Source organism: Suncus etruscus, chromosome 11 (assembly GCF_024139225.1).
Source record: "Suncus etruscus isolate mSunEtr1 chromosome 11, mSunEtr1.pri.cur, whole genome shotgun sequence".
Taxonomy (NCBI): Eukaryota; Metazoa; Chordata; class Mammalia; order Eulipotyphla; family Soricidae; genus Suncus; species Suncus etruscus.
Genome location: NC_064858.1, coordinates 99,859,153 through 100,147,510, shown reverse-complemented (window position 1 = coordinate 100,147,510; position 288,358 = coordinate 99,859,153). Strand labels below are relative to the sequence as shown.

Below are 288,358 nucleotides of genomic sequence, written 5' to 3'. Positions count from 1 at the left end.
AAAAATATTATGTATACACAAAATTAATACTATGGTTAAATCTTAATTAACTGCAATATCATTAGACAATTTTGATTTATTAAAAACCTTTTAGAAAGAGAAATTTGGAAACCTTGAGAAATTTTGTCCTCATTCTGATGACCACAATGAGCTCTCTGTGGGGGAGGGTTCCTTCCCCCTCAGGGCCTAGAAGCCTCTCGAATTCAAAGCGCAGATTTTTTTTTTTTCTTTGCTTTTTTCTGAGGCGAGGTTTTGACCTAGGAAAAAGCTGTTTTTTTTAAATTGCACATTTGTAATATGCTCACACATTGTCTTCAGACACACAATTTCAATGCACACTTAGACAAACTTTTAGATTCACACAGCACATAAATTGACAAAAATAAAGGTGAATTGCAGGAAAAAGATGAGATGAGAAAAATTGTGGGAAATTTTTGGACGTTTCCAAATTTTTCCCGCCAGATTTTTGCTGGCTATTAATAAAAAATTGTTTTAGGAAAAGATAAGATAAGGCCTTTTTAGAAGAAAATAGAAGAGTCGACTCTTAGTTAAAAAGGGAGGTTTTTCAAGAGCATGCTCTGCACCATCCTGACTGCAATATGGGATATGCAGACTCCAGGATCTTTAATACAGAAGCATGATACCAACAACAGAGACTATGTGAGGAATGGAGGTGTATTGCCACTACAGACGATGACTTGAATTGGACAAACTAGTTTGCCTGGAGCCTAGAGTCAGTCCTGTGCCAGGAAACTTCAGGGGTAGGGTCTCCTTGTATTTAGACCATAATTTGTCTTTCCATGTCCCTTATGTTTTGGTGGGCCTATGCAAACAAATGCCACTTTAATACCGTTTTTTACTAAGTTCCCTTGACGCTAATCCTTAAGAAAAATAACCCACTAAAACTTTTGAGGTTAACTTAAACTAGTAAGCATGTGCATGGAACTAGAGAAATGTACTTTGCCCTCAATGTTTAAGGAGTTACATAAGTCTAATGTCTTTAGATTATATTGTGTGCTGCTAAGAAATAGTATGTACTACAATTGGGGATTTGAGGGACAAAGTAATTGTATTGTACATGGGTTTAGTTTTGTTTTTCTTAATGTTCTTTGGCTGAAAGTTCAAGGCTGGGATATCTTCGATGGGAATACCGTGAATTTTGTTTATGGGTGATTGGGCTTCCACTGTAACTTTACCCTGTCCTCTTTCTTTGCATCTTTGTTGTCATAATTAAAATAAAAATAATAATAATAATAAAAGGGAGGTTTTTGAAGAGAAATAGAAAAAATTAAGTGCATTTGTTTACCTTTATAAATTTTTAATTGGCGAATTTCTACTTTTGTTGCATTAGCTATGATCTGCAACTTTTACTGATACACACATATTTATTATTATTTAAAGAAAACATTTGAGCAGAGACTTATGAAAAAATTTATGCATTAGATATGCAAAAATGTTATTAATCATGATTTATAGACAGTTTTAAGTACATCTCTTCCCCGTATAGTATACAATGAATGAGGTAGAATATAGGGCTGGAAATTTCCTTCGCTTACACCATTTTTCCAAGTTAGGATATCAGCACTTTTTAGAACACTTTTAGGCAATCCTAGACCCCTCAAAGGGAATGGAATGGGTTCCACTGCCCAAGAGTGGGGCCAGTCTTTTCCAGCGATGCAGGAAAAGTCTGCTCCGGTATCCACGTGGCCTAAAATATCTTTGTCCTGAATTCTTATAGATGTTACAAGTGGTTCTGAGGTGATCTCATATTTCTCAAACATTACAGGAGAACAAGACTCAGTAGCATGAGAAGATGCAGCATACAGATTGTTTTGTTCTAAAAACTTTTTTAACTTTATGCACAGGAGAAACAGTAGCCAAAGCTAATTTTGATTCATCTATAACTTGGTGTTTTCTGGGGGATTCTTTTGTTTTTAAGTTTAGAGATGCTATAGAAGGAACCGGCATATCAGCTGTTAAAGGTTTTGAGCCGTCCTTTGCTCTATCAAACCACTGATCGCTAGTTTTTCCTTTAAAATTTATATTGGTATTCTGCCTGGACTGCTGACCATGACTATATTTCATTTCTGCCCTGGTAGCTTGTACTGATTCTTTTTTATCATCAATTACCTCCATAACCTCTGTTCAAATTGTATAGATAAGATGTAGATGGGCATTAGGACCATACGTTTTATATACATTTTTGATATCCTGCTGTACTTGTAGCCAATCCTCCAAACATAGAGTACCCCTCTCAATAAACCAGAGGCTATAAGTTTCTAAGAATAGAATAAATTGCTGTATCTGCTGTGGAGATATGGCTGAACTCTTAGCTCTTAGAATATACTTTATAGTATCAGAAAGAATTGTTGCTTAGAATAATTTTGACCCATGTTCCCGTATACCTTCTCGCCTTAAAACCTGGTACTTTTCCAGGGGTTCCTAGGCAACCGGCGAGGTCCAATTCCATGGCCTGGAAATGAAAAAGAGAAGGAAAAGAAAGGATAGAAGGAAAGACAGAGATAGCTTACCTTTTCCGATATGGCCCCTCGTTGAAGCGCCAATTGCTGTGAGCCAAATTTTGTTTGCAGTCTACAGCACCTGCAAACAAATCCTTCGTGGAGTTCGGGAAAAATTCCACGGGAAAAGGTGGGCACTAGGAATGGCTAATGACGGAAAATATATTGTAGAAATGAAATGAAACCACGCAGATTGCATGGGGACTTCATTCAAGGAACGAAGACAAATTTATTTTTTAAGCTGGCAGCTTTTAAAGGTTAGAGGCAGGGAAGAGCCGGTGCAAATTCTAGACATCAAAGAGGCTGGGAAAAGAATGAAGGACTCTAGCTTAGATTAGCATATAAAAGAGCTGAAACTGAAGGTGAAAAAAGCAGCTAGTTTTGGGTTCGCTTTGCTTTGGGTAAAACAGAAGGAAAAAGTAATTATCGGGTGGAATGTGAGGAATGTATCAAAGTTTCGGGGGGGAAAAAGTGAAAATTACTTTATTTTGAGCTAAGTAATGAAAAAACCTGAATTTAGGCGCCAAGGTAGAAAAAAATTACAGGGAGCTATTAAGTGGGAGATCTTTTGGCGGGATTAGTACTGTCCTTTGTAGTAGGAAGAAATTACTAAGGCCTGATTTCTAATAAAGGTTTAAAATAAAGAGAGAGATAGTTACAGCCACATATTTAGAATTATTGCCAAACCCTCCACGCAAAGGGTCAAGTGATTTTGACTACTCTAAGCGGGCCTTTTTGGCAATTAATTCCTTTTCAGGAGGACACTACACTATTTGGTGTGTTCTTCTCCTAAGTGGGAATGTGGCAGCTGACCAATTGTCCCAACACCACTTTTTGAAGAGGCTTTCCTTGCTCTATTCTGCATATTTTGTCCTTTATCAAAAATTAATTAATATGTCTGGGGAACAGTCTCTGAATACTCAAGTCTACTCCTTTAATCTGAGGGTTTGTCTTTATTCCAATACCATGCTGTCTTACTGACTATTGCTTTGTAATACAATTTAAATTGGGGAAAAGGATGCCTCCCATCTTTTCCCTAAGGGTTACTTTAGCTATTTGTGGGTGTTTATTGTTCCAATCGAATTTCAGAAGTGTTTGATTCACTTATTTGAAGAATGTCATGGTAAATACCACCTTTATAATTTGATATTTTCCTCCCACCAAAGTCAACCTGTTGACTTCTTATTAATAAGACTTTACACACAAATCTCAATATAGTTATCACCTTATGTATCTGCCACTCTGCTAAATTATGCACTCAAAAATCATTGAAGACTATTAACTTAATTCTATAAATACTATCTAATGATAAAAGTCAATGAAACTAAATGGAATGAGGAGTCACAGGTTAGCTAGACAAAAATATATTTTATGACATGAGTTCATGTGTTAGACTGTCCACTGTTCATCAATAATTTTCAAAGGGGCATACTACTGGGAAAATAATTATATTTTAGACAAAGCAAATTAATGGGTATTAACTGATTTCAAAGCCCAAGGTGGATCATTGTTGAATAATTTATTAATTCTATAGCACAGAAATAATGGGGCTCATTCAAAGCTCAATTCCAAAGTCCCATAGTAATTTAATATTCTAGTAGAAGTGAAAATATGAATCATACTTTGGCTGGGAGGAAATTCTGAAGCAGCAACCTATAAGGATTACTTCAAAATGTCAGAAAGTGACTGACTGCCTAGGATCAGAGAGAGAGCTCAATAGACTGAGTGTATGACTTGCATGATGGAGGCCAGTTTAGATCCTCAGCACTCCAGTTTTGCACACCCCAGGATGGTGCATGATCCCCAGTGGGATTACACATGATCCCTATGGGAATTGCACATGATCCCCCAGGCAATACTGGGCTTAGCCCCTGCACAGAGCTACTGTTGCTCAAAATAAATAAATAAATAAATAAATAAATAAATAAATAAATAAATAAATAAATAAATAAATAACAGTGACAAAAAGTGAGACTAGCCACCTTTGTCAGGATAATACCTTCATCAAATATTTAGGGTCAAGTTAGTATCAACCACAAATAATAAGTCAACAGAGTTTGTGAGTAGGAATACAGAGGTTAGTTAAATTATTAATGCAGTTTTCACTTGTGATTTTTGTGTCTTTTGGTATCCTAATCGAAGGATATCAACTCTACATTTTGGGGGTCTTTTGTTTGTTTACTTGATTTTTGGTCCATGCCCAGTAGTACTCAGCACCAACTTTTTCCTCTGTACTCAGAGATCACCCCTGATGTGGCTCAGGGGACTGTATGAGATGCCAGTGATCAAACCCAGGTCAGCTGCAAGCAATGCAAGCTCCTCACCTGCTTACTATTGTTCTGGCCCCTCCAACTCTATTTTGAAGTCTTCTTGGTAGATGGCCAATCTTCCTTCCAATGAAGGGCTGCCCTTCACCGTTGAAAACATTTTTAATTTTAAGGATTCTAGGGAAAGAAATCTCTTTTCCCTTTGTGTCTCAAGTCTTAAAGTACTTCAAAATTGATTATTCTGATCATCTTAATCGTGGGGTCTAAGGATGTTTTTTTCAGTACCGTCTAACTGACAGCAAATTCTTGTATCTGCTCAATGTGGGCAAAGGCTGGCAGCTGAAGATGACACTATGAACCCTCCTTGTTTTCCAGAATGTGACACTGAAATCCAAGAAGCTTAGGCCAGCTGGAAGCAAACTGAGAGTCCTTTTTCTCACATGATACTTACTTTGCTCTCTTCCATTCTCCCCTTTCTTGAGTTCTAATATGATAGAGAGAGAACCCAAGACTGAACAGTAAGCATATCCATTTCCATAAATATCAGATCCATTTCTTTATTAGATAGCTCAGGTGGACAGAAGGAAAAAGTTCAATGTACAAGTTTGACTGCCAATTGTTAGTTTCTGTTGTTAGTGGAGATTTTTTTGTGGTGTCTTTATGATCTCCCAAATACGGACTCTTTTGTTTGTTTCTATCTGTGAAGGAGTTAGTTTCCACACAGTGACAGGTGGGTCCGTTCTCACCTTTCAGCCTTCTGTAGTTCTCTGCAGTTAGCCAGAAGCTTCGAGATTCTTTAGTGCTCTAGATTTATATGCTGAGAAAACCAAGATGTGTAAGATTCTTGTAGAACAAGAACTGACAGCCCCATTGGGTCTATTGTACCACACTAAAGTCTCCCCAAAAGAAAATAAAGTAGCAGTTGATGTAGTGAAATTATTTTCTCGTTCATTACTTCAATGAGATTAAGATTCACCTAAGACTAGCATAATAAAAACTACCAGTCACATACTTATGTTTAAATCAAGGACCTTATATCTCAGCTGCCTGACCTTAGAGAAATAGTTTAATGTCACAGAGTCTCCATAAATATGAAGCATTTATCTTCACTAAATTCAAAAATAAGCAAATGAGATCCTTTCTGTAAAATGCACAGTAGTGTTTGGCATCCATTCATCTATTTGATAAATATTTGTAGGAGACTTCCTAGGTGCCAGACAGTCCTGAATACTCCTGGAACTTACTCTATAAATATACTTGCATGTAAATGAGATTGAAGAAATATTATCTCTTTGCCCATTACCATCATTTTGCTCATCTTTGCGGTACTAGAAAGCAGTCACTGTACCGTAGTCTAGATTCCATTAGTAAGAAATATTATCAAGAGATTTGCCAACCATATAAAATCACATTGCTGCTGAGACTTTGTGAGTTTCTTCTCTTTCTTATGCTTCAGAAGTTGCCTTCCTCTGACATGTTCTCTCCTTTCTCCTAGTGTCAGTATGTATACCTACATCAGTGTGTAAGAGATGTCCTCAGAGCAAGGAAGTTACGGAGTGAACAAGAAAATCCCTTATTTCCAATCTATGAAAATGTGAATCCAGAATATCACAGAGGTAAGAGCATACTTCACGAATATACAGGTTCAATGACAAAGAATGGATCAGCCTAGAAAGCAAGAAATACCAACCACCCTTTCCATGTGAAATGCCCATCTTGCCCTGGGCCCAAAGGTTTGAAGAAAAGGCTCTCAGAGAGTAAAGAAACAGTGAAGAGAGGCAGATGGGGAAGAGATGACAACAGATGATCACTAATTTCATGTGAAACCTCATCTCTCTAAAAATGCCCCACTGTTAAGAAGAAAAGCTTAGGGGACCAGAGCCATTGCACAGAGGGTAGAGCATTTGCCCTGCATGCAGTTGACCCAGATTTTATCTCCAGCATCCCATATGGTCCCCCAAGCAATGGCAGGAATGACCCCTGAACACAGAGCCAAGAGTAAGCACTGATCACTGTTGGGTGTGGGCCCCCAACTATATGTACATATATATTGTTTATTATTAATAGTAGTATAGTACATACATATGCATATACATATATAAACAAACAATAATAAGCTAAATTTCTTTTTTATTTTGGTTTTTGGGTCACATCTGGCAGCGCTCAGAGGTTACTCCTGGCTCTATGCTCAGAAATCGCCCCCGGCAGGCACAGGGGACCATATGGGATGCCGGGATTCGAATCACCATCCTTCTGCATGAAAGGCAAACGCCTTACCTCCATGCTATCTCTCCAGCCCCAATAAGCTAAATTTTTTGTTGCAGTAAAGAGCATCTAATTTTTCTTCTTTTTTATATTTTTCAAATGTTCTAAAACAGGTGTGGAAATTAAAGGGAGGTAAAGAAAAGTTGGTCCATACCCAGCACTGCTTGGGAGTTACTGCCCAGCTCTATACTGAAGTGTTTCTTCCATCGGTGCTTGGATCAAATCTGGGTTTTTACATGCATCCCAGTCCTTTGAACTATCTCTCTTTATCCCAGTAGTAATATTTTCTAGGTTAAAAATATAGAAAAAAAAGTTGTATATATAAACTGTATAAAGCACTCCTTGTTCAAACAGTAATGACTTGAAACATGAAGGGCCCCCCAGGGCTTTCCCCACCATGAATTATTGTGATTTTGACTCAGGCTTTCATGAGGTGATAGCTAAGATGTTGGCTGGGTATCAGGTCACTAGATAGTCTGGCTAGAGAATTAAGGCAGGTGGGAAGTTGGGGATCCCCTCACATGCTACATCTTTTATCTCCATTTCTTTTTTATTTAGTTGCTTTGTGGGAATTTTTGTTGTTATGGTTGGTTGGTTGGTTGGTTGGTTGGTTGGTTGGTTTGGAAACACACCCAGCAGTGCTCAGGTCTTATTCCTGGCTCTGCACTCAAGGATTGCTCTTGGCAGGTACAGGGGACTGTATTGGATAGCAGGCATCAAACCTAGGTTGGCTGCATGCAAAGCAAAGCCCTACCCACTGCATTATCTCACTTCGATTCCTTTATTCTTTTTTTTTTCAATTGTGTGTGTGTGAGTGTGAGTGTGTGTGTGTGTGTGTGTGTGTGTGTGTGGTGTGTTTTGGCAAGGCAAGCACATAATCCCTATACTATCAATCTCTCTGACCCACTCTCCTCATTTCTAAACTATGTTCAGTTGTCAGTGACTCCTAACTTGCATTTTGCTCTTTACACCCCTCTTCCTGACAGGCTAGTCAGTGTGTTTCACAGTTAATCATCTGTAAAGCACAAATACATGAGGCAAGCTATTTAAAGGAATCCTTTTCTTATAGCATAACCCTTTTGTGTAGTAAATTATTACCCCCTAAGTTATAGTTATCTGTGTAGTAAATTAAAGTTGTTGCCTATCAGATTTGGGCTCTGGGAGATTTTAGATGTTCTTTTGTCTTGGCTTGTTTTAGAGTCTATTTTTAGAGTAATTCAGAGTGTATCTGCAAGAAGCTAACTATACTTCAGAAAATTGGAACCAACAAGCAGATTAACATTAAGATGAAGGTCTCGCGCTAGAAATAACTAGCGTCAAGCTGTAGGACCCTGAGTGAGACACTTCATTTCTGGAGTCATACTGGAGAGAATGAGTGCCAGATAGTAGAGAAGCTAAGGGGCTTGGTTTGTATGCAAGCTACACCAGTTCAATCCCTGGTACTACATAAGGTCCCCTAAATACTGCCAAGAGGGTTTCCTGAATCCAGGGCCACTATTATGTATAGCTCAAGTCCACGTCCCCCCAAATCTAGAAGCAGAAGGGGATAGACTAGACTCTCTGTCCCCCCCCCCCCTTTTTTTTTGTCTTTGGGCCACACTCGGCGGTACTCAGGGATTACTCCTGGCTGTCTGCTCAGAAATAGCTCCTGGCAGGCACGGGGGACCATATGGGACACCGGGATTCGAACCAACCACCTTTGGTCCTGGATTGGCTGCTTGCAAGGCAAACGCCGCTGTGCTATCTCTCCAGGCCCTCTCTTTGTCCCTCTTAATCTAAATCATCTATGCTTCTCAATGGAATGTCCAGGAGGTGAGAAGAGGAAGGCTATGAGCCCAAACCATATTCAGCCCTAGACATTTCCATTAGTCCTTATTTGTAATTGCCATCAAAAGAACAAATGATGATACATTTGTTAATATATACATTTAATGTATTGTAAATGATACAATTGATAAATCTGCCCCAGTTTCTAATTATAATATTCTTCCTTTCAGACATGGGCTATTCAAGACACTGAGAAAATACCTGAAGCTCTCCTGGAGGGAAAAAATTTATTCACTGTGTGATTTAAAAATATGCAAACAAACAAACAAACAAACAAACAAAAAACGTGCTCCATGCCTTACATAGATGCCAGCAAAGCCTGTTGATACTATATATAATTTATTAATCTGGAGAATTTTAAAGAATTTATGTAATTTAAAGGTAACATATTATTGTACAGAATTGTGTTTTGTAGGTTCTGCTGTAAATATGTATTTTTTTCATGCTGTTTAATATTAAGGATTGCATAGTGATTGCTTTTCCACACTAAGTGTTCATGGATTATTCTACATAAGCTAATTCAACTACATGATAGGATGAGTCTGATAGCTGTGGCAGTAATTTCAGGGGATCCCTTGGGCCTTTACTTGTTTTTATAATTACTAAACAGGGTAAAGGCACGGCTAGAGAGAGTATGACTGACTTTGCTGCATTGCTATCCTATAATTCTGGGTCCAATACTACTCTGGATAAAATTTGCCACCAAATGAATAGGGGAAACGGTGCCTGGAAGGATGACACAACACCAAAACCAGGAGGTGGTTGTGCCAAACTAAGTTGTTCTTCCCACCTTTCTTCTACCAGAGGTTAAGCCAAAATGGTCAACTCAGAGGCAACATGCAAGACTGAAGGCTCTAAGAGAGAACAATCCAAATCAAAATGAGGAATCACTGATGTTAGAAGCAATTTTGTACTCCATGTGCCAAGCACCACCCATAGTGGGAGGAAATGATTTCCTTCACCTAGACTAGAGAATAATGCACCCTATAGGACCATGGGTCATGACGGTGTGAGACAAGGACAGTCACTGTCTCCCTTCCAAGGCTGCTTCCTGAGGACAAATAGCTTTGGCTTTCCCATTCAAAGATGGTCTGGTGGTAGACTATAATCTGGATCAAAGAACCTAATAGGCATAAATGTCAAAATATTAACATCTAGCTCATTTGAAGGGCAAGCAAGCAAACATAAAACCTCAGTGGCATAGTATAAAACTTTCCCAAAGATGGTTAGTGAATTGTTAAGGTCAAATGTAAAGTTGTTATTCTATACTGTTTAATGTAAAAGACATTGTAGACTCTATCAGGTTTATCTTCAGCATGTTTGCCTTTACAGGCTTTAACAAATTTCATTGAGTCAGAAAGAGAGAATTGTCTAGTTAAGGCTCTACTTAAGAATTCTGAAGAATTCTTGAGAAAAATTTGAAAAGGTATTTGTGTTGTGTGGAATTTTTCTGATTATGTGAGAAAATATCCTTGGAAGATTCTCTCTCTCTTCTCTCTCTCTCTCTCTCTCTCTCTCTCTCTCTCTCTCTCTCTCTCTCTCCAGACTTAAGTATAGACCAGGTTTGTTGATTTAATAACTTTATTTGCAGAAAGGGTATATTTCTTTTAAAAATACATAACTTTGCTACCTACTGCAAAGTCCTATATGTAAAAATACAATGGGTGTGACAGGCCAAGCATTAAACATACCTGTGCTAGTTATGTAAGCCTATATTCAAACTGGAAAGTTTCCAAGAATATATATATAAAAACAAAGGCAAAAAAAAAAAAGAAGAAGAAATGTGAAGAAGGAGACTCTAAATTCTCCATTTCATGGTGCTCAGAGCCCTTGTGAAATGGTGGCAGAATTGGGCTCTGATTCTGTTTCAGAGAACCAGGTAGATTTTTTAGAAATAAAAAAACAACACCTTAGTAATGTGGAAAAAAAGACTATCAAGAAAGAGATTTTTGCAGAAATTTTGTGCTGTCAATTAAGGAAAACCTTCCTACATTTTTTACACAGACTTTTAAACAAATGTAAAGCATTTTAATACACAGAATGACAAACCCATTTTTGGCTTTTCATTCATTACTTTTGTAAAAGCCTGCAACCTGTTCAGCGGTGTATTAGAAACCACACGTTCATAACACAAAAAGAATGCTTTATGTTCTTCATCATAAAGTTAGAATTGTGGTTACTATTTCCAATGAAGCTTGAAAAGGGGCCTCAGTGAGGCAAGTGCAATAACTAAGGAGTGCAGGACAGCCTCCCAAAACCACCCCCAAAATGCTGCTGCTGCTGCTGCTGCTACTGCAGAAGATAATTCTAGAGAGAAAAGAATGTATTGCACACAGCAGGAATGAAAATCATCAAAATCTATACATTCGCAACAGTAAATAATGCTGCCAAACCCTGGCAAATCTGGAGTAGAATCAGAGCTGTGAAAATGGGCATGACATGGGGAAACTGTATGTTCCTTTTAGTCTAGTCCAGGAAATATTTATTTCTCCCTTCCACCTGTCTAATTTTAAATCTCCTTAGCAACAAATATTTCACTATCATCTCTCTCGACTGCTGCAGACTAAGTACATAATTGAGTTGATTTATTTATTAAATTTAGGAGAAAAAAGGAAGTTTCTTTGACATTCAGCTCAATCGGTTGGATTTTAATTTTGTCTCATCAGGGGTTAGGACTTGGTAAGCACCCCATTTCCTGTCATCGTGGGCATCCTGCGTGTGCACCTGTGCGAACTCGCTAGTCATCAAGGCTCAAAGAGCTCTTGAGCTATCAAGTCTTGGGAGAGTCCTGTCTTGCATCTTAATAATCCTTTATCCAAGTTCTTTATAATTAACTCCTTTAATGCCTACTCATTAAATCAAATTTCTGTTATCGTTCTGTTGGTCTCTGGGTTACAGCCAGTTTCTCAGCTCTTAAATCAGATTTATCAAAGCATCAGATCCCTGTCTGAGCTTACACACATTTTCTAAAATTTCTAAAAAAATCTGATTCCTCTTGTTGACCACTTGTCCCCTTCTCCCATTGGAGGTTTTGCTGGTTTGCAATGATGTCTATTGTTGTTGGGTTTGGTTTTCTGTTTTTGTTTTTGCAGTGCTGGGGGTAGAACCAGGGCCTCACAGATGCAAATCACTGAGCTACATCCCGACTCTCTTTCCCTTTTTGAACATATTTGCTTTCCTAGTTAAATGTCACTCCATTTCTTGTTGATTTTATCTCCTAGAGGCCTACTGGTATTTTTATAGACATTTCAGGCACCACATTAGAAAAGAGATGGTCATGATTCCATTTTTAAATAGTGAAATGTTTGTCTAGCACTCAGACATTTGGGGACAGTCTTTAATTGATTTTGTTACTACCTCTTGAAATACATCTCCAAATGACATGACAATAAACTAGTATTAAAATATTAAGCTGTTGTCTATCAACACAAGAATCTGACTTATATGTTATACTTCACACTCTGATTTCTTGCTTTAGTGTTTCTTATATTAACAGGATTAAGTTTCTTATAATACTAAACACTAATTTTTAGAGTAAAATGATCAGCCATACATTAATATCTCATTCTCTTAGCATTCTTTTTTCTGGTTGGATTCCTAAAATTATCAATTAATTTGATGTATATAACAAGGTGGTATGATTGGAGACCCAACTTAGGACTGCTCTAGATTTTTACTCACTAACATGAGCCAGATCAAACTTAAGCTGGCAAAAAGTAGTTAAAAAGTTGTTTGAGATAGTGGCTCAAGGACTTTCCAGGTTCCATTGCATGACAGAAGTGAAAGTAATTAATCCATCAAAACACAGTGGAAAAAGGATTGGGTCTTCCCTCAATGACCTAACAGCAAAAAAAAATCACAGTGACTCTTTACTAATCAGCTACCATCATAACACAAAATTATTAATATATTTTTGAGTATTTTGAACCACATCAACTATTCAGAAATATATTTTATACCAAAATAAATATGAATACCAAGACTTTAGAAAACAAGCAAAATGGTGCCAAAACAGGAAAATATTTGAAAAGAAGAATTGAGCAAGATGTCAATACAAAGGGAAAATGACATTCTTTATGTCCACGCTGTTCTATAAAAAGTCACATGTTTTTATTAGGATATATCATTCTTTTAGAGATTAACTTTTGGATATTTACTGTATTGGCCATCTGATTTTTCAAATTGAATAGAATCACTGGTTTTATAATTTCACCAAATGTGGGGTTCTAAACATACTTGGATTCTTGGAGTGGATGTTGCCTTTGAAAATGTTTGGTCTTTTTAGTTAAACCATAGTGTGACATTTGATGCAGCCATGATCATAGCAAAAATCTGTCCTGTTCTAAAAATATTTCCAGCAATAGAAATATATCTAACTAAAAGAATCTTCTTGACTTGGACGGAAGCTCCCCAGCAAAAAATGTATGCAACTACAACAAAAAAGCAATTTTTGTAAATATATGTCCAAGGAAATTGTGGGTGTCTGTTCCTAAGATGGAGGCTTATGTAATAAAAATCAGGGAATCTATTAACAAATTTGCCAAAGATTCTTTTCATAATCTATGTGCCAATAAAACAATCTTGTTTGAGATGACAAAATTAGTTGTTTTGAGTTAGACAGATGTAATGTGTCCCTTTTAGAACATTCACAAGTCAAGGATAGTTATGGTGGATTTTTGCATTGTCATTTATGCTAAGGATTACTGTCTTCACTCAAAGAGCAAGTTTTCAGTGGACTTGGGAATGTTGTATCTTGATGGTTGAGTGGGTAGATAAACATCACAACAAGAAAGGAACATATTAATCATGGCATTAGGAGATTTTGTTAGAGGTGAAAAGTGATCTGCTCGCCAAAGGGAGTGCATGCACAGCCTTCACAGAAAACCTGTGACATTACCTGAGAATTGTTGATCTCTGGTCTCACATGCAGAACTCCTTATAGATTCTGCAAGGACAAGAACCAAGTCTTTTATTCCTTCACTCCTCCTACCTGGTAGAAATTAGCACACAACTTAACAGACATTCAACGGTTATGAGTGGAAATTGCTCTCGACCCAACACACTGGATATTAGGTAATCAGTGATGATACTATTGTCCATTATGTTTATCTGATAGTTCCTTAACTTGTGTAAAGCTTAAATTATGTACATAAATACAGCAATACTTAAGTTTTATAACAGAGCACTTTTATATTTTTAATATCATGTACTCTTTCTCTGAAAATCTGTCTATTTAAAATGGCAATAAATTAATCTATTTTTTCATACCATAGTGCCTACCCACAATATTGTTAACCAGCCTTTGTGAACAAAGAATTTCATTACTTGTTTCTGTTTAAAGAATGTATTTGCCTAATATATTTTCATACTTGTAACATTGGCCAACACAATATCTACAGAATCTTTTATATGCCTCTGTACAGGAATAAAACCACTGTTGTTAAAGCAAGTGTCCTGTCTTATATTTACCTATTTCCTGAATATCAACTAAAGCCATCCTGTTTAGGGGAAAGGTCAGAAATGACTGCTTGTAAATGAGAACAATCTTCCCAGCCATTACTATGAAAACCATGGTTGTTTTAACCTTTACTCCTGTGAAAACTGAGTAGGCTACCTTTGGTATTGTGTACATATAATAGAGTCTCCAGTAAACTCTCTTTGACTGAATCATCTACAGTTCTATTCTGTCATTCATTAGGAACCAAAATGTCACCTGCAACCTTCAGTGCCAGCATATCCTCAGAGTCACTGCCCCCATTGGACCACCCGAAGGCACATCATATAACAGCCTGTAGAGTGACATTTGAGAAAATAGCCCCTGTGCCTTTTTCCAGAATGATTAGTTTGCCCTTTTGCCTTTTTCATATTTAGTTGAGAGAACAGTGTCTTTCAAAGCTCTAGAATTTCATTTTTCTTCAACTTAAAAACAGAGATCATTTAACTATAAAATACTGGACTGACATACACACATACGTATCTAGATATACATATGTATATTTAAAAAAAACATTAAATTGGAATCCAGAGAAATAGTACAACAAATAGGGTGTTTGTCTTGCATGCAACCAACTGGCCCCACCCACTCGAATTGTGCCAGGAGTGATCTATGAATGCAGAATCAGGAGTAAACCCTGAGCACCACCAAGGCAATGGCATATTAAATCAAAACAGTTTTTTTTTTAAAATGCTTTCTGAATTCAAGGAATTAGGTTTACAAAACATTGGGACTCTTCCTTCCCTCACCCCATTCCCTCACAATGTTGTATTTATTTGAATTGATTCTTTCAAAGAGAATTGAACAATTCTAAACAATCACTGGGTAATGTTGCAGATATATATCCCATAATCATAAAGTGAGAAGATCATGCTGAGAACACTTGAGGAATGGACAAAGAAGTAACCCAAAACTCACATTTGAAAGTGAACAAAGCCATAAAGCACTTTTTTAAAATAGTGTTTTTTGTCTTTTGATGTAAATGACAAGAAGTGGAATTGCTGGGTCATGTAGAAGTTCAATTCGTAGGTTTTTAGTTTCTGTTTTTATTTTTTATTGAGGTATTGTGATTCACAAAATTACTCATGATTGAGTTTCAGTCATATAATGTTCCAGCACCATTCCCATCATCAGTGTCAACTGACCTCCACTAAGGTCCCCAGTTATCACTCCCACCACCACAGCCTATCTTTTGACAGACAATTTTGAAGAAAATTTTAGGTACATGGGGAGAGAAAAGAAAAATGTCTGCCATAGAGGCAGGCAAGTGGGTGGGGGAAGAAAACTGAACATTTGTGGTGGGAAATGTACACTGGTGAAGGAATGAGTCTTGGAACATTGTATGACTAAAACTCACACATGAACAACACTGTAATTGTGTATCTCCTAGTGATTCAATTAAAGTTTTTAATAAAAATGCTAAGGGGAAAAAGTTAGGCACAGTGGTTTACAATAAATACTATCCCTGATAGGGCTTCATGCATAACACTTAAACATCTACCAAAATTATCTCCTCCAGGGTGACCATGCCATGTGTCACAATATAGACAGGTCTAGAGTGCATCAAGATGAGTGAAATCAATCAGAAGGAGAGGAAAAGATATAGAATGATAAGTAGGATATAAAGAAATGTAATAAAGGAATCCCAATGGCCAAAGGCAAGGGGAACTAGAGCTGATTTACAGAACTTAGTCTACCTACCAAGGCAGGGGGAGGGCAGATACGGTGAGACCTTGGGATAAAGGTGGTGGGAAACAGACACTCTCGAAGAGAATGTAGTGCTAGCGTGTTCAATGGAACTCTATGATGAACAGTATTGGAAACCACAATGCCTCAAGTAAAAGTTTAAAAATATATTTTTAATTTTAAAAAGCACCTCCTTGAGCGCTACCAAGAATCACTTCTGCATAATATTCCATTGTGTGTGTGTGTGTGTGTGTGTGTGTGTGTGTGTGTATATATATATATATATATATATATATATATATATATATATATATATATATATATATATATATATATACAACAGCCATCAGGAGAAATGAAGTCATGAAATTTTTCAATATGTGGATGGACATGGAATCTATTGTGCTGAGTGAAATAAGTCAGAGGAAGAGAGGAAGACACAGAATAGTCTCACTCATCTATGGGTTTTAAGAAAAATTAAGGACATTATTGTAACAATCCCCAGAGACAACAGAAATGAGGGACAGAAGGATTAGCTCACTATATGAAGCTCACCACAAAGAGTAGTGGTGCAGTTAGGGAAAGAACTACACTAACAACTATCATGACAATCTTAGTGAGTGAAAGAATAGAATGCCTGTCTCAAATACAGGCAGGGATTGGGAAGAGGGGATTTGGGGCATTGGTGGTAGATATGCTGTACTGGCGAAAGGTGCTCTGTTTATAACTAAAATCCAGCTTATAATCATTCTTATAATCATGGTGTTTAAATAAAGATTTTATATATATGTGTATTAAAAACAAAGTTAATGCAGCAACCTTAAAAAAAGAACCACTTCTGTACACACAGCCAGTCACAGTCCCGAACACCACTAAGTGTGGTCCCTAACTCCCAAAAGAATGAATGAATAAACACATAAATTATGCATAAGTAAATGTGAACATGTGGTGCTGAAATTATGTCCATGAGAAACTATTCTTAATATATTTATAAGCCATAAAACCTCAATTAAAAATAATAAGTTTAAAAAATGTGAAGGGCAAAATTGGACTTCCTGCATTTGAATGTTGATTTATGACTGCCAGAGGAGGACCTGTCTAAAAATAGACAATAAAAAACTGCTCAGGGGTCAGAAAGATAGTGCAGTGGGAAAGATGCTTGCCTTGAATACAGTTGAATACAGTTGACACCTTGATTACAGTTAAAACTTATTCTAATCCAAAGTGTCACATCATGTTCTCCCAAGCCCCACTAGAAGTGATCACTGCGTACAGAGACAGAAACACAACTGAGCACAACTGGGTGTGGTCCCAAAGCCAAAGAAAACAAGCAGCTTTTTTTGATTATTCAGTGTATGAAGTAGGGATATTTAAAGTGGAAAGAAAATCTTCAGAGGAACTTGACACATTTTGAATTATTCTTCTTCTAATTTTTGCATCTCATATGTCTGAAGAAATCTATTTGTTAAACAAATTTCAGGCTACATATTTTAAAAGTAAATACAGGCTCTATTGGAAGGAAGAGAGAGGAAAGAGAGAGAATACGGTGCTCAGGAAAGAGCACGGGCTTTCCAAAGGTGGAGCGAACCCCAATAGGCTACATTTTAAAGTTATCCTTAATAAACGTCATCACAATCTTTTATTTTTTAGGGGGAAGGGTGTGGAGGTCACACTCAGCGGTGCTCAGGAATTACTCTTTGGCTCTGCACTCAGAAATGAATCCTAGCAGTGATTGGGGGACCAAAATGATAATGGGAATCTAATCTGGGTTGGCAATGTGCAAGGCAAATGCCCTACCCACTGTACTATTGCTCCAGCCCTATCATCACAATCTTAAAGCTAAAATATTCTTGAATATATACAAAAGAAGGCATGATTTTCCTAAAATTGTATCGGTAAAATATGTCATTAAAGTTAACTAAGTCAAAGTACCAAAAATCTAAATGAGATTTTGCAGACAGAGGTTGAAGAAATTCAAAAGGATTTTTATATTTCCAATAAAAGGAACATTCATTGAGGGCCCAAGAGATAGTTCAGTGGTCAAAGGAATCTGTATACCAATTTGATCCCCAATTTCACCTAAGTGTGCTATACATAGTCCTGGCATCTCTGCTATCTATGATTCCTGATGCCTCAAGAGACTTACCAACATATGCCAGTCAGTACTAATCTGTTCCAGGCTAGCATGGCCAGTCCATGCCAGTTTGTGCCAGCTGATGACAATCTGTGGTGCCAGCTTTGTCACACTGTGCTGGACATTGCCAGTCAAAGTTGGTGGATTTATACTATGAATTATTTAAAATAATGTTCAAGGAGCCTAGAGACAGTAAAGTGGTTAGGGCTGCATAATTCAATTTCCATCACCATGTGGTCCTTCCAGCATCACCAGCCAAAGCCCTTCAGGTCCTGAATTTGGCCCTGATGTCCCCAGCACGGTAGAGACTGATCATGGTCATCTCCTCTGGCCCTTTTAATACGCTACTTGATTGGTCAAGAATCATTGGTGGTGGGGGCCGGAGAGATAGCATGGAGGTAAGGCGTTTGCCTTTCATGCAGGAGGTCATCGGTTCGAATCCCGGCATCCCTTATGGTCCCCTGTGCCTGCCAGGGGCAGTTTCTGAGCCTGGAGCCAGGAATAACCCCTGAGCACTGCCGGGTGTGACCCAAAAACCAGAAAAAAAAAAAAAGAATCATTGGTGGGGCCCCACTGTCTCCTGAACATCACTTGGGGAGCTACAATCTCCCCCAAACAAATAAAAGATGTCCAAAATTTTAAAATATTTCATTATGTCATCTAAATAATTAACCATATTTTAGGAGGAAAGTTTGTATGTTTTTAAGAAATCCAGTTTTGTAGATTTTCTTTGTTTCTTATTTATTTACTTATTTAATGGGGTGCACATCTGGTAATCAATTTTCAGGGTTTTTTTTCCCTGACTCTGCACATCTGGTAATCAATTTTCAGGGTTTTTTTTCCTGATTCTGTACTTAGGGGTCACTCCTTTTAGGTCTCAGGGGACCATGTGTGGAACCAGAGATGGAATCCTGGTTGGCAGTGTGTTAGACGAACACCCTACCCTCTTTTATTGCTCCAACCTCAGGACTCAATCACAGCTAAGGCAAGAAACTTACCCAGTGTAATATGTCTCTGGCCCCAGGAAACAACTTTTAAAAGGATTTGGTAGCAGCACCAGGAATCAGACTTTTACCAGGGAAGACCCTACTGTTGCCATTGCATCAACTTACTCCAGAATGGGTTCATCTGACACCCTGACAACTTGGTAACAGCAGCAACCTACTTTCAGGACAGGGTCTCTGCATTGCCACCTAATGGTGAGATAAAATCAGAAGATGCTCTGAGTCACCCTGACTTTGATATAGGATCTCTACAGAAACCTGACAGCAACAATTGTGATTGTGAAGAGCTTTTACTGGAACCACAGAGAAAGACTTTGGACAACTTAGCATGCCAGGAGCCTGTTGTTGGTCTTATACTGGGATACTTCATGGGTAAGGTCTCCATATTTTCAGGCAAGTTTTTTTTTCTATTTTCCCCAAATTTTGCTGTGCCTATGCAAACAACAACTGCCATACACACACCATTTTATTGTATTTTTTATCTCTTATCTTAAAATAAAAGAGCTTACTAAACCTGCGATTGTATTAATGACTTTATTGGCGATACAATAATTTCCACAAATATACTTGCTACTGATCTTCTATTCTTTCTTATTTTCTTCTCTTCCATTGTATTTTTTAGCTTTTATTTCTATTTTCTTTCTATTTTTCTCAATAACTTTGCTTTTCCTTATCTTGAAACAAATGTATTTTGATTATTATGATCAGTTATGTCAACTATGTGATGCATTTTCTTTAAATAAAAATATTAAAATAAAATAAAAATAATTTGGTAGAGATCCAGGAATGTGACTCAGTGGTAGGCTGTCCACATGTCCAGTGGGATCTTCATGGCACTTCCTGTATTGGTGATCCCTGCTACCACAACAAAATGTGGGCTCTCTGGAGTTCCAGGCCAAGTGTGTACAAGCTTTGCATCTCTCTCACTAGTGTGTGTCCCCAGAAGACACTGCAATCTAGGGTGGGTGTGACATCCTGTCATCACAAAAGCCAGGAAGGGGTGTGCAAAAGACCTTGGACAGCCTAAGAGAGCATTTGTAACTGGTCCTTTCTCTGCAGGAGCAATTTGGAGTGTGATAAATCTGGGTTCCAAAATCTATGATGAACTGTGTATTTGTGGCTTCTTTACAATGAGGAAAGAGTGGAATAAATAGCCCAAAGAAACAAAGCGCTCAAGTTGCTGAGTCAACAAACACCCCCTCCAGCTGGTTCCCTTGAGTAGGCTGAGCTCAGGGAGAAACATTCTCTGATCAACTCTGCTCACAAACCATCTATCACCAGCTCATCTCACTTCCCACCCCCAGTTCTTTGCAGCCTTGTTGATTTTTCCCTGTGAGGGGGCAAAGCCTTTTTCTGCCTGACCTTTGAGGTGCTTGCAGATTTTATGGAAGGACCATTTGCAACTCTCCATGGACCCCCTCACTCTATGCTTGTCAGCTCCCAGGCTCTGTTTACAATTCTTTTTTGTTTGTTTTTTTGGCTCAAACACCCAGGTGTTCTTGAGGTGCATGTTTAGCTCACTCCTGGTGATAGCAGGGGACCATATGGGGTGCTAGGATAGAACCCAGTTGGCAACAAGGCAAGGGTCTTACTCACTGTTCTATCTCTCCAGCCTCTATGATTACTCTGATAAATAAAGTCTCTCATTATTTTGTTTTTGTTTTGCTTTGTTTGGGGGTCACACCAGCATTACTCAGGGCTTACTTCTGGCTCTACACTCAGAAATCATACCTCGCAGTGCTCAGGAGACCCTATGAGATGCTGTGAATCAAATCAAGGTTGGCCCCTTACCTGTAAAGACTCCAACCCCAGTCTCTCATTCTGTACAGCAGAATTTATTTTGCCTTTGACACTCTTTTGGATTTGCCTGAAAAGGCACGTGTTTCCCCATCTATGGGATGTAAAATATACACTTCAGCATGATTAAACAATTTCAATTAATGTCAGCATTTCTAATAGACTGAACCCTCCCTGAACCATAACTAACAGCATGTATGAAGTGCTTATCTCCTTCAATTTTGTTATGCTAAAATGTTACTAGAACATGCTCTGGAATAAAATTTGAGTAAGTTTTCCCAAGAATGTGACAGATTTCCACAGAGTAGACTCCTTTGGAGGTGAACCACTGACATGCTAGTTTATATACTGAACTGCCATAAATCCCTGCAAGGCGATGTAACTCTCTGCAGACTTACAAAAAGTCTCTTCTCACAGCTAGACAGTGGTTAGGGCACTTGTTATTCAAGCTGCTGGCCCTCAGCACCACATAGAGACTCCACCACTCCCAAGCCCTGGTGAAGTGATCCTTTAGCACAGAGCCAGGAGTAAGCCTTGAATATTGCTGGGTGTGCCCTCACCCCAAGAAATGTCTCTCCTTTCCAGTTTAAAAAAGCATTTAAAATGATCTTTTCTCCCCTTCACCAATGCAATATTCCCTTTACATAACTGAAACCCAATTACGAACATGTCTGTAATCATGGTGCTTGTTGTCTTTACATAAATTAAATAGTCCTAGAGGTGGTGTGGAGATGGTGAGGCCTTTTTTGGGCTCGACCCAGCTCATACAGCCCCTATGGTCTGGCGGTTCTGAAGGTTTCAGAGTGAGGGCGGAGAGATTCACAAAGCAGTCAGATGAAGTTCCAGGAGTCAGCCAACTTCATTTCACAATCCCTTCCACCATGCACACCTCACATTGCCTCTATACTAAGCCTTTTCCTAGCAGCTACTTCTCTACTCCCTCTGGCTCTCTCAGCCTCTGTCTCCCTTTCAGCTGCTTTTTCCAGGCTTCCTAACTGGCTTCCAGGCTGACTAACTTCCTTTGATGGTGCTACTTTGATGATGCTCAATTGCTAATGCTAAATCTGATGCTGAATCTCTGATGCTGATGCTCTCCTTCTTCTTCTTCTTTTTTTTTTTTACATAATCAAGTAGTTTTATTCCAGGAATGCAAGAATAATTTAACATACATAAATCAATCAACATCAAACACAATATCAACAAAAGGAAAAATAAAAACCATACAATCATATCAATAGATGTGGAGAAAGCATTAGATAAGGTCCAACACTCATTTATGATAAAAACTCACAAAAAGAAGGGAATGAAAGGAACCTTTCTCAGATAGTCAAAGTCATCTACCACAAGCCAATGGCAAATGTTCTCAATGGCAGTAAACTGAAAGACTTTCCTTTAAAATCTGGTACAAGACAAGACTGCCCCCTCTCACCACTCCTGTTCAACATAGTACTGGAAGTGCTTGCCATAGCAATTAGGCAAGAAAAAAATATCAAGGACATCCAGATAAAAAGGAAGAAGTTGAGGCCAGAGTGGTGGTATAGCAGTAGGGCATTTGCCTTGTACGTGGCTGACCTAGGACAGAACATGGTTCAATTTCCTGGCATCCCAAATGGTTCGCCAAGCCAGGAGCGATTTCTGAGCACATAGCAAGGAGTAACCCCTGAGCATCACCAGGTGTGGCCCAAAAACAAAAAGCAAAAAAAAAAATCACTGTTTGCAGATAACATGCTTATATATATATATATATATATATATATATATATATATATATATATATATATATATACACGTACTAGTCAACTTTCTTCCATTTCTCCTTTCTAAGGTAGAATATTCTTGTTAGGTTTCAGCCTGGTTGACCTAACAAGGGGTGACAGGGTGGTGTTGGGGTCTCCCACTATTATTATGTTGCTATTAATGTCTTCCTTCAGATTTGTCAACAATTGTTTTAAATATTTCCAGGTCTCTCAATGGGTATGTATATGTTTAGGAGTGTGAATATTTCCTGTTGAACATATCCCATGATTATCACAAAATATCCATCTTTGTCTCTTATAACTTTTTTAAGTCTAAAGTTTGTGTCATCTGACATTAATATGGCCACTCCAGCCTTTGTAAGGGAATTCTTTTCTGGATCATTGTTCTCCAACCTTTAATTTTGAGTCTATGTGTGTTCTGACTATTCAGATATATTTATTGTAGGCAGCAGAATGTTATATTCAGTGTCTTGATCCATTCTACCACTCCATGTCTCTTAACTGGTGCATTTAGTCCATTGACATTGAGAGGTAACTATGATGACCCAAAAAGTCCCAACCACTTATTTAGCCTCTCAGATAGGGAATTTAGAGAAGAAATATAGAGGATGTTCTTAGAACTCAAAGAAAGCCTGGATTAAGCTGAACAAACCACAAATACAAAACAAAAGGATAGAAATAACAGACTGAAACACTTGGTAGACGAAATAAAAACCTTACTGGAAAACCTGTCCAACAGAGAGTAATGACAGAATCAGTGAGCTCGATGAGATGCATAATAAATAGCTCCATAAAACAGAAGAGGCTGAAAAAAACCCTTAATGCAAAAGATCAGAAAATGGAAAACATCCTCAAAAATGTGAACAGACAAAATAGAAATCTTGGATAAACTCAAAAGAAACAACATAAGAATCATTGGAGTCCCAGGAAGAAACCCAAGAAGAAAATCCCCAGAAAAAATCAACAGTCAAGGATATGTTGCAGAGAAACTCCCAGAGTGCATGCAAGCAAATCCTGCATGCCTGAAGAGTCCTGCTAAAAGAGACCCAAAGAAAACACTCCAAGACACATCCTAATCACAAATAGGAATAGAATACTGAAAGCATCAAGATTAAAAAGAGAAATTACATTCAAAGGAGCATCCTTAAGATTTACAGCAGACCTGTCACAAGATACCCTCAAGGCCAGAAGGACGTGGTTGGATATAGTGACAAAACTCAATGAAATGAATGCTTTGCCTAGAATAATGCATCCAGCTAGACTCAAGTTCAGGTTTGAAGGAAGTATACATAGCTTTATGGATAAACAACAGCTCAGAAACTTTACAGACTCAAAACCAGCCTTAAAAGAAAAACTGAAAGGTCTACTTTAAGACAAGACAAACCAACAGACACACCATAAAGATACACTTCTCCATAAAGATGACACTAAATCCCATGACAATAATCTCTCTCAATGTCAATGGACTAACTCTTCTTCTTATCCCCTCTCTCTCACTCCTGCAAACTCCTCTACCCACCCATTTTAGGTGTGGGCAGATCATTCAGGTGGGATAAATAAGAACTTGGGGGAGGGGATATACCCACATTTCTTAAATAAAGATATTAATTAAAAATAAAAGACAATAGTAACATAAAATAAAATAAGATAATCTTTTCTAATCTGTTTGAGGACATTGACTTGAATCGACTCTATTATAAGCTGATTCTTACTACTTGAATAATGAATATTAGAAATCTGCACCCCATGCAACTTTCTAGTATCTTTCTAGAAAGCACTTCCTTCTACTGAGGTAACATCGAAGGATTCTTTCACAATGACTTAGCTTTTGGATTGTGTCCTCTGCAAATACAAATGTTGAAATTCTAGCCTCCAATTTTTCATAACATAAGTTCTGAGGAAAATGAGGTTTTTGCTAAGGTTACTTAAGATGAGGGGATCTTAGAGTGAAGTGAGTTCTGAGTCTGAGCTGACTACTAAGAAAAGATTTGGAGAATTTAGTCATTCTGACAAGAATGTCTTGTGAACATAAAGGCTAATATTAGTAAATGCTTTTACAAGCCAATGAAGAGTGGAGATTGACAGCAAACCTCCAGAAGACAGAGGAGATGCATTCTTTCTCACTACTGGAAGTAGAAACCAGCCCACTAACACCTTATTCTCAATACAGTGAAGACCAACAATTTTACTGTGTAAGCCATCAAGTAGGAGGTATTTTGTTAGGACAATGTAGCAAGAATCTTGGATGCAAGATTCCATTTAAAGATGATGCTAAATCAAATATTTATTAATTTCTGACTCTGCCAAAGAACTCATTCTTTGGGTCTGAGAGATAGTAAATGGGTGCATGCTTTGTATGTAGCTGACCTGGATTCGACACCCAGAGCTCTGTGTTGTCCCCTGTATCTGCCAGGAGTGATTCATGAGTGAACATCCAGGAGTAAACCCTGAGCACATTACAGATGTGGACCAAAAATAAAAACAAAACAAACAAACAAACAAATAAGAACTTGTCCTCAGTGCAATGCAATGAGATGACACTGTTTTTATTCTCATATTAGTATCATCATGTGGAAAGCATAATAATGAGTCTTCGAAGATAATCTACATCTTAATTCCTGAGATCATAACTAGATATACTAGGTTGCAAGGCACAGTGAACTCAAAGTTGCCAAAAGAAATAGGCTATTAATCGACTGACTTTACATGCATCAACTGTCCTGGGTTATTTAGGTGGATCTAATGTAAACATAAGTATTTATAAAATTGAAGAAAGAGGGGCCAGAGAGAGGGCATGGAGGTAGGGCATTTGCCTTGCATGCAGGACAGTGGTTCGAATCCCGGCATCCCATATGGTCCCCCGAGCCTGCCGGAAGCAATGAGTGTAGAGCCAGGAGTAACCCCTGAGCGCTATATATTTGGTTTTGGGGCCACACCCTACCTCCGTGCTATGTCTCTGGTCCCTCTCTCCTCAATTCAATATATATATATATATTGAAGAGAGAGCAAAGAGAATGGCAGAACGAGAGAAAAAGCGGTGTAAAAAGGATCCAACATCCTGGGTTTGAAGTTGGAGAAAAGTGTCCTAAGCAAAAGAATTCAGATAGTCCCTCTATGAAAAATAACAGAAATAAATCCTTTCCTAGAAAGAAATAGAGTGTTTCTTTCTAGGAAAACACATGCATCAGTTTAATGACGTGAGACCCATTTTGATGTCTGAATATGAGAATCATATAATAATTGAATTTTTTCAAGCTACTAAATTGTGATAATTTGTCATCCAAAACAAATAAATAATCCCATTTTACAGATAATATATCTAAGATTTAGGAGTATACATAATTTTTGTTTCTTTTTTTGGGCCACACCCAGTGACGCTCAGGAGTTCCTCCTGGCTATGCACTCAGAAATTGCAGTCTGTCCTAGGCTAGTGCAGACAAGGTAGGTGCTTTACTGCTTGCGCCACTGCTCCTGCCCCATAATTTGTTTAAAAGTGAGAATTTGTTTAAAAGTTCTAGCTCCTGGGGCTAGAAAGGTGGCTCAGGCAGTAGGGAGTTTGCCTTGCATGCGCTAACCTAGGACAGACTGTGGTTCGATCCCCCCACATCCCATATGGTCCCCCAAACCAGGAGCGATTTCTATGTTCATACCAGGAGTAATCCCTGAGCATTCTAGTGTGGCCCCAAAACAAACAAAAAAAGTTCTAGCTCCACTTCCATAATCCTACTTTTCAAATATTTATAATGAGCACTTTCTCATTTAAGTATTTCTAGGAAAAGCAAAGTTTCACCTGTTCCAAGATGACAGTTTTTGTGCTATACCAGGTTATGCTCAGGGCTTACTCCTGGCTCTGCATTCAGGAATTACTCCTGGGAAACTTGGGGAACTATATGGGATGCCAGGGATCAAAGTGCCTACTATGCCTTACTATAGTTCTAGCCCCAAAATGAGTTTTTGGTCCTTTAAGCCATCCTGGAATATAAGACAGCCACTTGGAGCACAGAGCCTAAGTGCCATCAACACCACCTTTGTGCATTTTGCTCCATATTTTGCCAGAACGTGAATCCAAGCTCATCGAATTTAAGCAATCATTTTTGAATTTTAATAAAACGAGGTGTAAAAAAATGAGGTGGTAGCTTTCTTATGTTGACAAATTGAGTCTGAACTTAATGTTCCTCCAGAATGAGTCATCATCATTGGAACATTAATTTATTTGAGCAGCCGGGTCCAGATCACTTAGGAAAGTGGCTTTTTTTTTCTGTTCTGCACAGAAGTATCTTCAAAATATCCCAGCCCTTGGTGGTAGTATCAGCAACTCTGGCTTCCTTCCCATCCAGACAACCAGATCCTGGACAAAGAGGACACAAAACCCATTTGAAATGCAAGCAGCAGGTGATTACACCTGGCCACCTCATTTAAAAAAAAATTGGGGCCATATCCAGTAGTGTTCAGTGTTAGTTCTGGCTCTGTACTCAGGAATCACCCCTGGCAGATTCAGAGGACCATATGGGATGCTGGGGATAAACCAGGTTCACTTTTATGCAAGGCAAATGCCCTGCCTGTTGTAATATCTCTCTTGTCCCCATCTGGTCCATCTGAGAGATGGACTTCTATTTAACACTGAGTCACATGCTTTGTCTTGAGACAAGATTTTGTATGAAACAGTGACTGGGAGACTGGAGTTTAGGCAAGAAATAGTCTGCACAGCCTAGAAGAATCTTCCATTCATCCTGAGGCCAGCAAAGCTGGAGGAGCAAACTCAATGTTTGTGATAAGGTTTTGGTATGCCCAAAGAGCAAGATGTCAAGTTTTCTGAACCAGTCCTTAAACATTCTTTTCCTTTTATCTGTTGGTTTTGGTAGCGTCATACCCAGTGGTGCTCTCCAGGGTTTACTTGTGGCTCAGTGCTTAAATGTCACTCCCAATGATACTCAGGGGACTATGTGTTATTGGGAATTGGATTTGGGGAGTCTCATACGGCAAGCATGAATTTGTGCTAATTCCCTGGCACAAATATTACCATTATTAAATATAAAAATTACAAAAGTTTACAAGTTCACAAGTTATATTAAAATCAAAGTTAATGCAGGCAATAAAGCTCATTTCTTTGGAATCATGTGTTACCACATTTTAGTTTTTTGGGGAGGTGATGTTCAGGAATACTTCCTGTCTCTGTGCTCACGGATTACTTCTGACAGGTTTTCAGGGGTTCTGGGTATAGATCCTACATCAGTTTCATGCAAGGCAAATATCCTACCCTCTGTCCTATAGCTATAGCCCCATTTTAACTCCATTTGATTATTTCTGCTATTAAGAGTCTTTTCCCCCTAAATTTTAAGCACCATGATTTACAACACTGTTAATAATGTTTCATGCAATACAACTTTCCCACACATGTTCCTTGCTGCACCTACCCTCCATCCCAGCCTACCAAGCTCAACTCAATCACTAGATTATGATTAAAGCACTTTATAATGGTCAACTACCATGGATTTCATCCAGGCTCTGATGTCACAATTCAATGACATAACAGTGATCATTTGCACCCTGCTACAGGGGTGGATTTATGCCCCAGAAACCAGCAAACACTGTGAATGAAGGTCAGTGCTCATCCTGGCTGGGCTTCAACCATTTCCCAACACATTCCCCATTTCCCATCAGCAAACCTTTCCACTCTGTTCCCTAACACACATAAACACTTCACTCTGCTCACCCCAGGCAGAAGTGGAGTCATCAGTAACATCATTTCATTTGATAATTATAAAAAGAAAAGCAAACATTTCTTTCAGGTTTGGGTGTTTGGATTTTTTTCTCTTTGGTGCGCTTCCCTCTCCTTTCCTTTAAACTTACTTTTTAGTTGAAAAGGTTTGATTCACACATACATACTTGATCTGCTTCCTCTGAAAATGTAAAGTAGATCTGAATTTTTTTAATAGCCAAGTTGACATTTAGTATTTGCTATCTCAGAAAGGAGAGTTTTAGGAATGCACAGGATATTGTTGTGTTTGGGCTGCCTCATGGTTTCTGATGCACAGAATTATGGGAAAGGTCCCCAAGCATCCCTCTTCTTGAACTATCTTTAATATTCATGGGACTGGAAATCTGTAATTAAAGAAATCTTGGGCTTTTCTCTAGACTGCCAATTTCATTAACTTTACAATGTAATCAAGATGTTCCCATCTGGGGCCGGCGAGGTGGCGCTAGAGGTAAGGTATCTGCCTTGCAAGCACTAGCCAAGGAAAGATCGCGACCACGGTTCAATCTCCTGGTGTCCCATACGGTCACCCCAAGCCAGGGGCAATTTCTGAGTGCTTAGCCAGGAGTAACCCCTGAGCATCAAACGGGTGTGGCCCGAAAAACCAAAAAAAAAAAAAAAAAAAAAAAAGATGTTCCCATTTAACCATAACCCTGTGTAAAAAGCTTTTAGAGGTTTTGAGATTTGTTCATTTATTTGGGGAGACAGTTAATAAAGACAACTTTTTATTGTCCAAGTTAGTGGATGGATGGACAACTTTCAACCTTCTGAGTCACTGGATGGAAATGAGGTCTGCTTTCTGCTTATTCTGTCCTCCCCAAGAAGTAATTACCTTAGTATTGTTAAGGACATAAAAATAGAAAGAATTGTATTTTTGCTTTGGGATAATGACTCAAAGGGCTAAAGCTCTTTTTTTAGCCTGTAGAAGCCCTAGGATTGGCCTCTGAGCACCAAGTGGGGCCTACTGGCTGTTCCCTCTTCCATCAGCACCACTCAAAAATTTAATTAAAAAAATACTTGAGGGGCCAGAGCGATGGCGCAGCAATAGGGCGTTTGCCTTGCATGCGACTGACCCAGCACTGACTGACATCCCATGTGGTCCCCCAAGCCAGGAGCCATTTCTGAGCACATAGCCAGGAGTAACCCCTGAGCATCACCAAGTGTGGCCCAAAAATAAAAAACAAATAAACAAAAAAACCTCTTGAATTTGTATCTCACTTTGCTGGTGAGAAGGAATAGATTTAGAACTAAAAAAATGGGAGGGGAGGAATATTGGTCCATGCTAACCCTGCAACTATAGCTCTCTGCTACCAGGCATAAACTCTAAATCCAGAATTAATTACCTCTGCCTATAATTTGCCATCTGCTTGGAAGTAAACAATTAAGGATGGACTAGAAGAGTTGGTGGCTTATAACAGACCTAACATACATTAAGCATTTACATGGTTCCAGAAGTTTTATCACTTATTTTCCACGCATTACCTTTCTAGTTACCATAAGAAAAAGGCCCACAAAGTATAAATATTCTTCTCTGAGTGTCTTCACATATTTCCAAGAAAATTTTAGACAATCGGGTTAATAATAGTAAATAAGCTTTAAAGAAAGAAAGTGCCGCTTCATGGCTTCAACTAGAAAAAGCTGTGAAGCAAACAAAGCTGAGTATATCAGGAAGGGGGATTTTTTTTTTGACAAAGCCATGTTAGTCACACACAAAGAGAAATAGAAAGACAGGCTGTGGTTGAATTTGGGGATCTGTTATTTATTTGTGAACCACAACTGGCAGTGCTCAGGGATCACTCCTGACAGGCCTTGGGGGTCCATTTATGGTGCTGGGTCAGTTGCATGCAAGGCTCTATGTCTCCAGTTCCCAAAAGAATTCTTTTAAGGTGTAAAATTTAAGAGAGAATGAGCCAAGTTTGCAAGCTAATGTCTTAGAATTAGGGAATAATGAAATAAAACTTAGGTAGCAATACTGGCTGATTGTTTTAAACAAGGGAGATTTGTTTGATTCACGAGCTAATTTGGTTATGGCTATTTTGCAAAAGACTTGGCTCCTTGAAGTATTGTGAGACAGGTTCCCATAGGAGTTGTCTATCACTATGACCAGGCAAAACCTTTCATCTTCACCCTCTCAGGGGTTACTCCTGGCTATGCACTCAGAAATCACTATTGACTCAGAGGATCATATGGGGCACGGGGGATGGAACCAAGGTCCATCCTGGGTCAGCCGCCTGCAAAGCAAGCACCCTACTGCTGCACAATGGCTTCAGCCCCTCATTGGCCCTCTTTTACATGTTTTTAGGTGGTGCTCAGATTGTACTCCTGGCTATATGCTCAGGACCATTCTTAGGTGTTTGGTGAACCATATGGGGTGCCAGGGATTCAAACCAACCAAGGTCAGTTACATGTAAACCAAGTGACTTAACCCTTCTACTATAAGGTCCCCACATTTTTATGACATATTATCTCCTTAATAGAACATCAGAACACATCAGAGTTCATAATCTTTTGGCCATCTTTATTCTTTCCTGTGGGCTATAAATTTCTTAGTTGTGGGGCTGGCGCAGACATGTTGCTTACCTTTATTTGTTTAAAGATATGACCAACTGGAAGCTACGCCTGCCCAGTGGGACCCGACAGTGAGAAACTGTGAGTGTTGCCTGTGTGCGTCTGTTTCCTGTCCTGTTGCCTGAACCTCTTGGGAGTGGGTCGAAAAAATGCTCCAGAAAACTCGCTCTCCCAGAGGCTCATTCAAGGGCCTAACACCAGGGAACTGCTTCATAACGTGAAAACCGTCTATAAGCTGTACTTTGCAGAAGTCAGGTCCCCTGTTTGTGACTTCAGGCTGGGAAAATATTGTGAGTGCTGCCTGTGTGTGTCTGTCTCCTGTCCTATAGCCTGAACCTCTTGGGAGTGGCCAAAAAGAGGCTCCAGCAGAGCACGGCCACTTCGCTTCGCTATAAGGCTGTGCGCTCTTTCTAAGGAAAGAACGCCATTGCAACAAGAAGAAAAAAATCACACCAAGAACTGTGCTGGATTACTGAAGCCCAGCATTTCTCCCCAGACTGTCTACTCTGCTGCATGCTTGGCCTAAGATTTGATCCTGTGTGAGGTTTCATCCATGGAGGACACGCCTTCCTTGGAGGCAAGTCAACCCACCCATAAAGGGCGGAGCCAGAGGAGCATGTCCACAGTACATCATTTAGCCAATGAATACCACCACAACACGTAGAAAAACCCACAAAACAAGAGTGACAACGGAGAAACAACACAGGCCAGCATCAGACATAGAGAATGAAGATGACAATTCTGATGACTGGAAAACGACCAACCAACTAATCAATCTCTCAGATAAGGAGTTTAGACAAGCAATATGGAAGATGCTCAAAGAACTCAAAGAAACCATGGATCGAGTTGAACAGAAACTAATAAGAACCAAGAAAATGTGAAGACAGAAATCACAAAACTCCAAACTGAAATAGCAGGTCAAATAACAGGCTTGAAAAACTCAGTAAATGAATTGAATGACAAAATGGATAAGCTTGGGATAGGGTAACAGAAGCTGAGAATAGAATTGGAGCTGTGGAAGATGAGATAAATAACAATCCATACAGCGGGAGAGATTGGGGAAAAAAACTTAAAGCAAATGAACAGGCAATGGAAAAATTAGTCAAAGAATGGGAACAGATGAAAATAGAAGTTTATGATAAGTTCAACAGAAAAAACTTAAGAATCATTGGAGTCCCAGAGACCCAGGAAGAAAATTTCCAAGAAGAATCAATGGTCAAGAACATCATTAAACAGAAACTTCCAGAGCTAAAGAATATATGCAATCAAATCCTGCATGCCTGAAGAGTACCAACCAAAAGAGACCCCAGAAAAAATACCCCAAGACACATCCTAGTCACAATGACAAATCCCACAGATAGAGACAGAATTCTGAAAACAGCAAGATCAAAAAGGGAAATTACATTCAAGGGAGCATCCTTCAGATTTACAGCAGACCTGTCACCAGAAACACTCAAGGCCAGAAAGCAGTGGTGGGACATAGTGACAAAACTCAATGAAATGAATGCTTCACTTAGAATACTGTACCCAGCAAAACTCACTTTCCTGTTTGATGGAAGAATACATGGTTTCACAGAAAAAAATAAAACAAAAAACAAAAAAACAACAAAAAAAAGCAGCTCAGAAAATTTACAGACTCAAAACCAGTCTTAAGAAAAAAACTGAAAGACCTAATTTAAGACAAGACTGACCAAAAGACACACCAAATTTTGATTAAATCCCAGGATAATTCTTTCTCTCAATATCAATGGACTAAATGCACCAGTTAAGAGACACAGAGTGGCTAAATGGATCAAAAAACTCAATCCAAACTTCTGCTGCCTGCAAGAAATGCACCTAAATAGTCAGAACAAACACAGACTGAAAATAAAAGGCTGGACATTAAGAAAAAACAACCCCATTCACAATAGTGCCACACAAACTCAAATATCTTGAAATCAACTTGACTAAAAATGTGAAGGACCTATACAAACAAAACTATAAAACTCTGCTCCAAGAAATAAGAGAGGACACGTGGAAATGGAAGCACATACCCTGCCCATGGATTGGCAGGATTAACATCATCAAAATGGCAATACTCCCCAAAGCATTGTACAGATTTAATGTGATCCCTTTAAAGATACTCATGACATTCTTCAAAGAAGTGGATCAGGCACCTTTGAAATTCATTTGGAATAATAAACACCCTAGAATAGCTAAAGCAATCATTGGGAAAAAGAAAATGGGAGGAATTACTTTCCCCAACTTTAAACTGTACTACAAAGCAATAGTTATCAAAACAGCATGGTATATTGGAATAAAGACAGGCCCTCAGATCAGTGGGATAGGCTTGAATACTCAGAGAATGTTCCCCAGACATACAATCACCTAATTTTTGATAAAGGAGCAAGAAATCCTAAATGGAGCAAAGAAAGCCTCTTCAACAAGTGGTGTTGGCACAACTGGCTAGCCACTTGCAAAAAATTGAACTTAGACCCCCAGCTAACATCATGTATGAAGGTTAAATCCAAATGGATTAAAGACCTTGATATCAGACCGAAATCGTAAGATATATAGAACAACCTGTAGGCAAAACACTCCAGGACATTGAGACTAAAGGCATCTTCAAAGAGGAAACTGCACTCTCCAAGCAAGTGAAAGCAGAGATTAACAGATGGAATGTATGAGGGAAATAGAAAGCCTGTCTATAGTACAGGTGGGGGTTGGGTGGGGAGGAGGGAGATTTGGGACATTAGTGATGGGAATGTTGCACTGGTTATGGGTAGTGTTCTTTACATGACTGAAACCCAAACACTATCATGTATGTAATAAAGTTGTTTAAATAAATGAGAGAAAGAAAGAAAGAAAGAAAGAAAGAAAGAGAGAGAGAGAGAGAGAGAGAGAGAGAGAGGGGAGGGGGGAGGGAGGAGGGAGGGAGGGAGGGAGGGAAGAAGGAGGAAGGGAAGGAAGGAAGGAAGAAGAAAGAAGAAAGAAAGAAAGAAAGAAAGAAAGAAGAAAGAAAGAAAGAAAAAAGAAAGAAAGAAAGAAAGAAAGAAAGAAAGAAAAGAGAGAGAAGAGAGAGAGAGAGAGAGAAAGAAAGAAAGAAAGAAAGAAAGAAAGAAAGAAGAAAGAAAGAAAGAAGAAAGAAAGAAGAAAAGAAAGAAAAAAGAAAGAAAAAGAAAGAAAGAAAGAAAGAAAGAAAGAAAAGAAAAAAGAAAGAAAAGAAAGAAAGAAAGAAGAAAGAAAAGAAAGAAAATAAAAACCGGCTAACCTTTGCAAAAGCTGGCTCCCTGTGTGTGACACCAGGCGGGGAAAATCCGCGAAAGTACACCGGCCCAGTGGGGCTCAGCTGTGAAAGACTGTGAGTGTGACCTGTCTATGTCTGTCTACTGTCCTCTTGCGTGAAACTCTTGCGAGTGGGGCAAAAAGAGGCTCAGAGGAGCACGGCCGCTCCGCTTCGCTACGTGGCCGTGCACTCTTTCTAAGGAAAGAACTCCATTGCAACAAGAAGGAAAAATCACACTAAGAACGGCGCTATATCACAGAAGCAAACATTTCTCTCTGGACTGTCTTCTCTGTTGCATGCTCGGGCCTAAGATTTGACCCAGTGTGAGGCTTCATCCACGGAGGACTCCCCTCCCTTAGAGGCAAGTCAGCCCATCCAGAAAGGGAGGAGCCAGAGGAGTGTGCTGCCTACATCATATAGACAATGAATACCACCACAACACGTAGAAAAACCCACAATACAAGTGTGACAATGGGGAAACAACGCAGGCCAGCATCAGACATAGAGAATGAAGATGACAATTCTGAGGACCAGATAATGACTGAACAACTAATCAACCTCTCAGATAAGGACTTTAGACTAGCAATATGGAAGGTGCTCAACAGACTCCAAGAAACCATGGATCGAGTTGAACAGAACACTAATAAGAACCAAGAAAATATGAAGGCAGATATGACAAAACTCCAAACTGAAATAACATGTCAACTAACAGGACTGAAAAAGTCAGTAAACGAAGTGAATGACAAAATGGATAAGCTCTGGGACAGGGTATCAGAAGCTGAGAATAGACTTGGTGCTGTGGAAGATGAGATACATAACAATTCCATACAGCAGGAGAGATTGGACAAAAAACTTAAAGCAAATGAGCAGACAATGGAAAAATTAGTCAAAGAATGGGAACAGACGAAAATAGAAGTCTATGATAAGATCAACAGAAACAACTTAAGAATCATTGGAGTCCCAGAGACCCAGGAAGAAAATTTCCAGGAAGAATCAATGGTCAAGAACATCATTAAAGAGAAACTACCAGAGCTAAAGAATATATGTGATCAAATCCTGCATGCCCGAAGAGTACCAACCAAAAGAGACCCCAGAAAAACCACCCCAAGACACATCCTAGTCACAATGACAAATCCCACAGATAGAGACAGAATTCTGAAAACAGCAAGATCAAAAGGGGAAATCATGTTCAAGCAAGCTTCCCTGAGATTTACAGCAGACCTGTCACCAGAAACGCTCAATGCCAGAAAGCAGTGGTGGGATATTGTGACAAGACTGAATGAAATGAATGCTTCACCCAGAATACTATACCCAGCAAAACTCACTTTCCGGTTTGATGGAAGAATACATGGTTTCACAGACAAAAAACAGCTCAGAAACTTCACAGACACAAAACCAGTCTTAAGAGAAAAACTGAAAGACCTAATCTAAGACAAGACTACCCAAAAGACACACCAAATTTTGAAATAAAGATGGCGTTAAATCCCAGGACAATTCTTTCTCTCAACGTCAATGGACTAAATGCACCAGTTAAGAGACACAGAGTGGCTAAATGGATCAAAAAACTCAATCCAACCTTCTGCTGCCTACAAGAAACGCACCTGAATAGTCAGAACAAACATAGACTCAAAATAAAAGGCTGGAGAAAAGTTATCCAAGCAAACAACACCCATAAAAAAGCTGGAGTGGCCATACTAATATCAGATAATGCAAACTTTATACTCAGGAAGGTTGTAAGGGACAAAGACGGACATTTTATATTAATCAAGGGGTACGTAGAGCAGGAAGAATTCACTCTCCTAAACATATATGCACCGAATGAGGGGCCAGCAAAATATTTAATACAACTGTTGACAAATCTGAAAAATAATATCAACAACAACACAATAATTGTGGGGGACCTTAACACGGCTTTGTCAACACTGGACAGGTCAACCAGACTGAAACCCAACAAGAATATACTAGACCTGAGGAGAGAAATGGAAGAAAGAGGCCTAGTGGATATATATAGGACACTCCATCCCCAGAAACCTGGATACACATTCTTCTCCAATGTACATGGGACATTCTCCAGGATAGACTACATGCTGGCACATAAAACATACCTCCATAAGATCAAGAGGATAGAAATTTTGCAGGCTACCTTCGCTGACCACAAGGCTCTGAAATTATTTGTGAACTCCAAAGGGACTCAGAAGAAACACTTTAACACCTGGAAGTTAAACAGCCTCATGCTCAATAACCAGTGGGTCCGAGATGAAATCAAGGAGGAAATCAAAAGGTTCCTGGAAACAAATGACAATAAAGACACAAACTCTCAGAACTTATGGGACACAGCAAAAGCAGTACTGAGAGGAAAATTTATAGCTTTGCAAGCACACATCAGGAAGGAAGAAGGAGCTTACCTGAGTAGCTTAATGACACAGCTAATAGAACTAGAAAATGCTCAACAAAAGGACCCAAGAATAGGAAGACAGAAGGAAATAACAAAGCTGAGAGCAGAAATCAACGAAGTGGAAACTCAAAAAACAATCCGAAAGATCAACGAAAGCAGAAGTTGGTTCTTTGAAAAAATAAACAAGATTGATAGACCACTGGCAAACCTAACAAAGAAAGAGAGAGAGAGAAACTTGATAACTCGTATCAGGAATGAAAAAGGAGAGATCACTACTGATATGACAGAGATTCAAAGGGTAATCAGAAACTACTTTGAAAAACTCTACGCCACTAAAAATGAGAACCTGGAAGAAATGGATAAATTCTTGGACTCTTATAATCTTCCACGGTTGAAGGAAGAGGATGTAGCATATCTAAACACCCCCATCACCATTGATGAAATTAAAACAGTAATCAAATGTCTGCCGAAAAACAAAAGCCCAGGTCCAGATGGATTCACTAATGAATTCTATCAAACTTTCCAAGAGGAACTACTGCCAATCTTGGCAAGACTCTTTCATGAAATTGAACAAACAGAAACACTTCCAAATAGCTTTTATGAAGCCAACATCACCTTGATACCTAAACCAGACAGAGACGCTACCAAAAAAGAAAATTACAGACCAATATCACTGATGAATGCAGATGCAAAGATCCTCAACAAAATCCTGGCAAATAGGATTCAATGCCTCGTTAAGAAGATCATCCACTACGATCAAGTAGGTTTCATCCCAGGAATGCAAGGCTGGTTTAACATCCGTAAATCTATCAACATAATACACAACATCAATAACAAGAAAAATAAAAACCACATGATCATATCAATAGATGCAGAGAAAGCATTTGATAAGGTCCAACACCCATTCTTGATCAAAACTCTCAGCAAGATGGGAATGGAGGGAACCTTTCTCAATATAGTGAAGGCCATCTACCACAAGCCAGTGGCAAATATTATCCTCAATGGAGAAAAACTCAAAGCCTTCCCTCTAAATTCTGGCACAAGACAAGGCTGTCCTCTCTCACCACTCCTATTCAACATAGCACTGGAAGTACTTGCTATAGCGATTAGGCAAGAAAAGGATATCAAGGGAATCCAGATAGGAAAGGAAGAAGTCAAGCTCTCACTGTTTGCAGATGACATGATACTCTACTTAGAAAACCCTAAAGATTCTATCAAAAAGCTTCTAGAAACAATAGACTCATATAGCAAGGTGGCAGGCTACAAAATTAACACACAAAAATCAATGGCCTTTCTATATACCAATAGTAATAAGGATGAAATGGACATTAAGAAAACAACCCCATTCACAATAGTACCACACAAACTCAAATATCTTGGAATCAACTTGACTAAATATGTGAAGGACCTATACAAAGAAAACTATAAAACTCTGCTCCAAGAAATAAGAGAGGACACACGGAAATGGAAACACATACCCTGCTCATGGATTGGCAGGATTAACATCATCAAAATGTCAATACTCCCCAAGGCATTATACAGATTTAATGCCATCCCTCTAAAGATACCCATGACATTCTTCAAAGAAGTGGATCAGACACTCTTGAAATTCATTTGGAACAATAAACACCCTCGAATAGCTAAAGCAATCATTGGGAAAAAGAATATGGGAGGAATTACTTTTCCCAACTTTAAACTGTACTACAAAGCAACAGTTATCAAAACAGCATGGTATTGGAATAAGGATAGGTCCTCAGATCAGTGGAATAGGCTTGAATACTCAGAAAATGTTCCCCAGACATACAACCATCTAATTTTTGATAAAGGAGCAGGAAATCCTAAATGGAGCAGGGAAAGCCTCTTCAACAAGTGGTGTTGGCACAATTGGATAGCCACTTGCAAAAAATTAAACTTAGACCCCCAGCTAACATCATGTACAAAGGTAAAATCCAAATGGATTAAAGACCTCGATATCAGCCCCAAAACCATAAGATATATAGAACAGCACATAGGCAAAACACTACAGGACATTACAGGCATCTTCAAGGAGGAAACTGCACTCTCCAAGCAAGTGAAAGCAGAAATTAACAGATGGGAATATATTAAGCTGAGAAGCTTCTGCACCTCAAAGGAAATAGTGCCCAGGATACAAGAGCCACCCACTGAGTGGGAGAAACTATTCACCCAATACCCATCAGATAAGGGGCTAATCTCCAAAATATACAAGGCACTGACAGAACTTTACAAGAAAAAAACATCTAACCCCATCAAAAAATGGGGAGAAGAAATGAACAGACACTTTGACAAAGAAGAAATACGCATGGCCAAAAGACACATGAAAAAATGTTCCACATCACTAATCATCAGGGAGATGCAAATCAAAACAACGATGAGATACCACCTCACACCCCAGAGAATGGCACACATCACAAAGAATGAGAATAAACAGTGTTGGCGGGGATGTGGAGAGAAAGGAACTCTTATCCACTGCTGGTGGGAATGCTGTCTAGTTCAACCTTTATGGAAAGCGATATGGAGATTCCTCCAAAAACTGGAAATCGAGCTCCCATACGATCCAGCTATACCACTCCTAGGAATATACCCTAGGAACACAAAAATACAATACAAAAACCCCTTCCTTACACCTATATCATTGCAGCTCTATTTACCATAGCAAGACTCTGGAAACAACCAAGATGCCCTTCAACAGACGAATGGCTAAAGAAACTGTGGTACATATACACAATGGAATATTATGCAGCTGTCAGGAGAGATGAAGTCATGAAATTTTCCTATACATGGATGTACATGGAATCTATTATGCTGAGTGAAATAAGTCAGAGAGAGAGAGAAAACGCAGAATGGTCTCACTCATCTATGGGTTTTAAGAAAAATGAAAGACACCCTTGTAATAATAATTTTCAGACACAAAAGAGAAAAGAGCTGGAAGTTCCAGCTCACCTCAGGAAGCTCACCACAAAGAGTGATGAGTTTAGTTAGAGAAATAACTACATTTTGAACTGTCCTAATATTGAGAATGTATGAGGGAAATGTAGAGCCTGTTTAGGGTACAGGCGGGGGTTGGGTGGGGAGGAGGGAGATTTGGGACTTGGGTGATGGGAATGTTGCACTGGTGATGGGTGGTGTTCCTTTTCTGACTGAAACCCAAACACAATCATGTATGTAATCAAGGTGTTTAAATAAAAAAAAATTATGCATTAAAAAAAAAAAAGAAAGAAAGAAAAGAAGAAAGAAAGAAAGAAAGAGAAAGAAAGAAAGAAAGAAAGAAAGAAGAAAGAAAGAAAGAAGAAAGAAAAAGAAAGAAGAAAGAAAAGAAAGAAGAAGAAGAAAGAAAGAAAGAAAGAAGAAGAAAGAAGAAAGAAAGAAGAAAGAAAGAAAGAAAGAAAGAAAGAAAGAAAGAAAGAAAGAAAGAAAGAAAGAAAGAAAGAAAGAAAACGAAAAAAAGCAGACATCCTTAAAGCAAAATATTGTGATTAAAACTGAGAAATTGTACTATTTAGATATTTGCTTTGCAGGCATCTCATCCCTGATTCTTGTGTGTGTGTGTGTGTGTGTGTGTGTGTGTGTGTGTGTGTGTGTTTTGAAGGGGGTCACAGCTAGAAGCACTCAGGGTTACTCCTGGCTCTGCACTTAGAAATCGCTCCTGGCAGGCACAGGGGACCATAAGGGATGCCGGGATTCGAATCAACATCCGACCTGGGCCAGCCGCATGCAAGGCAAACACCCTATTGCTGTGCTATCTCTCTGGCCCATCCCCTAATCCAATTCTAGCACCACATGGTTCCCTGAGCACTGTGAAGGGTTACTCCCGAGCACAGAGCCAGGAGTAATTTTTGAGCAATGCTGGTATGCCCCAAACATATCCAGAATAGAAGGGAGCCCTTCTATCCCCATAGAAAAATGCGTGCAAGAAAGGAATAGAATTCCATAACAGAAAATCTTACCTCTCAGGGAGTCAGTAGATTTTTAGTAAGCAGCATTGTTTGTACATTATGAGAGGAAATGGCCTGAGGTAGAACCTAGCTGACATCAGTTACTAATTTAATTACAGTTACAACTGCTTTGAAATTAGGAATGAAGATTTTTGCCACTGGGTCAAGAGAAACATCATCTCCAACTGTTCTCTGAAAAATACCAGGAAATTAAGTCAAAACACTAAAGGGTTGTCCAGGTTGTTTTTTACATGAATAGGTAGAAAGGTTTCAGTCCTTCAGTTGAACTCATAACAAGAAAATATTCAAGATAAATAAAAAAAGCAAAACCTATTTTGTTGTTGTGATGACCAAGATAAGCACACCTGATTGTGGTATCTATACCCTTCAATTGGGTCCTGATGGGGTTTCAGTCCTCACACACACTTGCTGTAAAGTGATGGACACAAAGCGATGTCAGGATTCCCAGGCAGCAGTGCCACCAGGAACCAAACACAAGGGATCAAATATAAGGCCTCAGGCCTACAAGAAAGTGCTTTACACCTGAAAAGGTCCCATCCAAATGTCAGGGTCCCATCCAAATGTCATTTTTAATAACAAGATGCAGTTTCTGTTTAATTTCCCAAGGAGTTTTGTGTGTGTGTGTGTGTGTGTGTGTGTGTGTATAAAATCTTTATTTAAGGAGCTAGAGCGGTGGCACTAGCCTAGGACAGACCAGGGTTCAATTCCCCCCACCCCATGTCCCATATGGTCCCCAAAGCCAGGAGCAATTTCTAAGAGAAGAGCCAGGAGTAACCCCTGAGAGTCACCAGGTGTGGCCCAAAACAAACAAATAAATAAAATCTTTATTTAAGCACCATGATTACAAGCATGATTGTAGCTGGGTTTCAATCATAAACAGAACATCTCCCTTCACCAGTGCAACATTCTCACCACCAATGTCCCTACCTCCTTCCCAACCCCTGCCTGTATTCGAGACAGGCATTCTACTTCTCTCATTCTTTAAGATTGTCATGATAGTTGTTAGTGTAGTTATTTCCCTAACTGCACTCACTACTCTTTGTGGTGAGTTTAATACTGTGAGATGGTTCTTCTGGCTTTCATCTATATTGCCTCTGGGCATTATTACAATAAAAAATGTCCTTAATTCTTCTTAAAACCCATAGATAGGTGAGACTATTCTGTGTCTATCTCTCTTCCTCTGAAGGAGTTTTGAGCACTGATAAAGCACTGATTAAATCATTAAGAAATTGGGGCCAGAGTGACAGCACAGAGGAGGGTGTTCGCTTTGAACTCAGCCTACCTGGTAAAGACCCAGGTTCGATTCCCTGCATCCCATATGGTCCCCCGAGCCTGCCAGAAGAGATTTCTGAGCACAAAGCCAGGAGTAACCCCTGAGCACTGTCGGGTGTGGTCCAAAAGCCAATAAAAAATAATAAAATAATAAATCACTGAGTCATTGTGATTTTTAAACTTTTTAAATTATTATTGAGGTACTGTGATTTACAATCCTGTTAATAACAAGTTCCCATGCACACAATTCCAACACCCATCAACAGTGTACCTCCCTTCCTGGGTCCCCAAGATCCCCAATTCCTTTTCCTTTTGCCCCTGCCCTCTAACTTGGTTGATGGGGATGAGTTCTCCATTTCTGTTGCCTTTGGCCCTTTGTTGCTACCTGGCTGTGTATCTGTTAAGTTCCACATAAGATGGATAGGATATCTGCTGGGCCACATTTGTGAGAAGGAAGCACCTAGGAACCCGTCTGGCAGAGTGGAGAGATGATGTCACTTCCAGTGTCTCCTGGGCACAGATGATGCTTTTAGCAGGTCAACACAGCTAATTATGCCAGCAGGGACGGTCTCTGCCTGACAGGCCTTTGAAACAGAAGCTTTAAAAAGACATCTTTTTAGAGAGCTTCTCCTAGACCACTTCTCAATACAGTTGCCTTGGTTAATTGTATTGATTAATTCAGTGAAATTGCACTATGCAACTCACCCCTTTTATTTTTATAAATGCCCTTTATAAATTGCCTTTTCTCTACCTGGTATTAATGATCATCCTTCACTTTGCCTCAGTTGTGTCCAAACAACACCCATCCGTCCCCAACACACACATACAAGTGGCATTGTAGCATTATTTGGATCCTATTTCCTGGATTGATCTGCCCTCTAGAATACTTCTTTGTGCTTGTTTGTTTGTTTGTTTTGTTTTGGGGCCACATCCGGTGATGCTCAGGGGTTACTCCTGTCTATATGCTCAGAAATCGCTCCTGGCTTGGGGGACCATATGGGACTTCAGGGGACTGAACCGTAGTCCATCCTAGGTTAGCACATGCAAGGCAAATGCCCTACCGCTTGCACCAGCACTCTGGCCCCTCCTCTAGAATACTTCTAAGATAAATATTCCCTCTTTAATGGAATCATAATAACACTCATTGCAGTCCATGTCATACTCTTTTGGCCCCACATTACTTTAAGAAACCCCTTTTCAGACCTGGATGGATCACTCAAAGAGATGAGTGCATGTTTGGCACATGGTATTGTAGATTTCTCCTCCAGTACTATGGTCCCCTGGGCACTAAGATTTTAGACCAGCTGGCAAGTGTCTGTCTAGGGCAGCTATCAAATAGCTTTTGGTCTGCCTAAAGTTAGCAACTTACTTCCTCAGGCTATATTTTGTCTTTGTGATTTGTCATTTGTTATGCCAAAATTATAACATTTCTTCTAATTTTGTGAATCTTTTCTGGTTTAAAATTGTTAGGATGGGGGCCTAGAGAAATAGTACAGTGGGTATAGCATTTGCCTTAAATGCAACTGACCCATTTCAGTTCCTGGCAACCCAAGCACTGCTAGAAGTGATTCCTGAGTGCAGAGCCAGGAACAATTCCTAAGCATCACCAGGCATGGGCCAAAAAACCAAAACAACAACAACAAAAACAAACAAGAAAACAACAACCCCTCCAAAAATAAAACACCAAAAACTGTTTAGGTAATAAAAATGGAGAGAACACAATTCAACTTTCAAATCTAGAGGTTGTCCTCCTAGTAGCTCAGAGTAGAATTTCAGGAAAATTTAAGATTCCTCAAGTCTACCTTCACTGGGGGGAGGCAAGGAGGCATCTTCTCAAAGAACACAGTGAACAGGATTGGGAAAGGCACAGCAGGTATCTAGGGTATCTAATTCTATCTGACCAAGGACCCGCTGATGACCACACAGCTCAGATTTCTGGATCTTGACATAATTGTGTTTGAGTTTAATATCACGTAATTTTTTCTCAATGATACTGAGCTCCTGAAGGAATCTATATCATCAGTGGGTTTACTGACTAACACTATAGGAGCACAAGGAGACAATATCATGATCCCCACCTTAAAAATATTATTCAGAGGCCCAGAGAGCTACAACAGGGGTTATAGTGCATGCCTTGCCCCCCAGAAACACAGGTGATCTGCTAGTCTCCAGGACTGGAGGGCTCAAGTTGCATACACATGTCTGAACCAGAGGCCCAAGAGATGAGTATTTCTGGAGAAGGCCCCAGGCCAATTGATTACCATTTATGAGTTCCTACAATTATATATGTATGTATACTTTATATATAAATACATATACCTTATAAATATAAATTATACATATAATTCGGCTTTCAACTTTTGATTTCTGTCCTATACTATTTTTAAAAATTTATTTATTAATTAATTGATTGATTGTTAGGCCACACCCAGTGGTGCACAGGGGTACTCCTGGCTCTGCACTCAGATATCGCCCCAGCAATCTGGGTGACCATATGGGTGCCGGGAATCAAACCGGGTCCCTCCCAGGTCAGCCACATGCAAGGCAAACACCCTACCACTGCTCTCCGACCCTGTCCTATACTATTTTTAAGTGGCATTCCAAACTTGAATAGGGCTCAAATCTTGAAGGATTTAGTCCATAAAATTCTACTCATTTATTTTTATTTATTTATTTTGGTGTTTTGTTTTGTTTGGAGGCCAATTCAATGGTTCTCAGGGTTTATTCCTGGCTTTCCACTCAGGAATTCCTCCTGATGATTTTGGTGGAACAATCTTGGCATGCCAAGATTGGCATCTGTTTGATGCCCTACCTACTGTACTTTTCTTCTGGCTCCATTTTTATTTCTTTTTTTTTTTTTTTTGTGGTTTTTGGGTCACACCCGGCAGTGCTCAGGGGTTATTCCTGGCTTCACGCTCAGAAATTGCTCCTGGCAGGCACGGGGGACCATATGGGACACCGGGATTCGAACTGATGACCTCCTGCATGAAAGGCAAACACCTTACCTCCATGCCATCTCTCCGGCCCCCCATTTTTATTTCTTGATTTTTTTGCCACACACCGGTTCTCAGGGCTGATTCCTGGGGATTATTTCTGGTGGCTTGAGGGACATATGAGATGCCAAGGATCAAACCTGGGTTTGGCTATGTGCAAGGCAAGTGTCCTACTCAGTGTAGTTTGACTCCACCCTGAAATTCTATTGATTTAGCTAGAATTTTCTATCTCTAAAGTCTCTAGTACTTTATGAAGATCTCCAACTTGGGTTAGATTTAGACACAAGGATACAGAATGAGCTTCTAAATGAGCTTCAGCTTGAGAGTGCATGAGGAAGGAAACACTTAAAAGACATTCTTGGGGCCAGAGTGGTGGTGCAGGCAGTAGGGCATTTGCCTTGCATGCACTAACCTAGGACAGACCATGGTTCGATCCCCTGGTGTCTCATATGGTTCACCCAATCCAGGAGCAATTTCTGAGCATAAAGCCAGGAGTAACCCCTGAGCATCACTGAGTGTGGCTCTCCCCCTCAAAAAAAAAAAAGACATTCTTGGAGGTGCATTTCCTTATGAAGATACCTTTGCTCTTAAGATCCCTCCCAATTAAATAAGATGACTGAAAGAGGTTTCCACAGTTTAACTCCTGGAGTGAATGATAGAGAAGGCCAAGCAGAGTGCCTCAGGATAAGAAGCCATCCAATAGTCAAGCTAGGAGATGTGACACCACAGAGCCAGGGTCAAAGGTTGATACTATAAAATAAGCAACAACCTGAAGCTAAAGAAAAACAAAACAAAAAATTTCATAACTGTATTTTCGTATATAGCAAATGCCTGGCTGCTTGTGAATATTAAGATTAAAAAACTGGATTCTTGGATTTCTTTCCCCTCAGACCACCTTCCCTTAGTTTGTGAAATTAGCACAATTATTTTTCCAATATTGTTTATAATATTTATGAGCATCTTTATCAATTTTTTATTCCTTGATGCATCTGGTGACTTCATATGTGAAAACAATGACTTAGTTCTAAACCTGAGGGGCTGTAGGACTATTTCCAAATTTCACTCCATGTCTGTTTCTATTTCAAATTTAAAGTTATTCGCGAAGAGGAAGGATAAAGACTATGATCTGCTTCAGGATTTATTTTTGAAAGTTGTCTAAAATTATTGAAAGGTCTACTCTTGAACTTTCCAGGCCTTCTAAAGCCTCTTCATGCCAATTGAAACATGCTGATGAGTGAATCCTGCTCAGTTTTTATTCTAAGATGTCTGTTCAATGAATTCAGATGCTCCTAGAAAGTACTTAATAATAGTGGGGGCTACTGATATTCTCATTCATGTGATTATGAGTAGGAAGATCAATAAAATTTTTCCTGTTCCCCGAGGTGGAAGGAAAGAAAGCATTGGTAGGTTGCCACATGATAAATTATTGTAATACGTGTTTAATTCTTCCAATAATAGAGAATGTGAAAATGCTAGTGAGCTCAGATGAGAAAATTATTCATTTTTGCTGATACAATGGAAGAAAGAGGTTGGGTTCTGAAACTAAGATAAAACTTTCCAAAACAAAAAAGGAAATATAAAATTATAAAAGACATAATGAATCTGGGTAACATTCATTCATTCTTTTATTCAGGAAGCATTTATGTAGCACCTAATGTGTCAAGGCATTGTGTCAGGGTGACAAAACCCAACCAACAATGTTACGCTGATATAAACTGTATACTTTAATGAGAAAATTTATGTAAGCAAGTAAGCAAAAATAATCATTGCAAAGGCTCTGGCCCCACACCCACAAATGGACAGATAGCAGAGGAACAAGGTTCTGGTAGAGCTCAGCAAGGAAAAAATATCTAGCCTCATCAAAAAATGGGTAGAAGAAATTAACAGAAACTGCCTCAAAGAAGAAATACAGATGACCAAAAGGCACCAGAAACAATGATCCATATAATTAATCATCAGGGAGATGCAAATAAAAACAACAATAAGGAATCACCTCATATCACAGAGACAGGCACACATCACAAAGAACAAGAACAACTAGGGTTGGCATGGATGCAGTAGAAAGGAACTCTCGAGACTGAGAGATAGCACAGTGGTTAGGCGTTTGCCTTGCATGTGGCTAACCTGGGACAAACCTGGGTTCGATTCCCAGCATCCCACATGGTCCCTAGAGTCTGCCAGGAGCAATTTCTGAGTACAGAGCCAGGAGTGCCTGAGCACCACCCAGTGTGGCCCAAAACCAAAAAACAAACCAAAAAAAAAAAAAAAAAAGAAAAAAGAAAAAGGAACTTTCACTCACTACTGATGGGAAAGTACACTGGTCTAGCCTTTTTGGAAAACAATATGCATTCCTGAAAAATCCTAAAAATTGAACTCCATATGATCCAGCAATACTGCTCCTGAGAATATATACTAGGGGCTCAAAATCACATTATAGAAAAACCCTTTAAACCGCTATGTTTATTGTAGCACTCTTCACAATAGCCAGAATCTGAAAACCCAAGTGCCTGAGAACAAGTGAGTGGAGAAAGAAACTATGGTACAGCTACACAGTGGATTACTATGTAGCTATTTAAAAAATTAAGTCATAAAATTTGCTTATTTGTGAATGGATATGACAAGTATTATGCTGAGTGAAGTGAGTCTGAGGGAGAGTGATAGACATAGAATGACTGCATTTATTCATGGGATATATCTAAGTATGTATAAATATAAATAGTATGGTAATAATAAGCAAAGACAATAGAGGAGTGGTCCATGGTAGAAAGCTTGCCACAAAGAGGGAAAGAACAGTTAGGACAGATAAGGAACCACTCTAGCTGTAATAGTAATGCTCACTCTGGACAAGAATTGGGTGCTGAAAGGAAGTAAAGTGATATGTATGATGCTTCTTTAGTAACAATATTGTAAATCACAATGCCTAAAAGAAATAGAAAAGATGGGGAGAGAGAGTAAGAGAGAGGAGAGAGAGACAGAAAGAGAAGGTCTGCCATTGAGGCAGGCCTGAGAAGGAGGGCAGTAGGGAATCCGGTGATAGGAAATGTGCATTGGTGAAGGGGAGATGTTGGGTCGCTTTATGAATGAAACGCAATCATGAACACCTTTGTAACTGAATATTTCATAGTGATTCAATAACAAAACTTATTAATAAAAATAAAGATTAAAAACAACAGAGGAAAACTAGCTCTCACATGTGCATGAATAGAGAACAAAAAAAGAGAGCTTAGAGTGGTAAGCACTCTAACCCAAGGCCCTGTTGCAGATCTGTGCATCTTAGCAGTAAGCAACAGACTGGATGTGAGACATGGACCCAACAGCAACACAACAGCAACAATGGCAGCACAAGTCTACCTGCTTCCACTCTTCCAGAAGCAAATGTTTGGGAAAGGCTCTCAGAGAAGATAATAGACTTCAATCTCTGATCTATGACCAGAACAGCCTGATACACAAATAGTCCAATTCACATTGTCCAGTTAATCATGCCAGTGAAGTCATTGAGAAAGGGCTGTTGCGTGGCTTGACAATTCGTAATTTTCTAGCACAGGTTATCTGAATGAAGAAGCCTCAGAATTATTGCAAACATGCCCAGAGGGAGCAGATGAGTGATCTGGAAGCCACTAGCAAAAATCCTGGGGAGAAGGGATGGAACCACTTAAAGTGAAGTAAGGTAACTTATGTCCTTATTAAACAACGCTCAAAAATACACAGCTTTGGTTTGGTTGCCAAGAGTGGTAGCCAACACTGCTGCCCAGCTGACTTGGAAGGGGAGCAAAGGAAGAGTGATGGCTTCTAGCTGTTCTTTGTGGCTCTCCCATAAGGTGCTGTGAGAGTTCCAGTGAGACAAAGAACTAGTCTTAATGTAGGTCTCCCAGTTTAGCTATCTACAGGTGCCACACCTCTGTCCTAGCTCTGTATTCCAAACAGCAGATGACAACATAGAGACAACAGATCAGCTCAGCATAAAAAAAATAAAATCAGACAGAGGGTGTTGGACTCCCACTTATACTCGCTGTTCCAAGTTTCAAGATGGGTGCATCAAAATAAGGGGAAGAGGTCTGGCCAAGCCCAGAGACAAATACAGCTGATGATGCTTAATGGTCTATGATGAGTCGCTTTAGCTGTATTAACTATCACAAGAACTCAAAACAAATAGGGCAGAAGCCTTACCACTAGGCAAGGTAGGGGATAGTACTTGGGAACCGAGGGCCACACACACCTGGTGACATGGTGCTCAGAGTCACATTGGCTTCAGTCAGCAGTGTTTAGGGGGACTGAATCTAGAGCCTATAGCACATATATGGCATATGTTCTCACCTGAGTCACATTCTCAGTCCTAAACCTGCCATGTCATTTGTTTTGGGCCACACTTGCTTGTGCTCAAGGCTTACTCCTAGCTCTGTACTCAGGTATCACTCCTAGTGGCGCTATATGTTGTTTAGGAATCACACATACGTTGGCCACATACAAGGCAAGTGCCCTGCCCACTGCACTTTCTCCGGTTCCCCAGAAACCTACCGTGATTTCAATGTAAAGTTGTCACCCACGTGAGCGTCCTTCAGATGTCCCTCCACCCCATCTCAAATTTTGTTTCAGATGTCAAATAGTCTAATAAACACATATACACACACGTCAAGAGGTTACGAAAAAGTTTATTACTCACAGAACAAGACTTTCTGGGGAGAGTCGGGTGGTTCTAGCAGACCCTAAAATACCTTGATTGGTTTGGCTCTTTTGTTTATAAGATACTGGTTTGGAGAGAGGATTCCCAGTGCGGATCACCATGGCTTGTGTAGTTAGAATTTCCCACATGCCACCAAAGGTTTTCTAAGAAACTCTCCCAGATAGGGAGAAAGGCCCAGGGAGATGTGTGTGTGTGTGTGTGTGTGTGTGTGTGTGAGTGAGTGAGTGAGTGTGTGTGTGTGAGTGTGTGTGTGTGTGTGTGTGTGTGTGTGTGTGTGTGTGTGTGTGAAGAACTGCCAACAAACATCAGAAATAGAGTTAGAGTCTATTACAGCCAAATAAGCAACCACCTTGGCCTATCAGAGCCTTTTGTTCAATCACAAAAAGCATCAAGAGCTATAATTCTACACTAGCTACTTGGCTGTGAAAGCAATGACAGTCCCCAATATAGCTATGACATAAGTTTCCTGGAGATTGAAGTAGACACAGTAGGGGACAATGGATAAAGGAGTTTCACCCAAAGACTAAATTCAAAGCGTAATCAAGGACCTAATTTCCTGCAAGGCCAATGCCAAGGAGCTTTCCAGCTCCACTAATTTCCTTTATGGCTGTGTCACAGATGGCAACACACTATCCTTGCTTGATACTTTCATAGTTGTTCTTCCCCTGTTCCCTTTACTAACTGAACCCTGCTCCTATATTTTCTTATTTAGTAGGACATCTGCCTATTTAGGTAAAGAGAACATGCACCAGTCTTTCTTCCTTATAGCTGCTAGTGGGTAGTGCTTGGGGACGCAGGGACACATCTGGAGATATGAACCACTTGGGCTTCAGTATTAACAAATGGATCAGGAGCACAAGTGATGGGTAAAATTTCTTCAAGAGGAAATAGCTTGCTTACATTGACTTCCCTTTTTTTTACAAGCTATTAATGAATATGTGACTTTTTACTTTTTGGGGTTTGGGGCTATATCTGATGGTGTTCAGGGGATATTCCCAACTGTTTTCAATGCCTGGGAATGAAACCAGGCCTCTTGGATGCAAAGCATGTGTTCCAGCCTGTTACACTCTCACCTTGGTCCTCCATGTGCTTCTTGAGCCAGTATTGGGCACAGAATGAACACTACCCTTAGTACTCAGAGATCAGCAGGGCAGAGAAGTCAAAGGTCCTTGAATGATCTGCTGAAAGACTGCCCTGCCTGCATTGAACTTCTCAGCCACCTTCGTCTTGTCATTGACGAGAGAAATCAACATCTTTGTTGCCCATCGTATTTTGGGTCTCCATGACCACTTGCGTTTTTCATTTATACCAAAGAAAAAAATTAAAACATCAAGAACTTAAAATGTTTTGCTTTTTAGGATATTAAAATTGTCCTCTTCACATTCCTTCACATTTTGCCTTTAATGACAAGTACAATAAAAGAACCTGCAAGCAAGATTTTAAAATGACATGTAACCTCACAACTCATTGTGATGTCTCTGATGTCTAAAGAAAAAAAATATCAATTCATAGAACACAGGCCTGTGTACATTTGGGGTTAAAAAGAGGATTTTAGTTAATGTACATGTATGAATATCAAATTGATCTACTGGAAACTCAGATCATTGTCAATTTCCCTTTTTCCCAATTCGTCTATCTATGAAGCATCTTATCTACTCTACCGTCAATCTAGCGCAGATATAAATGAAGAAAATAGGCTTCATTTCCCACAGTGTGATGCAAAGATGATTTTTCTCTGATTGCCAGTTTCATATTGCTTTGTATTTCAGGATGCTTCACTTGGTTGCTAAGACAACAGCATTGTCGCGATAGAAAACTGGGATGCAAGTCAAGGCACTGTAACTGCCTCAAAGGGTGTCAGAAATAGTGTGTTCAAGGCCATGTACACAATGATACCTGGAATGTCTGAATCAATAATGATCTACCTCTCTACTAGGAAAATAAAACCTCCTCAATTCCCTGCATTCTGAAATGAAGTAAATGTATGAGAACTCAAGAACACACCAGCCACTAATATGTGCCTTGCTCTAAACCCTGAGGAAATAATTGAGGGGAACATATCCTTAAATTCCAGTATGCCTTTATTCTAATAGAAGCAGGTCTCAGGAATAATAGAAGGTCAAAAGCAATAATGCCATCAGCTGTTCCTCCACCGAAAACTTATGACTCGTCTCTACCAAAGTTCAGCTCGCGTGATACACACATTAAGTCCAACTATTCAGTGAGATCTGGAATTTGACCTCAGGACCAGATAAAAATTCTGGCTCCACAATGAACTTGGAATCAAGGCACAGAAAGCTCAGCAGCAGCAGAGATCTGAGCTAGGCTGCTTCTCCAGGTAGGTTCAAGCACAGTGAACAATTGCAGAAATTTTCTTATTTTAATATTGGAGACACTGGGGCAAGGACAAAGAAAACAGAAAGGAAATGCTTGAAGTATTATTTTCTGACCTCAAAGAAATGAAGGCAGTATTTAACTCAGCCAAAAAGTATACTTCACATCACAACCATTTTACAGCAGAGAAATGGCATCCATTCAAAAATAACACACACAGACGACTAAACAGAGCACAGGTTCTTTAGAACCAAGACAGACCTGGTCAGAACCATTACTGGCTCTTAAAAATGTCTGGAGTGAAGGCCAGAGTGCTAGCACAGGAGTTAAGGTTCTTGCCTTGCATGTGGCCAACCCTGGTTCAATCCGCAGCACCAGCCACATAAGGGGTCTCCAAGCACAGAGCCAGAAATAGTCCTGAGAAACACCCCGCGGTGTATTCCCCCTTACAAAATTAAAAGAAAAATTAAGCAAATGATAAAAATTGGATAGGCAAAAAGTAGTGCTGGAGACAGGTTTCCCAATTTTTAAGGCTCCCTTATTGGAAAATCCCAAAAGGCTCTGGGGTGAGCGGTGGGACTTCTTTCTTCACGGAGGAGTCATAAGATAGTCTCTAGTACCGAAAGCTGCAGACCGACAGTGAGGTCAAGACTTGTGCAAAAATCCTGTCTCCAGGTCCAAGTTTAATCTAACAGATTTGAATCAATCCCAGAAGACCCCCCCTTTTAAAAAATAATCCAAAACTGGTATTCTAAGCATTAAAAAAGAAAATAGAAAAGAACACAGACCATTCTATTTAATCATTTTAAATAGCATAAATCAGGAGTGTTTGTATTCTACACTGTACAATTATATATTATTACTTTCCAAAGAAAATTAACTTCTTACAGGATTTGCTGAAATAGCTCACTGCAAACGGCTAAGAGCTTGACCCTGTGGCCATTGCTACACCAGGAATATTCTAGGAGGTTCTGAGCCTTCCACTCCACTCTGCCTGTTTCTGTTGACACTGGGGAGAGCCAGGACTCTGAGACTTGCTGATCCCCTTTTCTTCTCCTGTGTTGGGAAACAGCCTGTGCAGGATGATGTGGCCCTTTGGGGGGGCAGCTTCTGTGCTTTGCCTTCCACGGATCTGCTCCCCTTTAAGAGAACTTGCGCTTCTTCATGGCTTCCGCCTTGACTGCCAGACTCTTGGCACAAATGGTTAAGACCACAATGAGAACGCCCACCACAAATGTCACCAGTGGCCAGAGGAAGCAGTGCAGGAGGACGATCTCATCATGCGTGCGATGCAGGAGCACATCGTCTGGCCTGTGGAACAGTGGACAACAGGAAGAAAGGGGGCGTCAGTGGCATTGCCACGCCATTGGAAATGGAACTACCTAGAACCCAACTTGCTTTCTCACCCAAGAGAACACTCCTTGTTGGAAAGGAAGACCCCACCTTGACTTGACTCTGAGCTTCAAATCCAGTAGAAAGGGGTCTGGAGTATTGAATAGAGTCACTGGTGCAAGACTAAGGGGAACATTTAAATCCTTAAACTCTGCATATTGTATATAATATAATTTACGTGGTGTCAAATATAAGTGTAGTAACCTCCTAAGTGATCTCTCTCACCATCCTCAACTGCTAAAGACATTCTATCTTCTCATGAGCCCTTTGAACCCCTCAAGGTGACTTGTATCAAGTCTAAAACTTACTTTGGGGTTTATGATTCTCAACCAAATCCAAATTAAATCTCAGCACTTAGGTCTTAGGGATCTAAGATGAAGCTTACCCAAGTGGGGGTTAAGAGACGATATAATGGTTAGGGCATATTTGAACATATACAGACCCAGATCAATCCCTGGCACCAAGTGTTTCCAAACATGTCTCCAAATATGTCTCCAAACATAGTTGAGTGTGAAGCCCCTCAGCAATGCCAGGTTGGTCTGGTTGCACTATACATGCAGGCAATAAGTACCCTGTTGCACTATAGGGTGAGAAAGCATCACATCCTCAGGCCATGCATTTGAACAAATGGAACAGAATAATGAGGGTCAAGGAGGAGAGTGGCATAGATCTCTCAAGTACCATTTGGTCTCTCTCCACACCTCATACCATCCCCACAAAAGAATGACTGCATAAATCAAATGATTATAACTCATACATACACATACAATTCCGCCCCCCCCAAAAAACACAAAAACCCAACTTTAAAAATAACAAAAGCACCAACAAAAACCCCACCTTAAAATTAACATGACATCTATCCAAAAAAAAAATCTATGGCTTAGCCTTCAGGTTAACTCAGTTTCATCATGAAAATTATGTTTTACTAATTTTATTAATGCCTAAAATTATTAGATGGATTTAGCTAGTTGGACTACTAGTTGAATTTAATGTATTTTTCCAGGCTGGGTGTAGATGTAAGCTTAACCATCATTTTAAACTATGGGCCACCTTATTAATATATTTTATTTGTTTGTTTTTTGGATTGTTTTTTTTGTTTTTGTTTTTGTTTTTTTTTTTGTTTTTTTTTGGTTTTTGGGTCACACCCAGCAGTGCTCAGGGGTTACTCCTGGCTCTACACTCAGAAATCGCTCGTGGTAGGCTCGGGGACCATATGGGATGCCGGGATTCAAACCACCATCCTTCTGCATTCAAAGCAAATGCCTTATCCCCATGCTATCTCTCAGACTCCTTCTTAATATATTTTGCCAGGTCTTCATAATATATTTTTATATTACCAGTGCGTGGTTTTATTTGCAATGCCAGCACTGATCTCATTCACAGGAAGTAAAAGATATAGTCTAACAAACCATAATCTCTTCTCCTTGGCCATCAAAGAGAAATCCTGAGAATTTAGCTTCATAAAACTGGTTTGTGATACATACACAAAGGAATACTCTGCAACTCTAGGAATAAACAAAATCATAAAATTTGCAGCAGCATGAATTGAAGCAGAGAATATCATGCTGAGTAAAGTCAGTCATAAAGAAAAGATTTCTCTCATATGTGTGACCTACCAATGCAGAGTAAGGTAGCAATAAAGGGCCACAACCAACCTGATAGAAGGAATGATCCACACAACTGATCCACACAACTGGTGATAGGTGGGGGTAGGGGAAGAGTTGAAAGGGCAGGGGTTGGAGTTCTTGGGGAGGGAAGGAGGTACACTGGTGATGAGAGTGGTGTTAAAATTATATTTATAAACTTCTATCTTCAGCTTCCTATCTGACCAACCACCCACCAGCAGTGATCCCTGAGTGCAGATCAAGGAACAAACCCTGGTGTGGCCCCAAAACTAAAGGCAAAACAAAAAAAGGTTGAGGGAGACAATATTGCAGGTAAGGCACTTACACACTTGCACACAGCAAGGCACTTGCCCATGCACACAGCCAACTCATGTTTGATCCCTGGGACTCTGTGATTTCCCTCCCCCAAAAGCCTACCAGGAGAGGATCCCATCAGGGAAAAAAAACCTGATTACTGTTGGGTGTGGCCCAGAAATGGAAAACAAAAGATTATTTGGAGAAGAAGAGGAAAGTTGAAAATAAGGAACATTCTGGTGGAAGGTGTGAAGTCAGAATATGCGTGCTTAAAACCTTATCATTAACAGTACCGGAAATTACAATGCCTAAAATTAAAAACACTTTTAATGTTTATATTTTGAAAAATATTCTATTTACATATGTAAGAAAATGTGTTGTGTTATACACTAGTATAACAGTACTTCCTCTCAAATAAAAGAGGGTGGACAAAAATTATGTCAGAGAATTAGTCGAATCCAATTGCCAGCAGATATTTAAGAGGATGGGCCATGTATTTAATAGAAAATCATTCCTAAAGAATGTATTAACTTACAAATCACTTCTCAAAAACCACTATCAGGAGACATCCAACATTCTGCAGATTGGTTTTGAAATTACATAATCCTTCCACTTTGGTATATCTAATATTTTATATTAAACATCAAGTCAGATTTTAATGGCATTTTATATCATTTCAATTAACATTGGGGCATTATTCATTTCTATAAATACAATCACTGTAACAACTAAGTGAAAAATATTCCATCTTGTAGAAGTTAGTTCATTCCTTTTTCTGAATTCCTGTGGCAATAGTTTTCCAGACTAATATTACTTGGAACAGAAGACAGTACCTGGTTAGTAGCCAGGTTCAATTCCTGGCACAACATGGCCCTCGAAGCATTGCTGGGTACAGCTCTAGAGGTCCCTAGCTCTGTTGGCTGTGTATCCCTGGCACATTCCAGGCCTTTACATGGAACTGCAAGCCTGGGTGGCAGAGAACAGCTAGGAGGGTTCCCTGGCCTCTTACCTATTGCTTGGAAGGTTCAAATAGAAAACAAAACCCAACAAGACTTAGCCTATCACATCTGTGCATTATTCATGTACATATTCTTATTGGAACTACCTGTTATCCCACTTATCAATATTGTTCAATAACCATGTATAAGTACTTGAGCATATTCACATACATATTCTTGTTGGAACTACCTGGTACCCCACTTGTCGATATTATTCAATAATCACTGCTAGTGGGCAAGGGGAGAATACTTTGCAGTCTTATTGTCCATGCAACATTTTAAGTTTTCAACCTCTGTACAAAAGTAGAGAGAACAGGCCAAGGTCTAAAGTACTCCAGGAATAATAGATTTGCAACCACATTTTTCAGTCTTTAAATCCCAGGCGCCAGCTATGAGCACTGACCTCTGCCAAGCATCTCAAACAAAGTCTGCAAAAGGAAGTACCTGCTCTTTCAAGTAGCCCAATCCTTCCTTTATTTCTCTATCCTCCTCTTTTCTTTCTTTCATTCCTTTGCTTCTCTCCCTCTCTCCTTTCTTTGGTTTCCCCTTTTGTTTTCCCTTTTTCTTTTTTTTTTTTCTTTTGGTTTTTGGGCCACACCCGGCGATGTTCAGGGGTTACTCCTGGCTGTCTGCTCAGAAATAGCTCCTGGCAGGCACGGGGGACCATATGGGACACCGGGATTTGAACCAACCACCTTAGGTCCTGGATCGGCTGCTTGCAAGGCAAACACCGCTGTGCTATCTCTCCGGGTCCTGTTTTCCCTTTTTCTTTTCTTCTTTCTTGAACTATAGTACTCCCCAGAATCTGTGGTGCCTAAGATGAGTTCAAGTTTGCACCCAAAGGGTGAGGGTGGACAGTAAGGTGAATGTACTTAAAATCACAATACTCAATGTGAATTTATGGTTAAAAGAGTATAAAAAGGGCATTGCAGGTCAGAGCGATAGCACAGCAGTAAGTCGTTTGCCTTGCATGCAGCCAATACAGAACAAAACTTGGTCCCCCAGCCTGCCAGGAGCAACTTCTGAGTACAGAGTCAGGAGTAACCCTTGAATGCTGCTGGGTGTGACTCAACTCTTCCAAAAAAGAGTATTGTGGGGAGGAGAGGTAAGAGTCACAGGGGGAAAATATTTGGATCTTAACACAGACTTTTCAGAAGTAAGAAAACTCAAAACAATGTATCTTGAGGCCAATTTTCTAGTGAAAAGCTGTGGTGATCGTCTCCTTTTGTATTACTGTTCTGGGAGCTGTTGTTGATGTGGAATCTATCTGAGAATGACATCGTACAGTTGAACCTGATGCAGGCAGTCAGAACCATTATCCATATTTTCTGAGACACAGCTTGAAGAACATTTACTAAGGAAGGATGTCAGTATAAAGAAGGTAGGTGGGAAAATAATAACAGAAAATTGCTGAAGCCAGTTATTTTTTATTTAGAACCCTGTTGGCTTTCCATCTCCCATTATATCTCAGGGAGTGAATTTTTATTTTGATATTTCAAATAACAAAACCACTTTGCTCATTGGGAGTTGGCCATGTTGAATTTATAATAGCTTCAAAAGCCTTCTTTGAGGTGGAAATGTTATATAACAATCGTTCACATTTCTTTAAAAATAACCACTGCTTGTTTTATTCACAAAGTTCTAAGCTGCTCCACAATTTCCCTCAATAGGAACCAAGGAAAACAGAATCGGCCTCTTCTGCATAAGGAATTTTTTGTGGCTGGAAATAACTGAGAAGAAACAGGTATAGGTGAAATTTGCTGCCTTCCTTCCCAATTGCTTAAAACTGCAGGGAACAGACTTGCAAAGATGTCTGCCTCCTTCATGCATCTTACAGAAAATAGAGAAGTTAAATTATTACAGACAACTCTGGATATGTATCAATTCACAGACTCACTGGAGGTGTCAGACAAACTTCACTAACTACTAAAAACTGTTTTGAAAACATTTTAAGGAAGTACCTGCTTGCTATCTCGCACTTTCAAGTAGCTTCCTCTGCTGGCTGATATCTCCAGGACCTTTGGGGAATGGAAGAAGAATACTCCCCCTTCCACCTAGGTCAAGGCAGTCTCATTGCTCAATCTCCACCACATCAACAGTTCCAGTCCCACATCTCCTGAATCTTCTACGAAAGCTCTATTCATCACTTAGCACCAAGTATATTCTGAGAGAATGACTTTAGTATCATTCTGTTGAGAGTGCTTAATGAGTCCAAATAAAAAGGATGCCAATTTATCAGAAGCACCAGAAAGCATACAAGATAAATGAAAAAAGTACATTAGAAACAAAAGAAATGAAAGGTATGGTTTGTCATTTACAGCTTGTGGGAATGCCAACTAATTCAACCTTTTTGGAAAAACAATATGGAGATTCCTCAAAAAAAAAAAAAAAACCCTAGCAACTGAGCATCCATATGATCCAGCAATATTACTTCTAGGGATATAACCTAACACGTAGGGATATAACAACATAGGGATATAACAAAAATAGAGTATAGGAAAAGCCCTCTGCACTCCAATGTTCGCTGCAGCACTATTTACAATAGTTGGAACATGGAAACAACCCGTGTGACTAAGAACAGATGAGTGGATGAAGAACCTGTGGTATATCTACATAATGGAATACTATGTAGCTGTGAGGAAAAATGAAATCAACAAATCTATTTATAGGTGGATGAATGTGTAGAGTATTATTCTGAGTGGAATGAGTCAGAACGACAAAGATAGGCAGAGAATAATTTCACTCATTTGTGGGATATTAGGGGAAAAAAGACAGTATGGATATAATATCCAGAGACAATAGAGATGAGAGCCAGGAAGATGAGTCCATGGTAAGCAGCTTACTATGAAGAGTGGAGCAGTTCAGTTAGGGTAGAGAAGGGACCATTATAAAAATAAGTGTTGGAATTGATTACTCTAGACAAGAATGGGGTGCCAAATGAAAATAATGTGATGTGCATGGTACAACTTCAGTAACAACATTGCAAACCACAGTGTCTAAAAGGGAAAAAATGGTGGTGGTGGTGGTGGTGGTGGGAAAATGCCTGCCCCAGAGGCAGGCAGTGGGGAGGGTAGAAGGAAAACTGAAGACATTGGCGATGGGAAAAGTTCATGCTGGAAGGGTGGTGTACATTGTAAAACTCTAACTCAATCATGAATAACTTTGTGACATGTTTAAATAAAAGGAAAGAAAGACGAAAGAAGGAAGGAAGGAAGGAAGGAAGGAAGGAAGGAAGGAAGGAAGGAAGGAAGGAAGGAAGGAAGGAAGGAAGGAAGGAAGGAAGGAAGGAAGGAAGGAAGGAAGGAAGGAAGGAAGGAAGGAAGGAAGGTTTGTGATAATAAAAACTCAGCAGAAGGTCGAGCAGCAGAACAACAGCAGCTGTGGAAAAGATCAAAGTGCTCCAGAACATTAAAAAAAAAGTATGAAAACAAACTTGGGTCTTGGAATTTGGAACAGTCAAGACATGTTTCTGGACTAGATTTAACTCCCCAATTCCTCTAGTTATTTCTTTAAGCGAGCTTACCATATTGTATATTCGTTGTATATTACATACTATTTTATAATAAATTACTTAAAAATTATCATTGCAAAATGTGTTTGTGGTATCAGGGATCAAACTAAGGGCCTTGAGCAAGCAAGGCATGAGCTCTACCAGTAAGCCATGACTAGTAAACCATTACTAATTCTTATCTCTGTTTTTCCATGTATTTATCATTTCACAATATGCCATCCTAAGAACTAAAAGTCCTTTCTCTTTGTACTGTATCTTTTCTTGCTCTGATGCTATATAAATTCAAATTTAATTGCTTAATTCAAATTTAATCATTGAGTTCATCATCACTGATGCTCCCTTGCATATGCACCATGTATGAGTTAAAAAACTGATTCTCTCTTGTCAATCTGCTTTTTCTGGACCAGAGTGATTGCACAGTGATAGGGCATTTGCCTTGCACACAGCCAACCCAGGACAGGCCTGGGTTCTATCCTCAGCATCCTATATGGTTCCCGCAATTTCAGAGTGCAGAGACAGTAGAAACCTTGACCACTGACGGTTGTGGCCCCCCAAAAAAACAAACAAACAAACAAAATAATCTGCTTTTTCTTAGTCCAGTGTGTAGAGAACCTAAGGAAAGGGACTCTAGAGAGAGGGCAATTGTTTCTCCAGACCTCCAAGAAAATTACTCTGCATCAACTCCTGATAGAGTTTAAGAATTTTCTGAGATTATTTCTTTCGATCCCTGTAATAGAAATCTGTCTCATTCAAACTGAGACTTGAATGTCTTTAACTTTCTCCTGCCTCCGTTTCTTCTAAATCTGTTATGCAGCTCTTAGTGTAGCAAGAAAATATTTGCAAATATTTGTGATTTGGGTTTAGAATTTAATTTTCAAATTCTGTATAGTACAGGATTAAAGATCAACTTGTCTTTACATTAATTTTTTGTTTTGGTTAGAGCTGTACAACGCGGTGTTCAGGATTTACTCCTATTATGCACTCAAGAATCTCTCCTGGTGGATTCCAGGTAGCATGGGGAGTGACAGAGATTGAACCCAGATTGCTCTGGAATCAAACCCGTTGACTCCCAATAAGTCACTCCTCTAGAACTTGGCAAACTTTACAAATGGTATGATGGAACCTGAAAATCAGATGGCAAAACTAGGAAGGATAATGACTGCAAAATAAACTACCCAAAGACTTCAAAAAGTCAACAACAAAGTATTTCTTTTCATATGAATATAAAAACCAATGGAAGAAAATTCAAACCCTGAAGAGAAAAAGAAAACCTAAATGAAGAATTATTACTGTGGATTTCCTTAAAATTTGATTCCTAGGAATTGGTTCTTCGCCAAGTATAAAGTGATAAAAGCAAGAATTAAGGTATACAAAAATACAATTCAAAAATCCCTTCCTCACACCTATATTCATTGCAGTGCTATTTACAATAGCCAGACTCTGGAAACAACCAAGATGCCCTTCAGCAGATGAATATCTTAAGAAACTGTGGTACATATACACAATGGAATATCATGCAGCCATCAGGAGCGATGAAGTCATGAAATTTTCCTATACGTGGATGGACATGGAATCTATTATGCTGAGTGAAACAGGTCAGAGGGAGAGAGATAGTCACAGAATAGTATCACTCATCTATGGGTTTTAAGAAAAATTAAGGACAGTATTGTAATAATGCCCAGAGACAATAGAGATGAGGACCAGAAGGACCAGCTCACAATATGAAGCTCACCACAAAGAGTGGTGCATGGAGTTAGGGAAATAACTACACTAACAACTATCATGGCAATCTTAATGAGTGAGAGAAGTAGAATCCGCCTTTCTCAAATGCAGGCAGGGGTTGTGGGAGGAAGAGAAAGATGGGGGGTATTGGTGGTGGGAATGTTGCACTGGAAAAGAGGAGGTGTTCTGTTTATGACTGAAACCCAACTACAATCATGCTTGTATCATGGTGCTTAAATAAAAATTTTATGTAAAAAAAAAGAATTAGGGGTTGCTTTCAATGTGACACTAAAATGTAATTACCTTCTGAAAAAATTACCTTTTGCTTAAATTTTGGGTTTTTTTGGGGGGAGCATATATGGCAGTGCTCAGGATTTACTACTCCTAGCTCTGTGCTCAGAGAACAGTGTGTGTTGACAAGGTTAAGGTAAGTCTCTACCTACTCTCCTGTCTCTCTGGCATAATTTTCATTTCATAGCTGAAGAGACAGAGTAAAAGAAAGTTGAGTTTTCCCCCAAATATCTTCAAATAGCATTTTAAGACACAATGATTTTGTGTTTTTATGATTTGAGACACATGATCTGAAATAGTATTGTACCTGCATGACATTTAAACTATCCTCTGATTCCCATCTGACATTTGCTGAAATGCATATTCTTGGGCTTAAAGTCCTGATTTACTAGCTCTGAGTCTGATGATGTGGGTCCAGATAACATATATGTGTGAAACTCTTGCTTGATTTTAATCATAATAACATTTAAAAAGTTTATTTGAAGATAGATATTACTCCACTAATATATGTGTGTGTGTATTTTTGGTTTTAGGGCCACACACGGTGGTGCTCAGGGATTACTCCTAGCTTTGCACTCAGAAATCATTCCTGGCAGGTTCCAGGGACCATATGGGATTCCGGGGTCCGTCCCAGGATCAGCAATGGGCAGGGCAAATGGCCTATCACTCTGCTATCACTTTGGCCCCAAATTTATTATATTTTTTAATATCATACACAACACATGGGCAGAGTTTTAAAGTACAGGAAGTAAGCGGCCTTGCATGTGGCTATGTTAGATGCAATGCCGGTTCAAATCTCCAGCACCACAAATGGTTCCCTGAGCCAGGAGGAACTCCTGAGAACTCCTGAGTGTGCCACAAAACAGAAGAAAACAAAACAAGAAAAACACACTGTGTGGGGGCAAGAGAAATAGTACATTCTATATGGTCCCTACATATTGCCAGGAGAGATCCCCGAGCACCATGGCCCCAAAGCCAAACCAATGAAACCCGAAACAAGACCAAAAGAAAAGCACTGCATAAGTTCCTACGAACTTTTAAAAAAGCTTTTTCTTTATTCTTTTTGTAAATGAAACTTGTTGAGCTGTCTATTTTGGAAACTGATAGATTAAATGTTTTTCTTACTTTTTAGGCCTCCCCAGTCATGCTGGGGGCGGCCCTCTACTCCACGATATCCCAGCAGGCATATCGTGTAGCTCTACAGGCCTATGATTTCAGTTTTTCGATCCTTTATATGCAAAGATGTATTTGGGACCAAAGGGTTACACATATACACAAGGGTACTGTGATGGAAACCAAAGCCTCATGCACACCAGATGCATTGCAGGACTTCGAACTTTTGCCCTGTTACATTAATTGATTTTTATGTTCAGGTTATTTTTGTGGCTTCCACAGTTTCTGGTGCAAAATGCCTGGAGCAGAAAGGGGCCAGGGCAAAGCCAGAAGGAGGGATGGGGTGCTAAGAATGAAGGGCAGAGGCTAGAAACTCAGAACTCAGTGCCAGCTTTGTTTTAGAGGCAGCATGCTATTCCAATGAGCACACAGTTCACTTCTCCAATTGGTTAATGGCAGATCTGGGTATACCAGTTTTTAAAAATTAGTGCCCATAACCTGAAGGATGAAAAATCTATTTCCTTTGACTTTGTCTCATTAAATTCCTTCCAACTCATAGTACCTACTGTGTTGGCTAACAGGGCTAGAAAATAAGTTGCTTTTTTTTTTTCAAATATGGAATCAACAGTTTCTTAAACTTACTTTAACCAGTTCATGGGAAAATTTTGAACTGCATTGTCTTCTAGAATAGCATGATGGTAATAGTATCAGTCACAAGCCAAGATAGGAAATAGAAATCTTTCAAGGTTTCTCATCCCAAACTCTTGCTTTATCTAAGTAGAGTAATTTAAGCTGCTAAAAGTTAAAATGTGACCTTACTAGAATCAAGGGATCAAAACTTTAGCAATCTAAATCCAGGGGGGCAAAGGGTGGTGGTATAGGATGCCCTCTGGGTCCATTGCTAGAGGGAGGTTGACACTGGTAGTGGGAAGGGTCCTGACTCATTGTATATCTGAAACTCAACTATGAAGGACTCTATAGATTACAATGGTTTCCATAAAATAAAACTAAGAAATTAAATTAAATTAAAAATAAAATAAAATGTGGCTTGATTCTAGCAAGACAGTTAAGACTTGGTTGTGTGTGCTGACCAGCTCTTTTATACTTTGCCTTATTTTCTTCACATAAGTTCATTTATCTTGCTAAATTTTATAAATCTTTTGTTTGCTTTGGTTTGGGGGCCATACCCAGCAGTGTGAAGGCTACTTGTAGCTCAGTGGTCAGAGATCACTTCTGGCAGTGATGCCATAGATGGTGATGGGGCTGGAACCTGGGTTGCCCATGTGCAAGGCAAGTGCCCTACCTGCTGTATGATTTACCACTCTGGCTCCCCTATTCATATTTCTATAAGAAGTAAGATACTACACGTTCAAAGTTATTTATACTTAAATGTCTTGATGAGTACTTATATGAGTCTGCAAATGTTTATCACGATCACAAGCATAAAGTGATTTTCAAGCACATCAATCCTGTAGACTGGGTTTTTGAAACAAAAGCAAAACCAAAGGAGAGGACAGATAAAATCATGGCACCCTTAAATATTTTGAATTGGTGCTATCTATTCCTGCTCTAAATCCTATTTATTATTTATAGTATAGCCTACTTTTAAAAGGAATCTGAGATATATAGCAATAAAAAAACGCTCAGGTACAATATTTTTTTTTACTGATAATGAAGAGCAAAACTCAAATGGGGGAAGGGGAAGAAGAAGAAAAATTCTGGGCTAAAAAACGTGCCAGCCCTCAGCAGAAGTGGACATTTTCTCTGAGCATCCAGCACCTAAGGAGAAAGAAGAATGGAGTTGTGTTACCCAACTACCATTACATGAAGAAGAAGAAGAAGAAGAAGAAGAAGAAGAAGAAGAAGAAGAAGAAGAAGAAGAAGAAGAAGAAGAAGAGGAGGAGGAGGAGGAGGAGGAGGAGGAGGAGGAGGAGGAGGAGGAGCATGCCAATTGCCAGATTTTTCCTAGGACTAACTCCTTATACATTAGATTGTGTATGCATATTGATATTGCAATGGTCTAACTAATCCAGAGGTGGAATAATTGAAATAGAGCTATTTATATTTTTAACTAAAAGCAAACATTAATAGCACTGCGGCAGAGCATTTGCCTTGCATGCTGCTGACCGGGGACAGACCCAGGTTCAATCCTCAGCATTCCATATGGTCCCCAGTACCTGCCAGGAATGATTTCTGAGCACAGAGGCAGAAGTAACCCCTGAGCACCGCTAGGTGTGGCCAAACAAACAAACAAAAAACAAAAATAAAGAAAAGCATTTATTTAACATTTATTTTCAAAGACTCTGAGAGGCAAACTAAAGGCACAAACAGATTAAAAAGAGAAAAGAAAGATTGTGCCAGAGGCCCTGCCTACATTACAATGAGCAGATGGCCCCGACAGCATAGTCCTGCAATGATATAGAATCCAAAGTCCATATGCTTCCTTCAGGTTTTAATCCAAGGTCCAGATGCCTCCCACAACTTTTAGCCTGAGTTTGGTGCTTCCCTCCCTGAAATGAGAACTCTGAACTGGGCACTGCCCACAGCAGACCAGTCTTCCAAAGCTTGCTGCAGTCGTGTGTGACCCTTAGTTTTTTCCACTAGTTCAACAGAGATCTTCAGTTGACATATGGGCCTCCTGCTATAAAGTCATGCTATGATTATATGTGTTTGAACTGTCAGTGAAACCTCTCCACTTTTATGGATCACACTTAGTGATGTTCAGGGGTTACTCCGGGCTCTGTTCAGAGAACCAGCTGACGTATTGGGAATTTGAATCAGGATTGCTCACATGGAAGGCAAATGTCTTACATCCTGGACTATCTAGCTTTTACAATGATACTCTTCTATAAAGTGGCTTGGGGGACCTTGCTGACTAACACTGGTGTCATTTGAGTTTTTACCAGACTAATTCCAAAGCCTTCAGAGATACTATTAAACCAGGCTGAAATTTTCCTGTTTGCCAGGTGATAGGACTTCATTGCTTTTGAAATACCAACTTTTACATTTTCACTTAACAGTAACTGAAGAGAAAATTGTTTCAGACTGACATCACTGGGGAGCATTCTTCACTAGTGTTGAAAGGAGAGTCTTCTACTAGGTGAGATTTATGACCTGGAAATAAAAAAGTGCTATCTTATGACAAAACTCAAGGAATCCAATATAAAGCTCATTCCCAAATAAATCTGCCATTTGATAGACATTCCAAGTTTTGTTTTTAATGAAAGTCTCAAACATACAAAATCCAAGTGACATACACAGCTGAGGTGACTTTCATAAAAGATTTTAAGGCAGGAATCACTGATTTGAACCAGAGAGATAACAGTACAGTAGAGTGATACTACAGCACTTAACTTGCCGGAGGCCGACCCCAGGTTCAATTCCCAGCATTTTGAACATCACCAGAATGAGTATAAACAGGAATAAGTCCAAACATTATTCATTGTGTCTTAAAACCAAAAGCAAACAACAATAACAACAACAACAAAATGCTGATAATTGATATCCAACCTGGAAAAGTTGAATGTGGGCATCATAACCTGCTTTTATGTTTAACAAGATTTGGGACTTTCTAGCCTATCAAATTTCAAAGACATTTTACATTAAAATTCATCCATGAAGATATTTCCTCAAATCTATGTAAGAATAATGAAAAAAAACTTCAAAAAACTTTTTTTTTCTTTTTCTTTTTTGGTTTTTGGGCCACACCCAGCGGTGCTCAGGGGCTACTCCTGGCTGTCTGTTCAGAAATAGCTCCTGGCAGGCACGGGGGACCATATGGGACACCGGGATTCGAGCCAACCACCTTTGGTCCTGGATCGGCTGCTTGCAAGGCAAACACTGCTGTGCTATCTCTCCGGGCCCTAAAAAACTTTTTCTAATTAAGGTGTTGATGACTGATAAAAGTTGGTTTTCGGTTTAATCGAGTGTGTAAAATTTAAGGTAAAAATTGATGGCTTTATATTATCTGATAAAATCATAAAATTTGCCAAAAGCGTGTTTGTATTCTTTTATGACCACAGAAAAACACCAAAATAGTTCAGCCAGAAGTCAAATCAACTCACATAATAAATTAGAGTAAGAATTTATTCAGGGGCCAAACAGAGTACAGAGACTAAACACAAAGATTTTTTTTCTCTCCCCCCCCCACCCCGACACAAAGATCTTTTGCAGTATTTTAAGGTCATTTGCTTTCTCACAAGCCCAGTTTTGTCCACTGGGTTTAGATCATAAAAAGATCTTTGGAACATATTATATGAAGATCGCAGCTTTGTTCCACAGATGGTTTCAAGTATGGGAAGATTGTATGGAATGTTTTCTCCAACTTAATGAACTGAAAATAGAAGAATTTGACTGGTATAAGAGCTGGTCAAAGGAATAAATGTGCATGCAGGAAGTCCAGGTTTAACCTCTAGTATTGCATGCACCCCCTAAGCACTATCAGGGTGGCCTCAGAGCACTGTGCTGGGAGTAGCCCCCTGAACACTTGCAGGTTTTCTCCCCAAAACAGAAAGGGAAAAAAGAGCTGCTCCTCAAGCTTGCTTATTCTTCATGGAGGGAATAACATCAATTCCACACCTGATGTTTCTGGACTTCAGCAGAATATATAGCTCTGGCTGAACAGTTAGCACCTGGCAGCTGTGTTACTTTGGAGTAATTAGAAGTGGAATTAATTATAAAGGAATGATTACACAGTATAAATCCACTCTGATGTTAAAACCCAAGTTGCTTTGCAACTAGATTTCAGATCATAAGCAGGAGTTAAATATATCAAGATTTGAAAATGAACTTTCAGGGCCTAAGGACAGCCCAGCAGGAGAGTGTTTGACTGACTGGGAAGGCAGAAGACCTTGTGCTCGATTTCCTGCACCACCTCACAGACAAAGTGCTATACCAAATGCCATCTGTGATCCCTGGAGCCACAACAGATGACACCACAACTGTCATGTGCAACCTTCAGTCACGGTAACAACAGAGGAAAGGAATGAAAAAATAAATGGAAGTAATGAATATTAGTAACTATCCTACAAGGTGATCCTGAGCAGTACATGAGATACTGTACCATACACAAGGTGGTTAGACAGAGAGGTGAATGAAACCCAAGATAAGGAACATATTCTGAACAATCCTCTCTTTATGAAAAGTATCTCTGAATTCTCAGTAAAGCAAAATAAAGGATGTGTTAAAAGTCAAAGATGTGGCTCAGTGGTAAGGTGCATGCTTTGTATACAAGAGACCTGGATTCAATCCTTAGTACCAGAGGGGGAAAAAGTCATTGATAAAAACTGCAAACCAGGAATATATAAGATGTGATTTGAAAGAAAGAAAGAAAGAAAGAAAGAAAGAAAGAAAGAAAGAAAGAAAGAAAGAAAGGAAGGAAGGAAGGAAGGAAGGAAGGAAGGAAGGAAGGAAGGAAGGAAGGAAGGAGGAAGGAAGGAAGGAAGGAAGGAAGGAAGGAAGGGAAGGAAGGAAGGAAGAAGGAAGGAAGGAAGAAGGAAGGAAGGAAGGAAGGAAGGAAGGAAGGAAGGAAGGAAGGAAGGAAGGAAGGAAGGAAGGAAGGAAGGAAGGAAGGAAGGAAGGAAGGAAGGAAGGAAGGAAGGAAGGAAGGAAGGAAGGAAGGAAGGAAGGAAGGAAGGAAGGAAGGAAGGAAGAAAGAAACATTCGCACATTAAGGTTTTGTTAGGAGGGTAGGGAAATAGTACAAATGTTTTGCATGCAAAAGTAATAAAAAATTAAAAAATGTTTTCCTTGTGAGCCCAAGATTCGAACTTTGGTATTTCCTGGTTTTCCAGCATCCCAGGAGTGACCAACTCCTACAAAAAGGAAGATTTTATTAACTATAGGTACTTTTATTTTTTCACTTAAAAATAGGGAACGATCCCCATATGCACCAGTAATACCTTGTGTCGGTCTTCCTTTTTGCATAGGCATATTAAAATGGGGAAAGAATACATATGCAAACAAGTTCTTATCTAATAGAGATGGGAGCACAACATTTTAAACTGCAGTGGGACCTTACACCCTGAACTCCTGGCATAGTGACTTGGATTAGATTTGAGCTAATTAGACATTGACCATTCACCCCTGAACTGTGGACACCATCTGAGGAAACAAACATGGTTTCCTACACCATCACTAGGAATAAGAACTCTTTTTGTGTGTGTGTGTGTGTGTGTGTGTGTGTGTGTGTGTGGTTTTTGGGTCACACCCGGCGGTGCTCAGGGGTTATTCCTGGCTCCATGCTCAGAAATTGCTCCTGGCAGGCATGGGGGACCATATGGGACGGCGGGATTCGAACCGATGACCTTCTGCATGAAAGGCAAACGCCTTACCTCCATACTATCTCTCCGACCCCGGAATAAGAACTCTTAACAAGGAAGGCTCCACTATCGCCATGGCATAGACTTACTCCAAAGATGGTACTGATGACACCATGACAACCTAGGAATAGCAACAGTCTGCTAATGGTGAGACGAAACCAGAAACACCATACACAACACAGCCTTCAACATAGGACTTGTACAAAAACCAGGATCTATAACTACAGAAACCCGACAGCAACAACTGTGACGATGAACTGTTTCTGGGACCAGAAAAGGGTCAACCTACTACAACCTAGTAGGTCTGGAGCCTGGAGTTGGGCTCATGCCAAAACACTTCAGGGGTGAGGTTTCCCTATTTTTAGGCTAAAGGTTTCTCCTTCCAACTTCCCTCATATTTTGCTGCGGCTATGCAAACAACAACTGCCATTCACACACATCTTTCTTTTCCTCCAGTCCATCTACTACCTTAAAAAACAATGAACATACTAAAGCTTCTGCTATTGTATTAACAACTTTATTGGTGATACAATAATTGTCACGAATATAACTGCTAATGAACTCTTCTTTTTCCAATTCTTTACCTTTTTATTTTAGATCTGTTTTCTTTATATTTTAATAACTTTGCTTCCTGTCATCCTGAAACAAATGTATTATGATCAGTTGTGTCAACTATGATATATTTTCTTGTAATAAATTTATTTTAAAAAAATAGGGGTCAAAATGGGTCAGGCACTTGCCTTGCAATATGTCCCCCTGAGCCTCCCCAGGAGTGATCACTGATTGCAAAGTCAGGCCAGCCCTGAGCATTTCCAAGTGTGCCCCCTCCACCAATATAAAAATAAAAATAAAAATCTTAAATTTACACGATTCACTAGTCTCTAAGAGAAACTTGAGAAATTGCATTAAATTACTCACAATTCCTTTTCTCTTCCACCCACCTTCATCCCTGAACATCACTTGCAGCAGTGGCTGTGAGCCTGGGAGATGGAATGTATTCTGCTCATTTCCTCACACAGGCAAGGTTTTTGGTAAAGTAGATGCCAGGTTTGGTTTAGCAATTCCTGTGTAAGTCTTTCTTAAGAAAAGCACTACTGTTCTTCGTGGTAATTGGATCTGTGATCTCTTTGAGTTACCAAGCAAATTCACTTATTTCAGCTATTGCTCTACGTGTATTAAACTTCAGGCAGAAGCAAAATTAAGTGAGAGATAAGAACATTAACTATTTAATATGTAGATTATTCTAAAAATAGGTCACATCCTGTGAACTAAATATACTTTATAGTTTCTATTTAAAATGAATATTCAGGGCTGGAGGAGGTAGTAAATTGGGTAAAGGTATTTGTCTTGCCCATGACTGATCAAGACTTGATCCTAGGCATCACATATGGTAGCCAAGCATAGCAATGAGTAATAGGAGTAAGTCTTGAGCTTAGTTATAGCTGAGTGAGGCCCCAAAACAGACAAACAACAACCACAAAACACAAAAAAGAAAAGCTAGATGGAGTTGAGAGACAGCTTAGGGGTTCAAGTACCTATCTTCTGAGAACGAGGTCATGAGTTTGATCCCCGGGTTCATCCTGGAAGCTTAGTGTTTTATGTATATATAACAAATGTTTTGAATTATTCTTTTTCATTTGATTATACCTGCTTGTATGATCTAATGTATTTTCCCACAGAGATATTTGGATAAGACATCTGAATGCCCAGAATCAGTCACTGAGTACGTTATTTACAATTTACTTTTAATTCTTGCTAGTTTTTATTGTATCATAAGCCTTTATTTATTCTCAGTTTGCTTTCAGGAAAGGAACCTGGTTGTTCAAAAACTAGGATACAATATTCTGAGATACAGACTCTTTTTGCAGTGCTCATGACCATAATCCTTAATATTTTAGATTCGGTTATCATGATTGTTGTGGGAATGTTCTGTGCTCATTCTAGACATTGAAGTTTTTTATTTTCAGCAAAATTCCTTCTTTTAATAGTGAGGACTCTAAGGAACTGGACGATTTTTACAACTGACATGCCAGTTTTATATTTAGAAGTGCTTTGACTTATTTCATCTGGGTCAATTTTCCAAATGTAATCTTTGAATCGATCCTTTTGTTCATCTATGTGTGTGTTATCAATGTAAGTGTGATGACCACATCTATGTCTGATTAATATCTGTCTGTCCTGTGTGTAATGTCTGTTTGTGTGGTATCTCAGTCTTTCCCTCTATTGTACTTAGCCCTCTATTTTCTATTGTTTTCTTTAATCCTCCCAACTCTCGTTAATTAAGTCTTCCTAGTTACCATATTTGCCTGGGTATAAGACGGCTGGGCGTATAAGACGACCCCCTAATTTTGCAGTTAAAACATAGGTTTAGGCCTATATTCGCTGTATCAGACAGAACGTTCCTGTGCTGCAACTGTATGTACCACAGTGAGCCAATCACAACAGGCAAAGGTTCAAAGGTTCTACTGTAATAGACTTCCTCTCTAACTCTGGCCCATCTGAGCAGGCTTTTGACAGTGTAGATTCGGGTCCAGAACATTGTCTAATTTGCTTGCATAAAAAGCCTGCTTGGGTTGACTGAGTCAGAGAGGCGGTCCGAGCAGCCTGGCAGTGATTGGTGCAGGGTCGAGTTGGAAAATTCGTTTTGTGCAATATTCAGACAATTTTCGTTTAGCGGCATATTGAAACATTTTTCGGGATATACTCGGCATATAAGACGACCCCCGATTTTCGGTTGACATTTTTTTGTTTCAAAAGTCATCTTATATGCCGGAAAATACAGTAACTTTTTACCCTTTAGTTATTAATTTCTCATTAAACCCCTTCATACATGATACTGATGGGAATACCCATCTCTAGCCTAAGAATACCCACCTCCATGAAGTCATGTGTATGCAGGTCCCTTATTTAAAGAGATGCAGTATGCAGTCTCACCAGGTTGGAGCACCAACCTGAGTGAGTCCTTGGTGAACACGTATATGAGTGCACACTAAAATGTCTGATCCCTGTGTAAACTATATTCAGGACATGTGCAAATAGCACAACCAAATGTGTGTGTGACACCTGTCATTGCAATATCAACACTGCAGGGAAGGGAAAGGGGAAAATGTAGTTTAAAAAATGTTGCAACAACAACAATAATAAGACTCTCAAAGTCTCACCCTGTAAAAAATTATAAAAAGTTAGGTATAAAGTGATAGTACAGTGGATAGCACATTTGCCTTATATGTGGTTGACCCAGGTTCAATCTCTGGCATCCCATATAGTCCCCTGATTCCTTTCAGGAGTGATCCCTGAGTATAGAGTCAGAGTAAGCACTGAGCATCACTGGGTGTGGTTCAAAAACAAACAAAAAACATAAAGAAATCAAAAAAATACTCCAATTAGAGAAATGTAATTTTTATATAGGCCAAAAAATCCAAACACTAAACAAAAAATACTCTCCACAAAGATTTGTAAGCAAAACTAAAAGAAATAATATTCATATGAAAATACTTAATTCCACTCTTTAGTAAAAAAAAAAACCTGACTAAAAAATAAGATATTATTTTAACCTATAAGTTTAGAAGAGTAAACCAAGATAACACACAATTCTACAGTGTATGCGGGTTTTTAGGAACTGTACTTTAAGTTGATCTGATTCAAATCAAAACTAATGTTTTAGTGGTTACATGAATATCTAATAAAATTTTAGATGTGTAACATTTGACTCAACAATAAAACTTTTATTAGTGTAGTTTTTAGACATATTACCATTTAAAAAAAAGCAGAGGGGCTGGAGCTATAACGCAGCAGTAGGGCCTTTGCCTTGCACGCTGCTGACCCAGGATGGATCGTGGTTTGATCCCCAGCATTCCATATGGTTCCCTACAAGCCAGGAGTGATTTCTGAGCGCATAGCCAGGAGTAATTCCTGAACGTCACCAGGTGTGGCCCCAAGGCCCCCCTCCAAAAAAAAGCAGAGCTAGTGGGTAAACCCTCTAAATGGGGCATCATTTATAAAATTTCCCTGAGACTGGGAAAATAGTACATAGGCACAAAGCCTCTAGGAACGAGACCCTGAGTTTCATCCTGGGCATTGTATAGTCCCCCTCACCCTATACACCCCACCCTGCCAAGCACCCCTATGTGTAACCTTGGTGGCCTCTAGCACAGTAGAGCCTAAAACACCACTGGAGAGACCTTTTTATTATAAAAACAATTAAAATAAATAAATAAAATTTAAATAAATAAAATATAATATTTTATTATCTTCAAAATCTCTCTACTTATTGTAGCTGCGAGTTGTTCTGCTCCAAAACATTACCTCCATATATCACTGCATTATTGCCAATATCTTACCAAGATACACACATGCCAACTCTTACAGTTATGACAAGTACAGGTATATTTATTTCAAGACACTCTTCACATAATAAATAACAGGAATCTACTGTCCCTTAAGATTGCTTCTTTGAGGGGCCGGGCGGTGGCGCTCGAGGTAAGGTGCCTGCCTTACCTGCGCTAGCCTAGGAGACGGACCGCGGTTCGATCCCCCGGCGTCCCATATGGTCCCCCAAGCCAGGAGCGACTTCTGAGCGCATAGCCAGGAGTAACCCCTGAGCGTCACCGGGTGTGGCCCAAAAACCAAAAAAAAAAAAAAAAAAAAAGATTGCTTCTTTGAGGATTAGCCCACATTATAATCTAATATTCTTCATAAATATTCTTATAATGATTTTCTCAAGGAATCTTCACCAGACTAAGAATGATCCCAAAAAAAGAGAGAACAACATCTATGGGTTTTAAGAAAAATGAAAGACATTCTTGCAATAATAACTTTCAGACACAAAAGAGAAAAGAGCTGGAAGTTACTCATTACAAACAGGGATGAGTTTAGTTAGAGAAATAACTACGTTTGAAGTATCCTAATAATGAGAATGTAGGAGGGAAATAGAAAGCCTGTCTAGAGTACAGGCGGGGATTGGGTGGGAGGAGGGAGATTTGGGACACTGGTGATGGGAATGTTGCACTGGTGATGGGTGATGTTCTTTACATGACTGAAACCCAAACACAATCATGTATGTAATAAAGTTGTTTAAATAAAAAAAAATAAAGTTAAAAAAGAGAGAGAGAGAACAAGATCTACCTGTCGAAAATAGGGCTTGACTGGAAGCTTTTCAAGAAGTTTAAGAAAAAGATGAAAGAGGGGCCGGAGAGATAGCACAGCAATAGGGTGCTTGCCTTGCACACAGCTGATCCAGGACTGACAGTGGTTTGAATCCCAGTATCCCATATGGTCTCGAACCTACCAGGAGTGATTTCTGAGCACAGAGACAGGAGTAACCCCTGAGCACTGCTACGTTACTTACTGTAACCTTTTTGGGCTACATCCCCCCACCCCAGCCTCTTCTTACCCTATCTTTTGACTTTTTGGCCATATTCCTACAGGTTCCTGCCATTGTTTTTGTTCATTCTTGGTCTTGAACATGCTCTTTCATCTTTTGCTTTTTGTTTTGTTTTGCTTTGTTTTGTTTTGTTTTTGGTCTTTGGGTCACACCTGGCAGTGCTATCTCTCCAGCCCCTTGTCCAGTATTGTATATGGTTATCCCCTAAGCACTACCCAAAGTGAGCTTAGAATAGAGCCAGGAGTTAACAGCTGGTAAGGTACTGTCTAACCTAAAGTTGATGCCTTACATTTCATGTAGTCCCCCAAGCTCACCAAAAATATATCCTAAGTACAGCTATATATGGCCCAAAAATAAAAAACAAAAAAAAAAAAAAAAAAAAAAAAAAAAGGACAAGAAAGAAGAGGATACAAAGCATCATCTATTCATTGATACATATTTGCCATACCTCTTTTCTGCACTCTGCATTGCTTCCAATTCCCAGACTACAGAAGTGATCAGGAGAGTCTCTGCCTTCCTGGCAGAGCATGAAAAGAATATGGTTCAAGGGATAAAACAGGGTTGGGCACATGCCCTTTACCATTTCCCTGCTCCCTTCTTTTAATTATTCTTGGTTTGAGACACACTTACTGCATGTTGTCATTCTTTACAGTGCTTCAGTCCCTGGGTTGCTGGTGGTCATTCTCCTATTTGTAAAGCACCCAACACAGTTCTGTGAGATCTGTCTCTAGATCCAAAGGCATTTTTCTTTGGTTGTGATAATGGAGGCCACACATGATAGATAAGAGGTTGCACTCACTTGGTTGTGGTGCTGGTGAATAGTCTGGTTTCAGTGCCCTAAGAATCACAGATTTCATTATACTGCAGGGGTTCCTGAACAGCAGAGTTGCTCAGGACCAGCCTGGCATGTGTAGGCAGCAGTAGGACAGAAGCAGCAAGTCAACAACCTCACACTTGCTAAGCAGTTGCTGTTGCTACTAAGCCAACCCCAGGTCCCAATAAAGTTTTTTTCCTCCCCCCCCCCCGAAAAAAACTTTACTCAGTATAGATGACTTCAAATAGGTTCATATCCAAGTTTTCCAATTATGGAAAGATAAATTTGTCAACCCACAGAACATAAGAGCACAGAACCCAAATCTTGACATTTGCGGCATTTTCACTGCTTAGAATTAAAGAAAAGGGCACCGCCATTTACTGTAAGAGTTGATAAGCACTATCTAAAAAGTACTGTTTTTTACAGAAGATATAACACATTTAGTGGCCTAATACAACACAAATGTAAATTCTTTAGAGGCTCTAGGGTTCAAAAGTCTGACTTTCAGGGCTAAAATGTAAGTGTTGGCAGACCTGTGCCTTCTGGAGGCTCCAGAGAAAAATAATCTGTTTTCTTGTCTTTTCTCTCATCATATCTTCTAGGACTTCTCTAGTCTCCTTTCTGTTATAAAGATCCTAAGAAAATGATAAGGGCCAGCCTAGGTAATACAATCAGCACAGCTCATGGAATCTTCCATCTGAAATCTTTCCCTCTCTAATAGAATCTTTCATCATGACATCATCAGCAAAAGCCCTTTTATTATATCAGGTAACAAGCAGTAACAAGGGGAAGTAACATAAATGCTTGCATATGAGGTACACTGCAATGAGTTACTGAAAATCAAATCATCAGCAGAAGCATCTTATAAAAAAAAACCCAATAAACCCAACAACAAACAAGAGGAAGTAAATGTTCTGCTATGCTAAGCTACACGTTCAAATATTTGGCTATCTATTTGCTCCCACAGTACTTGAACACATACATACTAAATTGTTAAAGCTTAGTTTAGTCAAAAGCAAGAAAGTCCAAGACTGGCAAGACAGGGCTATTATGTTCTCAAAGAATTTTCTAGAATCCTCTTCATCTCAGCAAGCCCTACTCCTGGAGAGAAATCTTCAGAAAAAGGAAATGTTGACTTATGTTTATGTTCAAAATATGCTTCTGCTTTTCAGTTCTTATTTAAAGGAACTAATTTAAAAGAGAGAAAGAGAGTTGAAATCAGAATCTTACACATCCAAAGCATGTCATCAAAAGGTGTTTGTTGTAATCTTACATATTGGTGAATAAAATAATATAAATAGGATTACCAAATAAGGTAGGAACTGGTAGGGACTAAAATGCTAAAATGACAGTACTGATTTACCATGACTTTATTTATTTAATTTTGGTTTTTTTGGGCCACACCTGGTAGTGCTCAGGGGTTACTTCTGGCTCTGTGCTCAGAAATTGCTCCTGGCTCAGAGGACCATATGAGATGCGGGGATAGAACCTGCATCTGTTCTGGGTCAGCTTCATGCAAGGCAAATGCCCTACCACTTTGGCCCCTATGCTATGACTAAAACACTCTGACTGGAGCTGGAGTGATAGCACAGCGGTGTCCAACCTCGGATGGACCCAGGTTCAATTCCCGGCATCCCATGTGGTTCTCTGAGCCACCAGGAGCGATTTCTGGCCAGAGAGCCAGGAGTAACCCCTGAGAACCACAGGCTGTAACACACACACACACACACACACACACAAAATGGATAGATAAATAGATGGATGGATACATGGATGCATGGATGCATGGATGGATCAATAGATGATAGACAGACAGACAGACAGACAGACAGATGGACAAAACACTCTCACCACCATCCAAGAAAATAAAACAAAAAGACTTCTGCTTATTTGGTGAAGCCAACACCAACATGGAAAGGAAGTTTTTCTACTAGAAAGGACTACAAATACTCAAAAGAGAACCACTGTGCAAAACCATTATGTGCTACATCTCAAGAACTTCAAAGATATATGTGGCACCCTGCTGGTGGAATGTAAATTGATGTAGCTTCTATAGAAAATGGTAAGAAGATTCTTTTTAAACATAAAAATGAGTACCAGGTAGTTTCATTGCCTGAACCCAAGTTTTGTGATCAGATCATGGATTCAAGCCCTACTGGTCTCCTGAGCACTGAGCCAGAAGTAGCCCCCAAACATGGTTGGGTGTGGCTCCGAAGCAAAAAAGTAAAAAAAAATATGAATAATGAAATACCAGATGATGCCACAATATCATTTTAGACATTTATTTAAAGAACATACTTCCCCACCCCCGCTGAAGTTGGCATGCAGCTAACCTGGGTTCAATCCCTGGCATCCCATCTGATTCTCCTGAGCTTGCCAGGAGTGATCTCTTGAGTACAGAGCCAGGAGTAACCCCTGAGTGCCACCAGGTATGGCCCCCCAAAACAGAACCAAATTAAAATAAACCAAAGCCAAAATAAATAAACTTAAAAAATAATATGAAATTCCTAATTTTTGGAGTGGGGTAGTTGAAAGATATATTCCTACTTTGCTGCTCAGGGGTCATTCCTGATAATGATAAGGAACATGGGATCAAACCTGAACTTTTCACACACACTCAGCCTGAAAAACTATGTTTCTGGTGCTCCTTTTTGTTTTTGCTTTAATGAAAATACACTTAATTTTTTCATTAAAAATAAATCAAGACATCTACAAATGCAGTTGTCATGTCTGTATCCGGCCAGCTCAACAGACTTACTCTATTCTCAAAAAACATGTAAACTGGCAGTCACTATGTTCAAACCAGGCCAGCTCCATAGAATTTTCGAGAGAGAGTTCGAATCCCAGTGTCCCATATGGTCCCCCGTGCCTGCCAGAAGCTATTTCTGAGCAGACAGCCAGGAGTCACCCCTGAGCAATGCCGGGTGTGACCCAAAAAACAAAACAAAAAAAAAATTTTCGAGAGAGAGATGTAAAAGCAAATACTGAAAAATTATAGCTACACTGACCCAGACAGTTGAAAGCTGGCATCTTGGGAGGAGAGGCTGGGCTAAGTCTCCACTCTGCTGAAGCCATATCTGCTGCCTCTATTGACCACAATTCCCATTTTCCCGACAGGGCTTCTAGGAGCCAGTGTGACACTCAGCTCTCCCGCCATCTTCCTTTCTCCAAGAGTCCTGGCATTTGAATACAAGCCCCTAAAATACGTAGTATCAATTATAGTGCTGTGCATCTCTGGACAGCTTCATTTGCTTAATGCTGTCATTCCTATTAGAACACATCAATTTAACAAAATAGACCATTAATAATGGGAGTTTATTAAACTTTCTGCCATTCTATTAATAACGTCATTGGAGATATAATAATTTTCAAATGTGCTGGCTACTGTATTTTTTCTTTTTTCTTTCAACTTCCTTCTCTTCCTTTTTATTTTTCTTTCTTTATTCCACTAACTTTGCTTTCAATTCTCTGGAAACTAATGTATTATTATCAACTGTGTCAACTATGTGATGCATTTTCTTTAAAGAAATTAAAGAAATAGATATAAACTAAGCTATGAAAAATAATGAGTACTGGGCCAGAGAGATAGCACAGTGGTAGGGTGTTTGCCTTGAATGCAGCTGACCCGGGATGGACCCAGTTTTGATTCCCAGCATCCCATATGGTTTCCCAAGCTTGTTAGGAGCGAGTTCTGAGCACAGAGCCAGAAGTAACTTCTTAGTACCACTGGGTGTGGCTCAAACACTAAAAAGAAGAAAAACAAAACAAAAATAATAATGAGTATATAGGTCATGCAGCTGAAAGCTGGCAATTGGGAGGGGTGAGTTGGGCCAAGTCTCCTCCCTGCCAAAACCATGACTATTGCATCCATTACCCACAATCACCACTTCACCAATGGCCTTGCTTCACCACTTACCTTGGACTCTCTGCAGAGACAACAATCTGACCAAACTTCCAACATGTGGGTATTTGGATTAATATCACCATGATTTTTTTGGAGTGAGTCTCAGCATGTCCCCACAGACCCCCCCCCCTTGTACTTCAGGAAGACCTGGCAGCCAAAAACACACACATACAAGCCACAGTAACAACAATAATGCTTAGAATTCCTGGACTGTGCAGCCACAAGCAGCTGAACAACAATTTTATTTTTGTTCATTACTTTCATTCCCATAGGAACACACTAATGTAGATGCCAAAGTGCATCTGAAGTCATTTAATGCTCAAAAACAATGAAGTAATAGAATGGTCGACTAGCAACAAGAGCTTACAAACCTGACAATGATTTCATGGAAATATAATAGTTTTCACAGATTTGCTTGTAACTGTATCTTTTTCTCTTTTCTTCCTTCTTTTTCTTTCTTTTTCTTTTTTTTAAATAATTTTGCTCACTTATTGTAAACAAATGTATTCAGGTCAACTATATCAATTCTGTGATACAAGTTATTTACATAAAGTAAATTAAATTAAAAATCAAACAGACTTTAATTTACTATTTTTTTAGTACCAATATGATTGTTTTCTACATCACCCCCACCACCAGACTATCAAGATTCCTCCACCATTATTCCAGATCTCACTGTATTTCAGGGTTTGTTTTTGTTGAGGATTGTCTAACCTCTTGCTTTGTTTCTTTATATATTCTATATGTGTGCAAGATGATCTGGTATTTATTGGTGTTTTCTTTCTGACTCATTTAAACTAGTACAACACCCACCAATTCTAATTCAATATTCTTCAATAATATTATTCAATAATATTCAATCCAAACTTGAATAGATTTGAGGAGATTGAGGAGGTAGGGCCACACCCAGTGATGCTCAGGGATTACTCCTGGCTATGTGCTCAGAGATAGTTCCTGTCTTGGGACTATATGGGCTGCCAGGGGATTGAACCGCATTCAAGGCAAATGCCTTACTGCTGTGCCATCACTCTGGCCCCATTGAATAGATATTTTTACCCCGAGGTTCACAATACATTATTCACAATAGAAAAATAATGGAATCAATGCAAGTGCCCATTGAGATCTGACTAAATAAAGCTGTGTTATTGTGATATACTATATGACTGACCCAGGTTTGAGCCCCTGCATCATATATAGTTCCCTTAAATACTGCAGGAGGGTCCCTAAGTACAGAGCCAGGAGTCAGCCCTGAGTACTGCTGGGCGTGGCTCAAAAACAAACAAGATGAAATGATGCCAAACATGGAGCACATAATACAAAAAATGGAACATACCAACAATGTTGGAACAGTATCTCTAGAACCTTCAAGACTCTATCCTAGGCCTTGTCCTAGAACCTGCGCAAATACCAAGATTGCTTGCTACAGTGGCCTTATTTTCTCATCCACAACCGAGAGAAAAGGTTCCTGACACCACAAAACAAAACAAACAAAAAAAAAAAACTGGGATATGGCAATGAGAAGGTATGGAGTCAGTGGTTGTTCCCATGACAATATGCTTCAAGAGTGGAGAAACCCTGAATCTCTTGGGCCACGGGAATTTCCTTCCTTCCCCAATACTTACTGTGCCTATACAAAAAATAAAATAAAATGGTGGGGTAACACCAAGCCCTGCCACTGCACCACTTTTTCTGGTTTTGTTTTGCTTTATTTTTTTGTTTGTTTTTTTGATATTATCTCACTTCTCTTTTTTCTTCCACTTTTTTTTCTTTTTCACTTTTGTGGATATTATTCGGTGATTTTTTCTTTCTATTTTAGTAGTTGATACCAAGTTTTTTCTTCTCTTTTCCTTAACTTTTTTATCTCCAACAGAATAGCATTACTTGAATCATTCAGCCTCATAAATTGAGGTGGGAAACGAATGATACCAGGGCCAATCATATGAACACATGGTGTAAATGAAAGATGACCAGACTGGAACACCAACCAGAATAGATACCCAACCTATAACAAGCTGTCAGGTGGAGACCAGTTACACTAGGATTCTGGGGGGTAACGGAGGGATATATGGGAGACAAGCTGGGAACAGGAGTGGAGGGAGGACAACATTGGTGGTGGGAAAGCCCTTCATTCATTGTCACTATGTACTGTAAATAATTCTGTGTAATGAACTTTAGTCACAATAAAAAAAAAAAAAGAAATGATGCCAAGTGAATGAAATGGTAAGTGAAGTAAGAAAAATAAAAAGTAAAGATGGCTTCACTAATGTGCAATATACAGAACTAAAACACAGCACTAGGCAAACGTAACAAAAGGAAATCCTAGATCCAGCAAAAAACATGGTGAGTACAGAGAAAAGAAGATGAGTTTAGGGAGCAAGAGGCAGGGTCTCTTCTGATGGGAGGGATGGCACTGAAACTTTGATGGTGGCTGTGTTGAAGACTATTTATAAAGGTGTTAAATCATGTTTCTGAAAGTCTGTAATACTGCAAACTAAAAGCAAATCCATTTTTAAAATGCGGGACAGGAATGAGAGTTCAGGTGATAGGTTGTTTGCCTTGCACGCTCACTGACCTTGGTTCCAATCTGAGGATCCCATTTGGAGGTACTGCCAGGTGTAGCTCCAAAATAAATAAATTAACTAAATAAAACCAAACAAGCAAAATTGTTGGGAATAGAGGTATCAAAACAGGAAAAGGTTCTCCTCCCCTTTGACATGAATATGACCCAAAGGGCCTTATTGCAGTCTTTTTAATAGTTTATCTCAAGTATTCAAACTTCTTTTACTATTTCAGATAAAAGAAGTGGTGGGGAGTGGGGGACATGGGGAGAAGGTCCAGTATAGTAATTGCACACCCCAGAAAAGGACTTTGCATGGATGGCGTTCGCAACCACTTTAAATCATTTCCCTGAGCTGAATCACGCTCTCAGCCCTCACTCCAGATGAAAAGGACACCCAAACCAGCCAAAGTCAGAATCACACATCACACACTTGCAGTGTGGGTGTAAGAAGGCATTTTCAAGGGGAAAGTGGCAGAGTGACGCCCTCAGAAAAATGCACTTAACAGGGATTTTATTGAGTGCTTGGACGGCTGATAAGAATTTGGTTCTCAAGGAAATGGGAGTGGGTAAAAAATCCCCCACCCCAACAAATGTCACCTTTGTATGGTATCTTTTTTATCATCTGAACGTTATATGTAGTTAAAATGTGGCATTTAAAAGGAAGGTGAGAGGGCAGGAATGACAGTACAGAGGAAAGGGCACTTGCCTTGCATGTGGTCAAACCTGGACCAATCTATGGCACTGTTATATGGTCCCTGAGACTTCAATGGTTTTCCATCCAAGCATTGCCAGGATGGAGTGATAGCACAGCAGTGGGATGTTTGCCTTGCATGAAGCCAACCCAGGACAGACCCAGGTTCAATACCTAGCATCCCATATAGTTCCCCCGAGCCTGCCAGAAGTGATTTCTGAGTGCAGAGCTAGAAGCAACACCCTGGCCACTGCCAGGTATGCCCCCCCTCCAAAAAACAAAAACAAAAACAAAAACAAACCTAGCCAGGAGTAATGAAGAGATAGTAGTAATCTTAAGTATCATTGGGTATGGTCCAAGACCCAAAAATAAATAAATAAATAAATAAATAAATAAATAAATAAATAAATAAATAAATAAATAAAATGTGAAATATTAGGAGAGTGAGAAACACTTCACCCAGACTTCTGATCCAGGAGAAAGGGGCGCTCAGCTGCCGAAGGAAAATGGTGCTGAGCAAGGAGGATGCTCAGATGCTGAGTTCCAATGCAAATGTGCCTGAAAAGAACAGTGGGTTCAGTGCTCAGTGGGTTTGCCTAACTCCGGAGGCTGGATAGTCTCCAGTGGTTCCCACACCTAGAGAAGCATTACACAGTGCTAAGCTGGAAGTGAGAGCTCTGGAAATGTTAGTGCCAGAAGAAGGAACTGAGTCCGTTCCACAGCATTTTAGTGAAGTAAATTGGGGGAAAGGGATGGTGGGGGGTAGGGAGGAATCACAGGCTTTAACTTGAGGGGAATTCTTTCAAAGGTCACATAGATTTGTTTCAACTGTAAATACCACGATGTATATATAAAAACAGTCTTGTGTATTTGCTGTGTTTTCACAGATTATGCTAACTATCTTGATATAATTTCCCAGAGAGTAATTCTGTTTACTATTCTGTAATTAAACTTAAGTTTTCCCTTTCTATGGAGCCATTTAAAAAATCTCTCTCTCCAGGAGCTAGAGAGATGGTCCAGAGATTAAGGACTATCATGCCAACTGCTGACCCCAGTTAGATCCCTGGCCCCACCTCTCCAAGGATCTATGGGGTAGCCTAAGGATTCCCTAGCATCTTACGGCTCTGACCTTGAACCAGTTGGTTGAGAACTGCAAGTACCCCACTTCCTGAATCTAGCTTTAGCTTTCCCAGCTAACCCACATGTACATAACTGGCTTCTCCTTAGTGGCTCCTAGAAACTCTCTTCCCGTAACTTACATACTCCATCTTTTTCTTTGAAAATGTAGATTAGGTAACATGATCACAACAGTGCTACCTTTGATGGGTTTTATTTTTATTTATTTGGCAATGGGTTGTGTGCCATACCATATGATATTCAGGGGTTATTCCTGGCAGGCAGTACTGCGGAGAACATATGTGGTGCCACAGCTTCAATAAAAAGCTTCAATCAAAACTAGTGAACTAGAAGTGCCCTGACCTATTGCTCAGGCCCAATGTCTTGTTCTCTCTTTGCTTTGGGCCTTGATCCTCCTTGAGAAGACCTTCCAACACAGTTACCTTCCAACACTGTTACTCCTCTACACTGTCTGAAACTGCAGCACTCTAGGGGTTTATTGTCATGAAATTTTCTTATAGGTGGACGAACATGGAATCTATTATATTGAATGAATGAAGTCAGAGGGAGAGAGATAGACACAGAATAGTCTCACTCATCTATGGGTTTTAAGAAAAATTAAGGACATTGTTGTAATAATGCCCAGAGACTTTAGAGATGAGGGCCCGAAGGACCGGCTCACAATATGAAGCTCACCACAAAGAGCAGTGGTGCAGTTAGGGAAATAAGTACACTAACAACTGTCATGATAATCTTCTTCTTCTTCTTCTTCTTCTTCTTCTTCTTCTTCTTCTTCTTCTTCTTCTTCTTCTTCTTCTTCTTCTTCTTCTTCTTCTTCTTCTTCTTCTTCTTCTTCTTCTTCTTCTTCTTCTTCTTCTTCTTCTTCTTCTTCTTCTTCTTCTTCTTCTTCTTCTTCTTCTTCTTCTTCTTCTTCTTCTTCTTCTTCTTCTTCTTCTTCTTCTTCTTCTTTTTTGATTTTTGGGTTGCACCCGGCAGTGCTCAGGGGTTACTCCTGGCTCTATGCTCAAAAATCGCACCTGGCAGGCACGGGGGACCATATGGGATGCCGGGATTTGAACCACCATCCTTCTGCATGGAAGGCAAACACCTTACCTCCATGCTATCTCTCTGGTACCTATCATGACAATCTTAATGAGTGAGAGAAGTAGAATTCGCCTATCTTGAATACAGGCAGGGGTTGTGGGAGGAGGGGGAAGATGGGGGCTATTGGTGGTAGGAACGTTGCACTGGGAAAGGGGGGTGTTCTGTTTATGACTGAAATCCAACTACAATCATGCTTGTAATCATGATGCTTAAATAAAATATTACACACACACACACACACACACACACACACACACACACACACATATATATATATATAACCTGGCTAGGATGGCAATACTAATATCAGACAACATAGACTTCAGGCTTTAAAAGATTATGAGACAGAGAAGCTCATTTCTTAATAGCCAGAAAAAAAATCAAAATCTTAAACATATATGCACCCAATGAGGGACCAGCAAAATACTTTCTTCGGTTAATAAACTTGAAGAAATGGGGGTTTGAGAGATAGCACAGTGGTAAGGTGTTTGCCTTGCATGCAGCCAACCTGAGACAGAACTGATTTTGATTCCTGACATCCTGTATGGTCCCTGAGCTTGCCAGGAGTGATTTCTGAATGCAGAGCCAGGAGTAACCCCTGAGTGCTGCCGGGTGTGGGCCCAAAAGCTAACAAATAAATAAATATTTAAAATAAATAAACTTGAAGAAAGGCATCAATAATAACATAGTAGTAAATGGAGACTTCAAAAAATAAATCAAAAATTAAATGAACCCAAGCAGTTGAATAGTTGTTGTTTGGGTTTTTTTTTCCAAACTTCTGAAAAAGGATTTCTGTAATTTCATTCATACCAACTCACTTACTCTCAGAAAATGTCCATTTATGTTTGCTTGGATTAAGTTCATTTCCCTATAATTAATTAGATCCTCAACAAAGAAAAAATCAGCCCAATGTCACAGTTTATCATTTTTATGTGCCTCTTGGATCAGTATGGCTCCATTATTTTGGCAGTTCTGAAGGAAGAATTTGAAAAATGTGTCCCAGGTGAGGGGGAAGTGAATTGCTTGTCTTCTTGATTACTTAAAAACCGAAAGAAAAAGGAGCATCCTACTGTTGGAATATTCTAGTAGTCCAATGGTTAAAAACCATTTCATTAAGATATATTTGCATCAGCTACTTTTTAATTAAAGAATTAGCAGAGTATATATACTTTGGTATTGCACACAGGAAGATAGTTTTATCTCTCTCTATTAAATGAATCATTTAGCCTAACCCCTCAATTATATTGCATCGAGTACATGAATAATAGCTTTGCATTCTTTTATTGTAGTCTGTTAAATAGATATTTCTCCTGGTGAGGTGCACGGGGAAGATTCTGAACCATTTCTGCACTTCAAAATTGGCTTAATTTTGTAACTCTTCTAATTAATTAAATACCTCAAGGTTTGGAGAACAAAAGTCATGTAGAAAAATAGTCATAGCAATTAAAGTGATGGTTTAAGGTACAGTAATAGAACTTTTTCAAATATTAGAATTTTTTAAATTCAAGTAGTTAAAAAGTTCCTAGCAGTTAATCCCCAAATTTCTCTTACACTTGACTTACCAGCAGTCGACCTTTACCCTGGCAGCAAGGGATGCTCAAATTAAAAAAACACCAGTGAGTAGTTACCTAATTCTTGGATTGAACATGAATTTTAAAATCATTAAAAATGATCTTTGTGAATATTTCCAGGAATATGAGTTTTCTTTTCCTTTGACAGGAGACTAGAGCTAATATGTCAGAAGAGGCAACCCCCTCAGCTAGGGCCCTGCAGTAATTAACTCACAGAGCAAAGCTAACTGAAGACTCTAGACAGATAAGCCCTGGAAACAGGAAATACTCTCTGTGATAAAATACTGAGATTTTCAGGGTGTTGTCATAGCACAATGTAGTCTAAGGTGGCTGAAACGCTCAGGGAAAAGCTGGGAATCCTACCATTTCACGAAATTCAGAGGTGATTGCCACAATGAGTCATCTCTTAATCTAAAACCCCCCCCAACAGTTACAGTTAACTATTTGAACATTCTGAATGATGTCCTTGGCAACTCAATTCTCTTCCACTCAGTCATGTCACCGTCTCGAGGGGCGCCTCCATCTAGAACTGACAGATGCGGGGGCTGTACCCTGAAGCTGGCTGGCCCCTGCCAGCTCTGATAGGGCAGAAACATGGCTCACATCTGTATTCTACCACCACCACCACCCCCACACTGTCCTGCACAGAACCAAACACATGCTCTGGGTGCTTTCTATAAACACCAGGAAAAGGCCCTGAGCTCCAAATCAAAGAAAGCATTCTGCTTCGCCTATCCTCATGCTGGCTTGAGAATTGGGAAGAATATCACCAACACTGGAGAGTGTTCTCTTCCCCCAACACCACTTGGTGTCAGTTTTCGATGTTTGATTTGGGAGGGGGGGGGGGTCCTAGGGGAATCTAGATTCTGTTGGACTTGACTCAAATTCTAGTCCTTATTCTGCCCCACCTGGTCCTATGGTCATGAATATTGTCTGCTCTTCAACTTTAGCTAACATGGTTACCTCCCCATGGCACTGCAACTCTAATCCAGATGGCTTTTGCATGTGTAGTAAAATACATTTAAAACCTACATTTGGGGGTAGGGTAGTCACTCGGTGCTCAGAGGTTACTCCAGGCAGTGGGAGAGTCTATATGCAGTGCTAGGTGTTGAATATGGTACAAGATAAGCACCTTAACCCCAATACTTAGTCTTTGGCTCAAAATTTGCTATTTCATAAGTCAGAGAGAAGGAGAGAGAGAAAGACTCAGAATTATCTCACTCATCTGTGGGTTTTAAGAAAAATGAAAGAAGGGCCCGGAGAGATAGCTCAGCGGCATTTGCCTTGCAAGCAGCCGATCCAGGACCTAAGGTGGTTGGTTCGAATCCCGGTGTCCCATATGGTCCCCCGTGCCTGCCAGGAGCTATTTCTGAGCAGACAGCCAGGAGTAACCCCTGAGCATCGCCGGGTGTGGTCCACAAACCAAAAAAAAAAAAAAAAAAGAAAAATGAAAGACATTCTTGCAATAATTTTCAGAGACAAAAGAGAGGAAGGCTGGAAGTTACATCCCCACTTCATGAACCTCACCACAAAGAGCGATGAGTTTAGTTAGAGAAATAACTACATTGCAAACTATTCTAACAATGAGAATGTATGAGGGAAATAGAAAGCCTGTCTAGAGTACAGGTGGGGGCAGGATGGGGAGGAGGGATATTTGGGATATTGGTGGTGGGAATGTTGCACTGGTGATGGGGGGGATGCCTCTTATATGACTGAAACACAACCACAATCATGTTTGTAACCAAGGTTTTTAAATAAAACGTTATTAAAAAAAGATTTGCTATTTTAGTCATCTTAAGTACACTCACAATATTATCAAGCCCTCACTCTTATCTGTTTCCCAGAGTTTTTTCTTGCCCTAAATGGACACTTTACCACTAATTATCACCATCTACTTCCTTTTTCCTCCCTATTCTAGATATTTCTCACCATGAATGAATGACAGACACTAAAAATGTTTGAAAATGGAATAGATGGGGGGCCGGGCGGTGGCGCTAGAGGTAAGGTGTCTGCCTTGCCAGCGCTAGCCTAGGAGGAGCCGTGGTTTGATCCCCTGGCGTCCCCCAAGCCAGGAGCGACTTCTGAGCGCATAGCCAGAGTAACTCCTGAGTGTCACCGGGTGTGGGCCAAAAACCAAAAAAAAAAAAAAAAAGAAAAAAGAAAACAAGAAAATGGAATAGACCTCTTTAGTGGGGGGAGCTGTCCACTGTCACCAGACTTGTCAGGGGACAAAATATAATTTGCCTAGTGGCAGGGAATCATCAATCATTTTGGGTTGGAGTAAGTAAATGAGTAAGTGGCATATGAGTGTCTGTGAATCAAGTAGCTTTACTGTCCCCTTCCAGGCAACAGAGGTGAGTTCTAGCCCTTTCAAGATGCAACTGAGGTGAGAATGCTTTTTCCTAAGTAGCCCAAGGTCACACTGAGTCAGAAAAAGAGCTATGCATAGCAGCACCTAAGTCTCCTGACGGCACTGCTCTGCCCTGCATTCCACCAGCTGATGGTGCGGAATCTCTGACCTACTTGTCCTGCCCTTCTTGTAGTTTTCCTTCCAAATTCTCTAAGAGCTTTGCTTGAGGGCAGCATAAAGGTTCTCAAAGGAAATGTCATTTAGTAACATCAAATTCTTAATTTCATTGCTACAATGACAACACACCTGTTAGAACTTAATTTGCAAGCAAAACAACCACTGCAAATAATAACACAAATTTCGATCCCAAGTCAAGTATGGTCCCTGGGAAGCCAGACTTTGGAAACATTCTGGAATTAATCTAGATATATTCCATAGCATAACTGAGGACGCCTCGAAAATCACTGATATTTTTAAAAAGGGGGCTAGAGGAAAGAATACAGCAAGTAGGGTGCTTGCCTTACAGGCAACTGAACTGGGTTCAATCTCCAGAATTCCATACAGCCTCTGAACACTGCCAAGTGTGATTTCTGAGCTCTGAATCAAAACTAACCTCTGAGCACTAATGGGTGTAACTCCCAAATCAGTCAAATAAAAACCAAGCAAGACAAAACCAAATTAAGGTACAAATTTTAAGACCAAAACAAGATGTAATCTTTCTTAATATTGAAGTAGACATTAAAGTAGATGAAAATAACTCCGAAGTAGATGAAAAAGACACACACACACACACACACACACACACACACACACACACACTTGCTGCCATGCCAATGACCCAGCTTCACCACCTTTCTACCAATCTCTGCAGAGACACCTAATCATCAAAAACTCCAGGTATGCCAGTTGTGTAGCAGAGATCTTTGGAGTCAGGCATGTTGCATCCACTTCCCCATCCCTACCCCTTGTCCCAGCAGCCACGTCTGGAGAAACAGAAGCCCAAGACAGGGAATTCAGAGCAGCTGTGCCTTCTTCAGAGGCAACAGGCTGCAGGAGGCAAAGCCGAAGGTTTTATGATCCAGAAGTCATATCAGCAGTGCCCAAGTGAGAAACAGAATCCAAGTCAAAGGCAAAGAGCCATTGGAGTGTGGCAACTCCACTGACGCACACTCCTCTTAGTCAAGGGATGCCTACATGGGACATAGAAAACATCACACTACAACCACAGCTATGAAGAAAAAACACAAGCCCCTCCATGCTTAGAGAGTGAAGATGGTAGCTGTGGTGACCAAAAAAAGTACCAACCACCTATTTATCCTCTCAGAAAAGGACGTTAGAGAAGAAATATGAAAGCTGTACATAGAGTTCAAAGAAATGGCACAAAATGAATGTGCCACAAATAAGAATCAGGAGGACCTGAGAGTAGAAATAAGAAAACTTTAAACTGAAATAACAGGGCTGAAAACTTGGTAGGTGAAATGAAAACCTTACTTAAAAGCCTCTTTTCAGCAGAGTAACAGAAGTGGAAGACAGAATCAGTGAACTGGAAGAGGAGCTACATAACACCTCTATACAACAGAAGAAGCTGGAAAAGAGCCTCAAAGCAAATTAGCTAACAATGGTAAAAGTCCTCAAAGAAAGTGAACAGATAAAAATAGAAGTCTTTGATAAATTTAACATAAACAACACAAGAATCATTGGAATTCCAGAGACACAGAAATAAAACCACTATGAAGTATCAACAAGCAAGGACATCATGGCAGAGAAACTCCCAGAGCTAAAGAGTGCATGCAACCAAATTCCACATGTCCGAAGAGTACCAGTCAAAAGAGACCCAAAGAAAAGCACCCCAAGAGACATCCTAGTCACAATGATAAACTCCATAGATAGGGATGAAATACTGAAAGCAGAAAAATCAAATAGGAAAATTACATTCAAAGGTGCATCCCTAAGATTTACTTCAGACTTACCACAAAAAAAAACCCCAAGATCCAAGGCAGTGGTGGGATATAGTAACAAAACTCAAATAAATAAATGTATTGCCAAGAGTAGTTCACCCAGCCAGATTTACATTTAGGTTTGAAGAAAGTATACACAGCTTCATGGATAAACAACAGCTTAGAAACTTTACAGACTCAAAACAAGCCTTAAAGAATGAAATGAAAGATCTACTTTAAGATAAGATAGACCACAAGACACACCAAACTCCTACCAAAAGATGTCACTAAATCCCATGACAACCATCTCTCTCAATTTCAATGGGCTATCTGTTAAGAGACACAGAGTGACAAAATGAATCAAAAAGCTGAATTCAACATTTTGCTGTCTACAAGAAACACATCTGAATAGTTAACACAAACAGAGACTCAAATTTAAAGGTTGGAGGACAATCACTCAAGCAAACAACCTCCTTAAAAAGGCTGGAGTGGCCATACTAATTTTATATAATCCAGCAGCCAAGCCCTCAATCCACAGCTGCTGCCAAATGGGCTCATGGACTCAGCTCCATAAACCATTTAACACCTAAATAGGAGTTTAAGCAATATGGTTCAAGTTCATAGCAATATGGTGACTATATGACATGTTTTTAATACAGACAACCCAGTAGGAATGAACAAAATTAGATATGAAATTCATAGAAGCCACTTAAGCTCAAGAAACAAAACCAACAACAGAATGCTCAACTAGCAACAAACAGCTTAGTAAACCTTCAGACAATGACATATTGACCCCATTGTGAGATACAACATTTTCCACAAGCTTTCTTTCAATTAAATTTTATATATAATTCCATTACTGTTTAGTTGTAACAAGCAACATTAAGTAAATTATTCATACTTGCCAAGGGGCAGGCTTAGGAAAGCATAAGAACTGGGGACAATTGTGAGAGAAATGTCACAACAGTGGTAGAATTAGTATTGGAAAAATGAATGCCAGAAATATGTATTGTGAGCAATTTTGTAAACCATGGTGTTTAAAAATTTAAAGGCATTTTTTAAAATGCTCAATTTGATTAAGAGTCTAAGAGTCTAAATTTACTGTTTCTTTTCTTTTTTTTAAGATTGACAATATAATTAGATTCAAAATCTAAAGATAAAGCCAAAATGTTCCTTTAGAAATTAACTAGAGGGCCAGGCTATTATTTAATGACAGATTATAAGTGCATTTTCTCCCATAGCAAGCAAAACAATAATAATATCTATTGAAACTAAAAGTTTTAGGGGCTAAGAGATAAAATACAGGTAGAACATTTCTCTTACATGTGATAGGCCTGGATTCAATTCCTAGCAGCACATATGGTTTCTACCTACTGTATTATTTCTCTCCAGCCCTTCAGTTCCTATTTTCCTGTTTGCTTATTTGTCTGGAGGCAACACCTGACATTGCTCGGGGCTTACTCCTGATTCACAGCTCAGGAATTACCTCCTGGAAGAGCTTATGGGACCAAATGGGGTGCTGGGGATGAATCTTGGGTTGGCCTTCTTCAAAGCAAACATTTATACACTGTACTGTCTCTCTGGAACCTCAGTTCTCTCTTTTTTTTTTTTTTTGGCCACACCCGGCGTTGCTCAGGGGTTACTTGGGGCTGTCTGCTCAGAAATAGCTCCTGGCAGGCACAGGGGACCATATGGGACACCGGGATTCGAACCAACCACCTTTGGTCCTGGATCGGCTGCTTGCAAGGCAAACGCCGCTGTGCTATCTCTCTGGGCCCCTCAGTTCTCATTTTTATATGCACTTTTTTCTGATTCATACCAGTACAGACAATTTTTTACTTTGTCTTGTAAAAATGTAAAAGAAAAGCTTAGCAGGCAACAGAACACTTAAACCCAATATATCTATATATTGAAAGGAACATGATTTTAGAGTTTCAAAAGTCAAAGATAATTTTGTAAAAACACACAACTAAGATGATTTTGCAAAAATTGCAAAAAAAAATCAATTACAATTGACCACTGTTCACCACATTGTTTACAGGTGTATTCTGACCGCTGCATGTAAGCTGCAAATTGACATGTATCTACTAAACATGTAGTGTTTATTAGTTTCACATGACAGAAGTGGGAAGGTGAGGGCAGCACAGCACTCAGCAATGATGCCAGAAAGAAGCATTTTCCTATCATTTTGCTCTTCTCAAAGTGTGAATGATCATCTTCGTGTTTATCAACTCCAAGGAGCATGATTTTTGTATCCTGATATATTGCCACATCTATCTATTTTTCTGCCAGGACAAAGTAGTGATGGTTCTTATTAGGGAAACAAAGGTTTCCCCAAATCTCCCATTTGACCTTGCATCCTGTACTATTACCCTTGATGGAAAGCCAAAGGTCAGACAACATCATTCTCTGCTTAAAGTGGACTTTTTTTTTGCCTATAATATACACATCTAGGCTTGTAACTCTTCTTTTCTAAAAGTTTCAGGCTCATTCTCTTCTGTCCTTCACTAATTGTGTGATTTGATCAATTTTCTTTTTATCCTCCACGTAAATTGTTGCAAATAAAAGTTCCAAATTGCCTGCTTTTTTTCTCTCACTTTTTCCAGCCCTCAATGCAGCCACCAGACTAAATCTTTTTAAAATATACATATTGGGCTGTACAGTCATCAGTACGTGATAGTCCAGAAGTAAGTCATCAGCAAATCCTGACTCAAATCCCCCTGAGTACTGCCAGAGGGTCTCTTCTAAACACAGAGCCAGAATTTGCTCCTAAGCATTGACAAGTGTAGCTTAAAAAAAATTAAAATACACCTATAAATGTTACTCTGTCACTGCACACACAATCAAGTCTAAAATACTTTATTTTAGGTATTTTAAATAGGTACCTTGTCCTATTGTGGTGGTTGTTTGAGGGCCACATCTGGCAATGTTCAGGGCTGCTGTTGATTTTGTGATTATTTCTAGTCGTGATTGGAAGCAAGGAACAATAGACAATACTAGGGATGGAATAGGGGTCTGCCTCATGCAAGACAAAGGTCACTCTTGATATTACTTGGAGGACCAGATAAGGCCAAGATTTTAAGCTGGACTTCCCACATGCAAAGGCCATGAGAGTTATCTCCTTGCTCCCTACTCTTTCTTAAAAATACCAAACTTTTCCTTGGTGATGGCTTTTCTCTTTCCACTCCTCAAATCAATCCAAGTCAGCCCATGCTTTCTATCTTTATTCATTCATCCATCCATAAAATTACAGCACTTATAGTACATTACAATTACTAATTCACATGCTGTCTCTTTCACACAAGATACTGAGAGCCTTGGAAACAGTCTTATCTTTGATACTATCCATCGCATATAACAAATGATTAATAAATGCAGAATAGTTTTAAAAATTGTGGTTATTTTCTAGGTAAATTTATTATATCATGACAGAAAAAGTGATAAATTATTTTGTGTCAGGAAGATATAGAAACTAAAGATATCTAAAATGGTATTGCTTTCATGAGAAGGAAGCTAACTTTCAAAATAATCGATTTCATCTTTAAAGCTGAATAAAAAGTAATAAAAATGAAAAACATTATAAAAATCTTGACAGAAGCTAGAGAGATATTGTAGAAGTCCTTTTTTTGGTAAATATTTCCCTAAGCAATATCAAGAGTGATCCCTGAGAACAGAATCAGGAGTAAAGTCCTGAGCACAGTTAGGTGTGTCCCCCCCAAAACAAAAACCTTTTCAATAATGGATTACACATATTCTTGCTTTTTAAGGAGAATGTGCTGAACCAAATCTGACCTTTGTTTGAGGACTCATATCTTTGTTATAATATAAAGTTCAATAGTTGTTGACTGTCTCCCCCATTACAGTCTGCTCCAGACTGTTAACCATTTAGTTCTTTGCTAATTTTCTTTCTCTTCCACCATCAGGATTTTATCTGGCCTCATAAGCTATTGTAATTTTACAAGCCTTCAGAATGAGAGAATCAGAGGACCATAACATTTAAGAGCTTAAAGGCATCGTGAAGATCATTTAATGGATCAGACTATCAAATTTCACAGATGAGCAACCCAAGCTCCAAGTAAGCAAACAGGCCTTTACTAATTGGCTGGTTTTAATCTTCTGTTTAATAACTTTCAAACTGTTCTTCACTCTACTCAATTTTGGCTCAGGCCACCAGACTCATCTTTCTCTAAAATATGAAGTGTAAATTTAATTTAAAATATTTACTATGGTGGGACCAGAGAGATAGCACAGCAGTAGGGCATTTGCCTTGCACAAGGCCAACCAGGGATGGACCTGGGTTAGATCCTATATATAGATATATATATATGTATATATATATGTATATATGTATATATACATATATATTATGGAATAACGACTTATTGAATGAACTTAAACATAAAGATACATTTCTTTTGTGTTAGAAGTATAACATATTTATATTCATGCTATTTAACAACAATCTCAGGTTTAGAATCTCTTTTTTTATGTTTTTTTTTTGATATAATTTTTTTTTATTTAAACACCTTGATTACATACATGATTGTGTTTGGGTTTCAGTCATAAAAGGAACACCACCCATCACCAGTGCAACATTCCCATCACCCAAGTCCCAAATCTCCCTCCTCCCCACCCAACCCCCGCCTGTACCCTAAACAGGCTCTACATTTCCCTCATACATTCTCAATATTAGGACAGTTCAAAATGTAGTTATTTCTCTAACTAAACTCATCACTCTTTGTGGTGAGCTTCCTGAGGTGAGCTGGAACTTCCAGCTCTTTTCTCTTTTGTGTCTGAAATTTATTATTGCAAGAATGTCTTTCATTTTTCTTAAAACCCATAGATGAGTGAGACCATTCTGCGTTTTTCTCTCTCTCTGACTTATTTCACTCAGCATAATAGATTCTGTGTACATCCATGTATGTTTTTTTTGTTTGTTTTTTTTTGGGGGGTCACACCCGGCGGTGCTCAGGGATTACTCCTGGCTGTCTGCTCAGAAATAGCTCCTGGCAGGCATGGGGGACCATATGGGACACCGGGATTCGAACCAACCACCTTTGGTCCTGGATCAGCTGCTTGCAAGGCAAACGCTGATGTGCTATCTCTCCGAGCCCATTATGTTTATTTTATTTATCAATAACATCCTGAATATTTACTGATTCAATACCTCATGAATTGACTTAGCCTTCAATCCATAACTGAATATCTTCTGTTGTTTCTATCTACAGTATTAGAAACACAGGGTCAATAAAACCACATTTACCAAGTTGAATGCACTAGTATAATCCTTATTTTTAAAAACTAGTTTATCCCCCAAAAGAATAAACTAAAAGGATATCATTCAGATGGATAACATTACCCACATTTCATAGTGGAGGAACCCAAGTCTGAGAAATTGCAGTTTAACTAAAGTCATAAGAATAGTAAGTGATAAAAGAGAAATGTAAACTCAGAGGTTTGGTGTGACAGAGGTTTGCTATTCCTAAAGAACTCATAATCTGTGAGTTTATCTGACAGGAGAAATGCCATAGTCTCCTAATACTGGAAGTGTGATGAAACTAGCCTCAGTAATATGGGAGCATGGAAGAGAAGCAAATGGACTAGACCTGAAAGGGTGAGATTAGGTTACCCAATCATGTAAAAGACAAACTGCTAACATTTTACAAATATCATATTTGTAATAAACACAGCCAACAAGTTTATAGGCATTACTATAGTCACAGACTGTCTCACGTGTCACCTCACAATAACCAGTATTCCTTTCTTGCTTCCTTTTTTCCATCTTTTCCTCCTTCCTTCCTCCCTCCCTCCCTCCCTTCCTTCCTTTCTTCCTTCCATCCATCTTTCCTTCCATTCTCTTTCTTTCACTCTTTGGACTTCACTTGGTGGTGCTCAGGAGTTACTACTGACTCTGCACTCAGGAATCATCCTGGTGGTACTTGAGAGACTAAATGGGGTCCCAGGGATTGAAGCTGTGTCAGTAGCATGAAAGTAAAGTCCATACTCATTCTACTCCAGTCCTCTTTTCTTTCTTTCCCCTTTTCTTCTTTCTCCCCATTCCTTGCCCTCCCTCTTCTTTTCTCTTCCTTCCTTCCTTTGCCACTTCCTTCCTTCCTTCCTTTGCCACTTCCTTCCTTCCTTCATGAAGCAAGGTAGTTTTTATTTAAATTTACTTAGAAGAATGTGAGGGGAGAGAAAGAGAGGAATTCTGTGTTCAAGGGAGAATAGGCTTCTCCAGAGTGTAAAAAAAAAAAACAAAGAGAAGTAGAGATAAGTGAGATACATGTTCAAAGGAGAACAGGGACATGCAGAGCATATTTTGCCCTCTTTCTACAAAAGGACTGAGGCACTACACGGTCAGTGATACAGTCCAGATTTAAAGAACTGCTGTCTGCTGAGTCCCTACAGTAGAAAAGGTCAATATGTTCCCAGGTGAGGGGGGAAAGAGGGGACAGGGCCAAAGCATCCTATTCATATGAAACCTCAGTGATAACCGGAAGCACCAGAGTAAAAGCGGATCATGTCACTACTCCACGACAGAAAACGTTCAGGGCTTCCCTGCAGTGAGAGAAAGCTACACTATTCCCAGAACTCACCCTCCTGTCCACACCCCACATCCACCTCACATTAGCCTTTCAATACCTTCATTGCACCAACCTCTTTCTTGCCTCTGGACAAGTATCTCTGGACACAGTGATGTTTCCTTTGGCATTATTATTTGACTCTTGAGAATCTTCTGGTCCCCACCAAATTAAAATGTATTCAAAATTCTCCCCCTGAAGGATCATATGTCAGAGCAGCACCCTTGGCTGCTCCTTCATAACCTTAACCTCATTTTATTGTTAACTATGGTCAGACATTAGACCACAAGCTTTGTGAACACAGGGCCCATGTCCATCTTTTCCCCCCTGCTGTTCATTTTTAGTTTTGTGACAGAATTGACACGCAATAAACAGACAGGAAAGCTAGAATTGGAAGAGTGTGTCCTTTACTCTCTGAACAAAAAAGACTAGGGCCAGCAAGTGTCACTTGAGTGATCTACTCAGGGCTGCTAAAACATTTTCTTCTGATCTCTTTCCCTTGAGAAATGCAAAGGAAGTGCTGCACAATACACAGCAAATTCATTAGGAGTCTGCTTTTAGGGTGCATTGGTAGCAGGAAGGTTGCTCTGATGAAGGGCCTGTACTTTTTATAGCTGAAACCCAACTACAACCATGTTTGTAACCATGGTGCTTAAATAGAGATATTAAAAAAAATAAATTAAAAAAATCTGCTTTTGAATTCATTTTTGGTTGTTGGGCATTTAGAAACCTTCTGTTTAAAGTACTTTTTGTTTGGTTGGTTTTTTGGCATGATTCCTGAGTGCAGAGCCAAGAGTAACACCTAAGCAGTCAGGTGTAGCCAAAATACCCTGCCCATGCCCAAGAAGCTGGTATAAGTCAGTGTAAGCCAACAACAACAAAAAAAGTATATAGTAAGATCAGGTGAACTTAACTATGTCAAACGTGTAACATCAAAACACACAGTGGAAGAAGATGGCGTATCCCTAAGCAGAGAACTGAAAGATTACAGGAAACGACCATGAAGGGAAGTGCCAGGCTCTGATCCCTAGAGAGGTGACTACCCAGCCACTGATATGGGGTCCTTCTGAGGTGTCAGAGAAGGGTGACCATTTGGGGGCTGTACTCCATGAAGATATGGCTGCTTGTGGCTGCCTGTATCCACTCTACTCCTGAGAGCAAGCTCACCTCATTCAGCCTTACACAAAGTGGAGATTCCCAATGCTCTTGCCTGGTGATTTTTTGGGGGGTAAATAACATCCTTTTCTTGAAAATGCAAACTTCTCTGCAGCTTTTCTCTCTAATTTCCTTCACTGGAGTGAAATCTAAAGGTTACGTTATATATAAAGTTCATCTACTGAGAAGCATCTGGGAGTCTCTACAGTAAATCTATTTTTATGTCTTCTTTCACGGTAGTAAAAGTGTACAAGGAGTAGGTGACACCAGGAGCTGCGGTTTTCACACCTCCAACCAGAGCTCTCTCGTTTCCTCTTGCATATGTCATGGGCATGAGCCACATTCCAAACTCCTGCTGTCTCAGACACTCCAAATTGTGTCTGGAATTGCTGTTGGTTTGTCAGCCAGTACATGACTTCTATCTTCAACAGTCTGGGGATGGACATGAGGTGCCATCTAGACTTGTTTCCTCCCCAAGAAGATGCCATGGAGCTAGTGAACTTTAATACCCTGGCATCTCTTTATAGAAAGTTCTTGCTATCCTAGTTTTGGTTGTGCGTTTGTTTCCATGTCTTCTGCATGCTAAGCATGCCTCTGACTACTGAGCGACTACTCTGTTGCTCCAGATTATTATTATTATAAAGTACAGGCTCTTGGTTGGTTGCTGAGACTCAACACTCATGTTCTCCTGGGACACAACATAGGGCATAGCAACCACTGGAAAATGTGCCTGGCAGTAGTGGGCTGGGTAGGATCGGGGTGAGGAGGGAATGCTAAGATGATCAGGCACTACTGTTGGGTTTCACAAACAGACTCAAACTCACCCACATCCTGAAATCCAGGTCTAGGACATTGAAGGATCACTGACTCAGACAGGAGTGAGTGGCCCTGACCATGGGAATCTGTTTCATGAGTAGGCACCACCTCCCAGAAAAAACTGACAATTCGAGCTGCTTAACCATTTTAACTCCTTGTGGGCAAGTTCATTCTTCTTGCCACAGACACTATCTGTGTTCAATGTATGTCTCTTCTCAGCAACCATAGTCTGGAAAAGGCCCATTTCTCAGCTTACATTCCTGATCCCTTCTCAATGGCTCACCCTTCATCCTTCTCCCCAAACTTTTTCCAGTGGGATCTGAGCTCTTGAACAAGCAGTCTGCACTAAGGAATGTGTCTTCGCAGTCTCAGCTCAGGTTTAGAATGATTTTTTTTTTTTCATGTTGGGCCACACTTGGTGATGCTCAGTGATTACTCCTGGCTATGTGTTCAGAAATCGCTCCTGGCTCAGGGACCATATGGACTCCAGGGGATTAAACCATGGTCCGTCCTGGGTCAGCTGCATGCAAGGCAAAAGCCCTACCACTTGCACCACCACTCTGATCCCTTAGAATGATTTCTAACACGACTTGAAGGATGTCCCTAAACTATTTTCACCATGGCCACAGTTGCTAAAACCACCAGCTCCTCAGCAGTCATTCTCTTCTACTCTTTTCTCCTCAAAACACTTCCCTTCCTGACACTCTTCTTTGATTTACCTCTTGGCACTGACCTGCTTCCCTCACCCCCTTCCCCTATAATCTGAAGAAAGGGGAGGCCAAGGACAGGCCATTTCTTTTTCCAGGTCACTTCTTTTCCTTCAATTATTGCTCAAATATGACTAAGTCTTCTACTTCTTGCTTCTGAACTAAAAGCCTGTATTCATTTTATTTACTTATTATTTTATTAATTTTTGTTGTGTTTTGGGGCCACATCCAGCGGTGTTCAGGGGTTACTTCTCGTTCTGTGCTCAGAAATCGCTCCTGACAGGCTCAGGGGACCATATGGGATGCCCGGGATTGCAAGGCAAATAATATACCCGATGTGCTATCGCTCTGGCCCCATGTCTGTATTTTTAATATCTGCCAAATATCTTCTCATGTCCTATAAGATCCATAATATCAGAGCCAAACTATTCCATTCCCCCGCATTCATCTTCCCTTGACTCATCTTCCCTTGAAATCCTTGCCCTCATCACTTAACGCCATTGTCATTCAGTTCAGTTTATTCTATCTTCTAAATGGATTTCTTGATTGATCCTTCCTTTTCCTTATTTTGAGTTTGAGAACTCAAAATGCTTACCAGGATCAACAAAGGATTCACAGAAGAAGCTTTTGAGAATCTGAATAATGGGGTTCTCTATTTACTTTTCTTTCCAGATCAAACCCCCCACTTCCTCTCTGTTTATTTTTATGTGTCTTAGGCAACTAGTTAACTTAAGCTTCCTCACCATTCAAATGGGGCCCTGGAAATCCAATGTGCAACACAGAATGGTTTACTCGTGGTCAGCATTATGGCAGTCACCCCAAAATGACTTTGTTTTCTGTTCAGTATTCTCCTCACTTACCCTTCACTAAGTTTTCCCTCGTCCTAAGGTTCCTATCTTTATCCTCCTGACACTCATATCAGCTACTTCCTAAATCAGAGATCTACTCATGTCTTCTTTACAAAAATGTTTATTTATAGTAGCTGGAGAGGTAGGGGTTAGGAAGTTTGCTTTATAAGTTCTGAGCACTGCCAGCTATGGTGGAGGGGGGACAAACAAAACACCCCAAAACAACAGCAACAATTTTTTATAGTAATTTTTTCTTTTAAACAAAATTTTTTTTTTGTTTTTGGATCACTACTGGTGGTGCTGAGGGGTCACTCCTGGCTCCACACTCAGAAATCACTCCTTGCAGGCTCGGGGGACCTTAAGGGATGCCAGGATTCGAACCACCATGTGTGCTAAATCAGCTGCTGGCAAGGCAAATGCCCTACTGCTGTGCTGTCTGTCTGGTCCTGATTTAAACAATTCTTGAATCTTCATTGACCAGGTGATAAAATCCATTTCTTTAATAAGAAATGTAATAATCCTTTAGAAATATGAGCCCAAGGGCTGGAGAGATAGACAACAGTAAAGCATTTGCCTTGCACATGGCCAACCCAGGACTCTGGTTCAATTCCTGGCATCCCATATGGTCCCAGAGCCTGCCAGAAATGATTTCTGAGCACGGAGCCAGGAGTAATACCTGAGTACCATCAGGTGTGATCCAAAAATAAAAAAAAATATATATGACCCCAAACTTACAAGCCTGCCTACCATCATTCCTAATTATATAAACTATATACCTAATCATGTTGCCAGGTCTCATTTCTTTTTTTCAATTGTATGTTTGTTTGCTTGTTTGTTTCTATCAGTTTTGAGGCTATACCTGGCAGCACACAGGGCTTACTCTTGGCTCTGTGTTCAAAATCACTCCTGAGGTGCTTGAGGAAACATATATAGTGTCTAGGATTGAATTAGGGTTTGCAGCAAGCAAGTCAACCACTCTACAATATCTCTAGCCTTAATTTTTATTTTTAAGCCCCAGTTTCTTTATCACAGTAGGCTTACTTTATAGACTTTCCCTCCTTATTTCTGGCTAATAATGTAGTATTTATAGTTGAGTAAGCATCTCTTTCCCCCAATAAATCCTACTTGCTTGAAAGAAATGCATTTTCCTTATTCTGGCACATTTGCTTGTTCACCAAACATTGACTAACTGAAAACCAGACAATGTGGAGTGCTGGAGACATAAAATCAAAGATAATATGGTCCATATTCTTAAGCAGAATTGAACCTGACTCAGAAGATCGGTGAAGAAATGAAGAAATAATGTCACTGAGAGAGGGCAACAGGGAGAGGGCAGATCAGTGGCTCTTGATTCTATTTAAATATTTATAACCCCAGAGTCAATTTTAAAAATGTTAATGTCTAGGTTTGACCACCAAGATTCTAATCTTTTTTAAGCTTTTCTGGGTCAGGGCACTAGCTCAATAGACTTGAACACATACTTTGCATGTGGGAAGCTTACATTACCTCTAACCCCACTTGGACCCTTGGGCACCATCAGGAATGGCCCCCCAGCACCATAATGGACTGCTGTTTAGGATCCTCTCTGCCCCAAAATTTTATTTTAATTTTGGGGCAGAACACTTGCCTTATTTGTGGCTGACCTGGTTCACATCCCTAGTACCATACATATATGGTTTCACAAGCTCTACCAACAGTGATCCCTGAGTACAAAGCCAAGATTAAACCCAAAGCACAGCTGGATATGGCCCCCAAACAAAACCATATGAAAAAATATTTTCCAGCATATTATGTGAAATGAAGACTGCAGACTTTGGGAATACTATACAAAGAACATGAAGACACACTTTGCAGGAGACGCTTTTGTTTATTCTACAATGCATCATCCTTCTTTCCTTTTCCATTCCAAATCTACTGACATCGATAAGCATTCCTTGCCCTGTCCCTAAAACAGAGATCCACTGTGACTGCCTTAGGTGTAGGCAAATGAACTTACTCTACTCAAAAATACCTGTGATAAATTGGAAAAGGTTTCCCAATCTCAAGAAATCTATACCAGGAGAAGTACAGGTTTCTTTCTGCTTTTCCTCCTGCAATTCCACTCCTAGGTATCTATCAAAAATACATAAAAATACTAACTTAAACATTTGCAAAACTATGTTCTTTGCAGCATAATCTATGGTACTCAAGATATGGAACCATCCCAAGTGCCTAATGATAGAAAAATGGATAAATATGTGGCATATATACAAATTCAGCTATTCAGCTATAAAGAAAGATGAACTACTGCCTTTTGTAGCAACATGAATGTGCCAGAAAGGTTCTGACAAATCAAATAATTAAGGAGAGAGACAAATGTTGAATGATATTTATTAGTGGGGTATCAAGAAAAAAAGCAAGGGAGCAGACAAACTAAAATGAAAACAAATCCAAGACTGGAGTGATAATACAACTTTCTACAACTGGTAGGAAGTTTGCCTTGCATGCAGCTAACCTGGAATCGAGTTTGATCCCAGGCATTCCCCTGTGCACCTATAGGAGTGATTTCTTGTTTTTGTTTTTGTTTTTGGGCCACATCGGCGGTGCTCAGGGGTTACTCCTGGCTGTCTGCTCAGAAATAGCTCCTGGCAGGCACGGGGGACCATATGGGACACCAGGATTCGAACCAATCACCTTTGGTCCTGGATCGGCTGCTTGCAAGGCAAACGCCGCTGTGCTGTCTCTCTGGGCCCCAGGAGTGATTTCTTGAGCACAGTGCCAGGAGTAATCCTGAGCACCAATGGGTGTGTACCTCAAACAAACAAACAAAAAACAATAAGTAAATAAATAAATAATTATTGGATTTTGATCATAGAACTGAGGTTAGAAGAGGAGGAAGAAGGAGTGGGGGAAGGATGATGAAGGGACATAAGTATAGTTTAGAAAAAGAGGGAAAGTATGTCTTAAACATATAAATTTGTATAACAATGTCACCTCAATAAAAAATAATATTATGAGTTCCAAGCCAAAGCCTGGCTTTCTTGAAATTCTGTCCTGACCACGTGCTTAAAATAAAATGTAAAATAAAGCCCACTATAACTAGAAAGAATATATTATGATCCTAGGTTTCTATAGTTTTTGGTTGGTTTGTTTTTTAGTTCATATCCAATAATGCTTAGTGCTTCCACCTGGCTCAGGGATCAATCCTGGCAGTACTTGGGGCACCTTATCAGATGCTGCAATTAGACTTAGGGTCTCCTTTGAGTCACCTCTGTACTTCTCTCTAGCCTGCAGCTGCCATATTTTAAGGAATGGGCTCCAGTCCGCAGGTGGATGAGAGGTCAGATGGAGAACCTAAGTGATTCAGCTAACACCAAGCACAGACTGCTGTGGAGAAATGCGAGGAAAGAAGACATCTTAGACCATACAGCTGGTCCAGTCATATTTACCTGAGTTAACTCAGCCACCTGACTTAACCTACAGTTTCATCAGAAATAATAAATCATTGTCATACTATTATAATTAGGTAATTTGTCATACAGCAATAGGAACCTGATCCAGCAGCTATACCATAATTTTTTGTGTTTGTTTTTGTTTTGGGGCCACACCCGGTGATGCTCAGGGGTTACTCCTGGCTATGTGCTCAGAAATTGCTCCTGGCTTGAGGGGGGGCCATATGGGATTCCCGGGGATCAAACCACGGTTTGTCCTAAGCTAGCGCGGGCAAGGCAGATGCCTTACCGCTTGCGCCATAGCTCTGACCGACCCTGAGCAACTAAACCATCATTTAACTCTTTTTCAAAAAATTTCTACCAGGGACACCAGACTGTGTCAGGTGGTTAGAATCACAGAAGCACTTGCTTAGCACCTTTAAACTCAGGGCCTTGTGGGCATTTCGTGAGCTAAGAAGGTGGAAGGACATGTTAGACCAAACAGAGCAGTGGCAGAAGGAAGGCAGAGCTATTACAAAGGTCAAATCAGCATAGTGACTTTAGTGATTCATAGATGAACTTACATGATGGGGCATAAAAAAGGAGATTGAATTAAGCTTTGCTCAAAGATCCCTGAACTAGGTGAGCATAAGGATGACAAAACCTTCCACCAGAAAAGATAACTATGAAGAAAAGGTCTGAGATATCTGAGGGACATCCAAGTGAACATATACATCAAGGGGTTGTGATTAGTCAACAAACAGCCAATCAATGCTTTGTAAATTTATCTGGCATGAACTGAAGTGTGTTTGTTTGTTTGTTTGTTTGTTTGTTTGTTTTCACAGAGCCCCTTTCTCAAAACCTAATTTGAAAAAAGTTTAATGGTTCAGTTCATGCACTGATTGAATCTCAGAACTGAAAGGAAAGGGAAAGATCCCAAAATAATGACATATCTACACATTGCTTTGCATACATTAATCTGCAATTCTCAGGGAATATCACTCATGCCTATATTCCTATCTAAAGATACAGTTCATAATATACTTTGATGGCAAACTTTAGGACATAAGACCTCTTTCCTACCTGCAGAATTCTCTACTGTTCATATCGCTGTGGTGTTTGGAGGCCAGGTGGGATTGGGAACCAGAAGCAGGGCCTCACATATACCAGGCCTGTGCTCTACCCCAACAGCCGGGCCTGGACACTTTGCACGCCTCTTATCACCTAGAGCCATGCTTCTCGGCCTAGTCCTAGCCATGGCCTTTTTCCATCCTTGTTTTCTTTCACCTGAGGCTTTAGTTGTCCCTCCCTCATTTCTGTGATTTTTCACCAGGGGCTTTTTTGGAATATCTTGGTACCCATGTTGGACCGATGGGCTCATGCTGAGAAACATACTCAAGAGTGTTTCTTAGTGTGGGTGACACCTTGGTACCATAGCTTGATTCGGGAACTAGAAATAGTCTAGATGTAATTAAGGTGGGAGGGGGGGGGGTCCTTTCTGTTTGTTCACTTAAAGACAGTAGCTACACTACCTTCTGCTATTGTATTGGTGACTTTATTGAAGATACCATCATTTCCACAAATAGACTTGCTACTGAGCTTCCTCTCCTTTCTTTTTCTTCTCTTCCATTTGGTTTTTCTGTTTTTCTTTCTATTTTCTATTATTTTCAATAACTTTGCTTTCCCTTATCTTGAAACAAAGGTATTATGATCAGTTATGTCAACTATGTGATGCATTTTCTTTAAGTAAAAAAAATTTTTTTAATTAAAAAAAAAAAAAGACAGTAGTATTAGGGCATTTGCCTTGCATGCGGCAGATCCAGGACAGACATTGGTTTGATCCCCAGCATCTCAAATGGTCCCTTGAGCCAAGAGCGATTTCCGAGCACATAGCCAGGAGTAACCCCTGAGCATCACTGGGTGTGACCTCCCCCCAAAAAAAAGACAGTAGACTACCTGGGGATGGAGGGGGCGTATAAAATGATTTGTTTTGTCTAAAAAGTTTGGAAAGTGCTGCTATAAAATAAGAAAGACATTCTTTATTATATGCTAGAAAGAGTTTAAATTATTTTCATGATGTGTATTTTGTAAAATGCTTGCCATCTAAAATTCATTAGTGTAATAAACTGCGGAGGCTACAACTCTAATGTGCATCGTAAATATTGGCTTACCTTTGATATTGATTAAAATAGCAAGTAAATGGCTGAGAACCAATCTCATCTTTCCAATACTGTTGCCAACTCATGACACTTTCCAAGTTCTTCTGATTTTCTCTCTTACAGGGAGGGATATAGGAACACTGACAAAACAAAACACAGAAACAAACCTATTATTCATTAGGATAGAGGAATACTAGACCATCTAAAAATAAAGATGCCATTGCTCAGAGAGCGAATTCAATTTAATTTCTAATACAAACGGAAATTGCTAAACTATATTCTAAATATGGCACAATTACAGAAAATATTCATACACACATACGCAAACAAACCACAGCAAAAATCACTATCATTGTAGTACAGGACTATATTATACATTATTACAATTGGAAACGTTCTATAGTCTATTTAGAGTGGCTGATGGGCAACAGATTTAAAAAAATAAAGTTATTTTTGTCCCCTATTTCTGTCTATGGAGCTTGATGTTTTCCTCTTTTGCCTTTAAATGAAGCATACAGCTTCCCTAGCCTGGATCAACTATTGAAATCCCAGGGTTTTTTTCTGAATTCTTTTCCACCAAAAAAAAAATCAGCAAAAAAAAGCTTCTCTTGAATATATAATCAATGCATTTTGCTAACGATGACTTTCCCTGCCATTCTTCTTACAAAATAGTCTTCTATGGCAGAAATAGAACTACTTTAAGCAACACAAATTCAGCAGAATCAAAAACATGCAATGGTAGAGAGAAGCACACTCATCTGTTTTCTCCAGTGCAGTCTTTCATGATGAAGATGATACCAGTTTCCAGTTATTATTTACAACCTACCAGGCACTGTCATGCAAGCCTGGACTTTAGTTTTCTTATTAAAAAAAAAAAAACCTGCCATGATTTCCATTTAACAGCTGAGGAGAGTGACTGAGGATCAGTTTTATGAGAACAAGATTCTGGTGACATTTAATCAGTTATTTTACCCAAGTCCTGACTTAAATGGGGGGAAAAAATCCATTACCTGTATATATTCTTCGAGTCATTTTATTTTAGAGCATATAAGTTGTAAGCACTTTCCATGATTTTCTGGTAAGCCCCCAACTTCTCAGCATGCTCTCTAACTTTTCAAAGCTTTGCATGATCTCCTTTCTGCCTGTCCTCATCTCACCAAGCTAAGTCTCTGGGTCCCAGAATTCACTAGCACTTGGAAGTCAAGTATGTTAGTCCCATCTGGCACGATTTTCCTTCCTTCCAAAGTCTTTTCTTTCACTTTGTTGATTTTGTTTTTTGACTTACACCTGTAGGAGTTTAAGGGGTTAATACTGGGGTTTCCTGGAATTGACCGGGTTTCCTGGCATCCCATAGGGTCCCCGAGCTTGCCAAGAGTAATTTCTGAGTGCAGAGCCAGGAGTAACCCCTGAGCACCACAGGGTGTGGCACCAAAACAAAAAAAATCTGAAGTATTTTGGGGATCATGAATTATAAGTTCTTTCAAGGTACAGTGAAGATTGTTAAAAAGGCCTCCAGCCCTACTGTTTGCTAGTGTCATTTGCTAGGTTTGGACTTCAGTTAATGAGTTAATGAATCCCTTTTCCTTAGCTGATCTTTTCTAATCAATAGAATCTCCCAATACTGTCTAGCTCTACATTTCTTTCTTTTTTTTTTTTTTTGATAGAATGTGTTGATATTTACATGGCACATATTAAAACAATGACTATATTGGATCCATATTAGAAACCATAAAAAGTTAAGAACTAACATGTTTATTATTCTCTTGCATACACACACACACATGTTTTACACAAAGGTAAAAAGGTTTATTAATCAATAAGGGGCAGGTAAAGCACTTGTCTTGCACACAGCTCACCAGAGTTTGATCCCTGGCATCCCATTTGGTCCCCCAAGTAATGCCAGGTGTGATTCCTGAGTTAAAAGCCAGGAGTAAGCCCTGAGCAACACTGGGTATGGTTCAAAACAAAATCAATAAACAGGATTTTATTCCCTACCCCCCGTTACCCCATACAGGAAAAGATTGAATTATGCATCAGGTAATTAAATTTGTTAAAGTAAGCAAATCACTTGGGGTGGGGGAAGGCCTCTTCCAAAAGAAAATCTTTTGTTTCATGTTTTGTCACCACAGAAATAAAATCTGAGTAATTTCTCTCAAATGATAGACCTCAGGATGGCAAAGCTGACTGGGAAAAATACTATATTCACTGTTCAGATACAATGTAGGAATTAGAGGGCTGGAGCAATAGCACAGCAGTAGGGCATTTGCCTTGCACATGGCCAAATCTGAAGGACCACAGTTCGATTCCCTGCATCCCATATGGTCCCCAGGGCCTGCCAGGGTCAATTTCTGAGTAAAGAGCCAGGAGTAACCTGAGTGCTGTGGATTTGACCCTCCCCCCCCAAAAAAAAACAACCCCCCCAAACAACAACAACAACAAACCAAATTAATGTAGCAATTAGAAATGTTGCACTGGTGAAGGTGAATGTTCTTTATACTACTGAAACCCAACTACAATCATATTTGTAATAAAGATATATTTAAAAAATAGGTAATTTACATAAATATTTTCATTGCTATCCTCATGTCCTTAACCATTAGCTTCACAAACAAGTACCTGGAGGGTAAATTCACTAGTATAACTCTTGGGGTTATGGAAAGAGGAGTTGGATAAAGAGGCAGACTAATGGGAGAAAGAACAGGTTCTCTCTATTCTAGCGATGATACATAAAGAGGCCAGAGGGGCTGGAGAGATAGCATGGAGGTAGGGCATTCACCTGGCATGTAGAAGGACGGTAGTTCGAATCCTGACATCCCATATGGTCCCCCAAACCTGCCAGGAGCGATTTCTGAGTGTAGAGCCAGGAGTAACCCCTGAGCACTGCCGAGTGTGACCCACCCAGAAAAACAAAAAGAAAAAAGAAAAAGGAAGAGGCCAGACGTGTGTATTCTTGTCACAGAAACAGAGGCACTAGGAGCGAGGTCTACAAGAACATACATTAGTGTTGTAATTTGTAGCGTTGTTTGTCTAGTTCTATATTTAAATGATTCTCTTCTGGAGGAATAGTAAGAAAGGGCCCAACGGAGGCCAACTCCAACGCTGCTGCCAGAGGCACTAATGCCTAGCTAATACAAAGGCAGTGACTGTGACAGGTCTTTTATTGAGGAGGGGGCTGTGCTTTACTTTATGAAAATGTTCACTAAGGGACTTCATTGGGTTTTGGGCCACACCTGGCTATGCTCCAGGTTTACTCTTGGTTCTGTGCTCAGGGATCACTCCCAGGGGACTAAGAAGACCATATAGACTTCCAGGGACTGAACCCTGTGCAAGGGAAGTCCCTACCTGTTGTGCATCTCTGTGGCCCTTTATAAAGAAACTTTTGTAAATAAATTACTTTATTTAAAAAACATGTATTACATAGTTGCTCACAAAACATTCATTCCAAGACAAATCCCACCACCAGAGTAAAATGCTTTGCACCATTATTCCTGGATTCCCACCTATTCCCCAGTCGATCTCTTTGGCAGGTACAAAATAATATATTTTTATATTGCTTGTTTACAGGTCAATGGTAAGGAAATTATTTTTAAAAATACAGCCATAAGAAAATTTTTGAAAATGAATGCATATTGCAATTAGGTCATTAAGTCATTGTCCAAAGGTTTGCTAAGAGATTTATTGCTAGCTGATTTTCTGTTATTAGTTTTGTTTCTAAATATTAGGTGGCTTTGAATTTACATTAACATCCAAATTGTCACGTCCCTACTGGGAATGACAGTATTAAAAAAGTGGTAGTTGTTGCATGGCCTTTCTCACTGTACTAATTGCTCTGGCCTCTGTTACAATTTTTAAATAAACTAAACAGAACCAGGGAGATGGCTCAGAAGACTGGAGCACGTGATTGATCCCTGGCACTACTACATACTAAGTACTGCCAGACACAGTCTACCCTGTCTTTTCTCTCTCTGTCTGTCTCTGTCTGTCTGTCTGTCTGTCTGTCTGTCTGTCTCTCTCTCTCTCTCTCTCTCTCATACACACACACAATTCAATCATGAAGGTTCCTTTATTTTCTAAGCTGTTCTAGTCTGGTTTCCAGGTATTATAATAGTATCATAATGAACATCCTTTACTCAGGGGAGAAGTAAAAATAATACTGGACACAAATCATTATCCCCAGCATCATGGTTGACATTTATTGACTCCTATAAAGCAACTTCCTGATCCAGATTTAATTTAAAGCCAATGAACAAATTCCTATGTAACCCCCATTTCCCAGATGAGAAATCTATCCCAAGGTTCTACTAGGCAGATAGAAAAGCCAAGAATTTAGTAGGCAGGAGAAATAGTATAGCAGTAACAAATTTGCCTGTATGTGGCCTGCCTGAAACTTGATCCCTAGCTCTATATATGGTTCCCAGGAGCCTGACAGAAGTGATCACTGAGCACAGATCCAGAAGTAAGCCCTGAACACAGGCATGTGTGATTCCCCCTTTCCCCTGGTGAAAGAAAAGGAAGGAAGGAAGGAAGGAAGGAAGGAAGGAAGGAAGGAAGGAAGGAAGGAAGGAAGGAAGGGAGGGAGGGAGGGAGGGAGGGAGGGAGGGAGGGAGGGAGGGAGGGAGGGAGGGAGGGAGGGAGGGAGGGAGGAAGAAAAGGGAAGGAGGGAGGGGGGAGGGAGGAAAGAAATAAGATAAAAAGCAGAGGGTTAAAATTAAAGTATGCTTAGGGCTGGAGAGATAGCACAGTGGTAGGATGTTTGCTTTGCACGCAGCCAATCCAGGATGGACAGTGGTTTGATTCCCTGCTTCCCATATAGTCTCCCAAGCCTGCCAGGATCGATTTCTGAGAGGCAGAGTCAGTCATAGTAACCCCTGAGCCTTGCCAGGTGTGGCCCAATAAACAAAAACAAGGAAAACCTAAGTTATGCTTAATTACTGAACAATAGTCTCCCACCTTTATGGCCTTCCAGTTTTCCCTTTGAGAAGCACCCAGATTTGGAGGAGGAGGTATGTTCCTTATGCCTGTTTGGTTTAAAGAACCAGTTGTATTTTTCTCTAGCATGAGACTGGTGTAGGCTTCCCGAGCACAAAAGGGCTGACATCTAATATTGTCCTTTACTCTTCTGGTGCATCACAGAGAAACACAAGTCTTTCCTTGGCCCTTCCTAGCTTAGCTTGGTTCTGTGGTTGGTTTTTGGTGCCATGGATATCACTCAGCAAAATTAGTTTATAGACACAATGTCTTTGGTCATGAGCCAGGAGCATTTGGCCAATAAACATTTGCTGGGAGAAACTTTGTTATAGAGTTCTATTCTTTTTTCACCTGCAAACATGCCATTTCCCAACTTTCCAATGTCATTATTATCCACAGAATCATTAAAATCTGTTCTGTTTTCTAGACCTCCACCTCAGCCATCCCAGACTCATTGGCTGACATTACTGGATTATTCCAGAATGAGAAGCAGAGTCCTTCCCTATCTGGTGGGTCTCAGCAACCTCCACTCTTGACCTTGCCCACACCACAGCTCCTGAAGCACAGACCACTAACAAGAGCAAGAAGCAAACATACTAAACAAGTACACACTGCTCAAGTAGGCTTCTGGTCATTTTTTAAGCACGAGCAGAAAAGAAAGACACCAACCTTCAGCCTAATCCTAAAGTATTTTCCAGGGGTGTTATCCCCAACATATCAAGAACCATAGAAAACCATTAAGGAAAATCAGTAGAAGGTCCACTAAGTTCAAAGTGTGAAAATAGTATTACCAAAGGCATAAACAACATCAGTAAATCCTTAGAGAATCTTTAGTGACACAAAGATATGGTTGTTTATTGACTTCAATGAAATGATAGCACACGCAGTCAGCAAAGCACAGAAAGTAAAAGAACTAAAATTTATAAATAAATATCATCAAAAATGACAGAAATAAAAATATGGTAGATGATATAAAAACACTCAACTAAACTCTGAATAGCAGGATTACAACAGCTGAGCAAAAGATTAAGAAGCTCGAACATGATAAAGAGGAAACAGCTAGGAAACTGCAGAAGGTGGAAATAGTCTGAGCAAAAGAAATGAACAGCATGGCATAAAACTAAGGGATAAGTTAGAGATGAAAAATATTAGAATTGGGACTGGAATGCTAGATCAGCGTTTGGGCATTTGCCTCGCACACAGCTGACCCAGGACAGACACAAATTTGATCCCTGGCATCCAATGTGGCCTCCCGAGACAGAAGTGATTTCTGAGTGCAGAGCCAGAAGTAACTGCTGGGTGTGTCCCCCCCAAAAAAATATTTATAAGAATCATTGGATTTCCTGAAGAACAGGAAGACAAGTGTGATGAAGAAATAATACTTAGAGAAATCAAATAAGGATTTTTCCAGAGTTGAAAATTACTGGCATGCGCTTCAGGAGGGTCCCAGTGAAAACAAACCCAATTAAGTAAAATTCCAATGCACAATATACTCAAAGTGATAAAAATACAAAGGTAGAGACAGAATGCTGAAATCAACCAAATCATAAAAGGAACTTACATACAAAAAAAAGCATAGCAGATGAATAGCACATCTATCAAATGAGACTCTATAAGCTAAAAGAATATCTAGAACCTCAGAGATAGGCAGAACTTAGGGAATTTATAGCCTTAAAACTAGTTTTGCAAGAAGCATGAAAAGATTTTCTTTAGGGGCTGGAGAGATAGCATGGAGGTAAGGCGTTTGCCTTTCATGCAGAAGGTCATTGGTTCAAGTCCCGGCATCCCATATGGTCCCCCAAGCCTGCCAGGAGCAATTTCTGAGCGTAGAGCCAGGAGTAACCCCTGAGCAATGCCGGGTATGATCCAAACCCCCCCCCAAAAAAAGAGTTCCTTTAAAGGACAAGAGAACCTTTCCAACATGTGACATTGAGTATGGCACTCACGAATGGTGTAAATGGTTGTCCTCTACTACTTTAAGAAAGGTTAAAAACACAAAGCAATCAAATCACAAATTGGCTTTAATTGCTTTGTTTCTTAATAACTCTATTATCCATTCCTTTAAGTTTTATTGGAGCAAGTAATAGAAAATAAATTTGTTCTATGACTGCCAAGGAAGCATGTAAGGGGGTGGGAGGGAACCTGGGGACATTGGTAGAGGAAGGGGGACATTGGTGGTGAGATTGGTGTTAGAACACTGTATGCCTGAAAGAATTGATTTATAAAATAGAGATTATATGAGGAAAAAGAATCTGTGCCATTTTCTGCTCAAGCCTGCACATCCTAATTTTCTCTTAAATGTTAGGAGAAGGGGCCTGAGAGATAGGACAGGGATGAAGATATTTATGAAGGTACTTACCTTGTATATGGTGACCCTGGTTGTACCCCCAGAACTGCCAGGAGTAACCCTTAAACACAAGTAGGAGCAGTCCCTATGCATGCCCAGGTGTGCTTTCCTAACAAACTCCTGAATCCCAAAATACACAAATTTTTAAAAGTCAGGAGAAAAAGAGACATATGACAAAATGTATTTGTCCTATACTTCCCTGGTAGAAAAAAAATCGACTTGCATTCATAAGAACAAAGTGAGAGAAATCAAGAGAGCTATTCTAATATATTAATGTAAAGATTTCCCGAGAGTTTTTTTTTTAAGGGAAGACACTTCACCACTTGACACAGAATATTTGGTTACATACTTATCCTTACATATTTTTCCATTATCTTATTTTAAGGTTTATAATAGCACTCCTTGTTAGCTTACCACAATGGATTTATAGTTTAATAGAACCCTTCTTGAGTGAGTTCTTTGTGCTAAGTGTCTTGAGGTTTATATTTCAATCATGTGGGATGAGTAGGCAGAATTCACTTTCTTCCTTTACTGAGTTATTTAAAAACCACTGTACAAAACACGTGGTTCTTCTGACCAAACATTGGGGATTGGATTCTATGGGAGGCATTAGCTAGTAAACAGAAATGAAAAAACTTTTTCCTCCAAGGTCCTTTATTGACTTCACTTAGGGAAGACAGCATTGGATGATAAGACAAGAAAGCTTTAAGCTACTTATTTTACAGAGAGGTTCTAACAGCAGTGCTGGGTGGCTTACCAAGGTTATACATGATAGTGCCTGAAGGCTGTGCAGTGCTGGAGATTAAAGCCAGGGTCTTGCATACGCCAAGTATGTGCTCTAACCTTTGAGGTTTCTCTCCAGCATATGCAAACGGTTTTAGCTGATTTAGTAATTTTCAAAGTACATTTGGTTAGAAAATAAATTCTTAAAAGATTACCCATTACATGACTGAAACCCAACTACAATCATATTTGTAATCAAGGTGTTTAAATAAAGATGTTAATTTTAAAAAAAAGTAAAAAGAATTGTCAAATTCATGGGGCAAGGCCAGACGCAAACTTTTCAATCTGCTTCTAATTGTTCATTAGATTGTTAATGATAAATATATATCTATTGAATAAATGCATATACTTATTTTACCATAAAAATTATTACCCCTGGCAATAGGGGCCAAATTATATTTTATTCCATAATCCCCCACTTTCTGAAATTCTGTGAAGACATCTCTGCATCAGCTAGGACTTGTAACTTCAGTGACACTTTGACAACATAAACATATATTTAGAAAAGTGCTGTTGATGGAGGCTGGTGTTATAGGGCATTTGCCTTGTAAGCAGCCAATCTGGAACAGACCTGGATTTGATTCCCAGCATCCCATATGGTCCCCTAGCCTGTCAGGAGCAATTTCTGAGCACAGAGCCAGGAGTAACCCCTGAGTGCCACCAGATGTGGCCCCCAAACAAAACAAAAAAGTGCTGTTGAATAAAAGTATGACTGAGTCATTTATAAACTAAAGTGTTTCCTGTGCCTCAAGATATTATTTTGGGGGGCTAGAGGGAGGACAGTTCATGGATGGAACACATATATTGCTTGTAGAAGGCCTGGGTTTGATCCCTGACATTGCATGGTCCCTTGAGCAGAGCTTCCCAGGTTCAATGTCAGAGCTCTATGCTGTGAATAGCCCTGAAACACTATTAAGCGACCCCCCAAAGACTTCATTATGTACATAAATACATATATGCATTCCTGTGGGAAATTAAAAAAAAACATATAAAATCATGCATCAGCTAGGAAGTTTAATCCATGCCAGGGTGCAAAAATGATATATTCTTCTGTAGCAGGTAAATAAAAATAGTCTTAGGGTTCAGGGAACAGCTCAGTGACTCAGTGCATATCTTCCAAGCATGAGACCTGGGTTATCGTCACCGTCACATTATGAATGTCCTGATAGGGCAAAAATAAAATGAGCGTCTAACGGAAGAATCCAAAGGTGGAATTTAAAGAGCAGCTTCGGAAAATGTGAATAGCAAAGGTGAGAAAAAGGAAAAGATCAAACAAGGTCATCAGAGAATGAGGTGGACAGGTACAGAATGGTACTGGCCCCAGATTGCTCTCAGATAACCTGGATTTTCTGTCAAAAGAATCTACCAGTCACCCACCTAAAGTCTGATGAAGTAAAACTCAGATAAGAGTAGGGGCCAGAGTGATAGTATATCTGGCCTTCCACTGGCCAATCAGAGTTCAATCTCCTACACCCCATGTGGTCCTTGGGGCTTTCTCTGAGTGGTCCTTGTGCACAAAGCCAAGAGTAATCATTGAGCACCATGGGGTGCAGCCCAAAAGCAAAGAAACAAACAAACAAAAAAGAAGCATCATGGGGTACTCAAGCCGACTCATGGCTCCTGTAGTCAGGGATCACTCCCAGCACTGCTTGGGGGTGTTTGGTTTAAGACAGTGAACTGGAGTAAGTCCTGTGCAAGAGAAAAATCTAATACTTGGGCCCGGAGAGATAGCACAGCGGCGTTTGCCTTGCAAACGGCCGATCCAGGACCAAAGGTGGTTGGTTCGAATCCCGGTGTCCCATATGGTCCCCCGTGCCTGCCAGGAGCTATTTCTGAGCAGACAGCCAGGAGTAACCCCTGAGCACCGCCGGGTGTGGCCCAAAAACCAAAAAAAAAAAAAAAATCTAATACTTATCTGAACCCTTAAATTCCTCTCTGGCTCCATAATCAGCATTTCAGACTCTCCTTCTGTTTTTGGAATATCAGGTTTTTAAAATTCCTCATATAGACAACAAACTATTCTTGACTTCTGAATACTAAAGAGCACTCAACTCTAAGGTGTTACTCAGTCCTCACTTTTCTAAGAGTAGCATGACTTCAGTATTTCCGTGTGTTCCCTGATTACAAGGAAGGAACTGAAGAACGATGGTGGGTAGGAAAGGAGATGCCACAAGAGCGGACTTGATCTTAGAAAGACAACAGTTGAAATAAAAAAGAACTAGAACATGCAAAGGCTTTTGCATCTGGATGTTTCTGTAGGACTGAGTCATCTGCTGTGTATGACAGAACTAGAGGGAACGGTGCCAGGAAAGTCCAATGACATAGATTAGTGTTCATTGAAGACTCATCCCTGTCTTCTTAAGTGCTCCTATAAATGTCTGCTTAGTGTCTTTCATACTCTCCTTCCCATTCACCATGTTCTTTTGTGAGCATGTTAGTAGTGGATACTAACATTTGTGTAAAGTAATCATCCTCATTTAATTTTTGGATTCCAGCTGACATTGAATTTGGGAACAGTATTAAAACTGAGAAAAGCTAGAACAGCAGTTGACTTCCTAGTACATTTTAGCTTTAAACTTAGAACACTGGGGCTGGGATATGGTTCATTAGTAGGGCACTTGCCTTACATGTGCGATGCCCTGGGTTCAGTGGAAGGAAGGAAGGAAGGAAGGAAGGAAGGAAGGAAGGAAGGAAGGAAGGAAGGAAGGAAGGAAGGAAGGAAGGAAGGAAGGAAGGAAGGAAGGAAGGAAGGAAGGGAGGGAGGGAGGGAGGGAGGGAGGGAGGGAGGGAGGGAGGGAGGGAGGGAGGGAGGGAGGGAGGGAGGGAGGGAATAGGGAGGGAGGATGATGTGGTTAAGAATAATGGCTAGGGGCCAGCACGGTGGCGCTAGAGGTAAGGTGTCTGCCTTGCCAGCACTAGCTTAGGACGGACCGAGGTTCGATCCCCTGGCATCCCATATGGTCCCCAAGCCAGGAGCGACTTCTGAGCGCATAGCCAGGAGTAACCCATGAGCATCACATGGTGTGCCCCCACCCCAAAAAAAAAAGAATAAAGGCTAAATCCAAACAGAAGAAATTGGGCTTGAGAGATAGTACAGGATAGTACAGATAGTATAGCATTTGCTTTGTATGAAGCTGACCCTGGTATGATCCCTTGCACTACAGATAGTCCTCAAGCACTGTTAGACATAATCCCTGAGCACAGATTCAGGAGTAACCCCTGAGCACTACTAATGAGGATCCTCAAAAAAAAGAACAGAAGAAATAAAGTCAAAATAAGAAATTTTTGATCAAAAGAGAAACAGTAATGATTACTTATAAAAGTTTTAGTTGTGGGGCCACATGTGGTTGTGCTTAAGGGACCAGTATCATTCCTAATGATGCTGGCATGGGCTAAACTCAGGGTTTCACATTTGCAAGGCATGTTCCCTTCTACTTAAGTCACATCTATGATTCCTCAGAGTTATTATTTTAAAATAAGCATGACAAAAATATAAAAATGTCTTCAATGGTTTGATAATTTAAAATCCTTGAGGAAACGGCCAGAGGACACTGAAATAAAATCACACCTTAGCTGTTCTTCATGCATTCAGATATGCCTCATTGATGCCATTATTTATGAACTCCATTGTGTATTGAAAGTAAACATATTCAATGTGCATATTTATTAAATGAAACATTATAACCATCAATTCTGCATGAAAAAGACCAATGAGCCCTGTCCTTAATAAGTTCTGCAGAACAAGGATTGAATAAATGGTAGTGAGGAAAAATGGATGTTTCCAATTTGTGGCAGATGGCATGTTCCAAAGTTGATGGCACCAATATTTATCCCATTTCACACAGTGTTATAATGTGGCATGAACAGTCCCCTCCTGAGGATTGCAGGTATTATCTTCCCTTCCCTAAAACATGTGGTATCTGGGATTACAATGGAAGTGATATTATGTGAACTCCATGGCTAAACTATAGGAAGTAGTTTAGCTATGGTTTCATCATGCCCCAGGAATACTTGTCCTTAGAATCTAGACACAATTCTTTGAGGATACCCAAGCTGGCCCATGAAGAGGAATCCTATAGAAAGGCATGTGTGGAGAGGAACCTTCAGTCAATGGCCCACACAAACTAAAAAAAGAGCCTTTGGATGATTCCAGCCTCCTGTCTTCCAGGATTCCCCACTGGGACTTCAGCTATTATGGAGCAGAGATAAGCCATCTCTCTATGCCCTGTTTGATTTTTCTGACCCGCACAATTTATAAGAGGGATAAAAAGAATTTGACTCATGTGTATCTTTGAGAGTAGCTAATGGATCAGAAACTGTCAGGCTTGACAAGATGGATAATCTTCTAAAAATGTCCTTGATCTACAAACCTGAGAAAGGTTGTGATCTGATGTACGAGCCACAGTGTTGCAAGACTGGTTCCTTGCCAATCAATTCCTAGGCCTAAAACTCCTTGAATGGAGTTGAGGCTGGTTATCCTGAGCAATCACCCCATGGTACCCCTCAGTCCAAAACATGTCTGATCTTTTCCCAAACATCCATGAAAGGGTGCTAACAGGGGTGCTATGCTGTGTTGAAAGGGCAAACCTTAGGTTTTAGGGTAAAAAGAAGTTTATGTAAAATATGAAAGTATAGAAATAGTGCTTTACCTCGTCAAACTAGGTTCCCAACTCAACAATACTTTATTCAAAATTATGACAGAAACATTAAAAAGGTGGGTATGAAGAAGTTCAAACCTAGACTGGGGAGGGAGTTACCTCAGCACCACAAAAATATTAAAAATTAAAATTAAAAATAATAAGAAAAAGAGCCCAATCCTGTGCTTCATAACTGAGCTGCTGTGACAAGCAGGTGAAAAGAGGCCATCTGGGGCTCATGCAGTAGTGGGAAAGAGGGTTATTAGCAAACTCAAAGGACTGGAGTACATGTGTATGGTGAGGGAGTCCAGGATTCAATACCTGGCACTGCATGTTCTGCCAAGCACCAACTGTGTGTCTCACTAAAACACAGTCCAAAAAAAAATGGGGAACAGGTTTGAGAGATAGCACAGCAGAGCGGGCATTTGCTTTGCACACAGCCACCTGGCTTCCATCTTTGGCAATGCTGAGCTTTGCCAAGACTGATTACTGAGCACAGAACAGGAATAAGCCCTGACCACCCTTGAGTGTGGTCAGGAAAAAAAAAAAAAACAGATAAAAAAAAAGCACAATTATATGTTTTGGCTGCTTGGATTATCCGAAAGAATACAGAAATTGTGGGTATCCTGAGTTGTGACTAGACCTACAGCATCCATTGGATGGACTTAGAGAAACACATGATGACAAGGATGATGGCACCCTAGATCTGTGAGTGCTGCACCCATCCTATAGGCACTCAGAAGGATACAAGGTCCCATGTCCAGGAAGAGAGTGGTTTCTGGGATGAAAGCACCATAGTTGGAGTCACAGCTAAGACCTGCACACATTCCTACACTGCCCAGAAGATGTGACTGACCTAGGATGATGACACAGTTGAGAAGTGACACTGTCAAAAGACCTCAAGTGTCCACTGTAGAATTTCTACAGAGAAGAAAGTGGCCCGATAATGCCCTTTTAAACAATTTCCTCTCTCTCTTGGGCTCCTACAGGTAAACCCTACAGGTTGATCTTCCACTACCATAAAGAAAAGGACTAGAGGAAAAGCGAAGTTGACACAGATGTTGACACAGATGTTCCTTAATAAGACACAGTGACTGGTTTCAGAACTTGATTTCTGAGAGGGGTTGTCAGAGAGATTGTATAGGGGTAAGCCACTTGCTTTACATGTCAAAGACGTAGCTTTGAATCTGGGAATGCCCAGATTTGACACATACACACACACACAAAAAAAACCCAACAAATTCTCCTCCCCACATAAACAAACAAACAAACAAACAAACAAAACTTGACTTCTAGACTTCAGGTTTGAAAAATGGAGAGTTACATAGTCACGATTGGTTTCTGATTTGCACTCAGAGTGAGGCTTGATTTCAATGTTAGGCTACTCCCAAAATAGGAATTTTTAAAAATATTTCTGAAATATGCTAAGAGGCGCTATAGCAATCGTCTTCTTACAGGAAAGGACAGAGCAGTTAAGGAACATCTGAGATCACCTGATTTGATTTAAAAAAAAAAACAATGAAGAGAGGCTGGAGGTAGTTTGAACCACAGCACCCCAAGTAATCCCCTGAGCATGCCATAAATGATGTCTGAAAACACTTACTTCAACGTAAGTAAGCCCTGAGCACTGCCAGGTGTGGTTCAAAAAAATTAATTTTTGGTTTGGGACCATACCCAGCAGTCCATATGGTCTCTCCAATCCCGCAGGGAGTGATTCCTGAGTGCAGAGGCAGAAATAACTCCTGGGCCCCACCATATGTGTGTGGCCAAAACAAACAAACAAACAAAAAAGATAAAAAATAATCTATGTACCACCTGAACTTCTACCATAGTATTTACCCCATCTCACCCCTACAAAAGCTGGTCTAAGAAAATGTTCTGAAAGATAAAGTAAAACTTCTACAACTTATATTTTTAATTAAAGGTAATGACTCTACATATGTACACATGTATAGATATACATATTGCAAAGCTGGGATCAAATCTAGGACCTGACACATACTAGGCACAATGCTATATTCCAAGCCCTATTTTCCCCACACATTTCAGAACTTAAATCTGTTTCTCTTAATGGACCACCTTTGTTCTGCTTATCTTGGTCATTTCATAATTGATATAGCCTTAAGTACTAGGGAAAGTCCTTGTCACCCCACCCTTATTCTATCTCAATTTAAGTGTGATATATTCGTTAAATCTGGTCTTATGCCAGAAAACTTCAGGGTGCTACTTACTTACAACAGCCAGAATCTGGTAACAACCAAGATGTTCTTCAACAGATGAATGGCTAAAGAAGCTGTGGTATATCTACACAATGGAATATTATGCAGCCATCGAGAGATGAAGTCATGAAATTTTTCTATACATGGATGGACATGGAAACTATTATGCTGAGTGAAATAAGTCAAAGGGAGAGAGATAGACACAGAATAGTCTCACTATGAGTTTTATTTTTTAAGAAATATGTTTTTATTTTATTCATTTTATATTTTAAGAAAAATAAAAGACATTAATTTAATAATGCCCAGAGACAAAAAGATGGGGGCTTGAAGGTTTGCCCCAGATATGAAGCTCACCACAAAGAGTGATTGAGTGCAGTTAGAGAAATAACTACACTAACAGCTTCATGGCATCTATCATGTTAATGAGTGATATAAGTACAATGCTTGTCTCGAATACAGGTAAGGGGTGGGGGATGAGGAAGATGGGGGGCATTGGTGGTGGGAATGTTGCACTGGTGACGCTGAGGTGTTCATTTTGTGACTGAACCCCTACTATAAACATGTTTGTTATCATGGTGCTTAAGTATATTATTCAAAAAATACTAATAAATCTTACATACATGAAAAAAGTAATAAGCTTTTTTTGTTTGTTTGGGGGCCACGCCTGGCAGCATTCAGGGGTTACTCCTGACTCAGAAGTTGCTCTTGGCAAGCTTGGGGGACCATATGGGATGCCGGGAATCAAACCCAGGTTCGTTCCAATTTGGCCACATACAAGGCAAACTCCCTACCATTGTGCTATCACTCCCCATAAAAGTAATAGGATTTTTGGCAAGAGCGATAGTACAGCAGATAGAGCACTTGCCATGCATATGGCCAACCTGGGTTTGATCCTTGGAAACCCATGTAGTCCTCTGAGTCTGCCAGGAGTGATTCCAAAACACAGAGCCAGGATTAACCCCTGAGCATTGGCAAATGTGGCCCCAAAACAAAAACAAATAAAAGTTCACACTTAAAAAAAGTATGACGTTTTTTGTAATGTCATTCTATGATGAGACCCACACCAATGACAGACCTGTAAAACACTTTTGTACTGTATAAAGCGTGTAATGTTATTGGGAAATGTTTTTAGAAAACATAGATAAGAAGGGCGGTGGAGAGGAAGTCAGTAGGCAAGGTGCTTGCACATGACCAATTCAGGTTTAAATGAACCTCATATAGTTTTTCCAACCCTACCAGGAGAGATCCCCAAGTGCAGGGTCAGGAGTAAGCCCCCCCCCAAACAAAATAAAACAAAAAGAAAACATAGATAAGCAAAAATCATAATGAAAGCTTTTGGTACAAAATTGAAGAATGTGATTTTTCCTTTGCTAAGATTAGTACTGCTGTTTTATTCAGGGTTTTATGTAAATATGCTTAGGTAAAGTTGTTCTATAATTTTCACCTGCACTTAAATATTATTTTAATTTTTGTTTCAATAAAGTCTGTATGTGGTTTTTAAAAGTGAAATTTCGCTTTATTCCTGAGTGTTGCAACATAGTTCAACATAATGCTAAAGATTACCTGGAAACATTCATAACTGTAGGTAGATACTTAATAATATTTTGTTTATTCTATGATAAGTGCTCTATTTTTGAAAATTCTATTAGACTATTTTCAGCACATTTTCTATTTCTTTAGTTGGGAAATTTAAACTACCCTAGGGATCATATTATCTTAGGATTTCAAACATATTGGCATTATAACACAAAGTATTTGCTTAAAGTATTTTAACTTGTATTTGTAATTACCATTCCATTCCTTTTTTTTTTTTGGTTTTGGTTTGTTTTGTTTGTTTTTGGGGGGGGGCCACACCCTGTGACACTCAGGGGCCACTCCTGGCCATGAGCTCAGAAATCGCTCCTGGCTTGGGGGACCATATGAGATGTTGGGACATCTAACCATGGTCTGTCCTAGGCTACCACTTGTGCCACCGCTCCAGCCTCAACCACTCCATTCTTATTTTGGTTGTGTGATTTTGAAGAGCATTCTCTTGGCAATTCTCAAGTTACCATTCTTGGAAAAAAAAAAAAAAAAAAGGAAGACAATTCTCTGCTTCTGCTCAGCATACCTCTAGTGGAAATTTTGGAGCCCTGCAAAATGTAAATGCCACCCCCTTCAATAGCTAAAGCAATAAAGAAATTATTTATCTAACACTCATCTGATAATATCAAAGATATAAAAGGCATTGATAGTAATTTTCAAGCCCATCAAAAACTGGGGAAGAGATTAACAGAAACTTCCTCAAAGAAAAAATACAAAGGGCCAAAAATCACATGAAAAAAATTGTTCTGCATCACTAATCATCAAAGCAACAATGTGATATCATCTCACAACTCAGAGACTGGCACACATTAAAAAGAACAAGAACAACTAGTGCTGGAATGGATGTAGGATAAAGGGGCGTTCATTCACTGCTGGTGGGAGTGCCGACTGGTCCAGCCTTTCTGGAAAATCATATGATCATTCCTTAAAAGTCTAAGAATAGAGCTTCTATTTGACCCAGCAGCTCCATTTCTTGAAATATATCCCAAAAAACAAAATGTAGAAAAGATAATATAGAGAGAGATATATAAATATATAAACATCTAAGTTCTTTGCAAGACTATCCACAATAGCCCAAAGCTGTAAACAATCCAAGTGTCCAAGAATAGAAAACTGGATAAAGAAACTATGGCACATCTACACAACGAAAAACTACTTGCGCATGAGAAAAGATAGTTGCGAAGTTCTTTCCTATGGAGGGACCTGGAGACTATCATGCTAAATGAAGTAATAGGGAGAGAGACCAGGACAGAATTATTTCTCTCATGTTCAGGAAATAAAGGAACAAAGTGGTAAAAACCCAAAGGCAAAGGAAATAAAGAAGATGGTAACTGGTATTCAGTGGGCAACATGTCACTTGAGGGGGCTGAAGGATAGGACAGGGAGAGGGCAATGTCTGTGGTGGAAGGAAACATTCAGCTGGGAGGAGGAGTGATGCTGAAAGGTGGTAAGTTGTTATTTATAAAACCTTCTCAGTCTCAAATCATAAACCATAGTGAAGACTTAAACATAATATTAAAGAAAGCTCCTCATTGAATCAGACTGGTGGGAGGAGGCCAACAAAGGTGGGGGAAGTAAACACTGGTGAAGGGCTCAGTGCTGAAATATATGCTAAAACCCAATCATGAATAACTGTAATTTCATGGTGACTATAAATAAATAAAAAAATTAAGAGACAAAAACAAAATTGCAAGTGTCAGGAATCTGTGTTAATTTTCTACCCAACTGCTCTGCAAAATCAAATAAGTGTCAGCTGCTAAAGCACTGAAGGGCAAGGCATCTGACATTCACCAGATGAAGAGAGAATTTCAGGGTGCCACCTGGGTGCTGAAGAAAATGCTGGAAAAGGAAAGCTAAAGAAATCAGGGAGTTTAATGAGCAGACCAGCTATCTAACCACAAAACTAGGTAATCCTTCAAGGACGCAAGGGGAAGTCAAGAGAGTCTAGCTGGGGATTCCTTCCCCCAATGTCCCCAACACCAGCATGATACCTGCCACATATGGGTATCTATTAGCTACTTTTCCAGTCAAAAGCATACCCAGAATTGGAAATGATTACTCTGGACAAGGATCAGCTGCTGAAAGGAGGTACAGTTCTATGCATGACCCCCCCCCTTCAGTAATTGTTATGCAAACCACAGACACTAAAAAAGGAAAAAGGAAAAAAGAGAAACAGACAGAGAGAGAGAGAGAGAAAGAGAGAGAGAGAGATAGCTTGAGAAAGAGGATGAGAATAAGAAGTAAGAAAGAGAGGGGCTGGCGAGGTGGCGTTAGAGGTAAGGTGTCTGCCTTGCAAGCGCTAGCCAAGGAAGGACCTCGGTTGGATCCCCCCGGCATCCCATATGGTCCCCCCAAGCGAGGGGCAATTTCTGAGCGCTTAGCCAGGAGTAACCCCTGAGCATCAAATGGGTGTGGCCCTAAAAACCAAAAAAAAAAAAAAGAAGAAGAAGAAGAAGAAGTTAGAAAGAGAGAAGTAAACTTCTACCACAGAAGCAGGCTAGGGGTGGAGGCTAGAGGGAAATGGGGACACTGGTGGTAGAAAATGATCAATGGTGAAGGGCTGGGTGTTGAAACATTGCATGACTGAAACTCATTATGGACATCTTTGTAATTATATCTCTCATAGTTAGTTATTCAATTAAAAATGTATTAATAGGGCCCGGAGAGATAGCACAGTGGCGTTTGCCTTGCAAGCAGCCAATCCAGGACCAAAGGCGGTTGGTTCGAATCCCGGTGTCCCATATGGTCCCCCGTGTCTGCCAGGAGCTATTTCTGAGCAGACAGCCAGGAGCAACCCCTGAGCATCGCCGGGTGTGGCCCAAAAAACAAAAACAAAAAAAAACAAAAAAAACAAAAAACAAACAAAAAATGTATTAATAAAATATTCAAAAATAAATATCCTTGGGGCAGAGAGGCAATACAATGGGTGGGGGATTTGTCTTGCATGTTTCCAATGCGGGTCTGATTGTCACATCTCCTATGGTCCTCCAGGAGTGATTTCTGAGCACAGAGCCAGGCGTGACTTTGGAACACCACAGAGTGTGCCCCCTCCCCCACCCACAAAAATCCCAAACATTCTTTCATGTCAAAAAGAGACACGCCTACAACTTTGTCCAATGTACAATATTTTATCACATAAATGTAGGTCGATCGCAATTCCCTCAACCAGTACTATATTAGTGGACAAGTAGGCTGCTTCATCTGTTTCACAATTTGAAGTACATATTTTTAACTGGATCTTTCCACAATTTCCCTATTTTCTTCTCTTAGGAGGCATTGCCAGACTGTATTCCTGAGAGAGAGGACACCTGCCCTTTCAGGCTTAAGAGCGCCTTACCCCCAAACCAGGGTCCTTCAGAACCTCAAATTGGAATGATATTTGAAAATAAGACTCTTACAGGTCTTAGCTAATAGGAAGCCACTGTCACTGAAGGTGAGCCCTGAATTCATTGAGGATAAGAGAAAGAAAGAGGGGACCAAAGTGATATAGTATAGCAGATAGGGTGCTTGCTTTGCATGTGGCTGACCCAGGTTTGATCTCCAGCACCATATATGAACCCCCTGGGCTCATCTGGAGTGATCCAAGAGAACAGAGGCAAGAGTTAAGATTTGAGCACTGCTAGGTGTGGCTCAAAAATGGCGGGGGGAGAAGGACTGGAGAGATAACACAGAGGTAGGGTGTCTGTCTTGCGAGCGCCTGAACCAGGACAGACCTCCGTTTGATCCCCAACATCCCATAAGCTAGGAGTGATTTCTGAGCGCATAGTCAGGAGTAACCCCTAAGCGTCACTAGGTGTGGCCCAAAAAACAAAAGAAAAGGAGGGAGAGGGAGAGAGACAGAGACAGAGAGAGACCCTGTGGGGAGGGAGGAAGGGAGGGAAAGAGAGAGAAAGGGAGAGACCCTGGGTGGGGGGAAGGAGGGAAGGAAGGAAAGAGAGAGGGAGGAAGAGGAAAGTGGTGGGGGGAGAGAGACAGAGAGTGAGAGTGAAAGAGAGACAGAGAGTGAGTGAGAGAGAGAGAGAGAGAGAGAGAGAGAGAGAGAGAGAGAGAGAGAGAGAGAGAGAGAGAGAGAGAGAGAGAGAGAAGCAAACAAGAGAGAAACAGACACACCCAGCACCCAGCAGTAGGCTGGCCTTACCCTTACAATAAGGAGGCAGAACCAGAGAAAAGCTTGCTGCAATCTTAACTCTCCTTCCTGACAGCCCCACACATCCCTGCCAGGATGTTCCTAGAACCTTCAGGGACAGCAGAGCTACGCTGACACCTTGATTTTGAGATCTGTAGCCCCCACAACTGCAAAAGAATTGCCTACTGCCATTTAAGACACCCATTTTCTGGTTCTCAGTGATGGCAGAGCCAGAAAATGAATACATGTCTTTTTCAAGATCCTGGTAGCCTAAAATTCTTTGAATGGAACGTCTTTTCACATCTATTTACTCGATAACTTTCCTTCATGAACGAATCACACTTCTCCTCTACTCATTCTCCCTCTGTGTTGTCATACATGGGGCGAAGAGGGGGTGCCTGGGCTCTAGGTAGTGCTCCAGCAGCAAAACAGTCACTGAGTGTCTCAGAGATACTCAGCCAATTGGGCAGACAGTTCCATGTGCAGACCCAGAGGTGCTACCACAAGGGGTAACATGGTACTGGGGATCAAACTCAGGCCCTTGAGCATGCAAATCACATGCTCCATCCAGTATCCCCCTAATCCCGATCTCGTGTCATGTTTTGAATGTCTTCTTTTTTTCATAATCACTTGAACATCTAAATTGATTATTTATTTTGCCATTATCTTCTAGTAGTCTATGGCATATGTTTTCACGTTGCTTCCAAAAGTTAAAAGACACAGAGGTTGCTGTAATGCAGTCAAATGTATCAATCTTTTCCTCTTAGGATTTGTTTTCTATTTTTATGATTTTTCAATTGGTTATTTGAGGCCCCTTGATTTAAAATACTGATAATGATAGGGTTTCAATGATCTGCTGCTGTCTAAGTATCACTTTAGAAATTATCTATAGGACAGGATCTTGCCTTACATGCAGCCAACCTGGGTAGGAACCCCTGAGTCCACCAGGAGTGACCCCTGAGCACAGAGCTAGGAGTGACCCCTGATACCAGTTGGTTTAATCCCTGACATTGCATATGGTTCCATAGTACCACCAGGAGTTATCCCTGAGCAAAGATTTGGGATTAGTCCTGAACACAGACCAATGTGACCCAAATAGCTCTCTGCTAAACAATAAATTAAATGAAATTTTCTCCAGTGAGGTTCCATAACAGTAAATGCTCTTGTATGATACTAATGACTTAGACTCAGGCTAAAGTTGTCTCCTAACTAGAACCTTGGTTCGATCCCCCGATGTCCCATATGGTCCCCCAAGCCAGGAGCGATTTCTAAGCACAGTCAAGAGTAACCCTGAGTGTCACCGGATATGGCTCAAAAACAAAAACAAAAAAATAAAAAAACAAAACAAAACAAAACAAAAGAATCACAATTATAGGAGCTGGAACGGTGGCACAAGCAGTCGGGCATTTGCCTTGCAAGTGCTAACTTAGGACAGACCACAGTTTGATCCCCCAGTGTCCTATATAGTCCCCCAAGCCAAGAACAATTTCTGAGGCATAGCCAGGAGTAACCCCTGAGCGTTACCGGGTATGGCCCAACCCCCCCAAAAGAATCACAAATATATATATATGTATATGTCTATGCATAATTATATTTCCAAGTCTATAAATACCTAATCATATTAGCCAGCTACTCAAAAAGCTTCTTTGGCTCCTATATTAGATTTCTGTTGACCCAACAACACAAAGTTGGTGACATAAAACAGTACAACATGTTACAATTCTGAAAATGAGAATTTTAAAATGGGTCTTAAAATGAATTCAGCTCAAAATCTCTTCTAGGCTGCTTTCTTTTTTCTTTTTTTTGAAGGGCACCAGGGAAATTTCATTTCCTCCCTCCCCACCCCTTGGGAAAGAAGTCTGCTTGAATCTTTGGCTGGTGGTCCCTTTTTCATTATTTTGTTTTGTTTGTGGGGGCACACCAAGTGGTATTCAAGGCTTACTCCTGTCTCTGAATTCAATGATCACTCCTGGCAGGTCTCGGGGGACCATTTACAGTGTCAGGACTGAACTCAGGTCAGCTGCATGCAAGACAAGCATTGTACCTAGTGTACTGTCTCTCTGGCCACAGATGGTCTCCTGTATTGGAACCCAACAAGGACCTATTGAATCAATCTCAAATTGCATTTATTTGACCTCCAACTGCACATTTTGGAATCCTGTGATTACAATAATTTCTCATATAATCTCATTATTATTATTATTATTATTATTATTTTGGAAGGCCACACCCAGCAGCACTCAGGAGTTACTCCTGGCTCTGCACTCAGAAATCGCTCCTGGCTCAGGGACCAGATGGGATGCTGGGGATCAAACCTGCATCTGTCCTGTGTCAACCGCGTGCAAGGCAAACACCCTACTACTGTACTACCACTCCAACCCCTAATTTCCCTATTTTAACATCAACTGAAAAACCACTTTAGTGTCATCTTCAACCTAAATGCCCTTTACTAGGAAACAAGATATTCACAGGGGATTAGAACATGTACATCTAATTGTGTGTTGGGGGGTAGGGGTAGCATGAGGAGATTATTCTTTCCACCATAGCTTCCCAATGTCTTCAGATTCCTTCTGGCTACTGAGACTTTTATATCATTGACTCCAATCTACTCTCCTGACTTAGCCCCAACTTTGTGTTCTGTTTGCTGTCTATGAGGACAGAGACAGTCTCCTCCTGACATAGCTCCACACTTTGCTTCTGGCATTTTCTCTTCTTTGATCTTCTCTTCATCCCACCCTACCAAAATAAAATTTCATCCCTTCTTAAAATGCCATGGGACAGAGTAAGTATAACTCATGTGCAAGATGCTGGGCTTTAATCCACTGATACCCTAAATCATCACTGAATATAGTCCTCCCTCCAGAGCTCATCGCAAGTGTGTCATTTTCCACAAAGCCTTTCCCTCTTTTCGGGGGGAGGCAGTTATGATGATTATTTTTTTAATTTTTACATATTTCTTCACCATAGCATCTACCTGATTTGCTATACATATACTTCTACAAGTGCTAAGTTGAAAACTTTACAAATGGGGCCAGAGTAATAGCACAGTGGTAGGGCATTTGCCTTGCAAGCTGCAGACCAGAGATGGATCTGGGTTCGATCCCCGGTATCCCATATGGTCCCCCAGAGCCTGCCAGGAACAATTTCTGAGCACAGAGCCAGAAGTAACCCCTGAGTGCTGTCGGATGTGGCTCCCTTCCCCCCCCCCCCCCAAAAAAAAAAAAGAAAACCTTACAAACACTGTTTCTAGATACCATGTCTGAGTATCTAGGACTTCATACCAGGTGCATACATGTCCCTCCCATGAAACAAGACCACCTACTTGAGGCCTGAAAAGCACATTTTTAAATATTTGTATTTAGTCAAGATGCAATTAGAGAGTTATTTATAATTGGGTTTTGGGCATACAGTGCTTCAATGCCAATTCCTCTATCAGTGTCCACTTTCCTCCCACAATGTGCCTCCGCCATATGCCTTCCATCCACCAGTCTAAAGCTTTTCCTTCTAATCTTTCTTTTCTAGATGTTCTTGTCATATAGTTTCTACCTCCTGGCAAATTTGACCTTATGTGTTTATTCACATTTCTATTGTTCTGTGTTTAGGTCAAGCCAGAGATGCTTAGAAGATACTCTCAACACTGAGCTTGGTTTGGGGGATTGGCATTGTTTAGGGGACAATGTGGCACTGGGAATTCAACCCTGGTATGATGCATGGAACTTTGCATTCAGCCCATCTGCTTCCAGCCCACTGCTTGCACAGTTATTTGTAATCTTAGTTCCAGTTGTACATATATCCAAAAGGGCAGAAACTTGAGATTTCATCTCATTTGAATGTATGTTCCCTAAAATATCTTAAATGAGCATTTGAGGGTCGAAGTGCAGAACCAGGAATAACCCCTGAGAGCTGCTGGGCGTGGCTCAAAAAACAAAAACAAAAAAATTAAAAAAGAGCTTGTGCTTTCCAACCATGCTCAAAATTCTAGTTTTTCCATCTGGTAGCACTATCTCCCTTCATCTAGTTTTCCTGCCACAAACCTTAAAATCATCTTTTCCCCTCATGCCTCAATCCAATTCATCTGCGAATTTAACCTGTGCTATCTGTAATCTGTCACCAGCACCTTTGGGGTTCACCTCTCTAATCCCCCTCTAGCTACCACACCTTGTACACATACAAATACAACCCGCTCAGCAGCCACGGGCATCATTTACATTTCTCACAAGTCTAATTCTGTCTCCGTCCTGCTTCATGTCAGACAGCTTACCATTATACTTAGAATAGATTCTCAAATCTTTCTCATGTGTTCTAGGCCCCTAATCTCATCTGCCCCTGTTCTGGGTCTCTGTGATGTGACTTTATCACTATCTTCACTCATCCTTCAACTAGTCTCGTGCCTGTTTGGGGCAAATTTTTTGAGTCTTTATGCAAGTGTGCCTCCTCCCAGACCATTCTGAGCCAAAAGGCAGCCCTTCGTGTCTTCAAGCTGTTCCCTTAACATGTTTTCCCCACATGCGTATTATCCCACGATATTGCATTCCCATGATGAGGAAACATGTGAAAATGTCAGACCCAGGAAGGCAGAGACTCTCCTGATCACTAGCCTAGTCTGAGAATCTGGAAGCAAAACAGTGCACAGAGCAGAAGTATGGCTAACATGTATCACATAAATAGCTGCTTCTGTGTATCCTCTTATTTATTGCCCTGTTTTTTGGTTGGTTGGTTTTGGGTTTTGGGTTTTGGGTCAGACATAGCTGTGCTCAAGACATATTCTTTGTGATCTTGGAGGACTATATGAAATGCAGGGGATCAAACCCAGGTCAGACAGTACACGCAAGTGTCTTACACTCTATACTATCTCTCCAGTCCCTTGTCTTTCTTTTTTTGTTTTGTTTTGGGTCCACACCCAGTGATGCTCAAGGGTTATTCCTGACACTGTCCTCAGAAATCACCCCTGGAAGGCCCAGGGGACCACATAATATGGGATGCTAGGGATCGAACCTGGGTCGACTATGTGCAAGGCAAATACCCTCCCTGAGGAACTAATGCTGTAGCTTCTGCTTGTGCAGTTCTTTAATCAAAAAAAATGCTGAAGAAAACATTAGTGGAATCAAATTTTATACACATACCAAAAGTTATTATGTACATATTATATTAACTTTTATATACTTAGCACATAACATAGTGTTACATATACATATATAACTCTTGGAAATTTGCATAATTACATATTTTCTGTATTATAGTATAGGTGAATTATGTCAGAAGACAAATAATAAAGTGGGTTTTTTTCATAGAGAAAAGAACCATAATAACTTGACTTAGTCTTTTCCATTTCAGTTTAAAATGATAGAACTCCCTAGGGCATAAAATCTATCCCAGAACACTTAATTTAAAAATGTACTTCAGAAATTAACCCCACAGACCACATCCACATAAGGGTTAGGATCAGGGGAAGGGGAGGGTGAGAGAGAGAAAAAGAGAGAGAGGGAGACATAGACAAAGGCACTGAGAAAGGTGATGTATGGTCTGGGGATGAGATACTAGTATGTCTATTAAGAATACCAAGTCACCATACCCTATACTACTTTCAAGACATATTTAAAACTTAAATCACAACCAGCCCAAATTTATTTTCTCTTCAGTGCATTTCTCTCCCCTTTTACAGAACTCGTTCCCTAAAGACAGATTTGTCATCCTTTCTATTCTATATCTTTTTATTTTGGATAATTAAAAAAACTCAAAGCCAAAATAAACATATAGTCTCCAAACCCCTACTTTCTCAAGTTCTACACATGAGAAGCCAGTATTAAAAATTCATCTTTTCAGGACCAGAGAGAGAATTATGCAGCTAGGATGCTTGTCCTGCTCAGGGTCAACTTGGGTTCAATCCCCATATGATTCCCACAACCTCCCCACCAAATAATTTCTAAGCACAGAGCCAGGAGTTCGGCTGGTTAGAGGGTAAAAACCAATAAATAAAAATATGTCTTTTTAGGGAAAGAGATAGTACAAGATTTGCTTTGCAGTCAATCAGGCACTATACATAGTTCCCCTGAGCATGATCAGGCTTCATTCTTGAGCACAAAGACAGGAATAGTCTCTGAATCTAGATGGGTGTGATCTCAAACAAATAAAAACAAATTTTTTTCTTTGCCATTTGAAACATATATATACCCCTGTACATATATACACAATATATAATGCATGCAAAATGCTAAGTTTATTCTATTTGAACTAGCCAATGGGGGGCTTAGAGAGGTAAACAGGTTTGGGTCACATCCATCAGAGCTCTGATGATAGTTTTGGCTCTGTGCTCAGGGATCACTCATGGCAGACCATGGGCAGTACCAGAGGTCGAATCTGAGTTGCTTCCTGCCTTAACCCCTGTACTATCTGTCCTCTGAGTTGGTCAATTTTCTTTTCTTTCTTTTGGGGGGAGGTCACACCCGGCAGTGCACAGGGGTCACTCCTGGCTCTATACTCAGAAATCGCTCCTGGCAGGCTCGGGGGACCATAAGGGAAGCTGGGATTCGAACCACCGTCCTTCTGCGTCTAAGGCAAATGCCTTACCACTATGCTCTCTCCAGCCCCAAGAGTTGGTCAATTTTCAATGATCACTTCCTCACTAGCTTGAATGATTATTTTGTGTTTTTTATAGAATGTCCTTGAGTCTCCTTTTATACCAACCCCCTACATGCGATAGGATCAGTAACATCTTTCTAAAAACGCAAAGATGAATTACCACAAATCTTTTTCGTCTGATTTTGCTTTTCATTCTTGGAGATGGATGAAAACATCTTCTAAGCAAGTGGATTTTTAATTCTTTAAGCACAACAACAACAACAACAACAAAATACAGGACTTAAAAAAACAAAAATCAAGAAACCAGGGCCCAGCACTGAAACAATCAAGTCTCAATCTCCAGGATTGGGCCCAAGCAATCAGAATTTCTACTAAAAGTTCTTTCAACTATGAGCTCTGATGTGCAAATAAAGTGGAGAGTAAAGTTCTTACTTGCATATACAAGTGCAAGACACAGGACATATACCATAGTACTGAGAATAGAATAGCAGCACAAATAAGCTGACTTCAGATCGAGAGCTTTCTTTCTTTTCTTGTTTATTTTTTGCTAGTTTTTGGGTCATCCCCAACAGTGCTCAGAAATTGCTCCTGGCAGGCTTGGGGGACCATATGGCATGCCAGGGATTGGGTCAGCTGCATGCAAGGCAAAAGCCCTACCTGTCATGGTATGGCTCCAACCCTAGAACTAGAGCTTTCTTTAGTTAATTCACAGAGCATAACATGGCCCTTTAGAGTTAGCTGACTTGAATATTTATTACATAACTAGTTTTAGTTATTACTTTAGACAAGTGTTGTTAAAAGTGGGCGATAGTGCCACCTCTGCCCCAGCACTATAAAGATCTAGGAGGTAGCAGACTCAGATGCAATGGTGTGGGATGGGGGAAAGATGCTTTCTGAAAGGATATTTCCAGCTGAGTGATTCTTTTTTTTCTGAGAAAGGGGGACATAGGCCAAACTAGTTTGGAAATCTTCGCTTTAGACAACAAAGACAATTCCAAAAAATAAACAAGGGGCCAGAGTGATAGTACAGTAGGCAGGGTGTTTGCCTTATACTTGGTCAACCAGGGCTTGATCCCTGGCATTCTATGTGATCTTTTTTTTCGTTTTGTTTTGTTTTTGTTTTTTCAGTGATGCTCAGGGGTTACTCCTGGCTATGCACTCAGAAATCACTCCCGGCTTGGGGGACCATATGGGATGCCAGGGATTGAACCGCAGTCCATCCTATGTTAGTGTGCACAAGACAGACGCCTTACACCCTGCGCCACCACTTCGGCCCCATCCTATATAATCTTATAAGCACCCAGGAGTAACTCCTGAGTGCAGAACCAGGAGTAACCCCTGAGGTCCTCTGAGTATACCCCCTCATCACCCAACAACAACAAAAATACTTCAATTAATTGTAAAAGTCTTGCTTGTGTCAGACACTGAGTATGAGACCCCCTATATGTACCCCAAGGTAACCTGATACATGTCAGCCCCACCAGGTATAGCATGTGTGTATGCATTAGTGCACATGCAAACACACACAGACACACACAAGGTGAACTTGAAGATATTTTAAAGACATGAATAGCAAAAGTCACATTATCCCTACTTCTTTAGTCAATAGCTTCAAAAGTTATTTACCAATGGTCTTCCTGCCTTTTACTGTTATGTAGCAAACTCAAGAAGAGGGCAATACTGTTCTCTTGTTCAAAGAAAAGAGCCCCTAAAAGGTCTCCTGTGGAAGTGAGTTTAGTAAGAAGGGTTAAGGTGATCATGATTCATGACACCTACGAGCCTAGACATTCTGCTGAAAAATTGAGTTGGAGGGCCCAGATCTCTTCCCAGAGGCAAGGGAAGGAAGGCAAAAAGGGAAGAGACAGGTGAAGTAGGCAAAGCTGTGGAGCCGTTCCGTTTATGGATGAGGTTCCAGGCACGCTCTTTTAGTTATGCTGAATTTTTCATCACTAATTGCTTTCAGGAATTTCCAAACTGAGCATTTAATTGACCCAAAGTAAAAAAAAAAAAAGGCAACCGTAAAAGAAGAACATTTTTTGAAAATGAGATAATGCAATCACAATTTGGAAAAGAAACAGAGTGGTTCACTAAGGGAATCATGGCTAGATGGCTGGGACAGCCTTCTTATGTCCTATGAAAAGGAATATATCTTTCTTCGGTTCTCTCCTGAAGCCCATCTCAAATGTTATTTTGGCTACTTCTTCAAAACTGTTGTCTGAATCAAAACTGGTGCTTAAAAATGTTAAATTCTTCTGTTTTGATGTTAGGCCACGCCCAGCGGTACTCTGGGCTTACAGTTGGCTCTGTACTCACTGGTCACTCCTGGCAATTCTCGGTGGACCAAACCCGAGTTTGATTCCCAGCACCCTACATGGTCCCTCCAAGCCCTCCCTGTGAGTCCTGAGCACAGGAGTCAGGAGTAAGCGCTGAGAACTGCTGGGCGTGGGCCAAAACCAAAAATCAAATCTATATCCTAATTCCAATTCACTTTTTCCTGCAAAACCCTGACCCTTAAAAATTGCTGGGAAGGGCCGGGCGGTGGCGCTGGAGGTAAGGTGCCTGCCTTGCCTGCGCTAGCCTAGGACGGACCGCGGTTCGATCCCCCGGCGTCCCATATGGTCCCCCAAGAAGCCAGGAGCAACTTCTGAGCGCATAGCCAGGAGTAACCCCTGAGCGTCACAGGGTGTGGCCCAAAAACCAAAAAAAAAAAAAATTGCTGGGAAATGGAGCAGCATTTTGTAGATAATTATAATTTCTTAATATCTTGATTAGACATCAACAATGTATTGGCATATACATATATAATTTAGTATTACATGAACCACTGTCTTGGAGAAATCAACTTTTTCATCAACCATTATATCTCCTCATGATAAGCTAACATTTAATTTATAAATAAGTATCCCTCAATCCTGATTAAAATAAAAAGTGTTGCTTCTAAGCCCTGGAGTTTCTTGTGAAACTCTATATGTCTATTAAGCAGATTAATCTCACAACATTTGTCTCTGAGACAGCATTATTACTTCCCAAAGACTTTACACCTGTCCAAATTTTGTGGGCTTAAATTCCTTTATCCGTTCACTACTTATATTTCATTGATAAGGTAAATGAATATTCACTTATCAGTGGGGCAGCTTTCTAAAGAGGGGTCCTAGTTTTCCAAAAGGAATTCCTTTTTTCCCTAATTTTCTGTTTGGGAGACACTATCATCCATTTACTGCAGTGAATAGTAAGCTTGTTTTAAATGCTCAAAAATATTCATGCATTCTTAACAACTTGGCTTTCTGTCATCATGAAACAAATGTATTATGATCAATTATGTCAATAATGTGATACATTTTCTTTAAATAAATAATTTTAAAAATATTAATGCGCCATAGTCTTTGCTTTGGATTAATGAAGCAAGTCTGTAACACCTTACAGAAAGTTCTCCTGTGCACACAGGAATCCCTTTGGGAGTGTTTTCTTGACTGATCTCTGAGTCAAGGGTCTGGGAATAAATGTGAAAAAGCCCCTCTTAATCCAGCAGCAAGATATTTTTTAAACTTCATTTATTTACCTATTTATTTATTTATTTATTTATTTATGTATTGGTTGATAGATTTCTGACCCACACCCAGCGGCGCTCAGGGGTTCCTCCTTACTCTGAGCTCAAAAATCGCCCCTGGCACGCTGGGGGACCATATGGGATGCTGGGAATGGAACCGGGTCCCTCCCAGGAAGGCTGTATTCAAGGCAAATGCTTTGCTGCTGTGCTATCTCTCCGGCTCGAGCAAGATCTTTTTTAACCAACCTTTTTGCCATGTGAAGAAGGTGGAAAAATAAAAAAGAAAGAAAAGAAAAGAAAATCCTTCTTGCAGAACCAGGTGTAGCACAAATTGACTCAATTTCCATGCTCAAGACATGCTTTTTAGAAGTTTTTCCTCCACTGGAAAGACTTTTCTCAAGTCCCCCTTCTCTGCCCTCCATCTTCAAATCCTAATCAGGCTTTCTTTTTTAATGATTTTTTTTTCTTTTTTGGCTTATGAGAAGCAAAATTAAAAAAAAAAAAAGTTGCCAGGGAAAGAATATTCAGTACATTTCACAGAGGGTTTTCTATTCTGAGAATCTTACCGTTCTCCAGATGGCTCCTGACTGTCTCCAGACACGCACAAACTCCCCAAGGCTCCCCGCAACCCTTCTGAGAAACCTTCCAGAAAACCGGGATCCCTCGATTCCTCCCCAAAAAAGAGTCCTGAGAATGTCTCACTTGACTTGAACCAAACCCTCCAAAGCCCCTTTTTTGGGGGAAGCCCCAAGTTCAAAAGCTGCCATGTCCCTGGCAGGTGGGGAGTCGATCCCAGGGCACCCCAGTAATTCGTACCTAGCCAGAGAAAAGTTAACTTTCTGCAAACCCTGAACCTGAGCTGGGTCCAGCCCTGCGCCCCTGCACATCAGGGACACGAGAGCGCTCCCCTAAAAAAAAAAACAAACCAACAGCAAGCCTGGGGGTGCCAGGGGGACGTTCCCACCCATCCATCCACTAGTATCAGAGTCGAGGGCACCTCCGTTCTTCACTACGGGTTCGAGTCCAGCCCCGACGATGCCCGGCGTCCACTCCGGACCCCAATTCTCCGCGCGCTGGCCGCAACTCCCTGACCCCGCACCCCCAGGAACGCGGGAGCGGTCCCCAAAAAGAAACACAAACCAACAGGAAGCCTACGGAGGGTCCTACTGGATGTCCCTATCTCCCCACTAGGACCAGACCCAGGGATCGCCTCCATCCCCGGCTCCGGGTTCGAGTGCAGCCCCGACGATGCCCGGTGTCCACTCCGGACCCCAACTCGCAGCGCTCTGGCCGCCACTCCCCGAACCCGCACCCCAGGGACAAGGGAGCGTCCCCCAAAAAATACAAACCAATAAGCAGCCTATATAAGGGGGGGGCCGCACGGGATGTCCCCTTCCACCCACTAGGACCAGAACCGGGGATCCTCTCCACTCTAGGCTCCAGGTTCGAGTCCAGCCCCGAGGATGCTCCCGGACGGCCCCCACCTCGGGACCCCCTCTCTCACTCCCGAACCCAGCACCCTAAAGACAGGGGAGACCCCCCAAAAAACAGACAAACCAACAAGCAGCCTATGAAGGACTGTCCACGGGATGTACCCATCCACCCACCCACTAGGACCAGAACCAGGGGGTCTCTTCCTTCCAGCTCCGGGTTCGAGCCCAGTCCCAGCAATGTTCTCCCCCAAAATAGCACAAACCAACAAGCAGCCTGTGAAGGGCTTTCCAAGGGGTGTCCCCACTAGGACCAGAACCAGGGGGATCCCCTCCTTCCCGGCTCCGGGTTCGAGCCCAGCCCCAGCAATGCTCTCCCCCCAAATACCACAAACCAACAAGCAGCCTACGAAGGGCTTTCCAAGGGATGTCCCCACTAGGACCAGAAGCAGAGGGTCTCCTTTCCGGCTCCGGGTTCGAGCCCAGCCTCAACAATGTTCTCCCCCAAAGTACCACAAACCAACAAGCAGCCTGTGAAGGGCTTTCCAAGAGGTGTTTCCACTAGGACCAGAACCAGGGGGTCTCCTCCTTCCCGGCTCCGGGTTCGAGCCCATCCCCAGCAATGTTCTCCCCCCAAATACCACAAACCAACAAGCAGCCTGTGAAGGGCTTTCCAAGGGGTGTCCCCACTGGGACCAGAACCAGGGGGTCCCCTCCTTCCCGGCTCCGGGTTCGAGCCCAGCCCCGACGCCGCTCCCCAAGAGCGCCCGCGTCGGGCCCCCTCCGCCGCCCCTCACCTTGGGGTTGGCGAGCAGCTGGTGCTCGTCGCTGTGCAGCAGGGCGGGCGCGCGCGAGCCGGGGTGCTCGACGAAGACCTGCACGCAGGGGTAGAGCGCGGTGCCGCGGCAGTCGGCGCCGCAGGTGAAGGTGCACTCGGCCGGCTCCCCGAGCTGCTGCACCGAGCCCACGGTGCAGTTGGCCGCCGTGGCCTGCAGCGCGTGCAGCGCGGGGCTCAGCCAGCAGAAGCCCAGGATGAAGAGCGACACGACGGCCGCCACGATGAGGAACAGGCCGAGCCGCAGGCTCTTGTCCTCCGCCTCCGTGTACTCGTAGGCCACCCGCAGCCGCGCCATCGCCCGGGCCGGGGGCGCGGAGACCACCGGGGCGCACGGGGCCGGGGACGCACGGACACCAGGACCGACCGACCGACTGACAGCGAGCCGGGCGCCTGGTGCGAGGGGCGCGCACACGCGCGGGCGGGCGCGGAGCGAACAAAGGCTCGGCTGCCCGAGGCTGCCTGGCTGCCTGGCTGGCTTTGGAGACGCCCCGGAGCCCCCACCCCAAGCGGGAGGGTCCCCCGTCCCCCCCTCCCAATTCCCACCGCGATCTACAGCCCCCCGCGCCACCCCGGGGCGCACGGAGCGCACCGCGCGCCCCTAGCCGCCCCGCGCCTCCGCCCCGGAGCCGTCGCCTTCTCCATCGCCATCGCCCCGGGGTACCCCCAATGCCTCGCACACCGGCGGCTCCGCCCCGGGAGCGCCCGCCCGACACGCCCTGGCCCGCCTCTCTCTCTCCACCACCCCGGGCGACGAGCGGGAGGGATTCCCCCCCCACACCCCCCCCCACACACCCCTCGCGGGATCGTGCGCCCCGAGTGGTACCCACGCGCCCCCCCTTACTCAGGAGAGGGAGAGAGAGAGACAGAGCAAATCCATCAGAGGAGGGGAAGTGCCTAGGAGATGGATGGAATGGATGATGCACTTTTTTGTTGGTGTTGTTGTTGTTTAATGTTGCTTGATTCTCTCTTTTATTTTGGATTTTTATTGATTGGTTGATTGATTGATTGATTGATTGATTTCAAGAGAATGCATCACGTAGTGGATGTGACCGATCGGGAGACGTTTGTGGCAAGGTGAGGGAAAAAGGAAAGAAAGAAAAGAAAAGGAAAGAAAGAAAGAAAGAAAGAAAGAAAAGAAAGAGAAAGAAAGAGAAAGAAAGAAAGAAAGAAAGAAAGAAAGAAAGAAAGAAAGAAAGAAAGAAAGAAAGAAAGAAAGAAAGAAAGAAAGAAGAAAGAGAAAAAAGAAAGGGAGGGAGGGAGGAAGGAAGGAAGGAACAGAAAGAAAGAAAGAAAGAAAGAAAGAAAGAAAGAAAGAAAAAAGAAAGAAAGAAAGAAAGAAATAAAGAAATAAAGAAAAAAGAAAGAAAGAAAGAAAGAAAAAATAAAAAAAGAAAGAAAGAAAGAAAGAAAGAAAGAAAGAGAGAAAGAAAGAAGGAAGGAAGGAAGGGAAGGAGGAAGGAGGGAGGGAGGGGAGGAAGGAAGGGGAAGGAAGGAAGGAAGGAAGGAAGAAGAAAGAAAGAAAGAAAGAAAGAAAGAAAGAAAGAAAGAAAGAAAGAAAGAAAGAAAGAAAGAAAGAAAGAAAGAAAAAAGAAAGAAAGAAAGAAAGAAAGAAAAAAGAAAGAAAGAAAGAAAAGAAAAAAGAAGAAAGAAGAAAGAAAGAAAGAAAGAAAGAAAGAAAGAAAGAAAGAAAGAAGAAAGAAAGAGAATGAAGGAAAGAGAAAGAAAAAAGGAAGGAAGGAAGGAAGGAAGGAAGGAGAGAGGAAGGAGGGAGGGAGGGAGGAAGGAAGGAAGGAAGGAAGGAAGAAGAAAGAAAGAAAGAAAGAAAGAAAGAAAGAAAGAAAGAAAGAAAGAAAGAAAGAAAGAAAGAAAGAAAGAAGAAAGAAAGGAAAACTAAAACATGAAATAAAAGGAAAAAAAGAAAAGAAAGCTCAGGGGCAAGAATATTCGCGGAGATGATTGTAGCTTCAATCAAGTCATTAATCAATAGCAGAAGGTTTAGTAAACTCTTTTTTTAAGATGAGATAAAAAATGCAATAAAAAAGGTGTGTGTGTGTGTGTGTGTGTGTGTGTGTGTGTGTGTGGCACTTGTCGTTTGCATAGGCACGGCAAAATTTAAGAAAAAAGGAGAGAGTGGAAACTAAAAAAAAAATAAAATGAAAGAGAAGAAAAAGCTCAGGAGCAAGTGTATTTGTGGAAATTATTGCCTCCAATAAACTTATTACTACAATAGTAGAAGATTTGGTAAGCTCCCCCGTTTTTTTAAAAAATGCAATAAAAAGGATGTGTGTGTGTGTGTGTGTGTGTGTGGCAGTTGTTGTTCTTTGCAAAGGCACACAAAATCTAAAAATAAATAAATAAATAAATAAATAAATAAATAAATAAATAAATAAATAAAAAGGAGAGGGTGGAGCGCAGTGGAGCAGCGGGAATCTTGAACTCCAAGATGCGTCCCGCCTGCGTTCTGCTAGGACTCTCCCCGGGAACCGGACCCCCCCGAGGGTGGGGTGCAGGAGGGTCCGGGAGGACCAGGTGGGGAGACCCCGGGGAGCGGCGGGTGCAGGTTCCCAGCGCGCGGGTCTCCTCCTCCACCTGCGGGTGGCACCGCGGGATCTTGCGCCCCGCTCCCGGGATCTTAGGCCTGGGGAGCGTGAAATGGCCCCGTTTGGAGTGGACGCTGGAGGCTGCGTGATGCGCGAGTGGAAACGACAACCTGCAAGACCTCTCACCACCCCCCGACACTTGCTGCCTAGTTTTGGGGGGACTTGGATGTCACTTGGAGCTCTGACACTTGGGGTGACTCCTAAATTGCGGGTGATGGGATAAGGCCCAAGGAAATAGAGGCTGGTTGTTCTTGACATCTCACTTCTTCCATCAGCGCCCCCCCCCCCACCTACCCCAGCTCCCAGACTTCCAAGAACTTCATTCTGTTTCCCTTGGGAGTCTTCTCACCTTGGGACCTTGAGCCCACCCCAGGGTTTTTGGAAACTCCCTGGAGCACTGTAAGGGGGCAGCCACCTAGAAGCCCACTTTGGAACGGGCAGGTACTGTGACTGTTTCTCCAGCTGCCTTCCGCTCTCTCAATTCTTCAGCCTTTCGCTCTGGCATAAATTCAGCCTCATTTCTTTTCGGGACTTGTAAAATTAAGATTATATTTTCCCGGGGCTGGAGAGGTGGATCGTACAGTGGGTAGGGTATTTGCATTGATTGCGGCCTACCGGAATTCCAGACACTCAGGGGTTACTCCTGGCTATGCGCTCAGAAATTGCTCCTGGCTTGGGGACCATATGGAATGCCTGAGAATCGAACCCTGGTCCTTCCTAGGTCAGCCGCGTGCAAGGCAAACGCCTTACTGCTGAGCCACCTCTCTGGCCCCCTTAAGATTTATTTAAAAGAAAAATCAAACTCAGTTAAACAATAACAGTAAAACTTGTTATCTATAATTTATTCTAATAAGCAGTATTCCTCAAGAAAGCCAGATACATAAGTTACAAAATATAGTGTAAGATTGCTTTTATTCAAAGATTTTATAAAATAATTTTAAGGAGGGCTTTGGTATTCAAGTAATAGATGGGAATTTAAAGCATATGGGAAAATAAAAACTTCTAAGAAATGCTATGTTATAGCAGGTAGGATAAGCTTGTCTTGTTCATGTTAAGCGCAGTTTCAACCCCCAGTATCACACATGGTCTCTCCAGCCCTGCCATGAATGTTTCAAGCACACAGAGCTAGGAGTAAGCCTTGAGCACTGCTAAGTGTGCCCTTCCCCTATGGTCCCAAATGGTACATTGTTTAAGTTTTCAATATTGGTTCCATACACTTCATCTAAAATACATAGGTGAGAAAACAGTGTTGGGTTTTCATTGCTCCTTAAAAAATGGCATTATTGGCAGCCGGAGCGATGGCGCAACAGTAGCGCATTTGCCTTGAATGGGGTTGACCCAGGACAGACCGCAGTTCAGTCCCCAGCGTCCCATATGATTCCCCGAGCCAGGAGCAATTTCTGAGCGCAGAGCCAGGAGTAACTCCTGAGCATCACCAGGTGTGGCCCAAAAGCCAAGTCAACAACAACAACAACAACAATAATAACAAAATGACATTATGGGTGGCATTAAAGATAGCACTGCGAATAGGACGTTTGCCTTACACACAGTTGACCTGCGTCCAATCCTCAGCATCCCATATGGTCCCCCGAGCCTGCCTGGAGTGATTTCTGAGTGTAGAGTCAGCAGTAACTCCTGACTGCTGCCAGTTGTGACCCAAAACAACAACAAAATGACATTATGGATAGAATTTAGATGTTTTCAATAAAAAAATAAAAACATGAAGATGTGTGTCCTACAAACCCTCCCAGATTTTATTTATTCTTCTTGATTTCAGTTTATATAATGATAAGTTGTTGTCACAGAAAATTGCTTCTCACTTGCTCTTAAAAATGTTTATACTAAATTATTCCCAGCTTGTTGTCATCAAGAAATTAACTTTATTACCCTGCTTTACTGTGAATGATAAATGCTTGTTGTAAGCCTGAGAATTCTAAATTCAAAATACATTTATTTTGTGGTTACTATTTTTTTTGAAAATTTTTGTCCATATACTTAATTTTATTATTAAATTCTAATATATCTAGATATCTAGAAATATCAACAGAAAACAACTTAAACTTAAAAAACAGTATTAATCAGGACATTACCAAAGATTGAATTTTGATAGGAAAAAAATAATTAAAAAAGGTTTTTTTTACATTTTGTATTGAGACCATTGTGAATTACAAGTCTTTCACTGTTTTATTCCAGGCGTTTAGTGACAGTGAATTAAGGCCATTCCCACTACCAGTGTTGACCTCTCTCCACCATAGTCCCAAGCATGCATACCTTTCCCCTCTTAAGCCCCTGGACTACTACTGTAACAGGTTCATTTTGTGTTTAGCTTGTTATAGTTTGGGTCTTTTGATTGTATGGTCATTGACTTTGACTTGGGTATTTAGATCTGACTTTTTTTTTTCTTTTCCACTTAATGCTCCTGAGTCCACTTGGCCCCTGGGTCCCATCCACTTTTTTTTTCTTTTCTTATAAAAATAGTTTTTTTGGGTCAGGGTGATAGTACAGCAGGTAGAGCATTTGCTTGCATGCAGCTGACCTGAGTTTGGTGCCTGGCACCCATTATGGTCCTCTGAGCGTCAGCAGAAATAATCCTTGAGTGAGGAAGCCAGGAGCAAGCCCTGAAGACAGCCAGGCATGACCAAAAGCAAGCTTTGCCTTCAGGAGGCCTGGGATTTGGTCCTCCATGTCACCAAGTACAAGCTAGCAATAGCCCCTGAGAACCAGAGTGTGGCCTAAAACAAAAACTTTAAGACAGACTCTAATAAAAGTAAATACAAGAAACCAGATATTAATAAGTCATGTAATAGTTCTAAGGTTTAAGGAGTGTCTGTCCATTCCATAATGCAAGAGCTTAATACTTCAATAGGTTTTTCTTTAACTTCTATTCATTTGAAATCTTTAAAAATCAACAAAGACAAAAAAACCCAAAAAAACAAACAAACAAACAAAAAAAAACAAGGATATTCGGTAGAACAGAATGCAGATAGCTTCAAAGACTAAGCTGGGTTCAAGTCTTTGCCACCATGTATTGTCCTCCGAGTCTGCCAAGGTTCATTACTGAGCAAAGCCTGGAAAAGCCCTGGTCTGCCTGTGGCATTGAGATTGGCCTTGCAGTTGGCCAATCCAAGTTCAATCTCCAGCACCACCTAGAACTTCTGAGCCCTGTATGGCTCTGAGGACAAAGCTAGAAATAAGCCCAGAACACCTTCATATGTGAACCCCCCAAATCTTCAAGACATCCATGCCATCCTTATGCCATTATAGTGTAAAATAAAAATAATATACCTAAAAAAACTTCCTTTATATATCTCATGCAAGGCAAGTATCAGGTTCCTCCAGTCTTTTCTTCTAATTCCTCTTGGGACAGTTTAGAAAACCAAGGTTAGGTTATCTCTTTACCCCCAAACACTAGGAAAAACACAAAAGGTACCTATTTCAACAGTCCCAACGAAGTCTACACCTTTCTTTTTCATCCTATCCAATGTATCAACACCTCTAGGATGATAGGTATTGGTAGTCATTGCAAACACCCTACCTGCTGTACTGCTGCTCTGGCCCCTATTGAAACTTTTAAAATAAAATTCATGACTTTTTTCCAGGAAATTTCTGAGATTCAGCATTAGGAATGCTGCCTCGAGTACAGTCGGTAGGGCGTTTGTCTTGCACAAGGCTGCCTGGGTTCCAACCCTGGCATCCCATATTGTTCCCCAAAAACTTTCAGGAGTGACCCGAGCACACAGCCAGAAGTAACCCCTGTGCACCAATAAGCATGCCCCCCCCCCCCAAAGTGCTGCTTTGCACCTGTGAAGTCCTGCACTGGCCAAAGACGGGGCGGGTATACAGGGGAGATGCGTTTTTATTTTAAGGCCATGCCTGCCAGTGCTCCGAGGCCACTACTCTGTGCCTCATTAAGGAAAACGCTTGTTGGTGCTTGGGAGAACCCACACAGTACCAGATAGCAACCCTGGGTCTTTGAGCTAACTCTTTGATCAAAAACATTTGTTTAATTAAACCACCATGATTAACGAAGTTATTCATAGTTGCATTTTAGACAATCTATGTTCCAGCACCAGTCCTACCAGTGTCTTTTTCCAATGATCATTGTCTTCTTCCATCCATCAGCGTTCTCATGGAATGTTTTGTTTTGTCTTTTTGTTTTTGGGTCACACTCGGCACTGCTCAGGGGTTACTCTTGGCTCTATGCTCAGAAATCGCTCCTAGCAGGCTCGGGGGACCATGTGGGATGCTGGGATTCGAACCACCGACCTTCTGCATGCAAGGCAAACGCCCTACCTTCATGCTATCTCTCGGGCCCCATCAGGGAATATTTTTTAAAGTTAAAATTTAAATGGTCTTTTTGGGTCACCTCCAGAGATGCTTAGGGCTAACTTCTGGCTCTGCACTCAGGAATTACTGCTGGTGGTGCTTTGGAAGACATATGGAATGATGGGGATCGAACCCGTCGCTGCATGCGAGGCAAACACCCTATCTGCTCTACTTTTGCTACCGTGTGAAACTTTAATGTTTTTCATACATTTTAATTAATTAATTACATAATTAAAACTACAACTCAAAATAAATGTTCACTATGAAAAAGATTTATACAGATGACATTTTGACTGCACTAAATCTTTTATTTTTACATGAAAATTGGCCATGCTTGCATGCAATCTTTATTTTTATTTTTTCAAATCACCAATGTTTTAGAAGTTTTACCACTATTGGGGCCGAAGTGATAGTACAGTGGGTAGGTACCTGCCACCTCATATGGTTCCCCCAAATCCACCAGGTGATTCCTGTGTAGAGCCAGGAATAAATCCTGAACAGATGGATGTGGCCTCAGGCGCAAAATACATAAATAAAACTCCATTCTAGATGAGTATCAATAGGGTATCAACCCTAAGAATCAATCCCAGTCATTGCTCTAGTAAAACACCTTGAAATTCAATGCATTTCTTCTAAAATGTCAGAATAACATTCAGTATGCCAGAAAACTGGCCTGGAAAAAAAAAAAACACAATTGTCTTTAAAATTAAGTAAGGTCAAATTACCACATAAGGTAAATGCAAATGCATATTACCAGGACATAATGTTTCATACTTAATGAAAATTAGAAACTAGCTCTGAGTCACAATGAAAATAAGTTTTCAGGTAGAGTTCTCATTATTAAAGGAACTGCCAATTTGGGCATAAAATCAGTTTTATTTCACCTTCTCTAATAAAAACATCAAGACTTGTTTGTACTGTGGTATATGCTTAATCAGGTCTTGGACATGAGAACCAAGTTAAGTCTCATGAAGCCTTACATTATAGCAGATAAGAGTATTTTGGAGGAGCCAAGGGAACTAGCTTTAAGGGCCTGAGTATGTGCTCTGCAGGCATTCTGGAATCTTGACTTCAATCTAAGGAGCTGCAGGGTCCCCAAGCATGGAGCCAGTAGGCGACCTAGCACTGCCTGGTGTGGCCCCAGAGCTGAAACACAGATCCCCCACCCCAACACACAATTTTTTTCTTGGCTTTTAACAAGTAGTAAATTAGGACAATGAAAAAGTGTTAATATAAAAATGCCAAAACTGACAAATGTCTGGAAATTAGATTTTAAAACAATATTGAATTTGTACGACAAATGATGTATATAAATCAGGCAGTTTTATTATTTATTTATTTATATATTTATTTATTTATATATTTATTTATTTATTATGACTATTAAATTTTCAGCTGATGCTCTTAAATTGGTAATGCACATCACAACTTTTATGCATACACATTGAAGTGGCAATTTAATATCTATTAAAAATATGTGGGAAGTAGCTCTGGGTTAAAAAAACAACCACCAAAAAGTACCTTTACTGTTTTTATATTTGGGAATGAATTAGATTTTTCTCATATTCTGATACTACTATAAAAATGTGCTATACATTTGAGAACATTATTAATGATACAGGAAAAAGTAAATAAATTCCCTTGATTCCCTTAATAACTATTAAGTTTATTTCACTAGGGCCTGAAGATTGTTAGTGCTAACATGGTGAGCAAAACACAATTTTTTGAAGAGCGAATGGTACTTCAGAAATGGTTTGTGGCATTTTCTGGCCTCTCCTAGATATTTGAAAATCAAATATATAGAGGCCAAAGAAGTGGCGCAAGGGGTAAGGCATCTGCCTTGCCCGCTCTAGCCTAGGACGTCCCATATGGTCTCCCAAGCCAGGAACAATTTCTGAGCGCAGAGCCAGGAGTGATCCCTGAGCGTCGCTGAGTGTGCCCCCCACCCCAAATCAAATATATACTAGGTCTAAAACTGACATTTTAGTCATATCCTTAGGTGACTTAAAAAAAAAAAACTTTATTGATTGGTTTTTGGGCTACACCTAGCAGCACTCAGATTATTCCTGGCTCTGCACTCTGAAATCATCCCTAGGAGGTTGGGGGACCATATAGGATGCTAGGATTTCAACTGGGTCCTTCCTGAGTCAGCTGCATGCAAGTCAAATGTCCTATCACTGTGCTATCTCTCTGCCCCACCAAAGTTTAATACTTTAATCCTACTGTCAACAAGACTGTCAAACCCCCCCCCCCCAAACTGGCCAGCTTGGGCACCTCCTGAAGATGAGCCCTCTTAGGTGACTTATGCAGTTTGAAAATGACCTAAGTGGAAGATACTTTTTACTTGGCTGCATTCTTAAAATTTTTATTTGAGTAGTCTTTTAAATATCAAATTTAAGTTTTCTTTTAAAATAAAAGCACTATTAATCTATTTTGTGAGCATTAATGCAGCAGGCAACGAGATTGCACATTAATGGATATGTACTTGGCTTTTCCCCAAGTCAGAAATCTTTTTTAATTCTCTTAATGCAATTGTAACTGCAGCTAAACAATTACCTTAGATTTATATAAAGGGGGCTGGAGCGATTAGCACAGTGGGCAGGACATTTGCTTGCATGTGTCCGGCCCTGCTTTGATCCCCAGCCTCGCATATGGTACTACAAGCCTGCCAAAATAATTTCTGAGAGTAGAGGAGAAATCTGAGCACCGTTTGGTGTGGCCCAAAGACCAAAAAAAGCAATTAAAATTTTTTTAGATAAAGGGGCTGGAATGACAGTACAGCAGGTAGGGCACTTGTCTTGTGTATGACTGACCCAGCTTTGATCCCTGACATCCTGTATTGGCCCCCAAGCACTACCAGGAGTGAACCCTGAGCAAAGAACCAGGAGTAAGTCCTGATCAGCAGCAGGTGCGGACCAAACAACCAAAAATTTAAAAACTCCTATTTCCTTTGAATGTAATGTTAAAATACACAAATCTGGTAAATATGCACCTATGACTTTCTACTTGTTTCATGTTTTAATTTCTAAGGAAATGAATTTCCTTCTGTGCGTTTACTTTGCAACGATACAGTAGACATCTGAGTAAACACTTGACTCACAAAACCTATTTTAAACAGGCAATGCTTTAGTACTTGACTTTGGATGACCTATTCCTCAGTGTCAGTTCCAGAAAGGGGCTGGTTATCAACATTTTAAAAGTTGAAGAGTCCTTTCAGACAATAGCAATTCTGACAATTATTTAGCTTCTGCTAGAACATTTGAACTATTTTTCCTTGTAGTATTTATTGTGGGACAAGAGTAGCTCATTATATAGTTAGAAAACATCTCTCCCAGCTGATTTGAAATGCCCTTTTTAACTCTTTCGTCTATCTGAAGACAGCTATTGTGTCCTGTAAGCTTTCTCTCTCCAGGGTCTATACAGTATCTTAACCATGTGATTCATTCTTCCCATATAGAACACCTTTGAAAACAATGGTGTGCCTTACTATTGTTAATTAACAATTAAGTTTGATGAAATAGAGCAATTAACTTACTTGCCCAAGACCATCCTTACCTTATACAGCCAGCCTCTCCTTAGATTTTTCACGAAGTGGAAACTTTACAATGCAAATCATTTAAAAATCTTAATTAACTGTTATATCAATTTCACACTCAAGCCTTTATAGGTCCTAATACTTAATTCAGTCATATAACTGTACTTACCTAAGTCTGAATCTAAAGAGATACCTACCGTGTTTTCAAAGCTTATTTTCTACTGCTATGTGTTCCTATTTAATGGGCTTTACTTTACATAACATTTTAAATTTAATGTGAAACAGGGCTGCTAAAAACCTATTTCACAACACTGAAGATACGTAAAACTATGTAAGTAAAACACCGTATAGCTTGCCAATTAGAAAATATGCCACATCATCTGCCGCCCCCCACCCCCCACCCCATGGCTTGCTCTTAAAACCCAGCAGACTAGCTACTTTGTTCTGAGCATTAATTTGTTTTGGTTTGGGGCTCCGCCCAGGGGTACTTGAGAGTAACTGGAGGCCCAATGCTCAGGCATCACTCCTGGTAGTGCTGGGGACTGAACTAGGGTTGGCAATATGCTAGACAAGGGCTTTATGCTGTGTACACTTGTTAAAGGATCTTTTTTTTTTTTTTTTTTGTGGTTTTTGGGTCACACCTGGCAGTGCTCAGGGGTTTTTCCTGGCTCCGTGCTCAGAAATTGCTCCTGGCATGCACGGGGGACCATATGGGACGCCGAGATTCGAACCGATGACCTTCTGCATGAAAGGTAAATGCCTTACCTCCATGCTATCTCTCCGGCCCCGGATTTTTTTTTTATTAATCTCTAGACTCTAAAAATTATACCCGACTACATTAATATCTCTGGCAGTAGAATTCAAATATCTGTTGACATACATACGAATCATTTTAAAGCTATGTTAAATTTACTATTAATTTTATCAATCAACGTGCAAAGTTATATAATTCTCTTGGTTAAATGCTTTCTATTTTATGCAATTCAACACATGAAAAATTACTGCGGTGGGTTAAAACTATCTATTTTTCTTTTACTGTGTTTGCTTTATCTTCCAGTTGGTCAGATGTTGCTGGTAGTAGCAGTAGTAATGGCTTTAACAAATCATTAGGATTTAGCCTTAAAAAACAACAACAACAAAAAAACTACCGAGTTATTCTGACATATCTTACCCTGCCAGACTGCTTGAATGGAACTAAGTAGTTAATTCTAGGTCTTCTTTAATAACTACACCCACAAACCACTACTTAAGAGAATATTCAATATGAAAATCCTCTTAGTTTACACACATGCATGTTAGGTTTCAGCAACTTATTGCAAATTTGGGGCTACTACATCAGTATACATTAAATTAGTGAATCTTCCCTTTTTGATCATGCTCAAATGCCTCAGATTTATGAGTTAGGGGACTTAATAACCTGGAAGACTGAGTTTTAAATTATAAAGAATTTAGAGAAAAAAATCTTTAAAAAAAAAAAGTAGTGTGGAAAAAAACTACAACATAAACGTGTCTTTAATATCAAATTACAGTAAAAAGTCAATTGTTTCAGTGTTCAATGATTTGTCTTTTATTTTCAAAATAAATATCAGTTTATACCATTGTCAGTTAACATGTATTTACCAAGCACCTTCTGTGACCCAAGTCAGTGGCAAAAAGAGAAAAGACCAGCTAAGTGATTGGCTTGTATAGAATAAAAACTCAAATTAACTTTGCTTTTAATTAAAATTTTTATGCCCAAAGGGAAAAGTTAGACAAAAGTTTTGAGAAATCTCTAAAAATGGAGTTTTGTCAGACACAGAATCAGAAGCAGCAGAGATTATTTGAAACCAACAGCTTAATGGACTTCCCTTTTTTCCCCCCCCAGGAAGCCAATTATAGTATTATCACAAACAGAAGGAATATAACTGTGTCACTAGTTATGGAGGTGGGAAGAGAAAACAGAGAAACCTAAGAAAGAAAATGTAAAGTAACAGTTTAGGTCAACTTCTGTACATGGAAAACCATAAGATATAAAACCAAGGAATTCAAGTGTACTATATTAAAGAGCTTATTAATATGTAGTAAAGGCTTCAGATAGAATTTTAAAACTTGGATTTGAAGTGCAGGGCATAATAATTTCTGATATTATTTATGAAAATTCAACTTCCATGCAAGAATTTTCTCATGTTAATGATTCAGGATAGAAGGAAGTCAAAAAACTGGGAGCGTGTGTTTAAAACTCACTAGATGGCAGGTAAACAAGAACTAAGACAATAAACCACTTGACATGAGCTGTCTTGTTTTACTGACTCATGTATAGAGTACCAATCATTATCATGCTTCAGCTAACATTGTTATTAAAATATTGTATTTGTAGTATTCACATCTCTTCTGTTTCTTTCCACCTATTTCTCATGATTTGTAGAAAAATTAAAACATGAAAAAGGTAATCTTTATATTGTTAAGAATTTGATTTTTGGGATTGAACTGCTTTATAGTAAATACAGTGTCTTATGATGTCTTTTTATACTACAGTAAAATCTATAATTACATGTCACTTTAATATAGAGGAGCTCTGTTGATTTAAATAAAATTATAAAGATCTTGCTATATTTTTGTCACTTTTTATATCTCAAAAAATATAGAAACTCTTAGTCATTTTACATTCCTGATACACAAACAGCAGTGTCATGTTTCACTTTCAAATGATTGGTTAATGTCAACTATCTTACTCTTCGTAGAAAAATAGGCTAAAAATAAAAAAGAAAGTGTGTTTTTGTTTTGCCTTTTTTTTTGTCTGTGGGGCCACACCAATTAATGCTCAGGTACTACTCCTGGTTCTACACTCAGGAATCACTCCTGGTAGTGGTCAGGGGGACAATATGGGTTGTCAGGGATTGAACCTTTGTCAGTCGTGTGCAAGGCAAATAAATGCCTTACCCGATACTATTGCTCCGGCCTCTAGTTCTGCTTTCTTAGTTTTATTCAGTTTTCTGTTCTTTTTAATTGACCTGTCTTTAGATGGAAAGAAAAATCTGTTAAATTGTAAATGTGAAATAGCTAAACATACTGAAAGTAAAGTCTATCCCACACTACTTTTGGCTTACCTTAGTTTTCATATTACTTCCAAGAGAGAAATTCAAAATCAAGAAATTTTTCATAAAATTTCTAACGAAAACATTTTGGCTAGATCTCAAGTTCTTGATTTCTAATCTGCCATCATCTATTTAGAAAATAATTTTGTTTTAAACTTGGTTTAAGAATGCCTACATTTTAAACCTAAAATCAAATGAAATGGTCTGGTTCCATCAAATGCCAGTTTTGGGGGGGGGGGCTCGTTTATTTAAACTGTTCAGTCACACAGCTGATATTTGTAAAGCTAGATTTCTGTTTCACATTGAAATAATTTCACAAATTCAAATCAAAGTCAACACTGCAATGAGGAGAGCTTTTCTACTTTATTACAAAGAGAAGAAGCCTTTATGTGGTCAGAAAATACAAGATTGATCTTTTTTTTTCTCTTCCTATGAAACGCTGCTGTTCAAACAGCCAGAGTGAATTGTCTCAGTTCACGTCTTTAAAGTCCCATCACATTCACTTGGGTATGGATGTCCTTGGCTGCTGAAAATCTGGCCCTTTAGTGCACAGGGCGACAAAGTCCCCTGACCAGCAGTTCCAGAATGTCCCATTTTCATATATTGCATCCATGCACACCTCCTAAAAATGAGGTACAGCAGGGCAAACATTTTCCAAAATAGATGTCATATATATAATATATACACATTCGTACATACATACCTTTATTCATGTGATGTCCAAAAATTTAAAAAAAATGTACACATTTATTACAAAATCGTAACAAAGACTGGACAGTGTTTTGCTCATTCTGGAAAGATGAAGCTCAGTAATAACACAACCCTGAAAACCAGAGATTGTGGCAATATCTTTCTTCTAAACAGTCAGATATTCATTCTTGCATTAAGCTTGGCGAAACTGCCTTTCAAAAACAGAAGAAGTAAAATGAAGGAAGCAGACCTTGCTCATCTTTCCAAATGAAATACGAGAAGGATCTTCACATAAAAATGCACAAACATTTGTTATTTTATTACCAATAGTGCTACAATGAACAATGTAAATTTTGTGGTCTAATTTTGTTGAGTCTTTTGTGGGGTTTCCTTGTTTACATTTTAGAAACTAAACGGTAAACTTCTGTCAGTATACTTGCTTGTCTTTACAGACTCGAGTCTTGTCTGCTGGCAAAAATAAATGACATGAAAATAAATGAAAAAAAAAAATCAGACCCTGCTCAAACTAGAGAAAAACAAATTACAAATTTAGTTGTTGGGCAGCACATAATTAGTAAGGCAGGACCTCAAATGGTGACCTTTGCGTAAGCCAATTGCCAGATCCTCAAGGAATTAAAACCAGGGTGCCTGAGCCACATCAGTTCTGCAGTTATGTTGAGTATTGTGCTGAGACAGCCATACCCCAAGAAAAGGGAAGTCTTTTTTTTTTAGAAGGCTTGCTGAGCAGGGTTGTAGTTGAAGGTGGATGGCAGATGAGGCCGTTCTTCTAATTTGTCATATTCCAGATGGAACTCCTATAAAACCAAATTTAAGAGTTTAGATGGATTCCTTGCCCCTTGATTTCAGATTCTTGTCAAAATATATTTTATTATAAGAACAAATAAAATACCTATGCATGAGAATGAATACAAAAACAGACAATACCTTTGCTGTCTAACTTGAATAGAGAATGCTATTATTTCTAATTAAGTACAGAATATAAAAGTTTTCATGTAAAAAGAAAAAATGTCTATTCTACGACACTCAAAATTCTATGGAGACCTTTGAAAAAATGTGAAAAACTGAAAATAACAATGACTGTATTAATAAAAGCATTAGAAATGATAGGAAACTGGACCAGTGGTATGGCCTTGCACACACCCTACCCAAGTTTGACAGCCAGCATTCCATATGATGCCCAAGCACTACCAGGAGTAACCCCTGAGTATCACCAGGCTTGGCCCAAAGATTAAAAAAAAAAATCATAGGGAATTTAAATTATCCTTCAATAAATTAAAGTCTAAATATCTAACTTTTTCCATTTGTCTTACCTCATCTATAGTTATCCTAGCATAATTGCAACATACAAAATGGTACTTGATATTTAAGTTATTTTAATGCTATTATGTCTTAAAGAAAACAATGAATTTGAAATTCCACATCTTTAGCCATCCATTTAATCAATCCAATATGCTGATTTTGTGCTTAGACAAAGATTTAGACTATAACTCTTATAATCAAACTTCAAAATAGTGTATTTTAATCAATATGCTGATTTTGTGCTTAGACAAAGATTTAGATTATAACTCTTATAAATCAAACTTCAAAATATTGTATTTTAATAACTTCAAGAATTTCATATTTTATGTAAGATTTTAAGATGGTGAAGCAATCCAGTCATTCTTCCCTTAAAGATTTTATTGTATCTTTGTATATTAAAAACTAAAAACTAAAAATAAATATAAAAATACCCTATCTTTGCATGTCCAAAGAATGTTTTGAAATTACCTGAATTCAATTAGCACCTACTATTTCCGCCTATGCTATTCAGCATGTAATGCGTATTAAAGAAAGGTAACAAGGTAACACTAGCACCATAGGTTAGCATATTTTACCTGTTCGGTACAACAATTTCTTCAGGGATATTTCTTAAAGCAGACATTTAAAAATTATAAAGTAAAACAAGTCATAATGAGAAATTTTCAGATACATTACTTAAAATGTAAGGAATATGCACAATTTATATAGTAAGGAGCAAAATTAAGATCTATGCCCATCTGACACTGAAGTTCATGTCTCTAATTAGGGTCCAAAATAAATTTATATCATTGTATCCCTACCTGAAATTAGATTTAAAAAAATCACCCCGCAAGTATATTAAGAGAAGACAAACTATTAGGATGTCAGTCAAAAAAAGTTTACAGGGCAGATAATCTGTAAGCAATAACATTTAGGATCTAGTAAATATTAAAATTATCAAAGCAATTGTCATATTCCCTCTAGCAATACTGTATAGCTCTGCCTGCCTCAAATTAGGAACTAAAACTATTTTATTACCACTTAAATTATATTTTGGCTTTTATATGAATTTGGATGTTCTCTTCTTTGGAAATAACTTTTACTCTTTTTGTTGCTGCTGTTTGTTCTATGTCACACCCTGAAGTGTTCAGGGTTACTCCTGGATCTGAACTCAGGAACTGGTAGGCTTGGAAGACTATATGAGACTGGGTCAGCTGTTGGTAAAACAAGTGTCCAACCCACTGTGCAATCACTCCAGCCCCTATACCATTCTGTTAAAATAAGCATTTTGGTTCTGAAGTATGAACAGTTATCAAGTTAAAAAGTCTATTTGTAATTGTGACAAATCACACATCTTAGTTTAAATAAAGATTTTGTTCAATTATCCTATAGTTGTTACATAGACTGGTGAACTATGTTGTAGTATTATCAGAACATAAGTTATAGTAATTGTACCAAGTCACATAATTTTATGACTATACATTAAAAACAAGTTTAAACTGTGAGAAGGGACTATTTTAATCTAACAGAAAATCTCAAAAACTATGTATGTCATACACTCACAATTTAAATTGGTTAAATCTGTCTTCTATTTTATGAAATTTTTTCTGGATTTATACTTATCAATTATTAAATCCATCAAGTTTATAATAAAGTAAATAAAAACAAATTCCCTTATTCTGTCTTTGATTAATAGCTTGTTACATGGCTATAAGTTATTACAAACATCTTTGTATAAGCTGTAGGGCAAGAAGTTTTTTTTACATATATAGATACATATATATGTTTTACATATCACCATTACTTGCTTAAATATTACCAGGCCGGGGCCGGAGATATAGCATGGAGGTAAGGCGTTTGCCTTGCATACAGAAGGACAGTGGTTGGAATCCTAGCATCTCATATGGTCCCCTGTGCCTGCCAGGAGCGATTTATGAGCGTAGAGCCAAAAGTAACCCCTGAGCACTGCCGGGTGTGACCCAAAAACCAAAAAAAACCCCAAACAAGCAAAAATAAAGTTGGTGAATAAATAATAAACACACATTTCTTTATGTTTTTGGAACAAAATACTTAAATTTTAAAAGAATTCAGATATTCCATTAAAATGACATCAAACATTAATTTTTATAATAACTTTACACAAACATCTAAATTCAGTATATCATTTTAGTTTTACTTCACAAATAGAGAATAAAATCTATTTTTATCCAAAAGGAAGACATTAAAATTGTTTAAAATATCTTCAATTATGGGACAAGTAGTGAGGTATTGCCTTGCATGCAACCAACTTGGGTTTAAGCCCCAGCACTAACTGTGTTCCCCCCCAACCCCCCTCCCCCACCCCGGCAGTGATTGCTAAGGCAAAAAAATGACCTAAGCACTGCTAGATGTGGATTCCCTACCCTCATTTTATTAAACAATACCAAGATAACAAGCTATCATAATATCAGCTAATACTACAGTTTCTTATGAGAAAGTGCAGACTATTCAAAACAAATTTTTCTTTTTACCTATGTACATTTTACAGATGAAGGCTTAGAAGTGAATATGAAATGGCATTTTAGAGTGAGATTTATGTAGCCTGATCTATGTTGATAAATGTTAAGAAATAGATGACGAATACAATTAAATTTCTAATCCATTTTCTATGAAAATATTTAAAAATTATACAAATACAACTAACAGTTGGACTGTTTGTGATCTATATCATTGGTTTGGTATGATAAAAAAAAACACTAAATCAACTTGTTTTCATCATCATGAAAACAATTTTATTGAAAAAACGTGTCAAAATACGATTCTCCAAACCCCAGCTGGAGTATTTCTGAGTACAGAATCAGGAGTAAGCCCTGAAGCACTGCTGTGTGGCATCTCAATCAAAAAATATCCCCTGTCTCACCCCATCCCCTAAAACAAAACAAAACAAAACAAAACAAAACAAAACAAAAACCCTCCAATTCCCTAGGGAATAGAGAACTAGTACAGAGGCGAATGCACTTGCCTTGTACATACCCAACCTGGGTTTCATCCCTAGGACCACATATGACATATGCTCTACTGAGCACAGCCAGGAATGATGCTTCAGCACAGAACCAGCAGTATCCCTGAGCACCGCTGGGCAATATCTAGAAACAAAACAATTTCTACCCTCCCAAAATTCCGAATTCCCAGGTCTCATTAGCGAAGCTAATAAATCTGAAACAACGAAAATATAGTACCACGATTTGTTAATTTAGTAGGATCTCCAATAATTCTGAAGCATGCTAAAGCTTGAGAATCAGAGCCCTTTATACACATAGGACTTAAACCAACAACTTAACATTTTTGCATCTTTATTAATAAACATAGTAATGAAGAGGAAATCAAATTATATCAAACTTACACATGCCAAGCACTGTACTGTTTATATGTTTAATCTTACTTAATCTCGAGATAAGTTAGAAGGTAGTATCTTAATTTTATAGGTAGGAAGATAGGAAGATACGATGAAAATTTGCGGGAGGGCAAAACAAACAGGAACAGGAATCAAATCCAAGATACAAATTATTTCTATCAGACTATATGTGTAACAGTTAATACACAAAATCTCATGTACTGCATGTGATCAATGCAACTTTCTCATAAATGATTAGATCCTGGGTCTACTTTTTAGTAAAGTTCTGTGCATTCAAGAGAACTGTTAAAATAACTAAAATACAGTCTATGGACTTGGTCTGGAAAGTAATAACATTTATAACTGAGAAGCATCACACAAAATAATAAAAATTAAGATTTAATATCATACACATTGTGTTTTGGTGCTTTTGTTTTTCCTATTTCTCAGTGTTTTAATAAAATCTTTCAATGTCAACTTTAGGATGAAAGCATTTATACTATAGTTTTTAAAACGTACTCTAATTAAAGTTGATCCAAAGAAAGCCAAAATCAACAACTATAAACCTGTCCAGCTGCCAAGAAATTTTTTATGTTTTCTGTATTTAAAACAAAAGTAACACCTTACTTTTTAAAGAATCATCCGTGGAAAAAGCATTCAGATAAACCTGGAGTCACGAAATCAAATAATGTAGGTTATATTCTCTAGTAGGGAGAGTAAGTATGTTTGTGTGCGCATATACACATACATAAACAACTGAACACAAGTGAAATATGCACTAATACTGATAAAAACTTTGTACGTGATGCTTCTGACATGAAAATCTGCACAAAGTGTTTATCAGGAGATATCCCAAACCAAACCAACTACACTTCTTCTACAGGGCTTCTTCCACTCTCAACCACTCTCCCACCTTTTTGGCATACTAGTTAGGAGCAGCACTATTATGTTTTCAATTTCCTTTTAGTATCATTTAGAAACAAAAAACTCCGGCTTTTTATTTGGGTGTTCGAAATTGACAGTTTTTATAGTATTTTTTGATGAAATTTCATGATTAATTTAAAGTAACAAAAATAGGGGGTAGAACAGCAGCAGGTAGGGCATTTGCCTTCCACGAAACTGACCCCGGTTTGAGCCCAGCACCATGTATAGTCCCCCAATCCTCACCAGGAGTGATTCCTTAGAGCAGAGCCCTGAGAACCTCTGGGTGTGGTCCATCCCCCCCAAAACAAAAAACAAACCACAAAATAAAGTAATAAAAATGTAAGACTACATGATTGGAATTGCAAGAGGATATATCTTTATTTTACAAATGAGTAAACACAGATTATTTCAAAGACTAGCAAGTCTTGTAAAAATTTACAAAATTTCTTACTAAATTCAGTCATTTTCCTAACACTAGTGAACTTTCTGGTTACTCTCCTAAAGTTTGAATCAAGACAAAGATGCTGAACTCAAAAGAATTAGCAAGTATCTGACATGTTACTGGGAGAAAAATATTGAACATATAAACAAATGATAGAAAATACTTCTTTATTAAAAAACTAAGTTTATATAACAACACATGGAAAAAAATATACCTTAGCTACTTTCCTCCAGTTAAGACAGTCAAAGAAGTAATATGTTCCCCTCTCATAAGTATTGGTTTTCATTGTTGGTTCCATGCCTGGTGCCCTGGTAATCCATACTCGTTCTTCTTTGTGGTATCTCCAATCACGATTAAAACTTCAATTATTAAGAGAAAAAGACAATTAATTCCTGTGGCTCGTATAAAACATCATCTGTATCTTGTAAAATTTTTCTCAGAAGATAATACAGTTAATTTTTTTGATTTGCCTCAAACCACATTTCTGATTCAACATATACATACTTCACTAAGAAAATTTTTATGCAAGAAAACTAAGATTTAAAAAGTTTCTGTGATGTGATTAAAACTTTTATACTATATACCATGTTCCAAAGCTTCACTCCTTTGTTAAACATTCATAAAACAGAAAAGCCTATAAATACAAACATAATCCCCAACTATTTATATTAATAAAAATAACTTTCACTTAAATTCACATAATTATAATTACTGAAAATGGACAAACCATTTTGAAAATTCTGAATAAATACACCACTGTTATTTTTATTTAAATCCACTGATCATAGAATTCTAAAATCCCAAAAGAATATCCATTGGCAATCATGCACATCATCAGTGAGAATTTATATCACTTAAGATTGGAGAGATAACAATCTCTCCAATTAAAATTATCATTTTAAAAATCTACTAATAGAATAAATTTCCAAGTAAACAAAGGTTCCTATCAATACAAGGTAATTTCTAGGCATGAACTAAGATATAAAACAGAATTACCAGTGATGAATATAAGATTGAGTGAATGAATTTATTTAATTATGAATTAAAACAAACAAGTCACAAGTGCTATTTTATAAAACTGAGGGGAAAACCAGGGCGGGGGGAACCAAATTTCAATTGGGAAATAATTTACTATTAACACAACCAATTTTACATTTTAAAGTATCTAAACTAAAGGCTATTTACAAAAATATTATTAGAAATAATTATAAAAAGTTAAATAGGTAAAAAGACCTCCAAATCATATGATAAATTCTTTTTTTTTTTTTTTTTTTGGTTTTTGGGCCACACCCGTTTGACGCTCAGGGGTTACTCCTGGCTATGTGCTCAGAAATCGCCCCTGGCTTGGGGGGACCATATGGGACGCCAGGGGATCGAACCTCGGTCCTTCCTTGGCTAGCGCTTGCAAGGCAGACACCTTACCTCCGGCGCCACCTACCCGGCCCTAATCATATGATAAATTCTGATAGAAAATTTACTCTTTAGGAAACATGATTAGCAAAGATTAATCCACTGGCAACAAAACGTTACCAAGGACCTAACGGTAAATGAGATAAAATTTATATGCTGTGAGCAGTAAGTAAAAACAAATGCTCAGAAAAAAAAACATTGAAGGGACCAGTTTCGAATGTTAATTTATTAAAAATGACCAATAGGTTTCTGGTAAGATGTAGACTGCAACATTTCTTTCTTTTCTTTTTTTTTTTTGGTTTTTTCGGGTCACACCCGGCAGTGCTCAGGGGTTATTCCTGGCTCCATGCTCAGAAATCACTCCTGGCAGGCTCGGGGGACCATATGGGATGCCGGGATTCAAACCGATGACCTTCTGCATGAAAGGCAAATGCCATACCTTCATGCTATCTCTCCGGCCCCAGACTGCAACATTTCAATAATACAATAAACACAGTATCTTTTCCATAGATTATTAATATATATTTTCTAAATGGAAAGTTCACTGTTGTTAACACAAGTGGTTCCACAATGTGTCACAGATAAGAACCATATCTTGACCTCATATTAAAAAATATTAGAGTAATCAATCCACAGGTCTAATAAATTTTATCATACAAATCTAGAGTTGAGCCTGAAATTCTTTTCTTACATATACAATAATAAAGTATAGTAATTTAGGGTTCAAGACCTAAATTAAATTTATTTTAATGTATAAAGATAATGGAAATTTTAAAATTTTAAAATTTTAAAATAAAATAAATTTATTTTAATGTATAAAGATAATGGAAAAATATGTTCAAGTATAAAATCTGCAGCAATTATTTAAAAATTAATTTTCAGATCTCCTATAATACAAAAGTGTTTGAAAAGACTTTGGACATACAGCTCTACTGCAGCTAAAAGTTGTAATACGTCCCCTCCGTTCATATAATAGAGATAGAAGAGAAGATCTTCTCCATATCGGCCAAGTTTTATTGCAGCCAGCTGAAAAAGAGAAATAAATTATTTTGAAATGTAAAAAAAATACTGAAAATATTAATAAATGCTACACTAAAATAAAAGTATAAAAGATAAAATTCCTTGTGGCAGGTAACTATTGGTGTGATTGCATTATTTTTGTGTACTAGAGGCAGTGAGGATAGGAACTAAATTAAAAAACTTAAGGAAGACCACTTGAAATTGAAAGGGTTTTTAAGTAACAAATATAATAGTGGAACATACTGCTCAAGAGACGCAATATGCAACTTACATTCATTCTAGTCACATTATTTACTATTACTAAAACCAAGCTACTTAATGCCTCTATACTTTGATTAGAAAATGTGGGCAACGACACCTAGAGTGAATACTAAGAACATAAAATTAACTACTACTATATGAAGGTGATTTATTGAGTATCTAAAACAAGCAAGATTTGTAAGAAATGTTAAATGAATCTATATGTGACAGTGATTCACAAATTAGTTGGTTATGTATTTTTAGGAAATCAGTTAATTATAAAAATTAAAAACAAGTTATTTTGTTTAAATGTATGAATAAAGAGAATTGCCTTACATTTCCCTCTGCAAAGCTGCCATAACTATCTTACAGACTATGAAATTGTTGCACTAAATATTTTTAATATTTCAATACTTAACTGTTATTTTCTGAATGCTAATTTCTCTTCATTTCATATTATACCTATTTTGATAGATGCTAAGATGAATATAAATTCCTCTAAATCACTATATCAAATTCTAATTTAAAAAGTATGGAACATTTAGGTAATTAGAGCAAAAGAGTTTTATAGTGGAGATGAAAGTTAATCATATTATCACAAAAGCTAGCTCTCTCTCTTCTCATACTTTTTACTGAGTGCCAGAGCTCTGCCTGGCTCCCAAACACCAAAACAGCTCTAGATCCTGAGCACTACCAGCTGTGGGCCCCTTTTCCCACTCGCAGCCCCCAAAATGACTTACTGAGAAATATTGAAATATCTTTATTTGCCTCAACATCAACATCCATTTAATTATACAATTAAATGGTGTAGAAACAATACTATCATTTATATGTATTTCTATCTCTCTCCTTTTTTCTTTTGGAAGTGGGCTCCCAGGTGATACTCAGAGATGCCAAGGGCCACCAGTGGGTTTTGAGTTTTAGTCAATAAGGCTAGATGGCTGAATGCCAGGACTCAAGAAGATGCTCAGGCCCTGTCAAACAAAGGACCAGGAATAGGGCCATCCATGCAGTGCTGGTCCTCTAGGGATATACCCAGGGATGTCGGGGGACCATGCTGTGATAAGCAAGGAGTGAACTGCTCCCCCTGAACTATCTCCCTGACCATACATGTACATAGCATATAACTACTTTTATTAAATTATTCATCCCTTCACAAAAGTCTCAAAGTAAAACTGTTTACATTCTTATTTTTAGATTAGAAAAATATTAAGTTACAATGAAATATAACTACAATTTAAATTAAAATATAAAAAATACAGAAACAGGACCACAAGCCTTAGATTTGTGTCATTAAAACATTGATATTTTAAAGAAAAATCCAATTTATTGTTAAGAGCATAGAACAAAGGTATCAGAAGGAAATTTGTCAGAATTTCCAAGACAGCTTATACTCATTAATAAAAACTGTAAGAAATGTGTTACTAGTTCTAACATGGTTTTACTTTAGAAATATATAAAAATGGCATAACCAAACCATTAAGATAAACAGAAATGGTTACAAGTAACTGAATAGACACTGAAAGCAAATTTTAAGGCAACTGATATTTTGAAAATATACTTTTGAGAGTTGAAAAACAGTTCCAGAAAAAAATACACTGATGCCGACTAAGTCGAATGTTATTAATAAACTATACTCACCTTATCCCTAATGTGAATGTTCGTTAAGTATTCAGATGGAACATGGAAGTCTGGATAAAAATAAAAAAAGTCTTATTAACTGGTTCTCAGTTACAAATACTTTTTTCAAAGGAATGAACGAAAACAGATGATCCTACCTATGTCTTGAGGTCGGCAAGGTGAAGATGCCCAAGGTGATGCAAATTTGGGGTAGAGATTTCTGAATAGGAAAAAAAAACACTCTGAAGTCAAAAAGTTGAAAAGCTTTCTAATCATATTTCAAAAAATAAAAATAGCAATCATTTCAAATAAAAAATAAGCTTCTTTCCCTCTAATGTCCTTTCTTTTGTTTATTAAGACAAAGAAGGAGATGGAAACAAAGCTAAATATGTATTCTTTCCTTTTTTTTTTGGTTTTTGGGACACACCTGGTGGCACTCAGGGGTTACTCTTGGCTCTGTGCTCAGAAATCGCTACTGGCAGACACAGGGGATCAGATGGGATGCTGGGATTCAAACCACAGTCTGCCTGGATCATCTGTGTGCAAGGCAAATGCCCTACCACTGTGCTATCTCTCCAGCCCCAAATATGTATTATCTTAACTCAATTATTATTATTATTTCATAAATGCCATGTCACTGAAAATTTACTTTCGCATTTATATAAACAGAAAAAAAAATCAATTACTAAAAGCAAATATTATCAATGCCTATGATATGTCTGGTATACTGTTCCACACCCATAGAGGATACATCAGTGAAATGGACAGGAATCAATGACACTGAAACTTCATTGCTAGTTAAAGAAAGTATATTGGAGGGAGCAGGCAAAAACAAATACCAAATAAATAGTGAGAAAATGATAAGGAGAGGAGATTGGCTGCATAAGTAAATAGGGTAGTTTGGTTAGGTCTCATTAAGGTGCGATCTAAACAGACCTGATGGATAAGTTAAAACAAATATGTTAATTATCTGTTAAAGCAACTAGTGGAAGGATATGATGACTGATTGCCTGAAGTCTAGTGTAGCTGGGACAAGGAGAAGCTGCTAAGATGAGTTAGAAAAGAGAGACAAGATCTGTAAGACTTTGTAGGTCTGTAAGTATTTGGGGCTTTAATGTATGAAAACTCAATGAATAAAATTTAATGTGATTAAATAATGAAGGCTCCCATTGTTTATTAATAAATATTGAGCAGAGGATTTACTTATTCACAAAGCGCTAACTTAGTTTTTTATACAAGATAAATATAAAGTAAGAATCATGATTAGTTGGCTAACAGAGTAATCGAGGAAGAAAGAAAGATGAGGAAAGCAGAGAGGGAGCAGACAAAAGTAGTGAGAAGCAACTGAGTCAATTCTGTTGAACACCTCTCACAGGATTAAGCAGGACAAATTCTTAAAAAAAAAAACTGCTGAATTTAGCAATAAAGGGGTCATACAATAACCTTGACACAGCAGCTTCAACTAAATGGTGGTGATGGGTGTGTGTATGTTTGTGTGTGATATGTGTGTGTGTGTGTGCAGCACTTTCCTAAAAAGAGAATTGGTTTAATTAAAGAATAGGAGATCAAACCCAGGGCCTCACACAGGCAAGGCAAATCATTTAAGACACAACCTAAGACCCAAGAAGACAAACAAAGGTTTGCAGCGACAGCACAGTGGATAGGGTGTTTGTCTGGTATGCAACTGACCTGGGTTCAATCCTCATATGATCCCCTAAGCCCACCAGGAGTAATTTCTGAGCATAGAGTTAGGAGTGATCCATGCTGGGTGTGGCCCCCCAAAACAAAATGACAACAGCAAAAGATGACAAACAAGAAATGACTCGTCTGTAGAATTATGATTATAAAGTGAATAAAAACATGGGGTAAGGAGAACAATTCATAAATGAAGACGGAATAAGAAAAAGTATTTAGTTATTAACAAGGAAGAAATAACTAAAGAATCAGTGATGACATCAGTGAGTGGCAGAGGTGATATAATTAGGTAATTTGGAATTAAGAATGTATAAATCTACAAAGGAAGTATTACAAGAAGACGGGAAATAAAAAAAATTTACTTACTCAGGAGAGTTTAGATTGAGGCCTAATGTTGTTAAGTCACTTCCTAAAGCAAGATGAACCATTCCTGGGTCTGTCTCTGCTGCCCTGATAAATGTTAATAGGCCAATCATTCCAAATTGGTCCGTCACCATCCCTTGAGGAATGTTAGTCACCCGGCCTGGAAAGAACACAGTCGTTTTAATCTTTAAAGAAAAACTAGACGATGAATTCTGCAATATTTTGATAGTTATAGTCTCACCATCAGGTAACACCTGGATCCCTTTCTTCTGCTGGTTATTATTTTGTGTTGTTGAACTTTTATCTCCAGGAAATTTGGGTCCATCAGTACTTGACGTCGTCTTGCCAGATGTATTCAAATTCTGAGATTAAAAAATTAAGTGCTACATTAAAATTTGTTAACATTAAAAGGCTGTAGTATTAGTATCTTTCTATTTATTCTTTATTATACTTAAAACTGGTCGCAAAATATTACCTGTTTTTCAAGATCTGTATAAATTTTTTTGGTTGCACAACTTGTTCCATGGTACACAAATACATCTTGCATTAATTCACATTTGAGTGTAAAGGGCAAAAGTGTATTAAAAATTTTTTCAGATCTTCAATCAGAAAATCTGTCAGTAAGTTTGTCTAGATATTTCAAAATTGTGCTGTGGATATCTTTGAAGTCACACTTTACAATACTTTAAAGTATCGTTGTGAAAACCTCGAAGATTATTTAAAAACTTTTAAAATTCTTAATTTGATTCTTACCCAGTACTCTTCCTTATCTAGTATAATTCAAACTCCCATCACAAAAAGAAAAAAAAAAAGACTACTTCAGTGAAATGTGGAAGAAATAAATACATTTGTTAAGTCAGAAAGAGGAAGCTGAGTTGGCTGAATCAACACAGGACTAAAAATGTGTATAAAGATTCTTCAAGGAGAAAACTTACTCAAGAAAAACACAGCTCCTTAGAAGGCTACAATATCAAACTTCATGGGATCCAGCTGACAGGGACTACAATAAAAGTCTAAATTAACTCTGAGAAGTTCAACAGAAATTTGCAAACCTATATGAAATAGGAAAAAAATAGGCTATCTTCTAAGTTATAAAGGTTTTCCACATTCTTCAGAAGTTAGATTATTACAGATACTCAAGATAAACAAATGTGTAATAGTACTTAGTAAGTCCTTAACACAGTGTACAAAATTGTTACTACAAGAGAACTCTGAAGAGAAAAACTACAACACTCATGTACGTAATTTTTCAGTTACTTACAGATTTGCTGTCATCATTACTTGACGTTGGATCTTTATAGCTGGAACCAGGTAATGCTGGAAAATCTTCATTGTGTATTGAGAAGTCCTGGGATTGCTCATTTGCTGGTTTTGTTACCATCCCAACTGTGTAATAAAAATAATACAAAGAATTACCACTGATATTCATGATTTTGAAAACCACAAGTTATAAAAAAATTAACTTTAACTTTATACTTTATACACTATGAAAGTACATTTCAGAAAATTAGTATTCAATTAATAATTAAATTTTTATATATCGATATTTTAAAATAGGAAATGATACAAGGGAACTAAATGTAATCCTATAATTCTAATCTAATATCATTCATAAACAGAAATATTATTTGAAATTAAATTTTTTGTTTAAAATGTTCTTTAAATAAATGACTAATGATTATAAATACCAGTTAATTGATAATACAAATGAACAAATAAGTTTTAAAATAACAGGTCAGTATTCTACTTGAAAGTGACTTACAGAGTGATCAAATTGCAATCAATTATAAAACAACTCCATATTATTTCAGATTTTCTTGGACTCCATGTAATAGATGTAAAACATGCAAGAAATGGGAAGTAATCTTCCCACTATACTTGGCATTACTCAGGCCCTTATTGGAGAACAATATCCACTTTGGGGCTCCACAATTCAAGAACGATATGGAGAAACTAGAGATGGTCCAAGGAGAGCAACGGGAATGATTAAAGGGATGAAAAAATGGACCTATGAGGAAAGGTTAAGAACATTAGAGTCTGAACTGAGAATCAAGTAGCCAGGTACTCAACTGCCAGGGCAGATCAGTTTTTGGTCTTTGCAAAAGACTGATTGGGAAGCTTCAGAACATGAACAACTTCCTATCTTCACATAGTATTTGTCTTCATGTTGAGAAACCTTTCTTGGTTGAAATGGGAAAATGTTATTAAAAAAAATGTGATGAACTGGTTTCTCTAAGTTCATTATATCTACTGTAAGTCTCTATCAGATCCTCCCCCGAAAAGAAACAGCACTGTTCTGAAACAATGCTGTTACACAGAATTGTTCATTATTTCATGCTCCCCTTCTTTCCACCTATATCCTATAGTCAAAGATTTCACTCAACAGCAAGTGAAGGCATAGTGGTGATTAACAATCTTCCTCTAGAAATGCCTTATAAACAGTGACTCTCATTGGGAAGTTTCTGTTTGCTTCCCAGGTGACATGTGTTCATGTCTATATGTAACTGTTCTTGTTAGAATGGGTTTGATTGATAGAGAGTGGGAGTACTACTAAACCCTACAATGCAGAGGTTAGGGCTGCTGTTCACTGTCATCTCATACTATTATTTTCAACCACTGGCTCACAGACAGATGCTGGTTTGCAAATGCAGAAAGGTGGAAAAACACACATTATTAAACCTTAGTTATAATCGCTGTTCCATGGATGAGTGTTCAGGATAGGTGGCAGTCCACAGACATAAAAGATTAAAGAATTATACTGCAATAAACAGGTAGCTCCCACACACAAGGAATTTTTGCAAGCAAGCTTAGTAATGTGGAAGTTAAAATCTGGCTTAGAAAAATATCAGCGTATGGCCAGTTGTTAATTACTAAATATGTATTCTTTATAAAGATGTTTGATTAGGACTGAGCTCAATAGAGTTGAGTGCGTGCTTTACATTGCGGGAAACCTAGGTTCATTGAGTTCACCATCCCTGGAACTACATGTGCACTGTCAGTGTGAGCCAATCCCTTACCACGCATGCACACATACCTTCAGACAGAAAAACATGCAGCTCACAGGTACAATGCATGCCTGCTGTGCCGTACATGACAACTGGGTTCAATGTCTGGCACTTCCAAACAAAAAGCGTGATAAATTAAGAAGAGGAATGGCAAACCACCAGCCAAAAAAAAAAAAAAGGAAAGGTACTTTAAGGTGAGAAAAAGTAACTCCTGCGTACCAAAAAGGGCTTCCTTTTGAGTTTGCTAGACAAACCAGGTTTTCCCATTTGTTATGGTATTCTGGGAGGGAAAAGCACCTTCAGAAACTTACACCAATGCCATCTAAAAACACACATACATATCTGTGTGTTAATGTGTACACAATGAAGGCTTTCACTGGTCATCATAAAAAAGTTTAATTACCATAAGGAGCTCTTCCAGCCAATGGGTTTATTAATGGAGTTGGATTACCACTTCCTTCCCTTCTGTTTCGGTCGGCTAATGCTGGAAAATCGGAAAGGTCCAATCCTGTCACATTTTCACTTCCATCTAAGCAACAGTAAGAAAGAAAAACAATAATTAATAATTTGGTTGAGCTGTGTACATAACAGTTTTTTGGTTGTATTGTAATACAATTTTCCTAATAATGAATAGCACCATGTGTTATTTAAGTTCAACGAATACAAATGAATTGATTTCATATGAACAGAATATAAGATTTAACCAGCACAATAAAATTCCCAAGATCTAGAGACTTAGGATACAGACTATCACATAAAAGCCCTGGAAAGATGGCAATCTAAAGAATCAGCTTGCTAGCTTAAAATGGAGACGATTCTAACTTCTCTTTTTCTTCTATCTGAGAAGAGGCTGCATCTAGAATGCTTGGAGGGCCTCTGGCAAATGGTTAGAAAGAGATAAGATATACCCCAGACACTGCTAAGAGGAGTAGAAAACCCTAAGACACTGCCCTCTGTAAATTTGACACACAGAATCATGCTTTTATTTGTATGAGTATTGCAGTTTCAGGTAACAGTAGGGCAATTACATACAATACTGGTAGGTGAGTAGGTTGGAAGAATGGAAATATAATACAAAACTCAAAATACATGTTCGCTACCTATTACACAGTAAGCGCTCAATAAATAATATACTGAATAAATCACTTTATGGTCATTTAAAAATTTTCAAGGCCAAATGGCTTTCTAAAAATTTTAAATAGAACACAATTTTTCTACTTTGCCTATTTTAATCATTCTCAATTTATTCACGTTTTTCATTCTGTTCACATTTTCTTTCTTCTGAGGAAACTTTACTTTCTACCTAAATTTTAGCCTATACTTTAACTTTTGCTCAATCTTTCTGTTTGTATTTTTTGGTTTGGGATCACATCCAGCTGTGCTCAGGGTTTAGCACTTGCTCCAAGTTCAGAACTTACACATGGAGGTGCTCAAAGGAACTACCTGTAGTACTGGGGACAGAACAGGGGTTAGCAGAGTGCAAAGCAAGCAGATTAGTCTCTGTACTACTGCTCAAGCACTGATCTTTTATAGAATGTATTATAAACATGAACTTTCCCCCCAGTTTTCTTTTTTCTCCAAATTTCATGTTTAGAAGAGTTTCCTCTCAAGTACTTTCTCAAAATCACTTTGTTAGAAAAAAAAATTACTAAATTAGTATTGACAATTTAAAATTCATATGGGGTATGAAAAAGAATATAACTTATTTATGTTCGATGGCTTAAAAAGGTAAATTATAAATCCTGAATGAAAAACTTACAATCTATTTGAACATGACAACAAAAATGAAGTGTTTCAGCATATGACAAAAACTCAAGTTATCAAATTACAAACTAAATATAAACTAAATATATATTAATTTAAAAAACTCTTTAGAGCTTCTATAGTAGAATTTTAAATTGCCATGGTATTTGAGAAAAATAATCTGTTAACATTAATAACCCCAAATTAGTATTTTTGGGCGAAGAATTTTCTATATAATAAACATTATTTTAAAATCTGATTCTAAAGTTTAAGTGTAAAAGCATAATTTAGAATTAAGATGGCATCGTGAGATATAACCTTACTTGATATGCCATTTAGCCAAAGGAAAAAGGTTAAACTGTGATAGGACAGCATGATCTCAGAAATAATGAAAAAAAAAAAAATAGGTCTGTTAGAAGTAACATAATGATACTTCATATTATCAAAACATTTAACACAAAAGTAACTCAAATGTTAAATTCAGTCATTTTAAAGTGCCATCAGATCAATCTGTTACCAAACATAAATCATATTTTATTATTAAACCTTCTCTAGTACTTCTATATGTTCTATTTTAATGTTGATTCTTTCACTACCTACGTTCTTTATATGCGTTTCTCTTTTAACAATAACGATCATTTTTGTCCTTTGACCATAATAATAACCTTTATTTCCTTTCTATGAAAAGGGTTTGGAGGCTGGGTGAAAAGGGTAAAACTGGAAACTACAACAGATTCTCCTGTTTTGCTGAAGCAGTTGGTTAAAAAAAAAAATAAGCCAATAGAATATGGGAAGTCTTCACTGTTAAAAAAATCAAAATTGAGTTTTCACATAATTGTTCTTAATTTTAAACATTTGATGAAAAAAATCCTAAAAAGGCTGCAAAACCAAACAAAAATCTAACAATTCCGTATCTGTAAGGGCTAAATGCCCAAATTACTGTTATTAAACCTAGTAAGAAAACATTTTAAGAGCTCCACAGAACTGTAACCGTCTCTTTAATAGGGATCTTTAAGAGTCAACATGCCATGCCACTCAATCTGATTTAGAATATAGTTCACAGACTGAACAAAAGATAGTCCAGTCTTAAAGCAAAACGATTCTGAGATATAAACAAATGTTTAGGCTTTTTGTAGGTATTAAGAAAGTAATCCTGATTTTATAACACTATCATTACCATATCAGGTTTAAAAAAAAGTTAAGTATCTCTATACCAAGCTAAATCCTATTGCTGTTCAAATTCTCACCAAATTTAATTCTCTCCACTTAACACATAAAAATTTCCTCTATTTTTAGACCAGTATGTTTGTTTTGTATCTCAATAATCTTAGTATATTTTAATAGGGTGCTAGCTCCAGGATAAGCTTACCTGTTCCATTAAAAATGTTACTTGATAAGGAGTTATTCATTCCAAATGCCTGATTCCTGTTCATTCCAAATCCAGACATACTGGGTACACAGAAAATAATTTTAGATAATACAGTAAGAATACTAACTTTCAGATGAAGAAAAAACAAAGTGTATATTTTGATCTCGCATATAAGTTGTTTAAAAACAATTGTATCTTTAAGTTTAATCTTTGTTTTTAATGAAAAACTTTCCAAAAATTCTTCCACGATCAACTAAGAACCAAAATATCTTAAATTGCTTCATTGTAAAACCAAAGTATTTATATGCGAGTCTTGAGGAAACAGATTATGGGTACCTTTTGTGCACATGCTAGAGGCAACTTACTGGACATACCGAAAGAAACTAGCCTCAAAAGTACACAATAAACTCTAAGGACTACTTTTCCTGAATGCTTGTTTTTAATTACTATTCCAGGGTAGTGAGCTATTATTTCGTCTCAGAAACAGTGTGCTTGTATACTTTTATATAAACTTAGCTTTTTCAAATACAATATAAACTCTCTAGGAACTGAGTTCATGTCTTATTCATCTTTGTATCCTCTGCCTTTGGTGGTAAATGGGATACAATAGAAGCTAAATGAATATTCCAGTGGATCTGAATTAAATGGCACCTTCCTTTAACTGGATTTAGTGTTCTGAAACATCCACATTTAAATAGTTCAGATTTTAACTAGTAAAGGAAAATAAAAAACATTGGTCTGAAAGCTAAACTCATAATACTAGTATTATGGTAACAATGCCTTCTTTTTTCTGCATAACCCTCAACAGGAGAACAAACACACACAAAAAATTAAGGCTGAACTTATGCCAGAACTAATGTAGAATATCAAAATGAATATAAATCCTACAGTAAAAATACCAATCTTCAATATGAAATAAATTGATGAAAGAGCACATTGGTGTTTAATAAAAGCAGGGGTGAACTTTCTGAAGATGAGTTTTATCTAAATCTGTCTTTGTCTAAATCTATCAAACTATAGTTAAAAAATATTTTCATAAGATAATGCAGGTAATCAAAACCTAATGAAAGACTGTGAAAACTAATAGAAAAAGTTGTTTAATGGCATGTTAGAACTGCTTATGTTATATGCACTCTCAAATACTGAATATATGCTAAAACAATCTGTAATAAAGAAAAATTTTATCAATAGCAATAACAAAATTAAGGTGTACATTTCAATGATAATTTATGAGCAAAGTAATTTTCAAAGACAAAAAAATTAGAAATATGCTTAAGTTTTAAATATACATTGAACAATTCTATAAAATTGCAGAAAGATGTGATAAAGTCCAAGACGTAGTAGTATATGGTTAGGAAGTTAACAAGGAGATTTTTGATAATAGTTTAGAAAAATAGCCGTTTCATTAAAAAGAACAGTGAATACAAAAGGGATAACTTAGCAACATTAAAATCACGGATGAAGATTAAAACAGACAATGTGCAAATAATATTTGAATCAGATTTTATAAGTATTAATTAGAATAAATTCAAATGGGACTGATGATAGCAAATAGATCAAAGTCCTTTTCTCCCAAAATCCCCCCATTTAAAAAATTTGGTGGTGGGAATGCCCCTGATTCAATGTCTCTATGTACCTGAAATACTACGGTGAGTGATTTGTAATCCACTTTGGTCAAAATAAAAATTTTTAATAGTAAAATAAAAAACTCGTTTAAAAAAATTGGCAAACATTGTTGCAAGAAAGAAAACCATAAGATTTTCATAAGTCACAGACAACTTAAAACAAACAGCTTAAAACTCCCAACAAAATGGGTAATGGTCAATATTATTTTTACATAGTCTTGTGTGCAATGAACAGTAACAAAAGAAATGATAAATAGCTCATTTTTTTTAGGTTTAAATCCAGAACATGATACTCCTCAAATACTGAAGACTGTAATGGTTAAGTCTCCAAAGCACAAACTAATCAAGGCATTAAATATAGTGAGTCAAAGAATTTATATCGAGCCCTTTCTTATAGATCTGGACTCTTGCCTCCTCATATGAGGCAAGTGAAGGTAGTCACTTCCTCTCTTAGAGGAAGGCAACAAAAACTTACCTAATGGCAACCCAAGAATAAATGCTCGAGCAACAAAAAGCTTTCTAAAATAAAACTGATTTTTAAAACATCTTTTGGGGATTTTTGTTGTTATTTGAAGCACACTGGGTCATGCTCAGGGTTCACTCTTAGTCTTCTAGAGATCGTTTCTAGAGAGGCTCGGGAAAGCATACAGGGTGCCACGGATAGAATCCAGGTCAGTCATATAGAAGGCAAGTGCTGTACCTGCTGTTTTTTCTTTATCTTTTTCTTTTTCTCCTCCCTCCCTTCTTCCTTCCACCCTCCCTCCCTCCTTCCCTTCCTTCCTTCTTTCCTTCCTTCCTTCCTTCCTTCCTTCCTTCCTTCCTTCCTTCCTTCCTTCCTTCCTTTCTCTTTCTTCCTCTCTCTTCTTCTTCTCCCCCCCCCAACCATCACCCCCCACTCTGCCTTTAATGTAGGAATGTTAATGTTGTGATATTAGCAGAAAGGTCGTCAATGCATGATGAAGCATGTTTGAGAGAAAACTTAAGACAAAAGAACAGTACTGAATAAGAGAAGGCAAATTTTAAAGTAACCCAAAAGATAATTATACACAGTATCTATCAATAAACTCTTACCTGTTCACAGTAAAAGGCTGTCGAGAAGGCTGCTGCTTTGGCATACAGATTATGCTTGGCGAGCTTCTGTTGGGGCTACCTAACCCTGAACTGCTCATGCTATTTGTCCTGCTAGGAATTCCAATGCCCTGACCAACCTGGGAGTGGTTCATCATATTCCTAGGATTCATAGGCAAAATACCCCTGAAAAAGAAGGCCATTATAACTAAATAAGCTCTCCAGAATTACTTGTTACAATTCTCTATAATTAATTAATTGCTCTAACTCTAGAATCTACACAAGTAGACCTAAAAATTACCTTGCTAATTTTCATTGTCTGGCAATTCTAGCTCATTGCATTGAAAAGAACAATGAAGCAAACCACTTTTTAAAAGGGCAGTAAATGATAAAGAAACTAATATAAGATGATCTCTCTCTAAGATGAGAGAACTAATGATACTACAAATAATACAAATGTGTCTCATTGCACTTATTTATTTTTTTTTATTTTGTTTTTTTTTTTTTTTTGTTTTTTTGGGCCACACCCGGCTGTGCTCAGGGGTTACTCCTGGCTGTCTGCTCAGAAATAGCTCCTGGCAGGCACGGGGGACCATATGGGACACCGGGATTCGAACCAACCACCTTTGGTCCTGGATCGGCTGCTTGCAAGGCAAACACCGCTGAGCTATCTCTCCGGGCCCTCATTGCACTTATTTTAAAATAATTTTATATCAAGGGTATGTCACTTTACCCTCTTCATATTAACAGGCATAATTTAATCTGTTTTACTCTCATTAACAAAAAGATGTATAGTAAAATAGCAGTAATCAATTATTTAAATAACAATCCTTTAAAAAAGAACTAGTTTTTTGAAAATGTTGACAACTGGTACATTAGCTGCAGGATACATACATGTGATCAATTCAATGAATTCAATTATTCTTTTCCTAGTGAAAAGCAATGAATTCAAAAATTCAAATGGTTAGATCCTTAAAAAATATGCTTAATCTACAAATATACATTTCTGGGAAACATCTGGCCCATTAATAAATACCTGCTTGGAGATGGAGGCGTGTGAAGTGACATTGTTGGTACCCCTGTTGTTGGCGTGACGTGGCTCGGTAACTGAGTGCCTTGTGACAAGCTGCGGTTTAACTGAGGGGTATTGTTGCTCATCCCCCTCATTGGAAGGCCTAGTGCACCTATTTAAAAAATAAAATCCAGAAGGAAATTCATTACCATCGAACATGAAATTGCTATCCAACTTTTGGAATTGGTAATTTAAAACATTTTAAATGATCTAACATGTAATATAAGTTGTAAGTAGATACATTCAATTCACTCCTAAGAGACTCTATTTTTAATAAAAAGCTTCTAACCTAAAACTATAATAAATACTGCAGTTATATTTCCTATCTTCCTTTCAGTCCTGTTTTACAGAAACTTTGTTAATGACTAGAAAATGATATGGCTTTTAAAGTCTTAATAAAGAAAAACATTTTCCACAAATCTGTCTTGAAGAAATGTACAATCAGTGTATTTTCCTGTTTTAACCTACTTAGTTATAGAAGCTACTCTAACTCTACTACTGTGTTGTAATCACTCTAATTTTTATATGATCCTTTTTAAAATGCAATTAAGAAAAATAAAGTTCCTTTTCTATTATTTTATTTATACAAACAATCCTCAACACTATAATTTTTATAAACCCAACATATAAGGTTCAATAATTTTTCTAAGAACATAACCTGGCATATTTATAAGAAACAAACAAGCAAAATCAAAGAATTTCTCTGTTATTCCAGGGTCAGCTATTGGAATGTTTCAATAGTTTTTTTTTTAATACTGTTGAGGACTTAACATTCAGATATTTATGACATATTGTATTTTACTGATATACAAAAACAATTTTTCTTCCTTTATCCCTCAAATTAAAAAATGTTTAGCAGTTAGGTTGCTAGTCTATCTGTATATGAACTTCCTTGCCTCTATCTTCCTAATCCACATTTAAATGTTGTTATATTTAGCCATGAAATGGCAATCAAGTCTATTCCAAATTGGGGTTAGATAAAAGTGATAAGATGGAGTGAGAGCTAATGAACATGTCAAAGACTTTAGTGCTAGGTATTAAAGGTGACACTCACCAGACCTTTTGGTCTAATTTTGGTTACATTCAAGAAATCAAAAATCTGAAGTTCTGGGGCCGAAGTGGTGGCGTGGAGGGTAAGGAGTCTGCCTTGCCCACTCTAGTCTAGGAAGGACCGTGATTCGATCCCCCAATGTCCCAGAGGGTTCCCCAAGCCAGGAGCGATTTCTGAGCGCAGTCAGGAGTAACTCCTGAGTGTCACCGGATATCCAAAAAAATAATCGAAAGATCTCAAAACTATATGCCCCTCACCCCAAAAGCAGAGTGTGATGTACTTTAGTTTACTTAATATATTTTTGCAAAGTTCAACATCTGGCATAGCAGTGTAGCACTACTGTACCACTAGAGATAACAGTGGATCATGAAGATTTCACTATAGGTCTCTGGAACTAGGATATTGAATACAAGTATTCAACTTGTAGCCTAACTGATTTCTCAGTTGAATAAGGCCAATGAACCCAGCTCAAAATAGCTTCTATATTTAAAGCACACTCAGTCCTGTGCCAGAAAGATCTCTGTTTGGCTCTGCTTTTGAGTCAAATGAAGAGAATTAGTCTGGAGTATACAACTGTCTGATCATTACAAGTTTTGTGAACAGGAGAACATTACTAGTCAGTCACTCTAAATCAAAAGATTAAAGAGATCAATTTATGGCAGATTTCTTCAGAAGAAATCAGCATTTTTCCTCTTCTCAAGTACACTAGTTTTCCTCGGCCCTCTCTAATAATAAAATGCCAAAGTGGTACTATTCACATTAGCCATTCAACACACATTTACTGAGTGCCTAAAGTATATTAAGTACTGTGCTAAGTACTGGAGATGGATAGAGCAGTGAACAAATTAGTAAAGGCTCCTACCCTCAGGGAGTTCACATCCTTCTCCCCAAATTAGCTGTTCTAAATTCAGTTATTGATGCAAATTTCCACAGGAATGTGTTTCTCGCAGTCACTAAACACCAAGAAACATGATTTTCAAGTTAAAAGGGAACTTAATGATCACCAAGTCCAATTTTACAGATTAGGAACGTAAGTCTCATAAGTTAACTGACTTCTCCAAGGTGACACAAAGAAACAAGACTAGAATTTAGATCTCTGACTACCTAGTATTCTTAGCTGCAGCACTATGATCGCAATATAACTCTAAATTAGCACCTGTGTGAGTAGTGCCTTTGGCATTCAAAGACTTCTCTTTTTCTTTTTTAGAATGTTTACTTTCCTTTAGAATTTTCTGAATCTTTCTTTTGTTCTCTTCCCTTAACCTTTTGCCATCCATTCAGTGGTTTTTATTGGTTTTTGGGTCACACCAAAAACCAGGGGTTACTTCCGGCTCTGAACTCAGAAGTGGTTCTTGGCAGGCTTGGGGACCATATATGATGCCGGGAATCGAACCTGAGTCTATGCAGGGTTGGCCACATGCAAAGCAAATGCCCTACTGCTGGCTCTGCTGGCTCTCCAGCCCCACCTTTACTCTCTTTAATACCTTCAGCGCTATAAACATAAACCTCCAAAATTCTAGGACCCTCTGGATCTTTTCGAGTAATAAAAATGTCTAACAAAAAATTCATTTAAGAAATATTTACTTCCCTCTCAATATACATATTTACCTAAATTCATACTGCATTGTAAATCTTTACAACTTCAGAACTATTTTAAATTGGGAGCCTCCAAATACTGGCACAAAAACTTTTAGAGAACAAAACAATATATAAAGTTATGTTTTTAATGAATTAAAGAACAGCAAACAAGTTATAATGCTGAGAGCAGAGGAAGAGAGTTTAAAGAACTCAAAGATGTAGTAGTTTTATTTTCCTATACATAGATGTACATGGAATCTATTATGCTGAGTGAAATAAGTCAGAAGGATATAGACACAGAATAGTCTCACTCATGTATAGGTTTTAAGAAAAATAAAAGACATTTTTGCAATAATTCTCAGAGACAAAAGAGAGGAGGGCTGGAAGGCCCAGCTCACGACAAGAAGCTCACCACAAAGAGTGATGACTGCAGTTAAAGAAATAACTACATTGAGAACTATCATAACAATATGAATGAATAAGGGAAGTAGAAAGCCTGTCTAGAGTACAGGCAGGGGTGGGGTAGGCAGGAGGGAGATTTGGGACACTGGTAAGGGGAATGTTGCACTGGTAAAGGGGAGTGTTCTTTACATGACTGAAACCCAACGACAATCATGTTTGTAATCAAGATGTTTAAATAAAAATATATAATAAAAAGAATGAAGGGAAAAGAGCATTCACTTCAAACTGTCCAGGCATATGTAATAATTTAGTTATTTTTAAAATACAGATTAAAATGATTCCTATGACCACACAGAAATAGTCAAAGAATTTTAGAAAGGGGCCAGAGAGATAGCATGGAGGTAAGGCGTTTTGCCTTGCATGCAGGTCGGTGGTTTGAATCCCAGCATCCCAGATGGTCCCCTGAGCCTATGGTCCCCTGAGCCTGCGAGGAGCGATTTCTGAGCATAGAGCCAGGAGTAACTCCTGAGCGCTGCCGGGTGTGACCCGAAAACAAACAAACAAAAAAAGAATTTTAGAAAACAAAATATACTCAAGTCATTAAATATGAGTTACTTGAATCAAAAATAATTATAATAACTTAGTAATATCTAGGAAAGGGAATATTTCACTAATATCATAAGAACATCACAGAAAATCATCTCCAAAAGGGTCATATTAAGAAAACACTCAAGCTAAAAGAAATGGGTCATAAAATCTTCTCAGTCATATAACTGCAAAGTGAAAAAATATAAGCGTGAATGCAAATATGTATACCTGAATTGTATATAGTAGGTATCTGGGAGAGTAGTGGAATTAAAATGTATTGAACACCTAACAAATCATATTGTCAAGCTGCGTACTACTTAATCTCCTTTTCTCCTACAGAGAATCTTCTTTTACAGATAAATAATAAAAAGAACAATATTGTGAAAAAGCAAATAACAGGTTGTAATTCAGAATCCATTTTCTCTTTTAGTACAATGAGGATACAGAATAACTGTACCTTGGGAAGGAACAAATACGTTCTAGTCTCTTATTTGATGGGTTTCTCAACAAAGAACGAATCAGATCTTTATTGTTCATTCTCTTTTTCAGCAATCTAAGAAATGTTTCTATAGATTATTTCCATGACAGAAACAGATTACCCTTTAATACATCAAGATGTATCTGAATTTATTTAATATTTGACAAAAGAAATCAATTTAATGATACCCAAAATATTAAGGAAGAATTCAATATAGCAACCAGGTTCTTGAATACTCATGTTTAAACAAGTCTCCCAAAATCTTTATTGAAGATGACTCTTAGAAGAATTCAAGTATCCTCCTGCCCATTCCCAAAACAATTAGCATTCTCCTGAAATTCACTGTCTGCCCCATCAACAGAACATCTTATTATCTTGAACCTACTCTGCTCCTAGCCAGCTATAATCTGTTATATTATTTCACCGACTGATTCTGTCACCAAAATAGAAATATTTAAAGACACAAAAGTGTACAGAGACCATTAGTTTACTGGTGATGTGTGTAAAACCAGACCAAAGATAAAAGAGCATCATTAACCTGTACAGGAAAATCAACTTGAATATCATTCTTATCAGAGTCCCAGAATTATGAAGGTCAGCAAAAATATTTGGATAAATGTCATCCAAAAATATTCCAAATTTAGTATATACTAATGACATACAAAATATATTTAAAAAAATGCAATATAGCCAGTCCCCTCCCCCCCAAAAAGAGCCAACATCAAGCTATGTGCTCAAGATTCCAATATGGAGTAAAAACTTGTGGAATGAAGATGTAGCTAGAGATCTGCAGACAGAGCACTTGCCTTGCATGTGGCAAAGTGTCTTGGTTTGGTCACAGCACCTCACTCACAAAATTAAACCCACAACTCCCCCTCCAAACAAAAACAAAAACTTGACTTCCATTTTAATCCTTTTTTTCTTTTCTCTGCAATGTACATGCATAATATTTGTGGATGAATATGGAAGAAATTACTAACACAAATAAGATAGTAAATTAGGTTTGGGATCAGAAAAATGTTTTCTGGAGGAATCAAATCAAGAATCAGACAACAAATTACTTTTTAGCAATAAATTCAGGTGGATAAAAACACTAGAACTTCAAATAAAACAGGGGCTGGAGTGGTGGCACAAGCGGTAAGGCGTCTGTCGTGCCCACGCTAGCCTAGGACAGACCTTGGTTTAATCCTCTGGTATCCCATATGGTCCCCCAAGCCAGGAACAATTTCTGAGCGCATAGCCAGGAATAACCCCTGAGCGTCACCGAGTGTGGCCCCAAAAAACCCCAAAATGAAACAACACACACACACACACACACACACACACACACACACACACACACACACACACACACAAGAACTTCAAATAGCTAAATGTATGAATTAAGAAAGTAGGAGTACTTTTATTTCTTGGTACCAGGAGGAGCTAACACGTCCCAAATCCTTAATAAAGGGACGCTGCTGAGAGTTGCAAAGGACATTTGACTGCACCTTTATAGCCACTGGTAAATGTAGTTGTGGAAATACTATGGGGAATCTCACATACTTTGTAAGTCTAACCTAAAATTCCGTTTTAGGTTACAGGGCACTCAATCACAAAGTGAAACATTTCAAAGTCTAAGTATCACTTTTTTTTTTAACCCCTCTCTGTAATATATAACATCACTAAACCACATTAGCTCTATTTCCATAATAATCCAAATCTTTTTGAAATTTTTTGTTTCAGGTCTGTTATATGCGGTGATGCATGGTTAATCACCTTACTCACTTTTATTAACACTTCCACTATAAGTCCAGTCATTCTAACTTTCTGACAACTGTTTCTCCATTCATCCCCACTCCATCCGATCCATTTTATATAGAACGTGATTTGTTGTATATAGAACGTGATTTGTTGAATAGAAGCTGTATCTTAATATCCTACACATGAAGTTTACAATTAATCCAGATTCATTCTGATCTTTAAAAAGCTCCACAATCTCTCACCTATTAGTCATTAACCTTCATTATACCAGCATTCTCACTCTTCCTTTAACTTAACACTAAGCTCTTTCTTATGGGCTCTTGACGAAGACCTTTTGATTTCCTCTGTACCAGCTGACAGTAGGTCTTCCCAAGCTCTTCCCATCTCAACCTTTAGGTTTCTATCCAAAGATCACCTTTTCAAAGACAGTTTCTGTTCATGTAAAATATTAATTCCATTTGCCCAGACACTAACCAGACTCAATTTTTATAGTGCTTATCAGAAAATTATTTTTTGTCTGTCATTAACATAAGGTCCATGAAGGCATGGCCAACTCTTTATTTTTAGATTCTAAAATAATGCTTTCCTCATGATATTAAGCAACATTACTGATAAATTCTATCATTGGTTCAGTTAAAGATAAATCAACAGGTCCAGATTTTTCAAACCTAGAAATTAGTACTTACAGTTTGAACTGTGTGCAAATTTGTGACTTTAACGAACACATAGTATTCAATTTTACATAAAACTACAGGTTCACACAGTTATGTTTACAAAGTAATGTAGTCCTGTCTCTTCTAGCTACATAACGATGGACAAGTTGCTTAATCGAATGAGGCTGCTATGAAGAGGAAATGAGCCAATTTACAGGAAGCTCTTCAAGTAACATCTCATAAGGTAAATACCAAGTATTAGTGCAGGGGAAGGGGTTGAAAGGAGGAAAGAGGGACTAAGGGATGCAAAAGATAAACTATGCCTGTAAAAAGAAAGCCAACCAGTAGCCCTCAAAGCAAAGATGACAGTCTTAATGATGTTATACTTTTCACCAGAAAAATAATTATTTTCTGAAGAAAATGAGGATCTAAAATATCTGTTGTAGCTGTGTCCTTAAACTTAAAAAAGAAACAAATATATTGGGATATAGTCTTCATAATCATGGTAAGTATACTTCTCAACTAAAATAGTCTACTAGATTTTCTCTGGCTTAGTAAACAAGACCAATTCAGTATCCATTCCATATTACACACATTGTTTCTACTAATAACTAAGGCAATCTTGGCCATAGTCTCCTTAAAATCAATTCAAAAATGACCTCATGACCAGGTTACACTGGGGTGAAGGGGTGTACTTTTTGATGACTCAAACCGAACTACAAACATGCTTGTAATGATGGTGCTTAAATAAAGATATTAATAAATAAAATAAAAAATAAAAACAAGGGGCCGGAGTGATAGTGCAGCGGTAGGGTGTTTGCCCTGCAATCAGCTGACCCAGGACAGATCTGGGTTCGATCCCCAGTGTCCCATATGGTCCCCCAAGTCAGGAGCGATTTCTGAGCTCATAGCCAGGAGTAACCCCTGGGCATCATCGGGTGTGTCCCAAAACCCCAAACCCAAAATAAATAAATAAAAAACAAAAGTGACCTCATGTAAATTCTTTCTGCCCATTATTCAAGATATATAACTATTTCTGCTTTGCAGAAATATCCAGAAAACTATTTCCCCCAACTCAACAGTATTATAGAGTATATACACTTATCCTACATACTAAGTTATATGTAGGTGCCCTATCTTGTTCATACATTCAACAACCATTTACTGAGTGCTCATCATGTTCAGAGTATTGAGGGTATTAACATAAAAAAGACATTCATTAAACATATGCATTAATACAACAGCTATGCACATCTTCATAGATAAAAGAATCGTCTTTTACACAAAGTATCTAGACAGTGAAATACAGTTAACAATGGGCACTGAGGGGCCGGGCGGTGGCGCTAAAGGTAAGGTGCCTGCCTTGCCAGCGCTAGCCTTGGACGGACCGCGGTTCGATCCCCCGGTGTCCCATATGGTCCCCCAAGCCAGGAGCAACTTCTGAGCACATAGCCAGGAGTAACCCCTGAGCGTTACCGGGTGTGGCCCAAAAACCAAAAAAAAAAAAAAAAAAAAAAAAAAAACAATGGGCACTGAGTAAAGTAACTACTAAATTTAACTCCTACCTTCATTTGAACACTTCTCAGCAATTTACTATGTCTTTCTCTTCAAACATTTAATATTCAACATTCAGCCTTATAGTTTATGCATAACCCTGTAGGCTATTATGTAACATTTATATATAAACTTGCCTTTTCCCAATCAGAACATATGCTTGACTAAGAATTCCCAGTATTAATTCAAGGCTCTACAAACTGGCCTTACAATTTCTTAATGTTCCCAAAATGAATCGTTTTCCTAGTCATATTGTCAATGGTGTCAATTTTGAACCATTCCACCTATTCTCTAATTTTTTCGCAAAAGTGGCTTTTATATTGGTTCTTAAAATATATCACTAGATTTTTTGGAAAGCACATGAGTATATCACAATTTTCAGTCAGAAGTCCAGATCATCGAGAGACAAGTTTATTTCCCTTAACAGCTAGAGGTCCAAGTTCTCTCTCTGAGAATTCAGATATAAATGTGTAAAAAGTATCACTTAAGAGAGCTAGTGAACCGATGTGTCTTTCACGGAACAGGCATGTACGAAACACTAGTAAATGGATTTTTTGGTTTTCTTTGTTTGGGCACCATGCTTAAGACTTATTCCTGGCGCTGAGTTGAGGAATCACTGCTGCTGGGGTAAGGAGATCATGTGGGGTGCCAGGGATTAAAACTAGATCAAGTGTGCAAGGCAAGTTCTTTACCACTTTACCTGCTGTACTATTTCCTATGTCTCTGACACACAAACATTCGTGAATTGCACTTTGTCTTTTCTCCAGTCCCCATGTCTTAAATTCTGTTGATAACTAAAATACCCTCATTCCAACTATACACCACTAATTTTAATGAATATACAGAAGATATACTAATTACTGGTCTTTGTTTATTCCAATAATCTGACAGCTTTAAGATCCCAAAATTTTTTAGGGAGGAGGGGCACACCTGTGGGTGGGTACTCAGGGTTTACTCCTGGCAGACTTGAGGGACCATATAAAATTCCAGGGATCAAACCTGGGTAGGTCACATGCAAGGCAAATGCCCTATGTGCTATGATATCATTCTGGCCCCAAGGATCACAAAGATTTGTTTTGTTTTGGGGCCACACCCAGATGCACACAGGACTTTGCACTAAGAAATCGCTCCTGAGAGGCTCGGGGGACCATATGAATGCTGGGGATCGAACCTGGGTCCATCCCAGGTCAGCTGCGTACAAGGCAAATGTCCTACCGCTGTGCTATAGCTCTGGCCCAAATTTTTTAAGACTGTAAAATGTGGATAAAATCTTATATAAATACCCAAGAGAAGTAAAGAATATCATACAACTTGACTAGATGACTAAGATTCCTTTTACTGGCTTCAAGTTTATCATTTGGTAGAATGAATTCACATGAACTCTTGGATAAAAAATTATGTGTCTGGAGATAATAACACTACATTAAACCTGCACTACAGCCTTTCCTTGGTAGCCTTATTTACTCGACAATCAAATTTCATCCAAACCCAGCAAAATGTAGATCTATTTAAGTCTGTATTCATTCTAAATAATTTTCTCTACCTTGTTTTATCTAATTGACTCTGTCATCTCTTTTTCTTCTCTACTTCTACTTCAAATGTCTCCAATCAAATTGTAAATAAATAATAAAGCTCTAAAAAGCAATGTTCAGGGGTCACTCCTGGGTTTGCCCTCAGGAATCACTCTGGTGGTATAGGACTGGAGGAGGGTGGCGGGAGAGACACATCATATGGTATGATAGAGACTGAAACGGGGTTGATGGTAAGCAAGGCAAGTGCCTTACCCACTCATTGTACTATCACTCCAGCATCAAGTAAACCTCTAATAGTGCAAATTCCTAATGAACTTTGCCAACCTACGTTACAGATTTTAGTTAATGGTGAAACAATGTACTTGAATACAAAAAATTTAGTCCTGGGGCAAGAGAGACAGCAGAGAGGTATTAAGGTACTTGCTTTGAATATAATCATTCAATTCCTGGCACCACATAATTCTCTTGAATACCTTTGGGAGTGACACCCGACAGAACCAACAGTCCTGACTACTGGATAACCACTGGATCTGGCCCCAAAACACATACAACCATAACAAACAACAAAAATGTAACCACTAATTCCAATGCATCATAATATCTGTCATATGAATAATATATATATATATATACTCCCATCTGCTTATTCTTTTTCTTTCTATCTTTTATTTAATTGGGCCCCTCAAGTTTCAGTGTTTGATGTTCTTAGTCTACTGAAATACTTTCCATTACGTCATCCCATCTGGCCCTTTTTTTTTTTTTTTTTTTTTTTTTTTTTTTTTTGGTTTTTGGGTCACACCCTGTGACGCTCAGGGGTTACTCCTGGCTATGCGCTCAGAAGTTGCTCCTGGCTTCTTGGGGGACCATATGGGACGCCGGGGGATCGAACCGCGGTCCGTCCTAGGCTAGCGCAGGCAAGGCAGGCACCTTACCTCCAGCGCCACCGCCCGGCCCCCCCATCTGGCCCTTTTATGTCTACTTTAACTCAGAAAGACTGGGAACCAACCTCTGGCTTTTATTCACTAGTTGTAGTTTTGGGGTTTTTTTCCCCCCTGGTTTTGATTTTTGGGTCACACCCGGCAGTGCTCAGGGACTACTCCTGGCTCTACACTTAGAAGTCACCCCCGGCAGGCTCGGGGGACCATATAGGATACCTGGATTCGAACCACCATCCTTCTGCATGCAAGGCAAACGCCCTACGGCTGTGCTATCTCTCTGGCCTGCCTTAAGAGCTTTCAATTCCAACTATCAGACTCAGCTGCATGCAAAGTCTTACAACTGTACTACTACTTCTCAAGCCATGTGGCTTCTTTTTAAACTAATAAGTACCTTCAAGTAGTTTTTCTAATGATACCTGTATTAATTACCTTGTATAACCTTAATAATTGATATCATCATTTAGACAAACGCAGATCAATAAAAACTACCACAATTAGTTATTTAAAACTCATTGTATTCTGTAATCTTAAAGGAAATTACATTTTCACATTTGAAAATTAAATACTTGGGTACAACTTTAAGTCTGAAAGGCATTCTAGCCACTATTTCTCTTCACAAGATAATTTCAAATGTAGTTTTTTCACATTCTACATCTCTTTCTATTGTGTTGAATCATAGGTTAAAATGTTAGCAGTACTCTACATAAAGGATAGATTTGCAATGGTATGACATTTCCATGGTAACAGCCACAAAATACTAGATTTTACATTATAAAACAAATGTAAAAATTTTTGACTTTGTAATATGTAATAAGAAAATTAAACATTCCCTCAACAAGAACAAGCATTTGTGAATAAACAACTTTTTATAATATAAAAACTTTTTTCCCTTTATTTTCTGCTTTTGGTTTCTGGACAATACTTGGCTACGCTCAGAGTATACTCATGACTGTGCTCAGGAATGACTCCTGGAGGGGCTCAGAGAACCACATGTGGTGCTGGGTATCAAAAATGTATCAGCTGCATGTCAAGGCAGCACTTGATCTGCAATACTAGCTCTCCAGCCCAATGTAAACAGTTTGCAAAGTTATTTCATTAATAGAGGAAAACTGTTAATATCTACAAGCAATTTAGATTTACCAATTCTGTACGAACAACAACATTGCATTTCACAGCAAAGCCACAAAAGACAGAGAAAAGAAGGTAGAAACTACTTAATTATTAAAAGATGAGAGGTCAGCCGTCTGATACTAAATAATAATAAAATCTTACTAATACGCAATATGGAAACTTTCTAACTTTATTTTAAAAAACATAGTGATGGGCCAGAGCGGTGGCACAAGCAGTAAGGCGTCTGCCTTGCCCGCATAGCACAAGACGGACCACGGTTTGATTCCCCGGAGTCCCCTATGGTTCCCCAAGCCAGGAGCAATTTCTGAGCGCATAGCCAGGAGTAACCCCTGAATGTCACTGGGTGTGGTCCAAAAACAAACAAACAAACCTTAGTGATGATTAGCATTATTGACCGCTTACTATATGCACTAGGCACTGTTCTAATTGCTATAAAATCACAATACTTAAATCAAATACTATATATGAAAAAAATGTTGGAAGTGTGAGCCAAAACCAGAATTTAAGTAGTATTGAGCTAAAGAAATATTTCCTAAACAAATATTTCAAATACTAGTAATTGTCTTACATAACTTCCTCAATTGACAAAAGATTTTTTTTTTTGTTTAGCAAATTCTTTAAAAAATAGCTCAAAGGAACATAGACACAAAAGACACAGAAATAAACTTCAACCTGTCCTATATCTAATACATTTTGAATCAGAAAGGCCTAATATAATGTGTGTGTGGTTTTTTTTTTTGGCCTGGATATAAGGGAAAATGGAAAAGTAAAACTAAATGTATCTTTCCATTAAAGCCCTAGAACAAAAGCCCATCGGCAGAACTAGGTGTTCTTTATTTAATAGAATATTTTTTCTTTAAATAAAGTATCCCAAAATAAATACAAAATTCTTACTTTGTTGCCCGTATAAACTTGCCCCAAACTGAGACAGCTGACCTGATGTAGACGGTGATGCCAGCATCTAGAAACAAATTAATTATATTAGAGCATAAGGAAAGTACACAGAACATTGCATTCATACTTTACAAATCTGTACATTATGAGTCACAACTACATTTCTCTGAAAAACACAAAATAATATAACAAATTTAATGTTTCTTAAGACAAAATTGAATACAATAGTATTGACAGAATTAATTTTTAATTACTATAAGTTATTCTAAATAAAACCAGAGCAGCAGCACAATTTCACTTTAGAATAAAAAGATTAAAAAAAAACATGAAGACATATATATAGTATATCAAATTCTCTAAAACAAGTGATAAAATTACCTAAATTACTTCATTCTTATTAAATTCATTTTTAAAAGCTGAAAATAAGATTATTCAAACAGAAAAGTTACATATTTTTCTAAGAACAGTTTCAGAGCTTACACCAAAATAAAATGATAGTGAAATCTCACACAACTTCATCATAAGAGGAATTAACTCAATACTAAAAGAGAAAAATTAATTTAGAAACAATATACAAATGTTATAAATTTAATGACGCAATTTAATTTACTGGATCAACCCCTGCTCCTAGCAGTGCTGGAGATAAGCCCACATCTTCACACATATAAAACATTAAGCCAGGGCCGGAGAGATAGCATGGAGGTAAGGCGTTTGCCTTTCATGCAGAAGGACGGTAGTTCGAATCCCGGCATCACATATGGTCCGTCCCCCCCAGCCTGCCAGAAGCGATTTCTGAGCATGGAACCAAGAGTGACCCGAGCACTGCTGAGTGTGATCCAAAAACAAACAAAAAACAAAAAAACAAAAAACAAAAAACACACTAAGCCACGTCCCTGGCTGCATGCTAGCAACAAATTGTTTGAAGGCATTTTATATTTATGCTATACTATTTAAAATTTTAGTTTTTCTTTGTGGAAAATAAAGCAGAATGTGGTAGCATATACACAAAATAATTTATTTATTAAAAATAAAATGTGTGTAAGTATATGTTTAAAAGATTTCTTATCTAAGGAAACTACTAAAAATTCTAATAAGTAAATCTTGTCCATATCATCAAGATAAATTTTATAATATAACATAATATGAGATGATATATGATATAATAATATAAATATTGCCAGAGCAATAGTATAGCAGACAGAGCTTTAGCATTAGCATTGACCATGATGGACCTAGATTCAACCCCCAGCATCCCATTTGGTTCCCTGAGCCTGCCAGAACTGCCATAAGTCTGCAGGAAAAACAAAAGAATGTTCAACAGCTAATTAGATTCTATTTTCTTAAATTAGAATTTATTATAAGAATACTAAATAAACTCCTCCAGACATAAGGAAAATAAAACAAGGCATAAATCTAGATCAAGAATGAAAAACATTTCCTATAAAGGAGGACACAATAAAAGAAACATATACCTAGGGAAAAGAGAAAATAAGTGTATTATCATTCTATAGTAAATATACCAGATTATATCAATATTTACATAAGAGTAAATGTAAGCATACCTTAGGGACTATAAGGGAAAATTGGGATACAACAAAGGAAAATAGACACCCTAATGGAAGCAGTGGTACTAGAATGATTTATGTATGAAACCTGTTACAATTACAGTTTTGTAAACCATAATGCCTAAAAATAGTATAAATCTATATATACACACATATATAAACATATGAAAAATTGTATTCTAGGGCCCGGAGAGATAGCACAGCAGCGTTTGCCTTGCAAGCAGCCGATCCAGGACCTAAGGTGGTTGGTTCAAATCCTGGCATCCCATATGGTCCCCCGTGGCTGCCAGGAGCGATTTCTGAGCAGACAGCCAGGAGTAACCCCTGAGCACCGCCGGGTGTGGCCCAAAAACCAAAAAAAGGAAGAAAAAACAAAAAGAAAAATTAAAAATTGAGATTAAGAAAAGTAAATGGGATAATAGCTAAACTGTAGATTATTAAATTACATATAAAGTTGGGATCAGAGTTTGAAAACTAATTATATTCTAAAATACAAAAACTTACACAAATCTTCCAAGGAATCACCAGAGAAACTTAATTTTAAGGGAAAAGAAGTACTTTATGGAGAAGTAATATCAGATATGGATACAGACCATTAATAGTCCAGTTTTAGAATAAGTGGTGATGGTAACCTCATCAGAATACATAAGAAATATTAGTGCTCAGATAACAGAGCAATTGGGAAAGGAAGGTGCATTCCTATATAGAATAGTACTTAAAATGGGAAATAATATAACAGCATACTGAGACTAGGCTTAAGCAATCTTAAATGCATTACAAAAATGACTACTAACTATGCCATAAAAATAAATGGTAAGCAAGGTAGTGACACAAACTCCTTTCTAGAATGGAATTATGGAAATGGTGGGATTCTAAATTAAAATAGCAGAAGAGGGACTACAAAGAGGCGGCATTCTGGTGGTAGAATCAACAGCATTTTATCACTGCATTTTACAAATAGCTGAGTACAGGAAAAGAGAAGTTATGGAAAAGAACCATAGAAAGGGCAAAATATTAAAGACCATTCTGTGGTTTCCAGAAGAGCTATACTGACATTGACTAAATTAAACTCAAAGAAAAAATATTTAAACAACAGAGCTTCGATAGTAAGAATTTTATACTATTCTGATGTCAAAATCTGAGTTATTCTGGCTATTCTGAAATTTACAAAAAATTTTAATAGCTTTAAACTAATAATATAAATCACTCTTTCATAATAGAACAAAGTTAAAAAGAACAGGATTGAAATATAGTAACTATCTAAAAAAAGCATCAAAACCATAAATATTCCTTCTCAAATTCAAAGGACACATAAGCTAAATATTAAAGTAAAATAATGTGTCTGGCATGATCAAAAATTTATTATTTTAAACCGTATGACTTATTAGTGACTGCTATCACAAGAGAACTATCTTAAGCATACAAAGGTTCATTTCTAAATTGTAAGAATAAACTAAAAGGGAGTGGCGCAAGCCTTGCATGGGGCAAACCTAGGATGGACTGCGGTTCGATCCTCCGGCATCCCACATGGTCCCCCAAGCCAGGAGCGATTTCTGAGTGGATAGCCAGGAGTAAGCCCTGAGTGTCACGTGGAATAAAAATTTAAATTCTGTAAACAAGTTCCACAAACTGTATCAGTGCTAAATGGATGCACACACAATGAATAATTTGATAAAGCATAGTTATTGAGAGCAGAGAAAATTCACGAGAAATGTATCCTAGCACAGCAATAACTACAATAAAAATCAAAATTGTATTATTTTTAATGCTAAAAATTACTGAATAAAAGATTTCTTAAAAGAAAATAGAACTTCAGTTTAAGAGTCAAATAACAGGTGATGCCATATAAATGGAAAAAGCCCAGTTTGGGAGTCAGAAAACTATCTGTGTTTGAATCTTGGTTCTTCCACTTACCAATAAGAGTCAAGTCTCTGTTTCCTTTCTGTATGATTGAAATAGCAAAAGTGAAGATGAAGCGAGGTAAGATAAGGCACCTAGTAAGTGTTGAAGAAATGGTAGTAGCAGTTCCCAGGGCAAGATATTCAGTAACAATAGCGGTCAAATATTCGGCTTTGGAGGTCTTTTTTTTAAAGGGAATCCTATTTTAATAAACATTTTCTTAAGAAGATAAAGAAAGAAACCTTATCACAAATTCTCAGTAGAATGAGAACATATTCTTAGAGGGAAATGGCAGGAAAGCATTATATGCCACATGACCTTCAAGTACTGAAACCAGTACAAGGCTATCATGCTTCAAGTCTAAAATCATTACAATTATCTGCTTCCTTATTTTTTTGTAAGTCTTAAATAAAAACTGCAGTCACAAAATAATCAAAATGAGGAAGCAAGTAGAACTGTAATTTTACTTGATTTTCTTATCAAAAACCCCTGCCTTTCTCCTTTTTTAATATAGATTATCAAGGAACTTAAAAAACTACAAACCACTAAAATCTTACCTTTCTGTTTTATCTCTGAAATTTGTGACTTACAGGGCAAAACTTTGTTTTACTTTTATATTTAAATAAGCTCAATAGGCAAATCTAATTTGCCAGCAGTTCACAACATACTTAAGTATTAAAATATTCTATCCCTTTCATCTTTCCTAGAAGTGATTACCTTTCACAATATCACCTCCAATAAGTAGTCCATTAATCACAAGACTTATTTTAAGAAATATTAAAATCTGGGCCAGAACAGTGGCGCAAGCGTCAAGGCATCTGCCTTGCCCGCACTAGCCTAGGACCAACTGTGGTTCGATCCACCAATGTCCCATCTGGTCCTCCAAGCCAGGAGTGATTTCTGAGCACATAGCCAGGAGTAACCCCTGAGAGTCACTGAGTGTGGTCCAAAAAAAAAAAAGAAAAAGAAAAAGAAATATTAAAATCAGTTTGGGGAACAGAGATACAGAACAGCTGATAGGGCACTTGTCAGGCACATGGCTGCCCTGGGTTCAATTTCTGGTACCCTATGGCATCGAGTCCTACTAGAGTGATACCTAAATGCAGGGTCAGAAGCACTGCCAGATGATCTCTCCCACCAAAATAATTTTTTAAATAAAAAAATTAAAATCAGTTTGAATAAATGTTACTTTCTATAGAACAAATGACTTAAAGCTGTAACAATAATTTATTAATTTAAATTCCCTAATCACAAAAACAAAATAAATTTAAAATATTCTTTTTTTGGGGGGGTGCACAATCAGTGATGCTCTAGGTTTGTTACTCCTGGCTAGGCGCTCAGAAATTGCTCCTGGCTTGGGGACCATATGGGATGCCGGGGGATCGAACTGCAGTCCGTCCTAGGCTAGCTCATGCAAGGCAGACAGACGTCTTACCACCTTGCGTCACTGCTCTGGCCCCTAAAATAATCTTTTAAAATTACATAAATACCTAAAAGTATGGTGACTTTTTTTTACATTTGATTATTATTCTAAGACAAAAAAATCAAAGTATGACTTTGACTATATCCTACCTGCAAAATAAAAAATTGATGGAAAAGACAGTTTAAAACCTGGATGGAAGCTACAAATATTTTAAAGTATGGTTAAAAAAATAAGTACGTATTCATTGTGACATACCAAAAGATTATAAGAAGGCAACAGATTAAATAAGAGACCTAGAGAAAAAGTCAAAGTAGGGAGCAGAAGAAATATAAAACAGTCGACTCACATAATTTAGTTAACTTATACATCAGATACAAAATAACAAATTATGAGTTTACTGCACAAGTATTTCAAGAAATATTAATTTTTTAGTGGGAGGGAAACCTCCCAAGTGGTGCTCAGAAAGTGCAGAGGCCCCAATAGCAATGCTTGGCTAACCAGTCCAGCAATTCAATTCAGTACAAGGGCCCCTTCAGTGCTGGGAATATCCCAGTGGGCTACTCTGGAGGTGAAGAGACCTACACTTATTTGTAAGTTCAGGAGACCAGGTGGTGCCAAGGACCAAGCTGGAACATGACGGGCAAGTAACCTTGCAGCTGTACAATGATCTAGCCACCTCAAGCAATTTTAATTAAAATATGTGAACAAAAGAACAATTAAAAGGTACAACATATGCGGAAATAGTTCATGTGATTAATTTCTACTAAAAACTTAATACTTGGGGCTGGAGCGACGGCACTGTGGCATGGCATTTGCCTTGTATGCGGCTGACCCAGGATGGACTGCACGGTTCGATCCCTCAGAGTCCCATTTGGTCCAAGCCAGGAGTGATTTCTGAATGCATAGCCAGAAGTGATCCCTGAGCCTCACTGGGTGTGGCCCAAAAACAAAAAAATAAACAAACAAAAAAAAACCCCTTAATACTCAAGTTCTTTTTAAAAAATAAATTAATAAGTACCTTTGTATTATACTGCAAGCATTTTAGTTTAGACCTAGAGGAATGTTCATATAATTAAGGAAGTAATAATCATAAAACAAAGTGTCAATATTCACTACTCAAACTTTTTCTTAGTTTTTAATATGTTTTATATATGCACACAGTAGTTAATGTAATATTCCCTAAAGAACATGGGCCGCCAGTCTTATAAATACAGAGGTTAGTATAATCAGAAATAAAAAATGGGGGCTGAAGCGATAGCACAATGGTAAGGTGTTTGCTTTGTATGCAGCCAACACAGCACAGACCCTGGTTCAAATCCCGGCATCCTTTATGGTCGGTCCCCTGAGCCTGCCAGGGGCAACTTCTGAGCATAGAGCCAGGAGCACCCCTGAGCACTGCCGGATGTGACCCAAAAACCAAAAATAAATAAATAAATAATGATATATTTTGACTATGAATCTCTTATTGTTGAAACTAAACATTTAATTTACAGGTATTTAATTTACATATCTTGATTTACATAAATTCAATTCCATTCAATACATTCATTTACACAGATTTAATTTACATATATTTCCTATTAAATTTTTAAAGATGATTCCTAAGGTTTTCTGTCATGGTTTGGGGCTACACCCAGGGTTTCTGGGTTTTGCTCTCAGGGGTCATTTATTAGTAGGTTTGGGGGACCATATAAGATGCCAGGGACTGAATCCACATTGGCCATGTTCAATGCAATTGGTCTGTCTACCTGCTATACCACTCTGGTTCAGAAGATGGTCCCCAAATTCTAGATAGTCATATCATCTGCAATTAATGTTAATCAGTACCAATTCCATTCTCTCCTTTTATTTTTATTTAATTTTTTAATTTTATTTTCTTGGTCACACCCAGTGATGCTCAGGGGTTACTCCTGGCTCTGCACTCAGAAATTGCTCCTAGCTTGAGGGACCAGATGGGATGCCAGGGATCAAACCGAGGTCTGTCCTGGGTCAGCCACATGCAAGGCAAATGTCCTACAGCTGCGCTATCACGCTGGCCTTCTCTCCCTTTTTTTAATAAATTATTTTCTTTCTGTTACTGAGGGTCTACTAGAGCCCAGGTTTTACTCATTATATAAGTTCTTAAAAAAGCTCAGCAATATACTGGATAGGTAAAGTTTTTGCCTTCTTAAAATTTATCAGTATGATAAATGATTAATACAGAGTTAGATTAAGGTACTACATCAAAAAGCAAGCTAACACATCAAGTGGCTAAGCTATATATTAACTCAGAAAATATAATTTCCAGAGTCTATGTTCCCTAGAAACAAACAAGTTGGAGCAATGGTATAGTTGGTAGGGCATTTGCCTTGAATGTGACCAACATAGGTTTGATCCCGGTACTCTGTAAATATGGTCTTCCAAGCCCAAGACTAATGTGTGGAATGGTCTTGAAATTTATAGCAATGGAACTACTTTGTAGCTGTCATACAAACAGAATAAAAGTTTAGAAAAACACCCAAAAATACATCAGACATTGGTATATATTAGTCATGAAAGATGATGTCCAATTCAATCTTAATACTGTAACTGACTTAGTTTCTCAATAAAGGAAAAATGTCATACAAAAAATGTCATCACTAAAGAAAAAACACATACACACAAATGGCTAATTACTAGAAAAAGATAAATTACAGTGTTTTTGTGAATTTAGCAATGTTCAAATATACATTAAAATAAGCTCTTTTTGTTTAAACAAAGAATAAGACAGTTTTTTTTTTTAAAGATAACATAAGGAAAATAGTATTGCAAAAGCATAAAGAGCTGATCTAACTAAAAATGGCACAACTTTTCTGGCAGAGGGCTGGAAAGAGAGCAGCAAGAATAAATTGCTTTCCATGAATGCACCTAATCTGATTTCAATCCAGAGCATCACATATGGTACCCTAAGTTTGGCCAGAAATAATCTCTAAACACACAGAAAAGCCAAATAAGCTCTGAATATACCAGATATGCTGTCTCAAAAAAAAAAAAAAAAATCTAGGTCAGGAGTATAAGATGTAAAGTGCTTGTCTTGAAGGTGGCAAACTATACTTCTATCCCAGCATCTGAAATGATCCCCCAGTACCACCAGGATAGATCCCTGGGAACAGAGGCAAAAAAAACACCCCATAAACACAACAAGGTATGCACCAAAACAACAGTAACAAAAATGTGCAATAAATTAACCATGACTAAAACATTATTTATTTCTCTCCTTTCATGCATATTTTCTAAATTCTGTGCTTTTTAAATTAAAAACAAATAATCAACAGTAGAAATTTCTAAGTGGTAATTTATCTTTAAACTCCTATTTGACAGATTTTATAACCTGAGGCTTGGATAAATTCTTGCTAGAAGGTATAATCAAGATCCAAATATGTATCTTCATAACATTATAAAGCCTAAATCCTTAAATATATATTACTATCGACTTAATAAATTTAAGTTTTGTGGTTATTTTTGTGATGAAGTAACTGGAAGGATAACCAGTATGTTTTCAGTAAGTGTGCTTTTGCAATAATTCTGACTAAAAAGTCGATAATACTATTTTTGCTCTCCAATGCTGGGGATGTCACCAGTCATTCTCTGTAATAATTTTAGATTTAGTTTGTAAACTTTATATTGTTATAATCAGAATGTTTCTCACCAATAAAAATCCATTAGTATCTCAAACTTAAATTGCTCTAAATTCACAGTAATTACACACATTATTTATGCAATGATACTACAGAAAATCTCAAGTTCTTTTATTAAAGATCAACATATCAAACTTTATATAAAGAATTAAATTCTACTTTGTATAAAACGTAAAAGGGCAGTGCGATAATGACATTATTCCATGAGCTACAGAATGAAACACTGAAAACTCACCACACAAGATGCCACAAGTTTTTATAATATAAGATAGTTTGCTGACAAAATATACTGTTCAACAAATGAAAATAAAGGAAATACCAAAACAAAGGGGCAAGTTAGAAGAGGAAAGAACTGATAGTGGGGAAAGGGAGGGGAAGAGAAGGGCGGAAAAAGGAAATGAGAAAAGGTGGGGTAGGGGAGAGGCTAATTTAAAAATATCCATTAAATTGTATACCACCAGTAAATACTTTATTAGGTTGAAGTAATTGTTACATATATGGAGAAATTAGGAATAGAAAGTAGGTGAAAGCTCTGAAAAAGAAAAGAGACAAGGACAAACATAAGAATCCAACTGGTATGACTATCATATACTTGTATAACTTAAGGTAAGTTACCAGAATTGAAAGAATATAATTGATATAAAAGACTTCATCAATTTGTTAGTGTCATAAATCCTTCATTTCAAATGGTATTATTGAACTAATAAGATTCAGAGCAATAATTCATAATTCTAGATCATCTTCTATATTTGAAACGTAGTTTTTTATTCAGTATCCCTAGAGATGGTCTATTGGAATTCTAGAATTACAAAAGTAAAGTTATATTTAAGCCTGCCATTATCTCCCTACAAGTTAACTTTTTGGTCTTTTGCTTTAATAAAAGAAACAACCTACCTCATAAATTCTTTTAAAGTTACGATTTAAAAGCAATAATATGCTTATCCCATGTTTGAGTACTTCCTATCATAATATTACTGTCTCTCAACCTAAGAATCATAGAACCTTTCATGTCCATTAGAATGTCATCTTGGTACACCCAGAGCAGAGCACTGTCACACGTCCAAGAGAGCACTCCTTTCAAACTCAGGTACTGCTTTTCAGAACTCAAGAAACCAGACATGCACTGCTCAGTAAAGATAATGCAAGCTACTAACTGATAAACTTACATCTTTTTCTGACCGATGTGGAAACATAGAAGACTGGCTGTAGTACATGTTTTCGTCATGGTAGTCACTGTCGACTCCCTCTACAAACTTCTTTCTTGAAGCACCAAACATGCTGTTTGTCACCTAAACAAAAACATTACTTTTATCAAAAAGAAAATTCTGGAAAATGTCACCCTTACCCCGATATGAAATAGAAAAACAAAATCACTCTGATTAAGATCAACTATGTGCTACAAGTCAGTATTTAACAATATTAAAATGCTGCTTATTTCCAGGTATTAGTAGAATTTAAAGTTTTATAATTATACAATAATCTTACTTTTTTTAAAGAATTAAATATCACTTATTTTTGAAAAATATTATGTATATATAATATTCTAAAACAGAACTTTACGTTTGGGATTAATTTTTCAAAAATTTCACATGGATCTTCAGTATCAGTAACTCTGAGACTAATGTTTCAATTACCTGTATTTCATTTATATATATATATATTTTTTTTTTTTTTTTTTTTTTTTTTTTTTTTTTTTTGGTTTTTGGGTCACACCTGGCAGTGCTCAGGGGTTATTCCTGGCTCCAGGCTCAGAAATTGCTCCTGGCAGGCACAGGGGACCATATGGGGCGCCGGGATTCGAACCGATGACCTCCTGCATGAAAGGCAAACGCCTTACCTCCATGCTATCTCTCCGGCCCCTCATTTATATATTTTTTAAGTGAATTGTTTTGTTACTGTTCTAGGGCACCACAATCAGGAGACCAAGCATGTCAGGGATCAAATCTTGGCTTTCTGAATACAAAGGATGCGCTGTTGAGCTATTATATCCTCACACAAAATATATAGCATTCATACCATTGTATGTTTACATCTCCACTATATAACTTTCGCTTTGCTCCGGTGGGACACACCCAGCAGTGTGCAGGGCTTAGTCCTGGTTTATGTGCTCAGGAATCGTTCCTTGCACTGCTTACGGACAGTGTGTGATGCTGGACTTCAAGCTGAGGTCTGGCACAAGCAAGGCAAGTATCTTAATTTCTGGTTCTGTCTCTCTGGCTCTCATTTTTGCTTTTACATGTCTTTTCATATCCAACATAATTTTGAGCCCACATCTAAAAATTGTAATGATTAAATTTTGTTTATGATTATTTGTCCTTTCTGTCTTTCCCCTATTAGTATCAGATCAGTAAAACGAAGTCAAGATAAGAGACTGCAAAGACATGAATACATGGTAACCATACTTTTTTACAAGTACAATTCTAAGAAAGGGTATTTTCTTTGATTAAAATAAAAAAAAAAATCAACTTATTTCACTTTTTTCTCCCCAAAAAGGGCCAGAGAGACTGCACAGATGGCATGCATGGGGAGGTTTGCATTTGATTTCAGGTAATTCAATGGTTCCCTGAACACTGCAGGTGTGTACCAAAAGCAAACAAATCAGATAAATAAAACCAAGTCAGACAACAGAGTTACTATTGTTTATTAGAAGTACAGTCAATTGAGGGGACGGAGCAGTAGCGAAAGCAGTAAGTAAGGTAAGTAGTAGGACGGACCGCGGTTCCATCACCAGGCATCCCATATGGTTGGTCCCCAAAGCGATTTCTGAGCAAAGAGCCAGGAGTAACCCAAGCATCACCAGGTGTGGTGGGTGGAAGGAAGGAAGGGAGGGAGGGAAGGAGGGAGGGAGGGAAAGAAGGGAGGGAAAGAAGGGAAGAAGGGAAGGAGGGAGAGAGGGGAGGGGGGAGAGGGAAGGGAGGAAGGATAAAGGAAGGAAGAAGAAAGGAAAGAAAGGAGGAAGGAAGGAAGGAAGGAAGGAAGGAAGGAAGGAAGGAAGGAAGGAAGGAAGGAAGGAAGGAAGGAAGGAAGGAAGGAAGGAAGGAAGGAAGAAAGAAAGAAAGAAAGAAAGAAAGAAAGAAAGAAAGAAAGAAAGAAAGAAAGAAAGAAAGAAAGAAAGAAAGAAAGAAAAAGATCAATTGAATTGATCTGATGCAGACCTAATTTTTTTTTTCAATGAAGCAAAAGGTTTGATTGAAAAAAGTGCAAGGGAAAGGAGAATAACTGTTCCAGAAAGAAACAAGGGACTGAAAAGCAAGAAAGCCATATTGCAGGCTTTAAAGACCAAATTTAAACCTATAGTTTGCTGAAATCACATAAATATCAATTCTTTTATGTTTTAAGTGTCATAAAATAATTAAAACTAACTTGGCTAATTAGTTCCAGACTGGTTATGGTTCAAGAAAAAGCTATTCAGTTAAATATAAGCAACAGTCTGAGGACAGTTTGACCACTGTTGTGGTGTGTGTTTGGGTTTACTAATCTTTTTAGAGTGAAATATAGACTTTTACTCCACTTTTGGGGGTGGGGGCTGGGCCGCATAGGTGGCACTCGAAAATACTCCTGGTAAGCTTATGAGATCAGATAGGATGCTAGGGATCGAACCCGGGTCAGTAGTGTACAAGTCAAATGCCCTACTCGCTGTGCGCTATCGCTCCAATCCCAACCAAGATATATTTTTATATATCCTATAGTGAAAAAGGCCTATAATAAATTTCATAAAAGTTTTCTCTCCAAGGGGCCAGCGTGTTCATACAACAGAGTTTGCTTTGCATGTGGCCAATCAGGTTCAATTCCAGACATCCCATTTGGTCTCCTCTGACTACCAAGAGTGAGTGCAGAGCCAGGAGTTAAGTTCTGAGTACTGCCAGGTGTGGCTCAAAAATAAACAATTTTTTTTTCTAATACTGAGTGTAGTTTCAAAATTGGGATTCAACAAATTTGTCTCCCACTACACACAAAGTTTCTAACAGGAAAATTTGTTTCACTCACTGGTGGGTAGGGGTGACTCATTCGATAACCTGCAAATTAAGAGTTTGAGTCTTATAGCACGTCAACTCTTGGGCACTGAACTGAGTAGCTCAGTAGGTGTGGCCCAACTAAAGCAAAACAACAAGTTAAGGAAACATTTATTCTCTTTAAATAAATACGAGCTTTGAAAAATTATAGACATGGGAAATCACTGGCATGAAACTTAGAAAAATGCAGTAAAACTGCTAAAGTATTAACGTATTTCCTCTTTATAAATGCTACACTTCTATATTAACTTAAACATAAAAAATAAAATCCTCTTGCAATATTTGTATAATACTGAAACTACACAGAATTAAAAATATCATGCTAATATTGTGCACAGCAGTTGACTATTCTGAAAGTAAAACTATGAGATGCCTCAAAGAAAAAACAGAAAGGTAACTCTTTCATCAAAACCACATTTTTTTTTCAGACTCGCTTTATGTAAAGAAAGCACAAATTGGTGAAAATATTACTCAGACTTCAGCAAAAAAGCAGACAAAAACAAAAAAAGCAATCTAATGTGTTCTCCAAAGGCAAGTACCAAAGCATAGATGTCTAGAAACAAACAATACTCCAGTCCTTGGCAAAATCAGAAAAAAGAAAAAAAAAAAAGCAAAGTTTTCAAAAACAAAATTCTAGTTTTAAAGTTTTAATTTAAAGTGCCTGTACCTTATTCCATAGAGAATGATAAAGCAAGTGTTTTAAGTTGGCCAGGAAGAGGAAACTAAGACAGTAACAAGAAGATAAATAAGGGAACTGAGCAGACAAAGACATACAGGAAGAAATGATGATTTTTATAGTCCGTGGACTATGGAGGGAAAGACCAGAGAGATCTTCCAGGGCTCAAGCAGCACCAACTTAGTGGAGAATGTTAGGAATTGAAGTCAGAGACACTGATAGAGAGCAACTCATGTAGTGGCCTGCAGGCTTCAGGAACTCCAGATCTTTGTTTTATATGAGACATAAAGTTAAGAGACCGTTTGGGGCAGTTTGGATGCATCACATTCTAAGAGTGATGGCGGATAAGGAAGGATAAAAATAAGGGAAAATGGGCTAATGAGAGGACTGAGACTTGTACTATGGGGCAACAATAGGATAACATGTTTTGAGAGACAGATGTTATACCACCAATAGAAGCACAAAATAGGTTTATCAGTAAAAGTAAAAAGGTTTTACAGAAAAAAATGATATTAAGAAGAGATTTGGGGCCTGCAAGGTGGTGCTAGAGGTAAGGTGTCTGCCTTGCAAGTGCTAGCCAAGGGAGGACCACGGTTCGATCCCCTGGCGCCCCATATGGTCCCCCCAAGCCAGGGGCAATTTCTGAGCACTTAGCCAGGAGTAACCCCTGAGCACCAAATGGGTGTGGCCTGAAAAAAAAAAGAAAGAAAAGATGAGATTTAAAGATACCTAATCTCTTGTCCTGAAGTGGCCAGAGGCATGAAAGCATCACCCAGAGAAGAGTGAACCCCTCAGAAAAGAAAAAAAAAAAAGAGAAGGTGGATAATAAGTTTGGAAAGGACCATCAAGAACCCAAACCTTTGCAGGGCAAGAAAGAGTACTGAAGGTAGGGCACTCATCACTGGAGGCCACCAGGAGTGATCCTCAAGCAGAGTCAAGAGTGATCTCCAAGCACAACCAGTTGTATATGAAAACAAAACAAAACAACAACAACAACAAACGGTCCAAAAAATTATTACAGCAGGTAGGTACCTGTCTGTCCTGCAGCCAACTTGGGTTTGATCCCCAGAAAACTTCAGGTGGTGCCTGGAGCACTACCAAAAGTGATCCCTGAGCACCACCGGATAACTCCAAAGAATAAAATAACAAATAAACCAAAAAAATCCACCTCACAAGCAAAATTCAAGCCTCTTAAAACCATTGTACAGTTTTAAAGGAGCATCTTTAAATAACAAAGATGAACTCAACCTTCACTCATGGTGCTTAGGATTATCCTCTACTAGACTGAAGTGTTCCCTTTGTATTCCACGCTTGCCAGGGTTTTATGCTTTTTCAATAACAAATTAATTATTTTATATTGAATGCTCTTTCTAAATCTGGTCAGATGATTCCTTTCATTACTTAATCAATATCTATAGTAATTTTCTAGTATAAAACACTATAGATCTATTCAGATTTTCCTTGAACTTTAAATATCCTTACTAAGTTGTATACATGTAGCATTTATCTATTTCATGTATAATCAAAATACTAATATAAGACTACCCATACTCTTAACTTTTTAATTTATACACCAATAAAATATAGTTGTTGAAAATTTTCTATCAACTTACTAATGATTTACAGTCTTGTGGAATATCAGTTTAGATTTATTCATCTGTGTATAGGGGTTACCACCTACACAAACACACATCCCTTTTTTGTGCTATAAAAAGAAAAATAATTAAGGGGACAACAAATGGCCAAAGGCATCAGAACTGAAAATATTCTCTCTAAAGGACTAAACTGAATTGTGGGTGGGGGTGCAGAATAGAAGAGCACTATAGTGAAGTGTGTGGTGCTCACTGCAATATGCATAAAAACTACAATTAACAGTAGTGTAAATTAAACTCCCTCAATCAAAATGGCTTGTTATTGATGTTTTGGCACCACACCCAGCTTTGCTAAGGGGTTGCCGTATTTTCCGGCATATAAGACGACTTTTGAAACAACAAAAAAAAGTCAACCGAAAATTGGGGGTCGTCTTATACGGCCGAGTATATCCCGAAAAATGTTCCAATATGCCGCTAAATGAAACTTGTCTGAATATTGCCACAAAACGATTTTCCAACTCGATCCTGCACCAATCACTGCCAGGCTTCTCGGATGCCTCTCTAACTCAGCCAACCCAAGCAGGCTTTTATGCATGCAAATTAGACACTTCTGCACCAATCACTGCCAGGCTGCCCGGACCGCCTCTCTCACTCAGCCAATCCAAGCAGGCTTTTGATGCATGCAAATTAGACAATGTTCTGGACCCGAATCTACACTGTCAAAAGCCTGCTCACATTGGCCAGAGTCAGAAACGACGTCTATGACAGTAGAACCTTTGAACCTTTGCTTGTTGTGATTGGCTCACTGTGGTACATACAGTTGCAGCACAGGAACATTCTGTCTGATACAGCGATATAGGCCTAAACCTATGTTTTAACTGCAAAATTAGGGGGTCGTCTTATACGCCAGCAAATATGGTACTTCTGACATGCTCAGGGGACCATATGGGATGTTGAGGATCAAACCTGGGCCAGTCCCAGGTCAGTAGTGTGCAAGGCAAACTGCTGTGCTATAGCTTCCCCAGAAATGATTTAAAATTTTTAAGAATCAGGGCTGGACAGAACCAGGATTAACACATCTGCCGGCATGGTCCCAGAGTTGAGTGGGAGTGTGAAAAACTGAACCCATATTTAAAAGGGGCAGTTATGTAGAGACAGCATAGAAGATAAGTCACTTGCTTTATATGTACCCTATGCTTCCAGGTACTAAATACCAATAGGGCCTCCTGCGCACTACCAAGCATGGCCCGAACCAGAATTAAAAAAAAAATTTTTTTTTCAGGGCTCATTGCCTTGACCCAACAGCAAAGTCCCAGAGGGATGAGGCAGTACAGTTTAGCGGCCGACCCACTCGAACTCAACCTCCCTCCTTCCTTTTCTCCCTCCCTCACTTTCAGATCTCTTTCAATGAGAGGGAAAAACAAACTTTGGCCTAGGTAAAGGCATGGAACTCAGACTAAGAGAAGACACAGAAAAAATATTTTTGGGAGAATTTAAAGAAGGTGAGAGTAATGTCACAATAAAGGTTGATTCCATTACCAAGCAGGCACAGTGACAGGTCAAGAGAAAGCTTTAATGAAATCAGACAGCAGTTTGTTTTCAATTTCTTTGTGCAGTAAACCTTCAAAGCATCACCAATGGGGCAGGCTGACACAGGCATCGAAAACTACGTTTTTAAAAATGTAGATGATCAGGGAGGGTAAGAAGATATTGGGGACATAGGTGGTGTGAAGTGCACCCTGGTGAACTTTAACTGCGGGGGGGGGGGGGAACTATTATCAACACCTGTGTAATCATGCGTTTAGATTTTTTTTAATTAGGTGACAGAGCAAGTCAATTTTCCTCTAGAAAATGCTTTTATTACTATACCATATTCATAAGTATATTTGCTTTGCTAATGTCCATGTAAAGAAGAGCAAAATCTTAATAAAATTTTGCAGTAGTGATTAAACAAAATCTAACACAAAGCTAAATTTGGATTATTCAGTTGTTCCTAATCTTGTAATTGGTGAAAAATGGAACTGATCTTATCATCTTGGGAATAAAAGTTAAGCAGGATTAAATCTAAACAATTCCTTCAAATGGGACGAGAGAGTAGCACAGCACGTTAAGATACTTGCCTTACATGCTGCCAACCCGGGTTCAATCCCCAGCACCCGTATGTCCTCAAACCCACCAGGAGTGACTGGATTGCAGAGCCAGGAGTAAGCTTTGAGCATAGCTGGGTACGAGTCCTCTAAAAAGAATTACTTAATAGGGGCCAAAGCGATAGCACATGGATGACCAGGGACAGACCCAGGAACCAGGATCCCATATGGTCCCCGAGCTGCCAGGAGCGATTTATGAGTGCAGAGCCAGGAGTAACCCCTGAGCGTTGCCAGATATGGCCCAGACCACCTCCAAATAAAAAAAAAAATTACTTAATTATCTATATTTTTCATACCTAATACAGGAAATCTACAAAGTCTCTAAAGTAGATTTTATTACCCACTTCAAGTGGGTATACTTCAATTATACTTCAAGTATACTTTTCACAAGATAGTTTTTAGATAAAAATTTGTATTGTCAAGGTACAAAAAGTCTCAAATTACAAAATCCTATGTAAGCTTTCTAACTTAACACCTTACACAGTTTTGTGCTCTCAAGAAAACAAAATTACTTCAGGTAAGCAGGCAAAACTTTTCCAAATGACAAGACCTTTGTATATGCTGAAAGCTCTACTTAGAAAGCTCTTTCCCATTCCTTGAGAATTTTCTCACTAGTTTTGGAATTTGTTTTATATCACTGAAAATATTTTATCATAATAAGAAGCTTGCTGACTACTTAATATGCCAATGCTAAATGAAATAAATGAAATAAATAAATTAAAAATGCTTATTTTTACATTACTCATAATTTAATCTTCAAGATAATAAATTGGAAGTTTGTCCAACGGTTTCTTTCTCAAACCTTTCTTTAAATATGCTAAATGCTTTAAAGATGCTTATTTTTTACATTGCTCATAACTTATTCTTCAAGATAATAAATTGAGAGCTTGTCCAAAGATTTCTTTCTTACTGCCCCAAGGTTTCAGAATCCAGTGGTTGATATGGGATCTGATAATATATTGTTTCCCTTTTCACCTACCACAGCATTCTTACTCAGAAACATAATTGACGGTTTATTCTCCCCTTATTTTAAGCCTCATAAAGTAAAAGCTGTAAAGGAGGAGGGAAGAGTAATGTGGAGGGTATATCTTGTCAGTAGCATGGAGAGGATTCTGCAATAAAATATTTGTGCATATTAGGGCTACACAGATAGTACAGGAAGGAAGCAGGGCACTTGTGCCTGGCATGCAGCAGACCAGGACTCAATACAGTACCCAGAACCCTATCAGATTCCGTAGGTGCAGAATCAGAAAAGCCTTGAATATCACTGAGGCCCCCCCAAAAAAACAAAAATTGTGCATAATTTCTTAGCATAAGAGAACTGGTTGATGAGAGAGATGAGACAAAAACCAGTCTCTTCCAGACTTTTAGAGGAAGGTATGTTAATTTTAGAATTATGCATAAAAGAGTATTATATCATCAGTTAAAGGGTAATTATTATCCAGGAAAATCTTTATGTGATGAGAAATAAACCTACTTTCTATATTCTAAAAGAACCAATAATAACTAGTTTGTAGATATAGTGGACATGACTTCATCCTTAAGAAAGTTGGTTTATAAGTCCAACTTGCATTATATTCTAACAAAAGTATACTATTGTAGAATTAACTATGCAAGATCCAGCTGAAAGTTGGGTTAAAACAAGAAAAAGAATGCCTTAAAACAAATCTTTTCTTCCAAATTCTCAGTGTAGCAAATACTTTTATTGTTAACATGCCAATACATGTTTCCCATCACAATAATAGTTCTCATTAAAAAACATTTCTATGGTGCCTTTCATCTCCTCATAGTTAATAATTTTCAGTTCTGCATTCATATTAAAAGGGTAATGGAGCACTCACTTTAAGTTAAACATCTGGGGTGAGAAGTAGTGTTCCTTTCTTACTCAATTTCATAACAGATATTTTTATTCTCTATTCTGATTGCTGAAACTGTTTATCTTTCCCTCCAAATTCCCTACCAGAAACATTTTATTTAGGCTAAAGTTCTCTACTGATTGCATAGTAGGCTGAAAATAATAAAAGTCAGTGAACAAAACATTAACATTTATACTTATCAAGATGCTATCAATATTTAAAACCAATCAATAAAAGTCATGAGGTATGAACAAGTTTTAGGGGTGGATTTTTTTTCCAAGCAACTATACTATAGAAAGTAAAAGTAGTCAAACTCTCAGAAAGACTGCCTATTTTCTAGGGAACTAGAGAACACTCCTCTTAGGCAAAATATTACTGTATTTTAGAAATACTTAGAACCAACCCAAGGGATATCTGTTTTAGCAGTTTTTTGAGGAAGGGTGCTTCAAACTATTATAAATAATTCTAATTTAATTTCACTACTTAAAAAAATTAAAAAGAGGGGCCGGAGCGGTGGCACTAGCAGTAAGGCGCCTGCCTGCCTTGCCTGAGCTAGCCTAGGACAGACAGTGGTTCGATTCCCCTGCATCCCATATGGTCCCCCAAGCCAGGAGCGTTTTTTAAGCACAGAGCCAGAAGTAACCCAAGTCACCGGTTGTGGTCCAATGCCCCTCCAAAATTAAAAGGAGGGGCCAGAGAGATAGCACAGTGGTAGGGTGTTTGCCTTCCATGGGGCCAACACAGGCTAGACCCAGGTTCTATTCCCAGTATCCAATATGGTCCCCTGAGTCTTCAAGGAGTGATTTCTGAACACAGAACCAGGAGTAACCCCTGAACACCGCCCAAACAAATATAAAAGGTGGCAGTGGGAAAAGACAGCACATATACTGGCAAAAACAACTTTTCTTTAAAGGGTTCTGAAAATATCTATAAAACCTTAAGAATGATCTTATATAAGAAAAATAATACCAGAACCAGAATCTAGGGAGATAGTGCAAGTATGAAGCCCAACATTCAATTCATGTAATCTATTCACTTCCCCAGATTGCTTGATGCAGCACTGAATTACCAGGCTTGCATCAGAAAGCTAAGTGTCACAGGGAAAGGATGGAGGTAAGTGAGAAGAGAATAGGGGAGGGAGAAAGCATAGGAAAGTATTCTGGAAGTCATATTAGTACCAGAATACTATGAATTAGAATTTCTGACATTATTGCGTGTATAATAACTTGTTTATATCCATTTAGGATAGATCAAAACAGTTAAATTTTAAAGAGCGGGCCGGAGCAATAGTACAGCAGGTAGAGTATGTCTTGCACGTGGCCAACCTGGGTCCTGCCCCCAGCATCCCAAAGGTACTCCAAGCACTACCAGAAGTAATTATTCAGTGCAGAACCAGGAGTAACTCCTGAGCACTTCTAATTTGTGAGCTTGAATCACTAACAGTGAAATAAAAAAAAAATTAAAAAAAAAACTGATTTTAATTCAACAGATGCGTAATTCCCAATAAACAAGGATTAAAAGGAAACAATGAAAGAATAGCTAATTGATAAATGCACAGGAAATTTAAAACTGGTTGAAAATGAGACTCAGCATCAAATTAGGAACCTGTATGGACATAACCAGTTATTACTGTGGATAGTAGAGAAATAGATGGCACAAAGACCTTTCCAAGAGTTAGAGATATTTTAGAAAAGCAGCTGTCCAAAAGTATCCCACATCTGAGAGATAGAAGTGCATAAAGAGAAAGAGAAAGAACATATCATTCTTCTTAATCCAAAGACTGTTCCCTAAAAGCTGGTGTTCATAGTCAAATAATATGCCCTGGGGCCGGAGAGATAGCATGGAGGTAAAGCCTTTGCCTTTCATGCAGAAGGACAGTGGTTTGAATCCAGGCGTCCCATATGGTCCCCCGAGCCTGCCAGGAGCGATTTCTGAGTGTGAAGCCAGGAGTAACCCCTGAGCACTGCCGGGTGTGACCCCCCCCCACAAAAAAAAAACAACAAAAATAAACAAAAAATAAAACACCCTAAAATCATGTATATCATTCCTTAATTTGTACCAAAATACCCTATAAATTCTCTTATGAAGTGTTTTAAGAAGTCTAAATATTCTGACTTGGATCTAGGGTTGAATATAAAGTGTGGTCTTCATATCTTAAAGAAACAAATTTTAGGGTTTTGCAAAAGACTGAAACCCAACCACAATCATGTTTGTAACCAGTGTTTAAATATTATTTAAAAAAATATTATTTGTTTGTTTGAGGGCCACACCCAACAGCACTCAGGCACCCCTAAAATGTTTTACCTCCAAAATTTATACTTGAATCAAAACAAGTAAGTTGAAAAGGTATGGGTGGTGGCAGAGAGATTCACTAGGTTCAATCCAGTACCTCAGATGGCCCCCCTAACCTGTTAGCAGTGATCCCTAAAGCTTTGGTAGAAGCAAGAATAAGCTCTAAACATTGCTGGGTATAGTTTGAAAATAAATAAAAGGTAAGAGCATTATGATAAAACAAAAATTTACTAAAATCCACCAGGCAGAGAGATAAGTGAATGCATGTTTTGTATGCATGAAGCCCAGGTTCCAGCTCTACCACTGTTTGGTACCCAAAGCACCTCTGGGAGTACCCCGTAAATAAGGAGATGGGATTAGGCATTGGGCACTGCCATGCATTGCCACAAGGCACAAAAGACAAAAAAATCCAAAAAGTAAAAGAGAAAAAGAAGAGATAAACTGTTGTTAGAAGATTCTATAATTAGCAGGCATGTTTTAAGATACCAAATGTCCAAGCACTGCTGTCACAATCTTTCCTCTGAAGACTTAGCAAGTACAAATGATATCCATTCTGTATTTATTGAGTATAATTCTAAACCCTTTTTAAGCAAAAGACTCTGAATGAATAGATTGTGGTGTGTATTTATAAACAATAAAATACTATAAGATGAAATATGTATTTTGCTACACCTTGATGAGCTAGAAAAAACTGTAACAGTAAAGTGACTCAGAAACACAAATACTGTATAATCACACTCATTTGTGAAGAACAAAACAACAAAATTAGGAAATAGATGGCCAATGGAAAAAACCCTCAGATACTGCCAACAGGGGCCAAAGCTGACAAAAACAGGTGTGCGGCCTAAATAAATAGATAAATAAATAAATAAATAAATAAATAAATAAATAAATAAATAAATAAATAAATAAAAGCTTAGAGATAATAGATGAAAAATGCTCGTACTATGGTAGTAAATCATGGTACCTCAAAGAAGTTGATGAAGTGGGGGGGGGACAAACCTCTAGCAATTATATAATTAATTATACAAGGGTAGATTTGGGAGAACAGTAATTCTTATGGGCTCAGAAGAGGCAAAGTGGCCTTATATGTGTGAGGTCTGGGTTCTATTCCTCCTCACCTCTTATGGTTCCTGAGCACTTCTAGAAAGAAACAAGCCCAGAAGGGCTGTCCAGAAAGTATTATTAACATCACCAGGTATAAATGGTCCCAAATCCCAAAATTTCTCACCATCATCAAACATTCCCCCAAATAAAAAAAGATAAACCCCAAAATCCAATTTTTAAGTTCTCTCTGAGAAGTTAATATTAATCAGGAAAACAGCAGTGGTGCAGATCAAAGGCAACATTATAAAAATTAATTCTAACAATCATGAATTCAGAAAAGCCGCCTATGACTCAGGTACAAAGCAAACAACGCCACTTATTGTTGACATTTTAGAAACACATTCTGTCTCATACACACACGAGAATCTGGCAGACAGCCACTCACTAAACATTGTGCCTTCACTGCATCTAACTTACTGTTGTTTAACTCAAACCTGGAGGATGATAGCAATGTTACAGTATACACAAGAGAAAAAGATGCTTACTGACTAAAATATAGATACTTGCCTAAAAGAATATCATATCTAACATGTCTAAGGATGTTTAAACATGTCTAAAGAACATTTCTTTGTTTCTAAAAGTAAATTTTACAACATAGTAGAGAATATGAAATTTATAAAAAACCTGATTACCTTGCTTTCTTTTTCTTTTCCTTTTTTTTTTTTTTTTGGTTTTTGGGCCACACCCGGCAGTGCTCAGGGGGTTACTCCTGGCTGTCTGCTCAGAAATAGCTCCTGGCAGGCACGGGGGACCATATGGGACACCGGGATTCGAACCAACCACCTTTGGTCCTGGATTGGCTGCTTGCAAGGCAAACACCACTGTGCTATCTCTCCGGGCCCTACTTTGCTTTCTTGAAAGACATTTCATATCTAACAGAAAAGTGAAGGAATTTCTTAGAACACTGTACTTAATTATTACATGATAGTTTCATTAAGAAAAATAATTTACAAAAAATTTCTTGGGGGCCGGAGTGTGTGGCCCAAAAACAAACAAACAAACAAAAATTCTTTTGAACAAATAAAATGGCTCAAGTAAGTGACCCAACCCGGGCCCGGAGAGATAGCACATCGGCATTTGCCTTGCAAGCAGCTGATCCAGGACCAAAGGTGGTTGGTTCGAACCCCGGTGTCCCATATGGTCCCCCATGCCTGCCAGGAGCTATTTTTGAGCAGACAGCCAGGAGTAACCCCTGAGCACCGCCGGGTGTGGCCCAAAAACCATAAATAAATAAATAAATAAATAAATAAATAAATAAATAAATAAATAAATAAATAAATAAATAAAAGTGACCCAACCCAATGCCCACCCACAATAGACTGATGACAAGAATCACTTTGCCCCCAGAACTTCCTACCACATACTTCCCTGTGCAAATTCTTTCAACATTTGCTTCTCTAGGGAATGGAAAGCTCAAAGCTGGAGGCTGAAGTGAAGAAGGAAAAGTTGGAGGGTGAGTCTTGAATAGCATCAGCCCCACACTAGGAGTTCCCGAAACACTACAGCAGGGTTGACACCATGGCTCTGAAGTTCCAACTCAGCAAACGGCAAGAAAGGAATCTAACCAGAACATACTAAACGATGTAATTCTTCTGCTCTTTGAAAAATAAGGAAGTCATGCTAAAAAGATCTGAAGTGTCCAGTTGAAACATTATGACTCCCTTTTCACATCTTCATTAGAACCCAAACCCAGAAACAGCTCACACACTAACAGAAAAAGGGTGGGGGCCCGGAGAGATAGCACAGCAGTGTTTGCCTTGCAAGCAGCCGATCCAGGACCAAAGGTGGTTGGTTCGAATCCTGGTCTCCCATATGGTTCCCCGTGCCTGCCAGGAGCTATTTCTGAGCAGACAGCCAGGAGTAACCCCTGAGCACCGCCAGGTGTGGCCCAAAAACGAAAAAAAAGAAAAAGGGTGGAACAGGAGGGTGCTAGATCTTTCTATCAACTTGATCTTTTCTAAACAAAAGTTGGGCTTACCTAACTCTCATGAACACATCTAAAACAATAGGTTAATATTATGTCTATCCACATCTTAGATATTTTCTTGCCTTTTAAGCTCTTCATATTAAATCTACATGTCAACACCATCAGTCAACTGGCTGAATGATATACATTTAGAAATTTGAAAAAGGAATTTGGGGACCAGGGTGATATCTCAGAGGGCTAGAGTGCATGCTTTGCACACCGAAGGCCCAGGTTTGATTTCCAGTGTCACATGACTCCAAAACCAAGGCCAGGAACAATCTCCAAGTACTACACCAGGAATAGCTCCTAGGCACCAGAGTATGCCCCTAAAAACAATTGCCGATTTAAAGAATCTTAGATTCTAAAACAATATTAAATGTAATAAATGTCTCATTTATTTAGCAGTGCTAGGGATCAACACACAAGGCTTATACTCTACCAGTGAGTCACATTCTAAGACATTATTTAATTTTAAAAATAATATCCAGAGACAACAGAGATGAGGGCTGGAAGGACCAGCCATAACAAGAAGAAGCTTACCACAAAGAGTGGTGAGTGCAGTTAGAGAACTAACTACACAAACCACTATCATGACAATGGTAGTGAGAGAAAATAGAATGCCTGTCTGGAACCTGTCTGGAAGACAGGCAGGGGGTGGGGGTGGCTGGGGGGGGGTGTGTTAGCATCAGGAAGGTTGCACTGGTGAAAGGGGTTTACTTTTTTATAACTGAAACCCAACTACAAACATGTCTGTAATCATGGTGATTAAATAAAGATATTAAAAAATTTAAGTATAAACAATGTATAAAGGAGTAAGTTCTATGAATGGAACAGACAAAATGAAAAGTATTCCTTTAGCAAGGGAGCACAGGATCTTCAAAATATCTAAATATCTCACTATAGAAAGTAACTAAAAAAATAAATTCAATAAACTTGGGTGCATTTGAGTAATTTAAGATATGTATGTACAAATACAAGTATTAATGTTAGAATAAAAATTTATATTCCTATAGATTATTCACAATGTGCAGAATAAAGGATCACAGCTAAAGGGAGTTGAAGTAAAAAAAGCATTTATAATGTTTTCTGCAGGGCCGGAGTGGTAGCACAGTGGTAGGGCGTTTACCTTGCATGCAGCTGACCCAGATGGACAAGGATTCAAACCCCGGCATCCCATATGGCCCCTCAAGCCAGAGCGATTTCTGAGTGCAGAGCCAGAAGAACCCCTGAGTACCACCAGATGACCCAGAAAAGCCAAAAAATTACCCCAATATTTTCCTGCATCATTAATGGGCCTTTCAATACCTTGTAAGTTCACTGCCTTTTTCTACCTTTTTTTCTACTTTTTCTACTGATTTTTCTACTTTTCTTAATATATTTCATACATAGAGGTGGCTCCTGCTATTCCTAAAATACATAGAGCTTACTCTTAAATCTAGGCCTTTTACTTGTTGCAGAATCTCCTACCACATCTTACCTCCAGACTGAGTTATCTTCACCATTATACATTTTTCCCTAACCCCTTAAGTTTGCTCTATCTCCTTTTCCTATTTTATTTTTTCTCTACAGAATTTATCATTATTAATACATCTCATTTGTTTGATGCCTTCCCATGCTTTAAATGTTAACTATGACATCAGATTATTTTTCTTTTTGCTAACTAACTGCATTTTCCATAGAATCTGAAACAGAAGTTGGCAGAATACACTGACAGCATAAATAGTTCCAAATCACAATTTATGCATGCCATCACCTACCTAAGAGTTATTTGATCCTAAATGATGAAGTAGCGTTTATAGCACAAGCACAAACTTTTAAACATAATGACTTTTCTTAAAAATAGAGGCTCGGAGGGGGCGGAACAACCACAGAGTAGGAAATCTGCCTTGCACACAGCCTACCCGGGTTCAATCCTCAGCATCAAATAAGATTTCACCCAGAGTGACTTCACCCAGCCAGGAGTAATTTCTGACTGCCACCTGGTGTGACCCCAAAACATATAAATAAACAAAAACAAAAATAGAGGCTGGAATGACAATATGGTAGGTAGGGCACTTGCCTTGCATGTGGCCAACCCCACTTTAATCCCAAGCACCTCATGTGGTCCTACAAACACTGCCATGAGTGATTCCCAAAGTGCAGAGCCAAAGCTCTGAGCATCATCAGCTGTGGCCAAACACCCAGTCCACACCTCAACCCAAAGGGAATTAAAAAAGATAGATAAAACAGATACATGCTTGTATCCAGGCTTGATGCTAGTGTTATATGGTCCCCTGAGCACCTGGGTTACCCTGTCATCTTAAGAGCTGATAATTGGACCACTACATAAAAGATGAAATTCTTAAAAATTAGGGAAGGCTGGGGAAATGGTTTAGGGATCAGTGGTATTTGTTTAGCATGCTGTGAGGAACCAAGAGCATAGAAGTATCAGGCCCAGAATGCTGAGTATTGCTGGGAGTATCTCCCAGGCTCTCAGAGGAAGCCCTTATAAAAAGGAAGCCTTCCACTCCTCCATCTTAACCCCCAAATGGAAGTATGGGCATTGAGGCAAGTATGGCGACCAGTTTCAATCTTGTCAGGTTCCATTTACTTATTTTTGGTCTGTTTTTAGGCCAACCCAGAGGTGCTCAAGGCTCCTGGTTCTGAGCTCAGAAATCACTCCTGGCAGGCTCAGGGGACTATATGAAACACCAGGGATCAAACCTGGGTAGGCCACATGAAGGACAAACGTCCTATCTCCTGCCCTGAGGTTCCATTTATTTCTGATTAAAAGTCAAAAGTAAACTAGTAGTTGTTAAAGAAGAGAGCAATCAGAGGTCTCTGAAGAACCCAGGTAACCCAGGCTCTCTATGGTATCCAACCACTGACTGTAGGTCAGTAATTCTTTATCCACAACCACCAGGATCTATGGGAAGAGCCTAGTCACCTTCTCAAGGTTCTGCTAACACTTCCTAAAATCATAGTGCATGTCATGGAAGAGCAGAGGAGGGATGTCAGGGCACTTCCATATGTGTATGATAGATTGTTCTTTGATGTTCTTGTCTATGAGACATGCTCACCAACAGGGTTGGTCTCAGTAGAATTAATTTTAAACTTTCAGAAGAGTTAAAAAAGTTAATACAGAATTCCCACACACTTCACTTTTCCCTGGTGGTAGCGTATAACCACAACACAAATGTCAAAACCAAGAAATAATCTATTAAGTAAATAATTTTGATGTTTTCTCAAGACCAGATGAAGTCACACATTTTTAAGTAAGGCTACACCCAAGAGTACTGAGGGCAGGAACAAGAAAGGGCCACCAGGGCAGAGGTCAGACTCTTAGGAGCTAGGCTAGGCCAGAGCTATGGGCTCTAGAAGCAAAGGTTTGTTTTGGGTGTGGGTTTTTCGTTTGTTTGCTTGTTTGTTTGTTTGAAGTTTTTTGGAATTTATACATTTTTAAAATGTAGCATGTTTATGCTAAAATGTAACATCATATATGATTATATCCCAATATATGATTAGTGTTGTTAATATCGCATTACAAGAATTATCTATCAATTTTGATCTTGACTTACTGTAAATTTTCTATCTGCCACTTTTCTTTTTGAAAAATAGTTTTACAAGAAGTTCTTTAAATGTATGCAAAAATGTTTGTTCCCTTTCTCCTATACTAAACTGGTTAAGTGAAATATGAAGATTTTACATACCTAGCCCAATATAATATATAAAATGTGAAGAATGTCAAGATCAACTAGTTAAAATGCTAGCCTTGTGTGCAGCCAACCCACTTTCATCTCTGGCACCACACGGTACCCACAAGAATGGACAAGAGTGGTCCCTGAGCACAGAAGGAGTAAGCCCTGAGCATTGCTGGGTGTAGCCCAGAAGAAAGGGGGGGGGGGGAACCCTCATCTGAGAAGATAAGATAAATACTAAGTCTATGTATCTACTGGAGTTCAGAGTTCAGAGAATCTTGAAGAAAGGAATTGAAGAGTCATGGAGGGGCTGAAGAGCGGTAAATAATGCATTTGCCTTAGACACAGAAGGACGGTAGATCGAATCCCATATGATCCCCCTTCCCCCAGCCTGCCAAGAGCAATTTCTGAGTGTAGAGCCAGGAGGAACCCCTGAGTGCTGCCAGGTGTGACCCAAAAACAAAAAACAAACACAAAAATAAAAAACAGATTTAGGTAAAACAGAAATGAATCATGGCTATGGTAACCCTACAGACATATACAACTTAGTTTACTGGATGCACTGTATCTTTCCAAATAAATTTAAGCATTGAGCTCAGATTTAATATTTCTGTGCATTGCAGCCATTAAACAATAAAAAGTCTTTAAGCCTTGAGCCTGCTTGCTCTTCAGTCCATTGTCCTTGAACACATGATCCCACTTGCTTTTGGCTGCTTCTTTGCTGTGTCATTTCTGTGTTATTTCCATTCTCTTGATATCTTGAACATGTACTTTTTTTCTTTCCTCTCATATCTTTCTAAAAAAAGGTTACTATCAAAAGTGTCTTGCTTGGTCCCCCAACCCGCAAAAAGTAGCTATGCAGTGGGTAAATACTGGTACAAAGGCTTATCAGAAATTATTTCTCATCCATCTTCTCAACCAAAATGTAATTAAAAATACATATTTTGGGAACTTGCAGCAATCTGAGAAGCACATGGGGACAGGGCTAGGCCTCAGCTCAGCCCAGCTTAGAGCACTAGAGAAGCCACACATTCCTTCTTCTCTCTCTTCATATCTCATGGACATCTAAACTCTAGTTATGTTATGCACAAAAGAGCACAAAACAACATCTCCAGACTGCAAAAGTCAAATTGGAAAAGCAATGCGAAAACCCACCAAGCTCAGGAATTTCATAAGACTTGAAATCATCTTTATAAGAACTAAAAGGGATACATTCAGACAGGATAAATCCCCAAAACACACCAAACTAAAATCAAATGACACTGACCTAAGGTTCAAAAAGATTCTATGAGACAGAAAGAGCCATTTCTTAATGATATCCAATGAGAGATCAGTAAAATAGCTAAAACAACAGCTGAAAGATTTCAAGGAGGACATTAAGAGCAACACAATAGTTGATGGAGATTTCAATACCACTCTATCCCATCTCCATAAATCAATCAAACTAAAACAAAAAAGGGATTTACCCCAGAATGCTGAATACATATTCTTCCTTCTCTAATGCAAAAGGGACATTCTCCAAGGTAAATCACATGTTGGGACACAAAACATACCTCCATAAAGTCAGTATAAAAACTGTATAGGTTGGGCGGGAGAGAGCACAACTGTAAGGTGTTTGTTTGCCTTGCACACAGCTGATCCAGGACAAATGGTGGTTTGAATCCTGGCATCCCATATGGTCCCTCCCTCCCTCCCCACCCCCACCCCACCTCCACCCATGCCAGCTGAAAGCGATTTCTAAACACAAAGCCAGGAATAACCTGAGTGCCGCTGGGTATGACACCCCCCCCCCCCGAAAAAAAAAACCTGTAAAGGCTAGCTTCTCAAGTCATGATGCATTGAAAATATAAGTTAATTACAAATAGAAAATGAGAAAAAATTAAAGCACCAGGAAATGGAACAGCTCATTATTGAACACAGTGCATCAGAAAAAAAATCACAAGATTCCTGAAAGAAAATGAGAATAAGGAGTTGACCTACAAGAACTTGTGGGACACAGCAAAGGCAGTGTGAGGAGGAAAGTTCATAGCTCTGCAAGCTATCAGGAAAGAAATAAAGTCCATATTAAAAACTTGATGGCACAGCTTAGGAAACTGGAAAATAAGCAAAGCAAGCAGGAGAAAGTAAATAATAAAACTTTAAGTAGAAATCAATGAATTGAAATTTTAAAAAATCCAGAGTAATAATAAAGCCAAGAGCTGGTTCTTTGAAAATATAAACAAGATAGATAAACCACTAGCAAGACTCACAAAGAAAAAGAGAATTCTAATAAGTCAAATTAGAAATGAAAAGGGGAACATCACAACAGACATCATGGAAATCCACATGATCATCAGTGATTATATTGAAATTCTATATGCCAAGAAATAAAATTCTAAAAGAAATGAATGAATTCTTGGACTCCTAGAAACTCCCCAGGCTACACCAAGATAATGGAACATGTGAACAGAGTTAGCACAACCAAGGACATTAAAATGGCAATCAAAAGTCTTCCCCTAAAAGACAAAAGCTGGAGTCCAGGTAGATTCACTGGTGAGTTCTTTCAAACTTTTGCATAATACCTCTTGCCAATCCTTGTCAGGCTCTTTCAGAAAATCAAAGAAATAAAAATATCCCCTAACATTTTCTATGAAGCAAATATTAACCTGTTCCAAAAGCAAAAACACCATCAAAACATAAAAGAGAAATACTGACTAATATCCCCAATGAACATAGACTCAAAAGATACTCAACAAAATACAAGCAAATTAAATTCGACAGTTCATCAAAAAGATCATACACTATCACCAAATAGAATTCATCCTAGAGGTGTAATAGCAGTTTAACATATGGAAATGAATCAACCATATAAATACGATGGGGAAAAATGACATTTATCAATTGATGCAAAGAAAGCATTTGACAAGATCCAGCACCTATTCCTGATAAAAAAAAACTTGCAACAAATAGATTTGAAGAGACTTTCTTGCACATACTCAAAGCAAATTACTACAGGCCCACAGCAAATGTTATAGGCAATGAAACCAAAAGCCTTCCAAGATCAAGCAAAAGACAAAGTTGTCCACCCTCAAATCTTCTACTCAATAAAGTACTGGAAGCACTTGCCATTGCAATTAGACAAGAAAAAGTTATTAAGAGCACCCAGGTAAGAAAGGAAGAAATCAAGCTCTCACTATCTGCAGATGACACACTTTATTTAGAAAACCCTAAGGACTACAACAAAAAGCTCGTAGAATAGATTTATATAGTAGAGTGGCAGGCTACACCAAATAAACATACAAAAAATCCATTCTTTCCCCTTACGCAAATAATGAAATAAAAGAAAGACAAATGGGGCCGGCGAGGTGGTGCTAGAGGTAAGGTGTCTGCCTTGCCAGCACTAGCCAAGAAAGGACCGCGGTTCAATTCACTGGCGTCTCATATGGTTCCCGCAAGCCAGTGGCAATTTCTGAGTGCTTAACCAGGAGTAACCCCTGAGCATCAAACGGGTGTGGCCCGAGAAACCAAAAAAAAAAAAAAGAGACAAATTTAAAAAACAAATCTCAATCACAACTGTGCCTCAGAAAAATTCAAATACCAAGTACCGTATTTTCCAGTGTATAAGACTACTTTTGAAACAAAAAAAGTCAACCGAAAATCGGGGGGGGGGGGGTCATCTTATAAGCCGAGTATATCCCAAAAAATGTTTCAATATGCCACTAAATGAAACAAAACAAAAATCAGGCCACAGAGTTTCCAAATCTCTTTCTTGCGCGCTCCCAAACAGTACCCAGGAGATCTGGGGGCCACTTCTGGCAAAACCCAGCTAACCGTGTTGGTGGTTCAGTGTAGGGTCCGAGGACGGGGTGTTGTTTGGTTCATGTCGTGGGGAAGATTAACTGATGCCACCAGGGAATTGCCAGAAAAGGTGCCTATGATAAGGGACCAATCACTGCAAGGCTGCTTGGACCGCCTCTCTCACTCAGCCAATCCAAGGAGGCTTTTGATGCATGCAAATTAGACAATTTCTGGACCCGAATCTACACTGTAAAACGCCTGCTCAGATTGGCCAGAGTCAGAGAGGAAGTCTATGACAGTAGAACCTTTGAACCTTTGCTTGTTGTGATTGACTCACTGTGGTACATACAGTTGCAGCACAGGAACGTTCTGTCTGATACAGAGAACATAGGCCTAATCCTATGTTTTAACTGCAAAATTAGGGGGTCGTCTTATATGCCAGAAAATACGGTAATCAGCCTAAATAGAGAGGCTGATCCAGAGAAGGCAGGGAGGGTGGATGTGAGGTAAACAGTGGTGGTGGCAGGAAATGTTCACAGTAATGCAAACCAAAATGTCTAAAAGGAGAAATAAAAGGGGGAGAGAAAAGGAGATAGAGAGAAGAAATATGCCCCAGAAAAAAAGGGAAGAGTGTATGGGGAAAGTGAGAGGGAAACTGGGGACATTGGTGGTGGGAAATGTGCACTGGTGAAGGTTATTGTACTTAGTATGACTGAAACCCAATCATGAACAACTTTATCTGTGGGGGAAAAATTATATTATGAACAACCTTGTAATCACAGTTTAAATAAAATTAAACAAATAGAGGCAATTTCAATAGAAATGAAAACCAGAATACAAAGAGAGTCCACAGACTGGGAGAAATTATTTGCCCATCAATCATCTAATAAAGATATATAAAGCACTGATAGAATTTTAGTTTTGAAAGACTTTAATTTAAAAGATTTCCAACCCCATCAAAAAATGATGAGAACAGATAAACAGAAACTTCCTCAAAGTAAAAATTTAACTAGTGTTAAAAGTGTGTGGAGGGTGGGCCCGGAGAGATAGCACAGCGGCATTTGCCTTGCAAGCAGCCGATCCAGGACCAAAGGTGGTTGGTTCGAATCCCGGTGTCCCATATGGTCCCCCTGTGCCTGCCAGGAGCTATTTCTGAGCAGACAGCCAGGAGTAACCCCTGAACACCGCTGGGTGTGGCCCCCCCCCCAAAAAAAAAAGTGTGTGGAGGGGAATGAGACACACAGACACACACACATACAGATATGATATTGCTATTGTATGATGTAAATTAGTTTGAACTTGTATTGAAGGAGATAAGTGAAAAATTGAGGGATACTGGTGAAGGGAAGATCACACCAGTGGTGGGATTGCTATTTAAATATTTAATGCCTAAACACCTATATTATGAACTTGGTATGTCATTGTTTTATAATAAAAACTTAAAATTAAATAAAAAATAACCACTACTATTCACTGGGTATATGTTAGATAGCTAAGAGATAATGTCTCAGCAGTTGAAAAAAAATGAGCCCTAAAGGCGGGGCATTACTTTTGTTTTGAAACCACACCTGGCAGCCCTCAGGAGGTATTTGGCCCACTGTATTTAAATGTGTTTTTTAAAGGAAATTTAAAAAGGCACTAACAGCTTTTAAGTAATTAAACTGTGTTCCCAAAAAGCTCAAAATACTACCAGAAAAACAAAAATGTAAAGAAACAATTTCATGAAAAGTTATCAGTAAAATAAAAAAAAATGTACTGAGGGGGATGGGTAAAGAGCTTGACAACAATCAACAGAAACAGAAATGACATATTATAGACTAGACAAAGACATTAAAAGTTACTCTAACTGTATCTTATAACTACAATATAATGCAGGATTGACGTAAGTGAAAAAAATTACTGAACTTGACAGCATAGTATTAAAAAGTAATTCTAAATAAAACATGAAGAAAGTATTGAACAATGAGTAAGCTGAGGGAAAACTGCAGGTGACTCCCTAGACAGGAAATTGGTGAGTCATCAAAGGAGGGCAAGAATACAGTATTTAAATAATGTTATTTAATATATTACATATAACTTAAATGTATTTTTCACATAAAATATTTAACACTAGAGGAAAAAAATCCAAATTTGGTATAAAATATGTCACTGTAAGGGTAAATGATTCATTTAATTTCTTCATAAGAGTGATGAAGAAAGGCCAGAACCATAGCAACAGTGGGTTGGGCACTTGCCTTGCACGCAGCTGATCTGGGTTTGATTCCTGGCGTCCCATATGGTGCCCTAACCGTGCTAGGAGTGATTCCTGAGGGCAGAGCCAAGAGTAGCCAAAAATAAAATAAGATGGGGCCGGAGAGATAGCATGGAGGTAAAGCGTTTGCCTTTCATACAGAAGGTCATCGGTTTGAATCCCAGCATCCCATACAGTCCCCCAAGCCTGCCAGGAATGATTTCTGAGCGTGAAGCCAGGAGTAACCCCTGAGTGCTGCCTAGTGTGACCCAAACACCCCCCCCAAAAAAAGATAAAATAAAAAAATGGTCAAGAAAAATTTTACCAAAGTACATTATAATCAAATTGTGCTCAAACATAGACAAAAAACAGTAGCTAAAGAGAAACGGTGATACTGCAAAAATTGAGATCTTTTCATTAATTTTATCTGAGTTAGAGAAAAGTAGAGAACATAAAGCACTAACAGGAAAAAGAAATGTCAATTTTTAACTTCAAATCCAGCAAAAATATTTAGAAAATAAATGCTAGATTCTTTTTAATTATAAAACCTAAAATAATGTATCATCATCATAAATGTATTAAAGAAAAATCTTATTTAAACCAGAGGGATATTATAGAAGAGACAAGGCACTTACTTTGAATACCTGCATTTTGCCCAAGCACTGCCAAGAGTGAGACCTGAGGAGTGAGACTGCACTCACTGACTGACACGAATGGTGCAAAAGCCCCCCAACTCACATTCCAAAACCACCCAAATTGTTTAATCAAAATCTATACTAAGAGGTTTCTCTGAAATCCACATTATTAGAAATACAACTCAGGGCCCGGAGAGATAGCACAGCGGTATTTGCCTTGCAAGCAGCCGATCCAGGACCAAAGGTGGTTGGTTCGAATCCCGGTGTCCCATATGGTCCCCCTGTGCCTGCCAGGAGCTATTTCTGAGCAGACAGCCAGGAGTAACCCCTGAGCACCACTGGGTGTGTCCCAAAAAACAAAAGACAAAAAAAAAAAAAAAAAAAAGAAATACAACTCAGAATAATATGTAGTTTAATCTACTTGCATATCTATGTTATATCAATGGGAAGGAAATAAAAATCAGAGATGCTAAAAGTATGAAAAGACTTAACAGTTATTTAAAAAAAAAACCTTTGACTATTTCCATATTCAAATATTGGTACTATCAAAAGTTGCAATTACTGAATATTTAGTTGTAGTGTGTTTGAAATGAAACAAACAGAAGCATCCAATATTTTCAATTTGGAGGACAATAAAATAACACTATTAACACTCCTTTTCAAATAACAATGAACAATGAAAAAAGAGAGACATTTGTGCAAATAATGCTTCCTTTAAGAAGTGAGATTTCTTTCATAGCAGTCTGGAGCAAAATGCTCCAGTCAGAAACTATTATGCAAGACACGTTGATTTTGCCAATGAGAAAATAATTACCAATCAAATGCCAGGTATATTCAAATGAAGATATAGTATAAACAAAAGTTAAAATATCAGTAAAACACATTTTATTTTTACTTAAAATGAAGACAGTAAGGGAAGGTAAAAGGGAGGAAATTTAGAATGCTCAGAAAAAGTAAAAGCTGAAATGTAGAGAAACTATAAACTTTTATATCCAAAGACAATCTGTCCAAGGTAGAAGAGTTACTAAGAAGTTTTCACAAAGCAGTTAACCTTTGAAGAACACATCATATTTACAACTTTAGTGGAAAAAAACACACACACAAAGTACTCAGGAATCCTGAGAGTTCTGAGAAACATTAATTGATAATAAAGATCTGACCCAAATACCCCCTTCCATAAAAAGGTCAAATAATTAGAAGTATAAAGAAACAAGGAATCAGAAGTGTGAACCAGGAAAAAAACAAGACATTCGAATTATCTATGCAATAGTCACTACTGGTTCTATCTATACTAAATGAAGTTATTATTAGAAAGAACAACAGAGGATATAATGAAGCACTGTAAACAAAGAGTAAAGGAGCATGTGACTAGAGGTAAACTGAGAGCAATGAAAACAAACAAGATGGACTTGATGTAAAGCAGATTAGGTATGATTTCTAATTATATCTAACCTACCAATTGGTCAATATCTAATTTGTTTAAGTACATAAATAATTGACTTACTATGGGCTATAAGAGAAATCAGAATGGTAACTAGAAAAACCACATGAACTAGAAAATTAAAAATGCAAATTTCAAGAGCAGTAAAAAAAAAACAATAAGTAAAAAAAGAAAATTAAAAAGTATATTGTAACACAAAACACTTAAACCTGGCACCACTGGATATGGACCCACTGACCCCACATCACTATCTCCAGAGGCCCATCAAACTGAAAGATCAGCAACACTTCATCAATTCTGCTGGGATTGGCTTCCAAATGACTTCTCATACCCCTTCAAGAGTGAAAAGTGAACTACCAAAATAGCTCAAAGGCCTGAAGTATTGCTTTGCCATGTACACTGTCCTCAACTGTCAATAGTGAGGCTAATGAGAGTGCGGCATAGCCCCCAAACACCACTGGGTGTGGCCCAGCATACCCCCAAAAATAATGCTGATGTTGCCTCTCAGAAAAAAAAAATAGAGATAGTATTCTGAAGAGGTTTAAAAATGCAGTGATAGAGCCAGAGACTTAGTTCCAAGAGTCGAAGCACGTATTTTGCAAGTAGGAGCCAGGTTTCATCCCCATCATGGCATGGTACTCTGACCGAAGTCAGGAATCTCCTCTAACACAGAGCCAGATGTAGATACAGACAAATGTGTGTATTTGTCTACTACCCCTTGCGTGTGGTCACCCTGGTTTGATCCCTAACATAGCATTTAGTTCCCAGAGCATTGACAAGAATGATCTCTGAACTGACTGACAGTACAGCAGGCAGGGCACTTGCCCTGAATGTGGTCACTGAGCACATTCACAGAAGTTCACAGAAGTTCAGTTCAGTTCAGAGAAGTGGACTGGAGCACAGAGAATAAGCCTTGAGCATAGCGGGTGAGGCCAAAACCCAAAAAGATTCTTAGTACCACATAAGATTCCTGGGTGGCTCCTGGGTAATCCCTGACAATCCAATACTTGAGCATCAAAGGCATATATACTTGAGCACTTGCAGTAAACTGCAAGAAGAACAGCGAGAAGGGCATCTGGGCCTCCTGAGTATACCACTTGGTCAATCTGGGGGGGGGGGGGGTAATTTAACATAAAAGCAACAAAGAGGGGCCCGGAGAGATAGCACAGCGGCGTTTGCCTTGCAAGCAGCCAATCCAGAACCAAAGGTGGCTGGTTTGAATCCCGGTGTCCCATATGGTCCCCCGTGCCTGCCAGGGGCTATTTCTGAGCAGACAGCCAGGAGTAACCCCTTAGCACCACCGGGTGTGGCCCAAAAACCAAAAAAAAAAAAAAAAGCAACAAAGATTACTGGGCAGTTAAAGGAATAATAGTACAGGCTTCTCTTGCATGGAGTTAAGTTTTATCACCCAGAATCACGCATGGTGTCCTGAGCACCACCAGGAATGGTGATATTCCCCATTACGATTCCTGATCACTGAGAAAATATGGCCTGGGCATTGCTGGATGTGTCCCACCACACCAACAAAACAAAAAATGAATGAATAAGAAAGCAACAAAAATTACACTGAGGCCAAATTTGACTGACTTGTGAGCCTGGGTCCAAAGTAATAGTATAGCAGGTAAGAAACTTGCCTTGCATGTGGCAAACGTGGATTTGATCCATGGCACATATCTGATTTCCTGAGCCCACAAGGAGTAATTAATGGGCATAGAGTTAGGAGAAAGCCCAGAGCACAACAATCAAAAACAGAAAGAAAAAAACAAACACCCAAGCACTCATTATGATAGGCAGAAAATCTCAATGCAGGGGCCAGAGATAGTACAGTAAGTAGGGTACCTGCATTGCAAGCCTGCAGGGGTCCTCAAACTTTTTAAACAGGGGGCCAGTTCACTGTCCCTCAGACCATTGGAGGGTCTGACTATAGTAAAAACAAAACTTATGAATGAATTCTTATGCACACTGCATATATCTTATTTTGCAATGAAGAAATAAAACAGATACAAATACAATATGTGGCCCGCGGGCCATAGTTTGAGGACCACTGCAAGAAACCAACCAAGTTCAATGCCCACCATTCCATAGGTCCTCCCCCAAAGTCGCCAGGAGTGATTTCTGAGCATAAAGCCAGGAACAACCCTGAGCAACTACAGGTCAAGGCCTCAAAATACAAAGAAAATCTCAATATATAAATTTAGGTAGAGTAGGAATTAAGTCAGTGCAATTCCTCTTACACAAGCAGTATTTTTTTTTTTGATATTCTAAATCTGTTATTGAACAAAAGACCAAGAAAGTCAAAGCATTCATAAAGACCAAAGTAGACAGATATTGGTACAGTCATAAACACATATCAAAGTAACAGAAGATATGAAACAAATCAATATGAAATCCATGTATATAAGAGCCACATCTGATTAAAATTTCTGAAGAATGCAGAACATATCAATAAATGAGCTACTATAAATTGTTTATACTTAGAAGAAACAGATAACACAGTATATAGAAAAATTACAGATAGATTTTTGAAAATCGAGAGACTCAGTTATAGAACAGGATAAGGTACATGCAGCTGAACCAAGTTAGAATCTCAACACTGGGGCAGGAGTGACAGCACAGAAGGCGGCATTTGCCTTACACATGGCTGACCCAGGACAGTCCTGGGTACAATTCCTGGCATCCCATGTGGTTCCCTGAACCTGTCAGGAGCGATTTCTGAGCGCAGAGTCATTAGTAGTCCCTGAGTAACACCGCCGGCTGTGACAAAAACAACAACAACAACAACAAACAAACCTCACCACTGCATATGAACAGCCTAATCATTGCCAGGAATAACTGTGAGTACTGCTGTTTGATCCAAAAGCAGAGGAAGATAAATAAAAATATTTAAGAGATACAGAATATCTTCATCTATTAATTTCTATGGAGAAATGTCTCAAACAAAACCTCATTAAATTTTTAAAAAATTTAAATTTTGAATTATCAAATATCAAAGGAATATGAACACATTGCTGAAACTCAAATTTTGTAAATACTCCTATCTATGTGTTTCTCAACATATTTTTTGTGGATTTAAATTTTCCTGAAATTTCAAAGCATGGCTTGATTCAGAAACCTCAAACTTCATAAAGCTCCCTCTTGTGTTGTTTCCATGAACTGACTAAAAAAACAATGGGCTGTTTTTGAAGACTTTCTGGTTCTATTTCCCTCTCCCATTTCTATCTGGACCTTCTCTCATGGGCCGTAATCGAGCTCAATTTACTCCCAGAAATTTCTCCTCAGCATAAGGTTGGGAAAAAACTGCAAGTCAGTCTTGACAATTCAGAGATGCAGTTTCTGCTCATTTTAGACCTCATCTAAGTGTCTTTCCTACACCAGTCCAGAAGAAAGAGGAAAAAAAAAATTCTCAAATTTTACAACTGGCTCTTAAAAATAATTAGGTTTCTAAACTGGCTGTTCACCGTTTTTGGATTGCTTTATTCTCAGGTAAAACACCCCAATACTTCTATTTCCTATTTTTATATTAACATTTCTATTTCTATGCCTGGCACTAATAAATGTAAGTATTTTTGCTAGTTTACTTGTATTTGGGATTCTCAGAATATCTGTAAATTTTGTTACAAATATTTTCATGAATTTTCTTTTTGAAAATTAGTACTAGAAGCCAGAGCAATAGCATAGTGGGTTTGCCTTGCCTGTAGCTGACCTGGGTTCAATCCCGGCATATCATTTTGGGTAAACTTTTTTTTTAATTTGTTTGTTTTTTTGGGGGCCACACTCATTTGATGCTCAGGGGTTACTCCTGGCTATGCACTCAGAAATTGCTCCTGGCTTGGGAGAACCATATGGGACGACGGGGGATAGAACCACAGTCTGTCCTAGAGTAGCGCGCAGGGCAGACGCCTTATCTCTAGAGCCACCGCTCCAGCACCTATATTTTAATTTTTTGAAATTTATGAGTGGCTGCTGCATTTCCCAACTCTAGTCACTAAGTTTTCCCAGTTTTTAGGGTAAAATTGGGGGGATCAGCTTATACACAGGACAGCTTATACTCGAGTATATGCGGTAACTATTTTTCCAAGAGATTCTCCCAGAAGTTGAAGGTGGGCTTTTGTAGAACACACTGTGAATACCTTGGACTATTAAACTGACCTAGGCTCAGTAGGCTGATGGAACAAACCATTTTCATTTTAGAAAAAGCACTTCAACAGTACTGAACAACTGGGCTGCCATTATTTTTGCAAATGACGTTTTTCTTTAGGTCTGGCTCCTCTGAGTGATTTCTGACAACTCTAGCCTTGTCTTTAGTCACATAATGCCTCCAACATCTGCCACATGTGGGCACTTCCTGACGCATCCATTAATTCATCACTTCCATGAATGTCTTTGGCTCTTGCTGTTTCACTTCAAACACTTTCCTTCACCAGTTTTTCACAAAAAAAAAAAATATATATTGGGGGTAGGGGGTGGTTGCGTCACATCCAGCAGTTCTCAAGGCTTCGCAATCAGAAATCGCTGGGTGGGTGGGGACAGAGGAGTGATAGCAGAGCATTTGACTTGCATGCTGCTGACCCAAGACAGATCCAGGTTCGATCCCTGGCATCCCATATCGATCCCCAGCATATCGTATGGTCCCCTATGCCTGCCATGTGTGGGCCAAAAATCAGAAAGAAGAAAATAAAAGAAATCCCAAAATCAAATGCAAGGCCAGGGATTTTTTTTTTTAAACAGGGGCTACTCAACTGGAGTTGTGTTCAGCAGTTCAGTGCTTGGGAGGCCTAGCAGTGTCCAGGTGACAGACACATCAGTAATTCTCAGACAGTCAGGTACAGTTAGGACTAAAAGACTCAAGTTCAAAGCCATAAGCTATGTACCGTGGTCCCAAATTATATTTAATAAATAATTTTGTATCTCTCCAATACTCCCCAATGCTATTTTTTCCCAATGCTATTTTTAATGGTATCAAAAAGAATCAATGTTACAACTATGAGTAAAACACCTTTAATTGTATTCCTACCGCAAAAATGCAACTTCCAGTGATGTATTGCTTAATATAAGTGCTTTTGTTGTTTACTTACATTATATGTTTATAAAAAAATCTAATTTGCATACAGCCCTATATAAAACTCCTGCATACCGAATAGAAACACATCTGATATATTTGTGTGTGTAGTTTTTAGGGTTTTTGTTTGTTTGTTTTGGGGCACTGCCTGCTGGACTATTGCTCTGGCCCCATTATTTGTATGTATGAAGTAATTAGGCATTTGTGCATTAAATGCTTTCTTTATGCAGAAATCCAGAAAACTGTCAGGTATGCGTTCGATGTATAAGCAATACCTGGGAACTTATGATTTTCAGTGAAACGGAATTTTATTCCTCTTTTACCTTCCTATGTGAAATAATTAAATACATGATTATCAGTATTCCCAGAATGCCAACATTAAAGACACAAAGAGAAGCTAGGACGAGGTATAGTGGCTACAGTAGGAAGGGTATACAGCCTACCTGGATGTAATAACCCAGCATCCCATACGGACTCCCAAGTCTACTAGGAGTGATCTCTGAGGGCCAGAGTCTGAAGTAAGCTCTGAGCACAGCCAGGTGTCACCCAAAACCAAAACCAAAACCAAAATCAACACCAAGAAAAGAAGGCACAGACACAAAATGAAATTCAAGTAGAGTATTTTAAAATGAAAATGAAACTGAATTCAAGTGCCCTACCCACTGGTCTCTCTGGTCCCATAGCACACTTCTTGGGTTTTCTTCCTTTCTTCATCACTGTATTTAATTTGATTAAAACAATGTGCATTAAGCACCCACTGTGTACCCAGAACAATGCTAGGCATTATATTAGCAAGATCAGAATCTTGTTTCCATTTTTAAGTTGCTTACACCACAGCCCAATATGATTTCCTGTAATGGGAGGAGTATTAACATCTACACTCTTCAATATGGTAGCTATTAACAACATTTGCAATAAAAGCATTTAAATCAAGTAGCCGCTTAAGGAGAGTGCCTTGAGTGTTAAGACAGTTCGAGTCTAAGGAATGTCTAGGGAGAACTACAACATGGATTACAATGTATGACAACAAACACCAAACTTGGAAGTATGCATAAAGGCTGTAAAAAGCAAGAGATGGAAATCAGACATGGTTTATAGAAGCAAGTTTTTTTGGTTTGTGCATTTTTTGTTTTATTTGGATTTGGTACTGTTTTGGAACCACAACTGGTGATGCTTAGGGGTTACTTCTGGCCTTGCACTCAGGAATTACTCCTGACAGTATTTAAGGGACTACATGGGATACAAGAGACCAAACCCAGTTTGGCTGAGTGTTAAGGCAAGTCCCCTACCTGTTGTGCTATCACTTTGGCCCTCAAAAAATTTTTTATTAAGTTTTAAGAAGACTCAGACTTTTGTGACAGATTTTTATAGTCAAACTGTTTCTATTTAAAAAATACTGATAACTGTTTATGTCTTTGACTTGGGGGACATGCCCAGCTATGCTGAGGGCAGATCCTGGCTCTATGCTCAGGAACTACTGGAGAGCTTGGAGGATTATTTTACAGTGCTAGAGATCCAACTCAGGTTGGCCACATGCATGGCAAGACTGGCAAGACCTTACCTGCTGTACCATCTCTCCAGCCCCCAGATTATTTTTTAAAATGTGCTGCGAGTATCCTTCTCATCGTCCTGAGAAAACTGCAGTCTGTTCACAGAGCTGAGACTAGGCAACTGAGCAATACTGGATGTGGCCCAAAAATATAAAATACAGAAATAAAAAATAACTTAACATTTCCCCACACACACACAAATGATCTACAAAACATGTTCCTTTCTTTTTAAAGGAATGCATCTTTATTTTCATCTTTAATCAGTCTTTTTTTTTTAATCAGACTTTTACTAATAAATTTAAAACAGCTAAGTGATGCGGACACTGGTGGTGGGAAATGTGTACTAGTGTAGGATGTTGAGCAATGCATGACTGAAACTCAATCATGAATAACACGTATTTGGGGGGGAACTGTATTATGAACAACTTTGTAATCACAGTATTTAAATAATAAAAAGGGGGGGACAGGTTTGGGTCTCCAGAAAAACAATAACAACAACAGCAACAACAACAGGAAGAAACAGCCGAGTGAGATAAACAAACAGTTCTGAGACTGTACTGCTACTAATTTAAAGCTAGGGTGGCAAGAACTCAGAGTAATATTTAGTCTCTGAGTTTTCTAGGCAAATTTGGTAACCTTGCCAAAAGGACAACAGTCTTCTGGTCCCCTGCTTTGATATCTATAAATTTGGTTTACATCATGCTACTAAATCCATTAACTGTGCAAAAAGATGAAGTACTACATGAAATCTAAAGGGAAGCTTCAGAAGTATATTAAAAACTGAATTACTTAATGGAAAAACTAGCTACAGAAAATCAGAGGAAAGACAGTAGCGGTAAAAACATGCAGGAGGCATATTGTGCAAGGATTGTGTGAAGACTGTAAAGTTAATGAACTTGGTTTTATTAAATAACAAATTAATAATTGACATAGTAACAGATGTATATACTCATAACTATAACACGTTAAAAGTATATTAAAAACTTATTAAAAGTAAGAATATTCTGGTTAAGATTTGGAGTTATATTCCTTCGAAAGTTTAACAATCCTAAACAAGAATAAACTATTGGTCATTTAAATCTTACCTAAATATACTAGTCTATGCAAGAAATTTCAGCTAATCTGCTCAAACTTTAAAAACTAGGCTTCAACTTATAAAAAATAAAATATACATTAGATATTAGTACAAAGTTAGTATACTTCAATAAATACCCATTTAAAAATTCACTAGCTTATATATACTACAAAATGTAGGGAATTCAACTTTCTAAACAAATCAAAGGGGTTAGATATGTCTATAATGACAAATAGAGAACTATTATTCTTTTTATTAAAATAGAATCTCATTTAAAATACTGCTTCCAAAAATTAAGATACATAAATAAATGAAATGTTAAGTTTGGGAATGTAGTGTGTAGACCTAGTCGCACTCAAGGACCACCGGGGCTATCCAAGCAAACCTCAGGAATACGTCTTTTGGGAATCTGTACGTCATAGATACCAGGTGCCCTCCCAAAGTTCATTAAGATAAACTAAAGTATAAACAAGGTACAAAGATATCTCGATCATGAAAATCAAAAGCAAAGTTTCTCCAAAATAGAATTTTTAAGTACAAATTATCTTTAAGTATACACAAACTCTGAACTCTACAATACAAATATTTATAGCCAATATAAATATAAATATTTAAGTTTCCTCCGTAATCAGTTATCATAGCATCAGAAATTGTATTTCTGCAATGTGTATTTTTTAGGAGAGGCTTCAACAAATTATTTTATGAAAGAGACTTAAATTTTACTGTTTTTTTTTTTTTTTTGGGGGGGGGGGTTTTGGGCCACACCCAGTAACGCTCAGGGGTTACTCCTGGCTATGCGCTCAGAAGTTGCTCCTGGCTTGGGGGACCATATGGGACACCGGGGGATCGAACCGCGGTCCGTCCAAGGCTAGTGCTGGCAAGGCAGGCACCTTACCTTTAGCGCCACCGCCCGGCCCCAAATTTTACTGTTTTAAAGGGTATTAAAAAAATGGCACTAAATGTCACTAAGCAATAAAATAGAAAAAGAATATATTTAGACAGTAAACTTCTCATCAAGAAAGTTATGTTTCAGGTAAGTTAAAAACAAATATGACTAAAACATTTGTTTTGGAATAGAACTGACATGAATTAGGACTTTTTTTCATGTGCAATAGACACATGTTACTACCTTTTTAAATGTAAATTTTAAAATTCTGAAACTGCACAAGGTAATTTTACTGTATATAACACATAGTATATAATATAGCACAAAAGTCCTAAATAGAATGCTTTACAAAAAGAATTATTATTAAACTATATAATCTAGATAGAACAACAAATATTCTTAAATCAATTTAGCAGAACCTACCAAAAGGTGCAATAGTGTAAGTGATATGCTAAATTAAAATACTATTGAGCGGGGTCTGAGAGTGGTGCAGTGGTAGGGCATTTGCCTTGCACATGGTGGACCCAGGATGGACCAGGATTTTATACCGCAGTTGGATCCCCCAGCATCCTATATGGTCCACCAAGCCAGGAGCAATTTCTGAGTGCAGAGCCAGGAATAACCCCTAAGTGTCACAGGGTGTGGCCCAAAATAACAACAACAACAAAAAATACTATTGAGCCAAGGTAGTTGAAAGTGGTTGGAAGACCGGAGGAACTATGTAATTAGTAAAACCATGTTGGCCAAGTCTCAAAACTAAAGAAGTTACAGGGAAAATTAATTTAGCAGAAGCATAGCATATTTTGGTTTATTTAAATCTCAGATATATCAAAAAAATTAAGCATGAAGTTAGGTAAAGGTCTAGAAAAGTTAAGTATGCTTTTTTTTTCTTAAAATGAAGATCTTAGGGGCTGGAGAGATAGCATGGAGGTAAGGCATTTGCCTTTCATGCAGGAGGTCATCGGTTCGAATCCCAGCGCCCCATATGGTCCCCTGTGCCTGCCAGGAGCAATTTCTGAGCCTGGAGCCAGAAATAACCCCTGAGCACTGCCGGGTGTGACCCAAAAAACCACAAAAAAAAAAAAAAATGAAGATCTTAAGTCTTAGAATAAAAAAAACTCAACTGATATACAACATAAAAACTTATTTACAATCCTCACTATTGCTCAGTTTTCCAATCTGAGGAGGAGAAAATGAGATGGATTGGACTAAAATGTATTTTTGATTATTTGGGGTGGGGCACACCTGGTAATACCCAGGGACGATCCTGGCTCTGCACTAAGGAATCAATCCGAGAGGTGCTCAGGAGATCAGATGGGATAGCAGAGATGGAATTAGGGTTGGCTGTGTGCAAGGCAAAAGCCCTAACCACTGTACATCTCTCTGGCCTCAAACCAGACTAAAACATATGATTAACACTTAAGTGGTTATTTAGCCAAAACTGCTGTTATTAAACTATCTTCACATAACTAGAAAAAAATGAAACTCATGAACAGAAGGGTTAAAAGAAGGTTGGATATGTATTTGTGCAGAACCCTTACAGTTCATTCCTATGTAAGTTCCAAACTGTTCTGTTTTCTGAATAATTACATAATTTGACAATAAATTAGTATTGTAAGAATCATAGTCTAACAGCACTATTTTAAAAATTCACCTTTATAAAAAATATCTGAAAAAGGATTACTATACTTTCACTACACTTGACTTTCACCTCTACACTCTACATAGGGGATAGAGATTTCTAGCCAATTTAATAAAAAAAAATCCAGGCACCACATTTTCCATTCTATTTCTTCCATTTTGTCTACATTTCTGTAACACTCTATTACATTGAAAATAGTCTAACACTTCAGGTTTACCCTTCTAGGAATAATATGCATTAAAGCAATCAACAAGGCAATCTTTATTTTACAGACTACTAGCTCTGAATGAAGTAATGTACTCTCTCATGTGTATATATATATACACACACACATATATACACACACATGTGTATACACACATAAGAACATAAATATTCTGTTGACACTACTGCAATCTTCCAGTTAAACACATTAAACACTAAAATACAAGTATATGACTGAGCCAGAATATAGAGGGGGAAAAATAAGATTCTTACCTGGTAGTTTCTTTTCTCAGATAATGTATGTCCATCAGTCCTCACCATAGAGTCGTGTCCTTTCCTCACAGTACTGGAGGCAATCAAATAGAACTGTCACTCAAGGGTCGTGTCACAGGAAGGACCGCCCACCAGTTCTCCCTCTAGAGTGGAATTATCCAAAAGCCATCAAAATTACTAACATGTAAGTAAATAGAGGAACAATAGCAAAAATATCTAATGATACATTAAAAACAAAACAGAAACAAAACCACTTTTTATACCTTAATTAAATTTTCGCTCAAGCATTTAGGAAGGTAAACTGACATTTTATTCCAAAGAGAAATTATTAAATATAAAGAACAAGGTCTTGGGCACTTTTGTGGTGGTAAAGGCACAGTTAACTTTGTACATAGGAAAAAAACTTAACACTACTGTAAATTAGGACCTAAACTACAACACTTTAAAAAAGTACCACCTTATTTCCTTCCACAAAAACTGACATTATAAACTACAACAAAAATTTTAAAAACAACACCATTTTCTTTACATTCTACTTAGAATTTGATTCAAATTATGTTCCAGACCCCACATGCAAGGAATAGAATTGTGATGAGTAAATAAAAATAACAAAAATGTTGAGCCCTGGCTTTTTTTTTAATTTTAAAGATTCTATTACTCAGAAAGTTTCAAATGCTAGACCTATTCATTTAACTTTAAATGCCTCTTCTCCAAATATTTATTTATATTCCTATTTAATTTATGAAGTAAGTCTTCCTATGTCATTGATTATATGTATATTTTAGCAGACCTAATTCAATATACTATTAAAATTTACTCAAATGAAGAGTAGCAACAAATGTCAGATTTTTTATCTTTGTTCTTCCATCCTCCTAATCATGTACATCCTAATAAAACCCTTTCTTAAAAAAAAAAAATCAGGACAAAAAAAAAAAAACTAATGGGACATCTTTCTTAACCTAGATAGAGGCAATTTCAAATTGCCTAGCAATTGAAGGAACACTTCAAACACACACACACACACACACACACACACACCCAAGCCCCCAAAAAATCAAAACAGTAAAAGTAAGACTTCAGAAGCCAAATGGATAACACAGCAGGGAGGGAGTCTGTCTTGCCGGGGACAAACTTGGGTTTGATGGATCCCCAGCATCCCCTATGATCCCCAGAGCCAGCCAGGAATAACCTCTAAGAGCCTTGGGTGTAGCAAAAACAAAACAGAACAAACAAAAAACAAAAGCATGACTTCAATTTTTCAAAATGTTATTACAAAAAAATAAAACCAGGTTGGAGTTGACAGTATAGGGGGCAGGGCACTTGCTTTGCTGGTGGCCAAAACAGAGGTTTGATCCCTAGCACTCCTAATAGTCAGTCCTTTGAGCCCTGTGGAGTCATCTCTGAGACTGAGCCAGGAGTTAGCCTTAAGCACCACTAGGTACAGCAAACACACAAAAAAGGAAAACCAGAGAAAAGTGAACAAGATTTTTAAACAAAAGAAAAATAAATTATCAACAATTCTAAACTCAGTAATGAAACTAGACTCAATAATAAAAAAATAAAGCAATACTGAAATGAATATTTACTTAAAAAGATAAACCCAATTTATACAAAGCAGAAACTGAGCCCTTAGGTATAGATCAAAGTAAAATGACAACGGGTTGATACTAAAATCTAGAACTGAGAATTTTTGAACAGATTTAGTCACGCTTTCAGTTTAAAAATCCAATTAGAGTAAAAAAAAAGTACACTAAATCTTAATATAAGGGGGGGAAAAATGAGTGGCTAGAGATATAGTACAGAGGGCCTGACATCTTCCTTTTAGCCAACCTAGCAATGATTTCCAGCACCCAATATGGTTCCCCTAACCCTGCCTCGAGTTGGAAGGAAGGAGCTTTTCCATCCCAAGCATTTCCGTATTTTAATAAAAAATAAAATGTAAAAGACTACCTATTTAACCCCAAATATTTCTTTCAGAAAAGAATTCAAGAACAAAAATTCTGAGTGAAATGTAAGTATTTAAAGATTATCAACTTTATTTTTCAAATTCTATCAAATCCTGAATGTAATATTACACAAAAATATATGTAATAAGTACGGGGCTGGAGAGATAGCATGGAGATAAGGCGTTTGCCTTGCATGCAGAAGGTCGGTGGTTCGAATCCCAGCATCCCATATGGTCCCCCGAGCCTGCAAGAGGCGATTTCTGAGCATGGAGCCAGAAGTAACCCTGAGTGCTGCCGGGTGTGACCCCAAAACAAACAAACATATATATATAAAATCAGAAAATTTGGGATCAGCTATCAAATAAAGCAGGTTAAGTCACTTGCCTTGAATCTGGCTGACCCCAGTAGACCCAGCACCAGTTTCCCAAGGATAACCAGGAATGATCCCTAAGCACACAGGTGTGGCAAAGCCTTCCATTCTCCCCACTCGACCAAGAATCATTGAATTTGAATTTTAGTATCAGAATTAATCATTTTTGATCAGTTTTCTTCTTTTTGGCTTTACTTTAATTTATTAGTAAAATGTATGCAGTGATAAACGGAAACCTCTTCAACGAAGACATAGAGGACAAAAATGAAATAAATGAAAAAAAAATTCAAAAATGAAAACATGAAAAGTAAAAAAATGGACAAATGAAAAAATAGATCCTGTGTTCCTAATCAGGAAAATGCAAATAAAAACAACAATAATATCACATGCCCTGCATGTTTAAGTCATGGGTTTGATCCCTGACACTGACAACACTACTGGCTGCAAGACTCAAAAAAGGAGCAACTGGTGTATGATTTCAAATATGACAAACAAGGGAGTGGTCAAAATGCTGTGGGAAGCATTCAGATATGAGTTGAGGGCAGGGCTTCTTGAATTTTTTCCACTGTGACCCTTTTATCTCAGAGGTCTGTACGTGATCCAGACATATAAATAAGTGAGCAAAACACTTACTGATAATCATAAAAAATGTATCACCTTGCAGCCAATTTTAAGGATTTACACTTAATTTACATTTACTTAATTTACATTTCAGTTACTTACTGTATTTTCCAACGTATAAGACGACTTTTGAAACGAAAAAAGTCAACCAAAAATTGGGGGTTGTCTTATACGCTGAGTATATCCCGAAAAACGTTTCAATATGCCACTAAATAAAAATCGTCTGGATATTGCCACAAAATGAATTTTCCAACTCGATCTTGCACCAATCACTGCAAGGCTGCTCGGACCGCCTCTCTAATTTAGCTAATCCAAGCAGGGTTTTTATGCATGCAAATCAGACAATGTTCTGAACCTGAATCTACACTGTCAAAAGCCTGTTCAGATGGGCCAGAGTCAGAGAGGAAGTCTATTACAGTAGAACCTTTGAATCTTTGCTTGTTGTGATTGGCTCACTGTGGTACATACAGTTGCGGCACAGGAACAGAAGTTCTGTCATATACAGCGAATATAGGCCTAAACCTATGTTTTAACTGTAAGATTAGGAGGTCACCTTATACGCTGGAAAATATGCAATACTATATGGGGTCACAACCTATTAAGGTCAAGATCAGCACCTCTCCACTGGGAGCAATATAGCATCCCTGTGGGCCCCTAGAGGTAAAAGCAGGAGAGGTGAGAGAAGGGAATCAAGGACAATAGCCCTAGTACAAGGATAGGACCAAACCTGTGGGAAGGAGAATAGACCAAAGGAAGGATGGAAACAAAAAATGGATGGAAACAAGGCCAGTGACCACTGGAAAAAGATTGAGAAAGACTGGTTTTGAGAACTGCACCAAGGGACTACGAGCATATGCATAAAATGCATTGTTAAGAGAAGAAAAACACGGGCCCGGAGAGATAGCACAGCAAAGTTTGCCTTGCAAGCAGCCGATCTAGGACCAAAGGTGGTTGGTTCGAATCCCGGTGGAGTAACCCCTGAGCACCACTGGGTGTGGTCCAAAAACGAGAGAGAGAGAGGAGAGAGAGAGAGGAGAGAGAGAGGAGAGAGAGAGAGAGAGAGAGAGAGAGAGAGAGAGAGAGAGAGAGAGAGAGAGAGAGAGAGAGAGAGAGAGAGAGAGAGAGAGAGAGAGAGAGAGAGAGAAGAAAAACAGGCTGACAATGTACATGGCATTTACGCACAGGAAGCTGAACAAAATCACCTAGACTTTTAAACAGATACAGAGGGACCCTGTTCGATTTCCAGCACCCATATGGTCCTCCAGCCTGCCTGGGGTGATTTCTGAGTGCAGAGCCAGGAGTGACCCCTGAGCACTGCTGGGTTGGCCCAACAACCAATCAATTAATCAATCAATAAAGTTTTAAAAAAGAGAAAATATGTCTTGGGGTTGGAGCGATAGTACAGCAGATCAAGTGCTTGCCTTACATGCAGCATAACCAGATTCGATACCTGGTATCCCATATCCCATATCCTTGAGCCTTCGAGAGTGATTTCTGAGTGTAAAGCTAAGAGAAACTAGGTATGTCCCCAAACCAGATGAAAACAAACAACAACAAGAACAACAAAGACTTAAAATAGAAAGCTGGTAACACAAGATGGGGGAGAGGAGTACCAGAGTAATGTGTGAGTAAGGAGTGTCAAAGTCATGACACTAAATAGATGTAGCTGAAGCAACAGTACTTGTGCGTACATTCCTGGCACCCCAGAAGGTCCCCTGAGCCCCTCCAGGAAGGATCCCCGAGGAAAGCCAGGAATAAGCATTGAGTACAGCTGGGTGGAGGGAGAAGAGAGAGAAGGGGGAGAGGGAGAGAGAAAAAATTAGCCTTACATAGGCCTTAGAACCTATCAACAAGAGAAATAGAGAAGATAACAACAAAGAACTGGTTCAGCAGGCAGATAATTTAAAACTGATAAGCAAGGAACTATTCATCTAGTTCTGTTTTTTATGTTCACAGTAAAAAAATAAAGGCAGCAATAACATAAGAGTGAGAATGAAGAGATTGAAGAGAATGAAGAGATTTATAACAGAGATTTGAGAGGTAAAGGTATAAAATAGTCTAAGAGAACAAGAGAGATAAGAGATCAGAAGAAATAGAATAAAACTGCCAAGTTGCAAGGGTCCACAGAAGATGTGTCCTTCACCAGACACATGTAGCTAACAAAGGAAAAAGTGTAGGCAGAAAAATATTTAATCAAAGTCAAAGAGTATAATAAAGCACAAGAAAGACAATGGCACCAAGTACAAAATAGAGGTTATGATGATTAAGGAAAGTTGTGGATATACATATAGATACATGTATCTATGTGTAGATCATAGATATAGACAAAGAAACCCTATTTGTCTAGTAAATTCTATTTACTATTTGCCTAGTAAACTCTTGCCATACTATCCTAGCTTCTCTTATGATTCTCAAACTTTTCATGTCAATCCTCAACATAGAGTCATTTAATAATTTTACAATGAGTTTCCCTCAAAACCAAATTCTCTACTGCTAGGCAGTTTCTTGATATTAACACCTCTGTATAACTTTCTTTTCAGAGGCTATTTCTTAACACTACCAGAATTGTTCTTCATGCCTAAATCCTTAGATTAAATGTAAGGTCCTTTTACACAACTCATCTATACACACCACTATTGCCATTACAACTATTAGACCAACTACAAACGCAAATACTGAAGTGCCAAAAAGTCCCCTAACAAATACACTTTGCTGAATAAAAGAAATAAACAAAAATACTACTTTTATTTCCTTGAAAAGCCTGTAACAAACACTGTCTGAGATAAAAAAAAAAACAGACCAGTAATGAGGTAGATTTTACAAACTGGCTTCTACAAACATCACTCCTCAACCCAAAATACATACATACTTTAAAAAATAAATACGTGGAGCTAGAGAGAGAGCACAGGATTTAAGACGCTTGCCTTGCATACAACTGACCCCAGTTTAATCACCGACACTGCCATGAATATTCCCTAAGCATAGAACAAGGAGTAGCACCTGAACACTGCTGGATTTCACACCTAACAAAGTTACATACATACATACATATAACCATAGTCTTCTTCATATATGATGGAGGATTAAGCATAGAACAAGGAGTAGCACCTGAACACTGCTGGATTTCACACCTAACAAACTTACATACATACATACATACATACATACATACATACATACATATAACCATAGTCTTCTTCATATATGATGGAGGATTGAGCTCTTTGACTTTGATTATTAATTGAATTTTCAAATAATTTTGCTGTATAAGCCATACACACAATGCATCTTTTAGGATTTCCAGCCTTAATTTGATTTAAAAACTGAACCAAGAGGGCTGGATAGTATAATAAGAAAGGTGCTTGTACCACTCAGCATGGATTTAATCAATAGCATCCCATATACTCCCATGAGCACTGCTGGGGAACTATTTCTAAGTGCAGTCAGAAGTAACCTTGAGTATCATCAGGTATGGCCCCAAAACAAAAAATTTGAGCCAGGTCTAGAAGGAACTAAACTATAAAATCAATCTAAATTCTTACAAATCATCTAAACTTTTATAAATATTAGGTTTCTAGTAATGGTCTTAATACTGCAGGCATTTCTCTTCATCTGACTCCTTAACAGTTATTCTCATGATTTCTATTGTTTATTCACAAACTCATACTGTCCCATATCATTTAGAAAAATGATTAGTCAAATAAATTTACCCCCTTATTAGCAAAATTTCAGAAAAGGGCATAAAAACCAGTTTTCGTGAGTAAAAAAGACATATGGGGAAACCCCACAGGATTTTAGTAAAGAGATAGCTGTATCTTTTAACTACAGCCATGTCCATAGTCAGAGAGACACTGTGAAGACATGGCTATCTAAGGTGATGCTGACACTAACAATGATGGAGAAAGACAAAGAATTCTGTCCTAGTGTTAACGACTTTGATGTATTTAATCAATACAAAAACTTATTCCAGGGACCAGATAGATGATGGTACTGCAGGCAGCTAATCCAATTTAGATCCCCACCATCCCTTGAGCACTGTCAGAAGTGATGATTCCTGAGCACAGAACCAGGAGTTATCAGAGGATCACTAGGTATCATCCAAAACCATAAAAAAATCATTCCTCCAGATAAGCTCTGGTAAAAACTTCTATTGAGGCAAAAATCTCCTAAAACAGCAGATCTATCCAAAAAACGTCAGCCACTAGCTAAATTTGGGGGCTACATCAAGCTTGCCTCCACATCCCCAGTGCTGACTCTGTACTCAGATCACAACTGGAGGTGGTCCTGGAGCCATACCCCACGTCAAGAACCAACTCAGAACCAGCTAGCTACACGTAAGGCAAACGCTATAGCCTCTTGTAACTATCTATCCAGACACTTGAGTCATTTTTTTTGTTTACATAAATACTGGTACAAGAAAACAAATACTTCTTATTGGGTATATAAATAAGCCAACCAGGAAAAAATTACCAAAGAATCAAAGCAGTTCACTAATTTTGAGTCTACACAGTGCTCTGGACTACAGAAATACAAAGCAATGGGTTGAAGCTGCGGTTCTCTACCAGGGGCCATATGGGCTCTAAGGGTCCCAGAATACTCCAAAGAGGTCACATGTAAAAATCACATATATGGGGGCCATGATGTAAGATCAGGAGGCAACTGGTAAGAATAGAGTGGCCATGGGGCTGGAGAGTAACACAGTGGTAAGGTGTTTGCCTTATATGCAAAAGGACGGTGGCTCAAATTCCGGCATCCCATATAGTCCCAAGCCTGCCAGGAGCAATTTCTGAGAATAGAGCCAGGAGTAAACCCCTGAGTGCTGCTGGGTATGATCCAAAAATCATAGAAAAAAAACAAGTTCAGGGTGTGGGTGGGGGAGCACTTGAAAAGAGTTCAGAAACACTTGTTTAAAGGATGACTCTGACCATGACCAGAGAGAACAGTAAAATGATATAGCTTTGAACAGCCAATCCAGCCAGGCTCAGTTCCTGGCACTACATATGGTACCATAAGCACTGCCAGAAGTGATGCCTAAGCACAGAGCCAGGAGTAAGCCCTGAGCTCAGTCAGGTGTGGCCTCCAAAGAAACAAACAAATAAAAATGTATGTCATCTAAGTGAAGATTTCAAAAAGACATGATCACAAACACACTTCTGTGTATAACAGAACCTACAGAACAAACATGCTGTGTGTGGGAAGATTATAATAGGGAGTTTAGAAAATTCCTATAAAAACTTGGTGCAGGGGCCGGAGAGATACCACAGTGGTGGGGTTTGCCTTGTATGTGGTCGACCCAGGAGGGACCTGAGCACCACCAGGTGTGGCCCTCAAAACCAATCAATTAACCAACTAATAAATAAAAGTTAAAATTAAAAAAATAATAAAAATAAAAACAGTGTATGTGTAGCCAATTTAAAAATTAAAATAACATTGGGGCTGGAGCGGTGGCACAGAGGTAGGGTGTTTGCCTTGCATGCAGCTGATCTAGAACGGATCTTGGTTCAATTCCCCAGCATCCTATATGGTCCCCCCCATGCCAGGAGCGATGTCTGAGCACATAGCCAGGATTAACCCTGGAGCATCACTGGGTGTGGCCCCCCCAAAAAATTAAAATAACATTGTAGAGTCAGAGTAGGCAGGTGAGTTCTAGAAAGTACTAGAAAGTAGCACAGTGCTAAAAGCACAATAAGTTAAAAAAAAACAACTTTTACTTTATAAATGTTTTCACTCAATGAACTGAGTAAACTGACAAAATTCTACAATTCAAAAACTGCAGGCCATACAGTAGCACTTGCTTTACTTGCACAGTCAACTCCCATTTTTGTCATGTGTAAGATGAGGGTTATTTGCATTTTTTAAAAAAAATTATTTATCGCAAATATAAATTTAACAATCATTCAGTACTGAAACAAGTCAGATGGAGATCTGGCTACATGTCTACCTAAGAAGTATATATTTGAGTCAACAGTCATGCTGTTGCATTTTCAAAATGCCAGCTTGAATGCTGAAAAAAGCTAAACAGGGAGCAAGCACGTAATCCTCTTTGCATATTAGGCATGTAGAAATATAAAGAATAACTAGATAATCTGATGCCGTTAAAATGCAATTTCACCTATGTTTCATATAATATGCATAGATTTCTCAGTTTGTTCTCCCATTTTTCATTTGGTTTTGTTGGAGGAACATGCGGTGATGACCTCCCAAAAAGCGTTGGTTCCAACCTTTGAGTTCTCTCTATCTGTTATAAAATGGGTCCTGTTTTCCCTTTATACATGAGACTTGGGTAAAGTGAAGCTTTTACTTCACTTTCAATCTATAAGAAAAGTTGCTTGGTTCCAATAGTAGCAAAGGGCAAAGAAATAGCTCAAAGACCTAATGCCCATATTTTGCATGCAGGCTTGGTTCAATCCCTGAGCAGAATGCCCTTGAATACCACCAGGCTTAGTCCAAAATTAAAAACTGAACAATCCCCCCCCCCCAAAGTAAACATAATAACATAGTAGGCTCCAGTGGCTGTACAGTATGTAGGATGCTTATCTTGCATGAGGCTAACCCGGATCAATTTCCAAAAACACATATGGTCCTGGGGCCTACCAGAGGTGAGCACTAAGCAGAGCCAGAAGCAAGCACTCACTCACTGTACACAGCTGAGTATCAAAACCAAAAAATACGAAATAGCAAAAGACAAGCAGTATCAGCATCCAGATACAGTCAAACCCTTCTAAAAAGGGTATCTGCTTTTACTCCTGGGGGGGGGGGCAAGAAGATGAAGATAAAATACAGGGGCCAGGGAGATAGCTCAAAAGGCAAAAGGGTGAGCACACGCTTTTTTTATATGCCCGAGTTCAATCCCCTGGTACATGATCCCTGAGCAAAGCTGGCAGTAGTTTCCCAATCCTACCCACTATCAGTTGTACCCCAAGCCCAAACACTTTCTGATTAAAAAAAAAGAAAAAGTAATTTATAAGAATTAGATAATTTACCTTCTTTTATAATTTTAACAAAAGCAAACAATGTCAAAAGGTAATTTATTATTTCACAAATTTTATAAAAAGAAAATCAGCAAATAATGGAGGGCATGTATAATAGACAAGTTGGCAAACTTGCCGTAAAGGGCCAGCTAGATAGTAAATATTTTAGGTTTGGCTGGGCAAACTGTCTCTGCTGTAACTAATCAAGTCAACAAAGTAACTCACGAGAAGCTAGAGATGATCCATACATGATGAAAGGTGTGGCTGTGTTAAAGCAATTTATAAAAAATTTACATAAATATTTATATTAAAAAAGCTATAACCTGAAATCATGGTTTGTAAAGTTGTGAAATCTTTTTTCTCAAATTCTAAGAAAAAACTAAGAAGGGGCACAAGGATGGAATGCATGTTGGATCCCTACCATGAGCACCACGGGGAGCTCTGCTGTCTGAAAGCCCTGGCACTGCAAGGGCGGATCTTCCCACCTAGCTAGGAGGTGCATGTGTACTGTGACCCCCACTGAGCACCATTAAAGATACGAAGGATCATGCCTAGAAGATGGCCCTGGTAAACACAGCAAAACCTGGTAAGCACCGAAACAGGGATGCACTAACAGTGTCACAACTATAAATGAGTGTAACCTCTGGTCATCCCAGCAACACAAGAGGAAACTTAAAGAAAAACAAAACAATAATATCAAGCAGGATTTAACCACTGTGATGGAGTACTTGAGATCTGAGAAGTTATCTTGTTTTAGGAATATTACAATTTTATTGTGAATAATACTTTGCTATTAAGTCACATACACACATGGTAAAAATAAAACAAAAAGTATAAACCATGGCAATTAAAGCTCCTGTGCGTAGGTCTCTTAGAAACCACTTTCCTTTCTGCCAGCCAGCCAGTAATACAGGGTTTTATGTTTGATGGAGGTGGGAGTAGAGGGCCACACCTGGAGGGATTATTCAGGGATTACTCCTGGTTCGGGACTCCTGGTTGGCTTGGGAGACCATCTGAGGCCAGGGATTGAGTCTGGGTTGGCCATGTACCAGGTAAGCATCCTACTCACTGTACCATCAATCCAGTCTGTTGTTTGTTTTTCATTTCGGTTGACACTGGCAGAGCTCAGAACTAGATAGCAGAGCTCAGAGTACACTACTAATTGTACTGTGGAGGCCATCCACATGGTGCCAGGAGGCCAACCCCGGGGACCACAACACAGATATTTGAACTGTCAATATACATACAACAAGTGCAGAATAGATGAGGGTGAGAAAAGGGAAAAGTATATGGTGGTATGATTTCTGCATTCAGTATGAACTGGTTAAATATTAATTATAAATATAGTGGTATGAGTTGTGTTCCCAAAGATATGTCAAAGTGCTAATACCTTGTACGTCTTGTAAGCAAATTTGGAAAAAAAAATTTTTGCAGATGCAAAGCAAGAGGAGGACATAGATTTGGGTAGGTCCTCTAACACTGACTAGCATCTTCATGAGAAATAGGAAAGACAGACACAGAGATCAGTGCAGAGAGGCAAAAATTTCTGTGATGCAGCGGTAAGCCAAGGAACACCAAAAAGGCAAACAACTATAGTCACAAATGCAGGCAGTAAGTGTTAAGAGTTAAGCAGAAAAGCTATGTATTGATCTCACTCACTGGCACTGTTCTAGATGCTGGAAATCGACAAAATACTCAGCAAATATAAGGCAGACAAAGGCAAAAGAAATAAAAGCATGAGAACTGGTCCGGTCATCAGTAGGAAGCTTGCCACTAGGCTTAGAAGGCTGAGGAAGCTAACACTGCAGTGATGTGTAGGATACCCTATCACCTTATCAGTAACAGAACTTAAAAGAAAAAGGAAAAAAAAGTGACTGCCAAGGGGCAAGCAGTGAGGGTAGGAGGGAAACAGGGAACATTAGTGGAGGGAAATGGGCACCGGTGAAGGGAGTGGTCTTAGAACATTATATGCTTGAAACTCAGTCATGCGTAACTTGCAATTCACGGTGACTCAATTTAAAACATTATAAGGCAAAAAGTGTCCTCACCTAATTCTATCTATGATAGAATGACTTAGAATAAATAAGTCATTTATCATCAGATGTAAAAGATGGGCATTAGATTCTGCAGTAAAAAATAGAAGTATGTTAGATGAAAGTGATCAGAAATGACCTTTCTAAAGTTGTAACTGATGCTATTTAAAGACTCTATCGATCATAAACATGTACAAATACAGGCAAAGTCTCATTCAATATGACTTTAAACCATTTTACCTGGATCTTTCTATTTAATATCTGTAACAGTAAGAAGTTCCAATCTACAAAAAATAAATGAGTGTTATAGACTACAAATGACTGATTTTATGAAAAGATAAAAACACTAGCTTATTCAATCTCAAAGTATATACACTTATTCTATAAAATTTAAGAAAAAGTATGGCATTTAGGGAAACTAAAATGTTAGCGTTAAAAAGACAGTCTTGGGCCAGAGTGGTAACACAGCGGTAGGATGTTTGCCTTGCATGCGACTGACCCAGGATGGACATGGTTTCAATCCCTGGCATCCCATATGGTCTCCCGAGCCTGCCAAGAGCGATTTCTGAGCACAGAGCCAGGAGTAACCCCTGAGCACTGCCTGGTGTGACCCAAAACTAAAAACAAACAAAAAAGATAGTCTTCAAAATTTAGTGTCCTTAAGATAAATTTCCCATTTACCATAAACAGGTAACAATTTACTTGGTCTTTACATTTTTTTTCCTATCCAAAGATCATGGTCTACAGAGTAACTGGTACACGAAAGGCATGACAAAACCTGACTCAAAAAAAGTTTCCTTCCTCCCTTACTCTTGAAAATAATTCACCACAACAATAAAGAGTTGGGGTTACTGTGGGGTTTTATATTATATTAAGCCATTCAAGATGCTAAAGACAATATAATAAAGTACAATTTTAATCATAGTTTCAATTAGCACAAACATAAGTACTGTTTCTTCACACCACTAATGAGTAGTAATAAAAAATGTAAAACTTCAACTTTATGAATGGGTTAATATGTTGTAAGTAGAGAAAAAGTAGACATTAGGCAAAACCACTCCAAAACTATTATTGAATTAAATCACCATTTTAAAAGTCTAATGCAAATAATACTGCACATAATATTTAGATAAAATCTCTAACACTTAAAAATATTCAAGATAAGGGGGCCAGGCAATAGCATAGTAGTAGGGCATTTGCCTTGCACTCGCCTAATCCAGGACAGACCTGGGTTCCTTCCCAGTCTTCCCACAGGGTTCCTGGAGCCAGGAGCAATTTCTGAGCGCAGAGTCTGGAGAAACCCCTGAGCCTCACCGGATGTGGCCCAAAGAAAGGGGGGCCAAAGGAATAGTACAGCTTTGCCTTGCAAACAAGCAGCTGACCTGGGTTTGATCCCCAGCATCCTACAGGATCTCCAGAGTCTGCCAAGGAGTGACTTCTGAGCACAGAGCCAGGAATAACTCCTGAGTGCTGCCAGGCAAACCCCAAAGCCCCCACAAATAAATAACATTCAAGGTCACTATAATTACCTTCATTTTACAGAACAGGAAACTTAGCTTCAAAATGATGAAATTATTCTCTGATTAATACAGAATATACAAAAAAAATCATGCCAAGCTCCCTTACTTATTTTTATTGAAACATCATTCACATAATTTATACCCAAAGCTACATCTATTGCTATATAAAAGTCTAGAAAAACATTTACTTCTTGTTGTACAGAAATACAACAAAAGATACTAAATAAACATGTATTCTTTCAATACATTCACGTTAAGTGGCATTTAGAGAGGAACAAAAGGGCCATAAAAATAAATGATACACAAAAAAATCAATGCGTTGAACAAAAGATGTCAAGTATACAAAAGAATGTATGTGTCTAATTTCAAATCTTTTTACTTTAAATCTATTGTAAGTCAAATCTATAGTAAGGTAAGAAGGTGATGAGCCATAATTGAGGATGTACAGAGCAGTAAATCTGGGGATGATGAGACTATAATCTCTATTGATCAAGTGATGGTTACATAAGTATAAATATATGAATTCATTGATGAGGACACTTAAATGGGTCTCTTGTGTTACATGCAAACCTCACTGTCAAAGTGCATGAAAAATTAGCATGGTATTAGATTCTATGGATATCAAATAAAAATGCCCTGTCTACTAAGGAAAATCTTAAAGAAACAAATTTTCATTGAGCAAATGTAGAACCTGAAGCTCAGCAATGACTTGCTTGGGGTTTAATTGCCCTGTCCTCTTATTCTAAGATTTAGTTCAGCTATCAAATTTCCCAAGTTCTAGTTTTCTGCACAAGAACTTTCAATTTTCAAGTATTATATACATATGTATGTGAATATATACATAATAATGGTCTAAATGCACCATACCTATATTTCCAAACAATTATCTTATTTCTCAGTAAGAGCTAATGCTATAGAAATAAAGATAATTTTAGTAAACAGGACTAGATTTAGAAGGCAAAGATGGAGGAGCCAAAGCAATAGTACAGTTCCCCACATGGTCCACCTGGATAACAACTGGAGTGATCCCTGAGTACAGAGCCAAGAGTTAAGCCTAGAGCACTATTGGTTACTGTCTAAAAACAGATAAACAAAAAGAAAACAAAGACCTGGAACCATGCTTTGCATGTTGGAGACCTAGGTTTGATCCTAGGCAATGTATTCTCCAGAAGCAAAGCTGAAATCAATCCCTAAATTGCTAGAAGTGACCCAAATACTCCACAGAATTTCAGGTACTAAAGGCATATAGTGCAGGAGTAATGGCACTTGCCTAGCACACAGTCAATTCTTTTTCAATCCTTGGCCTAAGCACCACAAGAAGCAACCCCTATACCAAAAGATCCTGGAATAGTACCTGAACACAATGAGATGTAGCCTTTCAAAACCCAAAATATCTTTTTTAAATAGTTCAGTCATACATCAATTTGGAATTTAAGGCATCCCTGAAGAAAAACTATACAGTGACTTTTATTCAATTATGGACTTCAACAGTGTCATCTGGTAAGGAATTTAAGTGCCTCAAAACATTTGAAAACCAACAGAAACGTGCCATCTTACTGTAATAAAATTGTTTTCTTATCTTCCCCCATCTCTGTGTGACAAGCATGTATGGACACTCACCCTGAACCTATATTACAGATCCTGGTTTGGGAAGAGGAGAATGAAAGTTTCTACAACAGAAGTTCCTAGAACATAAGACCTTAGTAGACCCAAATCTACCACCCTCTTTTCATGGAAAAGAAAAAAATTATCATGGTGTCCTGAAAATTTACCTCCTTAAGTGAACGAAGAGGTAAAATCCCACAATTGCACCGAAGGTTACTCCATACCCTCTGGATCATTCCTGAGCTTCCCAGGCAGAAAAATTTACTTCACCTACTTTGGGAAACACAGCTCTAGAATTATGCTGGATCAGAATGGGGCCATAAAAATAACATTAAGCTCTTTTTTTGTTGTTTTTAAGGCACATCTGATGATGCTCAGAACTTATTCCAGGCTCTGCACTCAGGAATTACCCCTGGAGGTGTTTGGGGGACCATATGGGATGCTAGTTAGTAGGAGCTGGAGAGATAGCACCACAATAGGGCGTTTGTCTTGTGGCCAACCCAGACGGACCCCAGTTTGATTCCCAGCATTCCATATGGTCCCCCGAGTCTGGGTTGGCTATGTGCCAGGTAAGTGTCCTACTCACTGAACTATCTCTCTGGCACTGAAAATACCCTAAGTTTTAAAATCAAAGCTTAAATGCTAAGCTTAGCTGCACAACTATAAGCTATAAGATCATTCAAACTATGTTATAGGACATTTATTCATTCAAGTAAATAATGGGAAAAATTTGACCAACTTTGTGTAATAATTGTGACGAAGAAGGCTGAAGAGATTTCAATGCTTTGCATAACTCGAGGTCCAGATTTGATCCCCAGCACTACTGCATGGCAGACGCTACAGGGAGCAATTCGCTCCATAAGGGCCAGGCGTACACTCCAAGCCCCAAATTCAAATATTAAAATAAGATTATGAACAGTATTTTTGGATATGCCAAAGTCATTAAGTGGCTTGTCATATCTTTCCTGGTCACACTACTTTCCTGTAGTTATAGATGTCCTTGCAATTTTTGAATCATAAGACATCAAAAACTAAGATCCTCCTCGGAGCTTTCCTTGTTTCCTATCCCTTTCAAGAAGCCCTTTCTCCACAGAACTGCTCCCTCACATACAGGCTCACTCCAGCTCCTCAAGAATTTAAATCTAGGGGAGGGAGCAATGGCAAAGCAGTAGGGTGTTTGCCTTGCATGTAGCTGATCCAGGACGAACGTGGTTCGAATCCTGATATCCCATATGGTCCCCCATGCCTGCAAAGAACAATTTCTGAGCTCAGAGCCAGGAGTAACCCGAGTACCACCGGGTATGGCCCAAAAACCGAAAAAAAAAAAAAAAAAACCCATATATATATAATTTATATATATATATAAATTAGTTATACTATATGTAGGAGCTGATATCTATAATATTAGAAGAGTTTATTTTACAATGCTAAGATAGTGGATATATGCTTTATCAAATTATTATAAACAACACAGTTGCAGTATGTATTAGATTGATAGTGATATTTGTTAATTCTGATGTATGGAAAGGTAAAATAAAAGTCCAAATTAATGTTTCTAAATAAAACAATTTATTCTTTAATTGTTAATTGTTTGATTTATTCTTTAACAGTTTGAACAAAGACCAAACGATAGCTTTGCATCATATATGCAAAAATTAAAGACCCTAGTATGATGTCTTAAAAGAGACTGGGGTTAATCTTAATTGTCACTTAGTTCATTTCATCTGAATAAAAAGGACCTGATTATAACTATTTCCCATTAAAGGAGTTATGCTATGTTACGCTGGGGTTTTCTGTATATTCAGGTCTTAGGCTCTAGCTAGTCTGAGTGGTAATCAGCAGTCTTAACACTTCTAATTAGTTGTTATGATATCCTCCCTAAACTTCAGTTTTCTCATTCTAAAAATATGGATAAATAACTACTTGCCTCATGAGGTGACTTAAGAATTAAAGGCTCTTGTGAGGATTTGTTTGTTGAGTTCTTATTTTTATTTTTGGAGTTGGACTTTCTGTTTAAAGGTGAGCTACAAGGCAAATTAGAATTAGCCACAGTTTACATCTGAGAGTTCACTGTGCTTTTCTGGTATTATATTTGTATATGAAAACAAGAAAGATGCAATCTGGTTTTAAAAAGAAGTCTAGGCCGGCGAGGTGGCGCTAGAGGTAAGGTGTCTGCCTTGCAAGCACTAGCCAAGGAAAGACCACAGTTTGATCCCCCGACGTCCCATATGGTCCCCCAAGCCAGGGGCAATTTCTGAGCGCTTAGCCAGGAGTAACCCCTGAGCATCAAACGGGTGTGGCCCAAAAAACCAAAAAAAAAAAAAAATGTATTATCTATTAAAAAGAAGTCTAGACTATTTTTTTTTACCCGTTACCAGTTTTTGTTCCCATGTGTTAAATATCATGTTTTGTATTTTGAGTAACAAATAACATTTTAGCATTGTTTTATCTGAAGCACTTGTACAGTCTACAAAATATACTTTGATAAATGGGTTGTTAAATCAAATAAGAAGAGTATACGCATTTGACTCCGTCAAATTTTATCTGCCCCTGAGAATTTGCGTTACATCTTTCTCCATAGCAAGTTTCTTCTCTGTACCTCAATTTCCACTTAGATCTAAACATATCTATATGTTTAGATAATTAATTAGCCATAGAACCAGAGATTTTTAGCAGTGCTCACTCCCATCCCATCTCTTTCATTTTATGTGCAGTAAGTATTACAGAGTTGTTAGGGAGATTTGGAGGGAATACCTTGTCATTTAATTTATTACTTTAAAAGTTGAGAAAAAGGTCATTTATCTTCGAATCTATACTAACCTTTAAAACGGATACTGTGTTTTGGAAAGTTCACCACAGATGAATGATGGGTCCTGATCTGAATTCATATGTGTTTATTTCTTGGGTGCTGAGACACTGATTATCATTGGAGAGCCTCATTTATATATATATGTTTATATATATATATATATATATATTAATGTTTCTGATAAGAATTGAGATAATGAGGGGCCTTGTATGCGTTCTACCCAGGTTTGATCCCCAGCAATCCCTACGGTCCCCTGAGCACTTACAGAAGTGATTCTTAAGTACAGAGCCACAAGTAACACCGCTGGATGTGGTGGCTCAATCTCCCCACCCCCAAAAGGGGAAGTATTGAGATAATGAAAACAAAAGTATTACCTTGATTAAGCATGTCAAAATATTACGATTTCTGATTATTGGTAATTATAATGAAACTAGTTGTTTCTTCAGTTACCGCTCCTTTATTCCTTCCTTCATTTTCCTTTGTGCTACTGCTGCATTTCAAGTGTCTTACTTTTATTAAATATCTGATTTAATGGATTTTGGGGGTAATTTTAGAAATGATTCTGCCCTGGCCATCCTAATAGGGCAGTTAATAGTTGAAGTCTCCAAATTTGTAGAGAAGGAAGTCTTCCTGAATTTAATTCTCTCTTCATTAAGGATTAAAAGCAATAACTATTTTTTAACTTCTCATTTTTTGGTAATTGTGTATTCTTTCTCTTGATCATTGTTAAATGTTCAACAGTTTTGTGAACATCATGCCCGATTATTTTCCTACAAAGGAAATACACTTGTAATTTATATTTAGAACATTGAGAAAGCCAGTGCAGTACTTTGAAACTATTGTACACTATTCATTGTGTGTGTAATCTGTCTGAATAGTATTGACTTGTTTTTCTCCCTCAAATATGTAAGATCTCTTGGGTACTGGGTCTTTGGAAACATAATCTAATGGGGGAAAGTAGAATAGTACTAAACGGCATTAGAAAAATAAGAAAGTGAACCACACAGTATTGGTTTTAGAAAATGATTGTTGTGCATTGAAAGGTAAGGCATTTCTCGTACTGTTATCATTATAAAATTTAGTTATTGATACTTTGCGTTTGGGCAGTTAGCTAATTGTCTGATCTTATACTATTCTCTTAAAAAGCTGCTCCCATATTTGTTGGCATCAAAATGACAATATTAACCATAAACATTAATACTATCACAAATAAGTGACCTAAACAATAATTAAATTAAAAAATTAAATATAACTGTCATTTTTAATAAATCTGTCAATAAAAATACAAAAAACAAGAAAATATTTTTAACATTTATTTTTAACATTTTTTTAAAAACTATACTATACAGCTTCTAATTTTAACTATAAATTAAATGTGAAGCTTAATGTCATTATCAAGCACAAATTTTATCATTAGTTATATTTGAGAAAAATGATCAGAAGCAGGAAAGAGATATATAGCCCAATGGGTCAAGTACCTTCTCTGCATGCAGGAGGCCAAGGTTTAACCCTTATTGAGTGGGAGTAGCCAGAAGCACCACTGGTGTGGACCCCCAAACTAAAAAGAAACATTTTGATCAAATACTCCTCGTAGATTGACACCTGGATTTAGGGTGCTTGCCTTGCATTATGAGTACCTGAGTTTTATCCCTAGTGCCACAATAATGAAATTCACTTCTCTATGGTCAGAAGGGGACATCAAGAACTAGAGATTACTCTATCATTCTCCAAATCCAGCATATTCTCTCAGACTTTCTATATTTCGAGGGTGATCCTTTAAGCCCTCCCATTTTGTTAACTCCAAATCACCTACCATGATTCAGTTCAAATAACACCTCCTAAAACCAATTCATGAACAAGAGAGAGAGCAAGATTTAGGGCTTGCCTTACCTGTAATTTGCTCAGTATCAAATACTATCATCCAGCAATTCCAAAATTGATTCAGAGCAGAGACCCAGAAGCACCACAGGATGTGATCTATCACCTCCCCCCACAAAACAAACTAAAACCAATTCATTAACTGTCTCAAACAAGGTTTCTACTAGACAGCCATAAACACCAACCTTGAATAGTATTTAGATGGCATATATTATTAATTGAACTGCAATGGAAGCCTGATTAAATGACATTTTTAATTTCTAAGAAAAACCTCTCTAAAATTGCAAAACTAAACACTCTTAAAAGGTTTTGTTCTGTGCAAATCAAAAACTTTTCAGTTTTACCTTCTCTTCATTTGCCTGACTTGTGAAACAATGTCTCTTAAAGAAAAATAATCCTTCTTCTCCATAGTTCTCTATAAAATTTCAAGTATTTTCAGCAGGTGAAAGATATGGATATTTCATCATCTTTCTCTCTTTAAGATTACTCCTATTTATGCAGCATGCACTGAATTAAATTGCTTGTGAAACTTCTTGCTATCCACAAACATGCAAAGCTAGACCCCCCATCCTCAGAGCCTTTTACAGCTTCTGCCCACAAAAATCACCCACCCAAAATTCTGTATAACTTTCAGATTTCCTTCTTCTTTCGGGGGCTTGGGGTAGCATTTGGACCGTATCTCAAGATTGTGTTCAGTGCTCAGAGATCATTCCTAATGGTGCATGAGGGTCCATATGTGGTGCTGAGGATGTAACCAAGTGGCAGATGCATGAAAGGCAAGCATCCTACCCTGGCCAAACTCATCAACTTCCCTCCTCTTCATATCCCCTTTATTTTCTTCACAGCAATTATAATTATCTGTAATTCTGCTAACTTTTTTTTTACTTCCTGACTACCTCTAGGGCCACAACAGAATTGAAAATATTCAGAATACTAAAATCCAACCAATAGAACCTAAATTTTATAGTACGTCTCCCCCAAAATTTATTGTGAAACTACAGATATGATGGATCTTGTCCCTGCAAAGGAAAGTCCTGACCTTTAAAAACACACTGGAGGAGACAGTGGATTGGGCGGTTTGCCTTGCACGAGGCCAACCCAAATTCAATCCTCGGAATCCTATATGGTTCCCCCAGCAATGCCAGAGTGCAGAGCTGGGAGTAACCCTGGAGAAAAAGTGTACACTGGAGGAAAACAGAGATAGACTGCCAACTTGGTTCAATCCTTAGAACCACTCACAGTGCCTCAAATATTGCCAGAAGTGATCCCTGAGTACAGATCGAGAAGCAAGCCCTGATCACAGCTAGGAATGGTCCAAAATAATAAAAAATAAGAAAAGACATAATTTTAAGCTGGGCATCATGATCTTAAAATTAAGAGATATGGGGCCTGAGAGATAGCATGGAGATAGCATTTGCCTTGTGTGCAGAAGGTCGGTGATTCAAATCCCAGCATCCCATATGGTCCCTGAGCTTGCCAGGAGCGATTTCTGAGCATGGAGCCAGGAATGACCCCTGAGCGCTGCCAGGTGTGACCCAAAAAACAAAGAAAATAAATTAAGAGATAACCGGATTTTAAAACTATGCTTTGAACATTTCAAAAGCAGTCATAGGTTGAATGCCCATATTTACTGGCCCACTATTGTTTTATACCTATGGAACTATTTTAAGATGTGTGACTCAAACACATATAGCACAAAAAAGTGTATGAATGTGTTAAGATTTTAATATTTTGAAAATATTTGAAATATTTGAAAACTGCTATTGCTGCAGATTTTTCTATAGAAATCAAACAGCATGCCTATGAAGACTAGTTTTCATTAGTTTATATAGATCAGAAAGGCTGTCCTTCTCGTTACTAATCTAAGGCCAGAATGATCATTTACAAAAATGAAAGCACATTCTTAATCACTACTAAATTAACCCTTCAGGTGCATTTGCTCAGAACATGATCACAGAAAATCATCTTACAAAAATTTTGCAAAAACACAAAGGAGACCTCTTACACTAGCAGTCTAATGGGCAAAAGGGGGAAAGGAGACCTCTTACACTAGCAGTCCAAGGGGCAGAAGGGGGAGGTATATGGGCTTCATGCTGGGAACAGGGGTGGAACAGGTAAGGAGGACAGCACTGGTGGTGAGAATGGCCCTAATTCTTTGTCACTATGTACTTTTAAATATTACTGTGAAAGACTTGTAATTCACTTTGATCACAATAAAAATTATTTTTAGAAAGTTTTTGTAAAAAAGTAGCATTGAGTGGATTGGAGAGTCCAGTGGGCCCCTGCATGGAGTCAGTGGGTTCAGATTTCCCAAGGCTCCTGAACCATGCCGTGAGTAATCCTTGAGCCCAGAGTCAGAAGAAAACCCTGCGCTGAGCACTGTGTGGTGTGCCATCCTTTCTTAAAACAAAAAAGTAGCACTGGTATAATACATCATTACTATCTATTCGCATAATTACTGCTGTTAAAGTTTGGTATTCGTTGATGTTTTTCATTTCTTAAATATTAACAAAGTCAAACTTGAAATAAAAATTTCCAATTACTTTTCAAGCTTCTTTATTATGTGAGCAGCTGAAAACAAAATTTTCTCTTCCACCTATTAAATTTAATAAATCAGGATTTTCCCTACAGATAATACTAAATGAGGATATGATATTGAGCCAGTTATAAAACCATTGAGCCAGGATAAATCTACCTTCTTGAGGCAAGAGAGAAAACAGTGTGTAAAGCATTTGCCTTGCCCTCAGTCAACCGGGTCCAATAATCACCAGCACCAGATATGGTCTCCAAAGGCCCATGAAGGGTGATCTTTTAGCACCGAGTGAGGAGTAAGCGTAAGCACCACCATGTGTGGACCCCAAAATCAAAATTTAATAACTAAGAATCAAGATCTCATTTCTTATTTTGGTTTAGGCCAAAATGGTGGTCAGGAATTACTTCCAGTTCCTTGTCAGGCATCACTCTTGTTGGTGCTCCCGTGACCATATGGGATTCTGGGGATTAAACCTGCCTGGAAGCAACCTATTGGCTGTACTATCTCTCCAGCCCTCATTTACTAATTTTCATACTAATTAGATTACTTGCTCTAATTTCGTTAATATTTAACTATTCCTAAGTTAACATCAAAATGACACCCTATGAAACTGAGATGCTATATGGCAGATTGGCGCATATATTTTATTTATTCATTTAAAATCTTTAATTTTAGGGGCTGGGGTGATAGCACAGCGGGTAGGGTGTTTGCCTTATACATGGCTGACACGGAGCGGAACCGGGTTCAATCCCTGACATCCCCTATGGTCCCCAGAGCCTGCTAGGAGTGATTTCTGAGCTCAGAGCCAGGAGTAACCCCTGGGCACCACCAGCTGTGACCCACTCAAAAAAAAACAAACATAAATTTTTAAATTTTAGTTACCATAATTTTTACAACTTTATAATACTGCCAATAACAGGGTTTTATAAATACAAAATTTCAGCACCCCTCCCCCAAAATGTTTATGCTTAGTTAAAATAAGGTAAAAGAGATCATGGCATGGCAAATTTATTAAAGGTTATTAACAATCTGTGAGTGACCTTATACAAATAGAAAAATTAAACACAAAAATCTGCATAAAGTAAAAACATAATTTACAATGTAAAAAATAATAAAAAACATATTCCTGCCAAATGAGACCAAACCAAATGTTCCTCTCCCAAAAAACAATGTATTACATAATCAGTCATTATACTTTGTACAGATGCTGATATAAAATGGAGTTATGCTCCTACACCAAGTATATAAAAAGAAAACGGCATATCAAAGTCTGAAAAATGCATTTTTTTAAAGTTTACCATTAAATAAACTGCCAGAGCACATCATTTCTCTAAGTATGCACTCTTTGCCACTTTTATTTAAAAAAAAAAAAAAAAAAACACTTAAGGGACCAGAGCAATAGTACACTGGTAAGGTACTTGCCTTTTATACAACCAACCTGGGCCAATTTCCAGCATCCCATATGGTCCCCCCCAAGCACTGCCAGGAGTGATTCCTGAAGGCAAAAGTAACCCCTGAGTATCCCCAGGTGTGTCCCCATAACAAGAATAAGAAAAATGTTTAGATATAGTAAAAATAGAAAAAGATAACGCGTGGGGATGGTGTGATAGAAACAGGGTAGGGCGCTTGCCTCACAGGCTGCAGACCTGGGTTTGATCCTTGGAACCCATAGGTCTTACCACTCGGCATGCCCCCCAAACAAAAATCATCTTTTCAGAGCTACAGAAAAAGTAAAGGATTAAGATACGTAATTGCACATGAGCCATCCAGATTTGATTCTCAAACACCACACAGGGTCCCTGAGTACTTCTGGGGTTAAAAACAACAGCAGAAACAAAAACAAATGGTGCACAAACTCTCAATTGATCTCATGAGGTAAGGACTAGATGCTTCTCGAATTGAGATTTCTTAGATTTTAAAGTGGCAAAAGGCATATACACATATATACCACATGATACATAAATTTCTTTAGAGTGGTCTAGGTGCCCCTTTAATTAATGCTTCTCTGTATCAAAATGTTGAAAAATTACGCAAAATCAAAATCAAAGATAATGAATAGGCTACTAATTGCAGTTGCAAATTTGCCACCACACTTGCTTAATTAAAAATTACTGCTTCGGGGGCTGGAGCTGTGGCACAGCAGTAGGGTGTTTGACTTGCACTTGACTGACCTAGGACGGACCATGTGCTTGATCCCAGTGTCCCATATGGAAGCAAGGAGCGATTTCTGAGTGCAGTCAAGATAACTCCTGGGCATCACCGGGTCTGTCCCCCCCAAAAAATTACTTCTTTACCAGTAGGGTGTTTGCCTTGCACACAGTCAACCCAGGATGGACCTGAATTCAATCTCTGGCATCCCATATGATCCCTGAACCTGCCAGGAGCAAGTTCTGAGCTCAGAGCCAGGAGTAAACCCTGAGCGCCACTAGGTGTGGCCCAAAAACAAAAACACTACTGCTTTGGAAAACCAGAGAGAAAGTACAGGAGATAGGACACTTGCCTTGCATGAACCCTGGCATCCCATACTGTTCCTAAACATTACCAGGAGTGATTCCTGAGCACACATCCATGAGCACAGAGCCAGGAGTAATCACTGGGCACTGCTTAGGTAGGGTAGCCCAAAAACAAATAAATAAAAAAACCCACATAAATATCAATCAATTTTCTCAGCTGGGGGTGTAGCTTACCAGTAGAGCCCTTGTCCTTTGTGTGTGAAGCTCTGGAATTGATACTCAGTAAAAAACCTAAAATGGTCTTTATTTTTGGAATTTAAATTGTCCATGAAGGCACATTAAATCATTCACACATTTTTTATTGAAGAAAAATGGAGGGGTTGGAGAGACAGCATGGAGGTAGGGTGTTTGCCTTGCATGCAGAAGGATGGTGGTTAGAATCCACGGATCCCATCTGGTCCCCTGTGCGTGCCAGGAGTGATTTCTGAGCATAGAGCCAGGAGCAAACCCTGAGCGTTGCCCGGTGTGACCCAAAAACCAAAAAAAAAAAAGAAAAGAAAAGAAAAATGGAATCCAAACTAGAAAGCTACTTCGCACTAAGCCAGGCATTAGGAATAAAAAGAAATGAACTCTAACTTCAAAACATCCAAATTTAATAGCTACACAATGTTCTTAATCGACCAAAAAAAAAAAAAAAAATACAGCTAGCAAATACAGACTTAACTACTACCCAAAAAGACATTTATGACTAGCATCCTTCCCTCATCTGACACTCTCTACACACATTTCTCCAAGTTGATTAAGTTTCCCATTGATAATTAAGTTGCAAAACTGCAAGAAAGGATTGGGGAAGTGAATAAAAGATGCCTTTCTCCCGAACCCCTCTTTCATTCTATTGTTTCTGATCTGTGGAACGGGAAACAGAACACTTCGAAAGCACTGAGTGTCAAGTGACAATCCAGTTCTATTACTACATATTTACTGATAACGGACTAAGTGCTATACAGTCAAGAAAGCACTAAATAAATGTAAATACAAATAAGACAAAGTACTACCTTGCAGGTGCTCACAGTACAGTTGAGATTCTAATGGTTGGTGGAATGGATAGTAAATTACAACAGCGTGGCACATTCAATAACGGAAGTCTGGAGAATACAATTAGTGTGCTGAAGGATTCTGGGAGTCAGAAAAGGTTTCATTAAGAAAGAGTCCCCTGTAAAGCTGTGGACAGTGAGGCTTGCCAAACTTCAGAATACTAAAAATTAACCCACTGTACACAAGACACAGACTCTCCAAGGCAAATAAATGTCCAAAACAACTAGGATATCTAAAAATTTCAAGGCTCAGCATCCAAAACATGAGTGTCCCCCAAAATAATTTCCCCCTCGATAATTCACTTGCATTTCCATATTAGATTGAATTATGAAATGCTACATAAAATATCACAAAGCATTGTATTACCTCATAATAGTGCATACCTCCAAAGGATTTAATTCTGTATTTTAAGAACAAGTTGTCAGATAAGGATGATCAGGAACCTTTTCCCAGATCATTCCCAACTGTATAGACAAAATAATGATCAAATCATATCAGCGTAATCTATTAGTGCTTTAAAAAATTTTTAAAGATGGTTCCCTAAGAAACAGGTCAGGGGGCTGAATACATGCTTTGCTTTCAGGAGGCTCAGGCTCAATCCTCAGTACCACAAAGTCTCTGTAAACTGCTGAGCGGCCCCTGCGCACGAATATGTGCAGCCTTCTGCTCTTAAAACAATTTTTACAATGCCAAACAAAAATTAAAATAATAACAGGTGGCAGAGATGTAACTTAGTGGCAGAGTATTTGCCTTGCATGTGAGGCCCAGGGTTCACACACCCCCAATACCACACACACACACACACACTCTCTCTCTCTCTCTCTCTCTCTCTCTCTCTCTCTCTCTCTCTCTCTCTCTCTCTCTCTCTCAGAAAAATACAGAAAGATTAATTTGAAGCATTCAATGAAAAGGGTTAATATACTAAAATCCTAAAATATTTCCAATCTATTTTGAAAGGCTCGCTTTCTGTATGAGCAATTTTAGTGTCCATAGGCCTTGCCATAATATCTATAAAATAAGCAATGAAATTCAATTCCTTATGACACAGAAAGAGTTCATCCTCATTAAGGAAGTCACCTGTGTCATCAACCAGGACTCCTACCACAGCACTAGAAGCCATATTGTGAACAATATTGTTCACTCGTAATTCTATTCAAACTGTTGCTACAGGGCAACTCAAACTAACTCTGACTCTCTGAAATTACTGTCCTACCCAATGCTTTGATTTCTTTTGCTCCTTTGTACACTAGAGGTTAATTCAAGTAACAAAATCTTTCCTTAAGACTGTATCACTATTTTCAGAAGTTGTTCTCAAATGCCTATTTTGAAAAGGCACAAGTAATCATGCTTTTTAAGTATTATAATAAACTTCCCACAATAAAAATTCTAAAAAATGTAGGTACAAGCAATACAACAACAAATAGGGCATTTGCCTTGTATGTGGCCAACTCGGGTTCAATCCCCCACATACCATATGGTCCCCAAGCCTGCCAGGAGTTATTTCCAAGCACAGAGCCAACCAGAAGTAACCCCTGAACACCATAGGGTGTGGCCCAAAAACCAAAAAGATCTAAAAAAAAATTTCTAAAAATACTATTAACAGTGACTTTCAAGAAAAAAAAACCCAAACTGAATTCTTTTCAATTTTGTATCTATTAATGTGACTTTTCATCTCATACATACAAGCAGCATACCTTTCTTTTACTGGAAAATATTATGAGGCAAAATTGTCACTAAACAGGGAGAAACTATTATTTCTCACAAACTGAAAAGGTCTGATGTTCTTCTGAAATATACAAGTGTTTCTAGTATCAGTATTTATTGAATAAATATAAAAAAATAAAAGCACTTCTAATAAAACCTATCCTTAAGTCTGAAATATTTTCTTTTGAACAAGAGAATTTGAATTGTAAGTAAATGTAAAGTGTCTGGAGAAAAAACTAACAGTAAATCATACATCAGGAGTTACTAAGTGAAAATATAAGTAGTAATTAGTTCACTTGGAGAAATCTTAATGAAATTTTATGCTGAAGCTTCTCAAATAAAGAGAACATAAACCACCCATATACCTGCATTTTGACTTCCTATTTCTACCATTTAAATTTAGTTTAAAATGCAAAGATAAAAATTAAGGTTGTCTTTGTAGCTTGGTTAAAACTGCAGGCAATTCTCATTCTCCAAGAGCAATCTGATTAGGTTACAGCTACCTCTATAGAGTATACATAGAATAAAAAGAATTCTGCCAGCAAATTAAACTCACTTATTTTTATTGATGCAGCATTAGTAAGATTACAAAAGATGTGAAATGATTTCTCAGTTTTTTCTAAAAGACAATATATTCATGCAAGTGACCACATTTCAAGTCCTCAGAGGAAGAAGACAAAGCTATTATAAAGTCAAGGAGTCATATTTTTTACATGCTCTTTTCCTTTAGACTTATTTAAAAAAAAAAAAAAGAACATCAAGAGTAGTTCAAACATGCACAAAAGCTCACTAATGATCCTGATCCATCAAGTCCATCAATGAAGAAATCTGAACGCAGACATCTAACCACTTGAATGTAATCAATTAGCCATTTCAGCCCACTGATTCTTAATCAACTGTTTAAACTTGGACTATTCCTCTTCCGAAACTGCAAGACATGTGCTCAGAAATGTTTAGGAAATAGCCTGCCAAACACATCGAGTCTTCCCTTGTTCGACTGTCATATATTTTAAAAATCCTGCCCATCCCTCTCATACTTTATTTCCATGAAGCCGCCTCAAAAGGCAAATGAGAAGTTGTACTTTGATCCTCAAATTCTCAATATTCCTAACATCGACCGTGCAGGGCAGGAATTCTGTGTCCAACTTTTGATTCTAAAAATCTACAAACGGATGCTGTTCGCTCAGCATTTTCACTCGTTTTACATAAATAAATAAATAAATAAATAAATAAATAAATAAATAAATAAATCTAAGGGCTGAAATAGCAGTGTACTTTAGGGTGGGTGGGGAGAGGAATAAAACCTTCCAGGAAAAGTAAGAGGGATGCTCTGAAAGAGAGTTTGATTTCTGGGTGGCAAAAGTGAAAACACCCTCTAAGCAAGGTTCCCTTTGGAGGGTGGGATACCTATGTAAGAATTTGGGCGAGTGAAGGCAAGCAATCAAACTACTCGGGGTGCCTGGGATAAGCCCGAACTCCTAAACCCCTGGCAGACCAGACCAGAGCAGCTACCACTGGATGGAGCGAAAAAAGTACCCAAAGAGTTAACAGGATCCTAGTAGTGTGGGGGGGGGGGACCACGACGACAACAGACAGAGCCTCCACTCAAATAACTGTGTGCTTCTTCTCCACCCCACTCCACTCTAGTCTTGGGTTTGAAACTTTGAAGTCGGAGCCAAGCCAACCAAAGGCTTTGGGGGGGGGGGGGGTGTGATGGCAGCCGTGGCGGCGGCGGAAGGAAGTGGAGTCCCCGGGGCTCTGCCACTGCCACTGCAACAACTTCACAAAACAAAACAAAACAGATGCGACTCTCGGGTTCCTTCCCTATGCCGCGCTGGGACTCCCTTGGTGGTGGTGGTGGTGATGCTAGTAGGTGGCGAAAGCCTGGAGTCCTACCCCAGCACCGGGTGCAGAATAAGAGAAAGAGAGAGAGAGAAGAAGCAAACGCACCACCAACCAGCCTTCTCCTTAGTCCGGGCATCCCGGGGCGGCCTGGAGGGAGGGAGGTAAGTAGGTAGATAGGTAGGGTTCCCTGAGCCCGTTAGTTAGCCAAGAGAGTGCAACGCCACCACCCACCAAGGGACCCAAGCAAGTACCCACCCCTGAACATTAGCATCTGGCACTCACACACACACACACAGACACCCAGGAGTTTGCAAAGGATGTGGATGCATGTTGGGGAAGAGATGGGGGAAATGTCCATGTCCATGGCCATGCAGCGTGCAAGCATGCAGCATCCAGGAGCTGCTGGGTTGAGTTGGGTTGGGCTGAGCAGACGAGACCCCCCAGCAAGCAAGCAGCAACTGCACCCAACGGGGCCAGGCCTGGGCGGGCGGGCTGCTTGCTCGCTCGCTCGCTTGCTTGCTTGCTTGCTTGCACCAGCAGCTAGCATCGCTTTGCTGCAGCCCAGGAAGCAGAGGCTGGGACCAGGCCTCGAGCAGCTGCAGGGCTCAAGCTTGCTTGGGTCGGTTGATTTGTTTGTTTATTTATTTATTTCCTTGCATTTGGCTCCCTCCAGGCCGCCCTGGCCCTCCCCCCTCCCGCCCCCTCCCTCCCCGCCCTCCCCCGCCCTCCCTCCTCCCTCTCGCTCCGAGTGCAGACAAAAGCCCCGGGAAGCGGGGCGCCGCGACGCCCCCCGCCGAGCCCCGGCGCGCCCCGCCGGGCCCCCACACCTTCCCCTCGCCGCCCGGGGGCCCCGAACCCGCCGCCCCCGCCGCGCGCCCCGCCGCGCCGAGGGGCCCGCCGGGGCCCCCCAACTCACCGCATGAATTTTTTCTCGTCCCGCGGATCCAAGATGGCGACGCCGCCGCCGCGGAGGCTGCCGGGAGCGCGCCCTTCGCCCTTCGACCCCGCCCGTGACCCCGCGCGGCGCGACGCGACGCGACGCGACGCGACGCCCCAGAAGGCGGAAGGAGGAAGCGGATAGGGATGCGGACCGCGACGCGACGGGGACCGCGAGAGGGGGTCGGGGCTCTCCTCTTCCGAGGCGGGGGGGGGGGGATCGGGGAGTCGGGGGGCGCTCGGGGCGGGGTGGGGGGGGCGAAGGGTCGTGCTCGTTTGGTTTTTGGGTTTCCGCAGGGAGCCCCGCGAGCGATGCGGCCCGATGCGGAGCGATGCAGCCGGCCGGGGCTCTCTGCAGCCCCCGGACGGAGGGCAGGAGGGGAGGAAGGAAGGAAGGAAGTGCCCGGATGGACCTGGGGGACTTGGGCTCCTAGGCCTAGGGCGTTGCGGGAGGGATGCTCGCTCTCTGACTCTTGTCTCTCTGTCTCTCCTCTCTCCTTTCTCTCTCTCCTCTCTCCTCTATCTCTCTCCTTTATCTATCCTCTCCTCTCTCTTCTCTCTCTTTATATCTCCTCTCTATCTCTCTATCCTCTCTCTCCTCTCTCTCCTCTATCTCTCCTCTCTCTATCTCTCCTCTCTATCTCTCTCCTCTCCTCTCTCCTGTCTCTCCTCTCTCTCCTCTCTATCTCTCTCCTCTCTCCTCTATCTCTTTCCTCTCTATCTCTCTCCTCTCTCCTCTATCTCTTTCCTCTCTATCTCTCTCCTCTCCTCTATCTCTCTCGCCTCTCTCCTCTCTCTCTCTCTCTTCTCTATCTCCTCTCTATCTCTCCTATCTCTCTCCTCTCCTCTCTCCTCTCTATCTCTCCTCTCTCTCCTCTATCTCTCTCCTCTCTATCTCTCCTGTCTCCTCTATCTCCTCTCTCCTCTCTCTATCTCTCTCCTCTCCTCTCTATCTCTCTCTATTTCTCCTCTCTCCTCTATCTCCTCTCCTCTCTCTATCTCTCTCCTCTCTCTATCTCTCTCCTCTCTCCTCTATCTCCTCTCTCTCCTCTCCTCTCTCTATCTCTCTCCTCTCTCTATCTCCTCTCTCTTCTCTCTCCTCTCTATCTCCTCTCTCCTCGCTCTATTTCTCTCCTCTCTCTCCTCTATCTCTCTTCTCTCTATCTCTCTCCTCTCTCTATGTCTCTCTCCTCTCTATGTCTCTCCTCTCTTCTCTCTCTTCTCTCTCTCCTCTCTCCTCTCTCCTCTCTCCTCTCTCTTCTCTCTTCTCTCTCTCTCTCTCTCTCTCTCTCTCTCTCTCTCTCTCTCTCTCTCTCTCCCCCCCCCCTACCTCACTCCTTTGTGTGACCATAAACTCTCGCCTGTCCGTTGTGTCCTTAACTCGAGGTTTCGGGGTTCCCTGAGTGCCCTCTCGGTAAGTATGTTTAGGTGCGGGGAAGCTGTCCTCTCCCAGCGTGACATGGTTGGTTACACTTGCACCCCTCTGTGTGTGAGAGAGACAGGTCTCATTCCTGTCCTTCTGCAGTTCCACACAATAAGGGTTTTAGGGGACTGTAAATGAAATTCTTTCCTTCTCCCCCCCCCCCGCCCCCGTTTCTTTTCTAAAAGAACCTTTTTTGTTTTCACTGTCTCCACCTCTCCAGAAATCACTTGTCTTGAAGGGCAAAGGATATGGGCCCCCATCCAAAGCAAGACATGTAAAGCAGCCTATGGCATAAAAGGTGCAAGGTAGGTTCTTAGAAGGCAAAGTATGTTGACACAAGCGTGTGGATTTATTGAAAAGTGTGTGCTGGTGGTGGTGAAATCTTTTGTACCTGGTTCTGGTCACAGAACTCAGCTTCACTGTACTGCAGGAGAATTTATCCAGGTAGGAGCAGCACCTCCTTTCATGGCGTCCACCTTTTCTTTGCTTCCTAGGACAGTCCTTTCCTGCCTCATCATACTACAGGTAATACTGAGTAAAAGACTTACCGTATTTTCCGGCGTATAAGACGACCCCCTAATTTTGCAGTTAAAACATAGGTTTAGGCCTATATTCCCTGTATCAGACAGAATGTTCCTGTGCTGCAACTATACGTACCACAGTGAGCCAAGCACAACAAGCAAAGGTCCAAAGGTTCTACTGTAACAGACTTCCTCTCTGACTCTGGCCAGTCTGAGCAGGCTTTTGACAGTGTAGATTCCCTACAGAACATTGTCTCATTTGCATGCATCAAAAGTCTGCTTGGATTGGCTGAGTGAGAGAGGCGGTCCGAGCAGCCTGGCAGTGATTGGTGCAGGATCGAGTTGGAAAATTCGTTTTGTGGCAATATTCAGACAATTTTCGTTTAGCGGCACATAGAAACATTTTTCGGGATATACTCGGTGTATAAGACGACCCCCGATTTTCGGTTGACTTTTTTTTGTTTCAAAAGTCGTCTTAGACACCGGAAAATACGGTATTTATTATTCCATAATAAATGTATGGGAGTACAGGAGCAGGCGCCTGGGAGACTGTACAAAGAACCCGGTCACTTGTGTGTGTGCTGGAGCAGAATGAGAGCCCCTGGAATCCCATGGCTCACCTGTACTGCCAGAAAATGCACACACACACACACACACAGGAATTCAGGGTGTGGCCCAAAAGCCAAAACAAACCAGAAATGAATACATATGTTTATTATAAAATATCTATTAATGGAATATGCTGGGGTAACACATTACCTGTTTTCATTGCAGTCTACGTGTACATCTTTGGGGCACACTTGGCAGTGGCGGGAAGCCATAGGCAAGTGCCAGGCAAAGTACTAGCCTTGCAGTATCTCTCCGCTCCACATAGGACTCTTAAGGTCTAAAGATAGATCTTTTCTTAGCATCTCGCTTTAAATACAATAAGGAGGAATAAAAATAATTTAACTTCCAGAAGGCTGTAATATATTTTGCTGCCTTGAATGAAGTGTTTGACGCCGAGATGGAAAAAAACCTTTTTTGAAATAAATGTATAGCATGTGATTGTTAATTAAAATAACGATCTTGGGCCACAGTGATAGCACCGCAATGAGGTGTTTGCCTTGCACATGGCTGACCCAGGATGGATCCAGGTTCCATACCTGACATCCCACATGGTAACCTGAGCCTGGTAACCTAGAGCCTGCCAGGAGCAATTTTGTTAGTTTTTTTTTTTTTTTGGGGGGGGGTGTGTTTACACTTAGTGGCGCTCAGGGGTTTTAGCTCTGCACAGAAGTCGCTCCTGGCAGGCTCCAGGGACCTATGGGATTTCAGGATTCGAACCTGTGTCTGTCCTGTGTTGGCCTTGTGCAAGACACGCGCAGGCCCTAGCCATATCTGAGTGCAGAGCCAGAAATAAATCTGAGCGTTGCCAGGTGTGGCCCAAAAAAAAAAAAAAAAAACAAAATAACTTTCTTGAGAATACTGTTTCTTTTTCTTTCTTTTTTTTTTTTTTTAATTTTTTTTATTTTTAGGCCACATCCGGTGCTCAGGACTTACTCCTGGCTATGTGCTCAGAATTTGCTCCTGGCTTGGGGTACTATATGGGACGGCGGATGGGAGGGAAGGATCGAACCAAGGTCCATCCTAGGTCAGCACGTGCAAGGCAAATGCCTTGCCACTAGCGCCACCGCTCCGGCCCCATTGAATACTATTTCTTCAGTGAAAATTTAACCCACAATTAAGAGATTAGAAGGGATCAAATCATTTAGTCTGACTCTAAATTGATGCCCAAATTCTTAAATGTTGAGTGAATATATCTAATCACCAGTAGTGTGATGTACCAAGTAAAAAATGTCTTGCTTGGCTATTCACTTCATTAAACATAGCACAGCGGGTAGGACATTTATTTACCAGGACTTAATTCCCAGCATCTAATATGGTCCCCTGAGCTTACCAGTAATAATTTACTTTTGTTTGTTTTTCTTTTGGGGCCACACCTGGCAGAGCACAGAGGTTACTCCTGGCTCTGCACTCAGAGTTCACTTCTGGCAGGCTAGGGGGACCATACAGGATGCTGGAGATCAAACCCAGGTCTGCTATGTGCAAGATAGATGCCCTACCCACTGTGTTATGACTCCAGCCCCCAGGAGTAATTTCTGAGCACAGAGTCAGGAGTAACTCTTGGGTCACTCGCTGGTGTGACCCCAAAGCAAAACAAACAAAAAATACTCTGCTTTACTCTATCATCTAGAACTTGATACCACATCTTTGGGAGCAGATGAATGACCATTCTGGGGGATCTCTTGGTTCATTGTTTTGAATTTTTCCATTCAGTGCCAGAGATTAAACAGAGGCCTTCTGCATACATGCTTAGGCCCTCCAGCCCTTTGAGCCATTGCTTTGACCCTCTTTTCTTTTATTCTATATTACTTGTTTCCTTTCCCATCTATTGAAAATGTAGTTCTGGAGCCAAGAGATAGGAACTAGTTATATTGCATTGCTTTTAAGCCCTGAGTTCAGTTCCTAATACCACATAGTCCCTAAGCATCACCGAGTGTGGACCAAAAATAAACAGCCAGTTCCATGAAAGCAGGGACTGCATTAGTTTATTTTACTGCTCTATCCCTCTCATAGCATGCATTTGAGAAGTCTACTTCTCACATTAAAATTTAAGATTTAATTAAAATAAAGTTTAAAATTAAATTTTAAGTGGATGAGATTGTTAAAGAACCATTGAATAAATTTTAAAAATCCCTATCCAAGGATAGATTTTTTTTTAAAGGAAACCTTTTCAAAGATTTACTTACATATATAATATAAAATTTAAGATAGGAAGCAGTTGGTAAATGTGACATTTCTGACATTTTGGGGGGCAATACTTATTAGGTTTTAAATATATGTGTGTGTATTTTATCTTCATGGTAGGTCTGAGTACTCTTAAAATGTTTCATACACAATTTCATTTTCAGGTATTGAAAAATAATTATTGATAATGCAGAAATGCAGTAATGAGTTAAGTAGAACAGGGCTTATAATGTTTACATATGAACTGGCGCATTTTGAGTTTGGCAATTTATAGCAAAAAGGCCTTGAGCATGTGTGTTTATTTGACTTTGCAAGTTTGGAAATAAAGATTCATGTAAAATTTTGCTTCATATTAATTTCATATTAGGATATTGATTAAATTTAAATCATACAATATATCAATAGTTTAAAAGGAAGTAGAGGGCCAGATCATCCAGTTGGCTGTGTGTGAAAGTCCAAATTCAGTCCCCAGCACATGTGAATCCCAGATCACACTACCAGGTATGACCCCCCCTACCAAACTTCAAAAATTAAAATGTTATTGAGAGTTATGAAAGAAAAATTGATAAATGGAATTCCAATATTTAAAAATTTAAAGTCTTGTGAAGATCTTGACAATATTTATTTGCACATTCAACCTTTGATAAGTAAATATTACAGTAATTTTAATGTTATTTTGGTTTTAAAATCTTCGTAGAATTAAAAATTTTATAATACTAATTAGGAAATTGCCTGTTTTTTTTTTTTTTTTGTATTGTGTTGGTGCCAGTTTTCAAACTCAGACACAAACATGCGGAGTACATGCTCTGCCTCCACTGAGCCATAATTTCCAACTCTACCTTTATCTACCTTTTAAAAAAAAGTGACTAGTTATGGAAAATAGTAACACACTATTTTCTTCATTATCCCACAGATTTATATTACTTCTTGTCTATTTTAAGGTACCTCTCTTTATGTGTGTGTAAGTATATATATTAAATTAACCTTTTTCTTTTATTCCTTCAGCCATTCTTACTATTTTATAATCTCTGACCTAAACTTTTGAAAGAGACATTGTTTTAACTGGTCTTTTTCCATTAAGTTTACCTCTCTTAGCTCTTTCAAGCTTTTGCCAGTTTTATGGAGTATATCTTACAAGACTCCTAAGTAAAAAAATCTTTCTTGGATTTGCAACCCTGCAGTGTTCAAGGTGGCTCCTAGTTCTACACTTACTCCTGGCAGTGCTCTGGGGACCTTATGGGATGCTGGAGATTGAACCTGGGTTGACTGCATCCAAGGCAAGTGCCCTATTCATTGTACTATGGCTTACTATTGCTTGTAACGAATATCTAATACTGCCTCATCTCTTTAGGATAAAAGTGCAGACTCCTTTCTGTTATGAAATCTATGATGATAACACTTTCCAGCTTTTGGGAAATATCCCCAAATACTTCATGCTGTTTCCAGTGTTGGAACTTAATTCACTTCCAGCTACATGAGTTGGATTTTGTTGCTTTCTTCTAATAGAAAAAGCTGAAGTGACCTTTACTCTGAGACTGGATCACAAAAGGACTTATACATATTCTTTATTTTGGGGCTACATCCAGCTGTGCTCTGGACTTACTCCTGGCTCTTTGTTCTGCTGCTCAGGGAACCAGATGTGTGGTGCCAGGAATGAAAGCCAGATTGCCCAATTGCAGGTATTTATTTAGGCACTCAAAAATGGTTAAAAGTTTGTAGTACAGGGTCTGGACAGATAGTACAGCAGATATGGCACTTGCCTTGCACATAGCCAACTAGGTTTTGTTTTCCAGCATTCCATATGGTTCCTTAAGCATCACTAGGGGTAATATTTGACTGAGTGCAGAGCCAGGAGTTATCTCTGAGTGTCGCTGCTTGTGGAGCATCCCTCCAAAATAAAATTAAAAACATCTGTAGTACAGGCTATAAATTATCTACTATAAAGAGAGTAGAGAAAAGGCCGACATGTCAAGAATAAACAACCTCACCAACTGGCAGTTAAAGTTCTAGGTTGAATGACAATATAGGCAGATGCAAAGAAGATTTTCATTGAAATGAATAATACAGTATTAGTTTTCTAGGGCTGTTTTAACCCTATCAACTGTGATAAACAAATGAAATTTATTTCTTCACAATGCAGGTGAGCTAGCCAATGATGCTGGCCTCTTACAATAACTTTTAATAAGTCCACTTTTCAAGTTTTGATTTTGTCTTTTTTTTTTTTTTTTAATTGGAGATGCCCAAATGGTCCTCGGGGCTTCTAATGCTGCCATCAAGAATCACTACTGGTGGGGCTTGGGGCGACCATTTGGAGTGCTGAGAATCAACTCCAGTCGACCACATGCAAGGCAAATGCCTTACCACCTGTACTAGCTCTCCAGCCCCATTTTGCTTCTTAAGGACACTAATTATACTGGATAAGGTCATTACTATTTGACTTTCCTGGCTATAACTACCCCTTTAGATGTTTCTCTCCAAATACAGTCATACTCTGAGATACTGGAATTGATAGTACTCCATTGAGGGGGACACAAAGGCAACTCGGACAGAAATGAACCTGGGCCATTGACTTCAACCACCTAAAAGAAGGAACTGGTAGATTTTTAAATAGGATAAAATGACAGAATTTGGAAGTGTTTTAAATGCCAAGCAGAAAAGTTCATATGGACAGGTATAACCTACAGATATATGAACAGTTAATCTCTAGTCTTTGACAAGGGAGCAAAAAGTGCAAAGTGGAGCACGGAAATCCTCTTAAGCAAGCAGTGCTAGGAAATAAGTCTGAAGAAATCCTGCTATTTAATTTTTAAATGTAGAGTGCACCAAAAAGAGAAAAGTATATAGTAAGCTTTTATCATCAACACTTTTATTACCCAACATTACCTTTTGCCAAAGATAATTATCTGAATCAGCTCAAAATCAGCTCAAAAAAAAAAAATTTACCTGTATTCGTTTCATACAATAAGAGAATTATTTTTCACTTCAAAAGACTAAACACTTCGTACTCTGCTTACTCAAGTGTAGTCTTCATTAAATGGTTATGCTGTTAATAAACTTAAGTTATCCTATAAATTATAACATATTTTTCACTTGAAGTAAAACTACTGTCCCAAAGTCACCTGATTCATTTAATAATGAATCTGTTTTAAACCAATCTATTAAAAATCCTAGACTTCACAGAAAAAAGGCTCTTAAAAACAATAACTTATATAGTAAAATGGCAGGCTACAAAATCACACAGAAATCCATGGCTTTTCTATATACAGGTAATGAAGTAGAAGGAAAATAATGTTAATATTATTGACATTTGCGTTTCAGAAAGACAAGTGGAATCAAGCTAACAAAAGAAGGACCTACACAAAGAAAACTATAAACATAACTAAAAGAAATAAAAGAGGACAGGAGGAAATGGAAACAAGTCCTCTGTCCATGGATTGGAGGATTATCGTTGTCATTGCCAATGTTGCCAAAGCATTCTACAGATTCAGTATTGACCTAGAAAAATACCATGGCATTTTTTCAAAGAAATAGATCAAGCACTGCTGAAATTTATATGGAGTGATAAGCCCCACCGTTTTCCCCTCACAGCTTAAGCAATCTTAAGGGAAAAGTCGGAAGCTTCACTTTCCCCAACTTCAAGTTGTATTATAAAGATGTAGTAATTAAAATTGTGGTACTGGAATAAGGACAGACTTAGAACAGTGGAATAGAATAGAGTGCAGACACAGTTCTGCAGGTATATGGATAGTTAATCTTCAGTCTTGCACAAGGGAGCGAAAAAGTATGAAGTGAAGCAGAGAAATCCTCTTAAGTAAGTAGTACTAAGAGAAATGGTCTGTCAAATACACAAAAATGAATTCAGACCCCTTGCTAACACCACACATAGAAATCAGGTGAAAATGGATTAAAGAACTTGATATTAGACTTGAATCCCTTAGCTATCTTGAGAAAAATAGGCCAGTCACTACATGACACTAAAGTAAAAGATACCTTCAACGCCACTAACCAAGCAAATAAAGCTAAGACAAATGGGTCCATCAAGTTAAGTTCTTGCACCTCAAAGGAAATGGTCATAATAAAAAGACATTCCACAGACTTAGAGAGATTATTTGCCCATCATTTATTTAATAAAGGATTAATATCCAACATATATAAAGCACTGGGGGCACTTTGCAAGGAAAAAAATATATATCAAAAATTTAAACTATGAAGCACTGTAGATCAGAATTGTTTCAATAAAATAAAAAAAATTACTGAAGTATCAGAACTTGGAGGAAGGCCAGAGAAATAGCATAGCAGTAGGAAGTTTGCCTTGCACACAGCCGATGGACGGTGGTTTGAATCCCATCATCCCTTATGGTCCCCTGTTCTTGCCAGGAGCGATTTCTGAGTGCAGAGCCAGGAGTAACCCCTGAGCATCACCAGGTGTAACTGCCAAACAAAACAAAAACAAAGCATCAAAACATGAGCCGGAGTGGTGGCACAGTTGGTAGGGTATTTGCCTTACACACGCTAACCTAGGACGAACTACAATTTGATTTCCCCATGTCCCATATGGTCCCCCAAGCCAGGGGTGATTTCTGAGCACATAGCCAGGAGTAACCCCTGAGCGGCACCAGGTGTGATCCAAAAACCAAAAAAGAAAAGAAAAAGTTTCAAAACATGGGGTGAAGTGCCAATACCTATCTGATGAGAGGTTAATATATAAGAATCTTAAGGCACTGGTAGAGCTTAAAAAATGATTCCCAGCATCCCATATGGTCTCCTGAGCCTGCCAGGAGTAATTGTTGAATGCAGAGGCTGGAGCAACCCCTGAACATTGCTTGGTATGGCCCAAAAGCCAAAATAATAATTATATATGCATATATATGTATATAAACCCCATCCAAAAATTAGAAAAAGATGCAGACATTTTCTCAAAAAAAGCAGATAGCCAAAAGGCACATGAAAAAATGTCCACATCACTATTCACTAGGGAGATGCAAATCAAAATAAGATATCATCTCACACCACAGAAATTGGCACACATCACAGGACAAGAACAATCAGTGCTGGCGCAGATGTGGGAGAAAGGAACTCTCATTCACTGCTGGTGGGAATGTCAAGTGGTCTAGGCTTTTTGGAAAACAATATGGATAGTCTTCAAAAAACTAGAAATTGAACTTCCATATGATCCAGCAATACTAGGAATATATCCTGAGAGCCCAAACAATGCAGAAAAGCCCTCTATAGTCCTATGTACACTGAAGCACTATTCACAATAGCCAGAACATAGAAACAATCCAAGTGCCCACCCCTTCAGTAGTAATACTGCAAACTACAGTATCTAAAAGAAAAAAGAAGAAAAATGTCTGTCACAGAGACAGGCAGAGGGGAGTGTGGGTGGAAAATTGAAGACATTGGTGGCAGAAAACATGCACTGGTAAAGGGTGTTGTACACTATATGACTGAAACTTAATCGTTAACAAACTCTTATGGACAACCTTGTAAACCATGGTGTTTAAATAAAGTAATTTTAAAAGCAAAAAACGTATGGGCTGAAGAGGTAAACTTAACCAAAAGAAGGTGTAAATGACAAAAACAAACTATGAAAAAGTCTTCTGCATCACAAATCAACAGGGAAATACAATTTAAAACAACAATAAAATATCCCACAACAGAGAGATTGGCTCGTAACAAAAAAGAACAAATAGAACCAGTGCTGGCCTCGATGTGGGGGCAAGTAGAGCCTCTTTCACTGCTGGTGGCAATGTAGACTGATCCAACCTTTTGGGAATATAGTATGGACACTTCTCAGAAAAAAATAGGAATTGAGGCTTGCTCTTCAGGCCCGTGTTCTCTCTTGAGCATGTATCTTGCTTGTCTCTGTCTCTTTGCTTCTTTTTCCACTCTGGAGAAGCTTGTGTTCTCTCTTTGTTTGTTTGTTTTTGTGGTTTTTGGGTCACACCCGGCAGTGCTCAGGGGTTATTCCTGGCTCCAGGCTCAGAAATTGCTCCTGGCAGGCACGGGGGACCATATGGGGCGCCGGGATTCGAACCGATGACCTCCTGCATGAAAGGCAAATGCCTTACCTCCATGCTATCTCTCCGGCCCCCTTGTGTTCTCTCTTGAACATTTACTTTCTCTCCCTTCACATCTTTTTGTTTGTTTTGGGGTCATATCTGGCGATGTTCAAGGTTACTCCTGGCTCTGTATTCAGTTACTCCTGGAGGTGCTACGGAAATCATGTAGGATACCAGGGACCCAGCCCCAAATTTTAAAAAGCCCCAGGACCAGAGTGATAGTACAGCAGGCAAGGTATATTTGCTGTTCACACAACCAACCTAGGTTCGATCCCAGCACTATATATGGTCTCCAAAACACTCCCAGGATGACCTCTGAGCACAGACAGGTGTGTCCCCCCCCTCTGGAAAAAAAATTAAAATAAAATTTAATGGGCCCTACTGCAAAATTTTTATTTTAGTATTTTTGTCCTTAAAAAACTTTTTGTTTACCTAAAATCTTTATTTACCTAAAATCTTAACAGTAATTCAGTTTTTCACTTTACTCATTGATGCAATCCACATTGCATATTTTTTATTGATAAAATAACTAAGCAATTGGAGTTTTCCCCCTACAAAATTGTAGCATAAACTAACTCAGTTTTCTGGTTTTTTTGTTTTATTTGGGTTTTTTTTTTGTTGTTGTTGTTTGTTTCGGTTTTGGATCACACCCAGTGGTACTCAGGAATCACTCCTGGCAGGCTTGGGGGACCACATTGGGATACTGGGGATCAAATGCAGGTCTGCATACAAGGCAAATGCTCTACCTACTGTGCTATCGCTCTGGCCTCAGTCCACTGATTCCTAATATAACTGTTAGAGTGTAAAATAACCCCTAAGGACTGAATATATAGAGTGTGCTGCAAGGCATAAGAAAGAAATTGAAATGAGCTAATAAAATTAGAACCATCACAGTAGTGAGTGCTGACACAGGGCAGGGAAATTAGAGAAAGAGAGATACAGTTCAGTCTAGAAAGGGTTAAATAGGAGCCTTGAAATATTGTTTCTAACTATTCTTATTTTCTAGTCCCTAAATCAGGCTATAGAGTTGGTACTGTGCTAAAGGCAATTTCCTTACATGGATTCACTCGAACACTCCATAGACCCCCGGAGTCCTGCCAGGAGTGCTCCCTGAGGTCAGAGCCAGAAGGAAGCCCTGAGCCCCCTTGACATCAGGAATAGCCACATTTTAAATGAAAGGTAGCATGGCAAATAAAGCGTTCTGTTTCAGAAAAGGAATCCCCTGTTAATCGTCTTGCTAAATGTGAATAGTTCTTAAAGATCTGTAAAAGAAAATTTTTGTGAGGACAAAATATAAGTTTTTTTTTTTTTTTTTTGGTTTTTGGGCCACACTCGGCGGTGCTCAGGGGTGACTCCTGGCTCTCTGCTCAGAAATAGCTCCTGGCAGGCACGGGGACCATATGGGACACCGGGATTCGAACCAACCACCTTAGGTCCTGGATCGGCTGCTTGCAAGGCAAACGCCACTGTGCTATCTCTCCGGGCCCCAAAATACAAGTTTCATTTAAACATGACAGTTATGATCGCAAGTGCAGAAGAAAGACATTTCACCTATTAATACATATACCAGAATACCTTCGATTGCTATGGTTTAAGAGAAATCAACAGAGGTACTGTTAAATATACATTCATGTTCAACTTTGAAACCATTCAAAACATAAAGGGAATGAAGTCTTAAACTTGCCTTCCCAGTCTACCAGATTCAATAGAACTAATAACTCAAAGCAGACCCAGCTTTGATGCATATTTTTAGAAATTTCATATAATCATAAGCTCTAATACAAAATATTAAAAAGAACACCTGAAGGAGCTGGAGAGATAGCATGGAGGTAGGGCGTTTGCCTTGCATTCAAAAGGACGGTGGTTCGAATCCCAGCATCCCACGTGGTCCCCCCAGCCTGCCAGGAGCGATTTCTGATCGGAGAGCCAGGAGGAACCTGAGCGCAGCTGGGTGTGACCTAAAACCAAAAATAAAACAAAAACAAGCAAACAAAAAAAAAAAAACACCTGAGACCAACAGGATCGCTCAAAAGGGCTGGAGGTCATGCCTTGCTCTATCCCTGGTACCTCATGTCCCCCACCAGAGTACCCCTGAGCTGGAGCCTCACTGCATTACCCAATTACTCACCCCAGCATTTAACCATCTGACCTGGTTGGCCAAGTTTCATGAGGAGTGGTCCCAAACTTCCTGGTAGATTGCTGAAACAATCCACCTCCCCCCTAAAGAGGAAATGTGTACAGTGTAATTCATCTTTGTTTTGTTTGCTGACGTGCTGAGAATTGATGACAGGACCTCACAATATGCAAGGGTAGTGCTCTACTGCTGTGCTACATTCCCAGCCTCTCTGTCCTTGAAATGATGCATGCAGCTAAGGTTCTAAAACAAGAGTTATCATGAGGATAGTTGGCCAACCTATATTATATCACCATCATTTTAGAGCAGAGCATTCTGTCCCTGGTACTGCATGGTTTAGTCCCAGGGACTTCATGGTCCTCCCCAGCCCATGGTCCTCCTGAGCACAGCACTGGGAGTATACCACAAAATCCGGTAGGCGTAGCATGAGAAAGAAAGTATTTCTTCTAAAATATTGAGCTTTCAACACTTTGCAGTATTTGTTTGTTTGTTTTGTTTGAGCACTAAGCAGTGCTCAGGGCTATTCCTGGCTCTGCACTCAGGGATCACTCCTAGCAGACACAGGATATGGAACCCACGTCTTCCACATGTGGAGCAACTACCTACCCACTGTACAATAACTCTGGTGCACTTTGTTTTATTTTTCAAGGCATTCCTCCTGATTTGGTATCCATTTATCATTCATTATTCAAATGTGATTAGATGCTGCAGAAATTGCTAAAAGGACTGGAGCATATGCAGAGGTCTCAAGTTTCATCCCTAGCATTTCACGACTGGCCCCATTTCCCACCTCTGCAGTGTGTGCTCCTGGTGGCCCTTGTCACCCCGTCCTGCCAGACAGAGTAATCACTGACAACTTTAGATCTGCCTGAGAGAGGGACTCTTAATACAAATGTTGTCTCCAAGGGCCTGAGTAGGTAGGGCTTCTGCAGGATTCAACCCAGGTTCAATCTTCAGCACTCCATTAAGTCCCTGGGCCTGTAAGTGTAATTCTTGAAGACAGACAGAATTAGGACTGAGCTCTGAGTTTACTGCCAGGGGTGCTTCCCTCCCCCCAAAAGTTATCTTCAAATAGGAGCAGTGATGCCCTCAGGCATTTTTTTTATTTGGCTTAGGGGCTAAACCCAGAAATGTTCAGAGGCTAGTAGCTTCTCAGTGCTTGGGGTTCATTCCTGATGTTGCTCGGAGGATAATACAGTGTATGGGGTGGACCCCAGAACTACTTGCCAAACATGCACTCTATTCCCTGGAGCTAAATCTCTGAACCAGGTAATGTGTTTTATTACCACTTCTCAGGAAAACCGTCAGGTTAATAGATTAATTTTTCCCATTTTCTTACACACTACTCAGATGGGGCAGGTCTCCAATCTAAACTTGTAAGCCATATTTTGTCCTTTATGTCACCTTGTCCTAATTTAAAATTTCTCCGTTTATTAGTCTCCCTTGGAATTGATCGGAGCAATATTAATTAAGGACACTTATTATTCTAAAGTGAACATTAAAATGTTATCGCTCTCCAGTGCTTTTGGTTCGCTACCATCAGTGAAAATAGCCTAAAAGATAAAACCTAATAAATGAGGTATCCATTGGGAAGTATTTAAGCTCCTTGAAAACCAGAACGTTTCCAATGAGCACAGATCTCAAGCAGTAGTAATTAGAGATAAAATCAGAGGTCAATATTAGCCTGATCATAATTATAACTTACCACTTCATTAGGCACATCCTAAATTGCAAGTATAATTATATGATTTCACTCAATCTGTATATTATAATATAGGTGCTATTCACATTTTACAGATGAGGAAATGAAGAAGTTAAAGAGGTCATAATAAAATATTTCTTTCTTTAGAGCTTCTTACTTTTTTAAATGCATATAGTAGTTTTTATACTGGATATAATATTTTTATAAATAATTTTACATTGGAGAGAATTCTGGATTTAATAAGATTCTTCAAGAAGTCTTTAATGAAAAAACAATGCCATAAACCACGAAAACTACTCAATGTGAATTTAGTGTCATTACAATAAAGAAGAAACTATATAGTTTGAGTTAATCAAATGAATAAATGTTGAGATCCTAAATAGATCCTTAATCCTGATTTAGGAAAGCGAGGGAGATCACTCAAAGAGCGGGAGCACATGTTTTTCAAAGTGAAATCCCAGGTTCCATCCTCTTCAGGTCCCTTAAGCACTTCTGGGAGTGACTCGCCTAAACATGCAGCCAGGAAGGAGTAGCTCTCAAGCATGACTATGACTATAACCAAGGAACAAGTTCTTGTTAACATTTACCAGGTTCCTATCATTCACAAAGCCATACTTACTACATAGTACTGTTTGTTAATCTTGAATAATAAGTAAATGCCTTCTAAGATTTGTTTATACCCAATGAGAATAGATTGTTTTCGTTATCAAGCTACCTTCATATGTAGTTTATGCAAATAGAAAACCTTGTATAAACGTCTGTTGATACCCTTTCCTGAATTATGAAACTTGAAAAAGTAGATAACTAAAATATTTAACATTATTGTCTTGTTTTATCTCTTTTGTGGGGAGGACACACCTGAGGAGTGGTAGGGGAACCATGCAGAGCTAGGAATCCAAACTAGTTCCTTTGGGGCCAGAGCAATAGCATGGTGGGAAGGGCATTTGCCTTGCATAGCCAACCTGGGTTCAGTCACCCGAGCATGCCAGGAGTGATTTCTGAACTTAGAGCCAGGAGTGCCCCCTGAGAGCAGCTGGGTGTGCCCCCCCCAAAAAAAAACCCCTCATCCCTTTGAGCTATCTCTGGATATTTTTCAATAATTTGGGGGGGAAGAGGAAGATTTATTTTATTGTAACGAAGTCTGTTGTCTTGCTGAACTTAAATGATTTGAAAGTAATACAATACAAACTTGTTTTAATTTAGGATAAATAAATTATTATAGGGTAGACCAGTTTCTCACAGGTTTCTTCTTTCATAACTTTCTGGGGAGGGCCACACCGAGCTTGGTCAAGGCTCACTCCTGGTAGGGCTTGGGGGGGTCCCACATGCAAGACAAGTACCTTAACTTCTGAACTATCTCTCAAGTCCCAGGACTTAAAAAAGAACTCTTTTTTGTTCTATGCATGATACTTGATTTTTACCTAATATGTATGTATCATTCACTTGTTTCTATTCACTACAGCCAGGAGAAATTTAAGGTTTATAACTTGGGTTATAAAAACAAACGCATAAGTATGCAAGTCACAACAAATGTATAGAGCAATCTTTTCTGTAATCTATACATTAAATATCACATTGTTTCTGAGATAAAATTTCAAAAATAGAGACTGTTATTAAATCATGATTAAGAATATGTTACAGGATTTTAAGAGAAATTTGAGAAGCAGAAGAATTTGAGATTTGACGTTGGAGACTTACATAATACAACAAACAGGTAATGTGCTTGCCCTGGTTCAATCTCTTTCCAAATTGTCACCCAAACTCTGCCAGAAATGATCCCTGGGAGCTTAGGGAGTAATCCCTAAGCACTTTTGGGTGTGACCCAAGTCCCTCACCCCATTCTCCCCCAAAATTGAAGTTTTAGAGACCAGAGAGATAGTACAAGGATTAAAGTGCTTGCCCTGCAAGACTGACCATGGCACCACAGAGTTACCCTGGATGGAGCACAGAGCCTGTAGTCCCAAACACTGGTGTGTGGGACCCAAGAACTAAAACAAAAGCAAACAATTAGAATTTGATCTTTTAAAATAGCTCAGACCTCAAGTTTTATCCAACAAGACTTTCTGATCCTGATTCTATTTTAAAACCAGGGACTGAAGTGATAACACAGCAGTAGGTCGTTTGTCTGGCAAGCGGCTGATCTGGACGGACCTGGATTCGATCCCTGGCATCCCATATGGTCTTCTGAGCCTGCCAGGAGTGATTTCTGAGCACAGAGTCAGGAAATAGAGATCTCTTGGGGAAAGCTGCATTTGTGAACAAGGGTTGTTCATGATATTTAGTTGGCATGGAAGATACTCAAAAAAGAATCGATTCTAAAGACTGGAATTGTGTGTGTGTGTGTGTGTGTGTGTGTAGGGCGATTCTATTCTTTGTTGAATCTTTACTTGGTTTTGGCACTTGCAGATCTCCTGGAGAGGAAGAGAATTATAATGATGGTCTGAGAAAGACCAAGACAAAAGAGGAAGTAGCTTCCATGCCCCATCACTAGGGTAGCAAGAATCATTGCAGATCTCCTGGAGAGGAAGAGAATTATAATGATGGTCTGAGAAAGACCAAGACAAAAGAGGAAGTAGCTTCCATGCCCCATCACTAGGGTAGCAAGAATCATTGAGTTCCCCGGGGGTTATGTGAAGACTAGGAAAAGCATCAAATTCCAGCCATTAATCAGATTGACTATATCTGAGAGGGGACTGCACTCAAAGGAGGAACAGAAGGTTGAAGGTTACTTGAAGCCAAGTAACCACCATTAGGAAACTAGGTCAGAGTAAATCATTACAAGATCCCTTAAGTTTAAGTCAGGGCCAGAGAGGTGGTGCAAGTGGTAGGGCATTTGTCTTGCATGCACTAACCTAGGACAGATTGAACCTCGATCCTCCAGCGTCCCAGATGGTCCCCCAAGCCAGGCGCAATTTCTGAGTGCAGTCAGGAGTAGTCCCTGAGCATCACTGAGTGTGGTGCAAAAAAACAAAAAAAATTCCTAAGTCTCACTGGAGATTCAGTGAGATCTCACTAGGACTCTCATCTAGCAATGATCAAATTAATATAAAATGTAAAAGACTGGAGAGATAGCTATGCATAAGTTTTGCACACAAGAGCCTCATTCAATCTCCTGTGCTGCGTGATCCCTGTAAAGAAGCATTTACCTTTCCTTTCTTTTGCCCTGCCACACCACAAGAACACAAACCAATGAAGAGGAAGAATAAAAGGTGAGAGAGAGAATTGTGTTGCCCACCACTACCCCTAAGTCAACAGATCTTCACCTGCACTGGTCCTGCAGTGCTTGGGGAGCTGGGAAGAGCTTTAAGTTGAGTTAGAGGCTCAGTTTATCAAGGCTGATTCTTTCATCTTAGATTGTGGTCAAAAACCCAAATCATAGAATATATGTGAGACTTGGTATCACTGGGGACAGTTATTGGAATAAAACTAAGGACATTTCTTATATTTTCTTTTTTTTTTTTTTTTTTTTTTTTTTTTTGGTTTTTGGGCTACACCCGGCGTTGCTCAGGGGTTACTCCTGGCTGTCTGCTCAGAAATAGTTCCTGGCAGGCACGGGGGACCATATGGGACACCGGGATTCGAACCAACCACCTTAGGTCCTGGATCGGCTGCTTACAAGGCAAACGCTGCTGTGCTATCTCTCCGGGCCCCATTTCTTATATTTTCAATATTTTGAAACATTTTAGGAAGACAAATAAATACTTAAAAACTTATATTACTATGGAATGAACAGGAGATGTAATATTTTTGATTCCATATTACAGTATGGCAATATTTTAACTGTTAAAATTTTATGTATGAATAAAATTAAAATTGTCCAGAAAAATAAAAAAAAAACTTATAATACTACTTCCCTTTTCTGAGGAAGAAGATTGGTTTCAAGGTACTTCTCTACTCATTTCCCTCCTGGCCTCTAAAAGAAATTATTTTTTAACTATGTTAAAGTTATGTCATTTTCAATGTATGGTTTCTATATTCTTTCATCAATATTTTGCTTTTGAACTTAAAATTTTCAAATGCCCTAAAAAGTTAAAACATCTAAATTTTATTTATTTATTGCTTTTTGGGCTTCACCCTGTGACACTCAGGATTATTCCTGGCTCTGCACCCAGAAATCCCTCCTGGCTTGGGGGAACATACAGGAAGCTGGAGATTGAACCAAGGTCCTTCCTGGCTTGGCCGTGTGCAAGCCAAATACCCTGCCACTGTGCTATCTCTCCAGCCCCTAATTTTTAATTTTTATTTGGGGATACGAGTGGGCTACATTGAAAGTGTTCAGAGAAGTAGAATACCTATCTGGAATGCAGGCAGGGGGTGGAGGAGGAGGGAGATGGGGTCATTGGTGGTGGGAATGTTGCACTGCTAAAGGGTTTTTTTTTTTGTTTTCTTTTTTAATGACTGAAACCCAACTACAAACATGTTTGTAATCATGGTGCTTAAATAAATGTGCCAGGGCTAGCCACATACAAGTTAAGCACATTGCTTCCTGTATTAACTCTCCAATCTTAGATTTTATTTTTATGAAGTTAAAAATTTTTCATGCTGGAGATGGAACCCAGGGTTTCACATGTGCAAGGCAAGTAATTTATTTTTGCTACTCACTCCTGGTGCTCAGGGGAGTCTTCCTAGCTCTGTGTTCAGGAATCAAAATTGGCAGGCTGAGGGGTGAGGGATCATATGGGATGGTCCATATGAGATGCTGGGGATGGAACCTTGGTTGGCCGTGTGCAAAGCCAACACCCTACTGCTGTGCTACATCACTCCGGCCCCAATCAGTATCTTTTAATTCAATAAAACTATGATATTTTTACCCAGAAAAGAGTTGAGTAAATATAAAACTTTGATCTAAAATGACTTTAGATTTGGACTTCCAGATAAGTATGGTAGTTCATTGATGTTTGGTAGAATGCTATCTAGCATAAATTTATTCATACCTTTTGACCATGTCCCTGGAAAAATGTGAAGCATAAAAGCCTATTTGCTATTTGTTTGCTTATTGGTGAGGGAATAATACAAGCTATTGCTTAACAACTCCAGACCTGGAGACAAACAATTACATTAGTCTCCTATAAGGAACACTATGAATGCTTGCCATACATTCCCAGTAGATTCATACTGACAAATGTTGATTATGTGCTCGGCATTGATTCAAACATGGGACATAGTGAAATATGGGACAAAGATGAGGTCCCCATTGGAGATAAACAATATATAAAAAACAAATGAATATTCCATATGTATTATTGCAAAATATTAAAAGTTTTAGAGGAAATGAAACAAGGTAAAAGCTGGAAAGTGATAAGGAATACAGAGCCTATTTAGATAAGGTGATGGCCTATGACTTCTCTTTGGACTTCACATTTGACCAGAGCTATATAGAAAGTTACATTTGGGGGTCAGAGAGAGAGCCAGGAGGTAAGACGTTTGTCTTACATGCAAAAGGATGGTGGTTTGAGTCCCAGCATCCCATATGGTCCCCCAAGCCTGCCAGGAGCAATTTCTGAGCATAGAGCCAGGAGTAACCCCTGTATGCTGCCAGGTGTGACCCAAAACACAAAAATAAAAAAAAAGAAAAGAAAAGTTACATTTGACTCAAATATCTTTTGGGAAGGCATACTCAGCAGCGCTCAGGGGTTACTCCTGGCTCTGCACTCAGAAATAGCTCCTGACAGGCTCAGGGACCATATGGGATACTGGGAATCAAACCTGGGTCTATCTGGGTCAGCCACATGCAAGGCAAACACCTTAACACTGTGCTATCTCTCCAGCCCCCACCCCTTGTGTGTGTGTGTGTGTGTGTGTGTGTGTGTGTGTGTGTGTGTGTGTGATGCCAGGGATTGAGTCTAGGGCCTACTCTTATAAAGAAAGTTCTATACCACTCTGCTACATTTCCAGCTCTCATTCAATGTATTTGACAGAAAAGTAGTTTCAGTGTCAGGCTATGGATGTGACATCCTTTAAAGAGGACATATTACAATGAAATGCTATCACTGCCCCTTCCTAAGATAATAAAATGTCTTTATAAGTGTAGCATGTTGCTGAAGCTGGATAGAGAGATAGGGTAAGGGGTGCTTGCCTTTCATGTGGCTGACCCTAGTTCATCCCAGCAACCCCATATGATCCCTTTAGCCCACCAGGAGGGATTGCTTGAGTGCAGATCCAGGAGTAACCTCTGAGTGCTTCCCCATCTTGCCCCACACCAAAACCAAAGTCTTCAAAATATTTTCATAGTAAGAGTTTAACAGATTATTGTGAGTGATTGAAACATTTTAGATTTTTTTTCTAGACTCTTACCTTATACCAGTGAATAAAACAAAGATCCTTGGTCATTTGGATATTACATTCTAGCAACAAAGAAGAGATAATAAGTAGTATGATTAAATGTGTAAGTTATTTAGTATATCAAAGGATGACTTATATTAGAGCAGAAAAAATGAACTAGAGAAAAAATATATACAAGCAAGAGTACAAAATTAATACTCAAAAATCCATGTGTTTTCTATATACAAATAATAAAAGAGATATTTAAAAAATCCCATTCACATTGTGCCTCAGAAAAGCAGGTACCTTGGAATTAATTAAAGAGATGAAAGACCTATTAAAATAAAACTACAAGCTACTGCTTGAACGAAGAAGACACAAGGATATGGAAACATATACCGAGCTCATGAACTGCTAAGACTCCCATCATTAAAATGGCAATATTTTCCAAAGCATATACAGATTTAATGCAATCCTATGAGGATACTAGGACATTTTTCAAAGAAATAGATCAAACACCCCTGAAATTCATATTGAACATGAAAACTTCACAAATAGCTAAAGAAATCCTTGAAAAAAAAAAAAAAGAAGATGGGAGGCATCACTTTCCCCAAATTCAAACTGTACTATAAAGCAGTAGTCATTAAAACAGCATGATATTGGAATGAAGACAGACATTCAGATCAATGAAATAGAATTGAATATCTTGAAACTGACCCTCAGGTATGAGATCAAATAGTATTTGATAAAGGGGCAAGAAATACGAAATGGAACAAGGGAAACCTCTTCAACAAGTGGTCTTGGGAAAACAGGTCATATATATATATGCAAAAAAAGTGAACTTAGACCCTCTTAAACCCCATGCACAAAAGTCAGATCAAAATGTATTAAAGACCTTGATATCAGACCTAAAACTATGCATGCAAGATCTTTTAAAGAAGAGATATAACAAAGAACTGCTATCACTGCCCATTTCCTAACATAATAAAATGTCTTTATAAAGAGTAGCATGAAGAGTGTTACTCTTGGGCCCGGAGAGATAGCACAGCGGCATTTGCCTTGCAAGCAGCCGATCCAGGACCAAAGGTGGTTGGTTCAAATCCCGGTGTCCCATATGGTCCCCCGTGCCTGCCAGGAGCTATTTCTGAGCAGACAGCCAGGAGTAATCCCTGAGCACCGCCGGGTGTGGCAAAAAAAAAAAAAAAAGTGTTACTCTTCATAACATTGATTCTAAAGGCATCTTCAAGGATGAAACACCACTGGCCAAGCAAGTGGAAGCAAAAATACACAAATGGGACTACAATAAACTAAGAGGCTTTTATATATCAAAGGAAATGATGACTAAGAGACAGAGTAGACACAGAATGGGAAAAACTTTCACCCAATAACCATCTGATAAGGAGTTAATATTTAAGTTATATAAGGCACTGTTAGAGCTTAAAATACACACATCTCTAACCCCTTCCAAAACTGGGAAGAAATAAGCAGGCATTTCTTCAAAGAAAAAAAAAACAGATGGCCAGAAGGCACATAAAAAAATGCTCCACATCATTAATTATTAGGAAGATACAAATCAAAACAACAATATCATTTCACACCATAGAGACAAGCACACATCTAAAAGAATAACCAGTACTGACATGAATGCAAGGAGAAAGAGACTTTCAGTCACTGATTGTGAGAATATTGACTGGCCAAGCCTTTTTGGAAAGCAATATGGATATTCCTCAAAAAACTAGAAATTGAGCTCCCATATGACCTGGCAATACCACTCCTAGGAATACATCCTACAAACCCAATAAACAATGCAGAAAAGCCCTCTGCATTCCCATGTCCACAGACACACTTTTTACAATAGCCAGAGTATAGAAACAACCCAAGTTCCCAAGAACTGATGACTGGATAAAGAACAGATGAGTGGTACATCCAAACAATTGAATAATACTCAGCTATTAGGAAAAATAAACTTCTCTTTGTTTTGTTTTTGGGCCACACCCGGTGGTGCTCAGGGGTTACTCCTGGCTGTCTGCTCAGAAATAGCTCCTGGCAGGCA

General features: G+C 38.9%; 3 protein-coding genes across 5 annotated transcripts in view; 1 reads left to right on the top strand and 2 right to left on the bottom strand.

Annotated features, from left to right (window-relative positions):
* The window catches only part of PTPRR (protein tyrosine phosphatase receptor type R), a 357,511-nt gene extending 348,192 nt beyond the window's left edge, over positions 1-9,319 (top strand). The window contains exons 16-17 of the mRNA XM_049782793.1: positions 6,282-6,402; positions 9,049-9,319. Of these exons, the coding sequence (XP_049638750.1) occupies positions 6,282-6,402; positions 9,049-9,071 (144 nt within the window). The 3' untranslated portion in view covers positions 9,072-9,319. The remainder of the gene's footprint in view (positions 1-6,281; positions 6,403-9,048) is intronic.
* A 43,446-nt stretch (positions 9,320-52,765) lies between these two features.
* Positions 52,766-139,721, bottom strand: KCNMB4 (potassium calcium-activated channel subfamily M regulatory beta subunit 4). 2 transcript variants are annotated; one of them, XM_049782774.1, is made up of 4 exons: positions 139,377-139,721; positions 137,024-137,092; positions 106,372-106,499; positions 52,766-53,298 (listed from the first exon to the last, which is right to left on the bottom strand). In XM_049782774.1, the coding sequence occupies exons 1-4, from the start codon at positions 139,710-139,712 to the stop codon at positions 53,130-53,132; spliced, it is 702 nt and encodes a 233-aa protein (XP_049638731.1). In that variant the 5' UTR covers positions 139,713-139,721; the 3' UTR covers positions 52,766-53,129. The 2 variants fall into 2 exon arrangements, with proteins under 2 accessions (XP_049638731.1, XP_049638733.1); XM_049782776.1 differs by lacking the exon at positions 137,024-137,092.
* A 13,575-nt stretch (positions 139,722-153,296) lies between these two features.
* CNOT2 (CCR4-NOT transcription complex subunit 2) lies at positions 153,297-265,405 on the bottom strand. 2 transcript variants are annotated; one of them, XM_049782753.1, is made up of 16 exons: positions 265,393-265,405; positions 235,094-235,236; positions 198,162-198,284; positions 188,453-188,519; positions 175,875-176,022; positions 174,842-175,024; positions 172,146-172,225; positions 169,437-169,562; positions 167,290-167,414; positions 166,270-166,390; positions 166,032-166,188; positions 164,129-164,190; positions 163,992-164,041; positions 162,016-162,116; positions 159,895-160,039; positions 153,297-154,457 (listed from the first exon to the last, which is right to left on the bottom strand). In XM_049782753.1, exons 2-16 carry the CDS (start codon positions 235,139-235,141, stop codon positions 154,371-154,373), a joined length of 1,623 nt encoding a protein of 540 aa, XP_049638710.1. In that variant the 5' UTR covers positions 235,142-235,236; positions 265,393-265,405; the 3' UTR covers positions 153,297-154,370. The 2 variants fall into 2 exon arrangements, with proteins under 2 accessions (XP_049638710.1, XP_049638711.1); XM_049782754.1 differs by lacking the exon at positions 265,393-265,405 and adding an exon at positions 237,445-237,505 and having other exon boundaries at positions 235,094-235,188.
* Between the last annotated feature and the right edge of the window lie 22,953 nt (positions 265,406-288,358).

Excerpts from the sequence above, each read along its gene's own strand:
- KCNMB4 (XM_049782774.1), bottom strand. The coding sequence starts at position 139,712 with ATGGCGCGGCTGCGGGTGGCCTACGAGTACACGGAGGCGGAGGACAAG. Across the intron at positions 137,093-139,376 it reads AGCTGCTCGCCAACCCCAAG|ACCCTTGACTCAGAGATCAG; the intron begins GTGAGGGGCGGC and ends ATTTATTCCCAG. Across the intron at positions 106,500-137,023 it reads TGTGCACAGGAGAACTTTCT|TGTTCCTATATCCCTCCCTG; the intron begins GTAAGGTGTTAC and ends TTGTTTTGTCAG.
- CNOT2 (XM_049782753.1), bottom strand. The coding sequence starts at position 235,141 with ATGGTGAGGACTGATGGACATACATTATCTGAGAAAAGAAACTACCAG. Across the intron at positions 167,415-169,436 it reads GGCTGGAAGAGCTCCTTATG|TTGGGATGGTAACAAAACCA; the intron begins GTAATTAAACTT and ends TTTATTACACAG. Across the intron at positions 166,189-166,269 it reads GATCCAGGTGTTACCTGATG|GCCGGGTGACTAACATTCCT; the intron begins GTGAGACTATAA and ends TGTTCTTTCCAG.